At 40.3% G+C, this 288,358-nt stretch overlaps 7 protein-coding genes across 8 annotated transcripts; 4 read left to right on the top strand and 3 right to left on the bottom strand.

Annotated features, from left to right (window-relative positions):
* Positions 1 to 25,597: 25,597 nt before the first annotated feature.
* RCBTB2 (RCC1 and BTB domain containing protein 2) lies at positions 25,598 to 55,576 on the top strand (the record flags this gene model as incomplete). Of its 2 annotated transcripts, XM_082001263.1 has the most annotated exons (13): positions 25,598 to 25,626; positions 31,050 to 31,113; positions 34,006 to 34,164; positions 34,648 to 34,798; positions 36,845 to 37,011; positions 37,699 to 37,857; positions 39,433 to 39,540; positions 42,342 to 42,484; positions 44,227 to 44,417; positions 47,484 to 47,610; positions 50,926 to 51,062; positions 51,671 to 51,801; positions 55,436 to 55,576. In XM_082001263.1, the coding sequence occupies 13 exons, from the start codon at positions 25,598 to 25,600 to the stop codon at positions 55,574 to 55,576; spliced, it is 1,707 nt and encodes a 568-aa protein (XP_081857389.1). The 2 variants fall into 2 exon arrangements, with proteins under 2 accessions (XP_081857389.1, XP_081857390.1); XM_082001264.1 differs by lacking the exon at positions 25,598 to 25,626 and having other exon boundaries at positions 31,066 to 31,236.
* A 5,420-nt stretch (positions 55,577 to 60,996) lies between these two features.
* On the bottom strand, positions 60,997 to 149,210 carry RB1 (RB transcriptional corepressor 1; the record flags this gene model as incomplete). The annotated part of the gene is made up of 28 exons (XM_082001229.1): positions 60,997 to 61,160; positions 62,864 to 62,933; positions 64,117 to 64,166; positions 64,628 to 64,770; positions 65,112 to 65,142; positions 66,092 to 66,258; positions 66,348 to 66,461; positions 67,527 to 67,631; positions 68,213 to 68,358; positions 68,787 to 68,932; positions 69,375 to 69,493; positions 112,601 to 112,803; positions 113,020 to 113,096; positions 113,174 to 113,205; positions 113,294 to 113,350; positions 114,015 to 114,131; positions 114,724 to 114,811; positions 122,072 to 122,149; positions 123,638 to 123,747; positions 126,390 to 126,467; positions 127,649 to 127,797; positions 130,117 to 130,227; positions 131,766 to 131,833; positions 132,483 to 132,521; positions 134,919 to 135,053; positions 137,035 to 137,147; positions 148,765 to 148,882; positions 149,119 to 149,210. The coding sequence occupies 28 exons, from the start codon at positions 149,208 to 149,210 to the stop codon at positions 61,115 to 61,117; spliced, it is 2,802 nt and encodes a 933-aa protein (XP_081857355.1). The 3' UTR covers positions 60,997 to 61,114.
* LPAR6 (lysophosphatidic acid receptor 6) lies at positions 94,676 to 95,698 on the top strand (the record flags this gene model as incomplete). The annotated part of the gene is made up of 1 exon (XM_082001279.1): positions 94,676 to 95,698. One exon carries the CDS (start codon positions 94,676 to 94,678, stop codon positions 95,696 to 95,698), a length of 1,023 nt encoding a protein of 340 aa, XP_081857405.1.
* An 8,930-nt stretch (positions 149,211 to 158,140) lies between the features above and the next one.
* Positions 158,141 to 185,613, bottom strand: ITM2B (integral membrane protein 2B). The gene is made up of 6 exons (XM_082007001.1): positions 185,299 to 185,613; positions 167,991 to 168,119; positions 165,665 to 165,871; positions 163,518 to 163,628; positions 159,641 to 159,791; positions 158,141 to 158,349 (listed from the first exon to the last, which is right to left on the bottom strand). The coding sequence occupies exons 1-6, from the start codon at positions 185,395 to 185,397 to the stop codon at positions 158,261 to 158,263; spliced, it is 786 nt and encodes a 261-aa protein (XP_081863127.1). The 5' UTR covers positions 185,398 to 185,613; the 3' UTR covers positions 158,141 to 158,260.
* A 29,240-nt stretch (positions 185,614 to 214,853) lies between these two features.
* Positions 214,854 to 223,957, top strand: MED4 (mediator complex subunit 4; the record flags this gene model as incomplete). Its single annotated transcript, XM_082014628.1, has 7 exons — positions 214,854 to 214,942; positions 217,298 to 217,364; positions 217,699 to 217,869; positions 218,277 to 218,334; positions 219,320 to 219,406; positions 220,210 to 220,341; positions 223,268 to 223,957. 7 exons carry the CDS (start codon positions 214,854 to 214,856, stop codon positions 223,438 to 223,440), a joined length of 777 nt encoding a protein of 258 aa, XP_081870754.1. The 3' UTR covers positions 223,441 to 223,957.
* Positions 223,958 to 227,752: 3,795 nt separating this feature from the next.
* Positions 227,753 to 229,592, bottom strand: NUDT15 (nudix hydrolase 15; the record flags this gene model as incomplete). Its single annotated transcript, XM_082014616.1, has 3 exons — positions 228,572 to 229,592; positions 228,255 to 228,445; positions 227,753 to 227,898 (listed from the first exon to the last, which is right to left on the bottom strand). The coding sequence occupies exons 1-3, from the start codon at positions 229,006 to 229,008 to the stop codon at positions 227,753 to 227,755; spliced, it is 774 nt and encodes a 257-aa protein (XP_081870742.1). The 5' UTR covers positions 229,009 to 229,592.
* Positions 229,593 to 239,998: 10,406 nt separating this feature from the next.
* SUCLA2 (succinate-CoA ligase ADP-forming subunit beta) lies at positions 239,999 to 261,507 on the top strand (the record flags this gene model as incomplete). Its single annotated transcript, XM_082005684.1, has 11 exons — positions 239,999 to 240,085; positions 242,094 to 242,277; positions 252,472 to 252,571; positions 252,766 to 252,928; positions 255,154 to 255,282; positions 255,732 to 255,870; positions 257,237 to 257,398; positions 257,480 to 257,622; positions 259,883 to 260,003; positions 260,314 to 260,402; positions 261,433 to 261,507. 11 exons carry the CDS (start codon positions 239,999 to 240,001, stop codon positions 261,505 to 261,507), a joined length of 1,392 nt encoding a protein of 463 aa, XP_081861810.1.
* Between the last annotated feature and the right edge of the window lie 26,851 nt (positions 261,508 to 288,358).

Below are 288,358 nucleotides of genomic sequence, written 5' to 3'. Positions count from 1 at the left end.
GAAAAGAATAGTAGGGAAAAAGGTATAGAATCATAGAATCATTAAGGTTGGAAAAGACCTTTAAGATCACCAAGTCCAACCATCAACCCAACACCACCATACCCACTAAACCATGTCCCAAAGCATCATGTCTACGTGTTTTTTGAACACTTCCAGCGATGGTGACTCCACCACCTCCCTGGGCAGCCTGGTCCAATGCTTGACCACTCTCTCAGTAAAGAAATTCTTCCTAATATCCAATCTAAACCTCCCCTGGTGCAACTTGAGGCCATTTCCTCTCGTCCTATCACTAGTTACTTGGGAGAAGAGACCAACACCCGCCTCACCACAACCCCATTTCAGGTAGTTGTAGAGAGTGATGAAGTCTCCCCTCAGCCTCCTCTTCTCCAGACTAAACAACCCCAGTTCCCTCAGCCGCTCCTCGTAAGACTTGTGCTCCAGACCCCTCACCAGCTTTGTTGCCCTTCTTTGGACACGCTCCAGCACCTCAACGTCCTTCTTGTAGTGAGGGGCCCAAAACTGAACACAGGATTCAAGGTGCGGCCTCACCAGTGCCGAGTACAGGGGCACAATCACTTCCCTACTCCTGCTGGCCACACTCTTTCTGATACAGGCCAGGACGCTGTTGGCTTTCTTGGTTCAGCTCATGTTCAGCTGTCTACCAACACCCCTAGGTGTCCTTTTCTACCAGGTCCTTTTCTACTGGGGTAGTTAACCTTAAAAGTTCAAGAGCACTTTATTGACAGATTGTGTTGATGCTATTCAGCAAATAACTCAGTCCACCCCAATACCAGATTATGAATTTTTAAGAAGTAAGTTTCATGGTTGTATATGTGATGAGGATTAACAATTATTCTTTTTAAATATTTTTTGTGTCTTCCAATTGCCTCAAGGGATAACAAAGTAGGAATTTCATATTATCTCATTTTCACAGCCAAGATTGGGTAAAGAATGTTCTATAGTGGAGCATTAATAACTTAGGTTGTTTCTAAGCTCAGGGTTTACCCAGTGGCTAGTATAAAGTCATAAGAGCGTCAGTTGCATCATGATTTCCCTCTTACAAAGTGTGAAATCCCTCTCACAGTGAGATCCCAGTCTGGGTTCAAACCTGAGCCCCAGAGTGGAGGTGCAGGTGTGCCCATTTGAGGAGCTGCAGGTAGCTCACCCCATGCTTTGCCAAGGAGCAGTTCCCATGACCAGACTCACACAAATCATTCCACAGGAAGGACATCAGGGCAGGGGGTCGTGATAAGGCTTTCAGGATTGACGGATTGACCATAAGAGCTTCAGCACCCAGTATTTCAATTTCCAAAGAGGTTTCTACACTGTGTGCAGATGTATGCCTGTGCCTGGTGCTTCTCCAGACAGCAACAGGTTTCTGCGCAGGGCAGAACAAGCCCAGGGCTTCTACATTGTGCAAAAAATGTAGCTGAAACGAATGCATTTGTGCAAAAGGAGTTTTCATTTCAAATCATTGGCATTTTGTGGTGACAGTCGCTTTGCTGAAAAGGTCTTGGCCACCTCTAATCTTTATAGAACACTTCATTGAATGTTTTTTGCTTTTGGTTCATGTTTTATTCTTTCTCATACATATACACTCGTACAACATTAAGCACAAAGAGGCCACAATCCCAGTTGAGGCTTCAACATGTGAATAAATGTACCACTAATTGTGGTGCATATAAAGTGCGTGTCATTATCAGTCACAAAAATAGCAGCCCTACTTCTGAGTTCAAGGAATTCAGACACTGTAGATCACTCTTCCTGGAACTTTATATACTTCTCTTAAAAATGCCCTCAAAAGCTTATTCTGAGGCAGTGAACCAAGGTCAGATGGACTCTGTTCTCAGTCTGTTTGCATATTTGGACAAATTCAGAAAGCTCCTATCCGTTCATTCAAAGAGTGTAAAGCAAAGAAAAATGAACCAGAGGGAAAAAAAAGGCAGTCAGACAAATTGCTTCATGAATGACACAATTAATAGGTAAATCAGACTTCTTGGTTTGGGTCCCCTCCTTTCATCTGCACCCATGCACTCATCCTACAGTAACCCAAATCCACCCCAAGTCCCCTTGGGCTCCGCCAAGGACCACAAAAAAGTGCGTACTGGGGCAGAAGCAATGCATCATGACCTAGGTCTGCTTGCTTGTCCACCAGTGGAGTCTTTGTTCAGCTCTCTCCTCTATCTAGCTGTCAGTCTCCACAAATCTGGTAGGAGTGTAATTATTTTGGAAACCTCTATGGCTGTTTCATTCAGTTGAAACAGGACAGGGAGTTTGCTGAGGGGAAGAGAGGGAGAGAGGTCAGCAGTGAAGTAGTTGTATGGACCTTGAGGTTTTTTTTAGAAAAGCTGGTTTAAAAACCCAGGAAAATGTAGACAGTGAATAACTCTCACAAAATAGAAACAGAGAGAAATAACACTAGGATTATTATTAGCATGACCAGAAAAGAGAGAGCTAGTCAGTGACAAGAATAGATACCAATAATTAGACCTTCAGGTTTAAGGATTCAGAAAGCGATTTGCATTTTAAGTAATCTAGCATATATTGAAAGTAATATTATCCAATGTCTTTTCTTTTTTATATGTAATGTCACCGTTCTAAAGAGAGATCAAGATTTTTTTTAGTTATTTATGTTGTTTAATATTTTAGTTGTAATTTAAATGTCCAGAAAAGTTATTGATTTAAATTTAAACCTAAGTGCTCAAAGAGTGTGTTCAGCTTTTCCTGATGGATACAGAGAACAGACATTTCTATTTCTTTGTACAAATCAGAGTAAAAAAATAATTAAGTGTGAATGAAAGCTATTTGCTCTGATGAAAATCACCTGAAAACATCCAAGTGAATTTTTCCTGATATCATATGTAGTTCACTACGGTATTATGGTATTTCTACATACACCTCCAAATAGACAACATAAGTTATAATTATCAAAAAAACATCCAATAGCTCATACATTTCAGCAGGTTATCATGCTGTTGCTTTGTAAGCTGCCATGAGCCCATGAAGTCTGAGCAGTAGCCAGTGACAGATTTACTCCATCTAACAAGGATTTCTGTGCCAGTCACCATCCTAAATTCCTTCTGTAATAAGCAGAGAGAAAGAGACATTGATGGGATTTAAGTCACCTTGTCCTACAGCAGACATCTAAAGTAAAATATATCACCCCTCAAAGTGATGATTATTCTCCACTGTTCATGGAGGATATGTGGGTGATTGTATAGGTCCACCCTCGTAGATACCTAAAAGTAGGAAAGATGCTCCCACCCGTGATGTCTGCTTGTCTGGGGATTGGATTTGACCTCACTGAGGAACACAGAAATTTCTCTCAGCTCACTCCACTATAAACTCCAGTCTCCACATAAGAGGTTGTGGCTTTTCACAGCATGAAAGAAGGAACATTTCAGATTCATTGAAAAGGGAAGATATCTGTACTTCTGTGAGGCCCCTTGCTTCTGGGGAATCGAGTCAGATTCCTCTTGATATCCCACATTATGAAAAGACTCACTTCTAGCCTGGCATTCTTCACATAGGTTTACTTCTCCTCATATTTATTTGCTTATGCAATCTTTGTCTATGAAATGTTTTCCTGTAGAGCAGATGACAAAGCATGCATGTGCTGGGAAGATTAAGGTACAATTTGAACAGTACTTTTTGGTTCATAATTTAATTCTTCATTATCTTGCTTCATAGAACTCCATCCTATCAAGGTTCTTGTTGCTCAAAAAGAGCAATGAACAAAATAAAGCTTCAAATATAATTTAAAACTTCCTTAATTTAGGCTCTGATAGTGAATTTCAGCTGCATCCATAATTTATTATCTCCAAAGGCAAACCAGTATTAGTTTGGTTTTTTGCTTCACTGTAACTGATTTTTTTCAGTTAACTTATGGTTATGATTAGCCAGTTGGATTCTAAGAACCAAGAGGAAGAACTAAAAAAAGGTAAAGTTTTCTTGTCAGAGGCTGGGGAGAGGATAGAAAAGAACAGGTTAGATAGGATTGTCACCATAGCTCCTCAGAAAGAAATTCCACTAAGAAGGAACAAAAGCCAAAGAGCTTCTGAAGAACAATTCTCTACATAGGAAGCCCTTGTAGGGGACAAAAAACATACAAAGGAAATACTGTCGGTAAACTGGAGCTGGGAGAAATTCCTCTTGAAACTTTGAATAGTTCCATCCTAGCATTTGCAACATGAAGTTCGCACCCAGAACTCCAGATGGCTTCCAGATGAATAAATATCCGTTTTGACCACACCCCATTTAGCCCCATTTTGCTTGTTCTTCTGTTCACTGAACCGTGCTAATCTGTACCCTTATCCCCGCTGCATGTTCTGTCACTTGTCATCCAATATGCTTAGAAGTCACAAGCCTTGCTTCAGTCCCCTGGCAGCAAGTCAACCAGTCAGCTGGCAAAGCTGGATAATTACTGCTTAGCCCTAAAGAGCTTAACACTTGTTTGCATAGACTTGTGTCCTGGCAACACCAAGGCACTGAAGCAGAGGACAAACTTTCTTTTCCCTGAATACTTTCCGTAAAGGAAAGAACACAAGGGACTTTAAGACAGATACAAAATTGTGGTTACCAAGAAGGATTACCAGGGACTGAGATATGCGGACTACCCTCTATGGTCCACTTGCTGTCGTTACACTGCAGAAAAGACTGCTGGGCTTCATTCTTCCTCCTTTTATGTTTTTATAAAAAACTCTACATGGCTCCACGGGCCTAAATGTTTTTCGGGAACTGCCTTTGCAGAGGTGCTTAGAAGACGACCTGAAAAGTAGGCTGTGGTAGAGACAAGAGAAAAAGCCAGCAAAGAGACATCAGGTTACATGTTCTAAGTAAAGCTGAAGTTTTCTTTGTTTATTCAGTGCAATTTGCTTATGACAACTTCTGTTTTTTTGAGTTTCTCCTGATTATTATTGTTGTTTTTCATGGCTGAAGCATCCTGACTGGCTCCATCTGGAAGCAGTAACACTGGGCAGGATGATAAGGAAGGTGCTTAAATAAGACTGAGCCACATTCAGCGCTGTTCCTCTACTGAGCTGGCTGCAGCCTTTCCATGGTGTCAGTGTTCAGTGTGTAGGATGCTACACTGGAGCAACAGCAGCAGCTGCAGAATGGCCACCCTACATGTCACACTCATGCATGAAGTAAGGTGATGACAGAATGGAAGTCTTGATGAACTTCCGCAGTCACTCAGAAAATGTTGGCGATCAGGTTATACAATCCTGTTCATGGTCTGAAAGCCAAAGTATCAAAAGAAGCTTCAGTATACAACCTAAGTACCTTCATTCTTCAGTTATGTTGCTTTTACTCCCATTTGACTCCAGTAGCACTTCGGCAATTGCATTTGCATTGCAACCTGATAAGCACTGGGGTGATTTAAAGCTGTGTTAAACATGATGGATGCAGAGAGACAGAAGTAGCAGGACACTTTAGAGTACAATGTGAGCATCACCAAAATAGTGAGGGGAGCTGCATCCTACCCCATTAGTCACCACTGCTCTGCAGGAGCAGACTTAAACCCAACTTGGGGCTGGATTTACTGCTTGTTCATAATAACCTGTGGAAGTGTTCAGAGGCAGCCTAAATTGTATATCCAGGGAAAATCATACCTACTTTCCCAGGGTATCATCAAGGTGTTTATGAGCCGTATGAACCAGCCCCGCTTGTGCCTGACCTCTCCAAACCATGTTGGAACACAGGCCTGAGAGACAAACCAGTCCATGGTCTTTCCTGGAGGAACGCTGACCCTGCTGTTGGCCAGGGCAGATGGGAAGCACAAGCAGCGTTAAACTGGGATGGGAGAAATGTGGATGTCCAGGGAGATATTTCAGAAATGTTTTAAGCTTCAGGATTGCAACAGAAACTTAAGAGATCTTTAGCCTTTTTTTTAAGACTTTGACAGGCTGTGGTTTGGTGTCCACCCCTGAAACTTGAGACTTAGGTACCATAAATACATTGTGTCTAACCCTCTTAATCCAAACTTATTCTTCAAGTATATTCTACCTATGTCCCCTAAAATGTCAGCAGGGCCACAACAGTGAGGCAATCAGAACTTGGTATCTGGCAACCGATGGTACTGAGCATCTTGTAGACAGGAGTCATGACTTAGAGATACTTTTTACTTAGAATTTTTATGTGACTGTAATGTGCACAATCCTTGTTCCGTGATACTCCCATGCAAGCTTCTATTACAGTGACAATACCAATCGCAGCTTGCAATGTTATTGCATTTCTCCGTTAACTGCATGTTCCTTTTTTCTATTTCAGGTGGGGTTTTTTTTTCTGAAAGGTGTGTGAGGGGCAGTTGTATTTTTATGGATAAGCAGTACACAAATTAGTCTTCCAAAACATAAAAAATCATCTTTTGAAAATGTGCTAAGGGTGGTTCTATCCTCTAATTACTGATGCGCTCCCTTAAATCTGTCTAGAAAGATAGATGGCATCTTAATTATTTTTTTTGTTCACTAAGCAAATCCTGCAATGCTGATATAATCTTGTTTTATTCTCTTGGCTAGTTAAACTATTGCAAGAAGAAACATAAAACTATAGTGCTTCCATTAATGATGCATGGGAAAGAGTAACAAGCACTTAACTTTGAGAACCTCAGAGGACTTATGTACCAAAACTGGGACCTAGGTGCAATTCAGGTTTCTGATTCCACGTTGTTATGAAAACTGACACAAAGCCACTGCCCAGCCTCAGACATGAGTGTCCTGGGGGAATGAGCTCAGCTGGATACACATCCTGTTGGAAAGCCTGGGTTCTCATTTGTTTTTTCACCCTGACTAGCACTCACAGGGAAACAGAGAGACTGGTATGCTGAGCACACTTCCAGATGGTCATTTCAGAGGTTGAGTTTGCTTGGTCCATCTCATCACAAAAGGGAAGCAGCAACAGCCATGAAAGATGGACAAAATCTGGCTCCTTGACATTGTGAAAGAAGTCTCCAACCTGTGCTGCTCTACACTGCTCACAAGCAGACCTCCTCTCAGGTGCAAGCACAAAGCTTAGGTCTGGGATCTGCTTTGGCCCAGGTGTCAATGTACTGGGAGCCACTGGACCCACAAGCATACAGATCTGGAAATTGCATTTGGATACAGGTTGGGAAATACAGTCAAGCCCTTGAGAAACTAGACCTTTGTGCACATTGAGAAGTTACTGAGATACAAAAAGCATTCTTCCCTTTGCCTGGGGACAGAGAAAGCTCCTCAGGGAGGAAACCCTGGTCTCTTGAGAGAGTTTCTCTAGCTGAATATGCAAAGAAGCCCCAGCATTTCCTGGCTTAGTGGCCATTGTCCCAAGTTTTTTTGCATTTCTTTTCCACTTGATCCTGCTGCAGCTCATCCACCCAGACCCTGGGACTTGCCAGGAAGGAGCAAATCAAGATGTGCTCCAGCTGTGTCCTGATGTTCCTGGAGGGAGCTGTTTCTATCTGATGGGGTTAAGTGACTTCAGGGCTAACACAAAGCCATGATGTTGCACCCAGTTGCCTGGCAGCTGGGGTCCTACCATCTGGTTGAACATGCTAGCTTTTATACACTTGGGGTTTTTTTATTTTTTTTAATCTGTCCCCCTCTTAAAGTCATTTAATGAACTGTGGGCTAAAAGGTTGTTCTGTCATTAAAGCCCTCCTTCACATGAACAGAATACCTTTAGTGATGGTACACCTGATCTACAGATAAGGTGTAAGAAGGGTTTGGGCATGGAGCAGTGACACAAGTTTGTCCTTTGAAAATGGAGTCAGTGGAATGTATATGTATGAGGTGAACTTCTGAATCCCATACACATAAGAGATCTTAAGGATTTCTGTAAGATAATTGGATCCATTACCCAAAACTGTACTACTTTGCTAGCCTTCTTTACAAATTAATATGTAGAACCAACATCCACATAACCAAACAGTGTGCCAGATGTCGATAACTCTTTTCTGAAGCTAGAAAACAAAGGAAAGACTGAGCAGTCTGTACTTAAGGCATTGAACTCTTCCTTGGGAGGCCTTTTTACATTCTTGGCTGTATCTGAAACTCTTTGTGATATTGTCCAATGCATTTTGTAGTTTAGTCTCTTTATTAGTTTTGAAAAAGAAGGGAGAGGAAATATTTCACAGTGAAGATGTCTAACATTGTAGGATCTACAAGTTTCACTGTAGAAAATTCACTGATGGAAAATAAATTGCTAAACGTAGGGTGATTAGACTTCTTCCAGAGATCCCAATTCAGACACATTTCTTGAAAAGTCAGGACCAGTTGGGATCCTTCTGCCTTTATTTCAAAAGCATAAAGAGAGAACACCGCTAACCACCAGGAAAGCTGTAATGTACACAAAGTTGTGTGACCTCTGGTACTAAAAGAAGTGGAGTTGACCACCATTTGGAAGTTACTTGTATTCCCTCAACATTAACTTAGGAGAGTTGTGTGCCCCAAACTTGAGGTTTATAACATACGGCATGCTTAGGCATGATGCTCAGACCAAGAGGAAGTAGAAAAGAGGAGTGACATCTGAAATAGTAACTCTGTCTTGGTGCTTAATTACAGGCCTGGGCTAGGCACTCTACTGAAGAATATGATTTACATATCAAAATTGCTTCCTGGACTTCTGCATCTGTTGTTTTCAAGAAGTGGGTTTTGTATTATAGTACAGTTGTTCTGTCATTAAAGTCCTTCACATGAACAGAATACCTTTAGTGATGGTACACCTGATCTACAGATAAGAAGGGTTTGGGCATGGAGTGGTTACACAAGTTTGCCCTTTGAAAATGGAGTCAGTGGAATGTATATCTATGAGGTTAGAGCCCTGCTTTGGGCGTTTAACTATGAGACTGCAGGCAAGATTGGACTGAAGCAATTTCACCCCATCTGGGAGATTTTCAAGGAAGACATACAACACTTGAGAGGAAGGAGGCTGGGGGAAAGAGGAGGAAAGGAGTACTGTAGAACATGTGGTGTATAAAATGTGTAGCAGTAATGAAAGAGAAAAACCATAGCCCTGAAAGACAAACAAGTTAAAAGTGGAATAAAAAAAAAGATAGAATTAACTTTTCATGCAAATCATGAATTTCAGATGAGCTATTGTGTTCTGTTGTTAAACTTCAGAGCACAATTCGTTTCTATGACTCCAATAAATTAATTTTACTTAAATTAAAGGCTTTTGACAATTATGAAAAAATGAGCATTTTGGCAAGGCTTCTTTATTCTTCCAACTTCTCTCCCCAGTGCAAATGCTCCCCTGAATGGCAGAGCTTCCGCCACACTTTTTAGAGTCATCTTAATTTTTCCACTGGAAGAGAAACTGGCAGGGTGATTGATGAACTGTCACACATCATGACTTGCAGTTATAGAAACACATGAAAAAGCTGTGAAGCGCGGTGTGAGCTATTCCCCAGTCTACAAAAAAGAACATTGCAAACTTTGTGGTGATCCAGAGACCCTTGTCATTGGAAAAGATTGAGGGTTTCAGGAATATTTCAAATGAAGCTGAGAACTCAAATTGTCTGTGGCTGGTCTGAGGAACTCCAGTTTATAGTTCCAGCTTTTTCCCCTGAGCGACTTGTTTATTTACCTTTTCCCACATATTATGAGAACTAATGGTTACACACCCCTTTGGGGAAAACATGATATGAGTTTAAAAGCAAATAATAAATACAATTTCTATGTTACATTTCCTACAAAGAGTGCTAAATACTGTATAGAGACTTTGACTCAACAGACATCTGCTGACATTGGACTATTTGAATTAACTAAATATTTTAAAGTCATTGATGGACAGGATGAAAAGATTTTAACGTAAGTACACGTTGGATATATTAAGATCCTGAAGTATAAACAGAAGGTGCACAACAAGGCACATGCTTAAGGTACACAAAATTAGAAAGTCAATAGCACAAGTAAGTTGTCTTTCCCTGTTCATTTGTTCTCAAAATGCCGGTTAATAAGGCTATGAAGAAGCCAAAAAAACCCCACTTTAAGGTTGATGATAATAAAGACAGATACTTTAGGGATGTTGACTTCCTCAAGTAGGCCCAGACTTGTTGCTTATTTGATTCACCTTCATTTCAAATTCTTGCTTTATTTTTTGACATTGTTATTTAATAAATATGGCCATCTATTTCCCTCATGTATGGCGTTCTGTAAGTCATCTTTGGAGCTCATATACCACGGATTTGTGTAGCATTTTAAGTGTATCAACATCTATATATGGTGTACATACTCTATAATGTCTATATAGTATAATACTACAATGTTTCTGATGGCAACATGGTAGTTTACATTTACACAGAATATATGATATGCTTCCTTTTTTAAGCTACTCATTTCTGTATGTATAGTATTTAAAAAACATGCTCAGTGTTAGATTCAGTGTGTTTTGGGCATGCCCAGCTGCCCCCCTAGTCTTGCATCACATTTCCTAGACTAGTCCAAAATCTTCAGTCCCTCTGACCTTAATAGAGAATAGTCCTCATTCCAAGAAAATGTGCAACGTCACAGCAACAATGCTTCCGTTAAAAACAAAACACAAAAAACCCCTAATCCCAGAAAGCATTGAGCATTTCCTCACAGGAAGTAAAAAGTGTATATCAGTGTTATCTCAAAAGCTAGACACATAATTAAACATCCTCTACATAAGGACACAGAATGGAAAAAGGGCCATAAAGGGTCAGGCCAAAGTTTTATCAAAGCGAATGCTTTCTCCCCAGCACTAACAAAATCTGTTCCCTGGCAGAGAGTGTTAGAAAAGAACAGGGTAAGTAAATATGAAATTCCCTTTAAATATTATCCTAGCCTTCGAACATTCATAGCTCAGAGACTTCCTCAGCTGGAAACTCTGTTGAACAATCTCAGTTGATGGCTCTCCCTTGACTTGTTCATGCAAACCTTTAGCACTTGCAGAATCTTGTAACAGGAAGTTCTGCAGGTTGAATTGTAAGAGGAAAACCTCTTTTTATTTGAATTATTAGGACTAATGCTGTGAATTAAAAAAAAAAGTTTTCTGTTCTTCTGACAATTAGTTTTACAAGTTCACATTTTTATATCAATCATAAAAAATACAATACTGCTCTTGGCTTCTGATTAAATGGGATGCTTCTATCATCTATATAATTCTTTTTAACATATTCAAAAAGCAATTACTTGATTTTATTTAGCTTGTCAACAGCCCATACAATGACTTGCAAATTACTGCCAGTGAAAAAAATACATAGTTTTTAAGACATTTGCGTCCAGTAATATAAATCCCAGAAAACCTGAGATATTGATGTTATTATCATAAGATAATCATAAGATTACTGTATATATTCCTTGCCAGAAAGCTGACCAATGCTAAAGCATTTGCTTAAAATTAGCAATTACCTTGTGTTTTAATAACATAGTTATAAAATGAAAGGCAGTTTAGTGAAAATTTTACACCTCATCACATACATGCTAGCATTTTTTCTACATTTTTAGTATAGAACCTTAAAACTGCTTTATTCATTACGGTCAAAGGAAATGTCCCTAAGATGTCTGCTGTATAGAAAGCAGATGATGATAATGGATATGATACACTATTCATACATAGCTTTCACACTGCCTTACTTATTATTTGTTGCTAGCATCCAATAATGGAAAATCAAATCTACTTTATCCTTGACATTACTGGATTCAGTGTAACCAATTTTGTTTTGTTTTAGAATAATAAATCAAGGATGTGAGTTCATCTTCCTGTTCCACAAACACTTCAAATTTTTACACACATCCTCAGCAAGTGACACAGATGATGACATCAATGTTACCTTCTTTCAGACGCCTGAATAGCTTATACAGGTAGCACTGGGTTGCATGACTTGGATCAACTCTTTGCAAGAATACTTTATTCACTCTTTTCCAGCCTAACTAAAAAAAAAAAACAACCCAAAACCAAACTTTCACTCATTCAGATTCTGTTTCCTTGGACATTTTTCTGAGGATACCTTCAGGGTGTGCGTGCAAAAGATACCTACCCACAATACACCACTAATAATATTTTTTTCAAATTCAGCCCGATGCGTGTAGGCCTTTGCCTAAAGCCTTGACCTCCAGATTCTTCTTTCTTCAGGCCTTTCCAACAGAAATAGAACTTAAGCTAAAGCCTTAGTTAGACACCATAAACTCATCATACCTGGACACACAGCCTGAACACTTGACCTCTGAACACCCAGACTGCTCGTTAGCTGATTTCCTGGCAGACTTGGCCTGTGCCAACTAGAACAGTTCAGGGATACTGTTTTCCAAATCAAGCACTGTTTTCAGTGGGGTCTATGGCCAACACTGCTCCAGATCTGCTCCCTATAGACTCCCTCAGTGCTATCTCAGCAGGCTTTCCACTCTCAGATACTACCTGCTTTCAGTAACATGCCTTAATTTTACTTTTCTTGAAAAACTGTGGGGAAGAAAACTATGGAGTTGAAACCTTTAAACAAAAGTTTAAGGGAAAGGGAATATTAAGGGAATATTAAGGGAAATACAGGCCTAAATAATACGGATATCAGCTAGACCATGCCTTTAGGCTTCAGGGCCAGAGGCTGTGTCCTGCACATGTACTATTTAGTAGAGGCATAGTCAAATATGCCTCCAAATCTTTGTGTGAATGAGAACCAGAATCAGCTGTATGTAAGTGATACTGCCTGTCTCTTATCACTGAAGTAAGTAAGTAAGTAGGTAGGTAACTCCCAAAATGGCAAAAGTGGTTCTGTTGGCTGAAAACATGACATTTTGATAGAGTAAAATTCTTCAACATAGTCTCATTTTAATATTAGTTTTCAAGGACAATGCTTTAAAGCTCCTTAAAAAGTGCCAAATTTCTTCTGATACCCTCCCAGGACAATTCAAGTCCAAGTTTGCATTGAACAATTAGATCCTACATGAGGTCCCACCTTCTCATCTAAAGCTATTTACAAGCTTACTGAAATCACTGAGACCACAGCAGACAATGCTCTATTTGGAATATTGAGGAACCTCCACTCTTCTGGGAATTCCCAGTTCCCAGAATACTGCACATGTATTGCTATTTAATTTATTGCTCCAGAAAAAGCTTAAATGAAGGGAAATGGGCAATAAAAAAATCTTGCATCACATTATAACGAAATGTCTGACTTGCTGAAACCTTTGTTTGACAGGAAGAGCACACTTAGACAGATCACATACGTGTGTTAATTATAGCAAGAAAGACAACAAAATGACCATAGTTAAAACAAATCCTACCAACAGGAAATGGTTATCAAGCTGTGATAAAATGTTTATCAGGAAATGTTGTTACGCTATCCAAAACATTTCCTGTCTGTAACATTTTTTGTGGGAAAAAGAATGTCTGTGGTGCCAGAAATAGCATCTTTGCAAGGAACTAAATAACAGTACTTATAGAAAGTGGTAATAGTCAGAGTTCTAGTTTCTGTCCTGTTCTCTTCTTTGTACATAGTATGAAGTAACTTTAAAAGAAAACTGCTTTCAGAAGTTACATGGACATTCATTAAAGTTCAAACTTCAAACATTAAGAAATAATTTAAAGCAAATTTTTCATATGTAGTATCTAAGCAATATAATCATGTACATAGTGAAGCCCTGCTCCTTCTCTCACTAAGACCGATAGTGAAACATTATTTCTGTTAGTCTATCTTGAAAAGATCAAAAAGGATTAATTAGACTGAAAAACAGTACTATTGAAGATGTCGAAAGAGCCATACTCAAGGGGAAGAGGAGCCAGGGATTATCTACTAAAATATTTACTCCAAACAAAAATCAGGAAGAATTGTATTTCCATAACCATGACTTTTCAAAACTAGGAAAAACCTCATTTGTTGTAAACATAATGAGTGGTATCACAAAATCACAACAAAACTGGCATTTTGATATAAACAAAGATTTGCCAGGACCAACTGGTAAGACATTATTGAATATGGAAGCAAAATACATGATTCTTTCTAGACTTGTTGCTCTATCAGCTGTGTGAAGACTAACTTGCAGCCTTTTATCCCATTCTTAAAACATTCCATCCCTAAAAAAGAATAGTGAACTTCAATGGATATTTAAAGGGAATTCAGCCACTAAAACTGCTTGAGTATTTTGAATAATTAGGTTATTGTGAAGTAATGTTTTTATTAATCAACATTTACATGAAAGACGTTTTGCTTTGATTAAAAACTGTTATTTGTTCCTATTTTAACTATAGGTTGTATCACTTTTATTGCAAATATTTTGTGATTTCCTGTACAGTAAACAGAACTAATGATAGAATCCTAAAAGTGGAAAGGACCTCAACAGGTCATCTGATCAACTTCCATGACCTAAATTAGGATGAACAAAAATTACCTTATTTATGATATACAATCTCAAATGATGGAAACTACAACTTCACTAGGCAATCTATTCCCAACTTCCTTATTATTACTGTGGGAGCAGTTTTCCCTGTTGCCAAACTGAATTTCCTTTACTTCAATTTTGATCCTCATCATGCAGGGGAAAAAAAATTCCCCTTCCTCTTTGCAATAGCATTTTACATTCTTCAAAATGTTCTTTTCCCTCGGTCCTTTCTTCTTTAGTCTAAGAAGCCCTATTTCTTCAGTCCTTCCCCAGCTCTCTTTTAATTGTTTATTGAGTTTAATTTTCCTTTAACTACTTAGTTGCTTTACAACTTTCTTGAAACACAACTTTCCACAACTGTTCCACAACTTTCTGGAGCTCCCATAACTGGGAATAATATTTCTTTGAAACTTTCTCAGAAGCAGGAAAAGGGCAATGCTTCTTTTCTATCTTAAGACACTCTTTTTAAACATCCTAGTGTGATGTTTACCTGTTTTGCAATGACATGATGCTAGTGTACTAGCTAAAATTAGACTGCCTTCCAGTGCACTGCCAGTCCTTCCTAGCCTCATATTACCCAAAAATGTAATGAGTATCCTTGAGGTCACTAATGAAAATATTGGAAAGAACTGAACCCATGACAGGCTTTACAGAAGTTTATTAAATACATTCATTTGGATAGACAACCACTGCTAATTACTATGAACGAAGCTGTCACCATATACGGCAATTAATTTTTCCCTTCTGTTGTTTGAGTAAGATCCATAGTTATGAGTGTCTGTAACGAAAGACATTCTGATGTGAAATATTATCAGAAGCTATGGAAACATCTCCTCTCCTTTGCATTTGACTGGTATAGCCATCAAATCATATATATCTGCCAGAAGGTTAGAAGCAAAAATAACTGAAGGCTAGCACTACTAATTTTACACTATTAATATTTTTGCTCGTTTTATTTTAGTTTATGGTAGTAGGCTATTAAGAAAGCATAGATTAACAAGGCAAGTAGCAGGGAGCAAACCAGGGCAGCACTAAGATAATGTAATTAGTTTTAAGGATTGCTTGGACCTTGGTCAACTTGAGAAGGAAAAACAAATTAAAAGGCAAAACAGTCAAGAGTCACGTCCAGCTCTGGAGCCCTCAGCCAAGGAAAGACATGAACCTGTTGGAGCGGGTCCAGAGGAAGGCCACAATAATGATCCAAGGGATAGAACACCTCTGTGTTGGGGGTTTTTCAGTCTGGAGAAGAGAAGGCTCCTGGGAGACCTTCTTGCAGCCTTTCAGTACTTATAAGTACTTATAAGTAAAGGGGACTTATAAGAAAAATGGGGACAGAATTTTATCAGGGCCTGTGTGGTGGTGCACTTCCCGCCCCCCCCCCCGCCTTATGCCTTGCAATAGGACAAGGGCTAATGGTTTTAAACTAAAAGAGGGTACATTTCGACTAGATATAAGGAAGAAATTTTTTACAGTGAGGGTGGTGAAATACTGGAAGAGGTTGCCCTGAGAGGTGGTAGATGCCCCATCCCTGGCAACATTCAAGGCCAGGTTGGACGGGGCTCTGAGCAACCTGATCTAGTTGAAGATGTCCCTGCTCACTGCAGGGGGGTTGGACTAGATGACCTTTAAGGGTCTCTTCCAACCCAAACTATTCTGTGATTCTATAAAGCTACTTAACCACAGTAAACCATTTTGTTACTGCAAAATGACTTGATGTATTGATCTAGAGTGACTATAATGTATTTCATGCCCAGGTCTTCCCTTGAAATGAATCAGGGATGTGGTCAGAACACAAAATCAGACTTCATGAGTTTGAAAATTCATGGATCCACCAGCATAATTGAGGCTTCTTAGCCTTTATCTGCTAAGAAGCTTTTTACTGTCAGGAATGTAACCAATCCTAAAGCACATTAAAATGTTTAATGGCTTTTTTAGACCTTTGTCCAAAAGAAGACAACACTTGTTAAGTGTCTGCTTCTTGGCAACTTCCCCTTTCTCTAACTTGCTCTGTCTGCTTCAGTTCTAACAATTCCGTGTAAACCCAGCCCTAAATCTCTTAAACTTCCTCCCATCTCAAATCTGTTGACAGAACTTATCAGCCTACAGTTGCCTTCCACTTATTTTGCTTCCACAAAGGTGGGCCTCTTGTGCAGACAACGGCCGTTTCCCCTGGTGTTCATAACTGAAATGTCATCCCCCAAAAATCACAACAAAGGTAATGGGAAACCTGCTACAGAGGTCAGAAGCTGGTTTTACTTTGACCTGAAAGGACTCCTAGCTTTCTCACTTCCTTCTTGCTGACAGACTCTCTAAGAAATAACAGAACAAAAGGCTTACTCAGCACCTTTATTTTGCAACTGAGTTTAGCAAAGCAAGTCTTCACCTCCGCCACCTCTGCCTGGTAGTGCAGTAGTTGGGCTCAAGTACAGAAATCATAGCTACTGAATGAGAACTAAAAAAGTACATGTTTTTGTAATGTAAAATGATATGTCAGTCCAAATCTTTCTTGTCATCTAGGAACTACAGAAACCATTCCCAATGGTTCAAATATTTCATGGAGATCTGTTAATTAATGCGAGTTCAGTCTGTAACTATAGTTGATGAAGCTGGATGGATGGCAGAGGCAGCATTCAAGATGGTACATTTTGATGTGCTCCGGCCAAAATTCTGTACCTGATTTTGAGCATCAGATTACCATGAGTTCAAGATGACAGGGGCAGATGATGGCTCTAGATGCTACTGTGGGAGGACAGTATGCATGTGAGAAGACACCTCAAAAAATACAGAGCTACCATTTAGATGTTGCAGATAATAATTCTATTTTGGAAAAAAAAATTACCATCTCCAGTTAATTATTAAAAATTAATAAATTAATAAATTTATTAATTAATAAACCAGTTAATTAAAAACTGGTTCTCTGAAAAAAACTGCTCTGCTCTCTACTTCCTCTCTTTGGCTTACTCTGGTACTTAGTAGTAATCCCTCCATCCTTCTCCTTGTGGTATCATGATTATGCCAAGGTGTAGCAGACGGAGTACTATAAACCAAGTGTTTGGATGGAAAATCTCTCCCTGCGTGGGGAGGACTAAGACCATTTTCTTTGTAGTCCTGGAGAAGAACATGGCCATGCTCTATGCTGCTTCTAGTTTTATAGTCACAGAAAAGCATGATCTCCAAAAGTACCTGGTATCTGTAGCCCCCCACATAGAGGGATTCCTGCTACATTCTCATTTGATATCTAACTATATTTTTACAGTGTACAAAATAACAGTGACAAATTAAAGTAAAACAAACATCAGTTAATCAGAAAAGAAAATTAGGTCAACTTCAGTCAAGTTATCCTGAAGATCAAGGGCAAATGCAGAAATTCAAATTGAAAGTAAATTAAGAAAGATATTTGAAGCTTAAAAGGCAGAAGCCAACACTACATTGCTAGTGGAAAAAGAAGGAAAATACAAGAGTGTTTGTTAGATGAAAGAGGCACATATTCCCTTCCATTGAGTGCTGTTGAGATCTAAATCTGGCATCACATTTAAGAAAGGAGAAAAACAAACTGGAGACAACTCAAATGAAAGGATGAGAATAAGTCAGGTGTAGAACAACTAGCATGTAAGGAAAGGCAGAAATAACTGGATCAGTTATAACTTGAAAGCATAAAAAATGGAGACCACTTTCCACTTTCACTGTCAGAAATTTGTCCTCCATTTCTGATTTGAATTCATGTGGCTTTAATTTATCTCCATTGCTTTTTGTTATGGCTTTTTCCATTGAATTAAAATGCCACTCAGTACCTAATAATTTTCATTCTAAGGATCTTATAAACTGTAATCACCTTTAAACTGTTTTTAATAAACTAAACAAATAATCTCTTTAAGTGTCTCTTATTTTCAAACCATTGATCATCTTCATGCAGCCTATCCCATTTTCAATTTCTCTACCAAAATATATATCACAATGCATTATATGCATTGTCCCACTAGTTGGCTTAAAATACTAATTATTGGAGGCAAATTATCTTTTAACTACTATTGATTCCTCTCTTTACACATTCAGGAATGACATTAGCCTTTTTTACTTCTGCATCCTCTGGCATGGCACGTTCAGTTGTTGTTCACTGACCTTAATCCTTTAGCTACATGTTCTGGAACACAGTTTCTCTGCTTGTAGATCTACATCCATTGCTTCTAGATTTAAGGACTTCACTATATTAAACTGCACTTTGTTTCAGTGGCTCAAATACACCATCTGTTCCACTGATTCTAAGTGTGACCTTCAGCCTAACACAGCACACAGCATTTCCTTGAGTTAGATAGAGCATAACTTTTGGAAAAATATCCAATACTGTTTTAAAATGTGCACTGAAGAATCAATACAACAGCTCACAACCCAAGATGAAACTTGTTTTAGGGGACAATTACTCTTTGCTTTACTGCCAGTCTGAAAATGAATAGCTTCGACTTCCACTGGGTCTTGTAACCACTGTCTACTTGACTGAAATTATCAGGATTATTATTATATTTACACATGCACCTGAGATCCAGCAAGTTTTTTGCTCCTGAGCTGTGTTCAAGAAAACAGAAAATTGGAGAAGGGAACATGGTAACAGACGATAAGTTGCTTTGTGTTATAGAGTGATAATTTTACATAAAGAGAAAACAAAACTATCAGGCATCACATATGGTCCTTATTGAGCCCAACTGGTTGTCTTCTACCTCACACTCTACACAAATCATTATGGATATCTCTTTTGAATGAAGAAACCACTCCTAGCAAAAATACTCTCAATTTTATCTTGGAAGACCCAATGTGACTGAGCCAGCAAAACAGAAAACATACCCTTTGCAGATTACAATGCATTCAGGACTCATGTATAGGAAGTTGAATGCATTCTGAAGTGTAAAAAATAGTTGACAAAATAAAAGGAGATAGTGATTCCACAGAACACTACAGTCAGTGGCATAGAACGCGCATGTATTAGGGGAGCACATTAGGAAAGAGCATTTGTAGTTGGTACAGCAATACAGGCACTTCATCCATTATATATGTGAAGAACAGGACGCATGTGTAGCATATCACATGAGACTGTCATGCAACGCAGCAAGTATGGAAAACATATTATCTCTACTCCTTTGGTAACTATGAGATAAGTTCTTGCGACTTTCAGTACTTATACAAACCTCATTTTTGGACATCCAAAGTCTTGTATCCAAGTACATCAATCTTCAAAATATCAAAACATCCTTATGCGGCTGTCATTCCCACAAGAAAAACTGAGACCTCTCCTAGGTGATAAAAGAGTTTAATTTTCAACAGAAAGTTAGTTCCTTAGCCCCACAGCAAACTTTCTCCTCCTGAATCAGGTTTCCGCAGCAATAACCTAACAATAACATTGGATACCACAGCAAAGGTCTGTGAACACAGAATCGTACAATAGTCTGGGCTGGAAGGGACCTTTAAAAGTCATCTAGTCCACCCCCCCTGCAATGATGAAATGAGCAGGGACAGCTTCAACTAGATCAGGTTGCTCAGAGCCTCGTCCTACCTGACCTTGAATGTTGCCAGGGATGGGGCATGTACCTCTCATGTACCAACACGTACCACAGCAAGACAGCAGGGTATTATCACGCTCAAGGTAAGAGACAAAACCAATCAAAACAGCCAGTTGTTGCTTTTAAGAAAACTTTTCACAGAATCACAGAATCACAGGATGGTAGGGGTTGGAAGGGACCTCTGAAGATCATCTGGTCCAACCCCCCTGCCAAGGCAGACTTGAAAAGTCTATCCTCTTTGGGAGCGCTTAATGTTAAACATAAATCTTAGGAGAAGTAGAAAAATACTTATATCCTCTCACTTCCCTTGGGAAAAAAATTAAATGATTGCACATCGGAAGGGCATAGCAATATTTGACATTCCCTTAGCAGTCATCTTTGACCATGTGCCTCTCACTATGTGTTGTCATCATACGCATTTAGGCCCATGCAACAGCTTGCGGCTGGGTGGAAAGTGGTGTTATCTCCCTCAATGCAGTGCTCGCTCTGAGGATCTATGTCTTCCCAAGGCAGCTATATTATCAAAAGAGATAGGCCTTGGCAGAGAAGATACAGAAGGGGTTCTCTTGGCCTCTCTTCGCCACAGCTCAGCAGGAGAGAAGCGCTCCCTGGTAGGGAGCAAGCCACTCCGCAGTTAGGACCAGCCCCCCAGCGCAGCCTTCTCCACCGCCGCATCTACGCCGAGCTCGGAGGACCGAGGCCGCCGCTCCCCGCGCTCCTGCTGCAGTAGGTGGATCCCTGGGAGGCGCTAACCCCCTTCCCTCCTCCCCTTCTCCCTCCCTCCGCCGTTGGGAAGGCTCCGGAGCGCGGCGGCATCTTCCCTCGTCTCACTGGAGGGAGGAGGAGCCGCCGCCGCCGCCGTCGCCGCTTGCGAGGAAGGTAAGCTACGGAGGAGGGGGAGCGCCGCCGCCCCCCGCCCCTTCCCGCGGGCAGAGCCCTGCGCGCCTCCCGGCCGAGGAGAGCTGAGGCGCCGCGCGTGACACGGCGGCTGCCGGCCGGGCGGCGGGCGAGGCCGTTCGCGCTGGGCTCTGGCGGACGTTCCCGCCCCGCGCCAGCTCGAGCGCTTCCCGCCCCGCGGGCCGCCACCGTTGGCTGTGGCCGTGCGGCGGGGCGGGCCGCCGGCAGGCGTCCGGGGTTTGCCGGGCCCACGGCCTGCGCCAGCCGCGCGGAGACTTCCTGCGTGGGCTCAAGGGGGCTTTCCCTCCCCACGCTGCCATTTAGCCACCCCACTCGTGGATAGAGGTGGGGAGGGATGGTTGGGGAAGGACGCTGTCGTCTGTTCCGCGTGGGCTGGGCCGGGGTGGTGGTGCGTTCCCCTGTGTTAGGTTTCCCAGGCACCTGGTTTGTAAATGGCTGGTAGCAGGGGGCTTGCAACGTTTGTCGGGGGTTAAATTTGTATAGTGTTGGAGAGCTCTGTCCCCAGGCGTGCAGAGGAGGCGTGAAGCTCGAAGTACGTTAGACAAGCTTTGCCTGATGGCCCATTACGGTTTTAATGAAGAGAAAGAATGCTTGGGAAACCAAGGTTTGTTAATGTGTGAGAGATGGGAGGACTGCATTATATTTCCTTGTGGAGTTGAAAGTTCGATATTGCTGGTATAAAGAGAAGGCACAATTAGCAAAGAGATTTTACTCCAGGTTGTGAACTGAGTGAGGTCTACAGACAGTTGTATTTGTGCAGCATCGGAAGCTGTTGGGGCTGAAGTAATGGTGCAGGGTGTGAAAGCAGACATGGGCAAGGAAAACATGGAGAAATAATGATCCTACTGAGTGTGGGGTAGGAGAGCTAATACTGTCCAAGCATGAGAAATAAACGTGACAGAATGACACTGGATGTGATTGATGTGACAGACTGTAAAGTAACAGGAAGAGATTGTGTGGGTAAAAAAAAAAAGAGTCAAGTGTATCATTGCTTTGATAAAAGAAAATTGTAAGAGCTTTTGGTGGTCTCTGCCATAGACCACAGGAGTTGGATTTGGATAAGGATATTGCTTACTGAGACATACTATCAGGAATTATGTCACAGGTGGATTTCTCTCTTACGTACAGATAACAGCATCATTTGGGAAGGACATGTAGCAATGCAGTTGTTCTTACAACTGCTGTGAGTTTACCAAATAAGCACTGAATTGCTTTAGACTTGCTCTCCTTAAGTAGTGTGAAAAATTCTGCGAAGAGCTGGTTTATTAGTTAGCTTGTGATCTTGGATCACATTTTAAATTAGTTAAAATAAATAAAAATAAAATAGAGGACTAAACAGAGGCAAGTTTAAAATTCTCAATTTTAGAAGGGCAAACTTTGAAAAATCAAGGGGATTAATTAGTGATGTTAGTTGTACTGGAGTCCTGAGGGCCTCTGGAAGCAAAGAAGGTATGAAACTGTTTTATGCCAAAGGTAGAATCTATTTGAAATTTATGTCCAAAAAAGGAAAAGAACTTTTACCCATTTCAAAAAGGATTTTAGGAATAAAGACTAGAAGAAGGATGGATAAACAAAGAAAAATAAAGTGCAGCTCTAAAGTGAGAATTGACAAAAGTAATTCTGAATTAGTTATAGGCAGTTGTTTTTTAAAGCTTCTTTAATCATGTATATAAAAACAAAAATAGAAGTACGACCACTAGGTGATAAAGTTGAGGTAAAATAACCCTGGCATCATGATGCATACGATCTCTTGCAGTTTGGAGGAGGCTACTGCACTGGCTAGATTTCGTGTTAGATGCCTAAACTTATGCCACAAAGAATAACATTTTGTCTCAATTATTTTTTAAGAGTTGGCAAACCCCTATGTGTTATGTCTAATACAGAGCTCTGGCCACTTAACATTGGTCAGTTCCAGTATGAAAAGACTGTTAAAGAAATACCCAAATGGACAGTTACACAGTCATTTACTCATAGAGGAAATGGGCTAGCTTTTCTTTCATATAGACATTCTATTTACTATATATCTTTCTTCTATAACATATGGTATCTTTTACGCAGACAGCTATAACTATAAAAGTTTAAACTATGAGAATTCTCAGCTCCAGGTATATAATACCTCGGGGGGGGTGGTGTATTTATTTTTTTTTAGATATGCATTTATGTATGTGTGTTTGATGTATATACATAGGCAAATTCTGACTTTGTGTCAGAGACTGATTGGAGCATCCTCCCACCTGCCCAGGTGTTGCATGCTGTGTTCATGGGAAGCATAGCTACAGCCATATTCATGGTGGAACTGTGCTAGACATTGTCTTGAAAAAACTCTTCTCTTGGTGACCCAGCATGTAGCCCCCTTAGCTGTAGGCAGGAGCCCTTATTATGGACCAAGGCTCCGATGTACAGAAAGACTGTGCTAAACTCAAGTAAGCAAGGAATGTAGAAAAGAAAGCCAGGTGTGGTTTAGTAATGCTTATGTTTAGTTTTTTTATTAAGGCTTAGAATGTTTTACAAGATACATTTTAGAAATTAAAGCTTTTAGTCTAAATGAGGCTAGAATGACCTTCCTTGGATATCTAAGGAAGTGATTAATGGTTAGAACTGTTAGAAGCTATGAATATTTCTTCTTTGACAACTAGAGCAGACTGTGAGGTCACAGATCCAACAGCTAGACCTGATATATGGCTCGATGTTTGGCTGGATCAGGTAACTGCAGACTGCTAATAATTTAGGCTAGGTCAGATCTACTTAGAGGGAGCGTAACAAAATGCATGCATTTGCATGCTGTTTTTCTGTTAACGCAGTATAGTATTTTTGATGACATAATAACAGAATGGTTCTTCCCAGACAAGCTGTTCCTAACAGCTTTGAACTGATGTCCAGTCGGGCTCCCACATGCAGGTGCAATGCCACCTAACATCTGAAGCTTGTACATGGTTTATCCTGAGCAACTTGATGACCTGTTAGTGTTTCTTAAGTTCTCAAAGCTTTAGTATTTTAGTATTCAAGATTCTTTAAGTTTATAAAAATATAATAGCTGTTTCTTTTGTGTATTTATTGCATTATTTTGAATTATTTTGCTCTGTTACATGGTTAATATTTTAATTTTAATAAAGTTCTTTTAAAACCAAATCTTTGAAATGCTTTTGTTTCCTTAAAACTAATTCCTTGAACTGTCATGTTGGAAGGTCAAAATGAAGAATAAGTATAAGTTTCAATTCTACCAAATCAATTACATGGTAAATTAAATTTTATGTAGCATTTAAAATAGACAAGAGCTAACAATTGCATCAGTTGTATTTTGTAATGTTTGTATGTATGGATGGATTACAGGAGCTGAAGTGCCTTTAGAGTTTGGCTAACAATTCAGCAAAGAGCTTTTCAAGTTAATTTTCTGAAAATCTTGGATCAGTCACATTAAAAAATGCAAACTAATGGTTTTTTTCAGCACCTCAGGTTAGATTTAGGCTACATTAGATTACATTAGGTTACACTTAGATACAGGAATGACATCCTGTATCTAAGTGTTCTCCTGTTCCCAAGAGACTGTCTAACAAAATGTTTATTTTAATACACTTCAAGGTCTGGGAGATAATGCTTTTTTTTTTTTTTTCTTTTACTGCAGAAGTAAACCACTAATTATGTGAAAATTACTCCAGCATCCTCCTAGAATTCAGCATTCAAGGTAGCTCTTGCCTTGTTTCCATGATCTGAAACACTTGATTGCCTTCAAAAGGTATTTTTGCACTTGTAGAAAGAAGTGTAAATATTTTTAAGTGAAAATATTTTTTGATTGACACCTTCTTATCAGGCTTTTTTAGCTGCTAACCTTGGCATTTCAGTAAGTCTTTTAGAGGCATAGTTTTAGTATAAACTTCATTACTATTTTCTAGTCTTTGTGTTTCTGGCTCTTTATAGTTTCTCTTTCTTCTTAGTTGTTAGTTGCTTTATTGAATTCTTCATTTTTTTTCAGTCAAGTAGATGAACAAAGCCAAAGCTTTGAAATTATTTTTTCAGGGTGACTGTAGGCTTTGTAGAATGAGAAAAGAATTTGAGATTTTTTTTGTTCTGCTTTAAACATTTTCCCTCTGGTAGGTGATGATGCATTTTTTCAGTCACTTCCACTCTTGTAGCTCGCTGGTAAACAATACACCATTTTACATCAATGTTGATGATAAACAGCAGTTCTAAAGGGAAAAAAAGGTAATTGGAATAGGAATGGGCGAAATAAAGAAGCTTAATATAAGCAGTGTGTCTTACCATCATATAGGACTTTTCAAAGTAAATGATTTTAGTCAAATTTGCCTTGCTAGCCCAAACCCCCAAAGTGGGGTTTTTTTGGAGGTGAGGAGAAGGTGTCCCAGGAATCAACATAGGATTTTTCAAAGCAGTTTTGTCACTTAGGGCAGACATCTCACATCAGACCCTAACACTTATTTTTAAACCATTGGAGAGTTGAAAAATCATGCGCTCTGTTTTCTTTCCTGTCTTTTCACTTCTTTCAAAATGTTTTTCACTTACGTATTTGCTCTTTATCGCAGTGGTATTAAAGGATGGTGCTAAGCATGGGTAACAGAACAGTATTCCCACTATCTTCCTTGCTTTTCATGTGCCCATGTTTTTTGTGTGGTGTTTGCATCTTATCCTTCACAGCTTTTGTTCTTGGCAATCAATTTCTTTTGGGGGGTGATGACGTTACTGAAAAAAAGGCCTTTGTGAACAGATTTGAAGTGTCTGGCTCCAATACAGCATACTGCATGTGAATGAACCTCTAATAACTTCAGTGGGGTCATGCTGGAGGTCCATCCCTGGAGCCTGCAGATGGAACTGGATGTCATGCCAAAAGAGAGGTAGTGTCTGACAAGATGTTTTTGGCTAAAGTTTTGGCTCTGGAGAGTGAGATAATAAAGCTGTCATAGATCATTTCAAACATAAGTTTCTGTAGTAGTTACTTACCTTGCAAGGTCAAGGATGTCGGTCTTTCAGACTATAAATACTCCAGTCTCACGGTGTCTTGGATCTAACCTCTAAACTGCATGTAGATTTGCTCATGTGATTAGTAGGCAGCCAGTGGAGCTTGCATTAGGAGGCGAGAAGTTGCAGTCTGGTGTCAAGAAACAAGAAGGGAACGAGAGAAGACTATGCTTTGGTTGGAGATAGCAGTTTTTCTGCTACAACCACTTACTGTTTCTCAAGGTCTGCAATTTCTTGGTAATGTAAAAGGCTGCATCAATGAAAGAATGAATGACAAGCTGAGTTCTGTCAGTTTATTGTCAGCATTGGATGGAGTAGGGCCATTTCACTGTTTGTACATGAAGAAAGAAGATAATTTTGAAAATAAGCTCATGTCTTCCTAGAAAAGGAATGTGACGTGTTCAATAGGAATAACTGTTGACAGTATTACTGGTCTGTCCTCTCTTGCAAGATCACTTGGACAACTTAGCATCATTTCATGACTGCTCCGGTAGGAAACTGCTGAGAAGTAACAATATCAGGGGTTAGGTTCCTTTCCTAAAGGTGTCAGCGAGTCCCTTTTTTCTGTGACTTTTTCCTCCTAATCTTTCCTAAGCCTGTGGTTAGAATCCTTGGGGAAGAAGCTCCAGATAGACCTTTGATTCATCAGATGAGATTAGTAAATGCGCAAATTAAGTGGGAGGAAATACTAAGTGGAGTTCTGAAAATTTTTGTTTGCTTGCCAAGTTCCTAGAGAGAGCCTCTACAAAAATGAACCTGTTTAAATATTTAGAATTAAATTGCCTTAAACTGCTAATAGAACTTGGCTATTAGAACTAGTATTTGTGTTCCTTAACTCAGTCTTATCTGTACCACAGAAGCATTGTGCCTTACTGTTGCGGCCTGAAAGGAGTCGTTTAGAACGGCCTCCTTCCCTGTGAGAGCAATGACCAAGTTCCTGATCCCCCTGGACTGAATTAAGGTGAAACGACACCAGCCAACCAATTTAGCAGTTTACTAATACAAAATGCAAGGCATGAGGTTGCATAAATGACTCAATGGCAACTACTCTAACTAAATAATTCAACTAAACAAACAAGTCCCCTTCAGCACATCTTTTACACTTCGACAAAGAGAGGAGAGAGAAAGAGAGAGAGAAAGAGAGAGAGAGAGAGAGAGCAAAGAAGATATCACCACCCGTGGATCCAGCGGTGTCCCGTTGGTCCTCTTGATGCTCCTTGGTGGTGGGGGTCCCCCTTTTTGCTTCTGATGGTGTCCTTTTTATACAGTCTGAGTCCCACAATCTCTGTCTGCATGCATATGCAACAGACTGGTTCAATCAGGCAATGGCACCTCTGCAGGCCTTGGTGTCTCCTCCTGGTCGTTGTGCAGGCTGATTCAATTAGGCAATGTCATCTCTTGGTGTCTCCTCCCGGTATTCAATCAGGCAATGGCACCTCTTGGTGTCTCCTCCCGGTCACTGTGCAGGCTGATTCAATCAGGCAATGGCACCTCTTGGTGTCTCCTCCCAGTATTCAATTAGGCAAAGGTACCTTATCTCGGTCTTTTCTGGGGTCCACCCCGTACTGAGGCATGTTCAAGCTTTTGTACCAAGAAAAAGGTGTGAGTTCCTCGGAACCATGAAATGTTTAAGACAGAAACCGCATATTGGTCCGCCACACTTACCCAGAGACCTATCATGGTTGGACCAAAACCACGGTCAGAACTTTCAAATTCCAAGACCTAAACTCAGACTACCAGAGTATGCTGTCCAGATTCTTAAATTGTTCTGAATTCCAGATAAGAGATTTGTACAAGTTTAATGTAAATATTTTTGTATTAAAATGCTGTGCACTTTCTCAAGAAATGGATGTTTACAGCAATGAAATTTTCTCCTTCATTTCTGCACTTTAGAATTTTTTTTTGGAAACACAGCTAGTGAAAAAGTATATAAGGTTTTAATACATGAGAAATCTTTCTTGCTTACTTTTTTAATTTCTAAAGTAAGTATTGCATTTAGAAGAAAAAATGTAGTGGGTAGCTACTGTAAAGTAAGTTTTCTTAGCAATTCTACGCATGTTATAAGATTTAGTAGATGAACAACCCCAATAAGTTGTCTGAAATAGCTAGGGTATGTTTTTCTTCTGTGCCTGAAGTACTCAAATATACAGGTTCTTTTAATTTTTGATGAAAATACTGTTTTTTCTTTGCTTCACTCCATGTATATAATAGTTATTTTTCTGGGGGGAAGAATCCTACAAGTAGGGAAATATGAATCATCACTAGAATTTTAAAGGTATGCAGATAAAAATGACTCTTAGACAGGCTTAATAACATTTTTATTTCATCTTTCTTTATTTTCAACATCCCAGGGTGAATATGAATTTTTAAATCAATTCCAGCTTTTTAGAATTAACACCTTTGCAGATGCAGACATGTGGCAATCAGTATGTACTTTTATTAGAACACATGAATTTGAGTAACAGAATAAACTGGTGTAATTTGAGCCATCCCATGTACTCCTATAGGGTGCTCAGAAATAAGGTGTCTATATTTGCAGAAGAGCTTGAACAATGGAGTTGCAGGGTAATTTTCTCTTAGATATATATAAGGGAAAACATGTCATAACTTTTGACTTGTGAGGACGGGTAAGTGATCTTTGTTCGTGAAAACATCGTGCAAAACTGTCAGCATATTTGGGGGACTGAAAAAGTGGGCTGGAGAACCTTTCGTTAGGTAACTGAGATGATTAGATCCTTATGTATCTTTCTTTATACTAACAAGCAGACTGCTTTTAAAGTCAAACTATGCTTTTGTCTAAACAGAAGCAATTGAGTTGAAATGTTAGAACTTGAAGAATCATGAATATCAGTTACGTATCAAATGGCTTGAGGAAGGAAATAGAGAATTCTGCATTGATTTAAATTAGAAACATCATAGTTAATAGCTAGTCTTTTGAGGACCGTGTCAGCCCTGTGGACTGAGTCTAGGCTAAGGATGCCAAGAAGTGGGTAATATATATATAAGCACAGCTAGGGAGTGCTGGAAATTGATGCTACAAAATATTGGATAGCCTTGATACTCAGTTTCAGAGTAAGACTACTCACGTACTTGAAATTAAATGTTTCAGAATTGCAGTTCAGTAATACAGTCCTGCTCAGGTTGTGGTCATGTCAAAGGCCATAATTAGGCAACTTGTTTCTACTTAAATAGAGATAATGTACACAAAATCAATTAGTTGGATTCTTGTTGTTTGAACAAGTATGTTGAAGAAAATAAGAAAATAACAAATCACTTAACAGCAAGAGCTTAAGAAGTTGCCCTGTATTCATTAAGTCATAAAGCTTGGTAAATGGCCATGTGTGCATATTCAGGGCTCTGTTCTGTTGCATATGCATAACTGCCTAGTGCCATTTACTTCTTAGCTGCTGCTTCAGCATGGCATGGATACCCTAGAGGTGCTGTATTATGTCTGCCAGCACCGTTTGGTGTCGGGGATAGAATCATAGAATCATTTAGGTTGGAAAGGACCTTTAAGATCATTGAGTCCAAACACAAACCTAACACTGACAAGTCCACCACTAAACCATGTCGCCACGCACCCCACCTACACGTCTTTTAAATACCTCCAGGGATGGTGACTCAATCACTTCCCTGGGCAGCCTCTTCCAATGCTTGATAACACTTTTGGTGAAGACATTTTTCCCAATAGCCAATCTAAACCTCCCCTGGCGCAACTTGAGGCCGTTTCCTCTTGTCCTATCACTAGTTACTTAGGAGAAGAGAGTGACACCCACCTCACCACAACCCCCTTTCATGTAGTTGTTGAGAGCGGTAAGGTCTCCCCTCAGCCTCCTTTTCTCCAGACTAAACAACCCCAGTTCCCTCAGCCACTCTTTATAAGACTTGTGGCTCTAGACCCTTCACCAGCTTCGTTGCTCTTCTTTGGACAAGCTTTGGATCTTCACGGTCAGCTCAAATGGCAGTAGGTGCTTATGTGTGGACAACTGCAAATCAGCCCTTTAGTCTTTTGTAGTTGAAAGGGAATATAAGTTAGCTTTGAGTTATTTCAGTATGGTTGTGTGTTTGAGCCTTAAAGTCAAAGCCAACATGGACAAGAGAGGAACTGTACTTTCACACATGAGCTGAATTTATCTTTTAATGTCTTAAACTAAGTGTGTAAAATACACTATGTATATGTACATTTGTGGGTTTTGTTAACGCGTAAGCTTAACACTGTGCATGTTCAGTATAGTTGAGCTGCAGCAATTGTTTGGAGTTCTATTCGTTTTAAGTAAATAAAAATAATTTTCATTTATTTAGTAAATTAAATTATATTTGTTAAATCGTTAACATTTATAATATTTAAATCATATGAATTTCATGTATTCTGTCCTTGGTCTAGGTCTTATGGCATGAAGTGTTACACAAGAGGCATGTTTACTAGTAAGTTAGGTAGTTTTATAAAGCTTCATTTAATACTACTTTTAGTGGGGTATTGCTCTGAAAAGTTAAGTAAAATGATAGCTTCTTGTTTGTTGGATGTTATTCTGCCTGTAGTCAGAATTTTACAGACATGTAATTTTCAGTGAAAAGTAAAGAGATATTTATCATTGGTTGAACCAGTGTACGTCAAAGAAAATAATGTGTACAACTTTCTCACTTGTTGAGTAAAAGAAGCTTGCACAGCTTCAGAGCTGCTTACTCGTTTTTAAAACTCGTTTTAAATCCCTTTCTATTCATGACGCATGTCATAGAAATTATACACATAATTTACAGGTCTGGCAATATTTTCTGAAACAGAGTGAATATTTTAACAATTCTCAATAAACCTGAAAAGCCCCAAATGTTCTTCTAACATTGTTTTTCAAAAGGGAACTGGAATAAGAGCATCTGAAGGCTTAAGCCAGAAATGGAAAGCTCCAACCAGTGTGCTTTTTCTTTGCTGAAAGAAATGTCTTGAAAAATTATGTCAGCAAGATTCTAAATTTATTTTTACTCTAATAAAAAGACACTGGGGTATTGTGTTTAATAAAATTTCTTCCTTTCCAATCACAGTCCGATTAATTTTGCTACGTGTTTTAAAAAAATGTTTTGTCCAGCAATTATTTTTTTAGGTAAGAATATGGAAGAGCAGAGTCTGTCTAACTGGTCACTGTACAGTTGAATATAAAAACAAAATTGTCTGACCTTCGTGTTTCTTGGTTTCTCATCCCGCAGAAGCAAATAGTTCTAGCTTAATATTAAGTGTGTATAGTTCCATTAAGTATTGTTGCAGCAATGTGTTATGATGATTTTAACCACAGTTCTCTCTCTGCAGGGGGACACAAGCACAAATCCACATGGAGGATGAATCTCCTCCTTCTCAAGGAGTCAGTGTCAAGGTCAGAGTGTGAATTTGTTTTGAGAATTCCATACTGCTGTCCTCAAAAGCAAGAAGCTTGGTTCCATTTACCAGTAGCTTAGTACATGCTAGTAGCTTTCAAGATAAACAGAAAACCAAAATTGTAGGTAGGAAAATGATACGCGTGAAAGAAATGTTGGTAGTGAAAGAAATGTTGCTTATGTGATCCAGAAAATATTAGAAGAACAAGATACTCATTTTAATTATGTTGAATTGCTCCTTGGCTTACAAGGCTGGTTTTCTTTAGTATTAAGTTCTTAAGTTACACGTTCCAGCCTAATGTTTCAACAACATAAACTTGCTAGAATTAACTTTTATAGCATAATTTGATGCAAAAACTTCCTCTCATTTTTCTCTTATTTTCTTTGAATGCTCTGCAATGTAAAACTTAATGAAACATCATTCAGATTTTGAGCTTAATGATGATGCCTTTTAAGGTGATCTGTATGACAAATAAAACTGAATAACCAGCTTTCAAACTGATTGCTCAGGTCAAATGAAGTGTAGAAATTTTAGGAATTCTTGAGGCATAACTGATACACCTTTGCGATAAGTAGCTGGACTCAGATTCTGGTCTAACTCTGTGTTTCGTGACTTTGTGCAATATAATGATTAGTTACGGGACATTAAATATTGGCAGGCTGGTAGTTCAAGTTGGTTTTTGTATTTTTGGGACAAAATATAATGGAAAAGTGTGGGAGGGGAGAAAATCTTGAAAGGTGAGAGCGTATCTCCTACTCAGCTGAATGTAATAATTCCAGAGACAGGATTTACATTATGGATACTTTTTAGTCTGATAAAGTTTGTTGATATCTCTTTTGTAAAAAAAAAAAAAAAAAAAAAAAAATATCAGTTTTGTAAGTGTTTCCTTGGGTGCTTTTTATAATAGTGGTGGTTTTTTTTTCCTTCAATGTATTGTTTTAATATTAAGAAATGCTACAGTTTGGGGGTTTTTTAACCTGTTAGTTATGAGGGTAGAACATGAGTGCGCTGTAGAAGGAGGTTACAGAAAAAACCTTTTCTATTTAAAATGAATGAGTTCTGACCCACTGTGCATTTGGAATTTATAGCCCTCATTTTAAAGAAACCAATATGTTATTCCAGTAAGGGAATCTGTAAAATTGAAGGATGCCCTGACTGTCCTTTTGAACCTCAGGCTTCATCAGTCTTGAGCAAGAATGGAATGCTGTTTTGTTGATGCAATTGGAAGACTAGTCTGTGATGCTTTCACTATTTATTATCGTATTTTAAAAGTGCCTAAAATCCTCCATAGAATTCATGCTGACCTCTTGGCATAGAACAAATTGTTCTGCGAACGGCAGATGAATGAAGCCTGATTCCATACAGATTCATGTCCTTCGTCTCTTACAACCTACTATGTGTCATGGAGGACAGCCTTTGCTAGGACTAGCTTGGACCTACTTGCTTGCTGACTTATGACATACATGTCTGATTGTCCAGCCGTGTACTGCCAAATGGATTGTGTCAGCGGAATCTTACTTCCCTTTCACTTGCAAATTTGTCTGAAATTGGTCAGTTACTTGGTGTGAGGAGATGGGGAAAGAACTGATGTGATCAAAACCACAGCTTTTCTTTAGGGAAGATAACCAACCTTCCTTTTCCTTCCTCAGAAGTATATTATAAAGAAATGTGTGATTAACTGCTATTTGTTTAAAGATTTTAATTCAGGATTAATTAAGGGATTATTTCTTTAGTTTCAGACATTATCTATGTTTTTGTGTATATTTTTCCATACTAAGTGATACTAATCAAAAAAGCAATATCCTTATGACTGACATAACGTGCTTCAGACTCCAGACTAGAATTTATTCACATCTTTGTTTCAGTCAGAGATAGAAAAAATTATGTTCTATAACAGATAATTTTGTAACTCTGCTACTTGCTGAAAATAAACTAATGATGCAATCCTCACTGTTAGGTGGTGAACTACATAATGCCTGTGATTGATAGGAAAAAACTATTCTTATATACTTACATTCTTATTCTGATCTGGCAAGTAATGCTACTCTTCTTTCATGTCCAGAGCCTGTTTTAATTTCAGCCAAGAAAAGTTGATGCATGGTCCATGCAAAATGTGATCTTGAATTTTGATACTGCAACATTTTTCTGATTTCTGCTACACTAAAGCAGTAGAAATGTTGCATCAGATTCAGACATTGGCTTGACTAGTTTTAATGTCTGGAAAGATCTATTTTTCTTTAACTATAAACTTGTTATTTGTCCTTGGATAAGCTGGAAAATATTCAGTTATCTTTTTTCTTTTATTATACATCTGCTTACATAAAATGCAGGTATTCTTAGGAAGTTCCCAAAGATTCAACAATTCTTGAAACACAGAAGTAAATTTTAGAGGTAAAGGAGAAAGGAAAAAGCTTCTCAAGTTTTCTCAAGTTTCCATTTTCAATGCATGAAAACAAACGTGTTATATTTTTCAAAGATCAGTATATTCTTGGGCAGATTTTTTTTATCTTCTTTTAACAGTAAATTTAGCACCAGAAGAAAAGACACAAATTATTTTAAAGTTTTGAATGTATACTTTACACTTTGCATTAGAATCCTGTGCATTGAATTCTATAAGCTAGCAGTTATGTTGTATGAATATAGTGAAAATATGACCTCATTATTTAACTTCTTGTCTGGTACTTTTCTCCATGCATATAGATCCTTTCTTTCTGGATCATGATGTATTTTATTTATTTTAATGGCTTCCCTCCAAGTATTGTTCTAGAATTAAAGTACGTGTTTGTAGTTGAAAAAGGAGATGGTGTTTGTCTAAAATTTTCTTTTTTACTGTGCAAAGGTATACATTTCTCTCTGCCTAGGTATTTGATACAATTTTTTATAGTATCAGGTCTTGGAGGCAACATTATTGTCAGCCCTGAAGATGCTGGATGTTGGGAAATGGCCAATTTTTTCTCTCTGTTCCCAAGAAGAGCTCAAGACAATTCGTCAAGCCTGTGTATTTGGCAGTGCTGGTAATGAAGTGTTGTATGCAACCGAAAATGATGAGGTAATTGCCTAAGAGTGTGTATGAACATGACATATTTAGTCATTTATGTGTCAAATTATTCTGAAAGCCAGTACTATGATAGTATACCTAGAAGAAGTTGCATGCAAAAATGCCTGATCATTTTGCTTGCTACTAAAACATTTTCAATTCAAATTAATGGCTTCCTACCATAATCAGAGCATAAAGAGAAGATGGAGTTAGGCATTTCTTGGAGGTGCATAGTGACAAAGTGAGAGGCAATGGGCACAACGTGGAAGATAGAACATTCTCATTCAGTATTAGGAAATAAAATATATGATGAGAGTGGTTAAATCCTGGAGGGGTTGTGAGATCTTTTTCTTGGAGGTGTTCAAGACTCAACTGGACATGGCCTTGAGACAGCTGATGTATTTAGACCTTTGTTGAGCAGGGTGTTGGACTAGCTGACCTTTGGAGGTCCTCCGCTCCAACCTAAATTATGATTCTGTGATTCTCTTATAACAGGTTTTTGTGCTTGGCATGAACTGCAGTGGGTGTTTGGGAACAGGTGACATGCAGAGCACTATTGAACCAAGGAGGTTAGATTCTCTATGTGGCAAAAAGATAGCCTGTCTGAGTTACGGAAGTGGCCCTCACGTTGTTCTTGCTACAGAAGGTAAAGTATGATCTGAATACTGTTTTTTCAGATATGTCCTCTTTAATTAGTCCAGCAGGTGTGAAAGGTCTGTTCCGGAAGCATAAGAGAGGAATTGGGATAGATATCCTGGGCTATCAAGTCCAACATGTTTTCATTGGTGAACATGATGTCAGCTCTGTTCATAGCTAGCTCTTTTCAAAAGATTTTCAAGCTCTGCCTTGATCTTTTTGGAAGTTTTTTTTTTTACTTTGCAGTTAAGTTTGGAACTTCTTACTGCTTTTGAAATGCATTAGTGGCTACATTATGCCCACATGTTCTTGTGCCAACATTGTCCTTTAGCTAAAATGTATCTTTTCTCTCCTGTACCTACTTTTGGATGTCCTTTAAAGACCAGTTTTATTGCCTCTCAGCCTTTTGTTTTCTGTTGTCTCACTGACACTTACTGTCCACGTCATGCTAGTGGCCCTTCTGTTCATGATCAAGTACATTATTCTTGAAGACAAATGGCTAATGTTGTGTTCCCACTGAGGTTCTGTTAGGGCCTGACTCATGATGTTAAAAGATGTTAAAATTTGTCTCTCTTTCTCCATTAATGAGAAGAAATCTTTTTGAGTAGTCTAGATTACACAACTAAAGGTAGATTAGGGGAATTGTGCTGTATATGTGTGACTGTTCTTTATATTCAGTTACATTCCACCATTTTCTCCACTCTTCAGGATAAACCATTCTGGATGCTTTTTATATTTGTGTTGTGGTTTAGCCCCAGCTGGCAACTAAGCCATTCTCCATAACTCCATTCACATGAATAACTTACATTCAGCACAGCCGCTTTTAACCTACGTTTCAGACAGCCCTTACATACTTTACAATTCTTGTGTTAATTACTATAATTTCCATTTTATGTTGAATGTTTCTATGTGGCTGTTTCACCTGTTTACTGACATTTGTATTCTCATATTGGTGAAAGGAAGAGAAGGTTGTTTGCTTTTGACAGGGTGAATTCATTAGATTTAACCTGTTATTGTAGAGAAATACTGATTTAGTGTAACACATTTTGCCTTTGCAGCTCTGAGGGAACCCTTCTTAGGGATAAGGAGTTTGGTGACCTCTTTAGAAATCTGGTGGAGTTGTATGTCAAACCTAGCTCTCCTGCAATAACGGTGTAATTTAGGTTTAGAAAATTATGATGATAGACAACATGAATGTAGGACAGCTATTCTTCAAGGCCTGCACTGCTGTGACTACAGGACACTTGATTTAAAACAGGTGAAATAAAGTGAGTACAAAAAGGTGTTAGTTTCATGGGTAATGGACCAGTATATGTACATTAAAGAGAATCAGAAGTAGCTTGTAATATCTGTACTCTAGTGATTGTAAATGCTTGGGAACTGCAAAAAGTGACCAGGCTCAGGTTTCCCTTCAACAGCAGGTTTCTATTGCCAGTTGGAGACAGAATTTTGCATTAGGTGGAACATCGATCTTAACCCAGTCAGACATTTCTTGCATTCTTAATTTTTCTTTAATGCTTCTCAAAATACAGGCATTAATAGTATCTTTATATAATAAGTAAATACTAGTGTGTTTATTAATAAGTAATAATAAATCTTCCTTGCAAGCATCTTCATGTATATTGTAAAGGAATGAAAGCATGAAAGCTTGTTATTTGAATTTTCCAAAGTGGGAAACAGGACATAGACAAGAAATTCTGGTCGGCTGTCAGTAACAAAGAAGTTGAAATGGGGACTTCTGACTGTCATTTCATCCTTTTCTCTTCTGTATTGCACTATCTCCTTTGTTACAGTGATATGATTTCTTTTTCTAAGATTATGATGATACTATCCTTTTGAATTTGTGGTCAACTCTATGTGAAGGCAGCATTGGTATGTCCATAGCTTAAGAGGCCCAAAGGGGGTATATAGATACATAAACAAACACACACATACACGCACACACACTTAAATATGTCTATTCTTGCTGAATTTGACTTTTACATTTGTAATTTTATGTTGTGTACTCATTGGAAAAATAGAGATTTTAAACCAGATTTTTACATTTTTGTTACAGAAGGAGAGGTGTATACCTGGGGTCATAATGCTTATAGTCAGTTGGGCAATGGTACAACAAATCATGGTTTTGTTCCCTGTCAAGTCTCTACTAACTTGGTGAACAAGAAAGTCATTGAAGTTGCCTGTGGCTCTCATCATTCTATGGTGTTAACATCTGATGGAGAGGTGAGATTAGCTGGAATAAATCTCTTTTCTCTTAATGAAATTCACCTATATGAGAAACAGGAAAACATTCTGCACCTAGAGCATTAGACCTTGCTTCTTGCTATCCTCACAGTGCTGATGCAGCACAAATGTTTGATAAAAATGGAAAATCTGTTAGGGTCTAGCTGCTTTGAAGTGCATGTAGAACATTGATTTTTGTGCCACATCTGCTTGTAATAAGAAATGATAATTTCTTTGTAGAGGACAGCCAGTTCCTTCCTATGCTATACTCTACTGTAAATGTTTAATGTTGTTAAAACTGACATTAATGTAAATCACATTTATGTAGAGAGTTTTACCCAACGAAGTAAAAAGTTACCTGTTGTTTACTTTGAGATGCCATTTGTGTCCAGTTAGCCATTCTATTTCGGGTTCTGGAAAACTAGCAGTGAATTCTTCCAGCATTAATGCAACTGTCATGTTGCCTCTTACTTTTGATTGGAGGAACATAAAAAAATGGAGTATGTGGCATATTTTTGATAGAAACAATTAAATTGTAAACCTATGTATCTGCCTAGATTTTTAAAAGAACACATCCTCTTGAACTCAAAATGTAATTTTTTATGCCTATAACTGTCTTCTTTCTGGAATATGTACTTTGAACTGTATGTTATATCGCCTTCTTTTGTGACAATTCCCTTACAACAGGTATACACATGGGGTTATAATAATTCAGGCCAAGTTGGATCTGGTTCAACAGCTAATCAGCCAATTCCTCGAAGAGTTACCAGCTGTCTACAAAATAAAATAGTAGTTAATATAGCTTGTGGACAGATGTGCTCTATGGCTGTAGTGGAAAACGGAGAGGTAAGAAACCTGAAGTAAATTTTCCAACTGAATTTTATTTTATGTATTATCATGGGATGTCGATAATCTCAAACGTGTCAGTAATGAGCTACTAGTCAGAAAACAAGCATACTTTCCCAGACTCCCTCAAATCTACCTGTTTCTACTGCTTATAAAAACCTTTGTCATAAATTGCCCTGCGCATGATGACATACACGTACATCTTCCTATCCGTGCTGATTATGGTTTCTTCTTTACAAAGCAGGTAGAGTGAAACAGGGAAAATTGTTCACTAATGTTTGGTTTCTGGCTTTTTGGAGTATGAGATTACTCATAAAATTTAGCAGTGATTACTTTGTACCAGCTATTGAAGTTGGCTTTGAATTGAAGGAACTCAAGTATCACATTTCAAATTTACTTGAAAATACGGTTCTGAAGTAACAGTAGCATTGTGAAGGTCAGGAGATTTTTACAAATTTTGTGATTAAATCATATAGAATCTGTATATGTATACTTAGCATTTTGTGCTAGCTTCATGTTCTCTCTGTAAAAATAACTAAGTTTGTATCACAGTTTTACTGATTTTTAGAGCTGGTATTATATTCTAGAAAAAATGAAAATGCTGATGAATGTGTCTTTACTGCTGTCTTTAGCATTCATAGAAAAATAAATCATTGTCTATACTAGACTCTTAAGTATCAAGAATGTGAGAATAATCAGTGAATGCAATTTTAATGTTCAGTGCTTATATATGCACACTTTATCTGAAGAGAAAACAGAGAAAATAAAAATACTTGGTATATATTTGTCCTACAATAGTACCCCTTGAATGCCTCTCATATTTTTTTATCCTCATTGCAAAGATACGAAGAGAGTGTAGTGTTCTTGTTGTTTTAGTTCACATGAGCTGAAGATTTTGGGCAGCCTACATCCTCTCTAGGTCCATTGCTTCAAGCATTTCAGTTTAAACCTAAGTAGCTATTGGCTGTTTGCAGTAGAACATATGTCACTGAAATTACCAGAGCTCAGTGTTTTCCCTTTTTCTTATGTTCAGCGTAAAGCTGTTAACGGCCTACTCAAACCATTGTGCATAGCTTCTAGTTTATACTTGTTTTAGTGTGTTTTCTTTTCTGCTAGAGGATTTTGGAATGAGAAATTAGCGCTTTGAAAAAGGGAAGTGTTCATGCTGAATTTGCTCTGTGCTGGGAAACAACCATACGAATCACTTGTTTTCTACTCTTCATATTAAAATATTGTATTCTTATATAATCTAACTCTTAAAAAGCAAAATTAATATGGAGGTTTAGAATTTTAGATGAGCATGCAGTTAGTATTTATTTTAAACAGAAGCAGCATATAAAATTTCTGGTACAGAAGAACATATATGTGTGTGTATATGTATGTATGTATATATGTACATTTATATAGGTATGTCTATATATGTGTGTGTATCTACATACATATAAAGTACAGATCCTAAGGTGCAGGGACAGGCAATATTGAAGAAAATTTTTATTGTAACTCTGAAGTAGTTATATTGCTTTCAAAAGAAGTGGGTAGTAGCAAACAGTTAAAATCCCTGTCTCTATTTTTAAGGTCTATGTCTGGGGTTACAATGGTAACGGCCAGCTTGGACTGGGCAGCAGCGGCAATCAGCCAACACCGTGCCGAATAGCAGCTTTGCAAGGCATTCGTGTCCAGCGGGTATGTGTGTGATGGTCCATGTCAAACCCTTTATAAAATACGCTAAGGCATGCTCTACATTGATAAGAGATAATCCTTTATCTCTTCGTTTAAAATGTCATTTATCAGAATAAAAACAAGTATCTTAAAATGGACCTCTCTCAGTAGGGGAGAAACTGTGACCCTGTGGAGTTCAGCTGGAATTTTGCCATTGACTTCAGTGAGGTCAGGATTGTACTTAAAGAGGACTAGGGCATTGGAAATATTTGGTCTTTCCTGTGAAATGTAACAAAAAAAAAAATCCTGTTATTTTAGCAAATAAGAAAGTCTTCTTAGGCTACCCCATTCTTCATTAACCTCTGTCTTCCTTTCTGGGAAAATGCTGCAGTTCAGCATTTTGTCTTTCTGGCAGACTGAATCTCACTTTTAGAATTGTAGTCCAGCCACAGTGACTAACTGGTGTTTGGAGTCTGAACAAATTGTCTCCAACTGCTTTTTGTCAACAGTTGGTATGATTCCATGGCTGGTCTTGATTTTGGATGGTTATTACAATTTACCAAATAACTGGGCTGCCATCAGTGTGTGTAACTAACAAACTGGTAACTTCTTTTGACTGATCAGAAATATTTAAAGTAACTGCAGAACTGATACTGAAAGTTCTTAATTGTTTTATCCAAAATAGAGGATACTGTCAGGAAAATTACACATTCTGCTAGAAAACATTGGTTTTGTAACCTAGTGAAAATTTACAAGATCCTATTTACTACATTTACTCTGGGAAGTTACAGGTTTTTGAAATCTTTTAAAATAAACTCATTTAATTACATACTTTTACATTCAGTTCCTAGGATGTAGGCAGTAGCTTTGCTGGTAACAACTGCTGTTGGAGAAGAAAGTAATAAATTGAAAATTATTTTCCCCTGTATGTATGAGTGCTCCAGTAAGTTTGACTTAGATCCTATTTCCATCTACTTTATTTGCTTCATAATTGATTAATAACAAGACCTCTGATCAGTAAATAACTAAAGGATTTATTTATCCTAAATGCTGCCATTCAACGGGATCTGGACAGACTGGAGAGTTGGGCAGAGGGGAACCTCATGAAATTTAACAAGGACAAGTGTAGAGTTCTGCACCTGGGGAGGAACCACCCCATGCACCAGTACAGGTTAGGGGTTGACCTGCTGGAAAGCAGCTCCATGGAGAAGGACCTTGGAGTCCGGTAGAAAAGAAGTTATCCATGGGACAGCATTGTGCCCTGGTGGCCAAGAGGGCCAGTGGTACCCTGGGGTGCATTAAGAAGAGTGTGACCAGCAGGTCGAGAGAGGTTATCCTCCCCTCTACTCCATGCTGGTGAGGCCTCATCTGGCCTCACCTGTGTCCAGTTCTGGGCTCCCTAGTTCCAGAGAGACAGAGAACTTTTGGAGAGAGGCCAATGGAGAGCTATGAGGATGATTAAGGGATTGGACCATCTCTCGTATGAGGAAAGGCTGAAAGACCTGGGGCTGTTTAGTCTGGAGGAGAGAAGACTGAGAGGGGACCTTATCAATGTCTATAAATCTCTGAAGGGTGGCTGTCAGGAGGATGGAGCCAGTCTCTTTTCAGTAGTGCCCAGTGACAGGACATGGGGCAATGGGCATAAAGTGCAGCACAGGAAATTCCACCTCAACATGAGGAAAAACTTCTTTATTGTGAGGGTCATGGAGCACTGGAACCGGCTGCCCAGACACGTTGTGGAGTCTCCTTCTCTGGACACCTTCAAAACCCAACTGGATGCGTTCCTGTGCAACCTGCCCTGGGTGATCCTGCCTTGGCAGGGAGGTTGGACTAGATGATCTTCAGAGGTCCCGTCCAACCCCTACCATTCTGTGATTCTGTGATTTAAAGCACATCACATGCTTGATGCATGTCAGTAGACTGTGTACTTATGGTGTACCTGCTTTGCACATTATATAAAGATACTAGCTAGTTTTGAACAACTCAGATTGCTTATTGATAGCCATCTGGCTATAATAGGTTAAATTAACTCATGCAGAGCAAGACTGTTGCTCGTAATTTTGACACTGTGTATCTGTATGTGGGGCATGTGCTGCATACATAGATTTTAAAGTGGATATTCAAGGAACCTTATGCAGGGTACCTGAGGAGGCAACTCAGGAGGACCGAGTGGGTTTCCACAAGAGCATATGAGCTGACACAGTTGTGTGCTACCATCAGGTTGGAAAGTTTCATCTCTTCTCTCTCTTTCCTGGCTGGCTACTCCTGTTGCTTAGCTTGTGTGGGCACTGGTGGTCCTCAGGCCCAGCTATGTAGAGTTTCCTTCCAGTGGTGTAAGTTATCTCAGCAGAGGATCCGGCAAGCACTAGAACTGGCACAGGGAGGGGACAGTTTTGTGTGGCTGGTAGTTGGTGGGGAGAGGAGCAGACAGGGAGACCTTGCTTGTTTTTACAATGGTCAGCTATTCACGTTGGAGCAGTTGCCCACAGAGCAAGGTCAGTGCAAGACGATCTGCCTTTTTCTGCACTTTTCCTGCACGCTGTTCATATTTGTCATACATCTTTCCTTCTTTCTCAATTTCTAGCTATTCTTTTGCTGTACTCTTGAGATTATCTGGCAGGGTTCCTCACTGATAACATTTTTCCTTCAAAGTCACCTCATCTACTTTGCTTCCCTTTTTAATACACTTAACCTGTATTTGTAATTTTTGTAATTTTTACACTGGTATGGAATCAATAAGATTAATGTGTAGTATAACATGTAACTGTCTGTATTAACTTACTGTTACATAAAAATGAGATTTTTCTTTTTATTATTCCTTATAGGTTGCCTGTGGCTATGCACATACATTAGTGCTAACAGATGAAGGTCACATTTATGCCTGGGGAGCCAATTCATATGGCCAGTTAGGTACTGGGAATAAAAGTAACCAGTCTTACCCTACAACAGTTATTGTGGATAAGGACAGGTAATACTTATAGTTTAGCAGTCAGATATTAGTTGGCATACTCTCTGAAGAGATACAGAAAAATATGGCATTTTTAATCTATTTTTGGGGAAGAAATAGCCTATAATTTTTTGCAGTGTTTCTTCTCCTAAATGTGAGCAGAGTTTTCACTGAAAGTGCTTGAATCTGCCCCATAACCATCCTTGTGAAAGACAAACTAAATGTTCTGAGTAGCCTGAATGTGCTATTTTCTGCTTTGGCTCACACTGTACTTTATAGGCCTTAATTGCAGTTTCTCTTCAGTGGTGTAGTTTCATTGTTTGAAGTCAATGATAAAAGCTTTATTGTCTCTGAATATAAATTGTATTTTAATGTGCTACATTTGACAAGCAGTACACACAGAAAATGTGAAGGGTAGACATCTGCAATTTGTGTTATTTCTGCTATTAAATCCGGCTCATAACCCAGGAGAGAGAGAAAGGGAGGAGTTCTTTCTTGATATTGTTGCCTGAAAATTAAACTTAGATTTTTACAAGTTAAATATTTTCCTATCAGTCCTTGATGAGTAGTGGGGCACTTATTTCTATTGCTAATGTAAAGCCATGTATATATGGCCAGAAATTTGAATCTATTCCTTATTACTGAGGTCTTGATTTTGGCTTCCTATTGTGAAAAATAAGAGAAGTGAGATGTCCCTCTTAAACTTGTATCTGTGTGCATTATTGTAAGGAGCTCCTCTCTGGTGATGAGGCATGGCCTGTTTTTGAACGTTGCTATTTCTTTACATGTCTTTGTGCTTTTGCTTAAAATGTAACTGAAGTTTTCCAGACACTTTGGCTGCAGTTAAAATGTTACTACACTTTTAATACAAATTTTAATGTTGTATGCTGCCTTTCCCTTTTGTTGTCCAAATGTGCGTTTCTGGTGTCAGTGAGAATATTACTGTGTTAAATCCTGCAAGATTTGTACATATAGCTTTAAACAAGTTGTTTCCCAACCATTTTCCCCAGGCAGCTGGACAAACAAGTAAACAAGCAGTAGTTCAGGCTGCAAAACGGTGGATTGTGTAATGTTGTACAAAGTGGGAGTTTTGAAATCCTAAATCAACTTTAGGATTAGTGAGATAGCTAAAGTACACTTAGAAACAGCTTTTAGTGCTGTTTGGTTCTAATTTTTAATTTTCAAAACGGAAGTCCGTTAAACATAAGTGATAATAATTGTATGAGTAATGGCACTTCAGTATTTTAATTAAAAGAAGTATGTTTAAATTGTTGGTTTATAACTGTTACCAATAAGCAAGCAGGAAAAAGGTTTTTTGTTTTAATTTTTACTAAAAAGCTTCCTCATTTCTTTCTTCATCTTCTCCAAGTACCCCTTCTCTACAGCTTAATGCAGCCACTCACCCCACTGCCCAGCACCACCGAGGACATTCAGAGACTTGAAACTCATCATAGCTTTGTTTGAGGGAGCCGAGGGGGTCAGTAGAGCATGTGCTGCCGCAGATATACTGCTGCAACAGTGTCTCCTCACTCCCAAGATGCTTTTTCACTGAGAAACTTTCTGAGTGCACACTATTTTAAGAAACTTTGATAGTCCTTTTAATTTTGCTACGTATGATAGGAAAACATTCTCGCAACTGGAAGTGCATGCATGCTTATACATATTTTTTGCACCAGAGAAAGACAGGAGGTAGTGAGCTTCTTCACTGCATTTTGTTCTCAGAGAGTGACTTGCTTTTTTCCTTTGTTTGCTTGTAAATTCAGAGTTATAGAAATTGCAGCCTGCCACTCTGCTCACACGTCGGCTGCCAAGACCCAGAGCGGCCAAGTGTACATGTGGGGCCAATGCCGCGGGCAGTCAGTGATCCTTCCCCACCTCACTCACTTTGCCTGCACTGACGATGTGTTTGCTTGCTTTGCTACCCCTGCCGTTATGTGGCGTCTTCTATCCGTAGGTGAGCTTAAACATTTTTTTGTTTTGACATCTTCTAAATAGAATCATTAGTACATAAAACAGTTGCATGCATTTGAAGCCTAAACTTAGTTCCTTGCAAAAATTCATACTGGGAAGCATAATTGTAACCATATATTACATATGTGTAAATAGTAATAAGGTATTATAAAAAATTGCTAAGGCCTGATGGCAGTGCTGAATGATTGTCTGTTTTATTGACATTGTTTATTTCTGTGGGGAAATGCCTTGGGTTTGGGGAAGGGAGGTTTTGTGTAACCACTCAATGTTACTGTACAATGGCCATGGATGGAGAAGCTGAGTTTGAATTTGGAGACTTGAGGGAGCCATGCAGAACATTTAGGAACCCTGAAGCTTTCTTTGATGTCCTTAAGTAGACTACTAAGAATGAGGGAGCCAAATTCCCACATGCAGAATTGGCCACAAGCAGTTAGTCTCATCACAAGTGATCACGACCTGGGCTTCTGAAGAGACAAGTTGCTGGATCTCAGATAGTTGATTAACATTAAGGCCTGTCTTGATGACTTTGAAGAGAAAGAGTTAAGCATATAGTATTGTTTAACAAAGAGTTTATTCTTCAGCTACAAATTCAATCCCATATTGGTTGCTAATAAAGTTACTGGCTTTGCTGACCTAATCAAAGATGAGATTCTTGGGGTTGTCTGTAGGTGACTTCTGGGAGCTTAACCTAGAAGGTAGAATGCAGCAACTTGTTAATTCATAATTGGAACTGTATTGAGTCCATCATACTTCCATTCCACTTCTGTACTGCCTTTGTAATTGCTTTTGTGTTGCTATATGCTTTTGTCTGACAATTGTAGAACATTGTTTGATCCCTTGTTGCCTTCTGGATGCCAAGGTAAGGAAGTTGTGTTAATAATACTCATTTCAGCTTTGAGAGACTAGAGGATTAAATGGAGAATCCTGTTCTCAGGAAACTGCTTTGCCAAAATTGATGTTTTAAGGCACAGTCCAAAGACCCCCATTTGCTCTAGGTTGAGGCAGTTGTGCTTTCTAGGGTGCCTTGTTTGAAACTGTAAGATATATGCTTAATTACTATGAAAATTCTTAATATTCTTAATATTTGCTACTACTAATTAGATGAAAATTGTGTTACTGCACTAAAATCCCAGGCAATGGGGTGGTTCATTCCATGTAAATATGTCTTTTGTCATCTGTAAGTTCTACATAAAAATATCTGTAGTATGTTCAGATTTTTCTTCCATAAGAATTGGTTATTTTATGAAGGAGATGGGACATTGTTAGTATGTATAGCTTAATCATAAATTCAGTTGTATGTATGTTGTTATGTATATTAGCAGGGTTCTGGGGCTCTTCAGCTTCCATTTCTTCTTGCCCAGTTACAATATTATTTCATGCTATCAGAATGTCTGCTCCACTTTTTCTCATGCCTTTTCTTCTCAGTTTAGTGCAGAATACTGAGGAATTTTTCAGAGAGTGGAGGAAGGCAAGAAGCAAAAACTGCCTCTTCCCTTATTTTGTTCCTCATGGAGAGGACAACTGCTTGAGTGAGACTGAAACTGTTTGTTACATTTTTTCAGTGCTCCTTTCTGCAAATTAATCTTTTCTTACCTTCTTTTACAAAGGCTGTTTTAGGTCAGAAATGCTGGTTTAGGTTAGCTAAAAGAGTCCTGGGTGGGATTACATATGATCATTCCTGTAATTATCACCTTTATGCTGAAGACTTCCAAGTAACCCGTTTATTACTATGTGTATTGCTCATTAATACTCATTAATACTCTTTAACACAGTGTGGTTAAGACTGCGTTCATAACTATTTCCCAACACATCTTTTATCACCACCTTCATTGTCACCATCAACAATACACCCAGCCTCCTTGCACTGCTTCACACCTTGGGAGTCATTTTTGACTGTAGCAACTCCTTCTACTTTTATTTTTTGTCTTTGAGTTATTGGTCCCTTTGGAAATATTGTTGCTACAGTGTTGCAACATCGTACCAAAGCACAAGGTGAAACCTTACAGGAGGAAAAGGTTATTTTACTTTTAAGCAAAACTAATTTCAGATGCACCTTCAAACTCACATTCTTGTATGTGCCAAGTGGTCTGTCCAGCATCCCGGCACTAAAATGTGTTTTCTGGTGGTCTGAGCAGGGTTCCTTGTGATGACAGAGGATAAAGGATGCTGGCTGTCAGGCCGTCATCATGTTTCCTGGATTCCTTTTAGTTAGGTGACCATGTGCTGGCTTCAAATGTGCCTTTTTGCCCGCTCTGGGAGCTGAGAGTGACTAGTCTCTCCACTGTGTCCCACCTTGGCGAGTCACCAGGACTGACTCACTGTTGTTTTTCTCCTGATCTAAGTGTGGTGAGAATCATCAGGCTGCTGCATCCTACGATCTCAACATCTGCTGAACTAGGTGCCATGGACAGCTGCCATGCTTACAACCCTTTTCCATCTGTTGTATTCCGGTGCTTCCACAACAGGCATTCCCCTGCATTCCCCATTCGTGGCAGTTCTAACATTTCTATTCCAATTCTTAGCCCTGACTGCTAAGCAGTTTTCTTGGCTTTGTGCCTTGTCAGCATGAACTGCCTCTTAATTTCCTTCCTCTGGTTGCCCCTTCACTGCTGTAACAAATAAAACCACCTATTTTGCCTCTAAGAATTTCATAACTGAACCCCACTATATTCAGCATACCTCTGCTGGCTATAGAAGTTGTCTGGACATGCATATTGATGGACATCTGAATTGACAGCATTAAATTTCTGAGACTATGTTAATTTTTTTTTTTTTCTGGCCTTACATAGATGAGTTAGAGGAGTGGAACTTTTTTTTTTTTAATAGGGATATTTGTTTGGAGTAGGAAACTAGTAAGGAATGAAAAAAGCTGCCCTTTATATGCTTCTCCGGGACTTCATACTGAACACATAGTCTGCTGGGTTTTTTTACTAGCCTTAAAGAGTTGTTTTTATTAAGAGTGTTAATTGCTGACAGATACCCAGGATGTTATCATGAGAGATACTTGTATTACTTACTACTTACTGTTAAATTCCCTTTTTTATTCTAGAGCCTGATGACCATCTAACAGTAGCCCAGTCACTTAAGAAGGAATTTGACAACCCTGAAACTGCAGACCTGAAGTTTCTGGTGGATGGAAAATACATTCATGTTCATAAAGTTCTTCTCAAAATTAGGTGAGGCACAAACCGTATAGTTTAATATAAACTAAACTGTATAGGGTAGTCCACTGTGCTGAGTGATTTCTGTGCAGAATTCTTGACTTATTCTTGCAAACTACCTTTTGCCTCAGCCATGGGATTCCCCTGATATTCTTCACTGTTGGTCTCTTTTCCTCATTTCCTCGCTGCTTGGAATTATCAAACACGCTGCTTACTACCAGCCTTTTCATCACTTTCTTCCATCTGACTTGTATCCTCCTCTCTGCCACCTAAACGTCCTTGATCCTGATTTCTAATAACCTTTTGCTGCTGAGGAAAAGGCTCACTTCTTTCTGCTGCCTTCCCAGTAGTTTGAATCAGTTTTGCCCCCTTTATAGGCTTGGCTTCCTCCACTGGGATGATTGCAGGGTTTTGTGTTTATTCTTGCCATTCTTTTTTTCCTTACACAGGACCCTTCAGTTGTTTCAGAAACTTCTGTAGATGCTCTTCGGATTATCTTTTTTTTTTCCGTTTTTTGTCAGATTTCTTATCCTACTTGTTTTAAACCTTCTTATCAGTGAATTTGAATTTTAAGCTGGCTTCTCTTTTTGTTTTTACAGTTTTTTGCAAGTTAACACCACTTTACAGTGAGATTTGACATACATATGCAGATCTACAGAATAATCACATTGTTATTAACACGCAGAGATTAGTTTGTTATTGCTGACGCAGTTTCTACTAGGATGTTCTAGAGGCACTGGTTTAGATCTCTTCTGTCTTGCTAACTGCTTCTGCTTCATCCTTATTATTACAGTAGTTTTTCCTCTTTGATACTTTCTTTCTCAAAAGAAAGAAATGCTTGGCTATCTCATCCTGCTTATCACCACTTTCGTCTTCCTACTTTTGCTCCTGAGTCCCATTATTGCTTTATTGTATATTACTGCATAAAATTAAAGATCCTTGTTAATTCTTGCCTGCTCTTTTTTTCGTCTGTACTGCCCTCCTCTTACTACTCTAATTACCTGTATTACTATTTTCTTCCCTTTACTGTTTTCATTACTTGCACATTACACTCATGCCTATAGTCCACCCCCTTTTTTGGAATGCCATATGTCCTTCATCAGATACCACATCAAATCTTGTGTATCCCCAAAATGTTTCTGAGGTTCTTTTCTTTTTCTTGATAATCAGACTATATGTAACTTCTCCTTACTTCTTTTTTCTTGGTCTACTTTTCTCAACTTATATGGCATTCTGGGAAGGAAATGTGTCTAATTATAAAAAGGGATTTAAATGTATGGCATTATCAAAATAATATGCAGGAATAATAAAGCATCAGGCACAGTCTGTAGAATTAATATTTTCTTTAAGCCTTATAGTCTCATGATGCAACTGGATCAGAGGATAATGTGTTTAACATGGTATTTTGAAGCATTCAGCCTGTTCCAGAGCATTGTTATGAATGCAGTGCTGGTGAAAGTTCCATTTCATTATCCAGTCATTTCTTTACCACTTACTTATGAAGACCTTTTTCCATCTTGTTCTATGCCTACTGTTGAACTAGATCATATTGGTGGTGCTTATTAGCTTGCCATGGTGGTGAAATGGCAGGGCAATGGCAGAAGCTGGCCGAGTAATGTACTGCCTGCAGAAACAGATACATATGGGTATGTATGTCTTACACTAGACATCAGGAAAAATTTCTTTACTGAGAGAGTGGTCAAACACTGGAACAGGCTGCCCAAGGAGGTGGTGAAGTCACCATCACTGGAAGTGTTCAAAAAACTTGTAGACATGGCATTTCGGGACATGGTTTAGTGGGGATGGTGGTGCTGGGTTGATGGTTGGACTTGATGATCTTAAAGGTCTTTTCCAACCTTAATGATTCTGTGATTCTGTGATGTGGGTGGGATTCATCTGCTCTGCATTCAGCCAGCCAAAATCAGGTGTCTGGTCTGTCTCTGCTGATAGAGAGAGGGAGAGAGGCACTCCAAAGGATAAGTCACTCCAAGATACTTTGGAGACTGAAGGATGAGTACCAACTGATTTCTATTTATTTACTTATTTATTTTTAAGGGAGCAATGTACACCACCTTCTCTCTGACTTTTATTTTCGTGTGGTGCCACTGGGGCAACAGACCATTCCCAAGGTCTGTTCTACGGCTGGATGGATAGCATGGTCGCCACCACTTAACATGAGGCTCAGGGAGACAAAGCAATGCGGTTTGGCCTGCCTCTTCCAATGCCAGAACATGGTACAAGACGTGTCAGAAGCTAGATGATGACTTTTTAATTCTTTATTAATTTGACTTGATGTTTATTTATTTTACTAAAAATACAAAATACTAAGGAAAAAATTCTTTAAATAACTGGTAAAATCAAATGTGAAAAAGGTAAATTCAGTGATAAAATAAGTAACTATTTTTCATTTGTATCTAAGTTATGCTGTCTTTAGGATGTAGACTTGTTCCAGTGTCATTAAAAGGAAACCAACCTACCTTTTACATAAAAGTTTTAGTAAAATAAAGCAAATATGTAGTATAAAAGAGTCCAATTAAATTGTGGCTGTTTATAGAAAAAGTTACCTGAGGTGGTGATGTTCATTTCCATCAGCAAAAATTTTGAAAACAATTCATTTTTTAGGCAGCGGTGATTTACAGTGAGTTGTAAGTTACTGTGAACTGTAAGTTGCAGAGTACAGCTATCAAAGGCAGTGCTTTTTCCTTTTTTGTATCATGTCCATCACAAAAGTATTCAGACTTAAAAGGAAAAGGTGATGAAAGATCTGGGTGAGAAGAGTCTTCACTTTAAATAATTTAATTCCTGAGTATATGGGGATGATAATGACTAATGATGCTAATGACTAAATCTAATGCTAAATTCTCTATGGCTCTGACACTGGAATAAATGTTATCTAAAATATTTATTAATAATTTTCCTCCTTACTAGATCGTGTTGGAGAAAGCAGGCTGAAATGTGAGAATTGTCAAACCTAATTGTAAACTTTATCTGTTACAAGCCAGGTAATATAATTAATAGTTAATGTATATCGTGTTTAAGAAAATGACATCAAAAACACATGGACCATTCTTAAAGCTATTGTAAATAGAAATGGAGCCAAATATTAGTAACGGAAATAAAGGAAAAGTCTGAATTATATTTTTAAGGCTTATAAACCTTATAAGGCGTAAAGAAATTAACATGTTCAAACCAAGAAATCATGTAGCTAGAGTTTATGGTTTTGTGTTTAGTTTGTTATGACTGTTGTATTTTTTTTTACCAATTTCTTGCTGCAGCTTAACTTTCAAGCTTAACTCTTTACAGTATGCAATCTTTGTTCATATTTTGTAGGTGTGAACATTTTCGTTCCATACTGAATAATGATGATGAAATTATAGAAATGAGTGAATTTTCTTATCCTGTTTACCGAGCCTTCCTGGAATACCTGTATACAGACAACATTAGGCTCCCTCCTGAAGATGCAATAGGTATTTGCCATAAATGGAAACAACTCTAGGTTGCTGTTTCTGAAAAATTGGATTTGTGTGTCATAACAGGGTGAGAAAAGCAGGGCTTGTTAATTTTACTTTTATCAGCATTTCAATCTTGAGTTTGGCGGGTGTCCGGAAGAAGGGATGCAGTAGCAGGAAACATGCCCAAGGAGAATGAGTGATGGGGATGGAATAAGGTCAAAGATGCAAAACGTTCAAAAAGAACTCATTGTTTCTCATATTAAGAACTGTTTTTTCCTTAAAGAGGCGCTAATGCCACACTAAAACTTTTCTGTTTGAGTAGTTGTGGCAATTTGATCATGAGTGAAAAGGGAGCTGTTCCCCACATGATTGTTATGTCACTGATTGATGCCTTGAATAAGATAGATATGGTACAGTGAGCAAGAAGACAGAACACTTGCATAGTAATAGAAGAGTCCCTTTTTGATATGTCTTTTGAGGACCTTTAAAAATGCACACACTGTCTAGGGGAAAAAAATAGAACAAGTCTTTCATTAATTCAGCCTAAAACAATAGGGCAATTGTTTAATTTGAAATATATAACTTTTACACCAGGATAGTTAAAGCTGTATGAATTTTCACAGGACTGCTAGATTTGGCAACACTATATAGAGAAAACAGATTGAAAAAGCTGTGCCAGCAAACCATCAAACAAGGCATTTGTGAAGAGAATGCCATTGCTCTTCTTTCCGCCGCTGTCAAATATGAAGCTCAGGTAAGGAGAACATCTCTTCAGGCAAATAGTCGTCTTCTGAGAAATGAAAATGTTTAATATAAACATAACTGCATTCAACTGATGAGGCATGATTACTGCAATTTCCCTTTCTGGCTTCCCAGAGGTTTGTTTTCCCCTTTTCAAGCTATAAAAAAAATGTAGCTACTAGTGTTTTCTTTCTGGCCTTTTGGCTTGCACCTGTGAGTCAGGATTCTTAATCTGCTTCCTGCCTTGCCATCTGGCATGGCATGGCATGCAAATTTCTCACTGCCATTTACTTCTCCACCTTTGGATTTTGCTTTGCTCACTTCCTGAGCTCTTCCACCTGAACGTTTTACCTGCCAGTGTCTCGTACAGTCATTCTGGTACAGGTGGTGGGAGAATTTACCTGTAAAGTCCCTCCCTATTTACACTTGTGCTTATATCAAAATTCCACTTTTGCCATGTTGTTTACAATGAATCGTGCTGACATGCAACAAATTACCTATTGTTATTCCTCTCCCCATATCCTGTCATCTGGTCTGCCCTTGACTCTGGAATGTTTCACTAGCACTCAAGCTGTTATCAGCAGTAACTGCAAGCGCTTTTTTTGTAAACAGACAAATACTTTCAAAGATGTTTTCCTTTTCTCGACTTCTTAGTGCTATGCTGGAAATAATGATGTGGTCATTTTTATTATTCAAGAAGTCTGCGTATGTATTTTAGACTTAATAGCCATTGTTATAACTGAGCATCTTAGTTGAGAAGTCTTCATCTTTTTGTTCAAGATTTCTTCTGCTTTACAAGAATGAAATTAATGTAGCCAAACAGAGAAGATTACCTATTAGAAGAGCCAAAATATGCAGCTGGTAACAATGTTTTTTAAAAATAGTTGGTTTTTGCTTTTCCCTGGCTGTAAAACGTAGGATGATGTTTTAAAGCAAGAGAGGCTAGAAGTGTAATATGATGGATTGATAAACAGTCCCATGTATAAGAAGCAAGTAGAAAGAAAGGACTGAAACAAAAACTGGGTTAAAAAAGTTTCAGTAGCCTGTGCTGTATGGAGGCAGAGCACTATATGAGATGCATTTGTGTAGGAGTTGCAAAGAGGAGGCTGGAGGTCGGTGAGTTTTGTAAAACAAAAAAGGAGATAACATCAGATTAGTAGATAATAAGATTATCAGCTGCCAGTTACAAGGCAGTTGTAACCAAGGTATCAGTAAGGGAAGGTGTGAACAGCTGAAGCAAGGAGGAATTGTACTTTCAATGTGTTGTGGCAGAAGCCCGGCATATCAGGGAAGACTGGACAGGAAGGGACGACTAATTGATTTGATTCTCCTAACAGCAGAAATTTTCATTAAAAGTTTTCTCTGGAGTTTCTCCTCTTACAAGCTCTTCAACAGTTTTGAATGTCTCCAAAGCAGAAGTGCCTTTAAGTTGACCTGTGTCAGGTGAAATAGTTAAAGAGTAGTTAAAGATATGTTTAGGTATATTGTGAAGTAGTAAAACTAGCCTGGACAAAGTCCTAGTTTATAATGGCTGAAACACAATAAAAGGGATTGGCTAGGTGACTAAATATATGTTATCCTCCTCTTCCTTTTATGATTCAGTGTTTTATTCTGTATACCTACTATTCTTTCAAAACATGCAATATTTTAACATGACCATCAGATGATGAATTGGTTCACCTGCCCTGGGTGCAGCATGTGCCAAACTCAGGAGTGCATTGTTGCCCTCCTCCCTCCATCTGCAGCTCAGAAAGAGATATAGCAGAACTGCTTCAGAGAATTGCAGCAAAGACTTTGTTATCAAAGACATGGGATAGTCTCTATCTAAGGAATCATGAAGTAAGACAGGATCTTTTACCATAAAAATTAGTTTAGTAGTAAAATTAGTAGTAAAAATTGGTTTGAGAACCATGTGCAATGTATCAGTGCTTTAGTAGAAAACTGTCCAAAGAAGGATTATGAAAGAGACCTGATGTTCTGGAAGTTTGAAAAGATAGAACTAATTCAACTTTTTGTCATTAAATGTGAACACTGCATGTGAAAGATTATAGTGCTGTGTCATTGTCATTAACATCTCAAATTAAGTGAAGATTGACTTGGCTACTGCATGCATTTGTTAGGATTAAAAATGCTTGAAAATATTTTGTCCTATCCTCAAAAAATAGAAAGAGTTGCTGCTACAAAATTATTCTAAAGCATATTTCCAATATACACTGTAGCAAATTTTAGATTAATCATCTTCTATATAACAGAATTAAAAGCCAGTATTTCTTGAAACTGCAAAATTAGTGATCAGAATTCTATGGTATCTATGGACCTCTTCATAGGTCAGTACTAGAAAAGGCAGCTGCTGTTCATTTTATTTAATGTAAAAGTTTGCACATTGACTGTAAAGCAACCCAGGTTCTGGCAGCAGCATTTCAGAGGTCTGATGAAGCTTCAGTTGTCAGTGTCTTTGATCTTCTACCTTTTTTATTTCTTCTATGTTTTTTATTTCTTCTTCTATTCTCATTCCTTTTCTCGCTTTTCCAGCACTTTTTGATAAGAGATACAATTTACTTCTGTGCGTTGTTCCTACCTTACTTCTTTCTAAAGGATATTTTATGCTGCTTGGCCTCTGTTAAAGCTTTAGATAGTTCTTGACAGGGGCAATAGACTGGAAACATTCAATCTAAGGAAAAGGTTTCAAATGGAAATGCACAGGTATTGTGCTAAATTTCTCTCTACTATTAAGCCCTGGCTGCAACGTTTGTGTTGTTAACTTAGAATAAAACTGGGATGGCGTAAGAGACCTCTTTTTGCTGTAACCGTCGAAGAGTTTATAGATCATGGATCATACTGCCAATTTAGACTTGCCTTGCTGCTGGCTCCAGCTCTGGTTGCAGCAAGAAGGTAATTCATTTTCCTTCAACAGCAAGTTATTGCATAGGAACCAGCTAAAGGGTATTGAGCCAGGACACGGAGAGAAGGATTGCCACCGTTGTGAAGAGTTTGAGTGGGTAAAATTTGCTGTGTGAAATCATGGTTGTATGGCCTAACAGCTTGTACCTATCCTGTGCTGAACTTCTGAACATCCTGTTACAGCAAGACCAGGACAAGACAGAACCATTTTTTGCTATCTAGGAATCCCAGTTCCTAGACAGGGACACAAAATTCCTAGATTCACCACAAAAGACACATTTAACCTAACATCCAGTTTGTATTCAGTGAGCATCATCAAGTATTACATCGTATTTTGCTTTCACTTTCAGCAAGACTAGGATATCTGCTATTTTTCACAGGACCACTACTGAATTCAGTGTAAGAAGGAGAAGAAAGGAGTTACTGATGCTCTAGTAGTTGTATGTGGGGAAGGTTGGTGGTTTCACTTATTAATAACTTTACTGATGAGCTCAGTAAATGTGATGGAGTTCTAGAGTCAATTTAGGTGGCTACTCTTGTTTTCTCGGGGGGGGGGTGTTATTAAATAGTTTGTGTGAACGTATTTCATTTTATCATTTGTGATCTAATCAAAGTGATCAGAAAAGTGATGGGTAATGTGAACAATCTGGTATATTCTCTGCTAATTAAATGACAGATTTGAAATAGAAAAATAATAATTTTGCTATCAGTCATTCATTTTACAAATTACCTCAATTTATTCCTAGGACTTGGAAGAATTTTGCTTCAGATTTTGCATAAACCATTTAACTGTTGTTACACAAACTCAAGGCTTTGCAGAAATGGACCATGACCTCCTGAAAAACTTCATTAGCAAAGCAAGCAGAGTGGGAGCATTCAGAAATTGAGGTCTGACTACCACCAAGCTGAAGAGCATGTCCTCTTCCCTCCTGGAAATACTTCTCCTTTGGAGAACTTATCCATGGTCAGAATGTGCAAAGGTTTGGAAAGAAAGACTCAGTGTCCATCAGTTTAGGAAATGTGTAAAAGTCCACTAACATAGAGGTTTTGTGAAGATGGCTCCAGCGTAGATGTATGGCGAGAGTTCATTGCCAACAGTTAGAATTTAACAACAAAAATCTAATGCAGTAACTACCCCTTCCCGCTTAAAGTCAAGCAAACTAAGCTATCAATATCTTGTCTGTCTGAGTTTTTTTCTTTTTTAAAACAACCTGCATTTGGATTTCATGGGACAGTGACCTGTTTGCTGCTAAAACTTTCATGGTATGCTTTTATCACCAAAGTTCATATGCCATAGTGGGCTTCTTTTTGCCTGGTTTATCATCCAGTGAAGTTACAAACTTGTTTTTCTGAACATGTGATAAAGTAATATAAATTCTTGAGGGTGAGAGGCTTTCTGACTGGTCGGAGGGTATGTCTCATTTGGTGTTTATTTGGAATGTAAGTAAGTAAGCCATGAAGAGCTTCAGCTGGGTATCACAATTTTGGGTTCCTGGCACTTATGTCCATTGTTCTAGACAGGAGGGAAAGAATCTTCCTTTCCATTACACCAAGCACTTTCCCTGGCACCCCATTGGGCCAGGAAGCTTCACAGAATTTGTCTGGACCTGAATTATTGTGCTGTGTGTTTGGTACTGAGAAAACTATCTGGTTGCTTGTTACCGAGAAAAAGAAACCCAAACAAAATCTCAAGGAAAGGGAAGTTCCACTTGAGGTTTCTTTATTCCCGTCTTACTATCTATCCCCAGCTGGATCATCTTAAGAAAAATTGAGAAAAAGATAGTTTTGAAGTCATAAAATGGGTCTCTCAACTAAATTGTAAGAGTGAAACTCATTTTCCACATGGCAGTAAGGACACCTTGTCCAAATACATTGTTTCAGGTTCTCCTTTGGTCAGTGCTGTGAGGTGACCATACCATTTAACTTACATGCGTGTTCTAAGTGAGAGGAGCTGTCCTCTGGACATGCCTCTCTGTAATCACTGACCATTGAGGGAACCAGGATGCTGAATTTCTCCCTGACTACAGTGAGTTAAGATGAAACCCCACCCAGTGTTGCACGGAGGGAGGTTTGCCCCATTACAGAAGATGCTGAGCTCATGAAGCATTTACTTGAATTTTCTAATAGACAACTGTGAATTAACTCTGAGAGATTATTTCTCTTAAAATTTTGGCTGAGTGAAGTGGCTTTAAGTGCCTTTTGTAATATTTTGCAAATGGAGAAGGCAAGAAGCTGAATGACCAGGCTCAGTACACTACTATAATTAATCATGCAACCTTCCTTCAGATCCTTGCTGTGCCACGGAATCCTTCAATGACTTTTTCTAATCCTCAAATGTGGTTTCTAAGAACCTAATTCCCTTAAATGATCGCAGCCTCATTTCCTCATTTCTAAAATAGATATAACTGTTCTTTATTATTTTGGAGGATCATTTCTGAAACCATCCTGTTCCTTGAGGAGGAGGAAGAAAAGGAGAAGCACAGCCTCAGGGAAGAAGATGAGAAGTAGTGCCTTTCTCCACATCAGTTGCTGCGGATGTGAGTGGAAGGGTGAGGCATGCAGATGGCAGAATTTACTTAGGAGGAAGGTCATAAGCAAATTATTTTGGAAAATGCTGTGGTAAAAAATTACTTCTGAGACATTTGCCTCATACTCTCACTAGAAATATATTGGATCATCTACTGCTAACAAGCATGTTCTGCCACCCCCTCAGTGATTAGTACGACTTCCTCCAGCAGCGTAAGTCCATACTTCAGCAGCTGTATCAGTATTTTGTATTCAAACAGAACTGGTCAAAAACTTTCCAGTACGTAATGCAGTTTCATCAAAACCACAGCTTCCCTGGGGGAAGTTTTGATAAGTTTGTGTTGAAAAGCGCTTGACTTATGTAGGCACACAGTTAGAGGTTAATGCCGGCAGTAAAACAGTATCACGGTAGGGCACAACTTTACTGCAAACATGATGTGATGTATCCCAGCACTAATGATTCCAATGCATAGACACAAGGCAATTCTACGTAAGCCAAGGCTGGGTAATTCCAGATGCTTTGGTTAAGCCAGGGATGGCTGGACTGAAGTCTGCCCCTTTCAGTCCTGGGCTGAGAACTGCCAGATTCACCTGCCGGCATTTTCTTAGCCGTAGCAGCACACAGGCAGAGGGTATACTGCCACAGCCCAACCTTTGGGTAGCAGCTTATACTGGATCCTGTCCCACATACGCAGCACTGCACCAGCACGCAGCCAGCCTCGCTAGGAAATGGAGCCAGCTTGGTGCCTCTTGGAACGGCCTTCCCAAGAAGTGTGCTATAAAAGGTATCTCCCTCTGTTTCTGTTGTTTTACTTAAAGAACCAAACCAAAACTGAAAGGTGAAATGATTGGTTTTTAACTCAACACCTGATCAAAAACCTCTGCTCAATGAAGAGCCTGGTTCCCCGGAGACACCACTCCATGGAGCGATAGCGCTGGAGCATGTTACCACTCTCCTAAGATGGCTCAAGTCCATAACGCAGTAGTTCAACAACCACTGGAGTCAAAACGGCATGCTTTCTTCACAAGGCATTTTTGGTTTAATATAACCAATAGTGCCATTTTTTTTCCAGTTTATTTCCTTCCTGCTCATAATTTCCAACCTACTGTATACATTGAAGCCTAGCTGCAATTGCAGAGTAATTGACAAAGCCTGTAATTTTGAGAAAAAGCATCTCTGGCCTGAATGAGGGTGATTCTAAAGATCCAAGGTGTCAGTGTTGGCTTTTATTCATGCATTACGTATAATCTGACCTGGATGTGATCGTGTTACATTCATAGAGACATTCATTTATTTATTTTTTTTAGATATCATTTGCATGCACTTTCCTTGGCACCGAAAGGTCAATGTTTAAAAAAAAACATACTGGCTTAGGTGGTTAAATGTTGATGCATGTATATAAACATGTGCTTGAAACCCAGTCATGGGACATTTTAGAAGAAATTAGGGATGCATTTTACTGTTGTAAGATTGTCTGCAACAAACTTATGTTTGTGGATCTTGCAGGTTAAATACTTTATTAAAGTCTGTAAGCATTGTTCTGTTTTAGGACACCACAGACAAAAAGATATTTGCTAAGAAGTGAAAATAAGGTCAAGCATAAACTGTATCTGGGGTTTAAATAAAGAGGGATGTTCCACACTGCAGAAAGGGAACCAGGTGGATTACTTTCTGAATCAAATGGAATTTGAAAGAAAAAGAATTGACAGGGACAGGGTCATTTAAAGGTTCTCTTAAGTTCTGAAGTTTGCATTGTCATCTAGTACCCCCCTCTAGAGTTTTATTACAATGCCTGATAACTATGTAAACTGCTGTTTTTATATGATCTGAACGATTTCCTTGTAAAGCAAAGCATTTAATTACTCCAGAGATGCGACTCATTGGCTACCACCTAATGATGTAGAATGTTTACAACCTGAACATAAAATCATTATTTGATTTCTTGTTTCTTTATAAACTTGCCTGGTTTTAATAGACCGTTAATAAAAATGCCATAATATTTTAAAAGTATGTGTGGGATTTTTTCCTTTCTTTTCAGTAAAGTGAAGAAAGTCTGACATTTGTAAACTGAGTTGACTATGTAGTTAGTAGTGTGGGGAAAAAAAGAAATAAAACAGAAATAGTATTTCAGAGAGATACTTTAAAGAACATTTGTGTTCTTCAGGAAATAACCACCACCAGATAAAATATTTGTAAGCAGGGTAAGTCTGCAAAAAAAGAGGTGGAGAATTTGCATAAGTGTATTTCCACTTTTCAAAGAACTTATTGCCCTAGTGACTTAATGATTAATAAAACTGTCCTCAAAACGCCCAAGAATTGTGTCTGAAGCAAATGTACATTATGACCAGCTTTGTTACCTTTTAAAATATTTTAACTTGTACTTAGTACCAGTATCACACAGCCATAATCTTCTCCAGCTGTTTCACATTTGACACAGGTATCTTTCTGTAGCCACTCCTGTACGCGAAAACATGCAGATTACACATTCCAGTACCCGTGAGGAACTTGCAGTTTACTACAGCCTCTGGACTAGCACTGCACGAGCACGAAATTCTTCACTTGCAGGTCAAATGCAGGGAGGAAGAAGGAAGTTCCTGTGACATGTACGGAAAAACGGCATTTGGAAACTGGGGACAGCAGCAAGAGATTAAGGTATAAAACTGCAAATAAAGAGGCTGGGATACACGTACCGCTTCAGCAGATACATGTTTTCTCCACAAATGTACGTTTCTCCACTCTGACTAGAAGAGTTGGATCAGTGGTGCAATCCTTACCATTAGGCACCTAAAATGCCGGGCCCGTTTCCTGTCCAGCTCTTCTCCTCTGAATCCTAACTTTCCGTTTTCCTGGAATACAGTTTCCATATTGAACACAAGAAGGTCTTGCTATAGAAAAGTACTCTCAAACATAGTAAGATTTCCAGATCTGACAAAAAGCCGCTAGTTTCAATACACATTTATTGAAATGCCTGTTTCAATACACACACATTGCATATGTATCTGCTTCCAAATGGGACTCTGAAAACGTATTTTTAGAGGGGGCAGGGACTAGCGAGTCAGCCAGTGCACTTTGTGCTCTAAGCACTGTCATGAACACCGATGCTATAAATAGCATCACACGTTCAGCAGAATTATGAGTCACAGGCACCTACGGACTCCAATAAAGCAATGACAGGGAGCCTGCGGGGCTGACGTGCCTACAGCCAGATACTCGGCCCAGAAAGCCGTGGCGGCTTACACCAGGCTTTTGACTCCTGGGCTGTTTTCAGCAGCTCTGAAAGCAAAAGAATCGATGATGTAAAGCAGGGTGCTGGAATGATGGGAACGCTTCTAAATGCGGACACCAATGTCTCTGAAGGACCGCCTCGAGCGCCTCTGCACGGGCCGCCACGGTGAGCCAGAGCACAGCAGGGGCCTGTGTCTGCCAGGAGCGTTACCAGTGGTGGCCCTGGCCCAAAAGGTCTGGCGAGAACAACATTTCCAGAATGTCCTATGGAAACTTCTGAAGGCAACTCTAAGCCCGACAGTACAACTATTTGGACCTCTGCATCGGTAGGAAATCCCTGGAGATGGAGTGACCTCTGCTTGTACCAGCTGCAGAATCATGGCGGAAGCGTGATACAGCAGGACAATGACCATGTGAAGTCAGCTGCTCATCCAATAAAAGAAAATTACCAACTACAATTCTTTTAAAAGCTATTTTATTTATCTTTAAAGGAGAGAAACTGATTAGTTGTATAAAATATTATCATACATTTGATGTAAAGCCTTCAGTCTGTTTGAACAAAAAAATACATTGTCACAGTACAGAAATGATAAATCTGCTTCGGTGCTGGACTCTGTAATGTCACCCCTCTAGCCAAAGGATCATGGAAGAACTTCACTGGCTGTAACAGAGCTTACGGGCAGTGCACCCCAATGTTAACATATATTCTGTCTGTAAAACTGCAAAAAGTGAGAAAATAAGCATTAAGGTACTCTTAAAAACTTCTGTGCATTTTTCAGGAAGAAAGCTGAAGCCATATTGAGAGTAAAAAAACCAAACAACTCCATTTTATTTTAAAATTCATTGACAAAATCAGTGTGCTGCTCGTAGAATTTTTAGTAGCTCTAGGATTAGCTTCTGTTCAACACAAGAACTGACCTTTAAAACGTACTGGTGTCCGTATTGTAGGTTCAGCTAAACAACTTCTAAATGAGCTACCTAGAGAAGATGTTTTAAAACATTTGTGTAATGAACAGCATGCTTTTCTACTATCACTGCTTTAATTTAAGCAGCTGTGACAGCTAAATTTTGTAAAAATGGGTAATTTTAAAGCAGGACTTAATTTATTTCCTTATTTTTTAATTCGCTGGAAGTAAAACATGTGCTTTCCTTAACTGGCTGTTTTGCAAACCATTTCTCATTGCAAGAAAAATTCCAGTATCTGAATCAGTAACTAACAAACACGTAAGCTGAAAAAAGTTTTGGGGTTTGGGTTTGTGGGGGTTTTTTGCTAGTTGTAACAGTTCACAAGTTGCCTATTAAACTCTGCCTTTTTGGTAAAATAAGGCAGACTGATTTTCCCAATGGGGGCTCATCAAGTTCAGCTTTCAAGCAGACGCTGCAGTAAGGCCATTGGGAGATGCCCCATGCTTTTAGGCACCAGGCTGCTCTTACCTGGAACCCAAGTGGAGACACTTGGCTTTCAGCTATAGGAAAGAGGTTTGGTGCCTGTTTCTCAGGCTATTTGGCTTGGCTGCAGTTAGGTGAAAATGTTAAGAAATCCAGAAAATTCTACATCGTTAGAATTTTGAAATCTTATGTGTACCAGGTGAGTTTAGGCTTGGGGTTCTTTGTTCTTTTTTTAATAATTGAGATTTTGCAAGATAAAAAAGTGCACATCAAATAGTCTGCATATGGGAAGAAGCTTCAGCTCCTGGGAAAATTTTCTGTGCCATTCAAGGAGGAATCTCAGTGGGATTCATACTCCATGAAATTCAAACTGATGGACAGTGTAACCGCCCTCTGAAATTAGACTGGGGCAAGAGCTGGGGAAGGAAAACTACAAAACGCTAAGTATCGGTTTCAGTAGTACAGCTACATAATGAGCTCACTTGGAATTCGGGTTGTCCTTCTAATGTTGAGGCCCTGACTCTGCGAGGTCTATGACTGCTGTGCAGTTTGAGTTACTGAGAATTTGATGCACTAATTATACACAGAGACAGAAATTTGCAGTATCTGGCCCCTCATTTTCAGAATTTGCAAGTAATGGAAATCTAAAAACGAAATCTAAGAAAGAAAATTAGTGCATTTCAAATCATTCTAGCTAACATTTTGTCTTTAGACAGAAAAATTCAATCCAAGTAGACTGAATTGGCTTAAATCAGTAATGTTGCATTAGGAAACTAAGACACCTTCCAAGTCTGTTTTTAAAATCCTCAAAAAATATATATAAATTAAATTCAGTGGCTTACATTGTATATATGCTACATCATAAGGCAAAGTATCATGAGTAACACTTAAAAATTTTAAAAGTCCAAATGCTTTCAACTAGCAGTTCGGAATAAAAAGCAACTAAAAAAGCAACTCAATTAATGAAGGCTGTAAAACAAAAACAAGCTAAGAGGGCCTGCAGTGCAGCCCCTGGTCCTGAGAAGAATCTCACTTTTCTTCACTGGCTGAGGTATCATTGCCATCATTCAGTTTCTGCTTTTGCATTCTTGTTCGAGTAGATGCTAAAAAAAAAAAAAAAAAAAAAAAAGAAATTAAATACTTTCTTCAGAATTACTTCAGACGTCATTATTTCTTGTAAAAATTGGTAATGACACAAGGAATTGTATTATACTATTCTAAATAAAACAAATCCCACATTTTAAAAGTAAACACATAGTTCTGAGTTGCTTCAGCAATTCCTGCTCAATCTCACACATCATTCATTCCACCCATTCATGATACTCTCATTGCTTCTGTGCTTCTGTACCCTCGCTTTGCCTGGTTTTATCCTCAAGGCAGGCAGATGGGACTGCATCATGGAGCGATCTCATTTTGCTGCCAGGCAGACGCTCGGAGCTGAGCAGTGCTCACATCCCAGAGCCAGCCTGCAGAGGAAACGCCTTTTCCCCCCACAGTGACACTCAACTGGACATGAGACAGAACATCCCTTCTTAACCTCTGCCACAAGTAAACACTGGAACACTTCCCCTACCCTAAAATAAACAAGAGGTGCCTACAGGCATGCTCATACCTATCCCGACAAACAACTACTTGCTAGGTAAGAATTTTTAATGGGTAAATCTGCTCAGCTACTGAACTCAGATTCCACCAGAGAGTGAGAATGCCTGGTCAGACCAGGCGTGTCCCATCTCAGGAGTGGAAAATACAACCTGGATGTGGGGATGGGGCCATTTTGCTTTTCATGAGCTAGATTTGAGTTTCATTTGAAAAACAGAAAAGCAATCCCATAAAATCTGAAAGAAATGCTGATCCACAGTAGAAGAAAAAGCAGTCTCCGGCATTTTGGTATAAAAGACAGCAAAGCAACATAGAAAATTACATACAATTTTCCTGTGTATATAATTTTCCCTTACTAGACTGTAATTGCCTAAAAAGGTGTTCTGGTCAACTAAATGCTGCTGCAATTACTACTGATTTCTACCTGCAAGCTCTCAGCTAAGGGTCTGTCATTACAAGAAATGGGAAAGCTGTGGCAAACGTTCAATTCCATTTCAAGAATTCCTCTGTTTAGGAAGTGAGGATTTCCATTTTATAATTTGCAGTTGCAAGATTAAATGGAGCAAGTACAAAAAAGCAAGTTACCAAAATGACATCAATGTTGAGCAGTGTTTTTATCTGAGTTGGCACAAACTGTTTTATCCAAGGCACTCACCACTGTGCAGTTAACGAAAGAATAATACTCACTCATTTCTGCAAGCTTTTGTTGGAACTTGGACTCCTGGGGTAGGTGTTTGCTGCAGACAGAAAGCATAAGATTAAGTTAAAAAAAAACAAAAACTTTTTATCCTCATAACCTAACTTTAAATCAAGATTAGTTCATTTCAGTGCTATTGCCTTCCCTTACATGAAGAAGAATGCAAACTCTTCTCTCCTCCACACTGAACTCAAGAGTTGCTTGAATTCCCGTATGTCTAAAAAATTTGGGGTTTGTTTTTTAAAATACTGACTAAAGGCTACAGCATGGTTTAGCACTCGGCAATAACACTGCGATACTGGATGTATAGGCACCATATAAATCCTTGCTTCTGACATCAAAGCATCCAATTGAGAAGTATTATGATGCTCTCTCTCATTTAATGTATTTACTAAAGTTCACAAATTACAGAAGTTAGGATGTCAGGAAGAAGTTCGGATGGAAGGCCCTGAGAACCAATGTTTCAGCAAGTTTACTGAAAGGCTGAGAACAATCACTTACCTTCCATCTGCTTCGTCTTGCCCTTCTATATCAAAGCGCAGCCTCTTCAGTGGCTTAGGAGCAGCACTTCCTTCTGCGCTGCGTTTTAACTGGCAGTCGCTGTTGCACACCATCTGGTTTATTTTTTGAAACTTTTCAGAAGTCTGAAATTACAAGAAAATGAGGAAAGAATTGCCAATAAACCCTGAAACTACTCAAACTTTCCACTAAAAAAAAATTTAGGAGTTCTAAAACTCTGCAGTTTAAGAACTCTACCTTCTTTCAAAGCAACTAAAATAAAATGAAAAACATTTTAAAAGTGAAGTCTGGGTATCTGAAAGGAGTTAACAGAACACCCCTGTAATCTTTGTGCTTACAGATTCCATAAAACAATACGTTAAATTAGAGACACTCACTAGCCAGTTCGACAGATGTTGGCAGGCTATCCCATTCCTCCAAAAGTTACATGCATTGAAGATCAGACATTAAAAATGTTAAAACTCACCCCAAATGATTCACCAATTGATACCAAAATTCTGCCAAATGAAGAAGAGAAGTGTTTAAGATTAAGCCGCATTTAACAATGATAGAAGCATCCACTAATTTGCACAGCTTAGCATAAGACATGAACAAAGCCTCTTCCTCTCTTCTCTGTATTAACAGTGCAAACCCATACTATGCTTCACTGCGTTGAGACTGTTCACGTTTCTCTTCGGGCCAGTGAATGCTGAATCACCAGATCAACCATCCCATACCAATAGAAAACAAAATGTGGCTTGAAAGAATCAAAGGCCCCCACAGTCCGTCCCTCATCAGCAGGAAGACACTTCAGTGCTGGGTACTAATAATCATAATAATCATCCTTTCATCATTACCTTTAGGTATTTGCACTCAAAACCATGCAGGACTTCAACCTAAAATATACAATAATATTTCAATTTTTGTAGACTGCAGGCCAGGTGCAATGGGACTCACTTGATCCTAGTTTGAAAAGCCCACTGGAGACTCGCACATTTGCTGTCATCTCTGTCTGCTGAGAACTAGTGACCAACAATTTGAAATGTTCTGCTCAGTCAACTAAATACTCTGAACCATTTTGTTCTGAAAAAGTATTTTCTCTTTACACAAGTGTACAAAGCTCATCTATATTTTTCAGGAGTGTGATCCAGAATCAAAGCCAACAATATTTAAGCAATTAGGTCAGCAAATCCCTCTTGGATGTGACTATTCAAAAAAAAAAAAAAAAAAAAAAAGAAAAAACAAAGAAAAAACCAAACTCTTTGAGCATACTGACTAAACTGAAACAGAAAAGCGCTCTGCTCAAAGATGAATACAGTTTCCAAATACAGGACACAAACTTTTAACCAGAAAAGATGTGATAACCACAGATTATTGACAAACTAGACTGCGGTTTTCTAGTTTGTTTCCACTAAAATCCCCAAAACACCTTTCATTTAGTCAAAGAAGCACTTGTCAACAACCTACCTAGACCGTGGAGTCATCTTTGTGGGCGACTGAAACCCATCAGAGAATTTGTATGGGCTCTTCAAGGGTGAGATGTATATGTTATTGCCAGCAGGGACACGCCGAGGAGAGTTGGAAAACTGGTAAGGGCTGCGAGGAATGTGTGGGATAGGTGACAGAGTGGGAGGCTATAAAAATAATAAAATAATCATATAGTTTTTTTCTATATATTCTTATTCTATTAAATAATGAATACTGAATACAACTGACAGCTTACCCTGTTGGAGGCATACTGCAAAATGTTCGTTTTCAGCTTCTGCATAAACACTAAGTTGTAAAAGACTATAATGGAGTCATACTGTTCTTCCCTGATAAGAACACGTTTGAAAGTCTACATAGGGTGAGAAAATCATACACAGATTTAAAAAAGGCAAGAAAAATTTACATTTAACAAACTCATAAAACCATTCATAAAGTCTATGTTAGATAAGAGCTAAGATGGCATGTGTGTTGTATGCAAGCCATTGTAACTACTATTTAGAACCATTCTAAACTGTTGGGGTTTTTCTAAACATGTATGAACATCAGTAGAAGTATCTACTTAATTAAGTGGCACAGCCCCTTAAGGGTGAACGCAGTTGTTCACTACTTTAACAACATTGTCCAAATTTAAGCTCCATTTACACAACTGTCAAAAAAAAAGGCTTCGCTACTGTGCACACCTAGCAAGGCTAAAAAAATCATTACTGACCTGATGTGGATAAAATAGTTCTTTAGGCTTGGAGACAAAAGTTTGGAGTTTAGCCAAGACACACAAATACACTGTGAGAAATTCTGCTACTAAAAGGATGCCTATAGTTCAATTAATTCTTTGGTGAGATTTTTTTTCTATTCATTTAATTACTGATTAATTATTTTGTGCAAAAATTTACATACAGTAAAAAAAAATTTACATACAAAGAAAGGAACATCTTAATGTTAGAATTAAGCCTGCAACTTTAATACATACACACCTGTTTGATATATAACCATACATCTCTATTTGATATCTAACCATATTTCTACTGAAAGTTTCTATAGAATGTTATCTGCTTCTCTTCCCTTAATGCTCCATGAAGTCAAGTAGCTCTTAAAGGAACATGGGTTGCTTTTGAAAATCCTATTAGCTCTAGACCTGAATCTTTCATCTAGTCTCCAAATAAAATCATAAACCATTATTTAGCATCTTTAAGTAAAAAGGTGGAATGAAGTTTGCTTTCTGAGGAGAATTACCGAACTATTTCTGTAAGATGTTTAAAGAGACATTTAGTTTTCTCGTCAACAAAATGGAGGTGCAGTGAAGCAGTTTTCTTTTGTATGTTCAAGTGTACTTTGGGTTTTTTGTTTGTTTTAGACAGAGAGAAATAATTATTTTATAACATTTTTATGGAGGAATAACATTAAAGAATTTCCATACCTCTTGATTCGTGTTGGGAAGCTCCTTGTATGCCGAAACTATTATTTTAAATCTAAGATCTACATTCTTTACTTTGCATATGCCATACATGGAACACATCATGATCTATTAAAGAAACAAGACAAGAGAACTGGAAATGCAGAAAATTCAGCATCTTCATTTCAAGTTAAGAAATCAAATGATGAGCTTTTTATTACTGATTGTGCTCTGTAAACCAGCATGTAACTCAACTTCATATGAACTTACAGAAAGTAAGCCAACTACTGTTCCCTCCATTTCTGTATGACAATCAACTAATTGGAGCTGAGAATATCTTCTCTAACTTGTTTTGCACACTGCAATTTTAGGGTAGAGTAACAAAACCTGGATCAGCCACACATTTTGTCTTAAAAAAAAAGAAAAAAAGAGGCAGTATTTTCTTATACAAATTAACAGAAAATTTGGCTCTCCATTATTTTGAAAATAGCTGTAAACAGCATTTTGAAGGTCCTACAGTAAGTAACTGCCAGTACTTAAAAAACCTGAGATGATCAAAAAGAGACTGCACTCTAAACTAGTTTCTCCTTTGAGTGATCAATAGAGAAATAAAAACTCAGACTATAATTTCTAATGGTTAAAGAATACATAAGGGACATTTTGTTCAGGAAAGTCTTTCTAAACTCTTTAAAAAAAATTTTTAATGTTACCTGGTCCAAGTGCCTGTCTCTCATAAGCTCATATTCATTTTGCAGTGTGTGCTGGAAGAGGGTCCAGATCAAGGGTTCCAGGTCAGGATGTTCAGAGAGAAGCCGAAAGAACAGGGTATGTAGTCGAAGATAGGCCAGTAGATACACTTGAGAAAGAGAGAAGAAAAATAAACTGAAATGGTAACAATAGGGGTATGCAAAATAAAAGGAGCACGATGGAGGATGGACGCATTCAGGGGAAGCACCATATATGCTTGCCCAGTTCTTAAGCTTCCCGCGACATCTATTTATGGTCACTGCCGGAAAAAGGATACTATGATAGAAGGAACTCTCCATCTGAGCCCGTATGGCCATTCTTAGAATCAGTAGATAAGTTTTCAGTTTGAACTTGCAGTGTGTGGAGTGCATGCATTAACCTGCTGGCATCATTTTACTGTTTCTTCCAAGGGCAGCTGAGGGTTTGCACGGTACAGATTCTATTATCGTCTTTTAAGAAATGTTGAACTCCAAAACCCCAAAAGAATAAATAATAAGAGATAACTTTGCAATTTCAGCATGTACAGAAGCAACAAACCTTTTTTGTAGAACAGAGAGAGAGAGGTAGATTTCTGTGGTTTCTGTGCTTGAGGGGTCACAGTTGGCTGAGCATCTGGAGTGGAAGTAGCACTTGGAGGAGGTCCAGATGCTTTCTTCTTAGGAGATCTCACAGGAGAAAGATAGCTGGAGATTAAACATATATTAAGCACTTCAAATCACAGGATAAAGGAACAATTTTATATGAATAACACTTGCAGGAACTCTCCTCTCTTCCCTCATTAGACGTATTTAATTGCTAGTGTAACCTTTTATTCCCACATCAGGAATTAAAAATTCAAGTTATTGATTAAATACCTGATAAAGGGACTTACTTATTCCTAGACAAGTAAGAAAACAGTTTGCAATTACAAGTTTGATAGGGCTTGGGAAAAAACATTTCAGAATTTGATTTGGCTAAATTTACATGTATAATAAGCAGCAGCAAATACAAGTTTTAACTGTTGTTAAATAAATAAGCGAAGTACCAAGCCTAACAAGTAGGAAAACAGAAGACAAGTGGATTTATATACTAAGGGCGATATTAACTTCACATTTTACTAGACCTCAAAGCACGCATGTCACTTACAGGTCTGCTGCAGTGTGATTGTGTTGGAGAGGCAGATTGAGAGTGGAAGTGGGCTCAGGCTGATCAGTTTGGCCTTCTCGTTCTTTTGACTGCCTGATAAGATCGAACAGTGGTGACCCCTAGAAAAATCACAGTAACAGTACATCATACTGAGAACAGACAACCACAGTGGATGGCTTTTGTTCCTTATTCTCTAAAATCAACCCCCAAAATATGAACCTAAACAGAATATTAATGCTTTGAAATACCTCAGAACACTCATATTTTGCCAGATAAATTTTAACTATTTAACTAACAAATTTTAACTATTCAGTACACCAAACATTTTTTCTGTTTCAACAGCAGTCCGTTAGATTTAGGCTAACTGCAGAGTGGAGATATAGTTATATTCTAGAGGTGCTTATTACCTCCTATTAAATAGCAATTCCTGAAAAGAGCAGCAAACAATACAAGAAAATATCATCAAAGATCATATTTAAAAAAAAAAAAACCACAAAACCCCCAAACATCAGTGACAAAGTTTTTTTTTACCTAGTGTCAATCCATTTCTGCTACAACATCTACCCAGTATTTTACACATGACAATATACAAAACATGGTCATAACCCATCTAGCTGCACTGGGGACTGTTCAGATCTCTGCAGTATCATGAACCAGACCTACCTCTGGCAAGAGTTATAGTCACTCTGGATGCATTTGGTCTCTGCCCTCATGCCCCGAAACAAAAACCATTTTGATTTTAGGTCAATTATCAGTACTTTAGGCAAAGGAGCTCGAATACATCGGAACCTACTAAGGGTTTGAGGTAGGAGGCGATGCAGAGAGGATATAAGTGGAATGGAGAAGGTTCTGGCTGAAGCAACATTAGTTGATGTGATAAACAGCAGTCTTGCAGAAATAAAATCTCAGGCTTTTGCAGCTCGTGTGTCATGTACAGAGTAGAATTATGCTGAGACAGCAAGACTGCATGGGAAAACATTTTGGCACTGTATTTATAACTAATGTTGAAAACACAGGTTTGCTGGCTTCTGGTTTTTTATTTTCTTTAAACAGGAGACTTGAGCACAATGTTGCCTTCCAACAGTGCAGCATCAAAACTCCAGAAGCAACAAAAAAACCAGCTGATTAGCAAATATCTGCCTTCTCAGGGGGAAAGCAGTGTCCATATGACTGGAAATGAAGTGGGCAAAACAGACATTCAGCATTTTCCTCCAAATGATCCCCCAAAAGATAGCAGTAAAATCAATCAGCTCAACACTTTGCACATAATGCATCGTCCGATTGTCCAAGGTCTATTTGATCCTACAAATGCATGTTACTAATATTAAAATATGATGGCACAAATGACAAATCTGTAGCTACACTAACAAATAGGAGCAGAGCACACATGTAAAGCAAGCTGCAACACCTGGCTAAGGCAGTAAGGCTAGTATTAAAACTAGCATTAAGACTTTCCTCATTTAGCCTTACTTCTAAAAAGGGAACTCTTTTTCTCTGAAATGCATCAAGTAAAAGCTCACAGCAATATAATGACAGTGACTTGAGATTTACAATTTTTCACACGGTGTAATTTTTAAATTATGATTTTGGCAATACTGGAGCTTCTCCATCCGTAACATCAGTTACTGACTCATAACCACATAGTTATTTCTCTTTCATTTCTCAACCAGATCAGCTCTTGGGCTGGTTTGTATCATTTTTCCCTGGATTTAGGAGTACATGCAGTTCTCATTTGCTTCTTTCAGTGCTGCCCTTGCTGGAAATGCAGAGACATGACCTTCTACATCTCTCATTCTTCCAGCCACTTGGACTCTTCTTTTTTTATTAAACCCATCGGTGTTTCACTATGGTCTGAAGAATCCAAGTTTCTTTGCCAGAGCAATCACTAATTCATAGCTGACACACCTCCTGATTCCTTGACTAAGAGTGAATCCTGCTTCATTCATTTCACATTTTAGCTACTAACGACTGAGAAAGTATTGGTTTCAATGAAGCATCAGTAGGAAGAAAAGGGATTGATAAAGAGGAATGAGAAGTCAAGAAACACAAGCAAGAGCTACTGTTTTTGAAGTTAGCACTTGAGACCAGCAGTTCCATGTCCTCTCTCAACCCTGCTCCAATTTTTGCCACACAGAGTGTGATTTCATTAGATAAGGTGAGAGGACACAGCAGCCTGCTACCTATGAAAGGGACCTGCCTACTTTTGCATCATTTCCACTCCTCCTCTTCTACTTGCCAGCTCTGACAATCAGTCAACCTCTGCATCAGTCAATTCAATGCACTAAACCAGCAGAAAGTTAACAGAAAAAGCAAAAACAGATTTAAGCTGGCTCTAAAGAGAATCACAAGCAGAGCCAGAACAGGCATTAAGAAAGGACAGGGCAGCAACGCCACGAAGGTTGGGAGCAAAGCAGGAAAGAGCAGAAAACGGGGAGTACGAGATGTCCCGCTTTTACTGACAACAACCTGCTCAATCAGCTGATTGGCATGTGAAACTTTACCCTACAAGAATTTATGAAACCTACTGCTGCTTTCCATCAGTTAGATCAACTACAGTTAGGCAAGCAGATATTCTTCGTGTAGAAACATCTACTTATAGAGACCAAGTAGAAAGACGAGTGAGTCCAATATGTCCTTTTTGGCTCCTGCAAATACTAATTGACACTGTGGTTAAAATTGTGTCAAGATAAATGGTGTGTTGTCACCCAGCTGGCCCGCAGCAGCGCAGATCAGCCAGCAACAGCAATGGTGGGAGGTGAGAAAGCATTGACTCAACACGTGCCCTTGGGCAAACCACGGCCGGGTCGCCTACCCTGACTGCAGAAACTTTGTTAGCGCTGCAGTTGCAGGAGCAGGGAAAAAGGTTATTTAGTTTTCAGACCTGGTGAAATTTAAGGTGGCCATTCTGCAGATCGATATTTTCCACCTTACAGCTAAAAGGACTTTAGGTGAAGCCCTCTGTGCTCTTTCCCTGGGGACCCCTACCACTCTTGCTGGTAGCTTTCCAAATGCACAGCTGCGTAGCTGGAGAAGAGAAGTTGGTGCCTCACAAAAAAACCGAGTATGCCATAATACAAAAAATACACAGACACAAGTTTTCTCAAATGCATCTACTCCTCCATCCTGCAAAACTGAGGGGTTTAATTACAACCTTGCCTCCTCTCTTTATATTTAAACATGAAAAAGGCTGCTATTCAGTGAACCTGAAGCACATTCTGCAGCTTGCAGGGAGTTTTCAAGCTTTATCAGGACAAACTCTGTTCGGCTTTAGTCCCACTACTTGGTATTCAACAACCTACCTCTCGCTCAAATGAGCGAAATGTAATGTCATTAACCAGGCAATTACCAGTCCTCTAAGTCATAGTCACAAAAGAACTTTAACCCCTCGGTCCAGCTTTATCGAACAGGAATGTTTTATCAGTAACTTGTTTCTAAAGCGACATTATTCACACTATCTTTTACAAATTTTATACTGCTTTTTAAAGCTTTTAAGTAGCACTTGAGGGCAACAGGTCACCTCCAATGCATTCCTTTCACATGAAAGGAGTTTTGCAGAGTTTTTACTTTAATGCTCAGTAAGTGATTAATGTTATTAGATGCAACCACAGAATAAATTTTACTAATTCAGTGAAATGCCACTTTTCATCTGAGACTTCCCTGTGATGGCTAGTGAAGCCCCATTTTATTAGTGTAAAAAAGGAGAAAGCAATTACAGCTAGAATTTCTTAGGGTCAAACAGTCAACAGCATCAGAACGAAGAACAATGCTGAAATTGGGACTCAGTCTGCTCTCACGCTACCCAGGGCTAACTGTAACTCCGCGACAGTAAACTCCATGCATTAAGCGTGGCTTTGTTAAGTGAGCCTCTGCAGGATGATACCCTGCAGCAGTACCTGCATCACAAACGTCTGCAGTGATTTTTCCCCATCTGAAAGCTCCTTTTAAGGACAAAACTGGCAGAATTTCTCATTGACTAATTTGGCTATGGTGAAACTACAGGACACACAGGTGCTTCCCAGCTTCCTGATCTTTACATCAGCTCTGTCCCAACAACACGTTTAAATGGACTTTGGTTTCCATAAACAAATTAAACAAAAGACCTAAATCCTTAAATATGGAGAACAGCTACCCTGGGGTTTGGATGTACTCCACTGGCTACAGAGGAAGTCCCTGAGCAGCTTTACTCTCAGCAGTGCCAGTTAGCAGCTCACAGTATTTTAAAAATTGCTTTTGTCTTTATTTTCTATTGCTTTATACTTCCATTCTTTACAATAATTTTCTAAACAATTTTCAGGTGGGGGTTTCCCCAATAAATTTTAACGCAATGTTTATCACTCAACTAGTGTGTATCTCAATGCCTAGCTACCTTAAGGGGGTGTTTGGGTTGTTTGGTTTTTTTTTTTATCATATATATATTATCAACACCACCACAAATTATTGAATCAGTCAATACAATATATAACATTAAGAAATGTTTTTCTTCATAATATGCTAAAAGGTGGCTGTGATTTTGCAAGGCAAAACAAAGCCAATTTAGACTCGACAGCTTTGGAATGGAAGTGCAAGGACTGGATCGGAGTGATTTCCACTCCTCTTTCCTATGACAGAATTGCACACCCAGAAAGTTGACTTTTGCTTGCAACTGTATTTTCAGAAGCTTCACATGACAATTAGTGTTCAGAATTCTGAAATAATTTAAGCCTGCCAAAACAAAATACACTTCACAGTCTAAATTTAAATAGTATTTACCATAAAAAAAACAGTAAGATTAAGGACCATGTTTTAATGTCAAACATAAGAGTTGTGTTATATAAATTATGGTCCTATTAGGGCTTGTATTTACAGAATTTTAAAAGAAAAACATTAACAACTGCAGTGTTAACAGTTTAATTTGTATAAGAATACTGTCAGAATTGCTTTTAAGTCCTTAGAGCAAATGCATATTTAATGCAAGACCTATTCCTACCTTACTGATCTCCAGCATTTAAAATCAAGTAATCCTGTCATCAAGTTTTGTGAGGCTCTCCTTTTATCTAAATGTGTAGTATGCAGAGAGAAAAAAGCAGAAAAGAAATGGTGACTGATAATTAGTTCTAGTCACTTTAAAGCGATATTTTGATGGGCTTTTCCTTCTCACACAAGAGGCTTAGAAAGTCATAAACTACGGGAGAAGTGACAAGCACACACTGATGCACATACAAATCATGAAAATGGTGATTATTTGAACTCATTGACGAAAAGTACACGGGCAGCTGATCTGAAAGCAAGTGTCCTAACCTCACGCATGTTAGGAATTTTCAAGTTCACTTTTCTCATGTTGCAGTTTCTTATAAAATTTAAAAAATAAAAAAAAAGTTATCACACCAGAAGAAGAGTAACTGAATCACACAGAATCACAGAATCACTAGGTTGGAAAGGACCTTCAAGATCATCAAGTCCAACCGTTAACCCAACGCCACCATGTTCCCTAAACCATGTCCCGAAGTGCCACATCCACACGTTTTTTGAACACTTCCAGAGATGGTGACTCCATCACCTCCCTGCTTCTGGTTTGGCATGTAGGACCCATTATGGAAATGTGGAACCGATTTAGGCAGTCTCTTAGCTACTTATTAATATGAAATCAAGCATCTCTAATGGGAAAAACTGAGATTTCCTACCAAAAGCTGTTCAAAGGCCTAGTGAAAAAGGAGCTCAAATCTCTCCAGTCAGAGAAGGAAAGCCAGGTCACCACAGCCTGGATATGCATCTTAAACTGTGTTGCTTTAAATGATGCTGCAAATCCATTCTCTTTACAGTTTTGCGATCATCTAGTGTTTCTCAAAAGCCTCTGGAGAGACCTGGCAAATCTGGGTAGAATTCAGACATTATTTTAGAATAATCAATCCCACAATTTTCAACCTCTCCACTCCCAAAATTGCTCTTCACCAAATGGTTTTATATCAACCAATTTTCTATGTTTTACAGGGTCTCTCAGCAAAGGTCCAAGGGGCTACTTCACTACCAGATATAAAAGCATCATCAAGATATCCTTCCTAGCACTGGAGAAGGGTGCATGTGAAAACAGCCATCAAACTTCTGAGAGGCCCACCACAGACGTGTCTTCCCCAGAAATTACGGGAAGGCGTGGGGAGAGATGAAAAAAACTCAAGAAGCATATCACAGCAAGACAAACAGTTGACAGGCACGATGAGATATTTGGAGTGACAGCTGCTTTTAAAAAGAGCTAAATTAAAAAGCGAAAGAAATTTAAAGACAACCCCGGGATTCCAGCAATCTCCATTTTTTCCTCTGGTTTTTAAATTTTAACCATAAAGATGATAGACCTTCTGTGTTAATACAGTGACAAGTACTATTGGTATGTTGAAAAATATTACACAGACTGATGATAACGATCTGCAAATAGGCAAAGTACCGACACAGCTACTGCTTTGTAGCTCTGCAAACCAATCACCAGTTGAATATTGAAGAGAAAAATGAACCATGGTTACCAGGACTGCTCCTATTTGCCAAGTCTGTGAGACTAACTTTTTAAAAATTGCTTTGAAAGGAGTTTTGAAAGACAGTCTACAAGCAGATTTGTTTAAACTACTCAGGATAACCCTGGGAAGACTGCTACTACGCAGCTTGCGGTGAGCTCTTGCACCACTTCCTTCAGGAGTTTTTCTGCACAGAACTTACGGCGCTTCTTATAAAGAAAGGCTCACCAAGTAAGGAGTTAATATTCCGCACATTAAAGCTATAACTACACAAATACCCTAAGTCAGTACAAGCCTGTATTCCACCAAAAGACACAGTCCCAAAATTTTCCATCTACCTGCTCCCTCCTCCCCACCATCCCCAATCCCTCTTATGTCAGCAGAGTTTAAGATCTGGTCCAAGGAACTGAGGTTTTGTTGTTGTTTTTATTTAGTTGGAGGTTTTTGGTTGTTTTATGTAAACACATCTGGCAGGGGAGGCTTTGGTTTTACATTCAGAGCAGCTTCCCTATCCAGTTCACCTTAAGGCAATGCAAGTGTTCGCGTTTTGTCAGATGAAGGGACAGAAAGGAGCAGCTGGAGGATAACACGAAACCCCATCTTTCAGTGGCAGTGCCAGGGCAGGGAAAGGGAAGCCGTGCCTCACAAATTGCCAGGTTTCTCCTCTAAAGCGGTCAACACATCTTTGAATGGGGTGATCCTGCAGAAGATCTCCAGGTCTCCAGATCAGAGGCTCTGACACGCTCCTTCAGGTAAGGCTTTTTAAAGAAAGTGCTGCCATAGGGCAGACGGAAATGCAGTTACTGGCTAAAAGGCAGATATTGAAAGTATGACTGAATGGTTGCTTTTCACAGTGGAGAGAAGTTATCAGTGAAGTCTCATGCTGGGACTGCGGCTGTTTAACATTCACAAATGACAGGGAAATGTGGCAGGGGCAGGGAAGAGAAAGCTACTAGAAGCACAAAATTATTTAGTTTTAGGAAAAATAAACTGCTGCAAAAAGATCTCATGACTTTCAATGACTGGATGATAAAATAGCTATAATAGTCAATAACCATAAAAGCAAAAATAATGAACAGGGGAAAATGACCTTAACTTTACATTTTAAAAAAGGGCTCTAACATGACCATTATTTTAAAAAATAGATATATTTGCAGTTAGTGTGAATAATTCTGAAAACACCAACTCAAGGCTCAGAAGTGAAAGCTTAAAGAATTATTAGAAAATATTAGAGCAAAATTATCATTATGCCAATATAGTAGCTCATGAATTATCAGAGTCACCAAAACAAATTATCAGGCAATAAGACTGAAAGCCAAAACCAACTAGTTTTTCATACAGCCTGAGTGTTCAGCTGTGGAAGTAACTGCTACAGAATACAATAATCCTTACTATGTATTTTTTGCTGAACATTATCCAAGAAAATAGCATTTCAGGCTCATCCTCCACATGCTTTTTTCCCCAAAGCAATCACTATGAGCCTCCTCCAGATGAATCTGTGGTCTGCACTAGCAGTGGGGCTACAGAAACAATCTATACCTGAAGTAATTAGCGTGTTTATTGCCTAGCTCCCCAGTGTAACCAGGCTTCAGTATGACTAATTCTTGGACAAATCTTACTTCTCAAGTTTTTTAGGGGAAAGCCAAAAGTGTCAAATACAAACTGAACTGACACCAGTTTTCCCTCCTCTTCGCATAAGAAATCGCATACGATACACAAACTAAAACCCACCCAATGTGAACTATTTGACTGTTGGAAACTATAATATATCAGTCAGCAACAAAATGTCCTGCCGAACATCTTGAGGTTGAGAATTACATCAACAACCATAAACTGTGTAATCACTACAGAGTATGAAGACTTTTTCAGTAAAGGAAGTAAAGAAGAGATGCTTTAAAGGACCATTACATTTAACAGACATCACACAGTATTAACAACATCACTTCTATAGTTATTTCCATACATGAAAAATTATTACACTCAGGAGCAAAATACCACTCAAGCACTTTCTTCAGAAGAATCTTTGGGTCACAAAATGCCTATATCAGTAAAGACAATTTATTTATGTAATAACTATGTTAATAATCAAACAGATTGTCACAGTACCACACCATGCTTTCTAGCAGTTTCATTTCTAATAGACTTACACAGTCCTGGTTCCCAGAACAACAATTAAGAGCAGTTCTGGGAATTATTTTTCCAAGTACAAGTGGAGACACGACTATGAAGCACCTCTGAGACTTTCAGTTAAAGCCATTAATTCAGTTTTAATTCCTGTGTTCTTTCTAGTTTCTCGTTAGCTGGACAAATTTAGGTACCACATACCACCACCAATTCTCTTAATCCAACTAAGTGTGCTGGGAAACTTTGTAGATACCAGCTTTTAAAAAAGCAGGACAGTATCTTTTACCAATATAACCAAGCAGTCGACAATTGAACAAAAAAGGATACAACAGATAATCTGCAGAGGATGCGGTGAGCTGCACGTACAGAAAGACCAATTTGCTAGAAAAAGCGGTATTACTTAGGGGATGGTATAGGTCCCGAAACCATTAAAAGCAGACTGCTCTATGATATCTAAAAGCAAAAAGGACTAGAAATAGCTTGCAATGTGCTTCATATAATCTAAAAGAGAAGAAATAAATGTGAGTTCAAAAAACAATATGCCACATTTCATAACAAAATATGGTAACATGATCATGAAAACTGTTTTATGCCATGGATTTATGAACCGCTTTTAGAAAATATTTCAAATCTGAAGAAAATTACATGTGACAAAGAGATGAAAGAAAAAACTAATGTTGTAACAAAACTATCAGTGTGACAACATTCTGGGCACAAACCCATCCTTTAAGATGGGTTTAAACGCATCCTTTAAGAAGTATGGGCTCTTAATTTGAGCCAATACTTCTGTCACTACCATTACAGAATATCTCAAGCTCAGTTACCTCCTTCTATACCTAGTATTTCCTCTAGGCAGACAAAACCTAGCAGTCATCGTGTTGTTCTTAGCTTTCAAAGCAGAAGCATATGCAGAGCTTCTGAGCACTCAGCTGACAGAATTTAACAAGATGTCTCCAATTAAACATTTCTGCCTTACAAGCAGTTATTTAACAATCAGACAAAATACAGTATAATAGAGGTAAGGAGTAGTACACTGGAAATCAGATTAACATAAGAGAAGATGTAAAAAGTCTTGGGCTATTGGTTAGCCTTCATTAAAAATACATTCCTCCCCATCTGAAAAAAAGTAATTGAATTTTGACAGTATAATACAGAGCAGTGTTTTGGTTTTTTTTTTAATTAAATAAATCACTCAAAACACCCCAAATTAGAGGATAATTCCTGGCCACTACTTCATATAAAATGAGCCACTTAAATTCACCTTGGCAGTTTGGAGGATAGTAGAAAGAAAGGATGGAAATAAAGCCACGCTGTCATTCTGAATATCTGACTAACAAAGAACAGTGTTGTGGCTTAACCCCAGCCAGAAACTGAGACCCACACAGCCGCTCGCTCACTCCCCCCTGGTGGGATGGGGGAGAGAATCGGAAAAGTAAAAGTGAGAAAACTCATGAGTTGATATAAAGACACTGTAATAGGTAAAGCAAAAGCCACGCATGTAAGCAAAGTGAAACAAGGAATTCACCACCTCCCACTAGCAGGCAGGTGTTCAGCCATCTCCAGGAAAGCAGGGCTCCATCACGCCTAACAGTCACTTGGGAAGACAAACACCATCACTCTGAACATCCCCTCCTTCCTTCTTCTTCCCCCAGCTCTATATGCTGGGCACAACATCATATGGTATGGAATATCCCTTTGGTCAGCTGGGGTCAGCTGTCCTGGCTGTGTCTCCTCCCAGCTTCGTGGGCACCCCCAGCCTACTCGCTGGTGGGTGGTGTGAGGAGCAGCAAAGGCCTTGACTTTGTGTAAGCACTGCTCAGCAAGAACGAAAACATCTCTATATTATCAACACTGTTTTCAGCACAACTCCAAAACATGCCCCATACAGCTGCTATGAAGAGAATTAACTCTATCCCAGCCAAAACCAGCACAAACAGGTATGTTAGAGAGCTGCAGTACAGTCAGGTGACAGTACCATAAAGTTTTTGTTGCCAACTCAATGTTCTCATTTTTAGCTTCCTTCAAGCTTGTTAAAAATTAGACTGAGCTATTTTTTTTTTTCTTAGTGGTCTTAATTACATAAACTACCACAGTAGAGCATAAAGATAAGTCACTTTAGAGAAAATGTGTTTTCGGACAAAAATGCCTGAGTGCTGAAGTAGAAAAAGCAAGTTCAACCCTGCTGATGCCCAGGGAAATGACCTAAATTTGCATTTAAAACTCAGCATACTTCTATTCGGATGATTTCACAGGGATCTAGGAAAGCAGCGTTAACGATCTTCAAGTTCTAAAATCAGCAGTTATAAAAAGACAACGATCATGGTGGGTTTTTTTTCTGAAGTACCTCATACCAGATACCCCAACTTCACATTCAAATAGCACCAGTGCAAAAGCTTCCCTCCCTATGGGAAAGCCTTATGCTACACACACATGCAGTGAACGACAGGACCCATACACAGCATCCAATCTTCCCACCTGCAGCCCCTTTGCTCACCCATTTGGGAACCTCAAGGCAGAACTGGGTTTGGAGGCTCCTTGCAAGATCCATGAGGGAACCAGCTGCCTCAGAAAAAGGGCCTTACAAAAGCCGTGCTGGCTGAGAAGCACGCACCCAACTGGGACTTAAAAGCAAAGTTGCCCAGCTGAGACACAGGCATGTGGGTCTTGGGTCTTCACAAAGATAATGAGGAAACCAACCTCCTTTTAAAATGATAAAATGAAAAAAGTAACATAACCTAAAAGAATGTCAAAATTTTGAGAATGCTTTTGATGCCTTTTTTTTTTTTTGATGTTCAGGTACTCCTGAGTGTAGGGAGTAGATGTGTTTATGAAAATCAAAAAATTTGCATGGCCTCTGCTCTCCTTCCTCTCTGCAACATTCGCTCCTTGACCACTTATCTTTCAGTTGTATTTCTATTGGCATATAATTAAAAACTGTAACACGTACAAAAAAGGATGTACGTGACTCTCCCTGAAGTAATAAATCACTGACATTATTACGCAATACATGAAGAGCACCTATCAAGAAAGCAGTAAAACTGACTTAGCTGACAAGGTACATTAAATTACCAAATGTTCAAAACCTATGTTCCCCTTGATTTCATTAAATTACAAATGTCCTGCTGTTTCCACAAGAAAAATGTGAAATCCTTCAGTAACAAAGTGCTTTTCTATTCAAGATCTCTGAATTTTTATTGTGAGAAACTCTTGGTCATTTGTGAACAGAGCAAAAACAAAGTGTCAACGTTTCTGATGAAATTACTATGTTTAACATCTTATTTTGAGAAAGTCAAAGTCTTTTGCCCCTACTTTTACTTCTCGAAATTTAAGGAAAATGAAATTAGCTTCTAAAGATTTTTTTTTTTTTTTTAATTCAGTTGGCCTTTTTGGAAGAAATTTCACTAAAACATACTCCCACAGAAACCTTACATTTTGCCAATACGTTTTCCAACAAAAAGCATTTCAAACTCTGCTAGTCCTACAATCAAGTTGTGGTATCTCTTTGAGCAATTTCAAAATAGAAGCTCGCTGATCAGTGTTTTAAAAGGTATCATACTAATTTAAAAACTTGATCATGCCATTAGCTACCATTGTGCATGACTTAATTGAAATATTTGAACACTGTTTTACTGAAGTCGCATACAACCATGCCAGACTTGGTACTGTTTACTTTCTATGGCTTGAGCAAATTCGGGCAGGTTGGGATGACTTGGAAGCTTTCCTCTCCCTCCAAGGAACTGTAAACCGTCAGGTCCACAGAAGGCCCCCAAAATGTTTCCCTTTAGCTGTCAAACTCCAGAATGTGTAAAGGTCACACATTATGTGAGAATGATGCAATCTGAAGACCGTTGAATTTTACAGCTTCTCCTATTATTTGCACTAGAAAAACAAACCTGCACTGCAGCGTAGCCATTTCTCCTAAACCTACTTTTCACATACTTTCTACTTTGATCATTTCCTGTCATCAGCACACAGTGCAATGCTGAAGCTTAGCATGCTCAAACTGTATAGATGTGGAGTAAAACCTACCTCTTGTAGGCATGAAGACTTCAGCTGCACCTACAGCCTTAAGCACAGCTAGCACAGCTACGGCCAAAGCAACTGAAAGTACATTTTGATTGACAGGTCTGTGCAGGAAGAACAGTGCAGATGCATAGCATGGTCAGACAGATTAAATAAGCAGTTTCCAATCCCACAGATCTCCAAACACCTTTCTTCCTTCCACCAGAAACTGAAAATCATTTTTAAGAAAGGCTGGGGGACAGAAACAAAGGGTTCACTTTACACCCCCCCCCCCCCAATCTATTTTATCAACTCTACTTAGAGGTGAGCTTTGAAAGGATTATCTTAAAAGTAGTAAAATCCTTATGGAATTAAAAAGTCATAGCTACCATAGATTTCTGTTGTATTTTAATAAGGAAAACCTGGCGGCCTTATAAAATTTAGAGAATAAAAAGAGGACCTAAAAACACAAGTTGACCTTGAAATTTCAATGCATTGCTTCTGGTAAGGAAACAGACCATTTTCACACTGACCTAGGTACGTACATTTAAATTGTTCTGTGCATTTATACGTTCCAGTGTTTTACTATCTCAGAGGAGGACAGACAAAGAACACATGCAAATAGCTGTCAAATTTAAAGGAGTTACTTTGGTTTGGATATAATAATACACTGCTGTCTTCACTTTCACTGTAAAGACAATGCCCATTTCTGCTGTTGGTTAGCATGGTATCCATTACAGGCAGCTCCACTGACTTCACTACAAATATACCAATATAAAACTTGCACAGAAACCACAGCAAATATGTAAAGTATTACTGTCCAACATGCACCCACAAGCACAGCGAAACAGCAGACAGAAGCCTTACATATCACAGAATCATTAAGGTTGGAAAAGACCTTTAAGATCATCTAGGTCGACCATCAACCCACCACCACCATGCCCACTAAACCATATCCCGAAGTGCCATATCCACACGTTTTTTGAACACTTCCAGAGATGGTGATTCCACCACCTCCTTGGGCAGCCTGTTCCAATGCTTGACCACTCTCTCAGTGAAGAAATTCTTCCTAACATCCAATCTAAACCTCCCCTGGTGCAACTTGAGGCCATTTTCCTCTAGTCCTATCGCTGGTTACTTGGGAGAAGAGACCAACACCCTCGTCGCCACAACCCCCTTTCAGGCAATTGTAGAGAGCGATAAGGTCTCCCCTCAGCCTCCTCTTCTCCAGACTGAACAACCCCAGTTCCTTCAGTCGCTCCTCTTAAAACTTGTGCTCCAGACCCCTCACCAGCTTCGTTGCCCTTCTCTGGACACGCTCCAGCACCTCAACGTCCTTCTTGTAGTGAGGGGCCCAAAACTGAACACAGTATTCGACGTGCGGCCTCACCAGTGCCGTGTACAGGGCACATATAAATGTCCCTGTTTAAGAAAAGCTCATACAAGGCACCTCAACTCAGATGCAACAACCCATCAGTAGGAGTTCTTCTACGCAGACTTCTCTATTTCTTTTTTTTTTAACTTAAGTATCTAACAAGTTCCTCATTTGTCATTCAGTGGGCATTTTCTATAGCTACTCTGAAGCACATACATCAATGACTAAGCCACAGCAAAACCAAGACAGGTTTTACCATTCACTTCCACTGAAACAAGAGGTTGCAAATTAAGGCATTTCTGAAGTTAGACCCACAAACGACAATCTAAAGAACCTGAATTTATCTGTCTGATACCTGACTCTCTATTATTTCTGTTTTAACTGCAGGAAACATGAGGTACCTGTAGCATATTTATCTGCTATTTTCTAACTCTCTAAATTGGTTGACATGAGTCTTTAGACTGTAACATGACAAGGAAAACAGAAACCAATACCAATCCTGAAGACAGTTGGCCCAAAGCATCCACCATCCTGAAGTCAGTAAGAAAACTTAGAGCACCTTTGGTGGAATCCAGATCAGATATTTGCCTTACAAAGCGGTCATACTTTATCACCCCTGTTCATCTCAAATAGGAAAGCATGACTATGCATAGTACGTCTATATTACTGCTCATTTTTATCCTCCTTTGTGGAAAAATTAATTAGGCATACATAGCTCTTTTTTATTATGTTATAAATATCACTTTCTCAAACGATTTAAAGAAGATAAATTATAGGGTAGTAGACCAGAAACATAGATCTCACTCTTGAGCCTAGCAGAGGCTTTTAACCTCACACAGCCAACACTAAGTTAATGTCTGGTCAAGAGTCAAAACAATAAAGATTTGAAAGCCTCAAAGTTGAACACTCTGCCACTCTTTAGAGCACAATTTCACAATTGGCTTAAATCAGTTTAAGTGCGCTGCTGCTTCTCCAGGTTACACATCTACACCTTCTGTTTTGTTCCTTGTTTTAGCATTAGCGCAGCAATGACTGTGCAAATTATGTATTTGTTAGGATTAGTTTTAAACCAAATAGTTCTCCTCATTCAGCTGAATGCATACATACACACAGCACAAGGGAAGCAGCAGACAAAGAGGTCTGAAGGGAAGGAAGTACGATTACTTTGAGCAACAGCCTGCATTTAAACTGTTTAAGTCCATAATAATATCAGAACCCAATTAATTCAAGAAGTACAGAGAAAGTTATGGTAATATTTGTAAGCAGAAGCAGGACCTTTGGAGTCTTTCCTAAATAACGGGTACCTAATCCGCTCACTCTTGTCCCCTGCCTCCATCTCAACCAAGATTTTCTTTTTTATTTTCAAAGATGATGTAACTGATAATTACTGAAACTTTGAGCTAAGGACTTTCAATACTACTGCTTCTACCTCAGATGTGAGGGATTTGCGTAGCGGTAAGTTAACTTTTTCCACCTATACCTGTGAGCCACAAAACTGCCACAGACAGCAGCTGAGAAAATTTGACAAAACCCAGAAACTTAAGTAAGGGATGTGCAGGGTAGCATGCTGCAACCACTACCCGGATCTCACTAACACCGCTGGAAGGAAGTACCTGGAGGAAGCATGGACAGCTCACTCGGAACTGCAGAGGAAAGCTTCTGTTCTCAATGTAGTGCCACCTTCCGAGGCTAATCACCTTGTTTCAGAGGACTCACTCTCTTACAGCAAAGGATGAGAAATCCCTAATAACAAGAGCACTTGCTTAGAGTATGAGATGTGGGTTCCAGCCTCCCATCTCCTGCCAGGGTCAAACTGACATCTCCTAGACAACGTCTTGCCCCTTCCGGGAAGACGATTAACACAGACTCAAGTGAAAATTGTTCATTTGTGAAAATGTTCTTTCAACCAACCTTCAGACCTCTGTAGACGTTTACCTGATGGAAAAATGGCTTTTCCTTTTCTAATGTGCACTATGTCTTCTGCATTTGAGAGCCTCACTCCATTTCTTCCAAGATTTGAGCAGAAAATTTTAAAATATCACATGAGAAGCACGTCCCTTGTCCCTTCTCCAAAGTTTTGACGTTTCCCTTCTTACCTTCTAGGTATTAGCAAATTGCCACACTGAAAATACGATTGCTAAATGTGGTCAACAATGTGATAAAAAAGTTCATAAAGTCCTGAATTAGTTTCACAAAACTTCAAGATATGGCCTGGAAAGAAAGAATAGTCGTCGAGGGGGAAGTCAGCTGAAGTACTTGTAATAGCTGTTTACCAGTACTAACAATATGCTAAATAATCATTTAAGTGATCTTACGATGCAGAATTTAAAGCGATTATTTGCTGACTTACACATTTAGAAAGTAATAGTTCTTCATATTAATCAAGTCCAAGTTCTGCTTTTTAGCAGCAGTTCTCCCCTGACAAGCATTTTCATGTCAGTATTTATCTATACTAATTAGCTTACCAGCTTGAACAACTCTTATGAAACCTTTTTCTCCCCCAACTTCTTACATTCCAGTTTTGTGAAGGAAACCAAACTAATACCATAGGGCTTTTTTTTAACTGTATGAATTCACATAAATCTTACTGAATTACTACAGTAAATTCTTTCAATAGCTTCATAACGTTATCCTAGATAAAAAAGAGAACAGGAATGTGACTGCGGGCTTTGTGCTGTCTCTCACAAGTAAAGTTAAAGTCCTCTCATACAAAGTCAGAGGCCTCCATTCAGCCAAAACTGCAAGAGGCTGCAAGCAGTTGATGCAGTGATTGCAAGTAATTTGGCATGAAAGTGAAATACATCCTTAAGAACTACACGGATAAACACCAGTAAGCCTGACATGGAACCAGCCTACCTCAATCCTGGCCAGACAATACATGTTGGGCAAAAACTTAAACTAAAGATCTGAAAAATAAAAAGTAATTGTCTTAGAACTAAACAAATTACAAATGTTTTTCTACAAGTTCTGTGTCCCTGACCCATTTCATCCTGTAAGTTTGGAATACGTTCCAAAACAACTCATGAAGCTTCTTCCATTTCCTTCCTATCATTCCTAGTATTTGCTTACTATAGCAGTTGATTTTTTTTTTTCATAAACCAGTGATGTTTTACATTTGCAAAGTATTTTGAATATGAATTTTTAGTCATGGAACATTTGGCAAATTTCTGTCAACTTCAATTAAGCTTTAAATTTCTAATCCTGTGATTATGAAAGTACAAACTTGAGTAGAGCCAAAATTTGCCAGTGTTAGGAAAAGCCATTTAACTTATTTCCTGCATATAAGGTGGAAAGAAATTTCAAATACTAACATTATTTCAATCACGTTTGCAGAGTGATTGAATAAATGTATATTTTTTTAAAGGTAACAAAAATGCAAATGAGAGTGCAGTACCTCAGGTATTTTGTTTTAAGGCATCCCTCTTCCTGCCTGCCTTTTTAGAAATTGATTAGAAATTCATCCATTTCCTATTCATTCAAAATGATGTTGCCAAGATTGTTTACTAATCCTTTTTCCATTTTCTTTCCCTCTGAACAATGTCAATGTCCATTTTTCAAGCTTTTCATCTTTACTGTCGTTTAACTCTGCTTTTTAGCCCATCCCTTTTAAGCTACTCCATCTATAGATTAAAGTTTGAAATAAAATTGTGTTACCTAACCCTCCCACGAGCCTACTGTAAGATCAGCTACGTTTAATTTCTGCATCATAATTGTCTGATGTCTAACACACACTTCTAATGCATGATGCCATGCTGCCTCTTCTCCAGGGGATACACTGCAGTATACATACAGAAGTTTTCCTGAATTAATCTATAAAGTATAACTGCAAACATCACCTCAGGAAGTATCTAAATACATGTTATGAACTGCCAACTCTCCATGTCACTGTGCCTAACAGACATAATGTCTATAGTGTGTCTATAGACACTATGTCTATAGTGTCTATAACTTCTACTACACATACTGTAGGGCCTCTGAGAAATACTGTACTACACAGCAGCAGAAACATTTTCGATCATCTTTCAAGAATTTCCCATGTTGCCAAGTGGGCTCATTAAACTACTGCAAAGATGCCATGAAAATGATGATTTTGTTCTTTGTGCAAACTAATTTCTCCCCTAAAGAAAGGCCGTATAAAAGGGCAGAGGCTAGAAGCAGCAATGCCTAACACACATATACGCACACTGCTCATAACTACAGAAAATGAAGAATTCAAAGTTGAGGCTGCAGGGAGGGGTAAGTAGGTGTGGCATTTCTTATCTGCTATTGCTGCATATACTGGAGGGAGGTGGGGGCCACCATTTCAAATGTATCAGATACCAAATGGACATGTTGATAATATCTTATACAACTATTGCTTGTGCCTCTGGATATCTTTATAATCGCGTTCTCAGAAAAATTTACTTTGCACATCAAGACATTTGACAATGTAAGCAAAAACTGCTGCTGGGGCTTCCCATGAATTATACAAAAAATGCAACTCAAGAACCTGCATGCAAGTATTTATCAGTTATCTGTTAGTGGCCTAAAATACTGCTGTAACTGCTCATGTGTATTTACAATGCAAACAACCAATCTGCATATTCCATGATACCATTTACATAATTCCAGGTAAGCCTAACCTGTTCATTAGCATTAACTGGACCCTTTGAGATAGCAAAGCTTCTTTTACCGATAGAAATGTGCAGTGTTCATCGGTGTCATCACAAAAATTACTTTCAAACTTGCAGTATTGCGCTTTAAAAGAATTAATCTGGTATTTTCAATCTCTGTCTCAACTACTGTGGTCAGCAAACCAAAGAATGCCAAGAACAAGCTCTAAAACATAAGCAGAGGGCACATAATATTTTTCCAAAATCAAATATTCTAAAAATATCTTCAGAACTTGTATGACAAACTCCAGGACACAGTTCTGCACTTTTCTCCATCACTGTGCATGGGAAGCTTTTCCCAAAACCCTGTTCCAGAAAGCTTTTAGGAAAAATCGAAATGGAACAAGAAAGTCAAATTAGTAGTATTTTTAAAGATTCTCCCATTTTCTCATTCTCTTAAGAAGCTCCCCCACAAATTGGAGTATTTAGAAAGCCTCAAGTAGACCTGTAAGTATTCTGAAGGATTATATTGCGCTAAGGGATACTGCGGTGACAGAACATAGTCCCAACAAGCAGAACTTTAAGAATCCGAAATTCCACTTCAAAGGAGAAGGTTCCAGCTAAGAAAGCAACAGAATATACTTATTTGCCTCTTAGTTGCTGAAAAAATATTAATCAACGCATATTTGTTTTCCTTTCTGCCTGTATCAGCTTTTACATAGTATTGCTTAAGTAAAAAAATGTTCTCTGTAGTCCACTTCTCTTTATAATACTAGGTATATAAAGGACAGTATAGGAAACAGCAAGGAAAGGTCTTCGTGAAACTAATTGAAGTGGTTCAAGGAAACCGCTTACTCACATACAGACATACAAAAAATACTGTGAATAAGTGTTTCAGAACTAGAATTTGACTAAAAGTGGCATTTCTTGAAGTATGATTGTCATATTCATTGCACATATTTTTAAGAACAAAGAACCAAAGCAATCCATTGTGCTCAAGTTATTTAGAGAGATTGCAACAACAAAATACCTTTGCTATACATATATTTGGGTTTAAAAAGCTCTCCTCTCCATGAATCCAAGAGTAGAGGAAAAAAAAAAGGACCTTAGCAGCCTGAATTTATACAAAAGGAGAGAAATTGTTTCCTCTTTCTGCAAACAGGAGAGGAGCAGTTGTGTTTCCTATAAAGGAAATTGAAACAATTCTAAAGAGAAAAGAGAGGCATTTCAAATGCACAGGACTGAAGAACTGTCATTTTATTCTGCGCTTCCTTCCCCCTTTTTAAGTAATTACACGCACATTATTTTAAACTTAGAGAACCTAATAGACTCACAGCCCAAATACCAAATACCTTAGCTTCTCTTGCCCTTTTTTTTTTTTTTTTTTTTTTAGTACTTGAAAGATTTTTGGCAGCTATGTATTAGAACATAGCTAATAATAAAAAAAAATAATCGGGAAAACTGGTTCTAGAAGGTCAGTCAAACTTTCAGCAGAAAATATTTTGTTTAATGTCTACTTGTAATTTGTACGTGTAGTTTCATTTGCATTAAGCTAACAAGTTTCCTGATATGGAGGAGTCTTTAACTGGCAATGCAATAGTCACGCAGGATTAGCCTGGCTAGTTAAAAATAGTCTGTTCACCATAAGTCTTATAATGCCCATTTAAAGACTTGCGTACTATGCTGGAAAATTTTTAAGGGGAGAAAAGGGAATTTTCAGTGTGCTGATGACTTCACACCGTCTCTGTAGGTAGACACCATCACTGCATTTTAAGAAGGCACTAAGCCACTCTACCAGAAGCAGTCTTACAGCGACTTACGGGTGTCTGAGCAGGCAGCTCCTGAAAGGTAGCTGGGAAGGTCGAAGTTCCCAGCCCTGCTTTCTCTGTACCTATTTCTCCATACAGGCTTACAGAGTTGAATCAAGTGAAGTCTTTCAATAGATCCTTTCGCTTGGCAGGCATCTAATCTAAAAATACAACATTTTAATCTTCCTACATTTTTATCGCATTCAGTAGCCACTGCAATTATCTCAGTATCATATTTAATAAAAGGTTCTCTATCCATGGACTTCAAACAATATTTAACAATTAAGATGGCTTTGTATCCCAGGAAGGAAGTGAACGAGCTGCTACACAGAGGGAAGCTAAAGCACAAAATCACAGAAAACTTTGCCAGGATTGGAACAGAAAATCTATGGCGCAGCCAGAAACAGACTTCCTGGCTCCCAGCCCTACGTCTCAACCGTAATAAATTCCTTCCTGTTCATACACACACTCAAAGAGAAACTTCAGTAAATAAACTAAAAATGCTAAACCCATGAAAATTATTGCATAAATAATAATACTTAGGGCAAAGAAAATACTGTCCTGCCAGGGTTTGTCTTCACTGCAACAGATAGCATGAGTTCTTTGCATAAGCTTGCTTAACCGAAGTGAGAACAAACGCCTCTACCATGATATAGTCATGCCTCTAAAAGCAGTACCACTAGTTATAGAGTAATGGAGTTACATACAGTGTTTTGTGCATCTGACAACCTTCAGGTAACAGTGCATACTCTGGATTTGGAAGCACTGTAAGAATTTATTACAACATTATTAATGTTGAAGTTGGTTTTTTTCTCTAAAGTAAGAAGGAGCTTTTAGTAGCAGCATCAGCACCAGACTAAATGCAGTACACAAGACAAGTTCAAAATTCATTTCACCTTTGACTACAACTTCTGTTTGATTCCAGCACTGAAGACTAGGGTAACACCAGAGGAACACACAGCACTGGCCAAAACAACTCCAAAGGCTTGGGAAGCCTTCCAATACTTGTTTTATTTCAGTGCAATATTTCTTTACCACTCAACTTGGACTTCTGAATTTAAGGGATCTTACCCCTGTGTCCTAAATGAGAGCAAGTATCCAATTCTGTGGCGTCTAGGGGTAGGAGGAAGCAGCAGCTGTTGGTGGTAGAGTGTCCTACAACCGCTCTACTAGCACACTGCTAGGGTTATAAGGACTTTTCCTTCTGACCCCCTGTTCAATGCTGGAATAGGTTTGCCACACAAATGCAAGATTGCTCAAGGGTGTAAAGAATCCTAGGTATCTAAACTCAGGTATCTAAACTTGTATAAGCAGAGTTAAGTGGTAACCGACTGAAGGAGCGTACGAAATCCGCTCACTGCTGAAGTGAGAGGTGATTTCAAGCATCTCATCAGCTCTTAGCTTTAAGGAGCTCACTCTGCCTTCGATGCCTTTTCTCATGAAAAAGGAAACCTGTTGATGGAAATGCAGTCTTTGCTCATCGAGCTCTAGCAACAAATGACAGGTCCTAACTCATTCCTGTCTCTAACGCAGAAAGGCAGGCAGACTTGCATATGCGTGTCCCTTCAGTGGCAGCTTTGCTTCCTTTGGTGAAAAAAACCCTCAGCGTACAAGGCCCTCCCTGCAGCTGCTTCCTCCTGCCTACCCCACCTCCCCATCCCAAAGGAAAGTTTGCCCGCAGTAAAGGAACATAAGCAAGGTCATTACCAAGTCAACTCTTCCTCCATCATAACTGATAAACTTTTTTTTTTTTGAAGCATTGGGGTTTACTGAAGGCTGTTCCAAATCTGACGGCACAGAGTCCAACGTCTTGAAACGTGATCCACTGTGCGATGAAGTTTTCTCCCACTCGTGCTGGAGCCTGGCCAGAAGGGAGGCTGCTCTCGCCTCCCGCAGCTCGCAGTGCGATAACGCAGGTTCTTCAGCTCAAAGAAGCTAACACACATTAAAACAGTGCTTGATAACAATCAGCCACATCTAATTTAAGAAAAAGGGTATGCAATCTACCTTTGCCGTTCACACTTTTACACTGAGTCAGACTGCCTGCTCAGTCATATACCTACTCACTGAAACAGGACATGAAGAAAAATCCTGTCAGCTTGGGCTTTTCAAATTTTCTTCTGCAGGTGGAGAAACCCTGCAGCTGAATGCTATTTCTGGAAGGAAACAAGTATCACTTAGTTCTTCAGTCAGTGTAAAGTGCACCAAAAAGGTGCAGGGGCAAGTGAAAGTCCCAAAGACAACAGAAGCATAAACCCAAGCCCCTAAAATACACCTCTAAGTAGTGCCCACATTTGCAACTGGAGCAATAACACAGGCCACAGCAAGGCATGGGTTCTGATGGACGAACTGAAGGCTGAGGATGCACCTTCATGGTTGCTCTGAAATTCATTTACTACGGGAAAATGGGACAGTGTCCCTGGTCAGACATCCCCACCCCTTCTCTGTGCATCCACACCTTCACCCAGACAGAAAAATCAAGTACTGATGAATAGGAGAGACCTACTTATTTCCATTCATTTCTCTCTCTAAACATGAAATATTGCTTGAGCTTTCAACATAAAACATCACATTTCTGTACTTCAGGGATTTTCATTCCAGTAACTGAGCCTGTCCCACACAGTCTTCCTGTGCGAACAAAGCCAGAGCAGGAAAACTGAGCTCAGAGCTCCCAAGGTCTGATGAAGAACTCTCAGACTCTAGCAGGAAAACTCTCCTATCACCATGCAAGGCTGCTGGGAATAGAGACAAAACTTAACTGCATGTGACGACAGCTTTTGTGAGGAAAGCCACGTAAGGCAACCTTATGCTAAGGTAGGAGTTAAGTTGGATACACAAGAGACTTTACCAAGCTCACATTTTCATTTCTTGCTGACTTAGAAGTGGGAAATGCACCACGCTTTACGGTTAAGTATGAATCTCAAAAATAGTCAAAAAGGTTTCTTGTGGTTATGGCCTATTGAAATGAAACTGCTTGATTTCACCTCAAAATCAAGGTGAAAGAGTTTCACAGAAGAAACTTATCAAGAGAACTTGAAATAAAATAAGACAGACCCATTTTTGCATGTTTCTGAATTTTGTCTGATATACCTTACCTTAAGAAACTATGCCAAAACCCTGTGAAGTACTATTTATTCTCCTTTACAGCAGACTAGAAAGGTTTTGCCCAGAGCCTTGCTTAGGTACAACTGATTAAAATCTAGTTCAAAAGAACCATGCCACCCAGCCAGATATGAAGAGATTTGTTATTCTAAGACTTAGAAATAGACTGGTTTTGATGCCAGAAGTGAGTCTACCCAAGCTGTTGTTAAATAAATGAGTCTGTCTAAACTGAGATTTATCTAATATCTACCCCTAAAGGCAATATGAGCTGCTTTTTTTATATTTACTTAACAATTTAATTAGTTACAACATGTTTTCGTTTCATTAATCAGTGACTAATCGTAGCATTTTGTGCATGTGCAATACCTGGCCCCCTTTAAATTATCAGAAACAATTGCATAGTGCAGTATTTATTTTGATATATTAATTCTGTGCTTACACATTGAAGAAAATGCTTTCTGTGCCATGAAATTTAAAAAAAAATCAGAGCAATTTTTTTGGTAAAAAGAACCATTTTTCTGATTAGAAATAGAGCTTGGGATAGGCTTTGTAATATGGAACAAGTTAACAATTTCTCCTCCTGCTGCAACACATCTCAGTCCCGGGAATATCCAAGAGCAGCCCACAAATTCATAATCTTTGCCTCTTGCTTTCGATAATTATTTGGTGAAATTATTTAATTACCTACCAATGTTACTTTGTCCCTTCTAAGGTTTGTACTGGTGTATTGAGGGAATCAAGACAGAACTACTCAGCTGATTTCTGGTGATTACCGTGTTATCTATCGCAAGCGAAGATATCTATCAAAAAGCGTAACGTTAGTTCCTTTCTACATAAAAATATAAAACCCTACAAAGAAAAACAGGAATTTTAAGGCGCACGAGTTATTCAGATGCTGAAAAGTCTCCTCATAACTGAAGAAAAAGATTTTGCGCTGAAGCTTTCGGACTCCCAACAACACTGACAAAGCACCTTTCAGGGAGTACGGAAAGAGTTAACCGGAGGCTGCAGCTGCAGCACTCGGCTGGTGACCATTTGCTCGTCTGCAAGGTACAGTCCCAGCACACACATTATCAGATTAGGGGAAGGCAAACAAACTGAATTGAAACCATTCTTCAGCGAGTCCAACCTCTTCTTCCTGTGATGTCACGCTACAAACTGCCTAAGCTCTTTTCTCTCCTCTCCAGAAGGAGCCGGGCTGGCGAGAGGCTGCCGGGGCGCAGGACGCGAGGGCCGTGCTCTGCAGGAACAAACACGCTCTGGAATTTCATTTCTGCCCTCGCAAGCAGCTCACTTCCCGCGAGCAAGCGCTCGGAGGAGCCGAAAAGCTCGTTTTACAGAAAGAAGGCTGAGGGAGAAATGCAAGTGCCGACACTTTGCGGCGTCCAGGAAATGGTTTTCTAAGGCATGCGTTCCCAGCAAATTTGGATGGGCAAGACTTTGCCATCATGATCTGCAGCCAAGAGTAAGGCAGAAAGTTCTACACCGGCTTCATCGAATTGAGGGGAGAAATGCAACTAAGCAAGCATTGGGATGACCTCATCTGCCACAAATGATCCGTTTTTTGACTTTTGAAGACTGGCTATGTGATTACAAATAGCGCTTGGAAGAGAAGAGTGACCTCCTGGTGATTACTGCTGGAGATGTACTCCCCTACTACAGAGCTTGTGTTTCTTCGCTGAAGCTTTACAGTGCCACAAACTTACCAAAGCACCCACTTCAAATACCTCGGCAAGTCTTCGTGGAATTTAAAAAAAGTTGCAATAAAAAAATACCAGAGAAAGCTCCAAATCAGAGGAATTTTAAATATACCATTATAATGGTACGCTCTAATTGCTCCACTGAGGACTCCTTTAAATATACTTTATACGGTTGTATCTTTAGTATGGTGTTTGTTCTTGGCCTCATAGCAAACTGTGTTGCTATCTACATTTTTACTTGTACATTGAAAGTGCGAAACGAGACTACAACTTACATGCTTAATTTAGCAATCTCGGATCTGCTTTTTGTGTTTACATTACCCTTCCGGATTTATTACTTTGTAGCAAGAAACTGGCCGTTTGGAGACATTCTTTGCAAGATTTCTGTCACCCTCTTTTATACAAATATGTATGGGAGCATTTTATTTCTGACTTGCATAAGCGTAGATCGCTTTTTAGCTATAGTGCATCCCTTTCGCTCCAAGACTCTCCGAACCAAAAGGAACGCAAAAATTGTCTGCGCTGCAGTATGGATAACTGTGTTAGCAGGCAGCACACCAGCAAGCTTTTTCCAGTCTACAAACCGCCGTAATAATACTGAACAAAGAACATGTTTTGAAAACTTTTCAGAGGACACATGGAAAACCTACCTATCCCGGATTGTTATCTTCATTGAAATAGTTGGGTTTTTTATTCCACTCATCTTGAATGTGACCTGCTCTACCATGGTCTTACGGACTTTGAATAAACCACTTACGTTAAGTCAGAATAAATTAAGCAAGAAAAAGGTACTCAAAATGATTTTTGTCCATTTGGTGATATTCTGCTTCTGCTTTGTGCCTTATAATGTTACTTTAATACTTTACTCTCTTATGAGAACACAGACCTGGATTAATTGTTCAGTGGTAACCGCAGTCAGGACTATGTACCCTGTCACTCTGTGCATTGCTGTTTCGAACTGCTGTTTTGACCCTATAGTCTATTACTTTACATCGGATACAATTCAAAATTCGATAAAAAAGAAGCGGTCCACTAGACCACAGGACATCAGATTCTCCGAGAGGCCAGTTTCAGAAAACTTCATTCAACACAGCCTTCAGACCATAAAAATGAAAATATTTGACAGTGACTCTACAATATAAACTGTATTAAAAGAATACTGGGACTAAACTGGAATTAGAAGCCTGCACATTTCTTCAGCTGTGGAAATATATTCTGATATGTAAAATGTTACACTTCCTTCACATAAGAAAAGTTTATGATAAGACTGTAAAAGTGTTAAGCATAATAGTACACAGAAAAAGTATTTTAAGAATTTGTGTCGAATGTCTGTTCTTGACAAGTTGTATGTTAGAAACAAACTTTTGGTTTCTGATTAGGTTAACCAAGGTCCAAACACTGTCTGTCAAGTCAAAAACAAATGAAAATGTAGCAGTTTTTTTTCCTGAAGTTAAAACAGTTGCTCATTTTTTTATAATGATATAGGTTTCCAGGTTACTGAGAACAGGGGTGAAACTACCTGGTTTACATCTCAGGATCCAGTCGCTGAGGAAAGCAGCACTATATTGAACATATTGCTTCAGCTACTGTCCCTGCTCCGGAGTTTTCACTTCTCTCTCTCTCTCTCACTCCTCCCTTCTGTCCTTCTCCCTGCACCTTCCTTCTTAGGGACCATTACATTCATAGCAGGCTTTGATCAATGGGCTACAAGAACTTCGTTTCTCCCAGGCTTATCTGATAAAATATATGCTCTCTCCACAAGCCTGGCCCCCATAAAGCAATTAAATCTTCTGGTAGTTTAGGGCATCTGGAAACAACTCAGACAAACTGGTTTTTCTTCTCACCTCTGTCTCAGATGTCTGTGTAATTATAACAAAATAACCTCTGATGACTGAAGTTAGTGCTTTAGGTACAGTACCACTTTATTAAACTGTTTTGTGAGAAGTTCTTCAACTCAACACATCTTTTGAGCACAATCGCATCCTCCAAATAAGGTAATTCAATCTCAAAGGAGTAGTTTCTTAGAAAAACATGACCTTTACTAACTAGAAATGAGCATGTGCATCAACCCAAATACTTCTTCTAGGAAACTATTTGGTGTCCCATAAAGAAATTCAAGGCACAGTAATTTTTAGAGTGAAACTTCCTTTCAATCTTTGTGTCTTAGAAATGTTTTTAACAGGTGCATTTAAAATTTCAAATGCTATTTTCTTGCAAACTTTATAAAGTATAAAAACAAATTACTTGGGGCTACATGCTGGAAAAAATAATCGAGACACTTTGGAAAGTCAAAGCCACGTAAAAGGAGAAATCTACATATATTACTGTTACAAACACGAATATATAGACAAAAGTGCTTTAAAACATCCTGCTGTGTATATTTTCCAGATATTAGAATGTTGTATACATTTTCCTCAAAATTAATTTAACATCATTGTAAAATTTAATAAATATTTAAAAGGTAAAAGTAAGTAGTAAATGTTGATTTTTCCTCACCAAAAAACAATGGAGTCAAGAATAAGAACTGAGCTAAAATGAATTTGCACTTTAGATTTAGAGCGGTCAGTTGCAACACAGATATAGCACTGAGGCATTTTTACTTCAGGGCAGTATACAGAAGCGTGAATCAATGTTGGAGAAAATGCATATTGAGCTGCCAGAGTATATGATATGTTATCTGACTGAGCTTACTTCCCTTTGTGAAGCTTTTGCTTAACTGCTATAAATCAATTGGACATTGACTACTACTACTGGAAAACTGAGTCATTCAAAGATTGCTAGAAACTAATGCCAATTGAATTTTGAATTTAACAGCGTTTTAAATCTTTATCCACACCACTTATGAAAGGAAATCGTATGAGCTTAAGCTACAAAGATAGCATAGATATAAATGTCTCCATAATATCTGAAAATAGGCAGTTACCTTAGTTGGGAATCCTAAACTCTTTTGATTCATATCTGACTTCACAAAAATGCACGAAACCCCCAGCATGACTAGAAATTCTGTACGTTTTCCATATGCCACTGACAAATCCAAAGTTCAAAAGTCAGATATGCACCTCTAATGTCTCAATGCATCTCTCTCTAAAAAACCTGTTTAATATTAGACTCCCTTCAAAGACTTTAAGACTAAAGCCCTTAATGTCACTGCTGGGTTATGTTTCTAGGCTGCTACTCTCCCTCAGCTTGGCAAAGCTGTTACTTGGTTGAGTGACAACTTGTTTAGCAACACCTCTGCATTACAGCAGTGAGCAGTCCAGAGCCTCACCCTGGTGAAGAAAAGCTGCTCCTTCTGAGATTACAGAACTGCGGGGTGTGGGGGGAAATAAATAAATAAATAAATAAATAAATTCACTGACTTAAAAGCAGAACAAGCAGTTAAAGTTGTGTGTATGGGTAGTCCCTTTTAAACCAGACTTTCCTTGGTGCAATAGCTCAAAGAGCCTGAGGAAGCATGAAGAGTAGCTCTTGCTGCCTTGCAGTCACTCTCCAGGGCGGTAGCGTCTGCTTTTTGCGACAGCGTAGTGCGAGACAGCACAACAGCTTTCCGACCAGTTGACAGCTTGATATCACAAAACTGAGGAAGCTTTATATTTTTTGTTATTTAACATACTTCACTCTTGCCGGGGGGGCGGGTAGGAAAAACAACCCAAACCACACCACAAACCAAAAAGAGAACAGTCAAAAAAGCAACATCCGTAATGTAGAGAATCTGACCATTACTCGAGAAATTCCTGATCTGACTGATTCAGAAGCGGGGGAGTGAACCTGTACCTCCCACAACAAGCCGATATAAAGCCAAGCTACCAGCTCTTCAGCACTGGATGAGCTTTTCTCCACCTCTTCCAGTTCTGCAACAAAATTATCCTGGAGGGCTGTGGATGGAGCAGTGTCTTCACTGGTACATTACTGAGTTGCCGCACTCCTTCCCTCTGCTCCTGCCTTTGATAACAACTCTTCTCTCTGGTAAGAGCTTATGCCAAAATTTAAATCTAGATGAGGAGTTATGCTCCTAAGCTATGCCTAGGCATCTCAGCTAAAAAAAGGCTTATATTGTTGGAGCTCCTGAGCATCTGAATGTGTTGCACCTAGTATTTCTTAAAAGTACATTATTTTTACTCATATGCCTGTGCAGGGGGGTTAGGAGTTCAGTTTTAGGATCAAAACTTACAAATTTGTTCTTTGTATTCTGGTTTCTTCATCTACAGGTGCAGATACTGCACCCTTACCATAAAAATAAAAGCAGTGAAAATGTAGTTGGTTCCAAGCATTTTTTTGATTTGAACCAAGGTAGGCAGAAATTGATAACTAGATAATTAACTAGCAGTTTCAAAAAACAAGGAAAAAAAAACCAACCAAACTTTCTATCAACACCTCTGATTTACCTCAACATACCATTACTTTAAAAGCAAAGTATTCCCCATTTTATACTTTTTATATTCAGCTTGAAATTTTGATTTCTGGCTTTCTCAGGAACAGAATACAAGTCAAAATTTGTCTCACTCAGTATACATGTCTTTGACATTTAAAGAAATACCAAGTCAAATACGTCTTTTTATTTTTCATCTAAAAGTGCTTTAAAAAACCCCATAAATGATACTTCAGGCAGGTAAGAAATCCTTAACTGGAATCAACCTCCGAACCTGTATTTCTTAAGAAAGTAACTTCAGTCATAGAAATGCAAAGACTGAAAAAGAGCTCGTGAGATCAGGTAGGAGATATGAATGGTTGTACTGGATCAGACTCCAAACATTCAGCTAGTCTACCATCGTGCCTCCAACAGCGGCCAAGGCTGGATGCCTGGGGAAGAAGGTAACAGCAGGGGAGGCATACAGGCTTTCTCTCCTCCAAGTGCTGTCTCACTTCACCAGTTGTACCTCTGGACTTTTGGAGTCAGATGTGTTTGTTCAGCAACACTAAAAATTTTTCTCCTGTGAGCTTGTCCTGTCTCCCCTTGAACTCGTGTAAACTTTTTAACATCCACAGCATTCTGCAGTAAAAAGCTCACGTTGTGTGCATGTGTGTGGTGGGAGATAAAACTAAAAAAACCCAAACCTCCTTTTGTTGCAAATCCACTAGTTTCATTACTGCCTCCTCATTTCTTTTGGAAGACAACACTTGATTGCCATTCAAGCCTTTCCATATCACTCCTGATTATAGTCTTCCATCATGTCTTGCAAACAAGAAAGTGATTTTCATTTGTAATTTCAACTAGCATCATTGCCAAAGATGAGATTTTCAGAATTACATAAAGAACTCAGCTAAAATTACAGTGAACCCAGAAAGGTTCACTTCGAGACTGATAATTTTGAAAATCCCACTATAGTATCCTCTAGCATTATTTATTCTTCAAAGTTATTTTCTAGGAGTTTTATAAATGAAGAGCAATTTGTTCATACTTTTCCAGCAATATTTTAAGGTTCTTGCACCTGAGCAGACCTGTAAATCCTGACAAGTTCCCTTTTTTGCTAGACTATTATCATTTATACCTCAGGGTTACTGGCATTTAAGCGTCACTGACAAAATGAAAGAGGATACATTTCAAAAGCTAAGACAAAATGTAAATCAGAACAATTCTAAATCTAGAAGTTGTAAATGCATGGACTGCATTTGTTATCCAATTATCAGTGTGCTGAAAAAAGTGTATAAATATAACTGACAATCACTGAATTATCATGTTTTCAGAATGTACTCAATAGAGCTCATTTAAGATGAATGCAAATTCAGAAAGACACGCTTGCACAGTCTAATACTTCTGTGCAAGAAGCTGGATGGAGAAGTTTGTTCTAATCCTCTAATGCTGCTTTGACACTGAAGCAAGCTGTGGTCTTTCACATTTATCACCACCCTCCAATCCAGTTCCTGTTATACAACTGCTTATAAAGCAAGCCCAGTTTTTCCCGTAAGAAAACTGAACTTATCACAAAATTAAAATAAACAAAAAGAACCCTCCACACATCATCTGGTCTTCTAGAAAACTTACCATTTTGTTGGAAAACTAAAAACTCCAGAACTGAGAATTTAGATTTTAATTTTTATTTTTCTATTTAATAAGCAGTCTGTCTACTCTAGCTATAACAAAACTAAAAGCTGTTCTGCACTAAGAAGCGATAAGTTTTCTACAGTTTAAGCATGAGAATCAAACCACAAGCAACAACAAAGGAAGGCCCCTAACAAGAAGTTCCTATCTTTTTATGGAGAGATAAAAGAATACTTTTCCACACACAGAGCTTCAAGATTTGCCCTAACTCCAAGTTTTTTAAACAGTGAGTGGCTGCCTTAAAGAAAAAAATTCTTAGATAACAGTGCTAGTAACAGGAGGCACCCGAAATTAATGCCATTATCTTGGTAATAATATTAAGTCTCTCTCACATGAAAACAACTGTGGCTTCTGCTTTTCAGACTAATTCTGCAAAAATTGCTGCTTTATGAAAGGAAGTCAATTGTACACATTCGCTGCAAATCTTCATCCTTCTGTAAAATTATGCAACCTTAGATTCACTGATTTTTGAAAGTTTGTCCTGGTAAGCACTTTCTAAAAGCAACTATTAATGTAATAAAAACTGAAAACACTCCTGGTCACTAAGGAGTGATACCAGATTATAAAAAATTTACCAGTCATCACAGCATCAAGACCTACACGACTGAAGTTGGAAGCATCTAGAATAAAACTTTGATGCTTTTATGAAGTAATGAAAAAAGCACCCACAGCATTGCAGATATTTCTTAATGGAAAAACTTGTTAAGTATATAGCAAAGCATGGCAAAAAACAGAGAATGCAGATGGTGAAGCAAGTACCAAAATATCTGCCTTTTCAGCCCAAGCGAAAATAACTTTAATGAAACCAAATTGAAAACTCTTTGTTTACTTGTTTGCTTAAGTTATTTAACACTTTTTGTGTGTGAAAGAAACTTCACCATTTATACTGCATGCACACATTGTGTTTCACATGCTCCTGTGGGTGGGCAAGTGAAAAAAAATTAAAAAAAAAAATCAGCAGCTATTTCTGCCCAGATAAGATCTGTGAGCTCCTCTGAGCTGCTGGAAGGTGCAAGAGGCACCGACAGAACATGCCAAGCACAGGCTCTGTTCTGGGCATGCTTTCTCAAACAGGAAGGGCAGAGTGATGACAGTTCAGGTACTTACCCAGGCCAAGTTCAGACTAGGTACAGTCTAACTGGGTAAGCCTGAAGTCTCTGCTCAGGGGTTCAGGAGAACACCACGTGCACTGGTCCAGATGTTAGTGGCACAGCGCTCAGCCCACCATGGGAGCTTACCAGCCTGCGCCTAACCCATTCTGACAGGCAAACCCAACCCAAATGAAAAGCTTAAACAAAACCTAGAGAGATTACCTTTGCAGAGGATGGTGAACACTATGCCTACTCAACAGTTGTAAACAGGGGGATCCCCATCCCTGACAAGGATTTTTTTATTACTGGAAAGTTACTGTAAGACATACACTCAGTGATATAAACATATAACTGAAATACCATACATTTATACAGTACAAAAGCAGGCACAAAAGCACTTATTTGACCTACAAAAAAAAAAACATCCACCCTGAAACAAAAACCCACTTCCAATGACATGTAATCTGGCAATTTGAGTTTGACAAAATCTGGACAGACTAGAGAGTTGGGCAGAGGGGAACCTCATGAAATTTAACAAGGACAAGTATAGAGTTCTGGACAAGTGTAGAGTTCTGCACCTGGGGAGGAAAAACTCCATGCACCAGTACAGGTTAGGGAAAGCAGCTCCATGGAGAAGGACCTTGGAGTCCTGGTAGACAAGAAGTTATCCATGGGACAGCATTGTGCCCTGGTGGCCAAGAGGGCCAGTGGCATCCTGGGGTGCATTAAGAAGAGTGTGACCAGCAGGTCGAGAGAGGTTATCCTCCCCCTCTACTCCATGCTGGTGAGGCCTCATCTGGCCTCACCTGTGTCCAGTTCTGGGCTCCCTAGTTCCAGAGAGACAGAGAACTTTTGGAGAGAGGCCAATGGAGAGCTACAAGGATGATTAAGGGACTGGACCATCTCTCGTATGAGGAAAGGCTGAAAGACCTGGGGTTGTTTAGTCTGGAGGAGAGAAGACTGAGAGGGGACCTTATCAATGTCTATAAATCTCTGAAGGGTAGCTGTCCAGAGGATGGAGCCAGTCTCTTTTCAGTAGTGCCCAGTGACAGGACGAGGGGCAATGGACACAAACTGCAGCACAGGAAGTTCCACCTCAACATGAGGAAAAACTTCTTTACTGTGAGGGTCATGGAGCACTCGAAACCGGCTGCCCAGAGAGGTTGTGGAGTCTCCTTCTCTGGACACCTTCAAAACCCGACTGGACATGTTCCTGTGCAACCTGCCCTGGGTGATCCTGCCTTAGCAGGGGGGTTGGACCAGATGATCTTCAGAGGTCCCGTCCAACCCCTACCATTCTGTGATTCTGTGAAAATACTGTTACCCCTTAACAGCTTGAAAATTGAGCGTATAGCTGGAAAAAAACAACCCATAGCACATTAGAATGTTTGTTTGGCACCTACTTGCTTCCTAAAAGAAGTTAATTCGATCTTCCATAGAAAAGTTAACTACAGAATGTCTCAAATAACACAGCAATAAGGGTAGAAAGAGCAGTAAAAGCTTATGACAGTTATTCAGGACTGTGGCTCAGATAAAATAAACAAGACAAAAACCAAAACAGAACTTCATTCCACCTGTTTCACCAGTTTTGTTTCACTACAAAGATTTACAAAAGTGCAAAGTTAGAAAGCATAATCCCATCAATGGAAGAAGCAGCAGGGATACGGCTGCAGAATTTAACCCAAGCATTATTTACTTTTGTATTTAAGGAAACAGCTACATTGAATTTGCCCCAATTCAGCAAGATTTTACAAAATTAAAGAATGCAAGCATATCTCCCTGAATTCTAATGTATTTTTTCCTCACGGGCAACCATTAGAAATTTCTACAAGTATTTGCAATGTAGATATTACAATGCTGCAGGATGAAAAGGTGAAGTTCAAACTATCTAGGAAGAGAGTAGGACTAAAATGAAAGTCCTGCAGCTGTAGTAGGACCATCAAAACACCAGACAACATTAAAAAAAACCTTGAAAAGCAAGGATTCCCAGTGAACGATTTCATTATTTTTTCTTAAAATGTTACTAATACCCTGGGCAACTTGAAGGAAAAAAAAAAAGACTAAATAAAAGTACATCATGTTAACCAAGTCTTATTTCTGTGGCTAACTCTGTATTTGGGACCAGTGTAGGCACAGACAAGTTATCTTTATACTGCACCAATAAAGTTGCAAGCTCCACTGAGCACAGGCTATAAAACCCAGCTCCTTGTTACAGCTGTAAATCTATAGCCAGAGACATCACTACACATCCTCTGCTTCTGTAGCCACACTGGTAACAGCACATGACCTATGCACAAACAGAAACCACAACAGTGACTATAGGTGAGATATATAGAACAAATAGCCACCTAAAGCAAAACCAGGCATAATTAAAGAACTACTTCTTGTTAACATTAATAACTGGGAAAATGCAGTTATGAAGGCTAATATTAAGCATATGGTTCGCTTCTACCTACCTTAACACACAAACATGATACATCTAGTTCAGGTTTGTCATTGAGACGGGTGCTCTCTACAGTCAGTGGAGAGAAGTACCTTCAGAAAGTGAATAATCCCATTGTAAAATACCCTTTTAAGATGAATAGAATGATTTTCCTTCTGGAAGTCCAGCTCTGTCTCAAGTATAGAGGGAGCCTAAACACCTAAGTTGTAGAATTCTAACAACGGAGGACTCATCCCCCTAGTAAGGGAAACTCTGTACTTTAAAGCAGTGGATGAAGTAAAGAAAAACTTAAATCCAAGAACAGCATCCAAATTTCACAGAATGAAAACTTCACGTAGCTGCTGTGTCTTATGTAATCCCTTTGCTCATGTTTGTACTTGAATCAAAATAGCATCTTAAGGGTTGGGCTGACTCAGTATACCTGTGACAGATAAATCCATTAATACTGTGCTAACATAACCAGTATCTTACAACCCTAGTGAGTGTTTTGTACACTTAGCGAGTGCCTAACAAGAAGTGAACACATTGCCGACACAGACAAAAGCAGGAAACGCAGGATGTCAGCTTTAAGTGTTTTGGTTTCTCTCCCAGTAGCCTAGAGGATTTGCTCAGATGGTAACACCCAAGCATGAATAACAGCTTGAGTCATCACGATAAGCAGGAGTGGCAGGGAAGATTTTCAAAGTGATGGTGCAGACACTGAAGACTACCATTCGGTATTCTTCCTGGTTTTTCAGTTTGCCTTCAGCTGTTAAGGCAGATAAAAGTTTCAAGCCTCAAAAAGCACAGCATGATTTCTACAAAAGGAAAATCTTCAGGAGTACTAGAGAGGCATGGAAGAAACATTCTTACATTTTTACTCATGCATTTATTAAAAAGTGTGTGTAAATATACATATGCTCAAACTAAAAAAAGCACATAAAAATGTATGTATTTCCATGATACTATATGGTATATCCACAAATAACTGAAAAGCAACCATCTTACAGACTTCTAAGAATGTGCTTTGTATCATAAAGGCAAAATCATAGAAGCCTTTCCAGCCACAGCTGTGTCAACTGAAGTGTCAGAGCTAACGCATGACCTTAAATAAAATAATTAAGCACATGCAGCAGAACCAGTATGATCCTTTAGCACTATCACGCCAAGCAGCAGTGGTAGCAGTGACCTCCCTCATCACACACGCTTCTGCAAGACACTCATGTTGCAAGCAGAAATATATTTAGTATGTACAGACAGAAAACCTCAAATCAATTCTCAGTTCCTTCTTTAAGGTTAAAGCTGCACCCTCCTAATGTAAGTTTTTTGAGAGGAGCATGGTGAGCATGTGAAATGGCATAGTTTGGTGACCCTTAGCACACTTTTTCCCCTGTAAGAAAAACTCTAGAAAATTCCACATTAGAAATCATTGTCTGTAGCAACATCCACACTGAGACAGGATAATAGGTGTCTAAAATCCAGAAGATCACAGGAGATGGGTGATGCCTGCAAGAGCAATCTGATACCTGCAATTCCTGAGGTGCCTGTCTTTACACCAGTGAAGTTCCCTAAGTGGTTCACATCCCGCCAGTGAGCGTGCAACAGTGAAATGTTGTCATTCTGGATAAGCCAAGCATTTTTTTGTGCCTAAGGCTGTCCCTCATTCACAAATTAGATATTCCTATAGCTAAGGAAAGTCAAAATTTAGTAGGCATGAAAAGAATATGTCTGACATACACTAGCTTTTCTAAGAGAAACCAGCTGCTGTGCAGAAACACTTATACCTCCTGGGCCTGGAGGAGAAACAGTAAGGGAACGCGTGACTCATTTGCCAGCGCTGAAGCCACTCATGTGGTTGAACCCACGACTACGTCTGGGTTGGTAGTTGGTAACACAACGAGCCACAGCCTGTCCTAAGGCCTTGAGGGCAAGTGGCAAAGCACAGCTTGCGCCCACACAGCTAAACGTTCTCCACTTCTAATCCATACCAGCAGTTGAAATAGTCCCTGAGCTGCATCATGCCCCAAATCTTGCATAGGCATTGTTCAGGAGGGCTGACAAATGCCAAAACGTGCCAGGGAACACATTACCAACAAACCACCACTGATGATGGTGGGGTAATACTCAAGCCCAAACTATTGCCCCTTTGAGGCTAGATGCAGCCCCAGTACCCAGTCCTTGCCACCTGGCATTACTTGGTTGCCTATCAACAAGGTTTTAGAGTAATTCTTCTAATACAGAAGTAAACAATTTATCTAGTAACCTACTGTATAAAATGTTGATGGTATGACCATTCTTACTTCTTACAGTTTTAAAAGGAATGACTTAAGACGTCAAGATCAAAGAACTTCAAACTACATGTAGACACCTACCTCCAGAAGAGGTGTACAACTTCAAACATAAACCTAACAGAAAACACTACTGAGAATGATACATACCACAAGAAAATATACTAACTCCATTCCCAGATGCTCAATTCCTCCTTACAAGGAGCACTGAAACCTAATTCTAAATTGTACACTGCATCCAAGGAAACAGGCACTAAGCACTCCAAGTATGGTGAACTCCACAATAACCGTGTCCTTGTACAATCAAAGACTAGGAGGCTGCATAGTTAAGCTTGTACTATATCAAATACTAAGAAGTATCATTGCTTACCTGTAACTTCTTACAGCTTTACCCCGACCTGGATTTGTCTAACACTTTTAAAGTAAATCTTAAACATACCTATTTAATATATTTCTCCTTATTGCATGATCAAAGTAGGTCTGCTGTTACTCCCTCTTGGTGAGTTTGTCATATTAATGCAATAAAATATATTCTTTGGGAATACATGGTTTTCCTCAGAAATGCATTTCTGCCACAATGATCTGCGTAATTTAAAACCAACAGAAGTCTTTGGTGTGGGATGAGTTACTTGAGTATAAACATTAACTACATAGTTAGTTGACAAATACTTATTGCAAACATTGAGTTGTGTTAAATCCACCATATATTATAAACAGTACTGTAGATTTCACTGCAAATGTTTAGTTGACAATAGAAACCACAGAGAAGCAGCAGCTGATAAAGGAGAAGCATTATGGAGCACAGCTTAGGCAATGCTACATGGAAAAGGTTGCAGACACAGCAAAGTACACTTGTCTACTTTTGATGATATTTAAATCATTAAGAGAAGTAACCTTGTAGAGCCATCTTTATCTTGCATCAGTCATAACTCCAAACCACATTAAAACTCTAAATTGCAACATATATCAATACTGGTGTTCCATCTTCCTTTGAAAAATACAAATACCAATTAGGATAGCAAGTGTTAAAGAGCGATACAGCCAAAGAAGGCTACAGTGTCAACAGCTGTAGTGCAATGCACTGCTTCCATTCAAAATCTGTTTGTGTCTCACACATAAACAAAACACCAAAAAAAAGTTGAAGCTAGCAGACCAAATCAGACTTCGAACGCACCTTCCCATTCTGTTCTTGGGCTGCTGTGGGGTTGTAGAAAGTGACGCAGCTGCCTCTCATCCCTGTTAACAGCAAAAGCTAAGCTACCAGGTAACCTTTTAAAACTGCAGTCCTACGAGGAATACCCCTTGGACTCCCAGTACTCATGTGGATGAATTAACAAGTTAACAACAGAACATTTTACCCTCTGTAGAGTTAACAAAGAAAGTGTGGCCATGCTTCTTTCTCTAACCCACCTTACAGGGCTGGCATGAATTGCCTTATCTTTGGACAAGGTTGCGGTTGGTCTACAACACCAGTACAGAAGAACAAGACCCTTTCACTACCCCAGTACTGGACAGCTGAAGCTTGATGGAGCAGAGGGCTTCACACATCACATCTCTGGCACACCAAAGCCTGGCTTGCAGAAAAAGTATTTTGTAGTGTGGCCCAAACTATTTTAAAGTACGCCAAATGTGATGATTTAGAACATGTGCAGGCTCCACACTTCACCTACTGTACATGTGAAAAAGCATTTGCAGGAAGCGTGTTCTCTAAGCAGCAGTATGAAAGAAATCTAATACTTAGCTTGTTCCTCCTCCTTCACAGCTTGTGAGCAGAGTGCAAGCTGAAAGGCAGGGAAATACAACTGGATTGCTTTGCAGATATAGGTAACAAAGACAGATAAGCCATAGGTGTTTACTTTCTTGAATGACACAGCCAAAAAAAAGGCAAGCCTAAGTCACGCTTTTCCCAGAAATAAATGCATTTCAGATATTACAGATATTTCACTCCTAAAACAGCCTGTGAAAATTGATAGACTTGTATTTGGTTTGCTTGCAGCGATTACCTGCTCTTCCTTATTTCTTCCCAATGCATTGCAGCAAGCAGCGACACTTTAATCGAATATGTGACATGCCAGCTGACAGGGCTTTCTCTAAGGGAAGTTCAAAGATTCTGGAATTTCTTCACACAACCTTCATCTGAGATATTCAAAAGAATTACTTTTTTGGCTGGCCACGAAAGAGATAAATGACAAAATTATGAAAGAGGCTGAGCATGAACTCCCAAGGCTGGCAGGTAACAAGCTATCCCTTTCCTAGGAAACAGATTTTAACTATGCCAGGGCTTAAATCATTTTTATATAATATGATCAAAATTAAGCAAAGGCTATAGGCACCTTTGAGTCTAAAGTAATTTCAGTTCCCTTTAAATACAGTTATGAAATTAAAATAGTGCCCAAGATACTGTAGTGAGATGAAGCACAAATGCTCTACAGTAAAGAAAGACTATTGTATGGTATATTTCTATTTTGCCCATAAAAATTATGCAGCATTATTAACATATTCTAAAATTATCTCCACATAATCTGCATCTGGAAGCATCATAACCTCACTGGTAAATAATACGTGAGTGGATAAATGGGACTTCTCCCTTCAGGGTTCTATAAAGATTCAAGGAAAAGGAAGTACTTTCCACATGATTTCGTCACTATGGACACTTGCCCCTTTTCAAAATTAAGAATTATTGAGAAGAACTGCCAACTTCTTTCCACCCTTTATTTTGTCCAGCTATGCTTTTTTGTTAAAAGAAAGGATGACCTAGAAAAGTTTCATCTCCTTCCTAAGGTACTGATGACTAAATCAGGTAGCTATGCAAAAGCAATAAACATATTCACAATGACTAGCAAAGGAGTGATATATTATCTTCAGATACCAGTAAGAAACAGAATCCTTCACATTCATTCGATACAGCTTCCCAAGTCAGATAAAGGTCAGACGCACTTAAGATTCTTTTTCTTCAGAGAAATTATGCAAGGTGTTTTTCCTCACAAAAGCTCTGTGACAAGTAAAACTACAATAAATTCAAGCTATTCTGTATTCAGTTGCTCAGTCGCTTTAAATCTCATATTGAAGTCCGCTTCCTAACACAGTCAGGAGAATGAGGAAAGCCTGGATAAATACAGACCTGACTTTCCAAAAAGCAGGCAAGCCTTGTAATGAAAGGCACTACCTGTGGGGGAAGGTATGAACTAAACAAAAATACATGGCAAATAATTGGGGGAATCAGAGTTGCATTATGCAAATATTTGTAAATAAATCTTTTTCAAATGTTTCTATCCTTATTTACTGAGCTAGATTTTTTTTTTGCATAAGCTTTACTCATTCCATGATTTTCTTCATTTTAACAGTTAAAAAAAAACAACAACATTCTTTAACCATATTAAGAAACCTGAACCTTGTGGACATCCCACCTTTTTTGGATTATCAAGTAATTTGTTTAAAATTAATCCAAAGCAATCACTTATAGTGAGATATTCTTTATGACTAAGGAGAAGTCATCTGACTTCTCTCTCCTCCTTTATCAAGTGTTTGGAGGTAAGAGATATTTATTGGCATGAACTACACTTCTCTAATTGCCCACCCCTTCTTCAGGGGTTTACTAATTAAGCAGACACTTTTTAAACCTTGTACACCATTACACGGAGACCATATCCAGGTAACGAACTGCAGAAGATAATGGTAAACCAATCCTTCGTTTAGTAGCTGAACCTTCATGGGACACCTGACCTCAACAGCTTTGCAGGTCAGCCATGGAAGCATTTTCTCCTGTTGGTAACAAATTACACTTTTAAGACTAAACCAGCCAGTATTTAGATGTGAGGCACGGGTGGATTTTCTGCACTAGAGGAAGGACTCACACCTTTACATTCCTATGTGCAGCCTTACAATGTGTGAGCCTCAGGTCCTTCACTGCAGTGACCCAGAGACTCAGCAAGACATTTCAGCGTAGATAACGTTTCATTACTTCTCACCTCCTGAGCCGCCACTATGCTTAGAACTCGCAGGCTTTCCCCTTATGGGCAGCTGGAGGCGGCAACGGAGGCCAGTGCAGCATCTGCAGTAGCTGCACACTGGCTCCAACTGCCCGTAGCTGGCTGCCACAGCTTCCCTCAGCTTTTGAGGGGACCCTGCCGTGCCCTCAAGTCACAAACCTCTGTCAACAGGAGACCACAGACCGCCCTGTGCTTGGGGAGAGCCAGGTGAGACGTGACACACAGGTCAATGAAGCAGAAGGGCCCTCCGATACATGTACTGCACATTTCTTTCTATGCCCTCCACTGTGCTCTGCTCCACAGATCTTACTGGCACTAGATGATCGTTGTAGGTCCCTTCCAACTGAGCTATCCTATTCAATTAACACACAAATCAGCTATATAAACCACCCCAAAACAGTACCAAACATACACCTCTGGCAACTCAAGAAGATAGATTCAATACATTAAAATACATTCAAAAAACAGCACTCAGAAAACTTGAAATAATCCTGTGCAGCTTGTTGACGTTATAATTTGTCTCACGGAAGTCTGCAGCTATACCTGTAATTTTTGAAAACACAATGCTTTGCATTTTCCAGCTTGAAAGCCCAAGTCCAAATCAGATTATCTGCACGCAGCGCTTGAGTTACTGGGTAGAAACCAGTAGATATGGCTTATTGCTAAGCAGTAAAGTGACTTCAAATTGGTTTGCAGAAGGTATCAGGAGACACTTACTGGTTGTAGAGAGTCAAACTGGGGTATCTGTACCTCTGCCTTTTGTCCTCTGAATGTTACAATTCTCAAATAAGGACTTTTTATATGCCTGCCAGCTTCTTAAAATACTGCCTGCCTCTTGAAATACTGCCTCATTTTCCCTGTTTCTATAGGCTCTGGTAAAAGGCGCTCAGCCTCAAGTGCTTTCAGGCAGTCTTATTCAAAGAATGGCAAAACAACAAAGAAATTCATACAGCAATGGAGAGGCCGTGCACATTTCCCAAGACATCAAACAAACATGCAAAAGCATTACAGGGGGGGAAAATTTACACTCTGGTACAGCAGCTATAGCACTGCACCAGAAATCCTGGGGCACATACAGTGTTGTGCTGATGAGCATGGAGCTGGACACACGAGTCTTGGCTCCCCCAACAGAAAGACCACCTTCATCATAACAGGGCATATTCAGGGAGCCTGATGTGTGCCCACTGACTGTGTTGGCAGAGGAAATCGAGTGGCAAGGGCTGGTTGGCACAAGAGTGTCCACCAGATTCAGTCTGAAGCATGGAAGTTGCTTCCATACACGCCTGAGGCCAGCAAGCTTAGCTCCTGAGCTAGAAACCCAAACATGGACAGGGTTCTCACTGCTCTCAATCACAACAGCGTTCCCCAAATCCAGGAGTATAACCCCACAGCCTCGTAAAGTATCACTCGTACTAAAAAATTGTTGACTTTTCACTCTGAAGTCATACACAAACCAAACGCAGATTACCCTGAAAAAAAAACTTGCTTCATGATTACACTATCCCATTAGCTATGGCATACTGTGTTGTTTTAAACTTCCCAGAACTGTAGGATATGGGACAGGTTCTTAAGCAGTTGCTTTATGTCTCTCTCTGGTCAAAACTAGCAGTCTTTATAGTCTTCTGTTTTGTGGCATTAATATCATATTTTTGGTTTATAAGTAACATACAATATAAAGAAACAATGTTTGATTTACTGATATCCAGCCTAAAAAAAAACCCCAACCTCCCAGCATTTTATTTTAATGGCATCCAAAAATACTAAAGTGACTGAAGCGCAAAGGACAATGCGAATCAATATTTTAAGTACTATTAACAAACGTATCAGATGCATAGAACTAATGCCTTAATTGCCAAGTCAGAATAACAACTGGATAAAAATTAACTTACAAATAAAAGCATAGAATTTATTGCCTTGTTTTTGGCACCAAAATACCTTTTAAGGGTATTACCCTCAAGATTAATGCTTAGTAAGATGGTGTTGGCTTACAATCACATAAATCAGCAGAGCTATGTCAACTTCGTCCTCTGATATACTCCCTTTTTTCAAAACCTGAAGACATGCCAAAACTAATCTTGTTTTGCTCTTGTAATTTACTTCACTAGAAATAAATCTCAGCAAGACCACAACTTATTTTATAGAGTTGGGTGTAATTTCCTTTTTCTAGATACGCATGTTATGCAAGGACAAATACTACTTTAAAGCATTACTTACAGATTGCCAAGCAAGAGACTCCATAATTCGATGTTCACAGCGTTCTAGATGCTTTATCATTTCCCTTGTTAGGCTCGGCTCTGCTTTAATAAAGCTTTCAATCACCTTGTAGAAGTCAAAAGCTTTTAAATTAAATACATTTAGAATCCATGGGAAAGACAAGTCTGTTTCAGCACTGGTACCATCACTTTGTGAAGCATTTCCTGCAGGAAACAGACTAAAATTATCAAGAGTACTACATTCTTTCACTTCTGATGTTTTTTCCTTTTTCTATTTATTGAATCATTGCTAGTTCAGAAATTTCAGTGAGCACTACTTTTTTTTTTTTTTTTTTTTGCTATTTACTGTATTTTATGTATTAGAACAAATGGCAATAATTATCAATAACAATGCTATTTAGGACTTTAGATTCAACTTACTGCCATACGTAGCCATGACAACCTCAACAGCACACGCCAGAAGAGATGTGTGGAAGACATTATCATTCAGAAGTTTGCTAAGGAGAAAGAAAGTTATTAATACTTGTCCTAACACTAAAATAGCAGACTTTGATAACCAATTAGGGGCACATACCTAAAATTCTGCACTGAGAGGCGCTCTTCCTCCTGAAATATATAAATCACACCAAACTTGTGAATATTCTTAGTACTTGTAAATGCAATGCCAGTACTAAACTACCAGTACTAAACTTACCGACTTTAGCATAGACTCCATTACTCTGTAATATAGACGTACTCCAAGCTTGTACCTCTATTAAAAAAGAAGACATTCCAGAGTATTACAAGAAGTTTTAACAGACTACAACAGGCAGACTCTCATATTTTAACAATTCAGAACATTTCCATTTTTGGAAGAGCCACTATAAAGAAGTCATTGACCGCAGTTCTGTTTGCCAATAGCACTGGAGAGGCCTCAAAGGCTACCAAGGTTTGTGGCTACCCCAACTACATGAAGACTTAATCAAGTGTTTACATTAATTCACAGACTAACAGGATAAAAAGCAAGGCTGACAGATAGGAGACTGTCAAGAACAAACTTGGTTAGATTTATTTTCCAGAATCTTTGTTGAAAGCACAGCTGGCCTACTGATTTTATAAGGAAGTGAGTCACCTTTTGCAGTTTTGGGCTAAGTTACTTTACTGAATGCAAATATACATTTCACTAAATGTATTTTCCCCAGCAATTTTCCCATTCTTCATTAAAGTATTCCCAACATATTTCCACCCAGTTCCTATTGCTCCTTATAAATTATTTTTAATTTGTTGAATACTATCTTCACAGCACTTTAGGAAAAAATACCTGTCCATTCCTCAAGTTAAAAAAAAATAGTTACTTTTTACCATTATTGATCTGCACTGAAGGAGGACAGTCAGTAAGTCAGGTCTCACATTAGCTAATACCAACAAAATGTTACCTGTGAACCGATTTCAGCACATCCTGGTCCAACTGCTTCAGCAAATTTCTTTTTGAAGATGTGGTCAAGACTTTCCACTCTTTTCAGGATACTATCCTTAGGGTTCACTGTGCAATTCTAATAAGTACAGGAAGCAGGACAGGGGAAGGAAAGGCAAAGAAAGGACATCTTACTTCATTACTTTATAACATCTCTCAATCAGCTCATCAGCATAAATAATAGCAGAGTATTTAAAAAAGGATAGAATTATTGCACACGTTCCACAATTTCCTCTAATTACAACTTCATGTCTCACATGCAACTAACCTAACTAATATGCAAGTAGTACCATCGATGTTAATGTCTTTAATAAGCTTAAGTGGTTGAAAGTGGACATAAGATCCTCTGAGTACATCCTCCTTTCTCTTCTTTGTCTCCTTTTTATACCCCCTTCTTTTTCCATCTGATACATACATAAATAAATCTTAATATTTAGTGCAGTAGCAAAAAGATTTAAGAACTTATAAGGTTCCAGTACACATCAGTTAGATTGAAGTGCTTTCTAAAATGAGTAATTACATTTAAACCATCCCAATTAAAATGTACTTCTTCAAAAAACAATTGTTAATAAAGGAGTTTCCCAAAACACATGCATCAGATCTATAGGCATATATTATACTTGAGTGATAATTCCAAGAATCTTTCACAAATCTTCCTTCTAGTCACTTACATTGAAATACATGATGAGAGTATCTGATGGTTTATCAGTTGCTGAGTTTAAAATCATAATCAATTGCTGAATGTTATTCATTGCAGTTCTGGAAAAATACAATGAAATGCATAATAAACATTAAGGTTGGCTTGACAGTTCCCAGAAACCGAACAACAATTCTACAAACAAACAAACAAAAAAATGATTCTAGTTCTCACTCCAGTTATCAAACTGCTTGGAAAAACTGCTGTACTGTGCTAACCATTGTGAATTATAATAATCTAATTTACCAAATCATCTAATTATTAGAATGATTACAATCCATAAGTAAAGAACCAAAAGAACATAAATCACATAATAAACATTAACAAGCAATAAAATGGTAAAATTGCAATCCTTGTAAGTGAAAATACTCAGTCAAATCAACCAACTCCCTAACAAAAAAACTCCTTGGCTTTTGTACAAAAATAATACAAAAGACTGGTGAATGGAGATAGCTTTTATGTTTCAAGTCACCTGTTCACAAGTGTAATAAGTAAAATGTATTAAAATATGGTTGTCACAAGATAATACAGCCTTTTTAACATACATGCTTTGAAAAACCCACATTTTTCAGAGGCAGAGCTGTCAACATTCCTTTTGGCCACAGCATGAGAACCGAGAGTCTTCTCCCTTCCTGGATCTGAACCCAAAAGTCACGTTAAAACTTAAATTCTTACTTTAACTCCAATTTCTTCTATTTGCAATAGAAAGCCTACAATTTCTGTAATCCTTACTCTACCTGCTGTATCTGTAGCTAGGTTAGAAGGATCTTAACTATGAAATCTTCTTAACTTTTAAAGTATTATGGATGGGAAAAAGGATGTGGACATTAAAAAAATTTTTCAGTGTTCCCAAGAAATACAAACAATATCTTCTTAAAAAGTAGAGTAAAAATTCTTTATTGTCTAGATGAAAAGTAGATAAAAATACGAATAACATTTTATTAACTTGGATATACTGAAGTATAGAAGTTGCCTCTATATATGATCTTACTGGCATTATTTTACAGGTACACAGTAAAAAAAACAAACAACAAAAAACCACTGACATCAAAACTATTTGTATCTCTACTTAATGCCTAGAATTTTCTTGCTAAAAACAGATTCAATATCACAAGTAATATCCATTGATCCCTATCCAATATCTTAACATAGAAAATTACTAAAGTTAACCCAAGTAACAGCAGTACGTCAGAAAAATTGTAATAATTTAAAGAATTAAGAATACTTTGAAGAAAAGTAGATAGGATCCTGGGTTTTTTTGTAGAACTTTATTCCACAAAGTTAAATGCCTTGTTAAGCTGAGTGTATATCTTTCTGAAGAAAGCATTTTTCAGTTTCTCTTCTAGAACTGAAATCCTAATGACAAATATTTTTCATGACTTTCAGAAAGATCATTATTTTAAGATAACAGAACCTGGCCTCATCTCAAATAGCATGTATTATCCAGGATGTGACTGAAATATCTATAGGTGGGAAAATAAGAACAATAATGACCTTGTCATACAGGACAAGAAGAATTGTGCATGAGCTAGCATTTAAACAGCCCCCACTTCCAACTTTTGGGGATATCATGTATTGTTCTGCCTTTACTATTTGCACATACATACATAAAGAATAATATATCCAGTATGTCCACATGTACTAATGTGGCCTAGTTTTTTTTTAAACATATTTCAAGTTTTATATTAAACAATAGCATTAATTTTCTATTATTTCAGAAAGTTTAGTGTATTAATTTCTCTCCTAACATCTACGAAACAGTTTGATTTTTCCAGTGGTATTGTTACTTTCTTAATTTTTTATTGTGGTAGTTATTTTTAGGTGGGGTTTGTTTGTTTAAAATTTCTGTGCCTATTTAACCTAAATTTGGCTCATATCACTCAGAAAATTAATGGAGAAAGAAGAAAAATATGTTCGAGCATTACAACTGTAGTAGCGCAAAGATGCATTTTTCTTTAATCTACTGTCCTAATTTCAGATGGGATAGAGTTAATCTGGGGTTAAACCATGACATCTACTTTTTAGGAGGTTTTGGTAAAATCACTTCTGCCAAAACTCTACTAGTGATAAGGAAAAGCATAAGGACAGTGGAAGAAAAGTAAAATGAAAACACACGACCCATTTTCATTATGCTCGGCACTAGTACTTACACCCATTTTATCTACTGCTTTCTATATGAACAACCAGATACAAATCCACTGATGAAAATTATTAGATTCTCACCAATTTCAGGGGGCTTCAAAGCAGATCCTAAGTGTCTATGTCCAGAAAGAAGACACTATAAGAAGATTCAAAGTAATAAGTATGATGCTTTCAACATAACCTGTAAGGGCTTCTACTTAATTCAGGGAGAGTTAATGATACACTTTCCACGTTTATGCCGGTGAATAAAGGTTTACTGCCATCTAGTGACAGTACTATGGCTTTAGGAAAAACAGTTACTACAGCCCAAATCGCCACTGGTGAATGAGCCTTCACTTGAACTGTCTTAAATGGCATCAGTTTTGGAAAATTCAGAGAAAAGCACAAATGTGGATGGAGAGAATCTAAATATCTCACTAGACCTCCTCTCAAGACCGAAGTTGGTTCAGAACATTTCAAAATTTTAGCAATGTAGAAAGCTGGTACTCCTGGACTTTCTTAGTAAGACTTCCATGTCAAGAACTTTAATGAAGCATCTTTCACAGTGTTACAGAATCACAGAATCACTAGGTTGGAAAGGACCTTCAAGATCATCATGTCCAACCATTAATCCAGCGCCACCATGTCCCCTAAACCATGTCCTGAAGCGCCACATCCACACGTTTTTTGAACACTTCCAGAGATGGCGACTCCACCACCTCCCTGGGCAGCCTGTTCCAATGCCTGACCACCCTCTCAGTGAAGAAATTTTTCCTAATATACAATCTAAACCTCCCCTGGCGCAACTTGAGGCCATTTCCTCTTGTCCTATCGCTGGTTACTTGGGAGAAGAGGCCAACACCCTCGTCGCCACAACCCCTTTTCAGGTAGTTGTAGAGAGTGATAAGGTCTTCTCTCAGCCTCCTCTTCTCCAGACTGAACAACCCCAGTTCCCTCAGCCGCTCCTCATAAGACTTGTGCTCCAGACCCCTCACCAGCTTCGTTGCCCTTCTTTGGACATGCTCCAGCACCTCAGCATCCTTCTTGGAGTGAGGCGCCCAAAACTGAACACAGGATTCAAGGTGTGGCCTCACCAGTGCCGAGTACAGGGGCACAATCACTTCCCTACGCCTGCTGGCCACACTATTTCCGATACAGGCCAGGATGCTGTGGGCCTTCTTGGCCACCTGGGCACACTGCCGGCTCATGTTCAGCCGACTGTCAACCAGCACCCCCAGGTCCCTTTCTGCCGGGCTGCTCTCTAGCCACTCCTCCCCAAGCCTGTAGCGTTACATGGGGTTGTTGTGGTCGAAGTGCAGGTCCCTGCACTTGGCCTTATTAAACCTCATACAGTTGGCCTCTGCCCATTGATCCAGCCTGTCCAGATCCCTCTGCAGAGCTTTCCTACCCTCCAGCAGATCAACAGTCCCACCCAACTTGGTGTCATCTGCAAACTTACTGAGGGAGCACTCAATTCCCTCATCCAGATCATCAATAAAGATATTGAACAAGACTGGCCCCAGAACCGAGCCCTGGGGAACACCGCTTGTGACCGGCCGCCAGACGGATTTAACATCGTTCATCACAACTCTCTGGGCTCGGCCATCCAGCCAGTTCCTCACCTGTCTAAGCCACAAGCCGCCAGTTTCTCCAGGAGAATGCTGTGGGAGACGCTGTCAAAGGCTTTACTGAAGTCCAGGTAGACAACATCCACAGCCTTTCCCTCATCTACTAGGCGGGTCACCTGGTCATAGAAGGAGATCAGGTTGGTCAAGCAGGACCTGCCTTTCATGAACCCATGCTGGCTGGGCCTGAGCCGTTGGTTGTCCTGCATATGCCCTGTGAGCACTCTCAGGACCAACCGCTCCATAATCTTCCCTGGTACAGAGGTCAGGCTGACAGGCCTGTAGTTCCCAGGATCCTCCTTCCGGCCTTTCTTGTAGATGGGCGTCACATTGGCAAGCCTCCAGTCTTCTGGGACCTCCCCTGTTAACCAGGACTGCTGAAAAATCATGGAGAGTGGCTTGGTAAGCTCCTCCACCAGCTCTCTCAGTACTCTTGGGTGGATCCTATCAGGCCCCATAGACTTGTGGGTGTCCAGGTGGTTTAGCATGTCCTTGACTGCTTCCTCCTGGATTATGAGGAGTACATTGTGCTCTCCATCCCCATCTTCCAGCTCAGGGGGCTGAATACCCTGTGGATACCTGGACTGGCTATTAAAGACTGAGGAAAAGAAGGCATTAAGTACCTCAGCCTTGTCCTCGTCCTTGGAGACAATGTTCCCCGCCATATCCAGTAGGGGATGGAGATTCTCCTTGCCTCTCTTTTTGTTGTTAATATATTTGTAAAAACATTTTTTATTATCCTTTACGACTGTAGCCAGACTGAGCTCTAGCTGGGCTTTTGCCTTTCTAATTTTGTCCCTGCTTGACCTAACGAGATCCTTGTAATCTTCGTGAGTTGCCTGCCCCTTTTTCCAGAGATGATAAACTCTCCTCTTTTCCCTGAGTCCCAGCAAAATCTCCCTGTTCAGCCAGGCCGGTCGCCTTCACCACCAGCTCGTCTTACGGCACATGGGGACCGCCTGCTCCTGCGCCTTTGAGATTTCCTTCTTGAAGACTGTCCAGCCTTCCTGGACCCCTTTGTCCTTCAGGACTGTCTCCCAAGGGACTCTCTCAACCAGTGACCTGACCAGGCCAAAGTCTGCCCTCCGCAAGTCCATGATAGCAGTTTTGCTGACCCCTCTCCTTACTTCCCTCACAACTGAGAATTCTATCATGTCGTGGTCGCTAAGCCCAAGACGGCCTCCGACCACCACATCTCTCACCAGTCCTTCTCTGTAAACAGCAGGTCCAGTAAGGCACCTCCCCTGGTGGGCTCACTCACGAGCTGTGTCAGGAAGTTATCCTCCACACACTCCAGGAACCTCCCAGATTATTTCCTCTCTGCCATGTTATGCTTCCAGCAGATGTCCGGTAGGTTGAAGTCCCCCACAAGAACAAGGGCCAGCGAATGCGAGACCTCCGCCAGTCGCTTATAGAATGTCTCATCCGTTTCTTCATCCTGGTTGGGTGGTCTGTAACAGACTCCCAGCAGGATATCTGCCTCATTGGCCTTCCGCCTCATCCTTACCCACAAGCACTCTACTTGGTCTTCACAATCTTTGATTTCTATGCAATCAAAACACTCTCTAACATACAGAGCCACCCCACCACCTCTCCTTCCCTGCCTATCCCTTCGGAAGAGCTTATAGCCATCCATTGCAGCACTCCAGTCATGAGAAGCATCCCACCATGTTTCTGTGATGGCAACTACGTCATAGCTGTCCCACTGCACAGTGGCTTCCAGCTCCTTCTGTTTGGTGCCCATGCTGCGTGCATTGGTGTAGATGCACCTGAGCTGGGCTATAGATTTCAACTCTGGCACGTTGAACCTACCCCTAGGCTCAACTCTAGCGAGCCTGGTTTTATCCCTTCCCCCCCTCCAAATCTAGTTTAAAGCCCTCTCGATGAGTCCTGCCAGCTCATGAGCAAGAATCCTTTTGCCCCTGGGAGACAGTTGCACTCCACCTGCTGCGAGCAGGCCCGGTGCCGTGTAAACCGCCCCGTGGTCAAAAAACCCAAAATTCTGACGACGGCACCAGCCCCTGAGCCACGTGTTGATCAAATGCGCTTTCCTGTTCCTTTCAGCGTTCTTCCCTGTCACTGAAGGGATCGATGAAAACACTACCTGTGCTCCCGTTAGAGGGCTTTAATTCTGGTATAATTGAAAAGTGTCAATAGCTACCTATATTTGTCAAAAATGGAATTTGTTGTCAATGACCTCCTTGTTAAATACATTGTACGTTATAGATGGTCTAGTTTCTGATATCGCACATTCAGTCTGGGAACTGACAGGCAAACTGATGCCTTTATGGCTAGAAAAGCATCACTGGCAGTTAAAGATTTGACTCTTAAGACTAAAAGGGACCACTAAGGCAACCAAGTAAAGCCTTTCACAGTCACAGGCAATTAAAAGTTCTTTCATATACTGATCATTCCCTCTTGCAGCTGCATGTTTCCTTTTATTATTTTTATGAAGAAGCTTTTCAGAACCTTGCTGCTCTGTTGGCTAGAAAACAATTAGTTTCTACAGATGGCATTTAGTAGATTTATAGTGGATGCACAAGCCCAGACTCTAATTCATTCTTCCACAGGCATATAAACACTGTAGAAGTATTTTTAAAAAAAACAAAAATAATTATACTCCTTTGAAAAAACTGAAGTAGTAATTAAGGGTACACTATTTTAACTTCTCTCATCGCTACAGCATGCTAAAAATGAAAGGCATTTATACAGCAAGCATGGAACAAGAACTTCACTGTCCGATTCTATTAAACGTGACACCTTAAGAATGACTGTGCAGACACTTCTCTGTCTGTCCACACAGCACATGGCATTGCAGTGACACAGCTGGTTGGTTCCTGAGTGTCCAGGAATTTCTAAGCACCACCAGACAAAACCATACCAATTTTGTCAAAAACCTATGTGGCACAAGGGAGAAATGGTACATGCAAATCTCCTTTCCTTTGGTTGACTGAATTCAAGCTTGCAGTTTTTCTGCATTTGATTGTAAATCAAACATTCTCCAGTTCATACCACATTTCTACCCTATCTGTCCATTTTCCCAATAGACCAAAATACGCTGGCACTCTGAAATGCTCATCTTCCCAACACAGAAAAAAAAAAAATGTTGGTACTCTGAAATGTTTATCTTCCCATACAGAAAAAACAACACTAAGAAGAAAAAGATCATGGGAGAAGAAATGTGTGTGCATATGCAATTTGGTATCAGGAAGGGAAGCCAGAAGATACAGAGTTAGAGTAAAATGTGAAAGGAAAACAAAGTATATCAGACAAAGGTACTACCATGGATGTATAAAGTTGCATTCTCACAAGCACAAATACAGTAATTTATTTTACAGCCATCTTGCACTTCTTAGACAAGTCAGTAAAAAGCTTTCTGTTTTCCAACAACTTCACCATGAACTGAGGGCACTGAGCACCCCTCAGTACATGCTCAGTGCTCATTAGTGAGTCTGTTTTACGAAAAAAACCAAACCAAAACCCAGTTGCTTTAAAATTAAAACAACTACTCTTTAGATTAATATTTCTAGTTACATTATTAAATAAAAGAACACAGCTTAAAAGAAAAACTCATACCGAACAGGAGTCTGTGGAAGTATAGGATTAAGTTCCTCATCTGGATTGTTTTTTACTGGTGTCCTCTCCAACTGTGAGCTACAGAAATGGAAAACAAATTTATGAAGAACTAACGTACTTCAAAAAAGAGTGTTTTCTATAAAGACTTATGAATCTTAGGAGAAGACTGTGGAACAGGTTTTTAGAAGATCTAGATGTCCAACCACCCCAGTTGTTAGAACAACATAATTTAAATTCCCAAGTAGCTCTGCTTCAAGCAGGATGTTGGACTAGATGACCTCCAAAGTTCCCTTCTAACTTTTTTTTTTCCCCTAGAATTCTATTTACAAACAGTTTAATTTATATGTACAGCTGGTATTGGTTCCATTTTAATCCAATTTTAAATGATTATTTTTCTAGCATAGATACAGTCACGGACTCACATTGTGAGCTCACATGAAGTTATGGAAATGTTGAATTGTCAGGAACCACTGGAATTTAAGCGTATGACTGGAAAAAAAATCAAATAGAATCACAGAATAGTTTGGGTTGTAAAAGACCTTTAGAGGTCATCTAGTCCAACCCCCCTGCAATGTGCAGGGACATCTTCAACTAGATCAGGTTTCTCAGAGCCCCCTCCAGCCTGACCTGGAATGTTGCCAGGGATGGGTTGCCATCTCTGGGCAACCTTGTCCCAGTGTTTCACCACCCTCGTTGTGAAAAATTTCTTCCTTATATCTAGTCTAAATCTACCGTCTTTTAGTTTAAAATCATTATGCCTTGTCCTATCACTACAGGCTCCACTAAAAAGTCTGTCCCCATCTTTCTTATAAGCCCCCTTGAAGTACTGAAAAGCTGCAATAAGGTCTCCCCGGAGCCTTCTCTTCTCCAGACTGAACAACCCAAACTCTCTCAGCCTGTCCTCATAGGAGAGGTGTTTCATCCCTCAGATCATTTTTGTGGGCCCCCTCTGGACCCGCTCCAACAGGTCCATGACATCTGTATTACTGAACAGCACCAGGGACTGTGCCTGGGCACTGGTACGCAACTGTTCATTCTCCTAAACCATCTGTGGCACGTTTCTGTCCCATGGAAACTACCATTCCTCAAACAATTTGTGGGTACACGTCAGAACTGAGAATGGGCTGAGGACCACTCCCAGCAGGCAGCTTCCAAATGCCACCATCTGGTTCTAGGAAGGAGGATCTGGACAGTGAGGACCCAAGCCATTCCACGCCAGCTGACCCCAGAGCTGTGACACTGCCTCAGGCATATCTAATCAACTAGCATGTCATGGCTTTGTCTTCCTCCTGATTCTTTGGCATCCCCTGGACAACAAGGGCTTGCACAGAGCTAGATTAGAGTACAGTTTCCAAATCATTTTAGGTAGAGTCACAGCCATATGTTTTCTAATTATTTAAGCAATAATGTAAAGCAAGGCTGGTGATGCCAGAAACACCTTAGCTGAACTACAAATCTAAAAGGTCAGCAGGATACAGAGATCTCCATTTATAACATGAGGGGGCAGAAAACAACACAAGTTCACATTTTCTATTATAAAATGAAAGTAATAAATGGAAATATTACCATGCTATTACATCAGGCTGTAGAGTTTCATCATGATCCAGAAATAATCTTGCATCTATATCTTTGTTTTTGAGATAGAGCTCATCATACTGTTTTGAGAGAACCTCAACCTCAAAAAACATTGGGGAAAAAAAAAACCACCTTTATTTTATAGGAACAAATTTGAAAATTGACTGAATAATGTAAGCCAGCCAGTCCTACCTCATGAATACAATACTGAAATGCTAAGAGAATGACCCTCATGCTCACAAAGTCACTTCTTGCACAACAGCTGAAACATACCCAGAGGAAAATTATCATTCCCACATGCAAACAAAGATAATCTCTTATAAGAGAAAACAATCCATGATCATGAGACTTTTCTGAAGAAATGTAGGTCTTGACACTGTAAAAGAGCTAAAAATAGCTAGAGTTGGAGACATAGACCTGCAAATCAAACTAACATTTCCATGCTTTTAGATCTTTCCTTCCAGAAAAACAGAGGTGTCACCAGGAGCAGGAAATGTAAAATGATTGTCCTTAGAACAGCTGTCAGACAACTGGCTTGGTCCCCGTCTCTACTGGTTTGGAGATGAAGGCCAAGACCCAAACTGAAACCTTCTTGTTCTGAGTATTAGAAGAGTTTCCCCATTTCATATTAATGTTTGTACTGGTGTAGTTCTTAAGAGACATGCCTATTTCTACAAAACCATAGATCATTATTTCATATCCACATTGTTATTTTTTAAATGACTGTTAAAAGCTTCTTTGCTGATTAGAACCCATATTGATGTGACTTCATTTTGCATGGAAAAGTTTGTTGGTCTGGGGTTTGGGTTTTGGTTTTTTTGGGTTTGGTGTTTTTTTTTTTTTTTTTGAGTGACTAAAATTAACTGGAAGTCTGGATTTTTTTTTATCAGGGCCAGATACCACTTCAAATCTGCTGCTGTGCTCCTGCAGAAGTAGTCAGTCAATTATCTGTTCCCTGAGTTCTTAAACATACTAAATGATGCTGTGCCCTGGCAAATTCCTGCTAGGAAAAAAACCACAATACAGAGCATATGAACCCAAATTAGTCCCCTTCCAGCCCCAAGAAAAAGCAAGCTGCAAATACCTCCTGCACAGCTTTGCTTCTCATCCTCTCCTTTTACCTTTGCCAAATGAATTTCCTCCAAACTGATCTCATGGTTAAAACTTTGAGATTAGGACTATTAAATCAAAGATTATCTTTCAGTTCCTATTATCATTTTTTTTTTTTAAGTTCATTATCTTTTCATTTTTCTTTATCTTCCTAATGGCTTATGTGTTCTTTTTGCTAAAATATTTCAGTATTTCATAACTTCTAGAAAATTCAGATTCTCACTGCAAAAAACAGTAGCTCTTACACAAAATGGCTGTACTGGGCTAACTGGGAAGAAACCTTCAGCCAAAAATAAAGTTCTCAATCAATCTAGTCATCAATTCATAAAGCTTGACCATCAAACACACAGTGAAGACAAACTAAATACCAAAATTAAGCCTCAAAAGCTTTTCTTGTTTTGGAAACAACATTAAAATTCATCAAAAGCTCAGTGTTTTTTTATGAAAATGAAAGTCAATTTAAATGGCCCATATTACTAGCTATTGTACTGATATCAGTTATACTGTACTGATATCAGATCTCAGCTATGACTGATGGTTAGTTGGATTACATATATGAACTGACTACCACTGCAATATAGCTGTAACTTCTGCTTTGTTTTAGAACATCCCCTTGGGCACTCAAGTTTCAGGAGCAACTGTCATGTGACTGGATTTTTCTTCAAATGCAGCATTTTATAGAATTTTCACCAGCAAAGTCTTGGACTCGTAATTTTGATACTATGCTTAAATTGAGCAGCCTTGGATGAGAACGCTCACTGATTTGAGAATAAGCTGTGTAATGACCTTTGCCTGAAGTTCATATAGCGCTTCCCAACTATATATACCCATAAATTAAAAGGTCTAAACACAGTGCTGATACCCTGAAATTAATTTTGGAAGAGATGAAGACCTTTAGCGGGTCTTTTATTTTGTCCCCCACTCAACACACTATGAAACTGAACAGAACACATCCTGCACACCTTCAGTCTGATACGCTTCAGATCTGCTTATTTTCATGTTACCACATCTATTGGTGACACACAGCTAAACCTGCTCTTTTAAGAATGATGGATGTAAATACATTGCAAGGAGTTACCTACTAAGGCACACTCTTGCATGCAACTGCATAGATGTAGTCTGCTGCATCCACCCTACAACTCAGTAAGATGAAAGTAATTCTGCATGGACGCAGGAGTCCAAACTCTGCCAGTTGTGAAACTGAGCCTAATCTTTCGGATCTCTCTCCAACATGACTACAGTAACATGTCTCAATTATGTTTAAATTAAGGTGTGTAATTTAAGACTGTATGCATCTATAGACTGACTTCAGAGACCTGACATTGTAATAGTTGTAATTTAGATTAATGATCTCATGAAGATCATGGACATGCAACTCTTACATCATGTTTTGCTTTGAGCAAAAGCACCAGTTCAGCCTCAGGAAATTCATTTATTAAATTTAAATGTAAAAGCTAAATATACTCCATGAATACGGGAATCCCTGCTAAGCCACATTCCTTAAAAACAATACATTTTGCTAGATGATTTTAGAAGAACCTACTAGAAATTTATCAATATGTAAAGGGAATCTTAAGCAATTTGGCATGAAGTAAAGCACTGTTGTTGAACTGTCTGAAATTCCTCTAATTACCTCTGGCAGTCCATTTGAAGCTACAATACCAATAGAATTCAAAAAAGGAATAAAGCTTGTGAAATACACATTTTTGACCTAAAAAAAAGAAAAAAACATAACATTAGCAACGTACAAAGGCAGACATACATACACTAGTTTCACATCTTTAAATCAAGAAACTGAGACACTTTTGTAATGCACTGTGTTTTGTTTTCAATTTAAAAAAATGAAATTGCTTCCATATCCAAAACATAGTAATACGTAAGCATGCAGTGCACAACCCAATGCTGGAACATTAAATGACTAAACTGGGAAAGAACTGCATTCTTCAGACTCTTATTTCTGCTTCCATCATCTGCTTGGATCTTCAAGAATCAGTCCTTTTTACACAGGAATAGATTTATCAGCAAAGGAAAAGGGGAATAAGGTCTTTAGGATCCCATACAGAAGCAATGTCTTCTTGTGTACATTTTCTCATCATGGGATGCAGCTGTGAAACCCCATCAGAGCAGCCCTGCATCCACAGGCTACATGCTGTGATTAGCCTATAACCTTGTACTTCATTCTTCACAGTTCAGTTTCCCTGGCAAAGTTATCACTCATACCAAAAGGCTTGTTTTGGGGTGGTTTTTCTGTTGTTTTGTTTGGTTGTTTTTTTAAAACTACCTACTAGAGAAACTATAGAATGGTAGAATACCGTTCAACGGAGGGCTACGAGGATGGTTAAGGGACTGGAACATCTCTCATATGAGGAAAGGCTGAGAGACCTGGGACTGTTTAGTCTGGAGAAGAGAAGGCTGAAAGGGGACCTTATCAATGTGTATCTCTGAAGGGTGGCTGTCAGGATGGAGCCAGTCTCTTTTCAGTAGTGCCCACTGACAGGACGAGGGGCAATGGGCATAAACTGCAGCACAGGAAGTTCCACCTCAACATGAGGAAAAACTTCTTTACTGTGAGGGTCATGGAGCACTGAAACCGGCTGCCCAGAGAGGTTGTGGAGTCTCCTTCCCTGGAGGCCTTCAAAACCCGACTGGACGCATTCCTGTGCAATCTGCCCTGGGTGATCCTGCCTTGGCAGGGGGGTTGGACCAGATGATCTTCAGAGGTCCCTTCCAACCCCTACCATTCTGTGATTCTGTGATTCCCTTCACTACTGAACTTGAGAGAATAGTTAAGCAAGCACAAGTATTGAGATATAAAAAGACCACTTAAATAAATGTATATTGCAGATGGGGTTTAACAGCAAGATCTAACAGACTTTAAAACACAGGCATTACCTCATCTAAATTACAATCATGCTCTTTACAAAGGATTTCAATAACTTTTGTATCGGTATCAATTTGCTTTGAAGTACGTGTACTCCTGTTCTGACCTCTTCTTGGAGTTCGAGCTGAACCATTAACAGTCACTGCAGTCACAGCAGACTCTGGAAAGATAGTGAGAACCATCACAAGGTTAGAGTTGTCTTAAGGAAGAAGAGATTTAAATTTCTAAACCTAAGAGATTTAAATTTTTATATGATTTTTCAGGTCCTCTTCTTAAATATTTCCCTTTTCATCTGTTCAGCTGGCTAAGGAACCTTCATTACAGAAAACCTATACAAAAAGAAAACTGATTTTTAAATTCCTGTATGAGTATTTGGACACTTTGTTTTTAAAAAGCTATTCAACACAGAATGTAATAGCACTTTTTGTAAGTAGCTTTGAATAAGCATCTGTTTTGTAAAGCTAGGAAAGCCTTTTCACAGATGAGTAACTATTTTTTCTACTTTTACAGAAGCGTAGAACAATGAGCTGAAAGAGAACTTCACGCTACGTGCCTGAAGATTAATAAAGTCAATGCAGGACTTAAGTGCTGGTGGAAACCTGAAATATGGTTCTGCAGGGAATTCCTCCTTTCCCCGAATATCCCCAGGCGAACAAGTAGAAACAAACAAGTTCACCTTGAAGAAGATATTAAAAAAAAAACTTAATTCAGTGAGGTAAAAATATTTTATTTTGTTAAGCTCAAAGTAGATGGCTTCAACATAGTCAGCTTGAAATATGTGAGTTATATTAATAACATATGTTAATATCACTAAATATTGTTGGTTTAAAACTGACACTAATCAGTATGCTGCTCTCATCTGTAACTTCATTTGTATTTGATAACTCTTCTCAGGAAAATCTGACAAACTACACTGCTCTGGTTGTTGCATCTTAATCCCTTCAGCCTTAGTCAGATCATAAAGCTTGACATCATTTAGCACAACGTGAAGCCTCTTGGTCATGAGGAGCTGAACAATACCTTGTGTTATTTGCTAAAAGAATGAAGCACTGTTTGACAGTTTACACAGCACCTGCACATATCACACAGCTTCAAGTTAGAAATCTAATGCTTTACACTTATGATAGTGATACCCATATTTGCAATTTAGTCTGAAGTGGCAGTGTTCCTTTTCAAGATACAAAGCACAGAACCAAACTGTTTCTAATAATGAGGTCCTAGTCTTCATAGTTTCACTAAAAAAAAGTAAACCTGTGTGAACACAGAGTTCAAAAACAGGTAGTTTCAATTCAGTGTTCTTTGAAAAAGATCTGCTTTATAACATACGAAATAAGCAGCAGTGTATATCTGTCCTACTGTGAAGAACAAATTTAAATTCAATATAGTACTGGAGGAGGGCAGGGATTTGCTTACCACAAGCCCATCCTTTCCCATCCTTAATTTTTATTGACATTAGAATAAAAGCAAGGTTATTTGTTCTTACCTGCAACAAATAATTACTACATCAGATTAATATCTTCCAAAACATAGAATTTAAAGAATATAGCAGTGAATACATCATCTCTTCTATGATATTATAACCCAAGCGGATATTCAGTTGTGAAACAAAGAAATAAAGCAAATAGATTTAGGCTATAAAGCAGACGATAAACTAATTAGTATCAAAAAATTGTTTTCTACATACTGTGGCTCCAAATACTTCAGTATATCAATTCCATTAATTTGCAGAAGAAAATATTCAACAAAAATAGAATGGAATTCTATCATTGAAAGTTACAATAAATGCTTACTGTCCTTCCCTTTTAGTGAGGTTTTCCAGGTCTTAGGTATAAAAACTTCTATGTACTTTAAAAGTTATTGCTGAAAAGAAGTTTCCATAGTGAAGATCCATTATATTTTTACTCAAAATAAAGAAGATACATTTGCTAATAGCAAAGGGGATGTAATAAAAGCAAAGCTACCTACATTTTACCTCTACCTATTTTTGAGCAACCACTGCAATTTAGGTTTTCTATCCACCGTGTATTTCTTTTAAATGTCTGTATAGTCCACAATCTTGTACATTTCTGTTGTCATCATACTGTTGTATGTCAATGAAATAAAAGTCATAGTACCATATTTTCCTTTTGTAACTCAAAGCAAACCTAAATGATAGTTCTCAGTCCACCTACCCAGAACGTGAATTCTTTTATCAAAGTAAAACTGATGTTTTAACAAGCCCCTGAACAACTTGTATGGGCAGAGAACATAGCAAATGGACGGTAGGAATAGAAAAAAAAAGAATTATATTAAATACACTGTCACATTAAGATAATTTAATTCAAGTTCACTATCATCTAAATTGAACTAAAACATAAAAAAATCCATTTTAATAAGCTTAAGGAGTTTTATTATGTTAATTATGAATGTTAGCATGACTCTAATAGAAATTTAACCAATTTACTTTCTACTTTAGTGAACAAAAATCCAAAATCCTTACTGTATGGTTCCTTGAGCATAGCAGGAGGTGACAGTTTGATAAAATAATCTAAGACACACAGCAACAACTGGAAAGAAATCACCAGGTCATCTTCCACTTGCAACATTTTACCTGCAAATGTTTAAAAAGGTAAAGAAAACCTTTGTGAAATGTTTGACTTAATTTTGAAAAAATAAAGATTTGGAAGTTCATTTAATAAAATGCTACAATTAGAATTCAGAAAGCATCATACAGGATGCCAGTGTTCTTTAAAGGCATCTTCTTTAAAGATTTTAAAACTCATGGTTCTTAAGAGGTTTGTTGCTTTAGAGATAGCATACATATAAACAAATTTACTGTGCACAGAATTCCTACCTCTCAGTGCTCCTTCACGATTTCTGTTGCATTTTACTATAGTGGAGTAGCTGTATAGACTATTTTACCTACATGTACCTCTTAATTCTGTGCAATTCTTCCTCACTTTCTTCTGGTCTTACGCAAGCTTTGTGAAAGCTGCTAAGTATTCAGAAAGCAGGAGTTGCTAGTAGATAGTGAAGAGAAATTCAGAACATGCTATCACACTGTATGCTCAGCCTCTCAAATTTATACAAAATGACTTAAAATTCACACAAATATTAGCACTAAGAGCACTTTTTAAACTACATTATTCCAGCTGTTCACAAATTATGATTCATATGCCAGAGAAGACCTACAGGGCTATTCCAAGATGGCAAGCATCGCCACAAAAAATTTGGAAAGCTGATAGTGATTCAGAACACCTACAGACCCCTACTTGTGCTCTATTTACATGTACAATTTTTGTATCATTTTCTATCAGAAGTAGGAAGCATCACCCACGGTCTCCTGTGACTTCAACTGTTTGCTAGTAAATTTTAGCTTTCCTTATTCTCAGTGAAAAGGCAGGCCAAAAAAACTCTGTGGGTTTTGCTTTATGCTTATGCTTGGAGAATTCTACTGAAAAGGCTCCATGAAGCTCAGCTGATCCAAGACCTATTTTGATGAGAGGGATGTGTACACACCACTGATAACACAGACCTGGAGTAAGGAGTAATCTTAATTACTCTAAGATACATTCATTCCTTTTTGTAGTAGTAGTACAAGGACTATAAGTAGACAGGACTCCTATGGACTACTATAATTGTTTCATCACTTAGCTTTAACTGGAACTTCTACCTTTTCAAGGAAGAATCATAGCATTCAAAGGACATAATTTCAGGGACTTATTATCTTATAATAATCTTGTTATCAAATTTATATTATTTTTATATATTTTATATATATTTATAACATATATAAGCCTATTTTTAAAAATCTGCCCATCTTTTCAGGTAATCATCCATCATTAAAATATTGGCAGACTATAAAGCACCTCAGAATAGACTCAAATACAGAATACCAACCTTGAAAGTGAAAAAAAATCTTTAAAATATATACATTTATACACAGGAAGTAATACCAGTGAAAATAATAGCCAAATTGCATACAAAAAAATATTACTGAGTAGTTACAAAAGCCATTCAATCAAAGCATTCTGGGCCTGTACTATGCATATTTGTAATAAGGATGCTAGTCTCATGCTATGTAAAACAAATCCATAAACACACTTCAACAGTATTCATTAAAATAACTGTCTTCTAATCAAAACTCACCTTTTGCCAGCAAAAAAGTAATCCAGTAATTTTTTAGGACTAATACAGAACTGAGTTCAGCAGAAATCCTGTAGAGACACAAGAATAAAGGCTTTGCATTAAGAGCTCTGTAATGATTTCAACTATAAGTTCTGAAAAATGCTTCAGTCCATGGAACAATTTAAGACAACATGCAATATTTCCCGTAGAGTTAAGTTTATTAATAATCTCATTCCACTCCCTGCATAATTATGACTACACATTTGACAGAATTAAGTCTCTCTAAAGCCATTCAAGAATCAGGAAATACCTGTATCGTCCTTCGAAAAGAAAGTGAATGTAGATAATTCACTTAACTGTTACAAGCTGTTTTCTTTCTTGTGCCTTTGACTAATTCCCTATTCTCCAGTCACAGCATGTGCTCAAGCTCATTTGGGAGTTGCTAAGGCATCTTTTCATCCACTCATTTGTTGCTATTATTAGGAAGCTCACTCTCCAAATGTTCGTTTCCACCATGCCAAGACACCCGCCATTGGGTGGCGAACCTTCATGGAGGAAGTGATTAAATATATATCACTTCTGCAGCTCTCATCATCCCACTGAAATTCAAAGTCCCCACTACATCTAAATTAAACATGATACACTAACACTTAGGTGAATCTTCATGGGTTAAAAGGTAAAATGATGACACATTTACATCTTATTTTGACAAATGCAATTTAGGAAAGTCAAACTTACTCACTACTAGGTTGTTCCAGATAAATAAGGCCACAAGTCCTAGAAAATAAAAATAAATTCTTTAAAAATAAACACTTTTCTGAAAGCAAACTCTGCAGTATCTTTGACTCCAATGTAGTAAAAAATACACCAGTTCACAAAACATTATTCTAACTTTAAAAAAATGCTGACTCTTGGAGAACAGATTAACAATAGACCAACTACAGCCCTGCCAGAGCTGAAATAATGCTGTTGCTTGTGTGCTTATGTCAAAGCTTAAACAGCAAAACAATTTTAATTTGGCATAATAAAATCTGTTATTGTTTTCTTCCCAGAAGGACCAGATTTGTATGTACACTGTTACTCAGTGGCTTGTAAAACAGAGCAATGTATGTGCTACAGCTGTGCAGAACACTCTCTAAAAGGGCTTTTTAAAACCTTTACTATTTCTGTGATGTCACTGCAAGCCTTGTGCCGTAATGTTGCTTCCTAATTATTCTAGGTACGTGTCATTTCAAGAAATAAATTCCATTTATTCAAAAACAAAACAGGAAAAAAAAATCTTTCAAATCCTGTTTGAAAATAAATTGTTACTGCAACACAAGTTTCAAAAAAGTAAGCAAGTGAGGAAGAGTTAGAGAAAGGACAAAAACCAAAACATGCCTGTGTAAATCTTCAATGACACTTCTATAGCCCAGAAAAGACTTGCAATTAGTAAAAACAAATTATTTACAACTTTCATAGAACTTCACAGCTTTAAGGCAACTATTAACTTTACAGAAATATTGTGACATACACATTACCTAGGATAACAGTAAGTGTGATTGGTTGGACTTCGAAAACACGAATAGAACTCTTATCACATTTATGCCTTGATTCTATACACTACCAAGGGGTGACCTGCTACCCCTTTCAAGGATCATTTAAGGGATATTTGAGACCCTTTTGTGGTTTGGGAGGCAAAACGTTACAGTGACTCAAATTCCTGTAGGTGAAAAATTCCACAGCATTCTGAAGCAACAGTATCAAGTAATACAAGCATCATGGAACAATGCTTCAATGTTTAATAACATGAAACAGTTTTCTACTGGTATATGCTATAGAGAATTTCACAGAACAATTAAAAATTGCCTCAGAGGGTATCAGATCTTGCCAGTACACATCGGTGTTAGCACATACTAGCCTGTAAAAGGATCTAAAGCCTTTATCATCCTTGTCTTCATGTTAAAGCATAGAGTGCAGCAACTTACCACCTTGGAGTAACAGCAACTCAAAAAAGCATCCATTTGAGAATCTCCTGATTTTCAAGTTACACATACACAAGTTACACAACCCAAGTTCCCTGAGGGAACTGGGGTTGTTTAGTCTGGAGAAGAGGAGGCTGAGGGGAGACTTTATCGCTCTCTACAACTACCTGAAAGGCGGTTGTGGCGACGAGGGTGTTGGCCTCTTCTCCCAAGTAACTAGCGATAGGACAAGAGGAAATGGCCTCAAGTTGCGCCAGGGGAGGTTTAGATTGGATATTAGGAAAAATTTCTTCACTGAGAGAGTGGTCAGGCATTGGAACAGGCTGCCCAGGGAGGTGGTGGAGTCGCCATCTCTGGAAGTGTTCAAAAAACGTGTGGATGTGGCGCTTCAGGACATGGTTTAGGGGACATGGTGGCGCTGGATTAATGGTTGGACTTGATGATCTTGAAGGTCCTTTCCAACCTAGTGATTCTGCGATTCTGTGATTTTCTGGAGGAAAAACTCTAGCTCTCCAGCTGGCTCTCCCCATGTCTTGGCTTGACTTCCAGCAACGCCACTGGCTGCTTCAACTTGCAGATAAATTGCAGGTTGCTGCTCTTCTGATATAAAGCTCTTTGCACTCTGCCATAAGCACATTCAGTATGTTCTGTACAAAGAGAATGTCCCTCAATTTTCATTGTATGGTCAGCTAAATCACTTGGGAAGGTTTACCTTGATTACAAGTGAGAACTGCTAATAGAGCGGGCTCTGCAACACCCATAGACACTGGAACACACAGCCTTCAGTTCCAGATCTGGAAACAAGAAACTATTTGTGTTTTTTTTCTTTCCAGAGCTCCTTAGAAAGAAACTCTTGGATCAGGATTTAGGGAGGAGTGGGCAGGTAGAAATGGAAAGTCCATTAAATAAAAAAATATTAGATAGGAAAATGATCCTCTTTATATCTTTAAAAAGCTTAACAAAGGGACTAGCAACCACTTGTCAGTACTGTTTGTACTGCAACAAGGGGATTGTTTAACAAAGCATTGTAATAGTTATGGAGTAAGATGTAAGATATGTTTATTCAATGCATGTAAACAGTTCCATTTCACTGTTCTGTAAATATTAGCACACAGAGTTTAAATGGGCTCTTCCAATATACAGTTTGAAAAATCTTAAATGTTGACATCCATAATAAATTCGTAATTTCAAAATGAAAAATGTGTAATACCTTTCAAACTTGTGGTATAGTGCAAGTAATACATCATATTTCTTTTTCAGCCTTGATACAGTGCTATCAACTTTAGTGCTTACAGTATCCATGTTAACATCCACCTCTTTCAGAAACTGAAAAAATGTGCATACACTGAAAAAAAAGACAAGGATGACAGATTATCATAACTCTGAGAAATAGCTCTTAAAAAAAGATAACCCCACCAAAACCCATTGCCTTACTTTACTAGACTGCAGCATATTCTTACTACAACTAGCAGTGACTGAGAACCTTGCCTTGGGAAACACTACTTGTTTACCTCGAGCCCCACCTTTACATTTTCCAGATGTAGGAATACTGTTCAACTAGGTAGCAGAGGCATCTTGCAATAGGGGCTCTACTACAGAAAAAGAATTTTCTTGGCTAGCACAGATATTATCTTCAGAAGTCAGAATTTGCTAACTAGACATGTATTTCTTCCTTGCTCTGACAGTAAAACCAAAAATATCCAATGCAGACATCTTGACCCTTCCGTTCTACCTAAAAGTTCTACTTTAGAAATGTTCTTACTACTCTAAGAACATGAACCTTGGCTCCATCCATGCTAAAGAGAGACTTAGGAATGAAAACTGAGATGAATGCATTGAATTATACAGAATTTCAAGTCTTGCAACAGGTATTGGGGGCAAGAACATCCCCACCTTTTGGAGGACCAAAGTTTTCCCTACTCATCCATGTAACATTATGGCCATCAAGAATGCATCTTGTTGTTATGGTCATAACCAAAATGAGCAGATTGCTACAAATTAATGAGTAGGACGCTATCAAATATATTCAACTATTTCAACTATATCAAATATATTTTGATCCTTCATCAAAATATAGAATTCTGAGACATTTTTTGATCTTTCTCAAATTAAAAACCAGAATATAAAATCAGTCAGAAGTTCATTTAGGAATTCTTTTACCATGGAATGGAAAGTCTTTCCAATACATCTGTGTGTGGCTCTAGAGAATAAGATGACTGATAGAAATCTCTGCCAGTTTGACCTTGTAGCTGACAAAAATCCCAGGGCTAACAAGCAACTGAGTATTGCTAAAATCAAAATCAGCAGAGTAATAGCTTACTTTTTGAAACCCTAAGGGAAAAAGTCTCTTTCACTTTGCAGCATAAGTTGGTCTGTACTCAGGAGGAACATGCTGAACGTCGCTGCACAAATTCAATTAGACTTCATCCACACAGTTCCAAGTCAGTCAAGACTGAAGGAATTAAGCTGAAATGCAACACCTGACTACTGCTGCTCTAGATGATGCAAGGTAGAAGAGGCATGGAGAAGTCCAATCATTACAGATGACTTCCAGGAAAAGGATATTCTGGCCCAAGTCTGGGGCTACCACCACAGCGTGCCCACCATTCTGCCTTAGCCTCCTGCCCTAGAGCATCCAAAGGCTCTGCTCCTGCACATGCTGTTGACACATGGCACAGTTATTAGGCAGATGGCACTGTAATTCTTTCCTTAGATCAATCTAATGCAAAGCATGCCTATTGCTGTTGCCACGTAAATTGACCTTAAGAGCAGACATTGTCCTATAATGTTAATTTCTATATTATGGACTTAGTGAATATACAATATAACAGTAACAAAACACTAACAAAAAGCATGTACAAAAGTACAAAATTTAGACTGGCATTAAAATGTTTGAAAAGAGCAGCATGCTGACAAACTATTTGAAGAGTAACATTTTTTTCCACTTCTTGATTTAGCCTAAGCCTAATATTGGAAAAGAGGTTTTACAGAAGATCTTGATACAGGGAAAGAAAGGAAAATATTTTAAGTGTAATTTACACCAAGTTAAGTTGATGAAGACTTTAGGTTGAGCAAGAATCAGCTGCATGATACAATCAAAGCCAATCACAGTTGAATCAAACAAGTATCATCACTCCCTCAACTAAAATATGACAGTAAGATTCCTAGTTTACCAAAATATTCAGAATTCCCATAAGTAACCTTCACTTTAAAAACAAATAGCCTGATATGCACAAAGATTCACAATGCTTTAAAAACATTCTCTTCATAAAAATGTTGACTAGTTAACTGTTGAAATCTAAATTCACACACTTAAACTCACTTACCTTAAGCTTATACTTTTCAGAAGCTCTGTGAAAGTGAATGTCATTTCATCCAGATCAATTGCTACAATAAAGATACAGACTCCCCATGTTTCCTTTTTCTTTTTGTTATAAGCCTTTTGGAAGAAGAGAAAACAGTTTTTACTTTTATTATACAATAAAAGTGGGTAATATCTGGAAAGTATTCATTTGTCCAAACTAGATTGGAAATGGTAAAACAAAACACCCTCAAGCAAATATTTGACTATGATAGCCAATTATTTGATAACTGAAAACCATTACAAGCTTTACGTTACAGATGAAAGACCAAGCACTTCAACTGTTAATCCTAGAGTGCAAGATCAATTTTACCCATACAATTCAGCAAAGCTTCAAAATAGAAGCTTTGTTTCCATGGAACATTTATGCAAAGCAGAAGCCATAATTATTTTATTTTTTTAAAGTTACTATATTTGACCATAACAAGACACTGAAGGTTAAGGAATCAGGAGAGAAGCCATAAGAAAGAAATAGAGAATCATTACAAGGACAGGCAATAAATACTCATGAACTTTATTCTCCAGCTAGGTCTCAACCACTTATCACAGCTGAACCACAAACCCAGCTCTTTGTTTAGCAAAGCGTGATAGTAACAAGCACCTTCAGGCATTTTCCTATCATACATCTACACTTGAGGTCTGTCTGCTGCTGCTTAGAAGTAAGCTACAAGCTGTAACTGATCATCCTTCACCAAAGAAAAGCCATCCCGCAATGACAGATGTGCCATCCACATGGCGTTTACTCTTGATGGTTCACAAGCTAGTCACTTGGAGCTGGCCAGGCATCAGTCATGATTCCAGTACCCTTCCACCAAAACAGCATCGCAACAGAAAACCTCTAAGCAGGTATACCACAGCTTTTGGAAACAAAGCTATTTTGAAGACAGAACTAGGTGTGAGTGCAAGACTCTTAAAACAGCAAACTTGTAAAATATTCTTTGGACATTTGGCATCCTTGTAAGTCAGTCTCCAACACCACCCAGGCCCACAGCCGCTTAGCGAAGGAACAACATTTGAGCACATCTCTCAGCAGCTCTAGGTCACATGTGACATCTGTTAGAGGATGGATGTGAAACAGAACCCTGGGAGCGAGTGAGCTGAAATACCAACTCCTGCTCTTTTACGCTGCTTAGTTTTAGCCCACTTCCTGGCCTACTTTTTTATCCTTTCCCCCATCACTCCACCTAGCTGTCTCCCAGACAACACCAACGTGAGCCACAGGGGCCAGTTCACTCTAGAAAATACTCACAAAAGGCAACAGGAGTAAGACTGCACCAGACATGGCTCCCTCCATCTTAACTGGTCTTCCAAAACTATGCAAAAAGCTCTGCATCCTCAGCATCCACTTGTGTCCTCGCTTACTCAGCCGTGTAACCATGACAAATAGCTTGCCATGCCCATAAACAATACAACAACAATTTCACTAACATTGCCAACAATTTTTTTTTCTTTTTTTTTTTTCTGCAGTTGCTCTGCTTCTTTCTTGGGACCAGTGTTTATACATCCGTGAAGCGTGGCTGGGGCCTCCTCCAAAGAATGAAAAGTTTCATTGATTTGTGCAATTGATGAGAGTTATGGTACTTGAATGATAAAGTAATCAGACACCTTGAACAACGTGGTAACTGTCCATTATTTAAGTTACTGCTTTCTTCCTGCATTCCTATTTGAGCATTTCTATGAATTTTGACACCTTGTACAACAGAAAATTATTCTGAAAGAAGCTATTAACAGACTGATTTATTAACTAAGGAATGGCTATTAATATAAAATAGTCAGTCTCTTTGTTTATTGGAAACCCTCACTTTTTAGATATTTTATGTACCATTGTACACCACCAGCAACCTGAAGATGAGGCAAAAAAATGCTCTCAGGGAAGTTTTGCATAGAGGAAACGCTTTGCTATGAGATGTACTCCCACCACCTCAGCCAGTCTCAACAATGCTTTGCTGACAACAAGCTACCAGGCATATGCGAACAAAAAAAGTCCTGTAGGATGAGGCTGTCTATCTTCCTGATAGACATATCCTCCTAATATATCTGTGATGCATTGTAAAACCTTTGAAGATTAAGGCTAGCTAGTGACCTACCAAGAAGAAGGATGACTACTCACTTATTGAGGACACCATTGCCAACAGAGTCAGTGGACCTTGTTTAATAAGTAAGTGCCCTTCACTTCATGCTCCTGCAAACTCTGACCATGACGTTGTTCTGTAAATACATCATCTCATAGGGCAGGAGGACTGAGTGCTAGGAAGTGGTGAAATTGTTCCTGGTTTGCTGCCTATCCAAACAAGCCTAGCTTCTCCTAGGCAGCTTAGCTCTACCATGGGAGGATGAATGTTTGAAGGCTATAGCAATGGTATACTTGGTAAGAGCGAGGTCTGGTTTTGCAAGAATAATCTTCAAACTCCTTATCCAATACAGTTTGGGGTAATAACTCATTTATTTCTACCATTAAACAGATTCTGATCACAGAATCATTAAGGTTGGAAAAGACCTTTAAGATCATCAAGGCCAACCATCAATCCAACACCACCATGCCCACTAAACCATGTCCCAAAGCGTCACATCTACACGTTTTTTGAACACCTCCAGGGATGGTGACTCCACCACCTCCCTGGGCAGCCTGTTCCAATGCTTGATCACTCTCTCAGTGAAGAAATTCTTCCTAATATCCAATCTAAACCTCCCCTGGTGCAACTTGAGGCCATTTCCTCTCACCCTATCATTAGTTACTTGAGAGAACAGACCAACACACATATCGCCACAACCCCCTTTCAGGCAGTTGTAGAGAGCAAGAAGGTCTCCCCTTAGTCTCCTCCAGACTAAACAGTCCCAGTTCCCTCAGCCACTCCTCATAAGACTTCTGCTCCAGATCCCTCACCAGCTTCATTGCCCTTCTCTGGACATGCTCGAGCCACAGTATTCGAGGTGTGGCCTCATCAGTGCCGAGTACAGGGGCACAATCACTTTCCTACTCCTGCTGGCCACACTCTTTCTGATACAGGCCAGGATGCTGTTGGCCTTCTTGGCCACCTGGGCACACTGCCGGCTCATGTTCAGCCGGCTGTCAACCAGCACCTCCAGGTCCCTTTCCACCGGGCAGCTCTCCAACCACTCCTCCCCAAGTCTGTAGCGTTGCATGGGGTTGTTGTGACCCAAGTGCAGGACTCGGCACTTGGCCTTATTAAACCTCATCCAGTTGACCTCTGCCCATCGATCCAGCCTGTCCAGATCCCTCTGCAGAGCCCTCCTGCCCTCGAACAGATCAACACTCCCACCCAACTTGGTGTCATCTGCAAACTTACTGAGGGAGCACTTGATCCCCTCATCCTGATCATCAAAAAAGATATTAAACAAGACCAGTCCCAAAACTGAGCCCTGGGAAACACCACTTGTGACTGGCCGCCAACTGGATTTAACTCTGTTCACCACAACTCTCTGGGCTCGGCCATCCAGCCAGTTCTTTACCCAGCAAAGAGTACACCTGTCTAAGCCAGGAGAATGCTGTGGGAGACAGTGTCGAAGGCTTTACTAAAGTCCAGGTAGACAACATCTACAGCAGTCCACTAGATTCAAATCATTACAGTGAGTCAAACTCTAAAACCAGGACTATCCCCTTAACCAGTACTGGTGTTACAGGATGCTTTGGGCACCTTCTCCTCAACCAGACAGATGTTGGATGACTGCTGGGCTAACAAAAATCATTAAACAGAACCCAGGATAAACTAGTAGATTATGATTGTTTTCTAGTAGCAAAGAAAAAGTGAGCAGCTCCTGAGCATGCCCACCTCTTAACATCAGCTGTGTGAGGGAGGAGAGGAAAACACCCAAGAACAGCGGACTGGGCCTATCCCACCAGCTAGTGCTGGTAAAAAACACCCAAAGACGCAAGTAAACTGCAGTTTCCTCAGAAAATAAGACTATCTGCCCATACGCATACATGAAGATTTTAGTGATTTTAATACATAACATATAAACATCATGGGGAAAGAGAAAAGGAGAAGACATAAAGGAGAGGTCTTCCCAGCAAGTCAGACTCTTGAGTACCCTCCTTCTCATACCCCTTCCCTCCCAAAGTTCACAGACATTTTTCAAGTCCTTTCCTATACAAACAATTTAAAGCTGACCACAGAACAAAAATGCAGCAGCACCACTCTGTTCAACTATTTTGCCAGTGTCATAACTCCAGGGGAGCCAATTCTATGACACAGATTAACAGTTTGTTTAGAGCCAAAGACAGATAATTCATCCCAGATGGACTTGAGGGCACGGGAATGGATGCAAAACAAATTCAAAGCCAGAAATTCATTTCAGAGGGTTTTTTTCTTGACCACTATCTGACTCAAGATCTTTCTTTGATACAGCACCACTACAGAACATGGGCAGGACAACCTGGGAACTACCGACCTGTCAGCCTCACCTCTATACCTGGGAAGATCATAAAGCAGATCCTCCTAGAAGCTATGCTAAGGCACATGGAGGGCAGGGAGGTCATTCAGGACAGCCAGCATGGCTTCACCAAGGGCAAGTCCTGCCCGACCAAGCGAGTGGCCTTCTAGGATGGAGAGGTCCACATGGATGGAGGTCCACATCAGTGGACAAGGGAAGAGCTACCGATGTCATGTATCTGGACTTCTGTAATGCCTTTGACACGGTCCCCCACAATATCCTTCTCTCTACATTGGAAGGATATAGATTTGATGGGTGGATTGTTCAGTGGAGGAGGAATTGGTTGGATGGTCACATCCACAGCTCAAAGTCCAGATGGAGATCGGTGATGAGTGGTGTCCCTCAGGGGTCCATATTGGGACCAGTACTCTTTTAATATCTTCATTAGTGACCTAGACAGTGGGATCAAGTGCACCTTCAACAAGTTTGCAGATGACACCAGGCTGAGTGGTGCTGCTGACATGAGGGACAGGATGCCATCCAGAGGGACCTGGACAAGCTTGACAAGTGGGCCCGTGTGAATTTCATGAGGTTCAACACGACCAAGTACAGGGTCCTGCACCTGGGTCGGGGCAACCCCCAGTATCAATACAGGCTGGGGGATGAAAGGATCAAGAGCAGCACTGCCAAGAAGGATGTGGGGGAGGTGGTGGAGGAAAAGCTGGACATGAGCAGGCAATGTGTGCTCGCAGCCCAGAAGGACAACCTGGGCTGCATCCAAAGAAGTGTGGACAGCAGGTTGAGGGAGGCGATTCTGTCCCTCTACTCCACTCTGGGGAGACCTCACCTGGAGTCCTGTATCCAGCTCTGGAGCTCTCAGCACAAGACAGACATGGACCTGTTGGAGCGGATCTAGAGTATGGCCACAAAAACGATCCAAGGGATGGAACACCTCTCCTATGAGGACAGGCTGAGAGAGTTAGGGTTGTTCAGCCTGGAAAAGAAAAGGCTCCAGGGAGACCTTATTGCAGCTTTTTAGTACTTAGAGGGGGCTTAGAAGAAAAAAGGGGACAGATATCACAGGGCCTGTAGCAATACGAAAAGGGGTAATGGTTTTAAATTAAAAGAGGGTAGATTTAGACTAGATATAAGGAGGAAATTTTTTATAATAAGTGTGGTGAACCAGTGGCACAGATTGCCCAGAGAGGTGGTAGATGCTCCACCCCTGGAAACATTCAAGGTCAGATTGGATGAGGGTCTGAGCAACCTGATCTAGTTGAAGATGTCCTTGCTCATTGCAGGAGGGGTTGGACTAGATGATCTTTGAAGGTCCTTTCCAATCTAAACTATGACAACAGGTTAACTTTTTGGTCACTTCCAATAAGATGACTTCCAGTGACCTCATTTCAACTCATCATAAATCAAAGCCTACCAATCACTAATTCAAAGATTATTTAGCACCTAATAGTCTACAAAGATTTTTTTTTTTTTTTAAAGGATTCTGGGGAACCAATGCTATAACTTTGGGTAATGTAGGTCAGTTCTGTTGAATCAATATAGTTTTCTGTAGGAAAAGATAAAATTCTTACCAACTCTTTCAAAATATTTATTTCTCATTCTGGACTTACTATTACTATTGTTTATTTTTAGCAGATCATCAGTTTGCCTAAATGTAGTGAAAACAACCTAGAGGATTGTTTTTTATTTAAATACTCATCAAACTGAACTACTGTGAAATGGGAGCCTTGCCTCTCTCCTTTCCAGATGTTGTTGCAAGGTGTTAAAGGCACTAACAGAAATAACTTCTGTTCTCTACCTCAAGAGGTTCCCTAATGCTAAGCCAGTCACAAGGAGGAGATTGTCACAGGATGTCTCAGTTCTAGTTTGCAGTTAGAGATGTTTATTATTCTGCCAACACTGATAACAGTTTTGATGACAGCCTACAAAAGTGATCCAGGAATAGAAACTTCAAATGATGTTGTGTAAAAGAAGGTCAGGAGAAACGTCCATGAGAAATATGCAAACGCAGATGGGTACTTGAATCAAATGGGATCTAGGATGTCACAATGTAAATATGAAAACCTAATTTTTGAAGGGAAAGATGTGGAACTTGTTGGGTTACTATATATTGATTAGGATGTGGTGGCTGAGGTTAGAGAACTGTACAATGTACAAGAAACATTCTAGGATTATAGGGGAAGAAGATGTCAGGGAAAAAGAATCAAGAAGCATTCACAATAGAAAACTTATCAGAATTAAGACTTGTAGGAAAAATTTCCTAGAGAAAAATTTCTGAAAGTAAATACTTCGTAGACAGTACCCACTGTCTACATATAAGAAGCTCTGTTGTGTAAAGACAGTTAGATTCTCCATTTTTCAGCAATAACCATTTTAAATTTTCTGTTGAACATTGGCTGGAATGAAAGTTTACTACTAGTTCTCAACAGATTAAATCAAATTCAAATATAATACTAGCTAAAAGTAACAGAAGTCAATGGAAAGTATTGAACTGATGAAAATAGTTCTTCTGATATGAAAATTTCACATTACACTTTTCTTGCTTGTAGTGAGATATGCAAGGGGACATCAGTCTTTCCTCAGGATGGGCAGAAGACGAGGAAAAAAAGAAACTGTATGCCAGTTAGCTATGCTTTTAAAGTGCTAGGGCACAACACATACATGCAATATACCTACTGCTAAAATACTATCACCAGCAAGAGGCCATGGAGATGATTTATGTTTGCTTCGGGATTTTCAATAGCTGTTTGGGTTTTGTTTAATAGCAGAGGATCCTAAAATATCTGTAGTTTTGGCTCATACATCCAAAGCTTCAGTGGATTCAGGTTCAGTTTAGCTGCAGTTCTATAAATAAGAGACAAAGCTCTAGACAGAAAAAACTTTATTAGCTCGTATGTTTCATGCTTTTGCGAAAAGCAAGAAGCTTCTGCGTGTCTTTTTAAGGTGGTTTATCAACTACAATGTTTTCTTTCTCATAAGAAACTACAACCAAAAGGAACTAACTTAAATTAAATATGAAATTTTATGGATTGGAAATATTTGACCTGCTGATCATTAACTTTTTGGTCTACATAGGACAATCTTGCTACATTTAAGAACTCATTTCATTCCTCCATTTAAGCTATGGTTCGTCTTTCATGCTTTCTTCACTTAGAACATAGTTCAACTCTTGTGCAAATCAAGTGCTCTACAGATCTGCATACCAGTGTAAGTCATCAGTTGCAGAGAATTTCAGAACATAAGATGAGCAATTAGAAACAAGGAAAGATGACAAACACCTTCAGATGTTGAGACTTTGAGGGGAAAAAAATACAAGGCAGCAATAATACATTCTCGCTTCCATAGGGTACAGAATAATCACCACTGGCTTGAACTATAACACAGAAATTTATTAGTGTAGTACTTGGGGGAAAAAATCACAGGCAAAGAAAGTTAAACTAGGAAGGACTAACTATGCAGACTGCAGATCTTTCACCATCACAATTTTTTAATAGTGGGTTAGACAGACACTTGATAAAAATGACTCAGGAATTCATGAGTCGTAACTGCTGAGCAGCGGCAGGAGAACAGTGGGCCACATTTCCCAAACAGTGCTATGAACAGCAAACAAAAAAACGAAGCTCCTACCCATGCACCACATACTACAGCAAGTTGGGCTGATGAGGTTTAAGCACATCAGACCCCATGACTCAAGGTCCTTGGCAGACTTCAATTTCTACCAATTTCCTAAACAACTTCAATTTTCTTTGCAGAAGTTTGGTTCCAATTTAGTCACCATGTCATCTGTTCCTTATAGTGGTTCTTTCCAATATATTAAGCAACAATTCACCAAAGTTTCTTTTTCCTGCTTACGTTACCCAATATTCTACTTCAGATTTTCATTTTGTTGTTCTTTACCAAAACAAACAGTAGCAGAACATAAACACCCTGAACGTTTTCCTAGCAGTACTAGTATGGCTTCCAGGAGCTCTCCTAGTCTTTCTTACACCAACAATCACATGCTGCTCACCAAAGCACATTAGTAATTCCACTAAGTTTATTTACTCCATCTAGAGTTTTCCTAGAATCTGTGTATTCATCTACTATGAATCAATTACTATTGATTCATAATACAGATTTCAGAACAGTTACAAAAAAAAAAGAGTACAAGAGAAGCAAGCATCAGAGCCAATTTTCTAAGTCAACAACTCTCAGTGCATAAGAGTTTTGAAATGAAGACAGTAAAAACTACAATTCTAAAACAAATATTTTGTTTAGCTAGGTAGCTTGATTTGGTAAACAAGAGGAGTGATAGAGAGAATAAAAATCTCTGTATGACACTAATGCAAAAGCTCTTATTTATATATACACTTCCATGTTTACAATAAACTTGTGCAGGAGTTCACCAGATTAAAAAGAACTTTAAAATAAAACATCTTCCTGGTCATGCATCAGATACCTTCCTTCACACCATATACCAACGGTGATGATTCAGTATGACATTTCTGGAACCAGTGTTTGGGGTTTTGTCTCAGAGATCTCAAGTTACGATTTTATTGTAGAAGAGTGTAATTAAACTCTGGCTGTCAGAGGAAAACTTTACCACCATATTTAACAGACAGCTCTAGTGCTTTGAACAATATCTCTCTGCAAGTGTTCTCTGAACAGTCCACCCATCAAATTGCTGCAGAAACAGATTAAGTTGAAAGCACTGTAAGAAAAGCTACAGTGCAGAGCTATGCAAGGTAAGAAAGGTAATATTTCAGAGAGAAATAGGATCATAAGTAGCTCAAAGACTCAATGATCCATGTGGAAAGATGTGACACCCTAAAGGAAAAAAGCAGCGAGTCCGCCAGTTTTGGTGGTGCCAGCGGCTTCAGCGAGTGCTGGCGCACAGGATTCATTCCAGGGAGCAGCGGATACCAACCTTTCTCCTCCTGACTGATGCCTGCCTGGCCAGCAAAGACTATTTAGGTGTCTCACTGGAGTGCAGGAACATCTTAGGCCAACAGGTCACTACATCCTAGCAATCTTTTGTGTGCATGTGCAAAAAATAATTGCTTTATACTTCTAAGCTGCATACACGTTGTTTGCAGAGTCTCTTTCCACATGATTACATGCAACCTAAATGACCCAAAAAGGACAGTACTTATAGATGTTTTCACTTTAAGTCACTAAATATTCGTTGAGCAAGGATAGAGCAGGTGCCCACATCTGCATCTTGAATCTCTGCCAGTTACCACAGTACCTTATGTGTGGGCCACACTGCTTCCTAGTTAGCATTGCAAGTCCCTTCCACATCCTCTCAGGCTTGACAGGCGCAATTCTGAGATCAACCACAAAGCACAAGGCCAGTGTGCCAGTGAAAGTAAGGTTTCAGGTCTTTACGCTCTGTAAAAGGCTTGGGAATGGGATCATTACATGCTACTTCTATTGCTGTCAGTGGTCTGATGATTTAAGCTTCTTCAAGTCAAACCAACTAGAGGGTTAAACAGAAGTGTTCTGGTAGGTATTTGTCTCAGCTGGTGTCCTGCTATCTCCCTTTTTGCTTGAGAACAGAAAGCTTCTACATAAGCAGCTGCTTCTGGCCCAGTTCAGAAATGCACAGGTTAGCACTGAACCATGTTGGTTAAAACATACATAGCTGGTGCTTGCAGGACAAACCCTGGGACAGCCCCTCCAACTCATTACCTTTACCAGAGGGGAGAAAGGAATGGGTATTTAAATAGAGCCTCCTCCTGAGTCCCTGCAACCTGAACCAGAGTCACCCTGAGAAGACCTAGCTCCCCATGATAACAGCTTGACTTGGAAAGAGAAGCAGCAATTAGCCAAGCTGTTAATTTTCTTGGCTTCACATTCAAATGAAGCCTGCACTGGTCTCAGCTAGAAGTAGCAGCTCCAGTGCCTGCGAGGTCCCTGTGGAGGTACACACTTGCCAGCTTCCTCATTTCAACACCTTGCTGATAGATCAGAAAGTTTGAGGAAAAGGCCTGCATTACATTGTGGTTCAATCCAAGTCTTTTTCCTGTATGTTGAAAGGATGTCAGGATAGGGCCTCAGTTGCACTTCAGTTGCAAGACAATAAATGTTAGCTACGTCATAATGAAGATCTAGTCATTGCCCTGTTCTGAAAAGGCACAGGAAGTCATCTTCAAGTGCTGAAAGGAAGGGCTGCAAACACCCTGTGTCTTATCTAGCCACTGCTATGTAATGATCAGTGAAAAGAAAATTTCACCTGTAAGTGAAATTTGCAGAATCATACTGAAATCTGCCTCAGTTTCTTCACTCATTAGAACTGACTACTATTGCAGTTCATACAGAGGAGTGACTATGCTTTTAAGTAAATGTTGCCTGGGAACATCACAGCCAGAAATTGTATCTGTTACTGAAACAGCTGTACACAGTCTCTGCCCCACACTGTTACTGTACTGTGCTGTGAAACTCAAATGCTTCAAGAGCTGGTACACCCATACTGCAGTTTAAAAAACCACAATATGGTATTAGTAGTGACAGGAGAGCTGTGGCAGGTCAGCTCCAGCTGCAGAAGAGTAAGCAAAAGTCAAAACAAATACACAGATGCTAGTCCACACAGTGTGAATAAAATACCCCAGCTATGTATTTTTAATCTAATTCAGGTCTGTATAACAAAGCTTCAGTCATTTAATTGTATTGTAGCTGTTCTCTAAGTCAGCTTGTTGAGACAGCAGTAATACACTGAGAAAGAAAAAAAAAGTCAGGAAAGGGCATAGCATTTTAATCTGTTTATACATGCCCAATGACTAACTTTGAACGGAAATACCTCAACGATAACTACATACGGATTAACACTATGGAGTGGGAAAAAATTTTAATATATAAACATCTCTTTCTCTGCAATAACCTCCTCCAGACCCTTTCTGCAGCCTCATAAAGGGTGCCGTGGGAAGAAATACATAGAAACACATGATGAGATGACCCGTATAAAGCTGACTCGGACAAATTTGAAATAACTTGCAGTTTGAAGAATTAGCTGATCATATGGTGTTGTTTTCTACTGTCCTTTATTAGTAACTTAAAAGAATTCTTGAGTCCATACCTTTATTGGAAAACATTAACAAAAAACGGAGATATCTAGAAACCAGTTTGCATAAACTGGCACATGGCAACCTCCAACTTCAGTCTAACTGCACTTGGAAAAAACCAAAGTCGTACCGCACAAGCCTTGGTTGCAAGACACTCGGCCAGCAAAATTACGGTTTAACATTTCAGCTCGGGCAGAGGGCGGACACCACAATAGAGGGGTGAGTTACAGGCAGCAGGTACTCACCAGAGCTCCATCCACAGCCGATAAGCTCTCGTACGTCTTCCACGCTTTCTCCCTCACGCTCTCCGACGCTTTCAGAGCGTCACACAGCGCAACGAAGTCAGCTTCGCCGATTTCCAGCCTAGGAAAAGAAAAAGACATCATTCGCGGGCTCCGTGCAACACACTGGCGATATACCGGACCACCAGCTGCTGAAGGGCGCCCCGGGATGACACAGAAGAGACCGGGAAGAGGCACAAGCCGAGCCCCCGGGCCCGCCACCTCCAGCCACCGGGCAGCCCGACAGCTCCCCTAGCCCGTCCCGCCGCGGCGGCTCCCGGTCGGCGCAGGACAGGCCCGGGCCCGGGCCGCGCTTACCGGTGGGCGGCGGGCGGCGCGGAGCCGCTGTCGGGGCTGGCGCGCTGGCTCCTGGCGGCGGCGCCTGCCCTGCGGGGGAGCTTGGGCGGCATGGCGGCCCGCGCGCGGGCGGCCGTTGGGCTCCGCCGTTCGAGCGCCCGCCGCGGGCGGCAGTAACGACGGGCGGCCGGTCTGCCGCGCCGCGGCCCTCCCCCCCGCCCAAACCGCGGGAAAACTCCGTCACCGCCAGCCGCTCTGCCGTCACTTCCGGGCCGGCTGCCGCACCCCCACCCCACCCGCCGGCGAGGAGCGGCGACCGCACCCCCGAAACACAGACCGGCTCGGCGCCTCTCGGAACCCGGAAGAAGAAGCTGCCCGCGCCAGCCGCTCAGCCAATGAACGCGGTTCTTTCTCCGCAATGGCCAATAGGAGTCGGCTCCGCTTCGTGCCGCCCGGCGACTGGAGCGAGGGCGCGCCCCGCGGCGCGAGGGCGGTGGTCGCGGGCAGGGCGGGGCTCAGCTCCCTGGGGTAGCGGCGGGAGGGCGGCAGGGCCTCGCCGCTGGCAGATACCAGGGCAGTCGCCCCATTCACCGTAGCGTCTCCCGCTCTCCCAGACTCGGTTTTACAGCTGAAGTGAATCAAAGCTGAGGACGCAGCAAGGGAAGGAGCGATGGCATCCGACTGTCTCAGCCGTAGATAGCAGGTGACGGAGGGAGAAAGGACGTCTTGGCGAGGTGGTAAACACCGCTTCCTCACAAAATGAGCACCTGCAGCCTGGGCGTTAGAGAGCCTCCAGGGCCCTTCAGTCACGCCAGAGACGACAGCCGGGGTGCTTCTCATGTTTCAGGTACTCAACGAGCTGGGGGCAGTCAATACATCATCTCTATGACGTGGGAAAAACCGTAGACCTACATACACAAATTAATAATTTTACAGATGTAGAGCAAGACAGAAATTACCACTCCTTTATGACCATCTGTCAATCTAACATTCATACATTCCTAGCTAAAATACTGCTTTTAACACTGTGCATTACAATTATGTTTAATGTAAGAAATTCTCCAGTCTTTGGGCGTCTTCTGGATTTTAAGCCGATGAGTTTCAAATCCCCAGTGCCCTGATTCACAGATCTTAAAAATATCGCCTCTCCACATTTAGAAGGCAGATCACTGCTGCAAATGAGCACATTTATTTTCAGATTTTTATGATGACAACTTCTTAGAAAAACCAAGCATTTGTATGTAAAGACTCTTAGTACATGCACATATTTATCATTTGTCTATAAAGCAACTAGTTTTAGTGAGATTTCTGTCAAAGCTCTGGATTTAAAAAAAAAACATGAGTACAGCTATTGTATACAATAAAAATTCACTAGTATTTTTAAGATTCATACACTTCATTAATTTGTTCAGGCTTTTCCTTTATATTCATTAACTTATTTAAAAACAGGTGAACAGGCAATTTTTTCTGGTTCACAATTAGAATTCAGTCAATTAAAGTGAATACAGAATAAGATTTTGTAGGCAAATCAAAATATGCAAGCTCCAAATGAAATGTTTGCGCTGTAGACTGTAGTGGGATTTAGACATTCCTTATCATGATTCTAGTAAAACTTTGACAGTAACTTTATCCTGCTTCTAAACACGTTTATATACTTCTTTTAATTAGATGATACCAGATGCCGTGGACGGTTCGGAGTCTAGGACTGTGTGTCGTCTACAGTTGAACCACAGACAACTAGGCAGATCTACCAGCTTGGAAGAGTAAGCTAAAACCTTAAACCACAGATGAGTCCATTGCCCTCTCCCCACAACTGGCTTTAAGAGCACAGAAGAATTTAAAATGAGAGCAAAGCATCTCAGAAAACTTGGTCATAGCCAATGGAGACCCTCCCAGCTGGCAGCAAGAAGGAAACACGCCCTTCTGGGTAGCTTTCCTCACAGCTGCTTTAACATGCTGTTAGAGCCAGGCCCTAGATCATCCAAATGACAGGCAAAGAATTGGTGTTGCTCTCATAACCCCCTGTGCATTAGTGCTTGTGGAACGTTATACCCTTTTAAAAAGCTGACAACCAGCCTTAGTGTAAATACTAATTTTCTAAAATTGTTAGTGTGCCGAGCACCTTCTCAGATCAAATTTTATGCACTTCTTTATCAAGCAAGGCACTCAGGGCTCCCCTCCATAAGCAGGTTTAACCAAAATGTAATCTTGGAATGCTTCAGGTTACACCTGGAGGGAGAAGAAGGGAGGCAGCAAATGAATCAAGCTAAAATAACCTTTAATCCTCCATCCTGGAGCCCCATATGTAATAACTACATCTAAACTGCAGTAAGAAGACTTAACGTGTATGTATGTACTGTCGAAGAAAGGCACATGCATGTGTAAAAGCAAATGTAAATTGCTGCACTCTTTATCCCCCCTTGTTTGAGGTAGATACTCATTTGAATGTTTTAATCATGTATTTTAAAATGTTTTCTTTCAAATGGAGCTTTTGGGCTTTTGGAATAAAATGACAAGGAAAGAAGAAAAGCAGCTCTTACTGGGGAAAAAAAAAGAAACAAAGGAAACACTGCAAGGTCAAATAAAGTATTAATGATAATTTCTCATCTGACGTGACTATTCTAACCATCTTGCGACAACAGCTTTTGAAGTGTAGGTCATAGACAGATGGCAGTCTGTGAAACATTGCCCACTCAGGCAGTCCTGACTCATTGTTTCCGGCTGCTATACAATGTTAAGTAATTTTATTATCTTAATTTTCACTTAAAACTGTTGCTATAGTTTTATCATACTTGCCAGTGGGAACAGAAGTCATTCTTTCATCAAAAATTAAACCAAGCCTTTCTATTTTGACTCTTACTGCTCAGGTATGATAGAAGCTTGCTACTTTTTTAGTTTTCATAAAAATGAAACAAAGCTGGTGAGGGGTCTGGAACACAAGTCTTATGAGGAGCAGCTGAGGGAACTGGGGTTGTTTAGTCTGGAGAAGAGGAGGCTGAGAGGAGACCTTATCGCTCTCTACAACTACCTGAAAGGGGCTTGTGGCAACGAGGGTGTTGGTCTCTTCTCCCAACTAACTAGTGATAGGATGAGAGGAAATGGCCTCAAGTTACGCCAGGGGAGGTTTAGACTGGATATTAGGAAAAAATTCTTCACCGAGAGGGTGGTCAAGCATTGGAACAGGCTGCCCAAGGAGGTGGTGGAGTCACCATCTCTGCAAGTGTTCAAAAAACGTGTGGATGTGGTGCTTCAGGACATGGTTTAGGGTACATGGTGGCGCTGGATTAACGGTTGGACTTGATGATCTTGAAGGTCCTTTCCAACCTTAGTGATTCTGTGTGGTTCTGTGATTCTGTGAAATATTTGTGATGGGGAAACTTGACTTAAGTGCACCTCATGGTCTACCAGGTCTAGCTGCTTATTTCTATATTATCACAGACCTCTACCACTTAAGTTACAATTATAATAAAGTCAGTTCTTCTGGAGATGCAAGACAGAAATGTGTGCACTAAGCCCACTAAATTGGGAGCTTCTGGATATTAGGCCAACTACTAAATACTGGCAGAATTTTTGCTTGAATAAAGCCCATTGGCTGTAAAAGTCACAGATTATAAAAACATCTACCTGAATCACACCCCATTTCCCTGCCTGTAACCGGCAGAATTAACCAGGGAGAGGGCAAAACCTCTCCCAGACAGCCTTTTCTGTTCATGGACATCCCTTGCACCATGCAGCAGCCGCCAGCCCCCCCCATCAGTGTCCCTTGGAGCCCAGCTCTCCCTCTTCAAAGCCCCAGCACAACTGCTAGCAGGAGTTAGGAGGCGAGAGTCCTGCCTTGGCTCCCTGAGGCCAACTCTTCTCCAGCTGCTGCCCTACAGGCCACAGGCCTTGAGAAGGACTTTTCTGGAGCAACACACAGACTTAAGTGACGGTCCTGCTTCAGGGGTGCCTCAAGGACACTAAGGCCGTGGTTTGAACCAGGCCTTTTCCACTCCCCAGCATGACCTCTCCTGGTGACGCTGCCTTGCAATTGCACTGGCGTCAGCTCTGCCTTTGGAGCTGGAAACGGTTTCCGGGTGTGATGGGGTGAAACTGGCTGGTTGTACCCCTTGTTGGTGAGCCTGGCTCCTAATATCATTATATTCTACATAAAGACTCAGTTCAAAATATGAAGGATAGAAACCATTTCTAAAAGTTAGTACTTCTACAGTGATGTAAAATCCATAGGGACCATGACAAGCCTCAACTCATCTCTCCCTAAACAGAGAAGTATGTTATATGTTGCCTATTGTAACAGTTCAAAGCCTCCCTCTATATATACACATCATTAATAAAAATGGTATTTTCACTCCACATTTATACACATCTGTGACTTGCATTTCTCAGAGCATTATGCAGTGCACTGCTGGAGTCTCAGATACTGCAGTGATGAGTTTAAGGCAGGAATCTCTATGAATAAAGTGTTTGACCAAGTTGTTAGTGGGATCTGAAAGGACACCATGACTATTGTTGCTGGATGGAGAAATGTCTGCACGTATGAGACACTTAAATGCAAAACCTCAAGCCAGGCTGCATGGATACTTCTAGTTCTCTCCCTTTGAGATCAGTTTAGAGAGGTTTTGTATTGGTCAAAGTATTTGACTTGAGTCTGACTTTTCTTCTCTTTTTACTCAGATAATTGGATTTACCTGTTTATAGAAAATCATAACTGTAACTGTGTCATGACCTTATACATTGCTAGTTCTTTGTAAGTAAGAACGACTGTCGGAGTCATGTCTATTTTACTGATTTGTGCTAGCATTGAGGACCAGGCTACTGAAAAATAAAATCTATGACTGATGCTATTTATCAAATGAAGCCTTAGTGCAAGTGCAGTAACATCAGAAAAACTAATTCCTCCCACTACAGCTTTCCTTGCTTGTGGAAGGTTTCCAGATGTTGGTATGAAACATGCCTTTGTATGCACAGCTGCATCACACTCTGTGCTTTGTCACACAGGTACCATCCTATGTGTCCCCAGCAGGTGAAGCGCTTCTAACCCCAAACACATTCTTGCAGGTGTGGCGGGGCATCCTGCGCCCCCTCTGCAGGGCAGTTCATTTCGGTTGGCACTGCCAACTGGTAGTGAAATAAAGGTCAACAAACAAACAAACTACAACCTTCTGGCTTGCAATTATACAGACAGATTAATGACCCCGTTGTGATCCCTCCCTTCCCGTCCAGCTCAGTCCCAGGTTCTGCTTCCTCTCGCCTGCGTGAGAAAGCGTGCTCTGGCATAGGCAACACCCTGTCCTGCTGCTGGCTGTCTCTCCAGCAAGGATGTTTCCCATGCCTCCTCTTCCAAGATTTCCTAAGCCCACAAGAAGCAGAATACTTTCTACTGGAAGTAGTTCTCAGGAATCAAATTAACTTTAACCAACAACCTGAAAACCAGTTGAAAATTAGCAACCATAGCCTATAGTGAACAGAGATAGGCATTTCTCTGAATTATATCTGTGATCTTGTTTTTTTCCTTTTTGTTAAGAGTGCGCTTAAGATGATGACATTCTTTACCAAGGCATGGCAGTGAAATACCCTAAATAGGTGAAAACATTTGTGTATAGTATTTCAGCAAAACTCCTAGTGTGACAACGGCGCTATAGGTTCTTCTATGTTGCTTCCCCCACAGTAGTAAAACACTCTCCTACAACTGGAACAAACAATGCCAGTGAGACTACAGCTCTGCTAATATTTCTAAACCACAGGCTTCTGCTAACACAGGTGTGTTGGACTTCCATCCTCCCACCCAACTCATGCCAGCAAAAGTATGTACCCACCTTTCCAGCAGACAAGGCTACTCTCAGTTGATGGCTGATAAACCTCTGTTGGCTTCCATGGTACTGATTCAGCTGGAAACAATCTTCTTCAAACAAATGAAACCAGCCCCTACTTTTCACCTCTGCAAGTGCAACATCTCTGTGCCCGTTGCTTCAGGTAACCCCGCAGCTTCTCCTTGCATGAGATAACCAAACTCTTGCATTTTCGGTCTTGCAGGCCTTCAGCAAAAGCTTGCCCTGTGGCTCTTTACTAAAGCTGCAAGACTTCAACTAGAGAAGGAAGGAAGACTTGGAGCTTTTATCACGCTGTACAAGCCCAGATCATACACATCAACCGGTGACAATAGCCTTACACGTGCAAAGACCTGCTGAACATCAGAGGATGTTTGGGACCCATGAGTGAGCAACGCAGCCCTCTCTACCAAATAAACACAGTGGCATAGGACAGTGGCACTTCTTTGATTTTTCTGCTTCAGTGACAAAGCATATCACAGCATTAGGATTCATTTTCTCTCTTAAAAAGAGTTGTAAAAATATTTGCAAAGATAATTGTCCAGTGAGGTCATTTTTACACTATTTTTCTGGAATTCACTGGGCTAGAAATGTGGTTTTCTTCACTATAGCAATGGCCATGTTTGTTTATTATACTCTTTTTTATTTAAAAAACAAAAAAGGAAAAAAGCCCAAGCAGCTCCTAGAGCTAGTTTTATGGTTTGTGTTCCATGCTTTATTGACTCTGTCTAAGAGGGCAGAAGTTCCAGCAGGAACTTTTCCTGCACTCGGGGGTTTTAGGTCTTCTTCCCATACAAGCTGCCTGGCATTTAATAAGACATGAGCACATAGTGGGAGCCTTCCCTCAGTGCAGGCGAGTTTCTCCCTCCTTCCCCACGCTTATTTTCACACTACTGATAGAAATAAATTTCCTTCCACCATCCAACAGGCTCAAAAGTTATTAGGGACACAGGCATGCAGCATCATCATATAAACCCCCTGTCTAGAAGAACAAATTTATTTCTCCCCACCTCCACCACCCCTTCAGCAGCCTCATTTGCTGGTGTCTCTGTTAAAGGACACACCAGAGATCACAGAATTTCAAAATACTGAATTGTATTTTGAAAACAAGTTGAAGACAATGTGAGGCTTACTTAAAAATTAACATTTCATGTTTAACTTTTGGAAATTAGGGATGGTACACTCATGAAAAGGTAGGAAATACGCTTAAAAACTTCAGCATGAATCTTGCGTCATACAGGGCTCCAAAGACCGCACTAGTAACCCTGTCCTGACATATATTTGACTTTTATTGCAAGCACACAATTGCAACATCCTGACAGTCTGTAGCTAAAGTTTTCCCAGTGGGTTTTCCAGCTTGCTTACCTCTACACCAGTGTGTCGCTATGTAAATATAATTTATACATGAGCATCTAACCTCTAGCTACGTGAGGCTTTATTGGATGTTCATGACTGCCATGCACCATCAAGAATGGATTTAAAAAGTCCAGCTTTTGGAAAGTAACAATTATACTTTTCTTTTTCTATATAATGCACCTACGCTGAGACTAAACTGTAAATTAAGCCAAATGCAGATGGAGAAGAAAAAAAAAGTATTGTGTATTTAAGAAACTTCCTTTAAAACAAATTATTTTATCTCGATCCAAACATTCACAATAGCAGGAAGCTGGATGATAGCATGTTCACAACTGTAGAATAGCTCCAAAACCAGTAAGGCATCCTCCCACTATAATAAGAAAAGATCCTTTAAAGGATGAAAAATAAGATTAGTCTAAAGCCTCTTGACTCAAAGTTAACCTAAGACAAAAGATTTGGACGCCTATGGTGCATATTATTTAAAAGTCAGTTTAAAGAGCTGGGTTTTTTGCAAATAAATATGGAAATATTCTATTAAACATTCCCACTTTCCTGATAAATCAATGCTCAAAATTTTGTCAGAAAGACGAGTCAGTTCCCATGTCATGGCAGCTTAGAAGTCGATTTTGGGGAGAATTTTCCAGCCTTCTTTTTGAGTGTTACTCCCGCTTTGTCTCTCCCGTAATTTTTCTTGCAGCCAGCTTCAAAACAGCAGGTACAATGATACATCTTATCCTGCGCTCTCCTCTACAAAAGTTGCCATTACAAAGATCCCAATCATATAAAAAAATTGAATCTGCCTTCAAGAATAGCAGTTTTAAACTGTAAATGGCACAATACAGAACGGTATTAGCGATATTTGAGCTAGCTCCGGATTAACTGGCAAAGCTCAGTGGCACAGGCTGACAAGAATGCCATGAAGGTGAACGAAGGGAAATGCAAAGTCCTGCATGTAGTGAACACTCCCGTCTCTCAGCTGGGTCAGCCTGACTGACGGCACACTCTAGATTACGTACATCATTTGACAAATACTTGGGACAGGGATTTCAGACAGTAGCAACGTGTTAAGTCAGCTTTGGATCTCCACTCTGATTGCAGGCATTGTGGAAATACCAACCCAGAATTTAAGCAAACAGCAAAAGATTGCCTTTAAATGAAAAATGAACAGAAAAACATGCTTCTCTGTTTATATTTCATTTCTCAGCTATCACCTATGCTGTTTTATCTTCTCGCTTTTAAAAATAGTACTCCAAGCAAAAAGCATTAATTTTAAATTTCAATTTAACTGTAGTCCCCTCCTCTAAAAAAAAAAAAAAAAACCCAGTAATAGCAAAAGAAAACACAAGACTTTTAGACAAACAGGTTTATAAGGTTTATTTTCCATTGCACATACATGGATTATATACAAGTTAGTAACATAAGTTACTTCTTAATTTTCTAAAAGATTGTTACAGCAAACACTTGCCATTTTAAAACATCAAGTCAGAAATCAATCTAAGAAGGTAAATATAACAATATTTTAAAACCAAAACAAATTGCACTTTGTTAGGGAGAGTCAAATACAGGTTTGTCTATATGCTGTAACAAACGATATAGCAGGTAATATTACAGTTAGAAGTAGCTCTTGCAGTCCATTTGTACATTAATAATTCATCTCAATTTTACTTAATTAAAAACTGGATATTTCAAAGACTTTCTCTTCCTCCTAGTATTCATCACATGAAATGCACTAGCAACTAAGTCTTTATACAATTGCTATTCAAATATAAGAACACAACCACACCTGAAAATAAGGAAAAAAACTAAAACGTATTGATTTTACATGTATCATGAGATGAAAAGTATGGAAAGTGTTCAGCAGTAAAGCCCTGTCCACTACTTACATAAAAGAAGATTTTAAAAAAACAATCACTGCACACAGTACAAAGGGTGGGGTCATACTGTAATTTCTAAGTCTCCTGTAACAGTAATATTCTTCATTACTGTTCACAGATGAGAGTTTCCATAGCAAACCTGTTCTCAAAGTGTCGAATCTTTCTGCAATTGACAGCTTCACGCTTCTGAATTCCTGTTTGGATTAATAAAGAACAACGGAGGGTAAACAGAAGAGGAGATGAGGTGCATCAGAGACATAACAGTTTTACATGTGCTATAAGAAGATGTCACCAGAAATCAGAACTCCCCCTTTTTGATCCCCCTCTCAGAGGAAACACACACAGGCACATACTCGTACTTAAAACATCAACAGGCAATGATCCTGAAGGTGTGGTGAACCAAACTGCCGTACTGGTTTAGTTAAAACCAACCTGCCAAACCCCCCCACTGGCTAGTTTTAACCCAGATCAGTTCCCAATCTCACTTTCTGTGCATCTGTAAAAACGCTTGTAGGGACATGAGAAAACGAACAGCAAAGGAATAAACTGCTACAGGCAAAAAAGAGTGGACTAGTAGTATTTAAACAACATCACCCTGGAATCGGGAAAAGACAGAAAGTAAACAAATTTTAGCCGAACTAATGCTCACTGCCAACCTATGCTCATCATTTATTACCACAGGATCAGCATACTGAATTTTGAATTGGATTTTGCTATTAAAACCTTTTCATTTTTAAACTTCGTTCTAAATTACTTTTATAAAATGTATTTTTTTTCCTCGTTTTCCCAACCAGTCAGGTCCAACAATATGACTAAAGCCATTAAAATGCTTCAGTGTGCACTTGCACATCCCATATAGTTAAAAACAAAAAAACAAAAAAAAAAAGAAGCAAGTCTGAGTAAAATCCAAGTGCAAATTTTAAGCCAATATTTAATAGCTTGTCAAGACTCTTCCAAGTGATGTTTTTCAAATATTTTCCATGAAGGAATACCAAGCACTACAACTCTCCTGTGAAGACAACTCTTACTCACATTTCACCAATGCAAATAGAAAGACATGGACTAATTTATAGATGGCTTTAATGACAAGAAAAACCTGCAATGCTGTACTTGGACTACAAAGCTATGGCTTCTCATGTATTAAAGGGTTTTTTTGTTTTGTTTTGACAGGGTGGGTCAAGAAACAAGATTAAAGAAAAGCATCAGTGAAAGCCTGAACCCCAGAAAAGATACCCATGCATACACACACACTTTAGCAGCTCCTAGCTCACTGGGGCCTTGAGCACTTTTGCACAATAAAATGACTTATGTCCATACCTACACAGAAAATATCAGATGTACTTAAGCCCACAGAGCCAGTTACTGCAATAAGCAACCCTTGCTTTAATAAGACTCATTCCTTTCAACACAACCAAGCCTATTTATTGAACTCAAGCAGCATTGAACTTTCTGCCAACACAAAAAGATCGCAGGAGGAACATTTACCTTTCATGGCTTCTTTGCGCTGTAGTTTATAGGTTTCCTTGCCACGGCAGAGGCGGTAAATAAAGAATCCCAGCTGATCCACATTTTCAATGCGATCAGTAACAATCATCTGTTCATGAATCAAATAGGACTGAGGCAAGTATGTTCCAGCCTGGTTGAACAAAAATATAACAGCTCTGTCAAAAGCCATCTCTTCGTGGTCTAAGTACACAAGAAACGCTTTGCAGTGTGTTTCTTTAACATGGCTGTGACATATCTTCTTTGAATTCTTTCAAAACATTTATGACCCACAGAATTTTATTCTAAATGTGCAAACACGACTGCACTGCACTGCAGAAATACATAATTATTATATTCAAAAAGGTCACAAAAATTCCACTGATGCATACATCCACCGCCCTCCTGCTGCAGTAACGTCAGTCTTCAGCAGAGAAGAAATGTTTCCTCCCAGAAACACCCACTGTCATGGATCAGTCCTGCACTTATCATCCAAAGTTTTCACTTAATTAACAACAGCCCAACAGATCGCAGTGGGAACTACTCCCAAACAGGAGTTGGAAGAAGCATGCTCTACATGGAGATCCTCTGGTTTGGGAAGCCTTGAACATATTCACAGCGTGGGTCACAACTCTCAAGCCAAATGCAAGACGAAACCATCTATCCCCATAAGTTATCATGGTGACTCCCACAATTGTTTATATGGCAAGGTATTAGAAAGCCATGGTGGTCTATCAGGGGTTTTAAGGCTATACACTGAAAAAGGGAAGAGCCATGACAACACGCAAAGGCTTCCCAAGCCTTTTCTGGTCCCTTCAGTGTTATTTTGCCACAGCTGAAACAATGGAGGAACCCTGCTCTGCACACACCTCGCTCTACACAGCTGAAGATGCACATACTTAGCTATCAGCCAATTTCCTACTACTGCCACTGGTAAATGATCATCAACTTTTTTGAAATATTACTTCATTTAAGAAATCCTGTTAGTATGATTCTATTTTATGGCAGCAGAGAAGGTGTTGCTTGCTTTATAAAAATAAAATTATCACTTAATTAAGGAAACAAATTCAGCTTCTGTGGTGAAAGATCACTATTTTTCATTGACAATAAACAACTTGAAATTTCCATTGCAAAACAAGACTGTTTTTCCAGTCCAAGCATCATGTTGAGAAGAAGCTGATTAAATGCTATTCTTTTCAGCAAAGAAAGAAAGGACTGTACAAAATTCTCTTTAAATTATAAAAATTTTCCTCAGCTTGTCCTATGAGGAAAACAGCAGCATTTTTTTTTCTTTAAATAAGAGCTTGGAAGACTTCACACTCCCAAATTATCCCACTCATTATTTGGTAATTAAATCACTGTAAATTACTGTATCTTAACCCCAGCATCTCAAATGGATGAGAGAGCCCCAAGGGAGCCCCAGAGCAAAGCAGCAGTGCAGGGCACTGGCAGGGTGGGCAGCAGCGCTGAGGACTTGGGGCATCCTGCGAGGACACTCCTGGGCTCATGCCCTCCAAACAGCAGGCCCTCCTGGGACGCCCTGGACCCAGCTGAGGGGTGCAAGAGGAGTGGGAGCTCAGTGCAGGAATCTCCTCTGCCCACCTGCTGCAGGAGCGACTACCCAGCAGAGGGATCCAGTACAGACGCAAATATCGTCATCTTTGAGACGTCCTGTGCATCGCATATGGTTAAAATTGGCCAGTTGGCTCAACAACAGGAATGAGGTGGATGAACAGATATACCTGGGCTTCAGCCTTGTTTCCCAGGATAAGGAGGCCTTTCACTGTCCACATACTCAAGCAAACTGTATCAGTATATAGAAATGTCTATCTTTAGGCCAAAATTATGGCTTTTTTTAAAAAACAGAACAGCCCAGAGCACCTCCATTTTCATAAAATGCCCTCTGCATGTATTTGGAGCTCATTTTAATGAAATGAGCACTTTAGTTTCATATAATGAAACTAATTAATGGTTGGACTTGATGATCTTAAAGGTCCTTTCCAACCTAGTGATTCTGTGATATATCTTTTTCCTTGTGCAACCAGTGGGACTGCAAGACAGTAAACAGAGATTTACTCACTTTCTGCATCTGCAGAATAGTTTCCCAAATTTCAGTTACAAAATATTCAGCCTGATTTTCTGAGACATCAAATGCCCACAGCTTTTTGTTAATACAATGAGAATTAAACGGATGTCTTGTAAAATTAGGGCACTCACTGTTGGGGACAATGATCAAAACAGTTTGCTTTTGCACAGATTTTCAATTAAATGCGTGATGCCTGGTTATCCTCTTACTTGTAAACAAGTTTATTTGATTTAGTACTAATGACAAACTAGGAAATTAACAAATTTTAGTAGTGGAATTTGTGTTAACTGAAAATCGAAACAAAACAGCATACACAAAGTAAAAAAATATGGGGTCACCGAGTTTACAGACACCACCTCATCCTTATGTACAGGAAATAAAAGTGCCAGTCTCAAAATAGGCAGCAAAAAAGCAGCAGAGGACTTACTTGTGAAGTCATTCTTCACATGAAATTTATTTATATACACGAACCACTCAGAAGTGGCTAAAATGCTTCCTGGAGTCCTAATTTCAAAGCCTTGTTTGAAAGATGTAAACCCAAAGATGATACTAACAATTCTAAAATTACAAAAGCCCGGTAAAATAAAATTTAAAACACTCTTCCCAAATCTTAGACACAAGTTAGTTTATCAGCTAGCTCTCTTCCCCACCCAGGGGGGGTGTAAGGAAACCAGAAGGCTGAAAAACAAGATAAATACTATTTAAATCTGCATTAAAAGCATACATATGTAAGAGTCAAAAAAAAAAAAAAAAAGATAATGATTCACGTTAAATTAGTAAGAGACCCCATTAGATTATCTGCTTTGGCCTCCTCAATTTCACAGGCCATTACGTTTCACCCAGTTACTACTGCTAACAGAACAACATGTCCCCATGGTGGTGACAAGCCGGCCAGCACCAGCACCACAAGCCTGGCAGTAGTATTCAATTATCAAACTCTGCTGGGAAGAGATTAAGAGCTCCCACAACGTTATATGGAAAATTCATGTTCAGTTGTTTAGCAATTGTGGTACCTCAGTTCTTTCCACAGTCCTTGTTTTTAGGAAAATTAATCTTGTTCTGAAGGTCTGGTACTTGCAGACCCAGGAATCTGGCTATACTAAAAACCCTCTTGCTTAAATGGGCTTTGCTAATCATACAGTCCAAATCCTGATCACTCCTACAAAACCTCCCTGGAAGCAGAAAGATCCATCCTAAAGCTGCTGGAAGCCTTATGAACTCACATGCAGCACTAGTCCGTCACACGTAGTGGCACATCTAATTTCCCTGAGCATGCACAGCAGATCCAAAACACCTCACGTACATCACCCCCAAGCCACTGGACCAGTTCGAAGTAGGGCCAACCCTAGGGACCTGTGCTTTAAATAATGCCCATGTTAAAAAGATTTCACAGTATATCTACTTCAGGCCTCTCAGCTAACCAGTCTTAGTCCTGCGCATATGTGCTTTATGACAATTTTAGTCACAATGGATTATAAATGAAAAACCACATAGAATAATATCAAAGAGTCTAGGTACACCACATTTACACAATTTTGTCGGCCAAATTTGTAGTATCAAAGAATAAAATCAGGTTTGTTTGCCTTCCTCTGAATTAGTAATTCCTTCATGACTGTAGTTAACTAACTAAGAAGGTTATCGACTTTCTTCTCTCTTTGCAAAGATCTCTAGTGATCAGTTAACTTTCTAAACACGTGCGTCTTGTATAAAGGTCAAGAATTCTGGCCCAAAAAAAAAAAAACAATGCTCTTTTTTCCCTGTCTTAAGAACAAATTACTTATGATTTAACCATACCTTGATGTTGATGAGCAGCTCCAGGAAATTTTTTGGCGGCATAACAACTGAAGTGTTCAGAGGAATCACATAGCATTTATCCAGGCTAAGGTCAAGATAGGCAGTGAGTCTCTGTTGAGGAAGTATTTATTTTAATCAAAATAACAAGAACATCAGAAAATTCACACACAGGCTTTGCTAAACTGCTATTGCTTCATGTTGTTCTTCAAATTACTGTTTTCTTCACTATAAAGTCTGTCCAACAAAACCCAATTTGAGAGTAGGTAAGTGCAGAAAGAAAAGGCGGTCTTGATGAGAGTTTAAATCTATGACAGGGATTTGTGCAAGGCAGCAGGCAATAAGCAGCTCAAATGCACTACAGTAATGAAATTACAAATGTGTATCTGAGCTGTTAGGGAATGAAGTACAGTATTCATTTATTCCTAGTGCCTGCATTTTGAAACAACAGGGCAAAAACCTTGCTCTAATCTCCATGCTTTTATATTTTGTTATAGTGTAAAGGGGAAAAGCTGCTGGTAAGAACAAAATATAGAAGGAAAAATTACTGTTACAGATAATGCAACAAAAATCCTTTTATTTTCAAAAATACTACTGACTTGAAGGGTTAATGATTATTCATAGCTGAATTATTATCTTTATAGTACTTGAGCTGCACTATTTGCCATTATTTGATAAAAACAGAGATATAAAAGCCCAGGGAATTATCTTGATGAATCCTATGGCTCTGTTCACTGAGCTGGGTTTTATTGCATCTGTTCTTGCTAAAGACAACATTATCTCAAGCTGCTGAAAGCTGTAAGGCTGTGCATGTATATAAAATACTGAGCACCAAGAGCCCAACAGTCAAAAGAGTACCAGGACAGCAATCATCAGTGCAACTAATCTCATTACATGGGAGTAAGTGCTGTGCCTATGGCAAATGATCCTTGCACTGACCTTTAGAGCAAAGCCTTAAGCCCATTAAATCAAAAAGTAAATTTCTAATACTATATTGTTCCTATTCACTTCTTACATGCTGCTTTTTTTTCCTGGTTTTCCCTCTTTAGAGGCTTTACTTTAACTCTTAACAGAAGCTCCCTAAATATATTCAGGAATATTTTTTAAATTACATAGCTCAAGCAAGCAATGTTTTCCTCCAAATCTGGTTATGAATATTTGATAGATAGCACTCATTTTGCCTAGAAAACTTGAAACTCTGAAGCTTGCATAAAAAATAGGACACTTTCCTATTCTTCTTTTTCAGCCTTACTTAAAAAGGCTGTTCAGTGAAGTCTTCAAATGTTCACAGAAATTTAGCTTCCTGAAAACAAGCTGTAGAACATTTCATCACCAGCAGGCAGCTTCCATCAGGCTGACAGAGAAAAGAAGGGCTTCTAATTGTTTTACAGCTCTCTTGTTAATACCAAGAGCTGCAGGCTCATCAGCTGCCTTACCAAAGATTTATTACCACGATTCCTATCAATCAAAGTTGTTTCTACAAAAAAAAAAAAAAGAAACAGCTAAAAGTGCCTTGATACCTGGTTCAGTGCCTTTACGAATCACAGTAGCCTGTGGTGCACAAGGAAAATTTAGCTTCTGCTAGGCTTCCTACAGCATCTGGAAAATGAGCTCTCCTCCACGGTCAGTCAGCTGGTCGCTTCCTTCCTTTCTGCTGCCGCTTTGGGGGTTTAGAGCTATGCTACGAGAGCAATCTTGGGGGGGGCCTGAACATACCTAGTGACGTCAGATGCAATCAGCCCCTGCAAGTTAAGGTCAAAGCTATGACAGCCCTTCCTAAACTTCCCTCGGCACCACAGCAGTTGGTCAAATTCTGGCTTGGTGGACTTAGCACAGCAAGAACTATGTTCTCTTTACTTCCTCATACAAAGGAAAGGAAATAGCTCCAAGATTTTTTCCCTTTCTAAAAACAGAACTGTATTTGCAAATGGTGGTTTACAAACTATCTCATGATGACTGTGTAATGCTGCACTTTGTATGCCCGGTTAATAATTGCTTGCAGCCTGCTGCTGATCCAAACATTTCTGCTGCCTCCTCCACCCTCTGCTTTCCCCCACCACAGCAATTAGGGAGTACTTTTATCAGGATGACTGAAGGGGAACGTTTTTTGAGTTTTAAATGCTTTCAGTTTCTTCAGAAATATTTCTTACCCGGTGGAAGTCATGGACGATATCAGCAGGATCACTATCAGCAAATTCAGGGACAGGCACACTGATAAATTCAACATCTTCCTCCTCCAGGATCTGAATATTTTGCTCAATTGTGTGGTAGCGAGCACTCTGAGCCTCTGCCCCAGGCTCAGGTAGACTTAAGCCATCTTCAATGTACTTTATTCCGCAGAAATACACACCACCCTGCTAAAAATAGTAAACAACCCAGCAACAAAAACATCAGTAGCTTTGTTAGAAGTTTAAAACTAATATTCTCAAAGCACTGTGGAGAAGAAAAACTTGTCAGACTAGATGAAATGTTTTCCCTTTAATTTGATTCATACACCGAAGCAGGAGCGAGTTGCTATCTACAACAGGACCATGGGTAAAACCTTGATTGTACTGAACCCAGAGGGAGTCCTTCCCTGGAGTTCAAGAAAAACAGGATCCCAAAAGTAAGTTCTTAAAATCTAGTCTCCTATTTTCCATCCATTAGCTGTGGCACATTGCATCTTAGTTTTAGAAAGACAATGAAGTTCCTACATCTATATGTATGCATATTATTGTTATTATTACTAAATTATGATTTAACTGCAGTCAATAATTACAATTTAAGACATTGAAATTGGTCATGCAAATCACCTTTAAAAGGGAAGTCTAATTCTGAATTTGGTCCTGCTTGCAGCAGGGGCTTGGACTAGACTACCTCAAGAGTTTCCTTCCAACCTTAATTATTCTGTGAAGTTGCTTAGTTTTGCAATACTTCAGAAGTTTTGAAAGTCAGTTTCTAAAATAAATTATTTTTTGTTTTGAACAGTTTTGAAAGAAAAAAAGGTAATAAAAAGAATTTAAAACAACCGATTTGTGTCATTCTCTCACAGTACACATGGCAGGTTACCCAAGTGAAGTGCAAAATAAAGTGCTGAGTCAGAGGAAGTAATTTACCAAATTTACAGGCCAGATAGTTTTAGAAACATACAACTAATGCATATTCACATGCCATCAATTTAAATTTTTACATTGAAAACATGCCTTCAGCGCAATGTTAGCTCAATTCCTGAATGTTTCCTTCAATGCAGATCTGACTCACAAACAAGTACCACAGGTTTGAATTAAACAGCACTTTCCATTTCAGGTAGCTGGCATGTGAAAGGTGGAGCACTGCGGTGCTAAGCGCAGATGAAACATGCATTACTAACACAGCAAGCCTTCAGCTACTCTGAACTTGTTAATCCACCAAGATATGCTATGCTGTTTAAGCACCATTTGCAACACTACTGTTCCCCTGTAAATTAGGTTAATGTGACAGCCAAAGTGACTATAAACTGCAAGTTCAGCTAGAATTTCTCATGTTTAATTACTTTGCCTTCTATGTTAGCAGCTACTAAAATGGGGAAAAAAAAATCCTGGTAGCAGGGACAAGAACACAGAATTTCTACCTTGTATTTAATGTGCACTAAACACTGGGCTATAGGGATTCATGTTTTGCTTATACTCTCCCTTTCTGATCCTGTGACTCTTGCAACCCCAGCAAGTTTCTGAAGGAGGGAGAGTGTGCTTGTACCACCTGGACAACAGCCCAGCACATCCAGCGCTCCGCAGTGACAACTGCCCCCAAGAAAGACAATATTTAACTCAGATCTCCCATGTTTCAGGTAAATGCTCCACTTCCCCACCACCACTGCTTTCACGAGGCTCCTCTTGCAGCAGTGCCATTTGTTAAAGACTGAAAATACAGTTTATCAGAGGTCTAATCTCGTCAGCATGGATTAGACTTGACAGAGCATGTTTAACCACGTTGACTGTGCTTCTCCCAAGTCCCCTTCAGGGCCTGTATTTCTTATCCCTGTGGAGGCTAGGAATGAGGACAGACACTGCACTGCTTTGACAAGCAGTCCCTTTCCTGTGTGTTAGCAGTACCGCATGCATACAGGAAATCTGGGGTCAAACACGGAGACTTTTGAGGGGTTAATCCACCTCCAGTATTAGGCACTGCGAAACAGGAGACAGAGCAGGTGAAAATCTGGGACACCGCTGGGGTTTCTAAACCCAAGTCCTATTTAGATAGAATCTTTTCTCTGCAAAGTAAGGTTTTCAAAAGCGTTGCTGTCTTTTATTTGCCAGCTTCGTCCCTACCCTCCTCTGCCAACAGGTAACTTCAGAGCAGGCGAAACACTGTGCCTTTAGAAAAGCTGAAGTTTTAGAAAGATAAAGATAGGAGTAGCAAGGCTATTGGGTTTAGTCTGTTGGTCTTCTTCCCTCTCCTAAATGTAAGGCGTAACAGAGTAAAACACAACCCTCCCATAACAAAATGTATTTGACTTACCTGGAATGCGAAATATTTGTACAGATAGGCACCACCCAGGATCACACCAGCCAGCATAAAGGCCAGTCCGAAGCACATGCACCAGCACCAGGCCCTTCTCTGCCCAACAGGCACAGCATCCTCAGGGTCCTGAAATGCATCAGAGAAAGACCTTCAATGCACCATTCCCAAGACACAGATGATAGCAGACAGTTCAGGCCCAGCAAGTACAAAGATTGCATCCATGAGAAAAGACTATACGTACTTTATCACCATTGTTTGGAAACATATTTTATTTGGTAAAGTTTAAAACAGACCTATTTACGTCGAGGTTTAGGAAAACTTAACACTCACTTTTAATGCTATCATCACTGACTAAATCATTAGGCTTAAGACTTAAGGAAGACAAAAATCTAATCTCCGAAGGTACCTAATAACACAGTGAGCCACTTCTCAGATTGCAGACAGAAAAATACCCCTTCTCTAGCAACCTCCATGCAACTACAGCAGAGCGAGGAAGTCAATTCAGAAAGGTCAGATTATTTTTTATCTTGGTATATGCAATTTAAGTGAACCTGAAGAACCAACAAAAGATCAAAGGTAATAAGAACAGCAAAATATATCCTTTCCTATGTTGTTCCATCAGGAAGAAAGAGACTTTACCACCTCTTTGCTGGCAGAATAATAAGAGTGGGAATGAAAAAAAGATGCTTTGTAAGCTGTAGTTAAAGAAGTTTTCTGCTCTAAGACAGCACTGGCCGTGCCTCACTCTATTTGCTGTAAATGTTATGCTAAAAGAATGATAGGATGTTTCCCCTTTGGGGCACTAGTTTGCATAACCATACAGTCCCCACAGGCACCGTATGCAATAAACTGCTGCTTGCAAAATCTTTCCTCTATCAGCCACATCACAACGCTTTTTCCTCCCCCAAGTGTTTGCATAACTCATGTCCAAAAAAAAAAGAAAACAAAACAAAACAATCCAACAACCCCCCCCATGTTTGAGTCACCCACTTCCAAGCCATGATAATCCTGGGAAAATATCAGAATTCAAATAAATACAAAGCAATTCACTACCGCTGTGCAACCAAAAAAAACCAATAGGGTAGCATGATGACCAAGGCAAAATCATTACGACCAAATAAACAAAAAAAACCCCAAACAAGAAAATGGAGGAAGAGCATGAGAAGGAAGTACTTGAATCGTCATCGACAGCTATGGTTGTCAGTTGATGTTCTGCCTCATGGGTTTTTTGCAGTATCTGCTAATTACAATGTTTTTCCACGTGAACAAAGTCGTGGGTGTAGTCTCCATGCTGCCTTGGTCCAGTGGGGAAGGAACGCCCCTCATCTGGCTGAAGCCATCTAAGCAAGTCTGACACTAAATGGAAAGAGGACCCTCCCTGTAAACAGTGGGGAAAAGAGGCGCTTCCTGAGAATGACTCATCTCAACCATCCCTGAGAGGGAGAAGTAGTCTTTTGGAGGGACTTCTTTGCACTGATTATAAAGGGAGATTCCTTGGTTAACAAACTAGGTACCTAATTCACATGCAGCTAAAATTAGGTGACATGAAACCCACCTTTACAGTACACTGCAATTATCTTCCACACAGAAGTGGCAATACAGCTTCTTTGCCAGGCAACAACTGCCAAAATCTGATTCAGAAATATTTAGAGTTGAACTCCGAAGATATTTCACAGATTTTGTTTTGCATTACCTTGCAAACTACTGCAGTAAATCAGGTTGTGAAATCTCCATCTTTGGAGGTTTTCAAGACTCAACTAGACAAAGCCATGGCTGATCCTGCTTTGGCAACCATCCTGTTTCTAAAGGGAGGCTGGACTAGATCACTTCCAGAGGCCCCTTCCAAACCAACACTTCTGGGATACATTACAAGGCAAAGTGAAAGTGGCTAGAAAACAGTTGCCGTGGACTGAAAAAGCAGAATTAAAAAGACAAGTAACAACTTTTAAAAGTTTTTACATTACTAATTATTTAAAAAATTCAGTGTAAAGAATTACAGGTTTACTAGCTGTGTGGTTTTCAACCTGGCTGTTTGCAAAGACTGAGAATAGAACATAATACCCGTGGTAATCTAATTAACTTTCAGGTCAGGTTAAGATGCACTGTGGATTCTTCTATAAATCATCTCAATTATAAATCTAAACCAGGTAAAACAAGGATTTTTATTTTTATGTTGCCCTGTATCATTAGGTAACTATTTCCCTAGATATTTCAATGCATAAAGGACACCCAATTGAAACTTTTTAAAATAGCTATCATTTAAACTGTTACAAGTTAATGTCAGAAAAATCGATAGCAAACTGGCTCTGGGATACAATGCCAAAATATTCCCTAGTGAATAATATAAAGAGTATCTTTATTCCTTCCCAGTGCTGCTTTTATTTTGTCCCTGTTTTTTAAACTCCAAGCAGAAGTATCCATTAGTGGAATAACTGCCTCTGCCATTTTTACATCAGAAAGACTTACAAAATATGCATCTGGGAAATGGTGCAGAAGGCATACACAGCATGAACCTGGAAATTAATTTTGCATAAGCCACAAAAATAATCAGAAGAAGGAAAGTAACTTTTACAATTTTACAATGCCAGGAGGAACCTGAAGGACAAGTTTATCAGTATTCCACCTTAAGTAATTTTGCTTTGATATACAAGATGACAGATGTAAACAATACATTTAAACAACTCTTTAGATCCTCTACCAGCATTTTATCACTATTATTTTGAAGGCATTCCTAATGGTGGCACAGTAACATATTTTGTATTTGTAGCTGCCCATTGCATTGATTTGTCCATAGCCTACTGAAAACAGCACACCAAATTTAGAGCAAGAGTTCAAACCCACTTTAGCCTCTTGCTTAGGACAGTGCATCGAGGTGTTGCATCTCAGTACAGAGGAACCACAAGCACTAGGTAACACTGAAAACATTTTATGCTGTTGAAGGAGAACATAGAACTAATTTCCTCTTCCGAATCTGAAAAATAAGTACACCGTCAAGCAGTTTAAAACCACCTTAAATTAATATATTACAAATAACCCACTGAAGCTAAATTATACTTATATTAGTAGCTGTACCATGGCTAAGCTTTTGTATTGTTGCCATGACAGCTTAGTTCGGGCTGAATTGACCCAAAAGAGTAATTCATCCCTTGCTATATAAATCTGACCCTCCGCGCCGCAAGAGGAGAAAGTGCGACAGATGCTCACCCTCCTTCCAGGTGACTCATGTTCTGAAAGAAAAGAACATGAAGTGAAAGTGGATCCCCGCTAAGAGGAACAGTGCTGAATTAGTGCCTCTCCCCACATAGTTACAACCACGCTTTGTTCCCAGATAGCAGCGCCAGCTTCTGAAGCCAGAGCACAAACATGAGATTGCAGCTTCACTGACTAATTTTTCTCTAGGTCAGCTTTCCACTGCCAGAGGTATCTGACAAAAGAAAGCAGCATGTACTTGAGGTGAAGACTGACCTCTCAAAATATGCCTCTCTACTTTTGTGAGCAGCAATAATTAATCATTGCTGTTCCGGTCCTTTTCTATCCCCTCTTCTGCTTCATCCCTGCCCCGTGTAGTTCCAACTTCCTGGTGAATCCTCAACATTAAGATGATACCACAGAACTAATATTCTCTGATGCAAAATGCCTTAGGAGGAACTGGATGCAAGCCCAATACTGGCTTGTTTGCCGTGATGAGACGATTGTTCTAATTGGAAAACATTTGATTAGCCCATTTCCCATGGACAAGACGTGAAACAGAAGCATCTCTCTGCCACTTGTACACTAAATCTTACAGTGTTAAAATTAATGGCTCAGAACTTCCCAACCTGAAAATAGCTTCAAGCTCTGCAGGAACAATTTTCCTGTAGATAGAAAGTGAGAAGCATCAAATTCTCTCTTATTTGAGATTTAAAGACGCTGGCAAGATTCTCTCAAACCGGTCATCTTCTCACAGAGAAATTGCAAAATGACTGCAGTTTTGAGTAAAGATCCCTTCATCAGTGACCACAGCAGCTAATGTGAAACTGCACTCTGTCTTCTTACTGGAACCATGGAAACACTCTGGAGATGGACAAATGATACCACAAACTATTTACCAAAGCACCTCTCAATTACAGAAATCTTTACAAAAACATATTTACAACAATTAGCATTAACTGTTCTGGAGTGGGTTAAAAAAAAAACCAAACAAAAACCAAGGTTAAGAATCCCTAAACCTGCAAACGTTAGCAGTTATTAATGGCTACTGGCCACATATTCTCTCACTCTTTTCAGTTCAATTTTAACGCTACTTTTTTTTACTTTAAATAAACGCCAAATTTCAGAAAGACCAAATTCATATTTGGGGTAACAGCACAAAATTCTTCTAAGCAACTCCAATACTGAGCCACAAATGTGTATAATTAGACTTGGTAATTACTTAGATTTTCCCCTTGTGGCTTTTTGTACATAGTGGAATATAATTGCTTTAACATTACAAAAGTGAGGCAGTCTAAAAACTTACAAGGCATATGCCTAGTTCATATTAAAATGGGTGAGAAGATTATCAGACCTTGTTCCTATGCAGAAATTAAGGACACATCAATTATATGATTAAAAAAAAATCGTATGAATCAATTAGGTAAGAATCCACCTAAATCAGATATGATGGATATGCTGTGGGGAGTCCAGAATATTGTATGACCGTTGTGCACCTATGCTGAAGACAATGGCCCAAATTTAAAAATAGATACAATAGCAATAAAAATAACTTTGGAAAGGGGAAATGTCTTTGAGAACCAACACGCAGTCTTTGATCCACAGAGAAACCAGATGCAGAGTATTACTGAGTATTCCAAATATAACTAAAAATGTCTGCAGTATAATACACAAACTGTCCATAATTTTGCATCTAACATCATTCAAATATATATACACACACACACACACACACACACACACACACACAAAAGCTTAGAATTAGTGTGGGTAGAACTGGATGGACGCTGTTCAGAACAGTTTTCTTCCGAGATCCTTTGCATGCCAGTTAGCTCACTCAGATGGAGAGAATGCAGTGGGGCAGACTGAGCTTCCTGGAGCCAAATATTGACCAACTGCAGCTTTAACTAGTGGAATGGGGAGAAGGTAAGTTAATGATGACTCCCTGAAAGTGTTTCTTAATTAGGGAGGCTAAAAAATCTTGAAATAAAATACTGACCAAGGGCTGTATAAACTGTATTCTGTTGGTCAGGCTTGCCTGCCTTGACTTGTAAATCTGACATCTGTAGAAAAACCTCCCAAAAGACAGTCAATTTAAAATGAACTTAATTTAGAAAGAGGTCTGCATTCCTCCCATGGTTTTCCTGCCTGAAGACTGCTCCAAGCTGGGTATTCTATTTATTACTTGTTGCAGATGGGAAATAAAGGCAGGCTTTTGCAAGACTCCTCACTTGGCAGATGCTGCAAATCTGGAAGGCCATCATACCGATCTGCCTCTCAAGCAGCAATTTTATGCTTCCTAATAAAATTAAATTTAAATTTTAAGTACAATGAACTTTTAACTTGCTAGCTGGAAAAACAGACTTTATATACAATAGATGCTTCAGAGACCTCTCGCTTATCACAAGGAGTGACGTAGTCTTTCTACCCAGATGATGAAGCCTGAAAACAAGCTATGGTTGTTTATGTGCAGTTGATATCTGAACACTGCAACCCTTCCGTGGCAGCACTGCCAGCTCCTCTTCTGTCAAGACGGACAGGGACTTGTCCATCTGGCCAAAGGCTCTCTGCCTGAAGAACAGCATGAGTACCAGACCTTAGTTCTGCTTGTTGCTCGCTGCAGCAAGCAGAATAGCTTGGATAACCAAGGAGATTAATTAATTAGAATTAACTGTTAGGCAGTTGGTACTGTTAACCTCTTCCTGCATTTCTAATATCTGTGTATGTTCTGTAACGTAATATTGTAAATACAAAATCTGTTGTACAACACTAGGAAATCCAGTAGGAAGAAACTACATTCCAAAAGCCTTCCAAAGTCCACTGTCATTTTGATATTAGCTGAATGCTACCTTTCACCAAATAATTGGGGTGTTTATTAAAAAATGAGGTGTCTGTCAAATGACTCATTTCATGGTTCAAACGTCATAACCATCATGGAATAAAAACATTAATATAAGCAGCCAGCTCAAGATCATCTTAAAAAGGGAATCAGTGCTGGTGAGTAGGAAGGTAGCTGCATGTGTTGGGAAAGATGGAGGCGAAGGGAGAACAAAAACAAATCAGAAAACAGGCAAAAAAAGTGGACCAGGAAATAAAACTAGAGATAAACATGGTGGAACATGAAGATTTCAATTTCTCTGCAGGAAGTCAAGGAAAATTACAACTGTAAAGTGAATGTAAAGGATGTGAATCAGCAATTCACCCACAGCTACGTGATAGAGGGACAATAAAAGAAGCATGTCTTGGAAGAGTAATCCTGCAACTCTTAACTGATGTGAGTAATCCCAATTTACCTAAACACTGCCTTCAACTTCTGAGATAAGAGATTACAGAACTTGACAGCAGCCAACAATTAAAGAGGATGGGTAAAGAAGAAGCCTATAACTATTTAGTCTGCTGTTTTGATTAAATTTGGGAGCAGTATTGTAAAGAGTGTTTATTTTTATTGTTAGCCTTGATCTTACATGGACTAGAAAGTGGAAAAAAGAAAAGAAAAAAACAAAAAACAAACATTTATTTAGATGGCCTGGAAGTTCCTTGTAGACCAGGCAAGGACCTTCTTCAGGTGATTCACATGCACAGCTTTTGTCCTCATCCCAGGCTGTCTACAGCAATTGTACAACTAACCACACACTACATTCACTCTATTTTCTTCAATCTGTGTTCCCTAAATTGTTGCTCTTTTCTCTGCCCAACTCCCTTCTCTCACCTCCAAACCCAGTGGTTTCAAGTCTGCCTATAATTTCCTTCTTATCCTGTGTCTATGCCCCACGCATCTTTCCCCATCCCAAAGCAGAGTTCTCTCTTCTCTGCCACCCACAGAGTAGTGGGCACACCTTATTTCTGTTTTCTCCCTTCGTTACTGCTACAAGATAAACCATTCACCACATCATCGGGGTGCTACACGCTTGGGAAGAGGAGCTGGGCTATGGGCACAGAAGTGCTCTATATCTTTAGCCTGCCCCACCAACCAACAGCCCTGTGCCTCTTGTCCTGCATTGTCACTGTAAACACTCAGGGCTAAGGACTACCCTGCTTGCTTTTTCTGTACAGCAATTAGCACGACAGGATCTTAATATCATCTCATATTCCTTCTCAACATCAGGAAATACTTTTTTACTGTGAGAGTGACTGAGCACTGGCACAAGTTGCCAAGGGAGGTTGTGGAGATATTCAAAAGCTGTCTGGACATGGTCCTGAGCAACTGGCTCTAGGTGGCCCCACTTGAGCAGGGGGGTTGGACCAGATGATCTCCAAAAGTCCCTTCCAACCTCAACTGTTCTGTGATTCTGAGACACACATCAGCTATTTTTAAGTAACACTAACACTATGCAGGAAGAGGATCAATGAATCACTTTAAAAGAAATCAATCCAAGAGTGCTGGGTCTGTGCTGGACAAGTAATAAAGCTCCACATAACCTTTACTTCCTTTGCTTTGGGTCTTTATGATTCTTCTGCCTTCTCCCTTGCTCTCAACATAAAACTTCAACAAAACCTACAACACTTGGAAAATGTGTTGTCTTTAAATGTCTGGATGCTGACTTCAAAAGTTCTTGTGCTGCTGACAGCCACAGAGATCCAGGATTGCCACCATACTGTACTGAAAACAAAAAGTTTTCATAAGCATGGCTAGTGAAGTGGTTGGAGACAGGTTTTTTTCATATGATATGCAAGTGTTAATGAATTTACCTATACATTTTCATAAATCAGTGACAGAAATTTGTTCTGCATTCTCTCAAGTATTTTAAGTGTTCTGATGCAACAATTCACAAGCCATAAACCAAAACACGCAGATGCAAGCTTGCACAGATATCTAGCAAGAGGTCCCATGGGGATGTTTACTTTTTAAAACAAGAAACCCCAAACCTAAGAGGTTATATGGGACATTTTTCAGAATACATTTTGCTTTCAGAAAACAAAATCACAGAATCATTAAGGTTGGAAAAGACCTTTAAGATCATAGAGTCAACCATCAACCCAACACCACCATGCCCACTAAACCATGTCCTGAAATCACTACACATTACAGCATGACAAACATGACATTTCATTAAACTGTCCAATTCCAAAAAATGCTTAATTTTTACACATTGCCAAAATAAACCCTTTTCCCCACCTCCATTCTTTGACTTATAACTGACTTGCATTCCACCATACTTACAAAAACTATACGGAATAAATCTGTAACTTTAAATGCAGTATTCCTCTCAACCTTATCCTGAATTAAATCAATGTTTGAAAACAGGAACTTAGAAGGTTCCTATTCCACTTAAAATGGATCAATACTAAATTATCTTTTTGACCTTGATTGTTCCAGTTTCCATCTCTTCCTTATCCTGCTCACTTTTTATGTCAGAAATTTCTCTGCTTTTTTCCTGTGACTGCCTGAATCTCAGACATCAGTATGATGGAATGCTGTGTGGATTTAACCTAGATTTCTCTCAAGACTATTTTCCCAAGCGGTGTCGGCTCTTTCACCCAAGAGATCTCATTAGCATGCACATATGCACCACTGAGCCTCAGAATTTAATAACTCTATTCCCAGTTCAGCCACAGATGGTATGTCATCTCAAGCACGTTACAAATGCTGTGTCTCAGTTTCTCTCAAAAGTAGAATCTAGCATCACAAAAACCACTCGGGAGTTCTCTAGGCCAGCCTCTTGCTCAAAAGGAGGGCGGACTCTGAAGGCTGTCCAGATTGCTCAGGGCTCTTGTTCAGTCAAGTTTTGAAAACCTCCAAGGACTGACACTTCAAAGCTTCTCTGGGTAACCTGCTCAGCAGTCAATTCTCAGATTGAAAAATATTCTGCTTATACCCATACCCAGTCAGAAGCTCTGGTTTTTCAATTTATGGCCACTGTCTTCTCAGTCACCTCCCCAGGTGTCAGGAGGCTGCTGTGAAGGGCCCTCACAGCCGTCTCATCTCCAGGCTGAACAAGCCCCACTTCCCTGGCCACTCCTCACAGGGCTTGTGCTCCAGCCTCCAACCATAGTGATGGCCCCTGCTGGACTTGCACCCGTTTGCCAATGTCTTTTTTTGGATCAGAAAGCTCTCAGCCTTCAGCGATGCCAGTGACTTGTGCCCAGCTGACTTTCCACCAGGAGCCCTGGGTTTTTCTCAAGTAGAGCCAGGTTGGTTCCCAACCTGTCCTGATGGAGGGGATGAGTCTGCTCCAGGTACAGGACTTTCCATTTGTTATTTCTGAAAGTCATGAGGTTTTGTTCAGCCCATTACTGTAGTCTGTTGGGGTTCCTCTGAATGGCAATCCTGTCCTCAAACAAACATACCTTGCTAATACATATATTGGTGAATTAAGATGTGTAGTACCTGTACAGCAAGCATAGTTCTCTGAGTGGAAACCGTTTTATGTGCAAATACACAATAGCATTTAATTGTAGCCCTTGTGAGTATCAGCACAGAAGAGCTGACCTTGAAAGACTTAGATTTAATTACGCCCTCTTTCTAGAAGAAACTGTTGTACCAATCTAAAAGGGCTTCACTGCAATTAGACTATTCAAAGCCTGAAGTGGAGCCCACGCTCCAGTGCCCAGCACCTGGCTGCATCACACCTCGCAGAAACACAGACGCTGGCCAGTGTTCAAACACCTCACCAGAAGAACTTCCCAAAACTGCAAATCTTGGGCAAGACAACTCAACCACACTGTGTGGCAGCCTCAAAAAGTCATGTTCCCACCCTGCAAAGGGTACTGCATTTTCAAACGTGCAAATGCAAGGGTTTTCTATGTAGACTGTATCTCCTAAAGTAAACAGTAAGTAGACCTTCGTGATTCAGCAACCATGCAAGATCCACCCCAGAGATCACTGCCCCCTCCCAGTTACAATCTCCCCAGCATATTCTTTTTCCAGTCATTCCACCATCTCATTCTGCCCTCAGAACAGCAGAAAGCTGCCATCAAAAGCAGGAGTTTGATGAACCCTAGAAGGAAGACAACCACAAATTATCCAAGAATTTGCACTCAAGGAACTCTACTCTTAAAATTCCTGTGGGTTTTATTTTTATATGTCTGTGTGTGTATATATATAAAAATATATATTATATAATTAATAATATATAAAATTCCTAAAAATATTTGTATACATGCACACACTAACACTCTATGGAAAGGGCAAACAAGTGACCAACTTGTTTTTTCCATGACCTCTATAATAACTGTTGAGCAAATATTACTTTGCCTTTTTTTTCATGGCAAATTTTGTATGGCTGTTGCACAAAGGACCCTTGCTTGTAGATGACGTATGTATCACTCAGACAGGAGCTGGAGTCTCGCTATGTGTCCACTGTGGTCTAAACCCTAGGCCACGTGATGTCTGCTGCAAAACCATTTCCGACTTCATTGCAGAGCTCAATCTGACTAATTATCTCATTCCTTCGGTTTACCACATCTGTAAAATTAGGACAGATATCTGAGTTTTATAAATTAGTATGCTTTTCATCTGTAGATTCAAAGTAATTTCCACCGAGGATAAAAAGCAGTACATAAATAGCAAGAAAATGAATTTTGTATTATTCATATGGATCAGGAGACTAAAACCAGATAATGCTAACCTTTGTCAATCATAGCATAGGGGGAGGGGAATGGGAAAAAAAAAAGGCAATCTATGCAATAGCTAACAGAACACACCATTACTTATCCCACTTATCCTGGCTGCAGTTCTTATGTTTGAAATATGTCATAATGTTTTTGGAAGCGCAGAATGAGGAACATTTAAAATGACGAGGACTTAAAAATGCAATATTTGCTTTTGAAGGTATTTTCTAAGAGTCACAGAGGGAATTATTTTCTTTATATGTAAGCTATTTGGTGCCTGTAGCTAGTGGCTACTGGATAGAAAATACGTGTAATGCTGACACATATTCCAAAATCACAAATGCAGAAGCATTAACTGAAAACATTATTGGAGGTATGTATCCTTACCATTCTTAAAACTCCCACTCAAATAACCATTAGCATCAAAAAATATTAAATTGCTGATAAGAAAAAAATGGAAAATACCACACAAATAACACAGAAAAATTATTTGAGTCTATAGAAACATAACTGATAGATTACATTTGCCACTGTAAACATTTCATTAAAATACTTAACAGGAAAAAAAACATACAAGCACATTATATTTTGAAATTAAACTTTTCTTGAAATAGACATTCAGATGTTGGATTAAATATTCATTATAATGGAAGGAGTCTAAACAATTTCCCTTGAAAATACTGTTGATTCCAAGCACATTCTCTTTCAAATGTTTGTTTTTACAGGAAAATTAATCATCTCATCTTGATCCACATCTTCACAAATGAACTAATTTTACTTTAGCTTCCCCCAGTGAACAGAACTTTTGGTTCCAAGAGCCTCTAAGTCGTATTTTTCATACCACTATGCAATGTTAATATCCAAACTAGTTTCTTGAAGCTTATCAGAAAGGTGAAGAGTATTGCATCACAGAAAGACAGAAGTGAACATAAGAGAAGTATTTATGGCATTAACTATTAACAATACATTAACAGCACAGAATAGTTTTTCCAGATATTGCACTATATAAAGCTTCATCTAATTATGGATGTTGCCACATGACAATGTTAAGCAAAAAAAAAAAAAAAGTTCTCTAAATACATTTTTAGGGCAAGAGGCCTCAGCCAAATATAAGTTTGTTAATCTGAAAAGAGAAACTATTTAGAACTGCGTAAAGTAGTTGCATTGTCTCTATGCTCATCCCTGCACTAAACTGATGTAAACTGTAATGATATGTATGGACATCAGCTCTTGCTCAGCCAGCCAAAAACGTAAATGATACAAACAACTGACGAGGCAGTTATCACAAATGTCTGGTAGAATGTATCCTGTTTGAAATACTAAATACAATTCTGCTGGGAAATGGCTGTATTTCCAAACCAAAGCTTTGTATTTGTTATTGAGGTCGGGAAGTGATGAGAAACAGAAAAGGAAGTGAGAAATGGACCACGGACAGAATTCCTCTGTCCCACAGGTTCACTGCCATTGCTGGGGGGATGGGGATGACACAATCTCTTCCCAATCGCTTTTTGAACTTTCTAACTTCTAATTCCAAATTCCTAAACTTACTTCAAAACAGCAAGAGATTTTTAAGATCTTGGGTTTTTTAGTTTTATTCTCTCAACTGCTGGCAACCTCCATGGAATAGCTTTGGGAGCCAAACGTCTTAAGACCACAGTGATCTTATTTTTAGGAAGCTGCACTACTTAACCGTTAGCACAGATTCACCATGTAAAAGGATGCAGTGGATGACATCAGCCACAAGACTTCTTTTCTTAGGAAGTGTTCCTCATGAACAACTCCTGCCACAAATTTTGTTTACATAAACTCAATTTCCATGAATTTCTGCTTGCAGGTACCCATAAAGCCAAATAAGTAACAGAATCCTGGATACCTTTTGTGCCTGAAACTGGAGGGTTTTCACCTGAGGTTTGATGGCTTTTTATTAAAATCCTAGCAAAGTCAGGGAGGAGAGGAGGGAGAAAGTTCAGTTTGTTAGGATTTTTTTTACTTCTGGTCCTCTTTTAAATAATCATGCCTTAATCCAGAACACTCTGACAGACAGCAGAAGCTGGTTGGTTTAATGACCTAGTTGCATCATGGAAAGTATAGGAAAATTGGTAACTGGGGAAAAGGCTATAGAAAATTTGCTGGAGGAAGGCTATGAAGGGAATAAGGAAGCTCCTCCAAGAAAAAAGAAACCAAACCAAACAACCCAAAACCATCCATCTACATATCCCATAAAGTAGGAAAGCCTGCTTTTCTTACAGCAAAACAACAAGCAAATTACTATTTATTAGTGTGTACAGTAACATATATAGTATATATGTTATATAGTATTTTGATACATATACACAGAGTACAGCAACTGTGAAGCTAACACCTTTTTTTCAGAAACATCTAACACCAATTACACAAAATCTAAGGGTTTTTCTACATGGAAAAATAGTGCTCAACGGTATTTCCCAGGTGGATCCTCTTACTCTGTGTTAAAATTGCCTATGTTAGTATGCTTCAGAAAAGATTAAGCTAAATGGAAAAAAAATATTAATTTTGAAGTGCAGAGTAATAATGTTCTCATAAGGAATAAATGCAGAAATCTGCTGCTTTTAAAATTAACATTTACACTTTCACATTGAACTCTCTGCAGATACAGCTATCCAAAGGTCAGCTGTGATACATATGTGTGAATCCACAGCTTCTGTGCACAAAGCTGTATTTGGTAAAGATGTGCCAAGCTGAGTGCCCCAAGGAAAAAAAAAAAGTAGAAAAATAAAGAGGTTGCCACCTACCCCAGTGGTAGGAAGGTAAGGGCCAAAGAGCTTTGGGGAGGACTTAATCTGCTGAATGGACCCTGCAAAATGTCTGAAGACTTTAACTATGCTCAGAACCATCTCTGGCTCTCGAAAGATCTACTGTAGGGAGAAATGTTAAAATACCACACATTGTTTGTTTGTTGGGAAACTGTGTCATAAAATAGCCTATTGTACTGACAACGAGCAAAGTGGAAAATTAAATGTGGCCTGAGAACCTTCACTAAGAATATTCTGTATTTTGACCAAGAATTATGGCATAGAAGTATCAGCCCAACAGCAGTAGCAGAGTTGTAACAGTTGTCAGTACACTAAGTATGGAGCCACTTTCACAACATGCAGTAATACTCACAGGTGATTTATGCAGAGACAGGATTAGCGCTCTTGATTTTTAAACTCTTTTTTAAGTAGCATACACCAATGCATAAAACCGTTTGCCTTCCGCAAAAGCTTTTTTTAAGATGATGTTCCTGTGATACAGCCCCTACTTGTCTCACATCTTCCTCTCCTCCCTTCCCCAATTTCCTATTAGTGTCTGCATCGGAGGTTACTGGATAAATTTTGGTGTGATCAGAGCATTTTTATGCCACGTCATCAGCGTATTTTGGCCACAAACACTCTTTAATAAGCCCTAGGAAGATTATCTACTTGAGAGTAATCCTGCGATGACAGACAGAGTGGCACTCTTCATGACGGCGTGCCAGGAAAAGTGGCAGAGACCATCACAGAACTAGCCCAAAAGCTCATACCGTGGAATCTTTATTTTCTGGACATTTCTTTCCCTTGCTCAAATCTTTGGAAGTTCTTGATAATAAAATTCTGAATGTGCAATTCTGCTGATCCTCTTCCATTCTTCAGCTTTTCCCTTCAGTTGAGAACGCTTCCCAGGACTTTCTTCATAAAAGAAAGCTTCATAAAATGTTGCAATATTTTCCATGTTCACACTTGTGATCCAGAGCTATTTACAGAAACAACGCCTGTAAAGATACTGGAGAGAGGAAAACAAATGTCCTATATATTCTGTTTTGGAGATGGGACCTTTTTTCAATGTACCAGAATTCACTCTTCTATATACATTCTCATATTGCCTTCAAAACTCATCTGAAGCTACGGGTTTTCCAGCAATGAAGTGATACAAATAATACATTTGTCAGATGTGGTTTATTCTTCCCCTTCCCTCCAAAAAACTGCATAGGCAGTTGAAGTTCCTTGTGGAAAGGAGAAGATTCGTTTTTAATGCATTTGTATCAGAGAAGGCAAAGTTCAAAAGAGCGTATCTTGCACTTACCTTAAAGGTATCAAGTTTTACAATGGCCCTCAGTTCCTTTTTTCGTCCGAGGCCTGAGAATAAACTCCCAGACTGGAAGATCCAAATACCCCTACAGCTACATAATATAATTTGTTTCAATATTGTTAATCCTGCATGGATTGCATAGCTTTTTCTACTAAAACTACAGACAACACTACTGTACTCAGATCTGCTTTCATTGAGCTTGCATGTTTTACAGCATTAAAAAAAAAGCTTATTCAAGAGAATTTTGCACGCTGGTAGGTGTAGGTCTGCAGTTCTGCTAAGAAAAGATGGAAATGTGTCAAGGAGAATGTCAAAGGCTCGATGTCCCTTATGAGCACTCATTTGCTTTTGGAATTTTCATCTGTACAGAGCACCCACTCCTAGCATGCTATTTTAGGACTGTTTTAAGCCTTGTTCAGGCATCTTCATCCCCTGATAACAGTGCAAGAATTTATAAGTAGTTACCGTGAGACCAGAGCATGTTTTGACCTGGTTAATAACTGTTTGCAAGTCTCATTTCTAGGCAAGGAAAGCAGTACTAAGACCTGAGCAAAGTCAAGGCAGATCCTGTATCTCATCCTCAGCTGCAAGAATTTACAGCTCTGCATTAAGGAAATCATAGTCAAATAACAGGCTTCCGTCAATATCTGGACAAGGTCAGGAGGATTTGGTCCCCAGTGTACCATTAGCCAGATGTATTTTGTTTGTTTAGCAGTAGGAACGATGAGCCCAAATTGGTAGGCTATCTGGAAACAAAACATCATCCAGGGCAGATCTGGGTTCCAAGGTAGTATGAAAAACACGTTTTCTGGAACTTATAGTTTTTGTCTTGTTTACATGCTCGGTGTCAAACCGATCACCAAACCTGGGGTCAGGAAGGAACTCCACAGCTCAAGCTGGGCTCGGGGAATCCATTACTTCCTAGAGAATGGCACTCCCACTAGGAACAACTAGGCACACAGATCACCTAACACATTTCCCGTAATTGCAGGCAATTTGAGTAATGATACTGTCTCATTTGTTGTGGCACATTGTTCTAAGGACTTAAATACTTTGGCCGGCGTTTTGTAAGTGCAGTAAATTCCGTAGAAATGTGACATTTAACCACTTGCTGTACCAAGAAGATATCACTAGAAACACCTTGCGGTGCCCCTTGGCTTTGAAATGACAGCGGATTCTGCAGGTGAAGAACCTGATCCCACCAAAATCACAGCAAAACCTACACAGGGCCCAACTTCATGCTAAAAATTCAACAGATTTGTCTTCTCAGGCAGAAGTTCAACCACAAAGATTTAGGAAATTAATAAACACTATCTCTTTTGCAGATCCAATCTGGGAATTCAGAGGCCTGATGCACAAAAGATTGTGAAAGCAACTGAAAAGAGCAAGGCATGCTGTTTATGTGCAGCTGGCCATTTTTCAAGTTTTCATTCTCTTTCCAAAGAGCTTAGAGCAAATTACACTACTCCTAATTAAAACCCGGTTTTGATTACGGAGGCATAGAAATTGCAACCCAAAACCTTTATGCAGTTTTGCACTTCAAAAACTTTAACAGCCGTTGCTGTTTTGTTCTTTGTTGCTGTTTGGAGAGGCGGAGGGAAGGCGACAGCGACCGGAGTTTGGGTGCTGTTCTGGGGCGGGGGGGGAGGGAGCTCTTTGTTCCTTTTATTTAAACCAGCCCAACTTTCAAGGCGAAGTTCGCTGTAACACACAATCACCAGGCTCTGTACACACTCCGCGGCACGAGCACGGCCAAACCTCCCATTTCACCCTCACCGAGCGCTCCCTGCCCCTGAAGCGTTTTCGGTTTGCGAGCTCGCCTAGCAGCTTGCCGGATTTATCCGTGCGGCCGGAGGGGAATTAAACTCCGTGTGAAGACCAGAGGCGATCCGCCTTCTCCACGCAAACCCACCTCCCGCGACCGACCCGAACGCACCGACGGGATGCCCCGTCCTCCCTACCGCGGGCAGCGGGCCGGGGACGGGCTGCGGGACCGGGCGGGCAGTCGCCCGCGGCACCGCCCCCGCCTCACCGCGCCGGGACGGCGAGGGCAGCCCCCTGCCGGGGCCAGCCCCCCAGCTCGCCGCCACTCGCGGGTACGGACGGGACGCCGCAAAAACGACGAAAGCGCCTTAAAAGCCGAGTTGGACACGTTCCAAGCGCTGACGGGCTAAAAAAAAAAAAAAAAAAAAAAAAACACCACAAAAATCCCCAAAGTAGGGAGAAGCGGAGCTTTAAAAGCTCATTCTCCTGTCAGCCATTTTAGAAGCGTGAGCTGAGAGGGGCGGCGGGGCACACCGCTGCGCAGCTTTCCCTGCTGGCCCGCCCGCCGTTTATCGCCGAGGGGTCAGGGTTGAGAAGAGCAAATAAAGAATAAAATCGTCCCCGGCGCGTTTCCCTCCCCGCGGCAGCACTTCGCCGCCGAGCGGAGCGGCGCGGCCGGGCCGGCCCCGGCGGCTCGGTCCCCTGCCGCCCTCACCTTGGTGTCCGGCGGCAGGATCAGCACCTGGCTGTTCTCCTCCTCCTTCTTCGCCGCCTCCTTCTGCGCCAACGCGGAGTTGAACGACACCTTCACCATGGTCGCTCCTCAATGCCCCGCACACAGGAGAAGGAGGACGAGAACGAGCCCGAACCGGCGGAGCTTCGAGGGCTGCCTCCTACCTTGTCGCCCCCCCCGCTGCCGTCTCGCCGCGACTGCCGCCCCCGTCCCCTTGTCAGGCAGCGGAGGAGGAGGAGGAGGAGGACGAGAGGCGGGCCGCGGCCTGTGGCGGGGCGGGGAGAGGAGGAGGCGGTGCTTGACAGGGCAGGCGGGTAGGGGAGAGGTGGGGCAGTGGCGCCCGCCTGGCTCGGTGCGGCGTGGTAAGGGGACCGTGCGGCTGCGCCGGTGCTTCCCGCCGCAGCTTGGCTCTCGGCGGCCGAGGGCTGCGTGGCCCGGCGGGGCCCACCTCTCTGCCGGTGCCTGGCCGTGCCCCCGGGCGGCATCGCCTGCAGCGGCCTGGTGCCCCCGCCCTGGCCTCGACGGGGAGCCCCGCGGGGGTCCGTCCCCCACGGCCCCGGGCCTGGCGCCTCTGCCAGGCCCCGGGAGCAGGCCGACGCCTCGCCCCAGGCTCGGCGGCGGCCTGGCGGGCCCTGCGGCTGGGTTGCAGCCTCGCACGGGGCTGCCACCTTCCCCGGGGCGTGGCACAAGCGGTTTTGGTTCAGCCGGTGCAGTGTCTGCATTTCTCGGGTTGCCATTTAAAGATGATTTTTATTAAAAGAAAACTTACAGGTGTTACGGTCAGAAGAAAATCCCAGAAATGCTTATACAGTTAGCATGAAGGTGAAGCCCACCATTAGTTAAACCCCTCGGGAAGGATGGGAGGAGTACCGGGAAAGTGGAGGTGTTACCTTCCCCCTTTGACACACGTGGGTGTAAGAAGTCAAGAGAACCCAACGCACCATCCCGAGCAGAGTGCTCTTCAGTAAAACCACGCGTTGCACGCAGTCGCGTTACAGATATGGTTGCAGTCGGCTCCAAGAAGGATTTCATTTTGGTGACTCACCTGGGTAGAGTTGATTTCCTGGCAAGAGCTTGGCAGAGTGATGTTTCTGTCACTCTTAGTAAGATACCTGGCAAGCAAAATGCAGCCCTTGAGCCCAGCGGGTGCTCTGCTGCTGACTTTGGCAAAATCTGGTCTTTTTACGTAGGGCATTAGATGGCACCGTGACTGGATTGTCCTTATGCTATGTGCCTGGTCATCTTTAAAATTGTTGACCTAAAATGGCTGACAGAAAAGCTAACTTAACCTGGTTCATGCTATCATCCTAAAATATTTTCACCTGAAGATCTATGGATAATTTAAGGATATATCTTTACTGATAAAGATATAAAATCCACAAAGCAACCTATGATATTTTTACATGATCTCAAGATAAAAAAACTGATGGTACAGTTTGCACCCAAGACTGCAAATTGCCCCAGGTATTTCAAGAATTCTAACTACCTTAAAATTCAACAGAGGTTAACTGAATCATTTGCAGATATTTCAGTGAAGTCACTTTCAGAAAAAGCCATGGGTGCCAAGGAGACAGAATAGAGAGATTTCTCTAGACACTTTCTGACCGTATTTGGTATGATCCTGGAGGTTTTGCTTTAGTAGGAACTTTCATAAAAAGTATTTGAACATTCTACATGAAATCCATAAAGTACTCTAATAAGGCTATCATAAACTACAGTTTCACAGGCTACTACTATGGATTCTTAATTTTTTTTTATAAGTAGAACTTTATTGTCACACTCCCAGATTGAGAAAAGCACCAGGTGACACCTCTGCTCCCATTTAAATGGGAATCTGTGCAGGCACATTGTGTATTCAGGTAAATATTTAGCATGCAATGGCAGCAGTTCAGAGTTTTGCTTTGCTTTGTTTTCCTTAATGACATCTTCAGATACTCCTCACAGAAAGATGGGTGTATGCAAAAGACAGTCAAGGCTAAGGCATGACATTTTATTATCTGTGTTAAAGTATATCTCTTTCCCTAGGCAGCATACATTCATATCTTTCCAGATCAAATGTACTCTGTCTGCTTCTTGAATCATGTTTACAAATTATGGCAGCATATGGTGTTGCCACTTCTGACCTTTTGATTAGTGAGAATGTAGGATATTTGGGGTTCTTTCTATTGGAGAACAGAGTAAGAATAAAGCACTAGGAGAACCTCTTGGCTTACCTCCAGACTGGGCTTTGCTTCTACGTGCTTGCTTTCAGGCTGTGGTTTAGCAGGTAGCTGAGCCGATCGGATGGCTCTGTTCCTCCAAAAGAAAATCTTACCTCATCTTCTTCCTCCTCTTGCCCTTCATTTTCCCCCGCATCTCACTCTTTGTATTCCACTCCTTCCACCAGAAATCCCACCCAGTGCCTGTGCTATATGTAAGACCCGTTCATATCTAAGTTTTTCTGGGTTAATTTTCTGCTGGGTTGGTGAGTTATGTCAGTTCAGAGAGATATATGGACCAGCACCAGCGTAAACCATGGGCCTGCGAGGCCAAGAAGTGGGGAGGAAGGGGGAAAATGGGGAGTAAGACCTCCCCATTTCTGCATAGATACAAGTATCAAATCAGCCCACCACATCTCTCAAAACCACAGTGTCAGTTTTTCTCAGGCAAGTAGGTGCATCTCAGTTCATATCCGGACGACTTTCTCATTCTCTCTCATGTTTCTACCCCTTCTCTCTCACGTACAAGGTTTCATTCCCTTCAGTCCCCTGCCTCATTGTTTATCGGACCTCGGGAACCCCCCTAGGAACAGATTACCTACGCTGTTTAGGTCTGCATTGTTTGTGTCCTTGGGCAGAGGTTTTCTCTTGTTTCAGCTGACACTAAAAGGGGGGCATCACACTGATTCCTTGTTTACTCTCAGTGGAAAATGGCTACTGCATCCATCAGGACTGGAGGTCACTTTCTCTTTCTGATGTCTCTCTTAAAATGCCACCATGCTCCAAGCCTGCTCCAAGCCCTACCTCTGCTTGCCCATCTACAATTCAAAAATCAGACTATGTGCTATCTTACATCAAAAGTTTCTAATGCCTGTACTGGACAATCTGTGGATTTAAACACACAAACCTGTGGGGGGTTTAAATAATGATAGTCTTCCAACAAAGGACACTATTTTGAGGTGAGGAGAATGTAGTTGTTTTTCAAGTTTCTTTTATAAAGCTTTTAAATGCAACTGAAAGTTTAAATGCAACTGTGGAAAGTTCCATATGGTGTCATGGTGTTTTTTAATTCTTTCTTCTACTCCTTGTTTCTTGTTAACTGCATGACATTTTGATATGGCGTGTCTTAGTTTTCCTTCGACCACTCTTCCCAGTTTTATGCCTATATAGATCTAGCTATCCATCTCTGTCTAACTATGTATATAATTTCTTGGGGTGGGAGGAGGGAGGAGACAAGCAAAAGTTATTTCCATAACAAACATTTCTTCAGCTTGCTTTCTTAGCCAGAAGTTGAGATCCATTTAGCTTCAAGGCTTTTCACGGCTCTTCCTCTCTGTCCTGTTCTGCCTTTCACGCTCCCTTCTTCTCCACTCAGCCCCCTCAGCTTCACCTGAAAGAAGTCTTATCTGCCAGATTCTTACCCAAATGGCCTGCAAAAAACTTGCTGTCACACTGTTCCTTTTGTGCAATCCCTGAATTCATTCACAAGGACTTGTACTAAGAGTAGACCTAATCTTAGGTATGTTAGTACACAGGTAAGACTAGTACTTTTACTTGTACAATTCCAGTGACAAAACCCTGTACTGGGAATGCCATTTTATCAGCAAAAGGAATTTTTTTTTGCCATTGCTTGATGTGTTGATCTGGGAATTTTTTTCCAAATTGTTTGTTTTAGTTAGATGGGGGAATATGGCCATGGCAGCATTTTTTTAGCTTTGTACTGAGTCAAATCTGCTACCACCTCCAAATCTACCTTTCCTGTAACAACTCAAAACAAAAAGATCAATGTAAGTTCCTGATGGTTAAAGCAGAAGGGAAAAGATGGCACTTACTATTGTAAATAGGACAAGACAGGAAAGAAGACAGATCAAAAAGGCATATGAGTCTGTTTATCAGCCTCTATATTCTTAACATCCCAGACCCTGCTGAAGTTGGCAAACCAAATGGTACATAAATCTTTGCCATTCTTTATCTTGCAGATGGTTGGGATTGCAAACTGTTTGTTCTCACATATTTGGGGACCCAACCATTACAGCAGAATCCCCAATTTTTATTAGTCTCTAGGCAGTATTGTAATCTAAATCTTAAAAATAACATAATTTTCACAATCTGTCTAAAATGTAGCCACTACAACAAAGCATGAAATAAGCTTGACAAATCTGTTTCAACTTGGCTTGTGCCTCCCAGCACCTCAGTCATCCCTGCTGTGAATAAAACCCATTAAAGCGCGTAAGTGGCACCACAGCAACGAATTATGCCATGATCCAGCAAGATGTTTAGCATGGCTGCCTTCTGCACCCACGTGGAACCCTGGGGTTCACCAAGACACAGCAGCTTGCCTGACTGGGTCTGTAGTTTGTCTGGTGGGAAATCACCATATGCAATATGCAGAAACATACCTGTGGAGCATGTGCAGTACCCAGTTGCAAGCTCTTAATTTCAAAGAATTGTTTGCAACATGAGCCAGATCCTCCCTCATTTCAAGGCAGTGGAATGTCTCTCATGATCTTCTCTTAAATCTGATCCTTTGCTCAGGTTCAATACAAATGTTTTTACTTCAGTTCTACATGGGTGTCATCTATTAAGTGTCAGACTGCAGGAAGGCAGCCTTTATATTAATTTATCAACATTTTATTTGCTCATTAAGCATCAATGATTTGGCCAGTACTGAAGAAGACTCAAATTAAAGACTATTGCTGCCCCAGGGATTTTATAATCTAAATCAGATACAGAAAGAAAAAATTCTCAGGGAAGCTAAGGACACAGAATAACTTTGAAGGCTCACTCTCTTTTCCCTTCAGCTCCTTTCCTGCTCTCATTTCCGTTCACAGAAATAAAAAATGTGTGCAAGCCCCTGTCCTCTAGTATCCTAGCAGCTGCTACCTTCTCCTTACCAGCCCAACAAATGCCATTTTCTCCCTTTTTATATATAAAATACATGCTGCAAATATCTTTTGTCTTTTAGGCTTTACTGAGCTGATATTATCACTCCTTTTTGCTTTGTCCATTAACATCTGAGACTGACAGAACTGTTGGGTGCTGGTGGTTAATTTACCCCAAGACACCTGCTCTAGGAGGTTAAAGACGAATTCAGCTTGCTCCATTACAATATATCCTAGCATAGAGTGTCATAGTCTCAAATTTCTATTTAGGCCTCAGGATTTTTTTGTACCTGTCCTTTTGTCTCCTTTTCTGCTGCATCAAATGCAAACTTCCTCACTTGGCCTTCTAGGCCCTCCCTGGCTGGCATGTGGCCTTGTCCATATTGGTCATTAGATCTCATGGCAGGTTATCATAGAATCATCATAGAATCTTTGGGTTGGAAGGGACCTTTAAAGGTCATCTAGTCCAACCCCCCTGCGATGAGCAGGGACATCTTCAACTGGATCAGGTTGCTCAGAGCCCTGGTCAACCTGACCTGGAATGTTTCCAGGGATGGGGCATCTACCACCTCTCTGAGCAACCCGGGCCACTGGTTCACCACCCTCATTGTCAAAAATTTCTTCCTTATATCTAGTCTAAACCTACCCTTTTTTAGTTTAAAACTAAACCCCTTTGTCCTATTGCAACAGGCCCTGCTAAAAAGTCTGTCCCCATTTTTCTTATAAGATGTACTGGAAGTACATGTACTTGAAATACTGGAAGGCTGCAATAAGGTCTCCCCAGAGCCTTCTCTTCTCCAGGCTGAACAACCCCAACTCTCTCAGCCTGTCCTCACAGGAGACGTGTTCAAACCCTCTGAACATTTTTGTGGTCCTCCTCTGGACCCGCTCCAACAGGTCCATGTCTTTCCTGTGCTGAGGGCTCCAGGGCTGGATGCAGGACTCCAGGTCTTACAAATCGTTACTGGTACAAACTTTCTTTTCTTTGGCACTGGGTCACTCACATGTGAAAGGAGCTGTCCTGTCTATAAAAAAACAGAATATTGCTAAAGTTATGTGTGTTCATAGACCAACAGATGAATCACATCTGTGGAAGGTGGGTCACCAGAGATTTGTAAAGTTGCCCTTATCTCATCCTTCCCAGCCAGATCACTAGGATCTCACATATTTGCACTTCGTGCTATAGCATTGCTCTTCCTTGGGGCAAACAATGTCTATGCAGAGGAGAACATGAAGCCATGCCTGTAGCACTGAGTCTGCTGGATGGACCCACACTCTGAGACCCTACTACTACTGTTCCTCTGCAGTCCTGGGACTCAGGATACAGCCTCCTGTGCACTGACTAGATAAGATGAGAGCTCTGCTGAGGTGAAGTGATAGGCTGCACACCTCACTAGTCCAAATCATCTTGCCATTGCTCTGCACCCTTGTTTTCACCCCTTCCCCCCCATTTGCTGTATATTGCTATGTTCTCATGGCTCTTCTGGACCTGCGATTGTCTTTTCATAGACCCTGAGTAAGTGTGAGCATGCACACAGTGCTTTCTGACTCGAGCTTGCTAGCCCAGCGCCCCTAGGCACTCTTGTGGTACAAACCATTCAGATAGCATCCTTGCTGCTCCTTTGGGGATTTGAAGCAAGCAGGGAGGTGGAATGTCAAGCATGTGAGATTGGAACAAAATTCTCATTTACCAAATTTGTCAAAATTTCTATTAGTCAAGGTCTTCTGTTGTTTGCTGGTTTTTTTTCTTCCCTAAAGCTTTTGTTGGCTTTGTTCATTTTCAAATCTCTTCTATGCTTACCAGTATTTGGCAAAAAAGTAAGGAACTGACCTTTCCAGCCTGGTGCTGTAAGATTAATTCTACCTAGCAACTGTTGGTTTTTAGGATAAACTTCTGCAAAGCTGCATGAGTTACACAATAGGAAGCATGAAAGGCTCTATCCTGTTTAAACAGGTTTCAATGTGGTTGGCTCACAACTGCTACTCAGAGAACAGCAAACTTGATGTCTTGTGTTGAAGGGTTAATTTCTCTGCCAGCTGCTTTGCCACACCTAAGACAAACCTTCCCAAACAGCTGGAGTCAGAGGCTGCACGCAGATGTGCCTGCTTAAAGCATCACCTGGTATCTTCAAGGAGAAGTTTCACATTACACCAGATTTTGGACAACTGCTTGTGTCTGCTACAGTGGCACCTCCATTGCTTCCTATGAGTCAGGCCTTGGTGTGGTCATAGATAAACTGGATCCAAGAGTAAAATGCTTTTTTTTTTCTTATTACTGCACTTGCTTGGTGGATGAGCGTGCACTGGATCAGCTCTGGGCCGCTCACCGTTCAGCTGCACAATCCCTGGAGTTGCCTCCAGGGAAGTGGTCAGTGCTCGCTGTTGGGGAAGGAAGGGGAATGAGCAGTGGAAGGGCTCCTTGTAGGCAGCAGCCCACAGTCACTTTGCTTTAGATATAATAAAAACCTCACTCTAAATGTCAGAACAACTGACATTGTCAGCCTGGTAATGAAGATGTTGGCAGAGAGGGAGGTGTAAAATGGCCCAGATGCTGAGATCCCTGTGTTCATCAGTTCTTTCTCTCCATTCTTTTCCTGACAGGCAGGGCATCCTGGAAAGACAGAGGGAGCAACAACATAAATTAAGAGGGGCTGCAGGAGAATACTGGCAACACAGGATGGGATCCACCCGTTGTCCCATGGCAGTAGTCAGAGATATCCCTACTTTTGCATTTGAGATAAGGTATGTTTTAAGATGCTTGGACATTTAGTTACCTTTCTGCTCAATTTACAGACTTGTAAAATAGTCAATGTATTTTTAATGTATTTTTAAAAACATCTGTAAGTTCAATAAGATCACCTGGCTTCATAAGAACAAGGAAAGATTTCCACAGGAATTCTCTGGCATGAGGTAGGTTTCTTTTGTGATATTCTAGTATAATTCTACTAAAGCAGAGCAATAAGCATGTGTCCCCAGCCTAGGACTTGTTCTCATCATACAGCCGGGACTTTCCAGTATCGCTCAATTTCAAGAAAATAAAAGAAAGGAGAAGAAAAGAAGAGGAGAGGAGAGGAAAGAAAAGTTAAAACCATGGATTATAATGACAGCAGAATTTGGAGTGGGCTGTAGCAATACTGCTTGTTAAGTATTGTCCTTGGGCCAGCGAGTTAGGTGTCTGGCAATAATTTAAACCTGTTTTAAAACTTCCTTCAGGAAAATTTACTAAACGATCACCTTCTCAAATCCTGAACAGATCTGTGGGAAGATGTTTACTCCCGAGAAAGCCTCAACTTTTGCCTGATTATAGAGACAAAAGAATCAGTTACATGCAATCTCTCCCCAACATTTTTCTCTTCAGGATTATTATTGTTTAAAGCTGTAGAGCTAACAAATCATGTTTCCTTTATATTTTTGAGGCTGGTTAGTGAGGTATTGATATGATTATGAGGATGAAACACTGAAGAAGCTTAAAGAAATGTAAGAAATATTTCCTACTTCCTCAGAAAATCCCTGTGGTCTGTTGTTATGAAGTTCTCTGTATCCAACATACAGCATTGACTGCACCAGTGCTGGGTAAAACAAGCTATGGCAAGGTGACTACCTACTTGTTCAGGATGGCTCAGAGTCTGCACTAGGGAGATAAATTATGCAGGAAAATAAAGGTGATGGTAATGTGTAAGGAAATGCCAAGACTCAGAGGGAAAACAGTAGTCTAAATCTAAGAAAAATTCTTAACTATGTCCTCTGGAGAGGGTTAGGAAAAAAAACCAGCACACCTGTCTTCCTGCCTATGACATCATTCTGTAGTTACTGAAGTCAAGAGCAATATTCCCATTGACTGTAGATGTGCAATAATGAGTCTTGACTGCCTTACAGATAAATCATCCATCTTCACTCTGCTAAAAAAGAAGCTTACAATCCCCTTTCAAGATTAATAAAATTTATGTACCAAGAAACACCTGGCCATTTCTGGAAGAACCAGAGAAGAATATAAAGGTTTTTGCACAAATTTGACAAGAAGACATCATCAGTCAAAGGCATGGGTCAATGTTTTTACATGCGTACCTTGCCAGCAAACCAGTTAGTTTTTCTTCAGTCTTCAGTAATTCATAGCACAAGAATTAGATTCCTAAATAATACTTCCCCTTCTGAGTGGAAACCATTTTAAAAATAGGTTACAAATAGAGAACTTTATGAACAATAAATTCCTTATATAGATTGTAAATGGAAACAATAAATTCCTTATATAGATTGTAAATGGAAACATAGTATTTAACCGGTCATCTGTGATCAAATCTGAGGCTACTTGTATGTTGGTGAGTATGTCTACCGGCATGCAGCTTGCCACAGGAGCAAGATCCTAATATGGATCATTTCCATTGCCGTTTCTCCAGTAAGACTGCCATTTGCTTTCAATAAAGAATCGTCTGAGTAAGGACAATAGAAGCAGGTCCCGTATTTGAAAAACAAGAACAAACACAAATAAATATGAACCAGGAATGACGGAGAAGGAGCCAAAAATAAATAAACCGGACGAAAAAGAGCAAGAGAAATAGACAGTTTAATGAGACTGTGAGTATGGAGATTAAGACAATTTTCATGCTAGTTTTAAACACAAATTAAGAAGAAAGTGGTAAGTATTTTAGAACAAAAAAAGGGTAGACATGTTTTGGAATATCAGGCTTTTCTCAGTATGCAGGGGGGGTATCACCTTGTTTTGGTTTAGGAGTCCTAAAGAAATGTTCTTCAGTGTGAAAACATCTTTGAATAAATCACATTATCATATTTGCTAGACTCTGTGCTTTCTCCTCTGTTTTGTACAGGTTACAGGTGGAGTTTGTGAGCCCTACACTCAGCCTCACGATACTTCTGTCTTCTCTAAAGCAGTAACTTCTGAACACAGTTTCCATTTATTTCTTGAGTTTCATGGAGTATCCTTGGCATGAGTGGGCAGAACTCTTTTGGGTTTGGTAAATATTGAATAATGAAGAAGGAAGAAAAAAATGAAGAGGGTAATGAGCCTTTTCCCTGTGTTTATTGGAACTACAGGCTCAGGCACTTTTCTAACTGTATAGTGAACCAAAAAGCTGTTAACACCTTCCAAGATAACAGTGCCCATCCATCCTCTCTGTTTGTCCTTTCAATACAGCTGGGACACACCCGCACTCTGAATTCCTCTCCCAGACAGAAAAAAAACCCATAACAATAGTGGGGGAATGGGTATGAACGCAGGCCTGGAGGCAGGGAGGGAAAGAGGTGGGTGGAGCCTGAATTTAAAAGAAAAAAAGAGCATAAAGTCCTTAGCATAAAGCAATCAGGGTCAACTGAGCCATCAGTAGGAAAAATGAGAGGAAGACAAAATCCTTGCACTGGGCGAGGAGGGTAGATGTCCAGGGAAAACGGTATGGACTGAGAGTGTTTGGTGTGGTAAGAGAATTGCGAACCTAGCGGAAAAATTGGGGTACAGTGGTGTGTGTCTCTGTGGAGGACAGGAGGTGGGATTACGGTACTTTTTCAGTAGGGAGCAGGTAAAGAGGGACACTGAGCCACCAGCAAGGTAGTAAAATAATGACTGACTGATGTCTCAGGTATGAAACACGGGCCTGAGGGAACCCTGAAACTGAAATGGGAGGTGTCACATAGGGAGGTTTTCTGTATACAGTATGAAAGCCGGCTTTAAAAATAACAAATCTCACAGATTCACAGAGTGAGGCAAGACAAACAGGGATTCCAGTCGAGCTGGGTGTTTCCAGGATCCGGCCCCTCTGAGGTCCCTTTGCTGTGTGGTAAGTTCCCCCACATTGCCTTAAGGTGACTGGAGAGAGGAACCAGCTGTCCTCAAAGGGCTCTTCAGTCACTGGGGTGGGAACAGAGTTCAGGCAGACCCTCGTGGAGGTCAGTTAACCCTAACCACTTCCACAGCCACCACAAACGTGAACTTCCCTCCTGGCTGTCCATCTCCTCCAGGGAACGATGTGTCACTTGGGAAAAGGGTGGGCAAGGATGCGCTGTGCTGGGGCAGTGCGTCCTGATGGCCTAAACAGCAATATCTTATGAGGGATGGCAAGTTCTGTGTGGTCTATGTCCGGCACTTTGGCAGTGCACTCACGCAACAACAGAATGAACAGATGCTGAAAAGACAGTTTACAGCGAGCAATTTCTCAGTACTCTACCAAACTAGTAACCCTCCACGTAGGGCCTGTCCATCCATAGTCCAGCATGCCCCATTTTATCTCTCTGACAGTGTAGAGGCATTAGTATCTTTTCAAATTTCTTTTGCATTATTGTCACACAACAGTTTGTATATTTTTCTAATCTAATACATTCAGTTTGGGTCCAGTAACTTGCACTGTTGCTAAAACACATCCTGAACTTTAGACAGCTTTCTCTCCACCACAGCACAACCACCAACTACTCAGCAGCAAAGCATCTTTTTTTAACGCTGTGGTTATAAACACTGACTTCATCTAACAGGTTCCTATCGGCTTCAGGAAGCACCAGCCCAGGAGCAAGGTTATGCTCTCAGTACCATCTCAAGATGCCTGTTTTGTGCTTGGAGAGAGACATAGGAAGGGCAGATCTCTCTTTTACTTTTACTTTTACTACCTGTATGTGCTACAGACAGAGGCTGCCCGTTTTGGGTGTGAAGCAGTAGAAATCTTTCGGGGTGATAGGTTTGAGAGGCCTGTTACTCTGTGGCTACAGCACTTTCGTAGGCCTAGGGCACAAAAGTCCTGTGTAGGAGCCCTTGAGAAGGAGACACACTACAGTCCCCAAAATTAATGAGAAGTCAAGGAAATAGTTTTCATTCCCCATCCCTGCAGATTTTGCTGCTCTGAGTATAATTTAATACTCGTTTAGGCAGGGGGAGTAGGATTACACAAAATATGATTAAACCCTAGAAATGGAGAAGAGCAATTAGGATCAATCAGATTGCATGCATTTTTAGAAACCTGAAGCAATGGACACAGGACACCATAGTGCCACAGGACACACATAGGACCACAGAAGGTCCCTACCTCTCAGGACTGAGCAGTTAAGCTTAAAACTGGAGACAGCAGACCAGAACAGACAAACCAGACGAGACAACAGCTCAGGCATCATGGTAGACCTGCACGACAGTCTAAGCACTGTTGTCAGCTCTTCTCGAAAAGGATAGTTTTGAGGAATGTAATGAAGTACTTGAGGGACAGTGTAAGATTACAAGCTTACTGAAGTTTCTGGAGAAAGTCTTCCTGGGACAAAGATGTGGAGGGCAGAAAGCATGGAGATCTCTGTCTAACTGAGCCATGCCATTAGCAGATTCAGCACATACATTTGTTACGCCTGTGTAGCCTCTTTGAAGGACACCTGAACTAGCTTTTTGTTGGCCTAATCAGTTCAACTGATAAAAAAAATGGTTGGATGGAGGTAAGACAGAGGAAAGAGGAAGAAGAAATCCATACCTGCTGTGTAACAAGAGCCGTGCCATGGGCTGGTTGGAAATATGGCAGTATATTGCAAGTACATGCTACTCCCCATTTTGAAGCAATCCCATTTTTTTTCCTCTCTATCTGAAATCAAGGCTGGATGCTGAAAGGGAAATGGACCATTTCACCATTTTTTTTCCTCTCTATCTGAAATCAAGGCTGGATGCTGAAAGGGAAATGGACCATTTCAGAAATACAGTGTTTTGCCTGTCTTGTGACCAGGCACGTATGTAGCTATGAATCTAAGTAGTGTCAGTCAACAAAGTAGGATGTGTCGGTACATTCCCCCTGGAATGGCTCTTATTCAAACCTGTTCAAGTTCTACCCATTTTTGTCCCTTAGCACTTCTCCCCTCAGAGCTGGAAGCCAGCCTTGGTCTGTAGGAGCCCCTTTTAGTCTCCAGCTGTTGATTATGCTCGGATGGACTCTGCCTTCACAGTTTTCTTGGGATGCTGCGATTGGCAACCACATGTTTATTGCCTACTTATTATGAAAATGGCAAAGAAAACTTGTTATGGTGGTTAGATGCTTGTGAGCCAGAGGTGATGTGTGAAGTACAAAATATGTCTGTGAAAATATGTGTGTGAAATACCAAAATATGTCTACATAGCCCACAGAGAGTATGCAAACTTTTTGACTGTCTCAGATGGATCACCTTGAAGCAATTTCCTGATGTAAATTAGCTCCCCTTGAAACATCCCAGAAAAAATGCCAGTCTGCTGCAGGGAAACTGAAATGCTTCTCATAGATGAAGAGTAATAACGGAAATATAAACTGAAAAAAAACTGTGATGTGTAGATAAGTATCAAGGGACAGGAGAAATGTGGCTGTAGAGAGAGATTGTAGATGAATTGATCATAGGAAGAAAATTTGTTGCTTTCTCAGATTTACTATCACAAGTTGCTTTCTTAAACAGCACAGAGTATTACTTTGCAACTGTAATAGGAATATGTAATATCATAGTATCCAGGGTGGTTCTGTAGTAGCAGACAAGCAGAAATGAAGAAAAGAATGATCCTGGATTAAGATCAAAATCTTGAGGCAAAAAATTGTTCCCATATTTGCCAGGAAGTTCCTTCATCTGGACTCCAGTGTTAATGGGAGTTTTTCATCCTATATATGTTATTGTTGGTAACAGGCAATGTGTGGGGTACTATGGGTTTCACGGCATGTCCCTCCTCTGTTCTTCCCCTTCTCTGTCCTCACCCTGGTTGTGATCCTGTGCCTATCCATTTGGAGACCAGCTGGAGCACACTGTAGATCCTTCTTTTCCCATACACCTGAATTGCCTTGCGGTGGAAACAGGCTGCAGGAAGGGGTAAAAAACTGTACATCAGAACCTTATCCCCACATGCAGTTACAATGTGGCCAGGGTACATTTTGGGAACTGAAAAGTCACTGGTCCCACAATTTCAGACACACCCAGAGGGTTTGAAAGCTGTTACCTGATAACAGCTTTCAAAAATTCAGGATTAAACTCTATTTCTTACTGCCATTCTCTGTAAAACAGGAATAATACTTTACAGCAAAGTAAGGAATGCTGACAACATCAGCTCTTTTCATGATCAGACAAGTGCACCGAGAGAATAATTATTTGTCTGCAAGCACTTGATTCACAGGTGGCTTCAAAATCATCAACGAAAGGTTGTGTTAATATAGATATTCTGCACAGCTAAATGTGAAATGGCTGCTGTTACAATTAAAAGGGCAAAGGAAGCCTATAGAAAATTGATAGGTAAATATCTGGCTGAATTTTCTGTTAATTAAAGCATGTAATTTATTAAAACAACAAAACACAGTGAACTGATTCAAGACCATCTGTCCATGTTAATCATAAGTATATATTCATAGTATTGCATCATTTGAGTAATAACCATAGTTGAACAAACATTTTGAAAGAAAGATAAATCCATCAAACGTAAGTTCTTTGTGTGAGCAAAATGAGGACCCTGGTCCTCAGTCAGGACTGGGCCTCTAGATGCTTTGACAGTATAAAAAAATAGCAATAAGGAAATGAAAAGTAGTTGAGGACTAAACCGCAGGTTTTAACATGTATAAAACTGTTGACTAATACACATCAATGACTAACAAAAAACATATATTGTCTTCTCAGTTACTCAAGTTTTGCCCTGTTTAAACAGTATGTTATTATTTTTACTCTTCCTCCACAGACTTTTATCAGAAGCAGAATAAACAATGTTCAAAATATGCACTGGAATGTTTTCCTTTAAGAAAAAGAAAAAAAAAAAAAGAAATTAAAAAAAAAAGAAAATAAAAAAATAAGAAAAAGCATTTTTCTCTTGTGACAGTGTTTGAATTTTAATGTAAAATGCATTCTGACCTAATCTTCTCTTACGTAGGCTTATTCTTGCATTGAGAGATGACAGGCTTTTAAATCTGCCAAAGATGAGTTCAAGCTTTTCCTTCCAGCTCTGCATTGCTTCTGCAATACTTGCTGACATCATTGCTACTTAGGGGAGCATAAAGAGTCTACCTTAGTTTAAGGGTGAGCTGGGAAATGGGAAATGCTGACAGCTGAGCCTGAAAGGTGAAGGAGGAACTGATGTTAAAACCATCTTTAAAAGAACAAAATGGATAAGCAAGAGTAGCAAATAATTAGTCAGACTTTAAAGGACATTCTTTCTGTACTCACAAATTCACATTAGCTGTATCCACATTAGCAATCGCAAGACACTAATGCTATGCCTGTGCTAGTAAATTAAATGTGCTGATGATCCCACCGTGGCCCGCGGTGACTATCCATTTTGTTAAGCTCTCTTATCTCCCAAAACAGGATGGCTGCTTCCAAACTGCTTATTGCGAATGGTCCCTGACTGATTCCCATACAGCACCAAGGAACTGTGTAGGGAAGGGTTGCATTCCCTAGGTCAAGTGTCAGAAGATCCTACTGACAGGATCCCATGTCAGGGATCCTTCTCCAGTGTAATAGCCTGGATGCTCCACTTCCAGTTCCAAGGAATGTTCACTCCTTACTTCACCAGTATAGTGCATTTGCCTACTAACATGAACAAATGTGCTGAAGTCAACAGAATAACTCATAATAATGACGGTATGGTGCTAGTATGTTGTACTATACATATAAAACTACAATATTATTAGGAATTATTACAACATCAGTCTCTGCTTACTCATATGTATTTGTTCTGTGAAGTCACAGACCTCCAAACACTTGGGAAGATATGGTGGCTATTTATGTGTGTAGAGTTACTTGCATACTTCAGGGTTTGACATACTGTGGCCAAGACAAAGGGAGACAGTAAAAGCCACCAAGAATGCACATAAAAACATGTAGTTTATTTCTTCTGGCAACTGAAATTTATATTATATTTCTGTTAGTACTTCACTATGTCCTGCTTCAGAAAATTGGTATTATGAATCATTCAGTTTTGGGAGGTTAAGGCCCTCACCACAAGATAGATGTGTGGATTGTTGAAAGTAGGTAGAAGCCCATGAAGGTTCTCAAGGCAGCACAGTTTTATTGTGTTTTTCTCCAATAAAGCCTTTCGATTCACCTATAGGGATAGTATGTATTATAGTTTCAATGATGGACATACCAAACGTGCAGTGACCTGCTTAAGACCTAACCGATGTGGGGTTAAGGAAAAGATGTATGAGTCTATGGGAAGTAAAATGTTCCTTGTTCAAATTCAAAGGATAAGTTTAATGAACATGGTCTTAAAATTAAGCCCTCTATCCATAGTTATCAACCCTCACTTCCTGGTCACATAGGATCTGGTTCTATATTACAGGCCTGCAGAAAAGGAAGCAAAGCAAAAGAGTGGGCAAGAGTGAGAGACAAAATTAATATTTATTTTTTACTCTCCTAAGTAATCAAATATCTCCATATGCCACACAGCAAATGAAACCTGGTTTCCAACTCATTTTCATCTCACGATGGGATCCTCTGGTGGTGCTACCTCTGATTGATTAAACTTTTCATGAGGTTGGGACACATAATACCAGTCTCCTGTGTAGATTCTTTCATGCCTAACATGGCTTGGGTTGAGGGTATGCATTTTCTTCCGTAAGACTGTAGGCTTTCCCTGTGCTATATGCAACTGTCTGGGATCCAGTATGTTTGCAACCAGCTTAAGTGAAGTTGGCCTGAAAATGGCCAGGAGTTATTTGCAAAGGGAGGACAGACAGACACACAAGAGCACACATATGCTCAGAGCCTGTGACTGCATCACTGTAATTTCCATAGAAGCTAAAAATAAATAAACACAAAAGTCTGATTTCGCTGCACAATGTCTTCCTTAATTGTAAAAGTTCAGATGGTCTAGAAACCGCGTTAACCACATTTTAATGCTAAGCATATCCTGAAGACTCATGCTGCAGGCCTAAGGCAAGTGTGTTCTCAGAAAGCAGGCTCCACACCAGGCACTGAATGCAGCCACAACAAATGACCTTCCTTTGCACAACTAGATCCTGAAATGGGGTGCAAAGACCATGTGCACTGTGGCATAAGTGTGGAAAAGCAGAAAATGCAACCACCATCGCGAATGAAAATATGGAAACTCTGCTGCACCACCACTGACTCAGATCTCCTTCTTTAACCCCTGCCAAGAAACTCAGGACACCTCCTCTTCAGAAATCCCTAGCCACATTACTGAAATGCGTGCAGTTCCCAAATTTTGTCAGAAAGTACACACATCCTCCTTTCAGGTTTTGGCAGCATAAAAACACAGAAGTTGAATGATTCTGTGAGGAATAATCTGGAGTCCGGGCTTCCTATGGCTCTGTTGCATACTCAGCAATAGCTCAGCAACAGATGCTGTTGGTAGGAATGCAGACTATATATCACACAGAGGAATTTTCACTGAAGCAGATCAGCTTCAGTGTGAAGGATGTTGTTCATGCGTGGGAAAGGAAGAAAGGTTCCCATATCTCCACTACAGCTTCTGCCAAATCACAGTGGGTCTCAACTGTTCTGAGTGGATCCCCTTGCCTGGGTGTCTCAGGGTTCAGGGACAGAGTTGTTTGTTTTTCTGTCCGAGGAATGTGGATGACTTTGTAGATTGTAATCACTCAAACTGGATCCTGTTGCTCCTCAGAGGTGAAAGAGCTCTCCTTTCTTCTTGACTATTGGCCAAATGAAATCACTTTTGTTTGGGGAACAGGGAAGGGCCAGAGCTGTGACCTATGAAACAGATCTGTGAATCTCATGGCTTATAAATGCCGGCAGAGAGAGGCTGGGCCCATGATGGCAGCTGCCTGTAAAAACTATGACCTGACAGCAAACAAAATGTCAACTCCTCTTAACAAAGGAATCGCTAGACTGCTGCTCAAAGAGAGGAAGTTCTCAAGTAGGTATTTTGTCATTTAAGTGACATTCTCCCCTACTGAATGCAGGCTTCATCACAGCATTTCCTACTATTGTTGCCTAGCATCTGGATTACTGCAGCTCCTCTCCGGGGGGCTGGCGTTACAGATTCTCCAAAAGCTTCAAGCACGTAATTAGATTGCTCCCTTAGCAAGTGGAATTTCCCGGAGGGGAAGCACATTGCACCGCTGTTCCACAACTTGCCCAAGCTGCCAGCAAGAGCCAAGAACAAAGCTGGTTCTTGAATCTACAAGGTTCTGCAAATTAATTTGGCCCATAATGTGTAGCAGTAAAAGTTTGGCAGGTCTCTGACGCAGGAGTTGCATGCATTTAATAAGGTGCTTTGGATAGCAAAGTCCAAGAAGAGCTGGGCTGTGATCTGGCAGCAAACTGAGCCAACCTACCAGCTCGGTGTTGCCAACCGGCTGTGATCCTGCTCCTGCCTCCCCCTGCACCCTCCTGCTCCCAGCTGGGTCTCTTGCCCCTTCCCTGGAATCGCTCTGTGTGGTGCTCATGCGACCAAGCCAGGTGACCAAGAATGCTGACTCAGCTCCTAAGCCCGGTAGACCACTCATGTTTTTGTTGGCTTTGTTTCCTGATGCAGTTAGCAAGACAAACTGACCCACTTGCAAAGAAAGTGCAAGATGAATGCTGGAGTTGGTGCAAGGCAAGCATTAATGGCATGTGGCTGTGGGGGAGGAAATGCAGGGGAAAACAAGATGAGCAGCCCCCTTCCAGCAGCAGCAAGCTGTTAACTTGCTTTCAGCATCACATGAAACCCCACCCTTGGGCCTTGCTCACTGCCAAACCTTGGGGGTTTTTTTAATCACAAAACCCTATAGTGGGTGATATCTAATCTATTTTGGGACTTGGTGTGCAGTTCAAACAGATTTATTTTACATGAGGTATGGATGATGGCAACCCACTGGGCAGATAACAGCCCAAACCGTACCTTGGAATATGATTCCAACACAGCATAAGCTGCTCTAAATTTGGGCTACTGCTGCTTGATTCCCCCCCCTCCTCACTCACACATTTCTTCCTTTCCTGCACGTTTTGGCCTCTTGTCTTGCATGGCATTGGTGCCAGTGGAACCAGAAGATGAACTAAGCTCAGGGAGCTAGAATCTAACCTGTCAGAAAGTGTTATGTTTCCTCAGGAACCTGTCTGAATTGGACCACAGCACAAGTCCATCTCATGCAAAGGAAGGGGTACAAACATTTAGCTGATGGCATAAACAGAGAGAAAGATACTTGCCTTTATAACAACCTTTTAGTTTTTCAATGTGCATGGTAGGCAAGTTTTCAAGGTTAGGCAATAGGAACAAAAGGGGAAGATTCACAAGGGACTCAGGCTGAGTATTGTATCTCTAGGCAGGCACTCAAGGACTGTAATACATGAGCTTGATTTAGGCATCTCTCTCTCCTTCCAGGAACAGGGGGAGTTGGGCAGCGGTGCGTCCTTTTCCTAGCAACAAAACCTCTGAATAAGGGAGAGCAGCATCTGTTGAAACCAGCCAGTGGGAAACGTGAAGGCAAAGAGGAGAGCTGAGATTCTTCCTCTTCCCAGGTTTAGACTTCTGCGTGTATGAGACTTGGAACATATTTTGAGCCCTCCCTCCTTTCATTTGCTTCTAGATTTAGGTAACTAGCTCTTGCCCTGGGGAACAAATGTGTGTCTTGCTGAAACATGGCCTCCAAAGAGAAATACTTAATGGTTTGAATATCCAGACAAGGAAAAAAGAGATCGGGGTTCTATCTGGGTCCTCCTCAGAGGGTTGGCGTTCAAACCTGCAGCTCCCTTCTTCTCAAAGGAGAGCTCCTTAAGCCGGAGCTAGCAGGGTAAGCTGCACAAGCCTTCCCTCCCACAGTAGAGACCACTGGACAAAAAAGCACTGAAGAATCACAAAGCCAGGAAAAGCACAAGCAATAATAGGAAGCCCAACAGTGTACCTTAATTATAGAGGTGCTCCCCTGAGAGATGGAGGTCTTGGACGCCAGTCCTTAATTCCAGCATACATTACATTTTTTTACCCAGTGACTCCTTAAAGCAAAACACATAAGCAAATCCAGAGGCAGGGCTATAAGGAAGGTATTAATTCTTCTTACTCACTAATTCCTTTGATTTTTCAAAACACAAGACATTTGTACAGTTGCTAATAACACGCTGTAAATGCCCAACAGCTCCAAGCAGGAGACAGAATGAACACTTTGTTATTCTAGGAAAATAGATGTGTATTTTTACTGTAGTCATAACAAAGGAGGCTTCAAGCATTCCTCTCCATGCCAATTGGGTTGTTTTTCTCATCACAGATATTCATCTCCCTGCAGTCTGTAATGTCTTTCTGTGTTCATATGTGATGCATTCTGACAGGTTTTTTTACAGATAAAATTTGGTATTTCAAGAAATCCATTCACAGTCTGGCTTTGAATATAGCACGTGAAGTTACTTTAGCTTCTGCATCACTTTCCATTTTATTTTCAGCAAACTTTGGTTAGCATATTCCTGCAAATGTGTGAAACTTCAAATAGGAAAAGACTTGTTTCAATTCTTCCTCTGTTAATAGAAGTTTGTCACTTCACCAAAAGATAGAGGCAATGGGGTTTGACTGAGGGTTGGATTCCCTTCCCACATACTGTTACTTCTGGAAAATTAGTGCATGTCAGGTGTTTGGAAGTGGACACGCGATGCTGTTATTCCACCAGGAGGTAGGATTGCCAGAGGTCAGTCTGAAACTAGGGACATTGCATGGCTTCTCCAGCTAACCTGCCTCTGATGTTCAGATGTTGAAACAAACCACAGCATTTGGTTTTGATAAAAACAAGCCTGGAGGTAATCAGGCACATGGGATTAACAGCAAGTACTTCTATGAGGACTGCAACAAACAGACTCTAAAATCATGTGAAAAAGCAAAACTAAAGTCCCTCTGTGAAAGTTTTAAGGCTTAAAGATTTTTTAAGATTTAAGGGCAGAATTTATCAAAGTCTGAAACCTTTTTCTAACTGCTTATGTCAGAACAAAATTTTTGTACTATTTCCTTGCATAAATAATCTTAAAAACCTGTATTCAGTCCTTCTCTTGTTTACAAAACTTTGTAGCATTAGGCTACTATTTATAAAAACACTATTCCCTCCTTTAATTTCTGCATTTCTTGTTTTCTTGGCACCTGTGTTCAGGCCAGGAAGAGGAGCTGGGTGGGAAGGAGGGTTACATACTTAGGATTTTATCTCTGCAGAGTCTGGGGTGTCTTCTCTTGTGAAGCTGCACCTTGGTACCTGGATTGTGTGCTTTGGTGAGAGGGAGATAACTATTTTTCTAGGAAGATGACAGAACCAAAGGCAAGTGTGAAGTCACAAGACAGGAGTTTTATGCAGGTCCTTAATGAGCAAGGGACACCTTTGCAAGGCATCTGATAGACTGAGAGAGGTAGAAATCCCATGGGGATATGATAGCCTCTTCACAGAGTCAAAAGCAAGCTTGTTTATTAAATACCTATGTTTCATGAAAAATATATTTTAAAAACTGTATTCCAAGACAAATGGTGTGAGTTAACAGAAAGAGAAGGCCTTAAGTTCCTAAAACAATACAGGGCATGTGGCTACATGCAGAACGCAGGTCTGGAATACTTGACAGTATGTTCCTTGCTTGGGGGTCTGGAAGAATGTATCATGGTTGTCTTTTTCCCATGAAACAAAGGTGTGAAGAAGTGGGTGAGGCAAAAGGATAGGTTGATGCACACCCAAGGCTCACCCTGACATACCAGAGACACGTGTCTGGACTTGGGACTACTGTGGAGGCACTCCTGGGTTCTGGAGTTTAGACATACCCCGTGAAATTCTTTGATTTTGCTCACAGATGCATGTAACAGAATGGCATAGTCAGTGCTGTACAGTATAGTGCCATTTCCAGCACTAACATCTAATCTATACTGGTCCTGTAGGGAGTTTGAACTGTTGGGTCAATGTGGAAGGATACTCTGCTGTGAACAGTGGTCACATCAGAAGCAACCCAGTTAGTCCATACAACTGCCTATAAGCAGTTCTATAAGCATCCTGTAAGTTCTATAAGCATCCTGCCTGCATCCACGCTGGATGCAATTCCATGCTTGTGGAAATGCTCCAGGAACAGTAGAGCTATACTGTGTTTTACAGGACAAAATGTCATGGCTCAGAAGGAAGGGTATATAGAAGCACTTGGCAGAGTTATCAGCATCTAGAATAAATGTACTTGTGCAGCCTTAGCACAGATCTGTCCCCGAGTACTCTGTCCTGCACGACAGGAATCTGCCAGGTACTGTATATTCAGGCCACAGTCTACCGAACAGCTTAAATATGTGCTTAATTGCAAGCAACAAGTCCAAAGCTTAAAGCTAAACACAGAGAGAGGCTATTGAACTGAGGGCAAAAAAGCTCAGCACTTCACAAGGTCAACCCTTGGCAAAAGTGAACCTTAATTTCTTGAAGTACCATATTTGTTCATGCATCTTTGAGGTTTGAATTTGGAAATAAGGGTGCCTGTTATTTCAAGGTGTATGACTCAGGCCCTGAGTAAGCAGAACAAAATCAGAGACAAGGGAGAATTAGAAGCACAAGGGATACTGTGGGGGAAGAAGCAGACAACTGAGTAAGAGGGTTCCCTGGGGTGAAGTCTTTGCCACACTACCTGCAAATGCCTATAACTCACTGCTACGGCATCCTTTTCATTGCCAACTTTATTACGAGATAATTTAAGCATGATTTATGAAGCACCTGGGGACAAGAACTACATGTTCACCTCCCTCCTATTGCAATGACTGTATCTCCTACAGGGGTGGGGGCAGGGCAGATGAAGGATTATGAAGGGAATTTGGTGAGGTTAAGAGAAATAACAACATGTAAATTATTCTCCTGTCATGACACTTTTCAGTGTAAAAACGTGACAGATTGTGCTGGTTGCTTTTCATGTTCTGTATTCCACAGTGCATTTTGCATATATGCTTTATGTGCCCAAGTTCATGCCTACAAAGCAGCTCTTAACAAAGCATTTTCCGATACTAGTGTTGCCATGTATATAACATATGAAATTCTGACAAGCAGCTTGGATCTGAGCAAGATTCTATGTCCTTACAAAGCACAAGAGACAATTCCTGGCACAAGAAGCTTAGATTAAACAGGCAAAAGACTCAGGATAGTTTCAAAATGCCCTGGATATCAGGAATACAATTATTTTACTTATGTACAAACTCTTTGCAGATTATTTTCATTGACGGCCACCGATCTAGCACAAGGTGGCATGATAAGACTGCATGGCTTTTAATGACCTCCTGTCAATATTCTGTTGCAGTCTGAGCTAAAAAGGTGACATGACAGGAGTAAACATGAACTGTAGTTAAGATTTGTCTACTGGAGGGTTGTTTGGTGTGAATTTGAGGTGCAGTCTCTGATTCTGCATTGGCAACGCTGCTTAATGGCTTCACCCATCTTGGAAACAGATGAGGTGACTCTCTAAGGCCTCTCTTGGCCACCTAAAAGCATCCACGTAAGTCACTAATGAAGAATGACTGTTCAGTGTGCTTTCAGTATCTATGTTTGTGGATGATCAAAACTATGGAAATAACCCCTCACCTAGCCCTACTACTAACCCTTGAACAGCTCATCTACAGACACAGTTAACCTGCCAGCACTTAAATGCAGAGTGGGGTTTCTTTCTGCATGGTATGCTAATGTTCAGATAAATAGCACAGTCCTGAAGTAGAGATCCATGCATGTAACTATACGGCTTGCTTCACACGGGTCAGACTACTACTGATCGCAGTAGTCTTTCCCAGGCTTAATAGCTATGAACTCTCCCCTCATTTCACATGGAACCAGCATTGTTAGTAGTTTGTCAGATTTCAGAATCTCCCATGAGACCCTGCTTGGCTGCTGAGTACAAGTCGTTCTGTAATTGCTTTTGGAATAGTTTATTTTACTGTTTTCTCAGCTGCCAATAAAAGCTTGCCTCGCTTGTCCCAAGACTCATCTTTCACAAGGAGTTTTTACCTCTACCCATCTCCAACTGCTAGGAGAGAAACCACTTTTTTTTTTTCATTTTTGCTCTTGTAGGCTTCTAAATAAATCTTCCTTTTTATCTTCACCCTAGAACTCAGTCCTCATGGCTAATTTAAGCCAGATACCTCTATTTCTGGCTGGTGTCCTGCTCTTTCTGAATCTCATGGGCAGAAGCTGATGTCAGTTTCAGGTATTTGAAAACGTGTCTGGAAGTTGCATTACTGTGAAGCAGGTGAGAATCTGCATAGCATCTTGGAGATCAGAAGATGAACTCACGCAGTTAAAAGACAGGTGACCTAGTCTAAACGGGAAGAGATGACAGCTTTATCTTTAGCAGGCAATGGGGCACAATAAAAGAGTGAGGGAGGTGTGGGAAGAGATTCATCCTAAGTAAATTACAACTCCTATCAGCCTAGCTGGAATTCAGCATGTGGGAGAGCAGGGACTGCTGCTGTCATTCACTGCCCTTGGATTTTTTTGTGAGGGGAAGTAAACAACTCTAAATTTCAGCTTGGCTTCTAAAGAAGCTTGTGTGGGTGTCCCAGTAGTGTTTGCTAAACAGGTTACAGCAGGAGCTGCAAGGAAAATAAGACTTTTTTTTCCTAAATAAACAAGTTTAACTTAATGAGGACTCAAAATTAATATGTGCTGGGGGGGTTACCCCAGGAGTCTCATTATCCCTAATTGTATGTTTTATTTCATGAAGTAGTCAGCATGAACTTTTAGCTTGGTGAGGGAAAAGTTCTCATATTTAATTGCCCCCAAATTTTCCTTCATTCCTGGGAACACTTGGCAGGACTGTGAATATCTCTAGTGGCCAAGCTGTCAAACAAGCTTTCCCTTTTCAGAGGACTTTTTTTTTCTTTTTGTCCCCTCCCTATCCAGGGCCAGTTTTGATTCTCTCTCCCACTGATCACCTCCTACTTCCTAGGCAGCATCGGTCCCAACACGCCCTCCAGCAGACTGAAAGCTGAGACTGCTTTCTGCCTGGGTGACTTCCTGTCTTGAGGGCTCTGTGCCCAAATTTACACCAGCAGAAATCAGTGTAATTCAGGTTTAATATAGCTCAAAGCAGAGCTAATTTTGTGCTGGAACAGTCTGGAATGGCATACCGAACTCTGGTTTTGGCCATATGTACTAGTGTTTCACACTCCTTCCACAAAAGAATCTGCTTCAGCTCATAGTATTTTCTATTTTTACCTCACCTTTAACCTATTCTAGAATTACACCAGCTAAGCAAAACCACCTTTTTTTTTCTTTCTCATCTCATGGGTCTAAAATCGCTATCCAACATAAGTGAGTAGGGAAATAAAGATTTATTTTTAAACAGCAATATGAAATGGATGATTTATCAGAGGCATTTAAAAATATTAATGGTGTAAAGACAGCTTGGCAAATAAGGGATGATTATTCTCATCTCCACAGGCCGAAGTACAGCTGTGGCACCCTTCCAAGCAGTGCTCAAGATGTTTGATTTCTATTTTAGTTGATATTTGACAGAAAGGATTTTATTTTTACATTATCTAGGGGAAGTGGAAATAAGTATTTGTTCTGTCCTTTTTTCTACTTGCTCTCCTTGCTTATCCTCCTGCCTTTTTATTTGTACTGTTTGCAATGTTTTATTACACATGGTCAGACACTTGAGAGCCTTCAGGAGTTACGTATCTTACGTAGTCAATATTTTCCATTATTATTTTAAGGTGTGATATACCAAACACTTACCAACTGAACACTTGATGTTTAAGGTCTGGAAAGTATAAGAAAGAAGACACCTGAAAAGCACTGTAGCCTGGAAAAGATACAGACTGAAACTGAAACACATACCTGCTTTGCACTTCTTAGATGAGATCCTCTAGAGCTCAACTTCCAAGTTCCAAAGTGATCCTCTAGTTCATGAAAAGTAAGGTAGGAACACCAGGAGTTAAGAAATCACAATAATATGTTGGAAGAAAAGGCTTTGCACCAGAGGAATCCTAGGCCTGAATTTCACTTACCTAGGAGTAAGAGTAGCATCCCTCATTCCCTCCCCTGGCCACATATTCCCTTGTGTCTAATGACCTAGCAATGGCTAGCCCTGATGTCAACTGCTTTAACAAGCTCATCTGACAGAAAACAAATCCACCAGGAAAACAATGGTTTTCCATTGAACTCATTTACTCACTTGATTCATTCTGCAGTCTCACAGTCACTGGACCTCACATAAGGGAAGAGTGTGATGGAATACTTGGCTGGAGAGAGATACGGAAAAGACTGCACTTTTCAGCAGTACCCCACAGTCATACTAAATTAGTTGTAACATAAAACCACACTCTGAAGGCATGGTTCCATACGATGAGGTTAGGTTTCCCATACTAACCCAGAAGCAAATAAATAACCCCTCCCAAATTAAATATTCCCCAGTCTTGTTATTGAGTTGAAGTGGCTCACAGAAGCATGTGGCAAACTCCAAGGAGGATCTAAGGGAGGGTGAAAATCTGTGGTTGGCAGTTGAGGAGTGAGCAGCATCTCAGCTTCTCAGTGTCAGTGAACTATTAGATCAGCTCAGTTGCTCATGGATCTGTCTACAGTAATCAGCTTGCTCTGCAGATCACCATTTAAAGGCCCATTCTGGAAGAGACAAGACTCAACTGAACAGGATAAGCTAAGTTGTGCTAACAGGTTCTTAATAATACATAATCAGTGTGACATTGAAAAGATAATCTGAAGTGAAAGAGCTCTGAAATGTCTAATAGTGTCACTGTGGACATAAAGATACGTTCATGGCCACACAACCTAAAATGTTCTCAGGCCACTGAAAAAAATCGGGAACAATGCTCAGTTACTTAGGAAGGGCATAAGCTTTAAAGAAATAGATCTGGCTCAAAACCAACACAACTATGAAAAAAGTTTACGCAGGGGAAAGAAGGCCAAAAGCACTGAAGAACTGAGGATACAGAGGAACCAACACCGTGGAAACAGAGGCTCTGTTGTTTTGAACGGGCAAGTGTTTCAGAAGTCTATTCAGGAAATTATCCACTCAGACTTAAAACAGTGGGCCCACAGGGCAAGTTTGGGGCGTGAGCCCATTTCACCCAGCCTCTCCCTTTGCCTTGAAGGAGACGACCCCTTCGACATAGTCTGAATGACTTTCTGTGTCTTGGTACAGGCAGGCATTCCCTGATGCCTCTGGTCTCAGCCTGTCCTCCCACATAGAGGTAGGAGCACAAGTAAGTCTCTGCCGATGGACCTGCACTTCCCAGCCACTGTTTCATCCCCAGGGCAAGGAGTGGGTTAGGACTGGGCAGTAGAAAGCCGCTGGATGTCCATGTTGCCTGGAAGAAGGGCAGCAGCTTGAGAAGTGGGGAGAGAAGGGCGGCTGCTCCAGTGAAAGCCTAGTGGTATTGGCCTGGTTGGGTGGGAGAAGTACTGCTGTCAGAAGGAAGAGGGGGAACAGGCTCCTGGACACAAGGAGAGGGAAAGATCAGCCTACAGGAACCTCCTGTAACTGAGATTCCCTCCCTGGCCTTCCAGTTTGGGTGTCCTATTAACGCCACAAGCTTTTAGCTCTAGTGAAACTAGTATTAACGGCCCTGAAATGTATCAGAAGTACTTCAGGTCTAAATAATTCAGATGTCAAAATGAATATGAGGAAGAAAATGATTTAGCAGAAGGATTGCTTTGTTTTCAAAGTTGCTATTTCTTTCTGTTTATGCACCCAGACACTAACAAATCAGTGAACTGGATGCACAACTACACAGCATCACTGATTACATCTTTCCCTCAACAAAATGAGGGAAATATTGGGGAAAAAAAAACCAAGCAGAAGTTATTTAAATAAAGGGCAGAAGTATTTGATGAGATTTTATCTGCTATGTAGTTTAAAGAGAATTCCCAAACTATCTACAACCAGAACTTTGGGGGTTGTTGTATATTGTAAATGAATTTTAAATAACTCCTGTTGGCAGTTATCTTCTTCTCAGTGTTGCCAAATCTCATTGCTTTATCACAAATCTCAGAATGCTGAATTGCTTATTTAAACCACAATTCAAAGAATCATTGACTAAACATTCTTGCATAAGTGTAAATTTCTCAGGGACATACTTACTGTGGAAGGTAAAAAGATAATCAGAGTAAACACCAGAACAGACAGGGATGTTATCATTCATCTAATGCTTTCTCTAATCAGGAAAGAAGAGAATCGCTGTTTGCTGGCAGGTTTTGCAGCTGCCTGCTGACAGCAGAAGGACATGGGGTCTGGGGACTCCCTGGTCTTCAGGGGAAGTGCTTGCCCCAGTTATAAACCCTGGCCCCAGATTAGCTTTCGCTCTGTGCTCCCTCATCTGCCCTCCACCCTGGCTTCTCCCTCAGTCTCTTCAAATTACTGAGTTTCATGAATATAAAAAATTACACTGGCTTCACTATGACCCCACCCAGAGCTAGAGGCCTGTTTACAGCACCCGCCCATATACAGCAACATTTAAAAAAAACTCCAAATAATATTTAAAAATTACAGAATCTCAGAATCATTAAGGTGGAAAAGACCTTTAAGATCATCAAGTTCAACCATCAACTCAACACCACTATGACCACTAAACCATGTCATGAAGCGCCACGTCTACACGTTTTTTGAACACTTCCAGTGATGGTGACTCCGCCACCTCCCTGGGCAGCCTGTTCCAATGCCTGACCACCCTCTCAGTAAATAAATTTTTCCTAATATCGAGTCTAATTATAGCTCAACTGCTGGCAGGATCAGGGCAGGATTTGCATATGTTACCTGCCCCGGTCAATCATCGTGTGCAGACCTCTGTAATGGATGCAAAGCTGCCTTTAGCCTTCACGGATAGGTAGGTCTGCCCAGGCAGCATTGGCAGGTAAGGCAGGTCACTGCTAGGTCCTGTCACTTACGGGACAGACAGCCCAGGTAAAAGGAGCCCTTGGCTCTGTCTGATTTAAAGCTCCGGGTTTTGTTAGATTTTCAGTATCAGACTCTTAACTTTCTTCAGCCATTAGTAAAGCACCATTTCATCCTCCATCTGATAAAAAGCACCTAAGGGATTACTGGACAGCAGGACCTTCAAAAATTGAGTTAAAAAACTGAAGACGTAGTTCACTCACAAGCCTTTTCTTTGCAGTTTATTTTCTGTATCTTTAGCGTACATATGAATCTCATTTAAGGGCTCTTCTGTGGAAATCCGGGGACTGGAAATGCATTCCAAAGAGCAACGAGTGCAGATCCTTGTGTAACAACCCAGCTCCAGGAGAGAGCGTTTAACAAACACGCATCTGGCCTCGCCGAGGCAGATGTGACCTCCTTTCCCCTCACAGCCACGACTCTCCGCGACGAGCACCGCTTATCTCCCCCGGCCGCCCAGCCCTTCCTTTCCCAGCCCTGCCCGGCCCCTCCGCGCCTCACGGGGGCCGTTTGCTCCTCAGTCCCTTCCCGCCCCGGCGCGCGCCGCACGAGGGGCGGGGCAGGAAGCGCCCTCCCCGCTGCCGGGCTGCCCTGCGCATGCGCCCGCCGCGGGGCGGCTGCAGCTCCCACCTCCGCCGCCGGGGGCACTGCCGGCTGCCCGCGCGGGCCTGGCGCCGCCGCCGGGAGGAGGTTCTCGCTCGGGTCCGCGCCCGGGATCGTGATGGCGGCCGCGACCGGGGGCGGTGGGGAGCGGAGCAGCACCCGGGACCGGCTCCTGGCGGCGCTGGAGGATCTTGAGCTCTTGGCCAGGTACTGCGCTCTGCTCACCGGCCCTCCGTGCTCGGCTGGGACGGCCCCAGGCGACGGCCGAGGTGCCGGGAGTGGGGTGAGGGTGCTCGGCGCTATACGTGCGCGGAGCCTCCGACGGCGGCGGCGGCGGCGAGAGGAGCGGGTGCCCCTGGGGTTGGGCTGGGAGGGGGGAATTGGCCCGGCCCGACCGCTCGCTGGGCTGCGGGGTGGGAGGAGGGCCCGGCCCGGCCGCGGTACAGGCGCTTTCCTGCTCTCCTGCCGTCCCCAGGCTGGCTCCTGCGGGAGGGGGCTGGTGCTGCGCCCGGGGGCTTGGCCCGGCCCTGCGCCCAGCTCCACGGCTCTCGCCCCAGTAGGAAAGCATCGGCCGTGTTTTGTTTCCTATTTTCAGAGCAGAAGGAGAGCTTCCTTATTCTTCCACTTGCCTTTCTTTCTTGGTTGACACCTGCATTTCCTGTGAAATGCACACACCCACCAATTTTAGGCTTTTTTTTATTCACTAAAAATTACGTTTAAGTCAGACATTTGTAGATGGTGTTGCATGACTTAAGCCATTCTGGTCATTGCCTGTATTAGTGTTAAACTCACTCAAAGTAGGCTGTAGAGCTTGTCTTTGGAGTGATACAAATGCTCGGATACTTAGTCCCATGCTCTTGAGGACCAGTAACCCTTGTCCAGGTTGTCCACCATGTTGTGGAGGCACAGCTGGCAGTGCAGTTAAACCGGTTCCTAATTATTTTCCGCCTCTCGAGGAGAACAGGAGCTTAGGAAAACTTTTTCAGAGGAAATAACCCGTAGTTTCTCTGTGGCTGGCTCTCTCGGTATGCTTACCACTGGTAGGACAATGAAAATATATTGTTCAATTGCTCTTGTTGTTTCTGGCTAGGTTTTATTTTCAGTTTTACATTTGACTATGACATAGGGGTTGCTGGAGAACATGTGTTTTTGAAGAGGAAAAAAAGAGACTTGCTTTTCATCTAAACTTTTTTTTTTTAAACCTTGAGACTAATATTCTACCATAATGAATCCAGAGCAACCTTCAGCAGTGTTCAGTGAATCTTCTGTTGATCGGCAAATTGTTACTGCACTGCAGAGCTAGGCCTTTCACAGTCATGGTACTGGTTTGATGGTAGGGGAAGAAGATTAACCAATGTGTCTAATCTGTAGCCCTTGCATAATTTTGAATCTGCATCTGTGCGTTATTGGGCTAACACAGGACAGAATTACAGCCCTCCATGACATCAGCCTTGATGGTGGTAGTTGACCTAGTTAAAACATACATTATTTGCTACTGCTCAGTGTTGGTCAGGTATAATAAATCTTTAGTGACAATGACAAGTTTCTCTATTCTCTAACTCTTTTTGATTATTTTAGCATTCAGGAGTGACCAAGAGACATAGACCAAGATGGTAGTTAGAGCTTTACTGCTGAGGGGCTTCTGCAGACATTTTGAGAAGTACCTGTTTTCATTTTAAGGTTCTGGCGCCGCTGCTGTATTAGTCGTACTTCCCACTTAGCAGCTTGCATTGGACCAAGCAAAGTATTGCTCCAGGGACAGTGTCTTCAGATAGACAGTTACTCGTGTAGCGTTAAACTGCCATCCATAGACTTAAAAGCCAAATAAGTATGCTGAGTTTACTGCCTTTTTGCATCATGGTCGTCTTGTTTAGTTTAGAGTCCCCTCTGAAGTTCTTGATGGCTTTTCAGAATGGTGGTGAAGTAAATTGGGTACGAGGAAGCATGATCAAGAGCTATGTTTGAGAAGCACTTCTGTCCTAGACCTAGAATATTATTAGCTTTTTGGTATTTGTGTTTGATATGCAACTGATATACCATTGTGGAAATACCTGTTGTGATAGAAGTAGTTCACAACAAACTCTTTAGCTGTTTGAAAGTGTAGACTTAATTGCTTTAAATCTAAGTGTGAAACTTGTTCTGTTGGGTAAGAAATGGAGGAAAAGTACAGAAATAAAATAGTGAAGACAACTTTCATGCCCTCTCGCAACAAACAAAGGCAGTAGAAGTAGGTTATGAATGCATTTCATTGTGCTGTTTCTTCTCTCAGCTTCTGCCTTATGTAGTTTGGCAGGAACTTAGCACATTCCATGAGTACAAATACACATGAGCACTTCATGAGCTCAAAGAACAAAGGAGAAAACATGCTCCAATCGTGAGAGTATTCACAGAATTACTCTTAGTTGAGAAATCCCTGCCAACACTGTACTATAAAACTGGAAAATACTCACATCCATGAATACTTTTGTAATGGTATCAGTACTCTAACAAGTTTGGGATGACTTGATGTGATTTACAAATAATGCCCTAAAAAATTGCACAAACACAGAATTTTTCTTTCAGGGAACTAATAGAAATTTTGGCAATTTCAAGAAACCAGAAGCTTCCACAACAGGGAGAGGAGAGCCAGGTAAGCTGACTTTCTGAAGTATTTCTTTGAGCAAGTACTTCTAAATTTTTCCTTTTTCCTTTTTTCTCTCTCTTTGTCCTTGCCTGTACTCAAGCTAATGATGATGATGGGGTTTTGGCCCCACTACAAAGGCATTCTAGGTCCTCATGTTGTTTTTGTTCATTTGTTGCATGCTTCATAGGCTGTTTCTGCAAACAGAGGAAGAAATTTTGTTTCATTTTTCATGCAAACAGAAATACTCCTATGGATGTAAGTTGCTCTTCTTTGCAGCAGGATTGAGGGTGCATTGTTACTCTAGCTAAGTTAAAAGTTCTACAAAACTCTTGTTCAATAGATCCTGGAACTGCTGATTCAGAGAGATGGAGAGTTTCAAGAGCTAATGAAGTTGGCAGTCGATCAGGGGAAAATCCATCATGAAATGCAGCTTTTAGAAAAGGTAGTAGAAAAGAGGGATAATGATATTCAGCAGCTGCAGAAACAACTTAAAGAAGCAGAACACATACTGGTAAGTTTGTAATGATGTGTTTGCTTTTGAGCTTCTACTTGTGGAAAAGGTTGTTCTGGAGAAAGTGGTGTTGTGTTAGTTTGAGAAGATTTAAATATTTAAAACTTCATAAAAGCTTAGTGGTTTCGTGGTGTGTTTTTTTTCTGTTTTTTTTCTTTCCAGTATTTCAAATACTGTTTAGTTATGGTATTCAGTTTTGTTTTATAATGCTAATTTTCTTCTAAACCTATTTTGCTTCTGTATATTTTGAAAATGTTCAGTGATTATTTTCTCAGTTAAAACGCAATCAAATGCAAGGGTTTATTCACAGAGCTGACTTTATGTAGAGGTTTACAAATTAAAGATGCATTGAAGGTTTGGTTTAGTTTGGTGGTTTTTTTTGTTTTTTTTTTTTTTTTTACAACTAGGCAACAGCTGTTTATCAAGCAAAGGAAAAGCTGAAATCAATTGAAAAGGCAAGAAGAGGCAAGTATCGCTGATTGTACATACTACATAAATGCAGTTGTAAAGAAAGTTGCTAGTGAGCTCAAGTTAGGGTTGGGTGGGTTTTTCTGTAATTCTGCCATCACAGATTTTGGATGCTTTATGTGTAAATGAATTTCCATTTCATTATGAACCTATAGCCATTTCCTCAGAATAAGGGTGGGAATGAATTATTTTTTGTGGCAAACATATTTTAATATTAAAACTTAAATTGAAGTGTTTCAACACTCTTCTTGGACCGATGATACTACATCTGATTACCTGAGTGTCTCACCAAAGGCAAATTGCCTCAGTAGGTCTACTGAGGAAAGGGAGAGAATGTTTCTATTCATGTGTATTGTGAAATGACTTGCATTTGAAAGAATGACTAGTTGGTGATATGGGTTTGTAATTTGAAGCAATTCCTGCTATTCTGTGGCACTTACCAAGCTAAGCTGACCTTTTTTTTTTTTTGTGGGAGGCATTTTCTAGGTGTTTTATTACAGTATCTTTTATCATTTCATTACACCTCTTCCATATTAAAAAAATCAAGGAATTTCATAAAGTTTCTATTACTTGTAATGCGGGCACATATTTAGAAGGGCTGCTACATGTGTGTCTATAATTTCTAAACAAACAAAAAAATTTCTTAACTGTGGAAAATTCCATAATAAAGCAGGTGCTGAAGTTTTCTTACAAATTGTGCTTGTCAGCTACACTGCTTAAGAGATTGGCTTATGTTTTTCACAAGGTTGAAGAACTGTTGACATTGAAGATGTACTGAATTTGGGGCTATAAAATCACTTTGCTGCAAAGCTTTTCCTTGCATAGTCTAAGAATGCTCTAAGCAGTCATTGCAGTTGAAGCATGCTCTTAATGTTTGACAAAATGACATTCCCAGTCTTTTCAATATTAGTGTCCAATGTCCTGAAATAATTGAATGATATTACATTTTCAAGAGATTGCAACTTTTCATCCCTTCTTCCAGGTGCCATTTCCTCTGAAGAAATAATTAAATATGCCCATAGGATCAGTGCTAGCAATGCTGTTTGTGCTCCTCTGACATGGGTACCAGGTAACTATCATGTTTATGACAATAGATTTTTTTATAATAAAGCATATTCAGTGTCTGGTCTTCTAATGCTTTTATATCGTGAAAAACACTGGGGCTTACTAGAGTAACATTGTTTTCAGCTGTTATATCTAATATTTTCAACAAAAATGGATAGCCAAAGTCCTGTAGGCTTTACATATGTCATCAAAAAGCTATGAAACTGTGTTCTTCCATTAACTGACTGAACTCTTCTGCTCTTCTTTCTTTGCTTTTTTCTCCTGAATGCTCGTCCCAATTATAAGTTAGAACCAAGTATGTTAAAGGCATAGAACCAAGGTTCTGTGGTTGGTTAGAACCTTGCATGTGCTTGGTTGTGTTCCCTCCTGCCCCTATAATATTCTTTAAAGGGAATGTTAGTAACCAGTGGAGTCAGAAGCAGGGCTTTCATTATGTCAGATTTCAATTTTGGGAACTATCCTCCTTGTCCAAAATGAGAATGTGGGGTGTTTTTTTTTCAGTTCCTGTTCTTGCTCTTTTGCTGTAAAGTAGCAGGGAGAGCAAAGGTATCTTTTAAACATGCTTTTTTTTTTTTTAAAATGTGGCTTTTCTGCCAAGTTTGAATGAACAAAGAAAGCCTAAGTGAGAGACAAACTTGGATTTTAACAAAACAGCTGTGGTGCTCATTGCTGATTGAAATAATCACAGTATGTTTTTTCTTTTTTTTTTTTTTTGTTGTCAGGAAACTAGGCACTGAAGAAAAAGTTTATGTCTGCAAGACAATTGTGAAATATTTAAATTTTTTCTTTTTTTTTTTTTTTTTTAAGGGGACCCACGTAGGCCATATCCTACAGATCTGGAAATGAGGAGTGGTCTCTTGGGTCAGATGAACAACCCATCCACCAATGGAGTTAATGGACACTTACCAGGGGACGCACTTGCAGCGGGCAGACTGCCAGGTAGGAGAAATTCAGTTTTGTTTTGCTTTTCTTTATTCCTTGTACAGTCATAGCAATTACACTCTTCCCTTAGCAAAGGCAAATCAGAGTTAAAATCATAAAATTACGGGCAACATAGTTCCCTAGCAGTGAAGATCTAGTAAATAAAGTTAACAATTAGAAATTGTATAATTTTATGTCATGCTACATCATACTGCAGACACTACAACTAAGTCAGTGTAAACAAAATTCACTTAGTTACCCTTTGATTCACTTATTTTAAATTGCAGTAAGTAAAGTGATACCAAATCATATTAAAAAGAAGCATTTTCAAAGCAAACTTTTCTTAGCAGTGGTGACAGAAAGTATGGAATTGTGAAAGCTATATTCAGAAAAAGAGAGGTTTATTGTCATCCCCTATCTTCCTTTAAATCTACGCTCTGTACATAGCAAGACTGTTCCTTAGAAGTTGTGGATTGAAAACACATTGCAAAGGACAGCTGATAAGGTAGTACCTTGAGTGTCGGAATTGAGCTTTAATCCCTTAACTACTTAGTGAAATAGGCACTTCCACTAACTTTAGTGGGATTCATTCATTCACGCTAAAATAGAGTTTAGCTGCAAAAATGCAGTAACTGAATCAAGAATTTAGGGGTTCTGTACCTGTGTAGCATTAATCTACCATGGTTAGACTACATTGTGGAAAAATTCTTAGTTTGGATTCATGGAAGATCTGTAACGGTTCTTACCTGTCTTTTAAGCCACTTGCAGGTGTTGCAGAAAGCTTGTTTTCAAAAATTATACTGAATATATTAAAAAACCCCTGTATCACGACTCCATTGGAGAAATAGCAAACTTGGATTTTGTGTTTCCAATCATCTGTCTAATCCTATTGTCACCTCTTAGGAAGTGACTTAAAGTTCTGCATCATGTTGCTTTCTAAACCTCTGGCCTTGGATAAAATGGGTCATTGAGCTGAATAGGAGTGGCACCCTGACATCTGTCCATAGCAACCCACCAGGGCAATACTGAGGATGGGCCCGTGTATCTTTTCTGTTCTTTTGAAATATGGTCAGAGGAGGTGTTAAGGTTGTGTTTTCCTCATGGAATTTGAGCATTTTGTTTTGAGCATTTAAGCGTAAGTTTTGGTAGAGCCCATTCTTGCTGGCTCCTCTGCCTTAGGGGATGCAGATTTTCTCCGTTTACTTTTGATGCTGTCTCTGTAGGAACTGAAAGCTTGCTCTTGAGGACTTTTCCTTGAGAAGCTGAAAAATGTGGGATTTAAATTTCTCAAGTAAAGTTGTTAATTGAATCTGGGTCTTCTATGTCAGGGGAAATCCTCTAATTACTAGACTGTCAGGTAAAAAGGAAAACATCAAAACTTAGTTTAAAAGAAAGTAGAGGCTGCCCTGGTATTTTGCGTAGGGATCCTGAATCTGTTAGTGTGTGGAGGCATGTCCTGAGAATGCTAATTATGGGATCTGGTCCTTTTAGAGACTTCTGCAGAGAGATGTCTGGTTACTGAGTCCTTACTGAGTCTGCAGGCCAGCCTCTGGGCTGCTTGGTAGCCTCAAAACTCTGAGGCTGCTTAGCACACACATTCAATGCTATTAAACCAGGTTGAAGCATGGCCACAGAATGTAAAACACTGGCTTATGTTCTCAGCTGGTTCAAATAAAGTTGGTTAACTGCACCACAGCTGGGATGACACCACCTGGTACTGTTGTTGGTGATCCTAAAGCAGGCACAGAACTGGCATAAAGGCTGTGTTCTCGCATCTGCTGGTGGGTCAGATTTGTACAGCTAAGTAATGCATCTGGTATGACTGTGGCTGCTCCATATGTGGAGTCTCAGGTGTCTGCAGATTGAAGACCAGAAGCTACTCTGTGTGTGTGTGTGGAGTCTGTGTGCCCCAGAGTTAGACAGCACCTGAGTTGAGAGGAAGTCTACCATATATGACCCCCCACTTAGACAGTGCCCTCTCTTTCTGTACTTAAAGCCCCACATGGGTGGGCTTTTGTTTGCTTCTGACTCCACCTAATTATTTTTAATACTAGCTGTAAGAGGGAGATAGCTGGTTTCTTCTATGGGATAGACTTAGCTACAGTGTCCGGTAATAAGGGGAGAAGAACAGCACAGCAGTAGGAGCATCAATTAAAAGGAAGGGAGCAGAAATGGCACATAGATGTGTACTGCAGCTTAGAAATGGGAGACATTTTTGGGGGCAAGGAAGGGAGAGACTAGGAAGTGTTGTGGAGGGAGGGTGGCTTGGCAGAGAGTATAGGATGGGATGGCTTTGGAAGTAGGAGGAGAAAAGAAGAAACGGTGAGAGCTGGGAGAAATCAAGAGGCAACTGAGTCTGGCCTGGCTGGGGCACAGTGGGGCATTGCCACCTCTCAAGTATCTCGTCACCGTGGTCCTGGTTTTCTAGTAGGACACTTCTCCCTTGCACTTGGTGCACCATATTTGCTCTTGGAAAAATGATAAGCAAGGTGTTTCAGCCAAATTTGCATAAACTCCTTTACTCTGAATTTATATGGTATACCTTAAGTATTTTTTTTTGATGTAATGTTTTCATCTATTTTTGCATACTGACAGAGGGTGACCATTTTCATTACTGACAGTGGTTGTGAATGTTAAGTCAGTTTAAACTCTGCTTTGAAGATGAAAAGCTCTGTATGAACATAGACTGTTTTGAAGTGGAGTGATGAGAGATCAAGAGACACCTACATAATGGGCGCCTCTGGCAGAGTAGGATTTTACAGTGATAGAATGGCTCCATCATGAGATGTTTTCCAGTTGTTACTGGAGTGTTTTTTCATCTGTCCAAAATTCAGGGAGGATTTTAAGATTTGTTTGACTTTTAAATTGGAGTTCTGGTTAAACTGTCTTACTGTATTTGTTGATATACAAAGCTGATAGTTTGATTATGCCCCTTTTTTTCCAGATGTGCTTGCTCCTCAGTATCCTTGGCAGTCAAGTGATATGTCGATGAACATGCTACCTCCTAATCATAGTAATGACTTCATGTTGGAGCCTCCAGGACACAATAAAGAGAATGAAGATGATGTAGAAGTTATGTCAACAGACTCCTCAAGCAGCAGCAGTGACTCAGACTAGGTACAAGAGGGACAGTATCCCTAGTAGACCTTTCCTGTGGTGAAGGTAGGTTGGATGCTGTTCGTCACAAATTGCAATACCCTTTTGTTATGCTGGTGGCCCTGTGTAGGGAGAAGATAACAGCTGACTTAGAAATAGGGTGACTAATTTAAAACCATGGACTTTAGATCTAATTTTTTTTTTTTTTTCACATATGATATTCAAGTAAAATGACTGGGAGCTTTCTGCTGGAAGAGAGATGCCAAATTTCCAGTGATTATGTAAATGTGTGAATGTGTACGTTTGCAAGAGATGTGTGTGTATATATATATGTATTTACTATACATTAGATGACAAAAATTCCTGGGAAAAAAGGTGTAAGGGGAATCCCCTTGTATGTTTCTTAGTAGCTTTACTCTTTTGATGATAGCCTTTTCTAATGGCACAGAAATGAGGCATGAGATTTGTAATTTTAATATCTTTTTTTGTTACTGACTGAATCTACATTCTTGATAATCTTGTGTGTGCCGAGAACAAAAATATGGCAATAAGGGGCAAAAAAAAAAAAGTTTGTAATTATTGTAATATATAATGAATGATTTGTCATAAATAAACTCAGCTTTGTAACTTTACGTTTCATTTTGCAAACTTACATCTTAGATGAGTTATTGTATAATGTCAATATTCAGCACATTTTATCCCAGTATGTGGTTGAATTCTGACTGAGTTTCAGAAGTTTGTACTCCATTTTTCCATTTGCAAAATGCCAAGTCAGTATTAGAAGCAGCTGAGCAGTCAGGAACTGACCCTATCAGGTACACATAGAACTGGGCAGACCCTGAGGCAGTTGATGCAGAGTGCCCATTCGCAAGACTTCACCAATGCTTTGGTTAAGCATCCTGGGACCCTGGAGTTGGCACACTTTGGGGCATGCTGCAGGGTCAGCTCCTTTCAGTTCAAAGTGCTCACAGGTTCTTTACTCGTCACCTATAATTTTTTCAGTTCTTTGAACCTGCTAATTTGTTTACTTCAGCAGTTGCATTTCCTGCCTCAGCTACAATGTTCTTTCATCTTTCCAAAGGCACTTCCCTTGGCTTTCCTTTCCTTGTTCTGTTTTGCTTAAGGAGTCATTTTATGACCAGTACTTTTCTCTTTAGCTTTCTGATTTGATCAGGGGGTTATTTATGTGAACTGTTGCTCATGGCAGTTACAGGTTTCTGCCCTGCAACGAGGCTTCCTGAAGCACAGATGACAATTCTCTCTACTTTCACATTTTGTAGATTCCTCGCAGGAAGTAGCTGATAGATCAGGTCCTTCCTCATTCACGCAGACAATCTCTCAAATATTGCTGTAAGTAACGCTGCCACATACGACCAACATATGTACAAGATCCATACAGATGTAGAAACGAAAAGGGACCTCTTCGGTTAGGTTCAATCACGTAATACAGAGCAGTGTTTTTTGTTTTAAAAGAGAAATAGGGCCCCTCTCAATCATCCTAGTTAACCTTGCCTGCCGCTGTTCTAATTCACATTGGCTTTTTTCCCTTAAACATGTGTGATCAGAATCATACACAATATTGCAAAAATGCAGTTTCTTAATGCTTTGTACCATAGGATTAGTATTTTCTTCCCTAAATGCCCCTCCCTTAACATATCTTATGGCCCAGCCACAGCTCACGAAAGTCTCTTTCGTCTTCTCATTTATAAGGATATTCTTTTCTTGGAATGAAGTAAGAATAGATATAATTAATACTTATGGAAAGCATAATGTGCAGTTTACCCAAAACTTTTATACGGCTGTATCATATGATTCGCTAACTGAAATATTGTGGAGGTGGGTGATTGCTTCCAGATATAAATAAGAGTGAACAGAAGCAATGACCACTTCTTTTTCTGGGTTGTTTGCTTGTCTATTAAAGGATTATATGGGACCAATGTGTTACATCTAAGAAATAGGTAAGATGACAGGCTCTGTCCACTGTTCACTTAGTCTAAAATCAGACTCTTAGTGTAAGATACATCTTAGTTTCTTTACATCAATGCTCCAAACTATACACTGTTCAGGAGTATTTTTCTAAATGCTGGATAACTATAGTGCTATTTTAGGTGAATTCTGTATATTGCAAGCAATTTAACAAACCACAAAGTTTTAACTGTGTGCTCTCTTACTCAGTGGCTTAGATGCGTACATAATAGATTTTCCTATTTAGCAAAAGCACCAAAAATCAAAGTAAACATAACATCTACTTGAAAGGACTGAGTCTTTGAAGCTAAAAACTACTGTGAATCAAATTTTTTGGGGGGTGGGGGAGGAAGTACAAATGCAAGATACATATGAAAAAAGTTATTTAAGTTCAGGATTGCTGACAGCTGATTGCTGTAGTCATTTAATCATTCCACTTAGAGAGGATACAGAAACCCTGACATATGGAGATACTGTTTGTGTTCTTATTTCAGTAACTACTTTTATATTTACAACAGGTAGAATGAATATAACCGTTAATGGTAATGAAATATTTATTGCATGACAAACCATTTTACAGTGACCTCTGTTTTCTGGTCAGGAGCTAGATGCCTTATAAAATTTAAAATTGCACTAAATTTTAATTATTATTCCCCCCTTTATTCTTTGGGACAGATGGGCAGGACATCTGTCAAATCTTCCTACAGCCTCTTTGTTGACAGCTGAATGGAATAATTTTCACTGTACATAAAGTTGCTTTCAGGAAGAAAATCTCCACTTTTGAATAGAAAAATAAGTTTTCTACAAAGATACAGTAGAGGAATTTTCAGTTATATTTCCCATTTCAAAACTGCTTTGTAGCAGTATCTTCTGCCTTTGCTTCAGAGAAAGAATATCTGTCCTAAGGGACAGTTAATACTTCAAATTTTAAGGAGGACTTGTGTTTGTCAGTAGCATCCTTATACCTTGTATCACTTTGCTTTTCAGCAAAAAGAGCCATCTGCATTAAAGAAAATTTATGTGCAAAGGAAGGAAGAGCTTTAAATCCTTCAAGCTCAGTTCTTTTAAGAACAATTCAATTCATAATTTTAGACAATTTTAATCTTTCAATGCTGTGCTTATGTTTTATTTAAAAGAAATTAAAGGTACCTCAGGACACTTTGTACAACAGGTATATCTAAAGGAAACCGATAAAATCTGTGTTGTAAAAGAACCCTGAAGAGAAAAAAATGAGCCAGTTAGTGATTTTTCTTTTTAAATCATAATCCATCCTTATTCTACGATTAATTGCTGATGTCCTAATGACTATAGCTGTAAAAGAATCAAATTTGGTTACAGATTCTAGAAAAATCACAAATTTCAACTCATTGGTTTTGTATATCTTTGTGTTATGTAATTTTATTCACTACCAATCCAATCATTTAGTCACATCAAACTGAAAATTAACCATTCTATCAAATCCCAGTAGCCATACAGAATTGCACCCATTTGTGCTGTTTAATACTGACAACCCTCTTTAGCCAAAAAGTACGACTGTCTGCCGCAGAGCTACACCTATAAATGAGATTAGTTTGTACAATGTTATTTGTGTTGGCCTAGGAGAACACTGTAGGCACCTCTCCATTAAATTATTAAGGGTCTAGTAACATGATCAGAAATTAAGATCGACTGCAGAGATATGAAACGCATCTGCAGATGAATTCTGATGTAACTGAGGCTGCAAACAGAACTCTCATGGAAGTGGGTGGCAAGAAGAGTCAAGCTTTCAGAGTTTGAGTCAAATGGAAGAGAACTTTCATTCCCTACACAAGCCACTGCTTTCACGTTTATAATACTTTGATTTTCAATTATACACTACTGTCGGTGGGGGAACGAAGCATTGTCTGTAAAATGTGACACTTGTTTATGACAGTATCTTTAACTGAAGCTATGAGACAAGGCTAAGTTTAAAAATTGGTCCAAGATTTATAGAAGCAGCATGATATACAAAGGAGTTTTACATAGAAAGCAGGACAGTGGTTTAAACAAATCAGTTTGTCGGGCCTGATGCTACAACCGTTTCCAAGTGAGTAAGTTTCTGTGGCAAGTTCTGACTTCCAAAAGGCTATTCATCTATATAAAGATTAACCAGATAAAACACGAATTTCCTATAAAAGAAAACATTAAGTGTTAACCACTAGAGCTAGAAATAGGAATGAGAGACAACTGTCGTGTCAAATACGGTAAAAGCACATTTGGCACCTTTTTGGCTTTGGGAAGGGTAATGTTTTCACATGGGCAGAGCGAGCATGATACATCCTTTTCTCTTTTACACCAAAAAAAAAAGCAGGTCTGTCCTTCAGTTTGTTACATAACATATGATTAGTTTTTATGCTAATTGGTGACTTCCCGTGTACCCCTTTAGATGATCGAGCTCTTCTGTGAAGGGATTGTAACCTTGCTCTCTCAAACAGCGTAAGGCCCAGAACAGTTGATCTGCTGGAGGAAGTTCATCCCATTTAACCCATTCCCAGCCTGTAAGGGGGGAAATAAACAGAGTGTAAAATGGATGGTGTAACGATTCCGCCTCTTCAAGCCTGGGTGGATGGTTCTTGTACAGAAACTGCCAACGACACACCCGAGTTCTCTGTGGCATACGCAGTTATTTTAAATTTATTACTCTCCTCCCTGTCAGTCTTGACCCTACTGGAAATTAGTGTTTTTCTCGGATCTGCAGAATAAACGTACCTGTAGCTACTCCCTGAACTCATTACGTCCCAAGCGTGTGGTAATAAAGGGAAATAGCAAATAAATTAAGCCTAGAAGGTGCTCAAAGCGCATTTTGACATGACCGACTAAGGCCCCGCCCCTGCCGCACGCGCCCCCCTCACCCTCGTTCTTCTCTGGCTCGCGGTTGCGCGGCTCCGCCCCCGGCTCCGCCTCGCCCTTCATGAGGACGGTGACGTAGTGGTGGCGCGTGGCGGCGCAGACCGAGTTGACGGTGGAGGCGAAGCGCACGTTACACAGCCGCAGCGCTGCTTCTTCCAGCGTCTCCCGCGCGGCGCACTCCGCCAGGCTCTCCCTGCGGGCGGGAAAAGGCAACGGCTGCCTCAGGAGACGGGAGGGCCGGAGTGGGCAGCCGGCTCTCCGCCGTCGGCGTGCGCGGCCCCGGGGGCCGCGGGGAGGACGGGTGGATCAGGGCTCCTACCCGAACTCCAGGTGGCCTCCGGGGAGCTGGTAGGTGCCTGTCCCCACCGGGCCTTTCCTCTTGCCCAGGAGGACGCAGTTGGGGTGGTCGGGGCTGGTGACCACCACCCCCACGCCGATCCCGGGCCGCGGGGGCTGCGCCGTGTCGCCCATGGCAGCCGTGGGCGCTCGAGGAGCCTCCGCCCCCTTCAGGCCCGGAGCACGGCAGGGGGCGGGGGGGGAGCTCCTCCAATCAGGCCGCCGCCGGGTGGTGGTGGGAGTCGCGCAAGAGGCGCCTGCGCGCTGCGGTGGTGCAGCGGGGCGTGGCTTGTGGCTAAGTGGGGTGCAGGGGGCTCCGCTGAGGCCGTTCGGCCTTCGCGGAGTGCGGCGGAGCGGGAAGCATTGCCTCACCTCCACCGGGTAAATAATCACAGCGTTGAGGGCGGCTGCGGCCGGCATGTGACGACTCCGCTCGGCGTGGCTGTCTGCAGTACGAGTGCAACAGCTGTCGGTTGCGAGGGAAAGCGATGAGCTTCCCAGGCAGGCTCGCAGGAGGGAGAGATGCTGCCTGCGTGGCGAAATGGCTTTGCATTTTGTAGTTATGTTTGGGTGTTTTTCGGTTTTTTTTGTTTTGTTTTTTTTCTCTGAATACAAAGGGATTAATGAGGTCACTGAGACTTGGAAATAAGTATGTACCAATGAGGGGAACCTAAAACCACACAAACTAGTGACAGCTCGGTTTTTTGGAGATCAGGGTGCCAGTTGGTCTCTGAGTGCAGATTTGTTCAGAACTTAGAAAGCTGCACTTCTTAGATTAGCCTGCAGTTCCTGCTGGGTGAAGAGTCTGGCTCTGAAGCATCACTAAGAAATCACAGAATCATTAAGGTTGGAAAGGACTTTCAAGATCAGCGAGTCCAACCGTTAACCCAACACCACCATGTCCCCTAAACCATGTCGTGAAGCGCCACATCCACATGTTTTTTGAACACTTGCAGAGATGGTGACTCCACCACCTCTCTGGGCAGCCTGTTCCAATTGCTTGACCACTCTCTCAGTGAAGAAATTTTTCCTAATATCCAATCTAAACCTCCCCTGTTGCAACTTGAGGTCATTTCCTCTTGTCTTATCGCAATCATAAAAAAATAAACTACAACCTCAGCTAAGCAGAGATCCAGAGGCAGAATAACAGTTCCTGACTGATAAAGAAGAAATACAAATTTCTGCTAGCAAATGTTTACATTCATTTTCACATTTTTTAAAAATTATAGTACAGTAATTATGTAGAATATAGGATAAAAACCTTAATGTTCCATATAAACAATGGGTATTTGTCAGATTTTCCCCATCCATCTATCAGCCTGTTGATCACATCAGGGCTATGAAGTATTATTCCTTTGCGGGACTTTCAAAAACCTTTTTGGTAAAGTTTTGAAATATTTGCCTGCAGATGTTTTTATTTACTTATGAAGGTCATAGGGCCAAATTGGCTGAAGATTTATCACTACATTTTGTGGGATTGGTTTTCTGGAGTTTAACAGCCTGAACTGGCTCGGTACGGCATCACATGAGTCCCAGTGTTGGCATGAAGGAAATGTCAGGAGTGTATGGCCAGGCATGATAGAAGCCAGGCTGCCCTTTGACAGTAGTTGGCTGTTTTATTCACCTGTAATGTCAGTCCACACCCTAAATTACTGACATCAGTAAATAAAAAGAATAATAGCCTTGGGCAAATTGCCAAGCTAACTGACTTTTTGTAAACCAAGCTCATTCGTTTATATCCATCTTCCCGTGTAGCCAGAGTACCTTAATCTCCAGATTAAACATAGGTCAGTTGTGTCACTTCTGTATTTGCAAATTAAGATGACAAGGTTCTTACAAAAATCTTATCAAAGACTTTTCCTCACCCACTAAGCTCATACTGGTCTAGTATATTAAAACAGCACAAAGCTGTTTACCTGAACAATGAAAACATTCTACTTTCTGTGCACACCATTTTCCTGTACCTTATACCAAACAGCATTTACAAACAAGTTTGAGGGAGGCCCTCTGTGATTCTACTCCTACCTTTTTAAATTAAAAAAAAAAAATAAATCATGCAGTCATTATGCTTGTTAGAACGATAGCAGGATACAATTTCTTACAAATATTTTATTATATAAAGATAATTATGTAGACTATAAAAACTTCCATATTTCTTATAACCAACTAATATTTGCTAGTAGGCTAAGATTTTCCCTTTGGCTTTACTAGCCTATTGATCACAACAAGGACATGATGAGTTGTTCCTTTACAGGACTTTAAAATAGCTTTTTTTGATAATGTTTTGAAATCTACTTTTATACAGATGTTTGTATTTAATTGTTTCCATTTCTTCATCTTATGTTTGTGGTTGTTAACATAAAAAATACTGTGTGAAAATAAAAACCATTTTGCTGACTGAATCTGGTCTAATCGGTTTCTCTTCAGGATTTATTTTGGATGTGAGCATGCGCTCAGAGGTTTTGCAGCAATAGTGAAGTAAATATAGGCCAGTATTTCTGAGTGTGATGGTGAACAGACTCAGGAATTATCCACTGAAGAAAAGAGATAAGAACAAGCCGAGAATGAGAGAGTAAAAATGCATCTTCTACTATAGTATGTTGAAAAGCTGGCAAGGTTATGATTTATGTGCTCTTGTGAACTTGCTTGTATTTCATCTGACAAAGTACTTCTGTGCGATAAACAGCTAAAATAGTGTATTTAAATCAGCTTGTGTCCAGGCTGCTCTTGAAAGAGAGGCACCTACTTTTCAGGCCCAAGCGTGTGTTCCTCATGCCCGCGCTGTTATTGAAGTGGCTGTGAAATGAATGGTATGAGTCAACTGATCTGTCTCAAAAAAAAAAAATCTTTTTTTGTGAATTAGTTTTCTGGCGTGCTGTGGGCAGCACAGGGAGGGGATGGGACAGAGTTAGATTAGATTAAACATAGCATGAAGCCAAACCTAACTAAGCAAACTGGGAAAAAGATGATTTTTTCAGTGGGAAAATTTTTTCAGGGTTCCCTGATATGATTTACAGTTCAGGTATGAAAGTGACTGAATTGGCACAGGGGAGACAGTGAATATGAGCAGCTGGGAACGAGAATGATGGGACTAACCATGTTAGTGACAGCACAGATTTATGTCAGATTAAGATGACTATGCAGCCATTCCTTAAGAACACACATAGAGAAACCAAGTCAGAAAAGCACACACTGTAAAAAAGTTGCTTGAAATCCAGCTATGCAACCAGAAAACATCTGTCTTTCTGAGAACCTCATGCACATGGTTCCCTGGCTATGGAATTTACTACGTACTCACATTCGCTTAGCAGAAGTATGAACTGGAAGATGTAAGGATTACGTTTAAATATTTTACATTGCAAAGCTGGCATTCAGAAGCTGGGTGGAATGTGACAGCAGTGCGTGGCATTGAAGTTCTGCCAGCAGGCTGACTGAAACGTGAGCTTGAAAGATGTATGTATTTTCCCCCACTTGCATTCAAGCAGCTGGTTGTCATCCTGAACGGTAATACTGAAAATTAAGAATTTAACATTGTTAACTGTTTCTTCACTTGTATTTTAGCAGAAATATTTCTGCGACACCTCATGCTTCCTCTAAATTGCCAAGTCTCTTAGCATAAATCATCCCTTGCTGTAATGTTAGAACTTGATAGAAATTAGTACCAGAATTAGGATATTTATGATATATTGTTTTTAGGTTGAAACATAAATAAGTTCTGATCACATGTACACAATAAAATCCTGTAAATTTTTTTAAAAGGAAATCAAGGATGTTCTGTTGCGGTTTTAGTTGGATGGAATGTGCATCTCTGCCCTTATATATTACTGTGCAGAGAGCTCAGCCTCGCCTAATAAAGCAGTACCAAAACTCCTTTGATTTGGGAGCTGCAGTGACTCTCCTGACTTGTCTCCACTAGAGCGGAGTGTTAGGGTGAAAGTGGCAGAGCACTGGAGCAGGTTGCTCGGAGGGGCTGTGGAACCTCCATCCCTGGAGAGGCTGAACACCTGACTGGACACAGCCCTGAGTGACCTGCTGGAGGCTGGCCCTGCTTTGAGCAAGGGGTGGCATGAGGGGAAGAGGAGGGGTTGGAGCAGAGGGCCTTCAAAGACCCCTTCCAACCTAAGCTGTTCTATGATTCTATTCTGGCAGCAGGTAAGATTTCTGCTTACAAACCCATGTATTCAGTATTTGCAAAAATACAAAAATTTCTTAAAAGGTCTGCACCTTTTGATTTAAATAATAATCTGACTTCTTAATGTCATGGAAGCCAGTAGCTCGTAACTCCAATATGAGCAGCTACACTAATGTGAAGACCATTCATCTGCTTGTAAGATCAGAGAGGCCTGGATCTCTTAAGTCCTTTGAGATGTCCTGGGACATAGAGTGCTACAGAAATGTGAACACGTCTGGATGATTTTTATTTCTTGTAGAGATACCAGATGTAGTTGAAGTTGCTTAGTAGTTTCTAATTCCTTGGGTTTAGTTTTTGCAAGTTTACTAAACTAAACCATGAATATTAATTCCATAAATTTCTAGCATCTCGTCTTTGCGCATCAACTTTTGTGGGTAATTTCAGCAAAGCCAATTCAGTTATTTCTAGGAGATACACTGGGGAAATATAATTTGGGTTTGTGAACAGAAAAGCCTTTCAGAAGGAAAAAGAAGCTTAATGGTCAAAGGATGAAAATCTATTCAGGTTAATGTCAGTAAATCCCTGTGCCATTTGTGCGCAGAGCTTTTCAAAGGCTTGCAGTTACTACCCGAGTATTTCACCTCCCATGACATATTCCAGTCCCTTCAGCTTAAATTTACCCACTTACTTTTCCTTGAGATGCTGTCAGTTAGAACTGGGAGGTAGTTTTGCCTCCCAGATGAGAAATAGGGGCTATCTGCCCTTGTCATGTTCCGTATCAGCAAATGACTTAAGTCACCAAAAGTGAGTGTTCAGTCAAAAACTGCTCACATAGTCAATGAAGCCAAAACATGATCTAATGAGCTGTCATACGCCGCCTCTGAGATGTGGTGATGGCAAGAAAGTATTTAGCCTACATGTTTTTGGGTGAAAATCCTGGCTTTTTTTTTCCACAGTAGGATGCTGCATGCTCACCTCTAAGACAGGAGCTCTTGTCCGTTTTCTCTGCTGTGCTGTTTTATTGACACTCAGCTTTAGTCATGTGCCAGAGTCTTTTCCAGGAGGATGGCCAGCTGCTTTATGCAGTTGTGGTTCTGCGTTGACCAGGTAAATATAGCTAAAGCACAACTCTAGCGATGCCACTTTTAACATTAGAAAAGGTAGTAATTGGGAGAGGTTGATAATCTACAGCTTCCTCCTTCAAAGGGGATAATAGAATTCTGTGACTGATATTTTTCCTTTTTTCCTTCTCAAGCTTGCTGTCTTAAAAATGTATGAAATTGCCCTGAAGATACACATTATACTAGTAAGGGTACACAGCTTTACACTTGCAAGTGCCAATGCAAATTTTACCTACACATTTAATTTGCTGGGGTTTTTTTTATATGGCTGTCCAAATGTAAAGAGTAGCTGCTTTATGCAAAACAAGGAGAGAAACCAAATGCAATTTTTTTCCATTTAGATTCAATCACTATATTGTCCTGATTCAACAGGAATAAATGCTGCCGTGCTTGTAAGCAGAGTCTTACATGAAGTTAGTAGCTCTATCTTCTACTAGGATATTGTGTAATAAGTCCTTTGGAGATTTTAGATAAAACAGGATTCTCCAGTAGAGTCAGCTTCTACAACAGTAAAACAAACTTTGCTCTTTGCTCTCACATAGCTTAAGAGAACTTGGATCCTTGCAAGGTATGTCTGAATATTTTATATATTCCTCTTATTACTTGCTTAAAACATCATAGAGTAGCTGACAGGAGATATTTCCTATTCAGTAGCTTGTCATGCAGTTTGTTAAGCCAAAATGCACTACCCTGTGTAAAAATGTATTATCTTTTGATCCCTAAATCCACTTTTTCCCCCTTCTACACATGTGGCAAACAACTCCTGTGATCTTTAGATTTTTGCCAATATATCTATTCTGCTTTGGTTTGCCTTCTTATAATTTGAGATTTTTTCACTTAATTTCCTTGATATGAGTTATTTGCAATTGTAAATATGCTTTTGTACTGATAATTCATATTAATTGCTTGTCAACTAATTTTTCTTTCCCCTGCAGCTTATAATGGATTTGAAATTTTGTTTGTTTCCAACTAGAATTCCCTGAAGCCCACAAAATACATTTTAACGGTAACAAAGAAAGATGAAAGAAGGTAGGTGAGAAAACAGTTTTTGCTCCAACTTTTTAAAAAAGGAAACCCAAAACACTAACAAGTAATACCTTTCTTTTTTAGTACTTGTTCAGGTCCTCTGGGATAATGTCTCACAAGTAGACAGTTTACTGTAGCATGAGCAATAAGCTGTTGAACGTTGACCCTGAGCTATGTACCTCTGATCTGATTTCCAAAGCTTAGATAGGATTCAGACCTAAAGATTTAGTCAGTGCATTATGATGATAAAGACCAGCTCCATGGTTCAGTGCTGCCATGCTTATCCAAATTTCACTGCAGGAGAAGAAATGAACTTGATCTGCCTGCCTGAACTTATTGGGAAGTGGAGGAAAAGACAGACATTTTGATGTGGCTGGGTCACTGGTTAGGTCCCGTGTGGCCTGACTTCCTTTCCAGTCTTTACTTCTAAACTTGGTCTCTTCCTTTTCCATTGCTGTCAAATAATATACTGCTAGAAAAGTTCTTTGTTAGGAAATCTGTGGATAAAAAGTAGGCAAGGGTTCACAGTATCCTCAGTGTGTCACTGGCTTCTCTGCCAGAGTAATTAGTGATTTGATGGAGTGACCAGTAATGAAGCTATGGAGAAGACTGAGTAAAGAAAAGAAATTAAAGACTGCTCACCTCCAGCTGTAATACTGGAATTTCCATAAATGATTCCTCTACTTGAAAAAGGATCCCCTAATAACAGAAGGGAAATTTTGCAGAAGTTAGCCTACTTTACTTTGCCTGTGCACTGACCTTTATTATAAATTTATGATCTGCATCATTCTCCACAATCCTGGCTTCACAATAAACTCCAAACAATGTTTCTTCATTACCTTTTCGTATCAGAATTTATGACATCTATAGGATTTTCTACATTATGTAGTTCCTTATCACAGAACAGAAAATCCTTACTTTAATATCGTACTTTGGAAAGGGCCTAACTAAGCAAAAAAAAAAGGTTGATTCCTGTAACCTTCACTGACTATGATGAACTCCTGTACTTTTTTAATACCAGAATGTTCTTTTTTATATCAGTGATGGGATTATCATTCATACCTGGTTCCATTAAAAGTACTCTTTGTCATCAAGACATGCTGTCAGCCCAAAAGTGGTCACTGTCTTCACAACGATTCATAGAGAATAATGGTGTGCATATGCAAGAGCAACAGGACAAATTAGAGCTGTGCTGTGATGAAAGAGTTTTACTCTCTTCATTGCTTGTTAATTATTTCTTTGCTTTGCTGTGTACAGACAAGATTGAGTCATCAGAATGACTATAGAGGGTGAGACAATTCTGTTTTATTTGTAGCTCTGCCATTAACATTTTAAGTGACCTTGGGCAATTCATGTGCTGGCAAAGGTGGATTGTGCTCCAGCTTCCATGAAACTCCTGGGTGTATTCAATCCCAGGGCAGCCTGAGACAGAAGAATATAAAAGTGTCCGTTAGCTTAGGACAAAAGTCCATCTAGGACAGCATCTAGTGGTCGAGACTGGATGTCTGGAATATAATAGGCAAGAAATCTTGACAGGGCTTTTGACTACTCTTCTACAGCCATCTCAGGCTCAGTGACATCTCAAGGCAGAGGTGGCTTTTGTGTATTTACTAACTCTCTTCTCGTTTCTCTTTAAACTTACGAAGACACCTCCTGAGCCCATGTAAAGTTCCATCATTTGCAGCGAAGTGATCCACAGCCTAACTACACACTACATGAAGAATCACTTGAGCAAGTAAAATGGTCTTGCTTGCATTGAACCTTTCACCAACCAGCCTTCCCTGGTGTTCCCCAGTTCTTATGTTGGGAGAGATGGTGAGCTAGTGATTAATGTTCATACCTTCCCCTGTAGGAAACTGCACCCATCCAGACCTGAGATAGTGTAGAAATGCCTACTGCAAGTACAGGTGAAGATGTCAGAATCCTTGCAAGACAGACGCTGGAGCACCTTCAGGGAACGACCCTAGATTGCCTTTTCTGTATGACGGTCATTGGAAGAACAGATGGAATAACCTGCTTATGTTGCAATTAGGTGCAGTGAATAGTTTCGTGTTATTAGATGCTCATGAGGGTCCCCTTGGCAACCCACAGTTTGTCCAGAAGCAACTCTGATGGTACTCCTGCAGACAAACAATGCAGAGAGAATTCACTGGCTGCAAGATGTGCCACAATAAAGCAATGTAGACACCACTGAAGGACTCTTCTCACTTTGATTCAAGTCAGTTTTTTTCCCTGACCTTGGCTGGTCTGGCAGCTAAACCGGTTTACTTACCTACCATACTGAAAAAGTGGGCTCCTCCCTCCTGTCTTTAACAAAAAGTGTTCTGGAAAGCTCCATGAGGTTTTCTCCATGGGTACTGGGATGCTTTTTAAGCCACTGCTAAATGTCGTCTTTTGTTCTTGCGAGTTTTCTGCCCTCTAAAGTCATGGGCAGAGTCTGCCTTAGCAGAGGCTTTGGCCTTCTCACTCAGGTGTCCGTCTTGGCAAGACCCTCTATCCTAATGGTTTTCAACTTACATGGTGACCAGTGAAGCTTATGAGGTCTGGGAAACAAATCAAATTGTACTATTGTCACTAGGTAGATGTGGTAAATACATAATAAGTAAATATATCTCTATTTTGTAATGCCTGTGCCTTCTGGGATGCTTTATTTGGCCTCAAACAGCTGTCTGTCTGTTAAAATATCTTTGCTACTTCTACCTCATTTGCAATGTACCTTTTTTTCCTCCTTTACAGCTTTAAATACAGCTTCAGAGATGTCCTGTGTTAAAAAGCTTATTCTGACTTTAGCAATCAATCTCACCATTTTAAACTTCGAATAGGAAGGGACCTATATCTAGAATTTCCTGGAGATTTAGCAAAACATCTGGGTATTTACCAGAATCCTACAGTGCGTTCTGCTTTCCTTGCACAATCTCTGCCTGTGTGGGTCTGGTATTGAACCAGGCTGAGCTTATGCAAACTTGAGTTACTTTAACTGGCCTCACTAGGAATTTGCCTGTGTAGCCAAGTTCATTACCTTTTCCTGTTTCTCTAAGAAAGCAAAGAAAAGGTGAACGTGTCATTTCCAAGAACTGATGTTTTTAAGGTTTGGTTTGCCTTAACTCCCAACCACCTTGTATTGACAGTCTGAGCCGGGCGGTGGCACTGCTGATCAAACGGAAGGCAGGCAGACATTCATGCGTGTGTACAATGAATCCCAGTTAGACCAGTTCTCACAGCTGGGAAGGAAATCAGACAAGGCAACGTCCAAATAATTATAACTCTCCATACAGCTGTGTATCAGACTATAGACAATGGCAGCACCTGCCACAATCTTTCTAGAAGTCCTTCAATATTGCAGGACCATGTAACATTTCTTCTTTTGGCGTGTAAGATGAAAACCTTCTTAATCTTAAATCTGGAAGGAGAAGTCACTCGTAGTGAGAGGAAGGAGATACAGTAGTAGTTGTACTCTGAATGTCTGGCAGGTCTTTGCAAAGGCAAGAAGGAATTATAAATCCAGAGAGGTCTGCCCAACTTTCTTGCAGTAACAAGCAACTAAGTGAGGATATAAACCCAGTTTCCTGACCTGCAGCCAGTACTGGTCACTGAACAGTAGCTTTAGGCTTTTAAGCTCAAGGTTTTAAGTTTCACCAAGCTTGATTACAGCATCTTTGTAAACTTTGTTGCATACCCTTTCTTCCCCTTTTCCAGGAAGGAGGTAATTTTGGAGAATCTCCTAGAGTTATGAGACTTCCTGAAGTTTGTATGTGGACATGAGGTACCAGTACTGTCCTGTGATGGAGCCACTGTGTGTACAGAGAATGTGGAGAATGAGCACAAGTGTTTGCTTTTGGTTTGGTTGGTTTTTTTTTTTTTTTCTCCCCTTGGTAGAAGGAAGTCTTTTATCAGCTGTGGTGGAAAATTTTGGATGGTCCATGAAAATTTTGCAGCTGCTTACAGGTTCAGTGACATGTACTCCTACCTTGAATGTCTGAATGTAAGAGATGCAAATGTAAGCACTGAGCTTGCTGCAAGGCTAACAGGTGACAACACCACTATACACAGACAGCAGAAGCAAAATAACTGAACTGCGGTTACTCTGTCTTTTGCAGTACTCGCCCAAGGAGAAGCTATCATAATGCACGTTTAGTTTCAGAAGAAAAAAATGCAACTTGTCCGGTCATTGGGTAACCCCAGTTACAAAACTCACGAGAATCACAGCTCTGGCATAGCTTTCCTTCAGATCAGATCTAGATTTGACATCCATGATGTATGGAATTAAATGCATTTTTCCTTATTATTGGTAGAGGACATTCCTTCTCCTGGTTTCCCAGGCCACTACTCTTTTCCTAGTAACTGTTTTCTTTCAAAGGAAAAACCTTCGCCTCCTTGTGAGTCACGAGGTCTGTTCACTGGTTTCTGCAGAGACATCCGTCCCCGGCTTAGGTTCGTTAGTGATGTGACTCAAGGCCGCTACGGTAAAATCGCAAAGGCGGAGGCACAGCTTCGAGCTGTGTGAGGCAGAAACGGGTTTGTGTCATGATGGAGGAGCCTGGTACCGGGGGGAATGAAGGTGAGCTGCGAAGTATGTACCTAGGAATATCGAGTCTTCACTTCAGTAATGGATGTGTTTGAGTTATTGCATGAAGACACCCTGAAATACAGAGAAAAAAAATATCCTCAGTGTGAAATAATGACAGATTTTCCATTTTGAAGCAGAACCAGGGCAGGGATGGCAGAAGGGAGCTGGTGCTCTCTCCTCCCGTCTGACACACATGGCGCTAGCCGGGATCGAGGTGGACGGGACGGTTGTGGGGGGATTACAACCCTTTTTAGGATCCCTATGGGAAAATAACCTTTTTTTTAAACCAGAATCGTTGAAAAACGAGAGGCTGGGAAGGCGGTTACCTCCCCCCCGCCGCCCCAGTCCGCCCCGGCAGGGGGCAGCACGGCCCATCCGGGTACGGGCGGGGCCCTCGGAGACCATAGAGTGGCCCCTCCCCCCGTACCGTAGGCGGTTGTCACTGAGGGAGAGGAGTGGCGTGAGCGTTTCCTGCTCCACCCTATTCCCGCTGCCGTCCCGGCCCCGTTTCGGTGGTGGCGCATGCGCGCTGAGAGGGGCACCTGAGGGCGAAGGGGCTCAGCCATGGCGGCCTCCATGATCTGCAGCCGGGTGTCGGCCGGGCTGAGGGGCAACGGCCTCCGCGCCACGCTGGGCACCGCCACGGCGAAGGTAGCCGCCGCTCGGGAGCGGGGGCGGGACGGAGCGGGCAGGGCCGGACGGGGCCGGGTCGGCTGGGGCTGGGGTCGGGGTCGCTCCTTACGAAGCGACGGCGGGAGGAGCAGCCGTCTCATCCCGCTCCCGCCGCCGTTCTGTCCGGCCCTGCCCAGCCGTGCCCTGCCCTGCCCTGTCGCGGTGGCGGGGCTGGCAGCCGTGTGCCCGCCTTCGGCGTGCGTCCCCCTACAGCTGCTGTTCTTGCTTGCGGCAGGTCTTCCCGGCGTGGTTCCCTTTTCCTTCCTTTCTAAACCTCCCTCCCCTAACTTGCTTGGAAATCCTAGTGTTTCCATTTCCGCCGTCACCTCACTCATGCGAAGGGTCAGGCAGTGCCAGTAAACTCTTCTTCCAGCTCGCATCTCCTCAGTCTCTGCTCTTGTTCCCCGTGAATGTCTTTTCGGGGTATGGCCTTGTTTTTGGCTGCAGAACCCCTCGAAAGCGGTGCAAACAAAAGAGCTAGGGAGTCTGAAGTGTGTTAACTGTCCGGACGACTTTCTTCTCCTTCCACGTATAGAGGAAGGTCGCTTTGAGTTCCCCTCTCGTGTTTCGCGGAGCCTCCCAGGGGCCGGCTGGTCAGTCAGCGCTCGAAGCAGCAGCTACAGCGGTCAGCACCTCTCGCTTGGGTTTCATGCCAAGGAAAGGGCCTGCTGTTTGCAGAAAGAATCCTTTGGAGGTTAAATAGGCTCTGTCCATTCGCTAGCTTGAAGTGCTGTAGGAAAGCTTGTTTGTGTGCTTACTTTATTTTGGATGAAACGAAACCTTAAATATTCCTGTCTGTTAGAGACTGCCTAACACAGACTGATTTTTGTGGTATTTGTGCTGATGGTACATACTAAAAAAAAAAAAAAAAAAAAAGGCAAAATTTTCCTTGCATGTGTTTGTTTTGTAGTCTTTTTGAATCCTTCAGTGCTAACCTGTACATGGATTACCTGAATTCAGTAGGTTTGCTTTTTCATACGTGTATAGAGTTAAGGTCTTGTTCCTATATAGTGAAATATGAAAAATGCTGCAAACATCTTTGACTTTTGTGGTTGATAATTTTCTTGTTATGGAATACAGTTACTTTACAAGGTACCCTTAGGAAATCTGTGTCTTAAAAGTCCATGGGGTAGCTGTTCTTCTTTAAAAGGCACTGCTCATGTAGGACCATTTCTGATATTTTATAATCAAAATGGTTTTCTCCCTTTTTTTTGGTTTATACCAAATATCTATCATAAATTCTTGGGGTTCTGTACATCAGTTCTGCAGATGAAATTAAGACTCTCTCCACACTGGAATTTCCAGGACTGAATATTAGGCATGGTTTATTTTATTTAGCAATTGAAATGTTGAAGTTATCTCACACTTTTGGCAACCCTCTGATTCAGTGTAGATGTTTGAAGTGAGTCATAGCTGTTTTTTTCTGTTCCCTGATAGTGGTATGAAGGCTGAATAGTCTGTTTTGTAGCAAATTAGATTCACTGTGTACAACCACTGAAGGTGGTGTAACTTAGTTTCTTCTGCCTTTCCTCCTCCCCAAAGCTTAGTTCTTAGTTTGGCAGAAGGAGGCAATCTACCAAAACTTTTGAATTAACCTATTCTGCATGCTTTTCTCTGTTCTTTTATGCCTCCAAGCTTCCTCAAGGTTCTTCTCCCTACAGATATATTCCATAAAGTACTTAAATGCTAACTAAATACTCAAGAGTGTTTCAACCCTGCCAGTCCTTGTCACAGCTACCAACTTCTCTCAGCTCTTTCCCACTGCCCCAAGAAAACATCCCCAAACCAGACCTGACATGAATAACTACTGTGGAAGGGTAATGTACAAGTGTAGGATTTGGTGTTCAGGTATTTGCATTGGTACACTAAACTATACTTGTTTAATATGTAGACTTTTTTTAACCTGAACAAAGAGGGCAGTTTTCAAAATACAGTCATGTTCTTTTTTTGTTTGTTTTCTTTTTTTTTTTTTTCTCTTTTCCTTCAGGTACTTGGTGGAAATCCAGGAATACTCAATAATCATGGGTTTCAGGTGCAACAACAGCAACAGAGGAAGCTGTCACTACATGAATATATGAGCATGGGACTGTTGCAGGAAGCTGGCATTTCTGTTCCACACGGACTAGTTGCCAGGACACCAGACGAAGCTTACAAAATAGCAAAAGAAATAGGTATAATATTAAAGAGAACATATACAATATAGGCATGGGATTGATACAAGGTGTAACTACATTTTCTGTCTTTCCTGGTAAGACATTTCTTGGAGTTCTGAATACACCATCTCTTAAAGAGAGCCTTTCCTGTGAAGCAACTTTCTTGCAGATTTGAATATTTACTTCGGAGCTGATACTTTCGTAATACGAAGTTTTCTAATGTTTAAGATTGCTCAGTGCAGAAGCGTACAGTGAAATCAGTTAAGTGACCTAGTTGTAAAGGCACTTGTTGTGTATCGAGACGGGATTATGAAGCTGAACTGTGTCCCTGAAATGCTAGTGGGGAAGGCCTTGACCCTCCTTCCAGTGAAGGCTGTGAATGTATATTTCAGACATCATCTTTTACATATCCCAAATGAATCATAGAATTGTAGAATGGTTTGGGTTGGAAGGGACATTGAAGATCTAGTTCCAACCCCCCTGCCATGGGCAGGGACACTTTCCACTAGACCAGGTTGCTCAAAGCCCTGTCCAACCTCACCTTGAACACTTCCAGGGATGGGGCATCCACAGCTTCTCTGGGCAACCTGGTCCAGTGCCTCACCACCCTCATAGTGAAGAATTTCTTATATCTAATCTAAATCTACCTTCTTCCGGTTTAAAGCCATTACCCCTGCTTCCTTTCACTACGTGCCCTTGTAAAAAGTCCCCCTCCAGCTTTCATGTAGGCTGCCTTCAGGTACTGAAAGGCTGCAATAAGGTCTCCCCGGAGCTTTCTCTTCTCCAGACTGAACAACCCCAACTCTCTCAGCCTTTCTTCATAGGAGAGATGTGCCATCCCTCTGATCATGTTCATGGCCGTACTCTGGTCCTACTCCAGCAGGTCCATATCTTTCCTGTGCTGAGGGCTCCAGAGGTGGACACAGGACTCCAGGTGGGGGAGAGTAGAGTAGAGGGGCAGAATCACCTCTCTTGACCTGCTGGCCAGGCTTCTTTGGATGCAGCCTGGGATACGGTTGGCTTTCTTGGCTCCAAGGGCACATTGCTGGGTTGCATTGAGCTTCTCATCAACCAACACCCCCCAAGTCCTTCTCCTCAGGGCTGGTCTCAATCCATTTTCCGCCTAGCGTGTATTTGTGCTTGGGATTGCCTTCACCCATGTGTAGGACCTTGCACTTGACCTTGCTGCAGATACTTTTCCTGTATGTAACCTGTGAGTCTTGTTTAAAAGGAATGGGGCAGGTCTGAACTGTATTACCCTAGACTAATACAACTACCTGAACTTCTTTGTGGTGAGTAATAGACTCTGCTTTGTGCAAATCCTGGATTTCTTTTCACCCTCAAGCAAGGGTAGAGGAAATCTTGTGTGAAGAGATTCAGTGGTGGTGACAGCAGGTAAGGCTTCTGTAGTCCAAGGTTTCCTGTAGAGCAGAAGATGCAAAGGATACTTACCTTTAGGCTGCAAAAGAAGGGTGAAATCCTCTTCCTTTGTGAACATGATATTCTGGTAGAATGCAGCTTCTTCATGCAGGAGGGCAGGGCTTTGATGACTAAATTCCTGGCTTGCTGAAGAAAAAAGCATCCAGTCCCCTTTGCCTAGTGCTTAATTTAGAGTGGACCTGTAGTTTTGGACTGCTTATTGATTTGCCTCTTCACTTACTGGGTGTCTTAGTACAATTTTTTGGTTTCATTTGGATGTAATATAGAAGTCAACTGCTGTCATTTGTGGCATTAATAGTTTTTTTTTTTTTAGTTTAGAGCTTTTTTCTCCTGGGGAAAAAATGTAGTAGGCTAGTCACACGGTTTTAATGGAGGTCATTGCTTGTTGTATTCCACTCCTGTATGCAATTGCCTAAATCTCTTTTCACCTCCAAGCAGATACATTTGGAGTGATTCCTGAGGTTATAATTTTTTTTAGACTCATTTCAGTTTCATGTGTAGATTTAATGCATGAAATGAGATCTGAAAAAGAAGGGTTTTTTTCTAAAGCAAGTTATGCTGCTTTGTAATGTAGAAAGGAATTGCAAAGCTGCTTTCTCTCCAGATCAGATGTCCTAGATATTCAGATATTTTCTGCCTGCCACCTTTGTCTTGTTCCCATTAGAGATTAAATGATACATAATTATAACTTCATTAGTATGAAGGAGAGGTGTTAAAATACTTCTGTTCTGAAAATGGCTTAAAATTCAGTCCATTACCTTCAGTTAGGGATGAGCTTGTAGCATGATCTAAACTTCATAAATCGGGCATGCCCCTTTGCTTACATTAATATCTGCACAGACCTCCTGCTAGTGGCAAATAAGACAACCTTTGCCAGTGGCTTTTTGATAGACAATAGGGGAACTTGCAGGTCAGGTTTCCTTTGTTTTGTCCTTGTTCAGAGAGGAGACTATAGCAAAGTAGGCATGTCTGACTGCTGGTTTATAGCTCTGTCTCATCCATGTGGCTTCATAGGTATGCCTTTTGTCTGGAGTATGTGATCCTGTGCAATTTCTTGGGGATCAGAAGAATGAAGTTGTGAAATGTGTGAGTTGGGATCCTTTAGTAAGCTAGAATTAAAGAATTCAGGGCTTCTGGTTGTCACCCTTATGCTTTGTTTTAAGTTGGTGTTTATTTGACACTATGGCTGTGTCTGATACTAGAGATGAGGAAGGGAACACTTCCCAAAAGGAGAACACACTGAAGGAGCTTGAGTTTTTGAGGCATTGTTCAAACATTGTCCAGAACTCATTCTGAATGGTGACAGATTATCTTTTGTTCTAGTGTTTTGGATTTCTTTGTTATTGTAGCCATTTCCCCACTAGTTTTCATTTAGTATGTACTTAAAAAAAACATAAACAAACCAAACAGAATCCCTAGCAGAATGAAAAAAAATTCGCTTTTTTTTGTCCACCTGCTCATTGTTTATTTTTGTGGTGTAAGAGTTGTTGCCGGTAGAGACGAGATTATCTTTTACTTCTTTTTTTATGTGTTAAGCTGGTTTTTCAAATGTTTGTCTAAACTGTTACAAAGATAGTTGGTAACACTGCTTGCTCTGTCTCCCTAGTGCTGATCCGCATGATCCTGATAACCTTTAGTCAGAAACCCGCTCTCTACAAACTTGAGTTTGGCATTGGATTTCTTTCCTTTTGCAGGTACCTCATTCCAGTTAGAAATGGATAACTTTTTATCCTAGTGTATAACAAATACAACGTTCTCATTAACAGAGATTATCATAGTTTAGCAGTGACTGTGGCTAAATCAGTGTCCCCTTGTTGTATGAACGAAGCCAAAGCTTGATGATACTGAGGAGGATTATTATTACTGCAAGGTAACTAGTGTGTGGTAGAATCAAGCGCAGGCATATGAATGTTGCAGTTTGTCTTAGGAGCCTAGTTAGAAGAGTGCACTAAATATTCTTTAAATAACAAAAATAATGACATGTGTTAGAATTTCTTTCTAAGTTATGCTTATCTTGAGGTCTGAAGTTAGATTAAATAATCTGGAAGCCAGAAAGGTTGCTTCCTCTCCACCCCCCAGTCTTTTTTGTGTTAAATATTTCTTCTGCTAAAGACCAAAGTGTCCTAAAGGGGGCGAATTGTTTACTTACACGTGAAGTAATTTTGAAATGTATGTGAAGTAAAATACAGTATTTGAACTTGCATTGTTTTCTTCCCTATAACATTTTTTTAATATGTTTGAAGGAAACTGAGATGAAATTAGATGCTGTGAGCAACTTTTGAGCTATGATGACTGATCACTTTTATGATTTGAGTCTTAAGGAAAACAAACCTTGAATTTTTTTTGCAGTTTTTAAAAAAAATATTTCTGATGCAGGTATGAGATTTCTTGAAGTGCTGTTGTAGCTGGGTTCTGCAAATGATTATTGTTTTGCTTCTATTTTTTTAAAATGTCTTCTGTTGTGTCATGGGAAGGTTGGCCATTGTAATTATTACAACACTGCTTTGCATGTAGCTTTCTTTTCATATTTGTCTGGCTGTTGAGAGTCATCATGGAAGTTTTGTTACTTACCATTACTTACTTAACACTTACTGTTACTTACCACAAGAAGCTTTTCCCTATAAAGAGCCCTCCATCTCATTTCAAGTTAATTGTTACCACATACTGGTTCATGAAACCATTATTGTTTTAAAGTAGTTACTACTGAGTAATTCAGTCCCTGGGAGCAGGTTTGGACCTCCTGTAAATGTCACTGCTCACTTAATTTTCCTCCAGTAGTTCACCATTCAAGACCTCCAGATCTCATTTGTGCCACTGAACGAATGCATTCTACTCAGAATTGAGAAGACTTGTGTGTGATGAAGTCTTTCAAGACTTTATTGATTAAAAAAAAAATAATGTTATTTGTGGGCTTTACAATATGTTGCTCTTCATATGTTACATGAGTGTCTCAGTTAAATTTTGAGAAAATGAGATTAGTAAATTCTTCTCTGGAGTGTTGGTAAGAGGCTGCAGTATGTCTTGATGATCACCTCTAAGTTTATGGTTTACTCTCAGCCCGTGCATGAATTCCAGCTAGCGCTGGGACCAGTGCTGATTTAGAAGCTGGTACACATTTGTTATCAAGAACATGACTAACGAACCTAAAGACTATTTCTTGAAGAACAGATGCTTCATCAGTGTAATTGCATTCTGCTGAGCTATCTGCTTTCCTTGAAATTTATAGTGTAGACAGCACCAATGAAAGTGTATGTATTGCTGTAACTGAAGCTTTGATGCTTCCTGACACCTTCCTCTGTTAGCAGTTGTGTGGAGGGGAGTGACGTATTCTATGCCTGTAGAAAAGCCTGCTTTTCTGTTATGTAAACTGTATATTTCTATTCATGACTATTTAAGAGGTAAGACTTCTGAAGTGATTGAGGCCTTAAAGCAGCTTTTTGTCTTCCACTAGTTTTGTAGGATTCCTGCTTACCTGGTCAAAAACTCTAGATAACCTGCAGTAGTAGTCTAGAAACCAAACATTTATTTGAATTCTGGCAAACACTGCTTTTTTGGCATCTGAAGCTTACGTTTTTCTTCAGCCTTTGTTTTCTTCTATAGCACTTCATTCCTTTGAAGTTCTAATGTCGAAGCGTGCTGTTAATAATAATTCACTAGTTCAAATAACTTGTCTAACCAGCAGATTCAAATTTTGACTGCTGCATTTTAATTGCTTAACTTAAGCTATTGCCAGAAATAAACCTGTCTTATGAGTTGATGAAAAACTCGATGGAGTCGATTAATGTCAGGAATTATATGTGTAGAAAATAGTATTTTGTGATAGTGAAACGTCTTGTTCACTCTCCTGACTGGTACGGTCCTTTCAGTGAAAGTACGAAGATTGTTTCAGTAGTCATGCTTTTGATTTGCATGCAGTGATTTTTCTACCACTGAAAAGTTTCAAATGTTGAAAAAATTTAATTTTTAAGTTAAATTCTAAATAACTATACTTATTAACAGAACACAGACACTATACTCTGAAGAGATTCTCTGCCCATGTTGGCAGAGGCAGGGTCAGCATACTCTTTATGTTGAAACTAATGTTGATAACATTGTTAGTTACAAGCCCATCTTTTCCCTCCCTAATTCAAGTAAATACAACTATATTGTTTAAACTTAGAGTTTTCGTTATATCTCTACAACAAGAAAAAAAGTGCTTTGTGTTATAAATGGAGAGAGATTCTTCCTGGAACTAAAAACTTTTAAATACAGAGTAACTGAGGCAAAAATTATGGGTCTCTGTCTTCCTCCTAAGTTAAGTTTGCAGTTGAATGGTAGTTGAGAACTTGATTGGCCTTGTGGTATTAACCTATTACTGCCTTTTAGTAAAAAGTAAAACTGTCTGTTTTGTCAGAACATATCAGGCTTGCATAGTTATCATGAAGGTGTTTATAATATATGGAAAGCAGTACTGCTGCTGCAGTCAATATTGGGCAGAGAAGTGGTAATTAAAGCAATTTGACAAAAGTCAGAATGGAAACTTGTAAAGCAGAACACTTTAATAAAGGTTGTCTGCCTTAATCATCAGACTTTCAACTTGCACGGAAAACTTCAGAGATACAACAGAACGACAAGCCTTCTTGCCTCTTAATAAGCTTACCGTAGCATTTATATCTATTAACATAGATCAATGCATGAAAGCGAGGAGAAAGAGACCTTTCTCCCAGTTTGAAAGCTTAGGTTATGGAATCAGAAATTACTCCTTCTGATAATATTGCTAGAAATTAAGATTGGGCTGTTTCCTGGCTATTTTACTCTTTCACTGTCTAGTTAATAAACTACTGTTGAAGGTGAAACCTGTAGTGTTAACTGTATAGGTTTTTTGTTGTCCTGAACAGATAGATGATAACTCAGTGTTCTGCTGATTTCAGGCACCTCTTCTCATTGGTATCTACTCATAATTTTCTAAACATTTCCAGATTCTTTTCAGGCTGTTTTGCTTACATATGCTTTTGGTGCTAACTACCATTAATATGGAAAAGCAGCTTTTAACAAATGCTCCTTCTGAATTTTGTGCATTGGTCTGTAGCTCGTTTACCTGAGACATTAGCTGTACTAAAGGTTTGTTATTTTGTTCTAGTGCCCTGTGTTGAGGCTTTACAGTTTGTTTTTGCTGCTGAAAGCAGATGACCTGCTTTCTGTCCTACTCACTCCAGTGTCCCTGTGCATGTGCTTGTCACACGGTGCACAGGCTTGCAAAAGTACTAGCTGCTGGATTAGCTTTTGCCTTCAGCGGAGTAACTTTTCTGATATGCTTCAAGGCATGATTGCACAAATGCTTATTACAAGAAAGGAGACCGGAGTGAAAAGCTGAGGACAGAAGGCAGGATAGGACTGCTGCTGTGGTGTAGTGTCGGCTGGCATAAACTGGCCTACCTTTGTATGTCGATAGCTGCTCTAGGGCAGAAGCTGATATTTTTCATTGAAACGGAAACCTAGCAATATTTCAAAGCAGTGTAGGAAAATGGAAGGGCACAACTGTTGATACTGCGTAGAAAACTATGTTAGCTGCTGGTTGCCAAGTTTTTTCTTGGGTTACTGTGTATCAGCACTTCACTTGCTGCGTCAGATTGTGTGACAGTGCTGCAGCTGTAACACTGCAGATGAGGTGTGAGACCAGACATTTCTGTCCCCTAGTTTTAGGCTCACTTTAAATAGGAGCTGTAGGAAAAAAATGTTTATTGAACAGTAAACTTTCTGCATGGGTTAAGCTAAGGTTTTCTCAGGACATGTTATCTTAAATTTTGTTTCGGGTACATCTGTGCAGCTTAATTGCTTGTAAACATAGCTGGTCAAATAACCCTTGAAGTGTTACGTGTTTATGCAATCAAGCAGCAAGTTTGCTTGCAGTGCTGTAGGAAAACAAATTACAAATCATTAATATCCGGTTCATTTAATGCCACAATTGTTGCGTTGTGTTGCATAAGGGATAGTCCAATGTCAACTTTTATGGCCAAAACTGATTGCGAGAAGTTTAAAGTAGTTTCTCACACAGTTTTTTCCGGATGTCTTTATGTGTTGCCAAAGTGTAATCATGCATAATAATTAAATTCTTAAGAAATACCCTATGGGATCGGGTGGTGCATCTAGCCCAATACTCTGCCTGTCATGGTGGCAAAAGAATGTGCTATTTAGGGAGATTGTTAGCCTGGCTGTTTTCTGCAGTCCATGTCCCTCATTTCCCCCTAAGCATTCATAATTGTTGTCTTAGGAATATCAGAAGGAATATCTCTGCCCATTTCCTTTTGAATCTCCTATTCTTCCTTCATGTCTCCTGGCAGGCTTTGCTATCTTCTGTGTAAAGAAGTGTTGTGGTTTTTTTCTTGCACCTTTTTAAAACTGACTTCCCTTGGTAGGTGGCTTTTGGTTTTGACTGGTGTAGAGCAGGCAACGGAATGTATGATGTACGTGTAGTTGTGCGTTCTTGCTCTGTTCCTCACCTGGTATGGCTAAAAACTCTAATAATTTTCTTGCTTTGTTCTCCTTTGATAGATCTAAAGAAGTGCCAGGCACTTTTAGTCTTGTCTTCTAAGCAAAGATCTTAATTTCAGCGATCATCCTAGTAACCAGTCTTTCCAATTGAAAATTACTTTTATGATCATGCCCAGAGCTAAAGGTAATGTTCCAGCTGAGATCTTACCAGGGCTTTAGTTGGTATCTGGTTCTGACTTGTTCAGATTCTGGTCTTTATTGCTAGGAGGAGTAATCACTACAAAGAAGGTGCCTGTGGGTGAACTTCATGGCTTTCCTGAAAACTTCTCTGCATAAGCAGCTTTTACCTTCTGGACTTAGTGCAGGAGATGAAAAGTAGGGTGGGAAAATAGGACCCTGTCTTCTGAACATCCTAGTGGACTGTAAGTTAAATCTCTTAGACTTGATTATTAAGTATATCAGTTCTGAATCTTTGTCAGATATAAAATTTCTGTAGAAAGCTCAAAATAGTAAAATAATGCTGTGAATATTTTAAATCTTTAATATTTGAGTCATTTCAGATCCTGGTGAAGGAGCCCAGGTGGATCTTCTGTGAGCAAGGGAACAAGTGTGTGGGTTTTTTGTTTATTTTGATTTTTAAAAAAAATCTCTTCACAGAAAAGAAAGTATTTTCCTCTCTCTTTTTTTATACTAACATTAAGAAGTCCAACTCCTCCAAATTTTGTGTTTGTATGTATGTAAAAGGTAAATTGTTTTCAAATGGATGGAACTTTTATTTTTAAATGTGGCTTCATTTATCAGTGAAGCTACTATTTATAATCTTATTAATACATGAGGCTTAGTGTTTCCTAAAGCAAGCTGTGTACTTAAAGTAATTGCATAAAGTTAAGTCTTGTTTTATGTGGCTTCTGTAAAGCATGTTAACTTGATTGCCAGTACTTAGTAGCTATAAAAAATAGTTATCTTCAGGAACTGAATTAAGTATTAGATAATAGACAACAAAAAGCAACATATGCTTGCATGTTTATAACCTTCATGCTTCTTGTGCCAAAAAACTTTGTATCAGTTGTGAATTCAGAGATCTGTTGTTAGGTAGGCAGTTAAGAAGTATAATCTACAAGTAGCTAGTTGGGAGTAGTAACTTTAGCATTCCCTTTGCTTACAGCCACCCTAGCTTGTGATATTATGCAAGTTTAATTTTATCTGGCCAGGCAGGATGCAGGTCAAAATAGGAATCAACACAACTTTTCTGTCTGCCATAATCTTTTCCAGTATGCATAGTGGCCAGTTTTGCTCGAGTACTGTAATTTTTCTTAGGCTTTTCCATGGTTGCCTTTTCACATCCAAGAGAATCAGAAAGACCAGACTGGCTCAGGTAATGGTGGCATGAGAAAAGGTGGGATGTGCTGCACAAATGTGAATAGAGCAGCTCTTAAGATCGTGCAGTCTAGCTGTTCTCTGCAGTGTATTCAGTGTAATTCAACTTGAATAACTCAGGGCTTTGTTTTTCTTCTTTTATCACCTTAGATGACTTGATGAACTTTTTTTCTTGCTTCTTCTCTTTCTATGACACTTCAGAATATCCCAGTTGATTTTGATTATATTCTTATACTTTACTTTTTAAATCCAAATGCACAGTCTCCCCTACCTAGAAGAATATTTTATAAAGGATTTTTAAACAGTTAAAGCTAACTAAATGGCTTATTCTGGCTACCCTGGGAAAAATTGTGGATTTGCTTAGGCCTCTGACTTCTGCAAAGCACTCAAGCTTATGCATCAGTGCTCTGCTGAATGGAAGCCATAGTGGACCTGCAAGTTGACGTGGGTAAGTGCCATAGTTACATATCATTGCTGAGAAGGTAGTGGTTACAGATAAAGGGTATTTGTACTTGATTGAGGAAAATCTTGGATTATAGTGTGTCAGATATTCAGTTTTATCTTGCTAATAGTCTGTGAGATGCTAACCGTTTCTTACTGGGTGCTTAATCATTTGTGATTCAAACACTTTTAAAAGATACATTAGAACACTCAAAGTATCAACACTTTTGGATACTAACTCACCAAGGTTTGTTCACAGAACAGCATAAAGCTGCAATTTGTGGATGGTTTGAGACTTTTGGAATAACCTATGTGAGTTACAGTACAGTCTTTGATTGACATATTTGTGGTTTGAATCGGGAGGGGTGAGGATGGAGGCAGGGGTGGGGGGGGAATAAAATGAAAACAGCCTTTATTATTCTACCTGGAGAAATTTGTTTTAGTAGTCATAGATGACAAATTTTGGGTTTTCTTTCATTCTAGGTTCAAAGGATCTTGTGGTAAAAGCACAGGTTTTAGCTGGTGGTAGAGGAAAAGGAACATTTGAAGGTGGCCTCAAAGGAGGAGTGAAAATAGTTTTTTCGTAAGTTGTTTCTAAATTATCTGACCAAGTGGGGAGAAATTCAAAATTTCAGATTATGAATTGAACCTATTGCTTAGTTTAAAATAAGTGTTTTATTATTAACCTCAAAATAACAAAAATTAGATAATTTTTTTAATGCTACTTCTGTTTTTCCAGCAGTTTCTTTGTCACATTCTGAGCTTCTTTTATTCTAGTCCAGAAGAAGCAAAAGATATTTCCTCCAAAATGATTGGAAAGAAGTTGTTTACCAAGCAGACAGGAGAAAAGGGCAGGATATGCAATCAAGTATTTATCTGTGAGCGCAGATATCCCAGGAGGGAGTACTATTTTGCAATAACAATGGAAAGATCTTTTCAAGTGAGTAATATTAGAAATAGTAGTAAACTAGTTCACTTGTTATAGCTGGGGGGGGGTGTGGGGAAAAGGAAAAACCAAAACCTGTTTACTGTACTGTTCACTTGCTTTTGAAAATCAGAAATGTACATGAGCTAAATTTTGTTTCTTAGTATCTCTAACTATATGATTGTTTTAGTGTTTAAATGCTTTAAAAAGTTAATGCTACAGTTTAAGAAATAATAAATGAGTATCGGTAGCCCGAACTGAAGTTCAGAGTCATATGGCTGAAGGGGAGATGGGTGGAATGGGTCTATCCAGATGGTTAAGAGTTTGCAGAGGCACTGCTCTTGGTAATTAGAGGAGCATCTCTGGCATGAGTATGAAATAATTTTCAGTGGAAGAATGAGGAAAACTGGTCTTACTCTTTTATTTTTTTGTTGCAAAATTAGGACTTAAATATTGTATTTGTTCCTTCCTCTTCCTCTGTAGTGTTCTTTCTGATAGGAAAGTATCAGTTGTGTTAGGTTTTCGTAGTATTACGAAACATTCTATGCACCTACATTCTGTTGCACTCTAATAGAGCTGGGAAGATCCAAATGTTACAGTATGCACCCTAGATTTACCACAAGGTGGCATTAAAATACTGTAAATGATTGGATTTTATAATTCAAAATTGTGTAAGCAATAAACAAGTGTCCTTATGGAAATAAAATTTACTGTAACTGATTTAAGGAAATTAGATAAAGAAGGGAAACGTTTTCCTGACTTTTCTTGCTCTCATATATAAAAATAAATCTTATTAGTGTATATTGAACATAACTGTGTGGATTATTGTCTTCTGATAGGGATGTGCTTTGTTTTTACTGCTAACTTTACAAGTCTTGTTTTTAGATGTGCTTGTAATTGCTGTAACTTGTCTAGGATGCTTTTGATGGGGAAATGCCTTTCAAAAGGAGGAAGTGTGAAGGTTGAATAGCACACTGTGTGTATTCCCAATGTTGTTGCAAACCTCTTCCTTTAAGGAGGGAAAAAAGTCTGTAAAGTAGTCAATTGAAAGTGGAACTTGATGTCTCAGGTGTTATTCACCACCAGGGGCAAGACTTCTTATGTTTTAAGCAAAACTGTTCACTTTGGTCAGTTCTGTGGAATGATGAGTTATTGTTATAATGTGTTTGTAGCTGCCTGACTGTTCAGGATATGAATATCCAGAAATGTTCATTGTGTTGAACCTTGCTATTAGATGTAGCATAACTCACCATCTATGTTTCCATTTGGAAGGATGATAATGGGAGGGGAGTCGTGTGGTTATTAAGCATGTTCTCTCAACCAGTATCACGCTTTCTGTAATTAATTGTCAACAGTTATCAGGCTGTTTAATGTTTAAGACCCGTGCTGATTTGAAATGCTGCCTTAGTACACCAGCTATCATAATCCATGCATGGATGATGATAAGAGAAGGTAGTTTGAGATCATACAAGTGAGTATGTCTTTACTGTAAACTGTAGAAGTGTTCCGTGGGGAGAGATTTTTAGGTGCCATGGTAGTGAGTCCTTGATGTTTTTGTTGAGATTTAGATAGCTTTTTAAAAAAAAAAAATCTTTGCTGCAATGTTATCAATTCTGGTTTCTTAATTTCTTTTATTATTGAATAATTGAGTGCTGTTTTGTCAGAACTCTATGACTTACTTTCAGTGGTGGCTATAGTTATTGAGCTTTGTGATCCTACTGGATGGGAAGAGTTTGCAATAATTTGTCCCTAGGTTCTGCAGACCTAGATTTGTCCTTGGAGCATGGCAGAATGTATAAATGAGGGCCTAGCATTTGGTGTGTGTTTGTGAGAGGTGAATGGGGAAGGGAGAGATGAGAAGGCTGTTGTTCTTCTTGCAACCTAGAAAGTAAAATGTATATGATTACTAAGTTGGATCTTTCTATGAAAATTTAAAACTAGTATGTCTGTGTTAATTGCTGCGTTGCTACAGTGTATACAAAGGAAAGTTTTCCTTGTTAAGAAAAATTGGACCCAACATACACCTTAAAATTTGGAAAGTATTATTAAAAGGTTTTATATAGATGTATTGAATAGATAGTAACATTCTTCTCAGAGCATACAAGTAAAATGCCCAAATGAAAAAAATTTCAACTAACAACATGGTTTTATTGCTGTGAGGTGTCTTATGGGAAGAACTAAGTTTCAATTACATGGTATAAAGTTACTTATACTTTTTTTTTTTTTCCTTTTTGTTCTAGGGTCCCGTGCTGATAGGCAGTTCTCACGGTGGTGTTAATATTGAAGATGTTGCTGCAGAGAATCCTGATGCGATAATTAAGGAACCCATTGATATAGTAGAAGGCATAAAAAAGGAGCAAGCTGTTAGGGTAATTGTTAATGTGGAAAAGTACACATTAGCAAGGATGGGAGGGTTGCTTCTAAAATTTGTAAAGTGTGTGTGCATTCAACCTGCTGAGTTGTCTTAAACCCTTTTGACATTTTGAAACAGATTTGAACTAGATATTTAAGTATTTTCAGGTCATAGTTAATGTAGATCCAAGTCTTCATGGCAGTGTTTTATCTAGCTTTTATACAGCTTTGTAAAGGCATATGGTGATGACTTTTTACTAGCTCTTTTTTAGGGTAAGTGTAGTGTTTTGTATTGAAAACGATGTTTTAAAACCCAAGAGTCCTTTTTTTCCAGGAAGGCAAGGAGAGGTTCTACATCTACAAATTCAATTGACACTGAAATAATAGCTAAGCTGGGATGTTCCTAATTTGTAACTAAAACAAACCCCGAACATCAGGAAACTGATAACCAATCTTTTACTTTCAGCTTGCCCAAAAAATGGGATTTCCTCCTAATCTGGTGGATGAAGCAGCTGAAAATATGATCAAATTATATAATCTCTTTCTGAAATATGATGCTACCATGATAGAAATAAATCCTATGGTGGAAGATGCATCAGGAGTTGGTAATGTTTCTTCTTCATATTCTTTATATAATGGCTTGACATTTTGTAAATCTTAGCTGCTTTACACTGCTAAAAAAATTCACCTGTTCTCAGCAAGAGGACTTGGCATTAACATGGTATATTGTAAAATGTATTTAATAAAGCGTATACATTTGAGAATCTAAGCATAGTAGATAGCTACTCTTAATTGCTAAGCAGGATCTTAAGTTTAAATAGCTTCCTTTTTTGAATTCTTTATTTGTTTAATAAGAACATATCTTCCACTCTTGAGTGTTTGGCTACCCAGTATAAAGCACTCCTGGAAACTGTGTCTCTTCAAAATTAATGAATTAAAACTTGAGCTATATTGTGTATTCAAAGTTGGTACTGAAAAGGTAACCAGAATAGTAGCACCTTCTAGAAATCTTCTGCATTTACTACTCAGGCATCAATGACTGACTGAGTTTGATGTTTGATGTATTGAAAGACTATAGGTGTTCAAAGGATATCTTGATGTTTATCAGGTTCTTAGCATATCCAGTTGCAGAATAGTTAGTTTATATTCAATCACAGCCAATTCCCCTCTCACCAAAAAATAAATCTGAAGAATATTTATACTTGTACTCAGGTACAACAGTTTTAAATTTAAACATGAATGTAGCTCCTTCATTGAAGGTTATAATTACTCTGCTGTTATTGTTGGTTTTGTTTTTTAAATGATACTGCTTAAATGCACAGCATGGAGGAGTCTTTCCCATCTGTTTTTTGTGCCTTGTCATTTTTATATCGTCTGTAGTGAGGGGGGGAAATGAAGTCTTACATTTGTCCAGACAGAAACTTAGTTCTGGTGTAAAAAATACTCTAGTTTTTCCATTTCACCTGCTATACCTAAGTGAAACTTACTTCTGTGTGTATTCTTCTGACACCTTTTCTTCCAACTCAGATATTTTTTGTTGTTTTTCTGTGTGCTTATATGCATGCACACACATAATATATTTAACCTAAAAGCAGAAAACTAAGATGTATTAAAAAAACCACCAAAGCAGACACCTTCTGTAGGGATTAATTTTATGCTAATTAATGAAGCATAATTTGCCCAGATTTATCAAACAGCTTGTTGTAAGCGTCTTTATTTTTAGAGTGTCTCAAGAAATACAATTATTTTCCCTTTTTGTGCAGTTAAAGGGACTTAACTGGTTGTGTGGGTAAACCGCAGAGAATTGTGTATTTACATGCAGGGATAAGTGTGTCTTTTCAGTAAAACTCGAAGTTTGGACTGCATAAGCTAGCTGCCAAGTTTGTCTTAACATACTTTAACATATTCATGTAACAGTTGAGCTATTATTCTAATATTAAATTTTTTTTTTTTTTTTTTTTTTACTTTCAGTGATGTGTATGGATGCAAAGATAAACTTTGACAGTAATTCAGCCTATCGTCAGAAGAAGATCTTTGATATGCAGGATTGGACACAGGAAGATCAAAGAGACAGGGATGCTGCAAAAGCAGATCTCAACTATATAGGATTGGATGGAAACATAGGCTGCTTAGGTATATTCTATTTAATGAATTTTAAATGACCTAATGCATTTATAAACTGAATTCCTAAATGCTATCTTTATTCTCATATAGTCAATGGTGCTGGTTTAGCTATGGCCACAATGGATATAATTAAACTTCACGGCGGAACTCCAGCAAACTTCCTTGATGTTGGTGGTGGTGCTACAGTGCAGCAAGTGACAGAAGCCTTTAAGCTTATTACCTCTGATAAAAAGGTGAGAGAAGAGTGGCATATTAAGGTCCTACATGATGGTAAAACAGGCTATGATTTGAAAAACAATACTTAGTGCACGTTCTCCAGAAAACATGTTTTTATAAGCATAGAATTAAAAAGGGAAGAAAATGGAGATGTTGGCTTAATCTTGGTGCAAATGAAGAAGGCCTGAAAACCTGTTGATTTTTTTCCCCCCTTTTTTAAAAATAGGTTCTTTGGCTGTGTACTGAGTAGGCAGTTTTGTGTCCTCCGGTTGAAGTTACAGCTGTATTTGAATCTTTCCAGAACTATTTGAGTCAGAAGCTCCCCCAGCCTGCTGTTTAAACAGAAACCAGTATTCAGATGTGTTTCCATTTCTTTGTTGTTTTTTTTTTTTTTTTTAAATTGCTTTTGGGCCTGTTTTGCAGCTGGGTCTGTTTTGTGCATATAGTTGTAGAGATGAATATTCACTGTGCTGTGCACAACAAGTTTCTAAGGTACTAGTTATATGTAATGTAAGATAAAATAACTTGGTAATGGGCTTGGAAGGACTAATGTTTTATCCTATCAAAAGCTTATCAGAAGTGTTTGAATATTGTTAAAATAATAAATCGATTGAAACTAGAGGAAAGAGCTTTACCATCCCAGAAATACAATGCGAGGGCTGCATTGATGGTCTGCACAGAAGTGATTATCCCAGTGGGAACTCAATGACAGTTTGGGTCTTTTTAAAAAGAAAGAAAAAAAATAAAAGAGAGGTAACCAAAAAAAGGAAAAAGGTGAGAGTGACTTGCAGGAGCTGGTAATGGTATGCTACTTTTGCACCAGAATTTCATGTACGTCTTGCTCATCTTTGGAAAGGACCAGAAACAAATAGCGAGTGTGTTACAGAGTATCTTGGTCTCTTCCCCATTGAAAAGATTTTTGTTAACAAATGCAGAGTCTGCCACACTCTCTGAGCATGTTCTTTCTCCACGTGCTTTCAGCAAACTGAGGAAAAATGGGAGACACAGGCACAGAGCACCTGAATTACAGAAAGAAGAGGTGAAGAAACAAGGAAGAATCTGAGGGTTGTTAATTTGGGACAAGTTCTTGCAATGCCAGTTCTGTGCTGATGCATGGACAGAGAGTGTCCAAGCAGACTCTTAATATATCTTTGCCTTTCTGCCTTCCTTCAGTTGCTTGCTATTTTTCTCAAGAAATGATGACTGTAGCTGGGATTCCTGGTGCTGAAAGTCAAACGGCAGGACAGCCCACTGGTGTGGTGGACTGCATTCTGGCTTGCACTCTGGGTTCAGTTCAGGGGTTGTTTGGAACAGCTTTCTAGGATGTCAATCTAAGTTGCTTCTACCCATTAGTAGCAGGAGCAAGAACAATGTCACACAGATGAGGTAGTCTAATTGCAAGATAATGAGAACCAATCTGCTGTTTATTAACCAGCTGCACATTAATGTTTTGTCTTGTTAAGTTTATTCTGTCCTTCAAGGCTGTCTACCCATTTTTGCTCCTACTGTATTCAATCTTTCATCATTGACCATGATCTTTCTACTCCTCCTTTCCACCACTTGAGTATGAGAAGACTTTCCCTTAACCTCGGGCTTAGTCCTCCTGAATAAAACATATTTCAGATAGCTTACCTCTAAGCATGCTAGCTTTTAAGTAAGCTGTATAAACAGTGTCTTCTGTATGAGTTTTGTAAATTTTCTGTGTTCTTTAGCATGGCTTCTTCAGTATGTGGAGGTACTAGTGTGGGAGGTACCTCTGCTGGGGTGAGTAATGTTAGAACTGGAAAGATAAACAGTTGACAAGTTAAGTTGTTCAGTGACTTTACAGAAATTTCGTCTGTTCGATTCACTTGAAGAAAATCAAACAGCTCTCTACTAATCATGCTCAGAATATTCTGAAGTAATGTACACTGTTGGCTTCATACAGAAAATGGCTGTATGTCTTTTCAGGTAGCTTTGCAGAATACACACTGTGAGTAAGAGCAATGGCTATTGCCTGCAACTCATGCTGGATTGAAGCACGATGTAGAATTTTCCTGGGACAGGGACTTTTGCAGTAGGGTTTTCCTGAAATAACTGTTCTGCTCTACGTGACTTCACAGAACTGTACTTTTGTTGCTGATGTTCTCTAGAACAAAAATGTTCCCTGTCGTTTGCAGAGTCTCTTATTACAGTTGTGGAGCTTGAATTTTCCTTAGGCTGGAAGGCTGAGCGGGGTACTTTTATCTGATCTGCCTCTGGCCATTTTTAACATGAATGTTGTCATTGATTCTGTAGGTACTGGCTATTCTGGTAAATATTTTTGGTGGCATTATGCGATGTGATGTGATAGCACAAGGCATCGTGATGGCAGTAAAGGATTTGGACCTAAAAATACCTATTGTGGTACGGTTACAAGGTGAGTGTGCTTCAGTACATGTTAAATATATTTCTGTCCATATTGACAAATGTTCTTGAGCTTACATACTGTGTAGCAAGTTGCCTGTAAGCTGAAGACCATGGAAAAATAAGGCAAACCTTGAATTTAGATGGTGAGGATTGGCAAGTTAATAAAAAGAGATTTCCTGTTTTTGTAACTACTGAAGTTGTTGTCTTCTAGGTTTATTCACTTATCTTACTTTTGGAACAGGCTTCCCAGAAAATGTGAGAGTACTCTGGTAGTAGTTGTCTTCTGATTGATGACAGTGGTGTTTTACATGTTTCTTAAGGTACACGAGTTGATGATGCCAAAGCTTTAATAACAGCTAGTGGCCTCAAAATCCTTGCGTGTGATGACTTGGATGAAGCTGCAAAAATGGTAAGATGGCTGGTTATGAATATTCTTTTCAGAACATAGCATCTGTTGCAGAATATTGAAAAGTTGAAACTCCATTCAGTCAACTAAAAGTAGCTTAGGATAAATCACAGTGCCAGTTATTATCAGGGCCTGAAGCAAATATTTTAGAACTTAGTATTTTTTAAGGAGAACTACGTAGTCAGAAGCTATTATACCCCAGAAAATTCTGTGTTTGGGACACCCATTCCCTGCCACCTCACCCCCCTGAAGCAGGTTAGCTAACTAGTATTCTAGGTGCTTCTGAAGTTAGGTAATGTGAACAAGAAAAACATACTACAAACATGCAGCAACAGTGAATAGGAAAATTTTTCATCTGCAAAAAATTAGAGGGCATCTGCTGGATTTAGTATCATGGGGAAACTTACAGTTCTGAACCTTCTTTTTTTCCCTAAAGAACCACTTAGCTATAATATTTGATTCTAAGCAGGAAATAATTCATAGAGGTTTTGAGTTATTATGCAAGAGTTGAGTTGAGGCTCCATAAGGTATCAAAATAAGATCCAGAAATGTTTGCAACAAAAACTCAGAGGAGAAATAACTTCTAGATATTTGGAATGGTCAGAGATCTTGTAAAACCTTGTGTTGCTGATATTTAGTCCTTCTTAGTTGTTGTTCTTGAGCCTTCAGCTTCAGAATGTCACTTGCAATATACTTCTGTGTTGTCCAAAGTAAAGCTTCTGGTTGAAAAACAATAGAATCTCTTGTAAGAGTGGGTACCCAAACACCTCCCAAAAAACCAAGGTGGCACACAAAGTTTAAAACTTGTAGCATTTTATCAAGATAATTGGTTTTAAATGAGAACCAGACATTGTAAAGACTTGACTGATCTTTCATTCAAAAGTGTTTAAGGAGCACTGGACTAAGTAATAATCCCACCCCCTGTTCCCCTTTAAGATCTTGCTGATGATTCTCTGGCATTACTGTGTTTAAAAAGACTGGTCACTCAGGTTAGGATTGTTTTGAAATTAAGTCTTTATTTTCTGTTTTTCAGGTGGTGAAACTCTCTGAAATAGTAAGCTTAGCAAAACAAGCTCAGGTGGATGTTAAATTTCAGTTGCCAATTTGATCTGAGAAATGTCATGCCAGTGTCTAACATGTTCTCTGAAATACTGTGTTCTGTGGGATATTTTTCATTTTCTTGTGTGGAGGTTTTGGTTGTTTGACAGGCGCACAAACTGAAGTACCTGATCTTTAATGTTAACATTCAGAATGGTCAGAGATCTTGTAAAAGCGTGTGTTGCTGATATTTAGTCCTTCTTAGTTGTTGTTCTCGAGCCTCCAGATTCTGCTGCAGAATGTCACTTGCAATATACTTCTGCGTTGTCCAAAGTAAAGCTTCTGGTTGAAAAATAATTATTCTGAATAAATTCTGAAGTTACTTTACTTGTAAATTTGTATTAGCCTTGGTTAAAAGTAAATATGACTAGATTATCTATCTGTCCATGTGGAGAAATGTATTGAAACGGTATTTTATATTGGAGACAGTTGTACTTAGCAGTATAATGGACATAAGCAAACCAATCATTATTTATGAACAGGTGCATTTGAACTTGATCAGAAACATTTTTAGAAGTGCTTCACTGAAATGGCTGGTAACTCTTCTGGACAACGTGTTTAATCACTACAAAATATGCTGTAGCACTTAGATTTTCACTATTTCTGGTCCTTACAAAAAAAGCATTGTGTAGTTTTATATAGAACGAGCATTTACCAAACTTCAAGGAGACAGAATACATAGAAAATTAAAATGTCTATTGTACATTGCTAATAAAATTGTACATTAATAAAATGTCTCCCAAAATTACTTCTATCTCTTTCTTTATATGTCACCATTTTGATAAACTGCATATACTCGTGGATTAAACCATAATTTAGGAGTAAACTTACAATAGCACATATGTTAATTTTTTTCCTCCTTGAAGTGCATTGCATGATTAAAAACCTGTGAACTCAGTGTTGAAAAGCTTAAACAGATATGATGCATGTAACATCTTACTCAAGTGGCCATAACTGATCTCTGCGCAAACAAATATGTAGGAAAATGTTGCTTTTTGGGGAAATGTTGCTTCTACTAACAAATCCAGTATTAACCATTAGTTTTTGTTACCTTACAATGCTGCTGGTTTTGGCATTACAAAGAATTTGGTTGACGATCCATTTACCACTTAGTTTCCAAATGATGTTTGATTACTGTTACTCATTTTTTGTTTGTATTTCATAGTGGATTTTTTTTTTGTTAAAATGCTATTTTCTTGGCTAATGATAGCATAGTTTTATTAGGAAATAATGAAGACTTGTCTGTGGTGGGATTTCAAAATGGGAAATCATATAATCATGAATTAAGGACTTAAAAGGATTCTATTAAAAGGGAAACTTACAGTCAATCATACACAGTTTTGAGGTAGGTGGGGTGATAAATGAAGAAACTTTAAACTAGCGTGGTATATTTCAGTAGTTTTTTGGCAGTACTAAAGATAATCAACATAAATGAAACTCACTCTGAATTTAAACTGGATTATTTTTCAATCCTAGTTGGTCTTTTACAACTGACTACTGTGTGCTGTTGATCCAGCATGCTAAATTGGGCTTGTGAGTATGCTTGGAATTGCTTTTATTCAATGGCCTTGAATGGATTTGCAAAGATAACTAGTTGGAATAGATTTGTTAAGCATTGAATAATTTAGAGAATGTTATTCATTTCTAGCATGTCGGTTTCCTTCTAGCGTTATTTTTTTACTTTTAAAATCTGTATGGAATGATAATGTTCCCGGTTCATAAGGAGGTAATTTGTTTTTTAAGCATACCTAAACTTACCAGCCGAAGTCTTTCTAAATCAGAGGGAGGAACAATAAGACAAAAGTGACTTGATGAAGCAAAAAATTACAAATGGAAATGGTCTTTTAGTACAGATACTGGACTAGAATGGAGGCAAGACTAGGGTCCTGCTGTTAGTCCTGAATTTCCTTATACCCTATTTGAACTGTTCAGTGTAGTTGAGTTGGGGAGAAGGAACCAAGGCAAAGTCATTTCCATGTTGAGAGTAAAAATGTAAAATACTGACATTCTTAGTAACAAGTATTCACAAGTAATAGACTTGACAGAAAGGAGTGTTTTGTCATTAGGGTAATTCTAAAGCCCGTAGTATTCCTTTAACAAAGGATGAAGAATAGGTATGGGATAGGAAGGTGGCTGCATACAGTTTCCTGACCAGAGCGTTCAGAATGTGCCAAATCACTCATTAACACTAAAATAACAATCTGTAGAATGGAAGATAGTTGCTTCAAGTTACTTCAACAATGCTTATGGCTTTGTAATCCAAATACTTCATAATTGGAAAAAAAAATTGTATTTCCTTTTGGAAACAACAGTGTGTAAGGGCTTGAATATGGTGTCGCATATAGGGTGGGAAGCATGGGTGGAGTGTGAACAGCAATACGAAGGACTGTGACTAGGATGGGGTATATAGGTGGTGTATATGGGTAGCAGGCATGCCCCTTTCCAAAGATAAGCATCTGGAAACATTTCTTGTTATTTGATGAAGAAACGGAATTAGTGATTGATTTGTTTTAAGTATCTTGAAACTAAGTAGGCATATGGAGGTTGCTTGAATTAACAAGATACTAGCCTTTTATTTATGTGTATGTTTTAAATGTTCTTTAGACTGTTGTGCCTAAATCAAAGTATGTTGCAACCAAGGAATGTTGATCCATTGGGTGTGGATGTAGGAACAAAGCTGATGTAGGAACTCTCTGAATCTACTGAAAGCCTTAAAAAACAACCACCTTACCCATACTCTACTGCAGTATTAATAGTCAAAGATGTGTAAGAATGGAAACTTACTAAAATTAGTCTGTACAGCCAAAAGCAAAATTTCTAACAAAGTAAACAAAACATAAAAAATGCATAAGCAACTTTTTGGATAAGAGCTTCAAAGGAGCAGGAATTTTAATGGCACTAAAGGATTTGTATTAGATGACTTGCTGCCTTTTGTTATCAATGCAGAGTTTTGTAACTGTTTTGAGATGTCATAAAAGCAAATACCTTTTTGTCAGAATAGTGTAACCACTACCAACGTTGAAGTTCAGAAATTAGCTGTTCTCGTGGTCCACAGCTACCTCAAGCATTAGACTTGTGGCACGTTGTGGCCAACGTGCTTGAAGACGGCTCTGGTAGACATTAGGGCTGAATCATGTTCCATAAGTATTCAAAAAGATTGTCTCATATTTTTTATTTTTTTAATGTGTTATCTACTGAACCAGTTTCTATTTAATATATTAACCCACTTTCTATTGTGATACTTCAGTGAAATAATTGACCTTCATGGAAAAACAGACAATAGAATCCTAAGTAGTATTAATATAGATATTGCTGGTGGACATACTCAGATTTGGTTAAAACAATTCTTGGGCTACAATTCCGATGTTAAACACTTTGAAAGAAAAGTAAAAAATTAAGCTCTGAAGGAGCTGGGAATAAAGCTGTATTTCAAATTACCAATAGGTCTAATGGATGTAACGTGGGGAAGGCCTGTATAGGTACCCTGTGAAGAGCTCCCTGCGGAAAGCAGAAAAACTCCATTTTCATGAAAGTGAAACTGCTAAACTTCAAGAAACTATGTAGCTTCTCACCTTGTGCAGATGACAGAGTTGCCCTGTATTTAATGGAGGCTTAACCGCAAGCTAAAAGTATTATTTTAAAAGAAATATTTAAGTTGAAGTATCAAGACGATAGGAACAACAGAGAAAGTTGATATAGGATGTGCATGAAGCAGTAGCTCACCTTTGAGCTGTGCAGGGACTGTAGGCAGAAGGTAGTGAATTGCCACTATTTTGTAGTGCGGAACCAGTGCCTCCACGTACCAAGGCTTGCTTCTAAATCATGATGTCATGATTAACCTCCTCGCCTGACAAGAGACTATCACCACAGGTGGTGTCTTTTAATATCTGCTCTATCCCAGTCATGGGAAGCTGCAGCGTAAGAGAACTTTTGTACTGGCCAGTGTTTTGTGAAAGATGTGTCATTAAGGTTTTCATCTTGAGGGGAGGTAAGGAAGAGAAAAAAGTGCAGCTTGACCTCCCTTAGTGAACAGAGGCTGGGGCCAAGGGAAAGGAGAAGACCTCAACTATCTGTTCTTCCCAGCAAGTTACCTGGCAGTGAGTTGAAGTACCAAGCACCTGAGGAAGAAAGAGAAGCATTTGTTACTAGATTTAATTTGAAGCCTTACCTGTTCCAGGCAGTCTGGATAGACGTTGGCAGCCTTGGTGTGTACTTGCTGCAAAACTTTCAATATGAACTGTAAACACCACTGAAATTGAGTTACAGCTGTTCTATGTGACAGGGACTGACTGCACAGGTCAGGTAAAATAGTAGGGGATGCATGGGAGAGGTATTAGATCTGGATAAGCAGTAATGATGCCTTGCAAATATACTCAGCTGGGATTTGGGGTTTGGAGTATTGTTAGTCAGAGGTAGACACAACTGAGGCAAAACTACTCAAAACTGGCAGTGTCTGTGCCCTGGAGTTGCTGTTCTGCAGCTGAGCTTTAGCACATCAGGTGTGTTTATTTTCACTTGAGGTGAATAGCTGAAACACCCTGCAAACTAAAGAAATTTTTTTAGTCATTGAAATAATTTTGTAAGATGGTATGTCATAATTAAGCGACACTTAAAATGTAATGAAAGATTTTCTTCAAGTGTGTGTTAAAATTCAAGAAACCTAATGAAAGGCCTATACACACAGGTGCTCAACTGCTTGTTTTATGTTGGTGGTTTTTTTTCGTCTCTCATTTACAACCAGTGACAACCTCCTCCCGTAAGCAGGGAATGATGAGGCAGGCAGATGGTTTTTCCCATGGAGAACAGGGAACAGAGGAGTCAAGTCACTCAGGAGTGGTAGATGATATGAAGCGAGTAAACACTTTTGCTCACAAAAATAAAATCTAAAAGAGAGACCTTTATTTCGTAACAAAGCGCTGTTTTTTTTTCTTTACCTGACTCCAAATTTTGTATGTTAAAACACAAGAAACTCTACAGCTGTCTACAGAGACAGGGGGAATGGTGTGTGAGCAATAGATACACAGTGATGAGGTTAGTTTATTCCTAACACAAAGTTGTGGTCTTTTGTGACTGCAGGGCAGATAATTTCTGGAATGCTGTCTTTGGTTTCACAAGAAACCAAATTGGTTTGGAGAGAATTGGCTCCTTGGCTCTAGGAAAGCAGAAATTCAAAGTACAGGAAGAGAGCCTGAGGTGCTGTGTATTAAACTCTCAATTTCTGGTAATTCAGTTTTCTTAAGGGAAATTCCAAAAGTTTCTCTTCCCTCTCTCACTTTCTTCTGAACTTGTATCATGATCTTGTTTGGTCTCCATCTCCACCAAAGCTCAAAAACACTGTGAGGGGCCTTTATCTGTGTTCCCCTTCCCTACAGTTTCTGTTTCCTGCTGTAGCTTCTGCTGCTGCTTGAACCTTCACCAGTCAGTCCTTTCCTTTGCGATGACGGCCGATTTCTGCAAATGTTGAGGGGCAACATGTGGAGGGAAATGAGAAGGGATCTGAATGGGTACAGCCTGAATAAAAGACTTTGCTGCAAATAACATGAAACTACTGTTTGTATTGTTTTTATACTTCACCCAGATTCTGAGAGAGAGGGTGCGCATGCCAGTAGTTTTATATGTGTGTATGTGTGTCTGTGCATGTGTATGTATAAACATACTGAGAGTGAGGTTAATACACATGAATTTGGGAACAGTGTTTATCGGTTTACTGTGGTACAGAGTACACTGTGTTAATGGTAAGTGTTCTTATTATTTGTGGCCCATTTAAACAGAGAAGATGTATTGGCTGGGGGAAAGAGCCAGTGTTGCTGCTTGTTTTGAGCATTGCCTAAGAGAGAGGGGCGATGTACCGTTGTTGCACTATGCATCTCCCTAGTACCACTACCTTTGTTACCCCTTTTAAGCGCTGCTTGCAGAAGGCCTGTGTCAGCAGAGCTGTTGGTAGCTTTGGGAGTGAGCCATGCACTTGGCACTTGCCAGATTCAGATTCAGGCTGTAGAGGGAATGGAGTTGTGTTCACCGAAAAATATTACCATACCTGAGGAACAACACCAGGACTTGGGGCTCCTCAGCCCTATGAGCTAGCAGTAAGAAAGCTCTTTCCTCTTCTTTTTCCACACATTCGACCTTTCCTGCACTAGACAACATCAAAACTTTTTGCCAAAAAGAGCCATACCAGGTATTGGATGTGTCCTGATCTTGTGGCTTGGCCAGGTCTACTCACTGTGGCTGAGCAGGTGGACAACATTCATGGGCCTTGTAAAGTTGGCTGATGATGGAAGGCCCAAAGCTGCTTCCTGGCCAGCAATCTTCAGCAGCAGTTCTCAGTCTTTACTAGCTGCTTTTCCCTTTTCTCTGAACTAATCATCTCATTTGTTCAGGGGAGTGGCAGGTATGCTTCTAATGTTTTTCCTTATGTTCACTTTTAATTTACCATGATTCCACAGGTAAGCAAGTTGCAGCGTTCCTATTTTGACAGGCTGGATCCATGGGCTGACATCAACTGTATGAGGTTTAATAAGGCCAAGTGCTGGGTCCTGCACTTCAGCCACAACAACCCCATGCAACGCTACAGGCTTGGGGAGGAGTGGCTAGAGAGCAGCCTGGCGGAAAGGGACCTGGGGGTGCTGGTTGACAGCCGGCTGAACATGAGCCGGCAGTGTGCCCAGGTGGCCAAGAAGGCCAACAGCATCCTGGCCTGTATCAGGAATAGTGTGGCCAGCAGGAGTAGGGAAGTGATCGTGCCCCTGTACTCGGCACTGGTGAGGCCGCACCTCGAATCCTGTGTTCAGTTTTGGGCCCCTCACTACAAGAAGGATGTTGAGGTGCTGGAGCGTGTCCAAAGAAGGGCAATGAAGCTGGTGAGGGGGCTGGAGCACAAGTCTTATGAGGAGTGGCTGAGGGGACTGGGGTTGTTTAGCCTGGAGAAGAGGAGGCTGAGGGGAGACCTTATCGCTCTCTACAACTACCTGAAAAGGGGTTGTGGCGATGTGGGTGTTGGTCTCTTCTCCCAGCCAGCTAGTGATAGGATGAGAGGGAATGGCCTCAAGTTGTGCCAGGGAACGTTCAGATTGGATATTAGGAAAAATTTCTTCACCAAGAGGGTGGTCAAGCATTGGAACAGGCTGCCCAGGGAGGTGGTTGAGTCACCATCTCTGCAAGTGTTCAAAAAACGTGTGGATGTGGTGCTTCGGGACATGGTTTAGGGTACATGATGGCGTGGGATTAATGGTTGGACTTGATGGTCTTGAAGGTCCTTTCCAACCTTAGTGGTTCTGTGGTTCTGTGATATGATCCCAAACAGCTTGCAGTGTTGTCCTCGCACTAGAAGGGACAAAAAAAAAAAAAAGAAGAAAAGAAGCTAAACTTGCAGCTGTGGGATACTGGATGGTGCCTTCATTGCTGTCACAAGACAAGTGCACCCTTCACCCTCCTGGTCTCCTTGGCATGTCCTTAACCTGTCATTGCCATGGCAGGTCTATTACAGTTCGGAGCAGCCCCGTGACCCATGTCGGCAGTGATCAGCACCGATTACCTCTGACACCTGCCATTTCCTTTCCTCAGAGAGCAATTGTGGCCATGACCTCTTATCAGACAGGGTCCTTGAAACACCAAATTGCTTAGAGCAAATCCATTTCAAAGAAAATGAATTTAAAGCAGCTTCTGTCCTTGGTGTTCTTGGAAGGAAACTAATGCCTGTACAGCTCAGCTCTCTGTCAGACACTCTCCCTGACAACTTGATACTACCCTTCCATCAAAAAGGAAAACAAGAAAAACTTTTCTATTCTCCACCCTGACCGCCCCCAAACCAAACCAAACCAAACAACCCAGACTTTTTAACCACATATTACTGTTTTCTGGTGTTCCTTGCATCTAGAGCAGCTTAGCTGCATGTTCTGTGTGTTTAAAGCTGACTACTCCCCTTTACTTGTCCTTTTCCTTTGACTGCTCTGCTGCTTCTTGGCAGCTTGCCTATATGCATCCACTGTGTCGCTTTGCTGATTGATTGTTTTTCTCTCACAGCTGTCTGTCAAGGAATGCTTTCATACACCAAGTCTAGTACAAGTAATGCCATAACTCCACTTTCCTAACCGATGCATCATTTGCAGTTAGAGAATCCTTGTATACATATCCTTAGGTAGTACCTAATTTATTGTTGTATTATGCAAAGGGTTTTTTAATATAAAAGTTCTGTCATCAAGATGTACTGGGCTGGGGTGGAGCAGCCCATATAGTGCTGTGCTTTGGAGTTGTGATTAAAAGAGCGTTGATAACACGCTGATGTTTTGGCAATTGCTGGGCAGTGCTTGCACAATGGCGAGACTCTCTCCATTTCTCACTGCATCACCCAGTGAGTAGGCTGGGGATGAGCAAGAGGTTGGGGGGAGACACAGCTGGGATAGCTGACCCCAACTGACCGAAGGGATATCCCATGCCATATGATGTCATGCTTAGCAATAACACTGGGGATTTTGTCTTTAAAGTTGGCTGTTGCTCCAAGACTGGGCATTGGTCTGTTTGTGGGAGGTGGTGAGTGACTGCTTTTGCATCACTTACTAAACTGTTTCTATGTTGACCCATGAGTCTTCTCGCTTTTGGTCTTCCTGTTTGTTCCCTCATCCTGCGGGGGAAGGGGACAGTGAGCGAGTGGCTGTGTGGATGCTTGTGTAGTTGTGGAAAGGTCCTCCTTGAACTATGTTGCTCTACCCATCAGAAGGATTGTTTCTTCAAAGCTCACTTGGAAGAGGTATATTGTGAAGAGCCATTTAAGTCTAAGTTAAAAGATGCTTTCTCCTAGTTCTGCACAGCCATGCCTTAAGGTTTCTGTTTTTTTTAAGAAGAGTTTGGCTATTGCAGTGGTTGCTGGAGTGATCCTCAGGCTAAGAGAGAGATGCCTGTTTCCCACCTAGCTTTTTGTAAATGGCTAAGCTGCTAGACATGAGTGCTGCCTATTTGAAGTCATAGGCTGAATGTTTCAAGAGGAAACAGTCACCTAACTCACCTGACTGAGGACTTGGCACAGACAGGGCTATTGAGATCGGAATTGCTTGTTTTTATAGCAACCGACCCATGCTTGAACATGACCTGCCCATCTCAGTGTGTGCCTGAGTTTTGCAAACCTAGCTGGTGTGCTGTCAGGGAGTTCTTCTCTCTCCTTTTTCAATGCTTGACCTCACCATCACATACTAATTTCTTTGATATCTTTGTGATGAAGTTGCTTGGGTGTCCTAGTTGCAGTCAGAGCTCTCTGTTACTTAACTGCAACACACAGGTGAGAATACACGGTTCCTGCCCAGTTCTTTCGAGTTTAACTGGAATAAAGGGGAAGGAAAAGATACATATTCTACAGAGTGATGGGGACAATAGTAGGAACAAGGCACCTTCTTCCAAGCCCTTTCCTTTTAGCTATTTCTGCTCTCCATCCTTCATTGCAAATGACTTCTCTTTCCTATTTAACATTCATCTTCACAAGCCAAGGCATCTCCCAGCCACCTTCCATTTGTTTACCAACCTCCCCCTTGTCTTATCTTAAAAGTAAAGCTAAAACAGGTCCAGAGGAGGGCCGCAAAAATGATCCAAGGGATGGAACACCTCTCCTATGAAGAAAGGCTGAGAGAGTTGGGATTGTTCAGCCTGGAGAAGAGAAGGCTCCGGGGAGACCTTATTGCAGCCTTTCAGTGCTTAAAGGGGGCTTATAAGAAAAATGGGGACAAACGTTTTAGCAGGGCTGCTTGTGGTAGGACAAGGGCTAATGGTTTTAACTACAAGAGAGTAGATTCAGACTAGATATAAGGAAGAAATTTTTGACAATGAGGGTGGTGAAACACTGGCACAGGTTGCCCAGAGAGATGGTAGATACCCCATCCCTGGAAACATTCAAGGTCAGGTTGGACGGGGCTCTGAGCAACCTGATCTAGTTGAAGGTGTCCCTGCTCATTGCAGGGGGATTGGACTGGATGACCTTTGGTGGTCCCTTCCAACCCAAACTATTCTATGATTCTACGAAAGCACTGGGACAACTTAGCTCAGACACTGTGGGGCGTTCCCTGCAGAGACCTTTAGGAACAGGGTAGAGAAGCAACGGGTTAGACCTCACTGAATTCCCTTCAGCCATGTTTTGATGTTTTTAACTGTAGTGAGGAACTGTTTCCTTGCTGGTGGTGACGAGGTGATCCCCCACCATTCCTTAGCTCCCGTCTTTATAGGATGTGGGGAATGTTCTTAGCTGTGGGGGTGGATTTGTCCCCATCTTACAGATGAAGCCTGTAGCACAGATGCATCTTTACGCTCCTGGGGCTGAGAGGCTCCTGAGAAGCCTCTTTATGGAGCTGCATTTATTGTATACTGGACTAGCTTTGTTTTCCAGGACTTGTGTCACTGAAGACAGCTTGGCCTCCATGGTTATGCCTATGCTCATAATTAAAAGTCAGGGATAGGTTTACACTGAGCCTTCTTTGGGCTGTCTTCCTCCAGGTGAGATATTTCTTGGAAAAAGCTGGTTAGAACAGTCCAAAACAGAAAGTGATCTAAAAAGTAATCAGGGTGGTCAATGAGGGGTCCTCAGCTTGATTTGGTTTAGCAGAGCACAGATACATTAGATCTCACTTCTTCCCTAAAGCACATCCCTCCTTGTTTGAAAATGCTTCCTTGTTCCTAGCTGTCAGGAAAGCCCATTGCCCGCCTCAAGTTGTCAGCCTCTTTGACAGCAGAAATTAAATTCCTTCAAGTCCCCTGTGTCTGCTGCTCTCAGAAGCCCAGTCTGCATTCCCTAATTACAGAGGATTTAAAGGCAGAGAGAATGACTGTGATGTAAAGAGAAAATAATGCAGAAAAAAATGGAGGAGAGAGGGCTGAGCTACAGCTGGATGACCCTTGGGTTTAGCTGCATCGTGTTTGGGTTGCGTTATCCAAATGTTTTACGGAAGTCTTTCCTGCTTCCCTAGGAAGCTCTGCTGTCCTTCACTGTGGGAAGCTGTGACCTTGTCAGAGGGCAGCTGGCTCTGCTGCCGGCTCTCTCTGGCCTCGTACCCCTCCGGAGAGCTCGGCTGCTGGGCTCAGGTTTCCCTCGTTCAAGTAGTGCGCCTGGCAGCACAGCGTGGGCTTGTGGCATGCCAGCAAGAGCAGGGGCAGGGACAATATGACATCATTTTCTGTCAGCTAACAGTCCAAAAGCTGAGAGGTTTTGCCTCCCCTTTTATACAGTCTATATTGCATTGCCCTGTATTACACATTTGCTGTCTCGATTCGCACGCTTCAGGCAGGCTAATGTGGCTTCCAACACGTCTACCCATTTACATTGCTCCGAAAAGTGCAAGTTGGAAGTATCCTGGTTTTATTAATCCCTGCCTGTAATTACACAGCTTGATCAGTATTATCACTGTTACCACAGCTTCTCATACCAGATGTGCAGTTTTCTGCATTTAAGAATTCTCACCAGTTGACATGCACGCTGAAGGAGTTAAATCAACCCAAACCTGCTGGAGCTCTGTGACTGTTTCATGTTCAGAAGTACCTTGTAATTACCTCACCCATTAGATTAATACACAGACACAGATTTATTTGAGGCTCTTAGCTATTTTCAGAGTTCATTTTCCTCTGCCTTCACCTCCTTTTCATGTCCTGTTTTAATTTAGACAAGTCCATATTTGGCCATTCTGAGGAATTTTACCCGTTTGAAGAGGGGCAGGGAATGCAGGACTTGGTGGTGGCTGGTTAGTAGGGAGTTGTCCAAGTCTGGAGCTTTCTAGTGGCTTCAGGTGATACCTTCTGCCACAAGCATGAGCAAACACCAAGTGTATGGCAACGGTTCCTTGGAACAAGTAGCACTGCCTTGCTTTTCATCCGGATGCGGCCTGGAAAGTTAATGAAGTATTTGGCAGATGATAGAAACCACACTGTGGAGAACAGTTTTGACAGTCCCAGCCCGCATCTTGTAGGAGGTCTGTGGCATTGAACCGTTTCTGTTTGCAGCACCAGCCTGCTGGGAAGGCGGCCATCCTGCGGGTGCTGCATGCCGGGGTCCCGCACCTCCCACAGGCCAGGGTGAAGTGGCCGAGCAGCTCTGTGGCTGCGTGCTGCTCTCCCGGACACCTTCAAGAATTAGAAGTTCATCCTGGAGGAATGGAGTGGGCTGTGAAGAGAGGGTCTCTGGCCCCAAGACTAGAGTTGAGATGATGCCAAGTGTTTCAATACACAGCGCTGCCCAGATGAGTTTTTAATCTGTTAGCAAATACAAGTGTTAGGCTGATTAAGGCCAGAAGCAGTGAAGTTTTGACACTTGCCTTCTTCTTTGCATCTGTCTTGTTCAAATATCTGAAGCCCTGACTGAATTAAAGACTGAGCTTCTGGTCACGTTCCAGAGTCAGATTTTCATCAGCAACTGCCTTTTCTTGGTATTACACATTTGTCTCATGCATGGAGATATTCACATGCACATGCTGAACAAATGGACTATCTTTGTGAGTGATAATGAAAATAAACCAAATGCCCCAAATCCACGCAGCTGCTAGAGAAAAAGCAGAGACGTATCTTGTCCCCTTGTCTGCGGTATTTGAACAGCACTCAAGCGCAGCACACAGCTATGCCTGCTCCAGGAAAACTCCCCTACAGCACACCTAAACCTCGGTGGCCACGTACACACCAGTCAATGAAATGTGCGTAGGAGGCTGACCGGCATGGGATTGCCTGTGCCCATGCTGTTATACCCTCTTACCCTCCAAAATGGAAGGGACATGGTTGACAAATCGTGCTTGACCAAACATTGCCTTCTGCAATGAAACGAGGGAACGACTAGCTCCGAGAGCAAGGGGAGAACAGTGATTATCTTGACTTTAGCAAGGCTTTGGAGCTGTCTCCCATAACATCCTCTTAGAGAAAGGGATGAAGTGCAGGCTAGGTAAGTGGGTAGTCAGGTGGATTCAAAACTGGCTGTACCAGCAGGCACAAGGGATTGTGATCAGCAGCACAAAGTCCAGCTGGAGGCCAGTCACTAGTGGTGTATCCAAGGGGTCCATACTGAGGCCAGTATTGTTTAACATCTTTGTTAATGACCTGGATGGCAGAGTGCACCCTTAACAAGTTTGCTGATGACACAGAACTGGGAGGAGCAGCTGATAAACGAAGTGGTTGTGCTGCCATCCAGAGGGATCTCTACAGGCTGGAGGAATGGACTGACAGGAACCTCATGAAGTTCAGCTATGCGAAATGCCAAGTCAGTCCTGCACCTGGGGAGGAACAGCTCCATTCACCAATACACACTGGGAGAAGACTGGCTGGAAAGCAGCTCTGCAGAAAAGTCTCTGGGACTCCTGTTGGACAACAAATTGGCCATGACCTAGCAGTGTGCCCTTGCAGCAAAGACCAACATCCTCCTGGGCTGCATTAGGCAGAGGTTCACCAGCAGGTCAAGGGAGCTGATCCTTCCCCTCTATTCAGCATTGGTGAGGCATCTGGAGTGCTGGTCCAGTGCTGGATTCCCCAGTAACAAGAGAGATGTGGGCTTATGGTAGTGAGTCCAGTGCAGGGTCATGAAGATAATGAAGGGACTGGAGCATCTCTCATTTAAGGAGAGGCTTAAAGAGCTGGGACTGTTCATCCTATAAAAGAAAAGGCTCAGGTGATCTTATCCACGTGGATGAATGCCTGTGGAAGGAGTAAAGAAAATGGAGCCAGGCTTTTCTCATTGGTGCCTAGGGCAATGGGCACAGACTGAAACACAACAAATTCTGTTTAAACATAAGACTTTTTTACTGTGAGGGTGGTCAAATACTGGCACAGGTTGCCCAGAGAGGTTGTGGAGTCTCCAGCCTTGGAGATATTCAAAACCTGCCAGGACATGGCCCTGAGCAACCTCTAGGATTGTTGGGTGAAAGGAGTCTTTGTGAAAAAGAGTTATTGTCATCCTGGTAAATTCAGCTTGAAATGAACAATAGTTTTCCAATGAGACAAATGGCTTTTTTTTTAGCAGTATTTATTATCTGTCATATCTATTTTACCAATATTTCCTACTGGACCAATATAGAATAGCTTGAAGTGTGGGATTCTCACACCACTGATGTCTGTAATGTCACTTTTCACAGAATGAAAGCTTCCAAAATGAGACACAGAAAAACTACTTGCAATGAAACAATTATTTTAAAGATATTCTTAGGGTTTCTTTGCCTACTTAGAGACCTACTCTCCTTCTCCAAACTTCCAGATTTTTGGATGAGCATTTTCTCCATTTTTATTGCACTTAAACAAAAGGGAGGGCAACGCTGCAGCTTGGATGGTAATTGCTCTCCTGGACTATGTTTTTGATTCATGTTCTAGCTGCTGGGTCATAAGGAGCAGTTTGAATTGCAGAAAGGACAGAGGGATTCCCAAGGGAGGTGTTAGCTCTACTTTTCCATCAGCTGAGGGACTGAATGGGGCACTTGAGGGAGCTATTCACCTTCCCAGGTAAGAGGTGAGAAGGAATATCCACCAGCCTCTAGAAAAAGGAACTAAATGAAAAGAATAAATTTTAAAAGAAGTGACAATCATGTGTTTCAAGGAAAACCAGTGCTAGTATAACTCTGCAAATAGAATCCTTTGAAGTACATAAAGCAAAGCTGTGCTCTAGGTAGATCTTCTCTTGCTTATTTATGTTGGAGTTAATACTGGAGTGTTAAAATACATTCGTTATTGATTTTGAAAGTTTGCTTTCAAGATGTGAGAACTTTTTGCACAGAACTGTAGTGCATATAGCTGCCTATACCTGCAAGTAGATGCCATACCGGGAGGAGGAAGGGATAAAAAGCAAATTTCAGAGGCCAGTGTCTGGTTCTCCTGATAGTCAGAGGGGAAAACTGAGCTTGATCAAGGGGAGCAGCAGCCTCACTCCAGGTTTTCCAAAGGTGCCTGAGATCTTCCAAGTCAGGCCCCTGTCCTAAGTCTGTGCTTAAGAGGAGCCTGTCTCTATTGGTGATATGAGAGACTGCGAGCATTAGGCTTAATGCCTCTCTCTGGTTTCAGAAGCTACCAGTGCCTGGCGGCTTATTTGGGTAGCTAAATATCTTTAACAGGCAGGGCCTTTGCTCTTTCTTGGTTTCGCTGTGAAGGCCACCCCAGTTACTGAAGAAATGTGTGGTACTTACTGGGAGTGGGGAACACCAAATACCAGGAGCAAAGATAAGCCCTTGCAGATCATCTAGCCAGGTGGAGATGTAACATGGTGCCTTTGGATGCTTGGGAAAGACCTCAGGGGCTTTGCATGAACATGTTCAAAATACCTGTCCCTCTGCTGCTGGAAACTGAATGAAATCACCTGAAAGGCAAGCCAGGTTCTAGTTAAAGCAAATAAAAGTAGCTAGTTAATGGACCTAAACTAGAGAAGTCTGTCATACAGGTTTATAAAGTATGTTAGGAAAACAAAAGAAAACTACATTTTGCTGATTTATTCTAAGATCGTGTGTCCTTCTTACTGTGCACTTGGTCATGCTTGCTTGCCCAGCTCACACTTTGCATTCTGAGACTGATTAAATATGCTAGTATTTAAACTCTTCTTTGGGGTCTTCATGGGATCCTTTCTGCATTTAAATTTTCCCCGGGTCCCTCTTTCACCCTCACTTCTGATGGATCTTTAACCAATGGTGAAGGTCATACCTCCTCCATATGGGAAGCACTCATGCTCCTGTGGTTCTCTTCAGTTCTTGATGAGATCATGAAAACTTTGAGGAAATGGGAAAGTTTGCTAGAAAGCAGGTCTGGAATACAGCAGACTGTGCTTCTCCTTCACGCAACAGAAAATCCAAGAAAAATTTGAAGGATCACAGAAATGTATTTTGTGTACCCAGATTTACTGAACCATACAAGATCTAGCTGCTGGAGTAACTAGAGTATGCAGAGTAACTCTGCATGTACCTTGGTCTCTCCTCTCCTGAGTGCCTTTGTCCATGACTGACAACCCTTGGACCACCTTGGACCTCCTTGGCTTTAAGACAGTCAGGCTCTTACCCCTTGTGTAAGGGCAGACAGGTTCTAGCCTGCTATACTTGGAGCCTGGACAAATAAATATATAGATAAAAGGAGATTTCCTGAATGTCTCCTCCTTGGATGTGTCTCACTGTCTGGAGAGCGAATGAAAAATCCTCCCTACAGCAAATCTTTAGTGGCTGGATGTAAGTACATGAAGACAGCAGTGCCAGCTGCAGGATGATGATTGCAGCCCTGTGGGCAAATTATCCAGGAGATAAAATCTGTCAGATCATGGCATTGCTGACAGCTCAGAGGGCACATCAGCAGGACACTGACATCCAAACAACATTTTATTAATGATGGTCCTTGCTGCTAGAGCATACTTTCTTTTGGAGATACTCCTCATACAAAATGCCCTTCATACTGCCTGCTGACACCTGCCGGATTTAAGGACTTTGCGATGAGTCAGCCATCGAACTAGACTCAGAAATGTAAATTTCCATTGGAACAATAATCATTATGTGACTCCAAGGACGTAGATCTCAGTCAGCAACCCTCCTTAACAGTAGGCTCATGGGGTACTCCATATCCTTCCAATCTACCACAGCTGACCCCAGCTGGTGGCAGAAATAAATTCTGTGGGTTTTTTTCCCCTCAGCATTAGCCTTGCGGTTGTTTAATTACTGATGATTTTGGAAGACCCAGGTACCAAAGTTTGCACTCCACTCTTCTGCACAGTCGCCCATGCCTTACATCCCCAACAACTCCAGCTGTGTCCTCTTCACCCACACCAATACCCGATAATTTCTCTAAACCTTCTGTAATGCCCTTTGGCATTTCTAGCCTGAAATTCTGCAGCAGAAGGAAAATTAAAATTTAGGGCAGCATTAAGTTAATTAAACTTACCATCAAATTAATAACACAAGGAATACTGTGGAGACTACATTATTCATGTTCATGTTTTATTCAGTAAAAACTCCATTTTTAATGCGCTTAGTGTTACTGGAGGATTTTTACCTTGCTCTGCTACAGTTTCATGGCACACAGAGTTTCTGGGGTCCTGTATAAAAAGTCAATGTAATTTTCACTCAAGTGGTAAAAGATTCACAATAAATAGAAGAGATGAGTAATCTCTAGTTTCTAGGAAAGAAAAGAATAGTGAAACATAGGGGATCAAATTCCTATATGGTTAAATGCATTAGTTTTAATTCATCACCTTTCCTGTTATTTCATTTCCTAGAACTCCTACTATTCTCCCCACAACCAGTTTTGCCCATTGAGAGATTGCCAGTTCACCTCTTAAAAGTTTTTTGAAGGGTGCTGAAAGTGCTGAAGCATCTCTGCACCATCGTGGCACATCCCAGTGTTATCTGCACAGCACACTCCAGGAGGTCTTTATTTATGAATAAGGCAATGCAATACTGCGTGGTACAAGGCTAGGACTGCAAGGCTTTGTGCTCCTTCACGTTCATTTTTTCTTATGGTGCAGCCAAGCAATAGCTAAAATAACATGGTTCAAAGAGCTACAGCTCTTCCATTCCAAGGGGATGGTGTATTACAGTCCAAAAGAACTAGTGCAAAATGAAATTATGGGCATAATAACCCAATGCATGCTTTGGAAAGAGGCAGTGGGAATGTAACTTCCCTTGGAGAAAGGAAGGAAATTAATGAAAACTGAAACCATGGCACAGAGGCAACATTATTAAGAAGGAAGACATATGGTAGGAATCATTAGGATATGTGCAGCTATTGCTGCAACACAGCACAAGGGAGAAAGGGAGATCAAATGAGCATACTAGGTGCTTCCTTGCTTAATTCTTATGTTTATTAAAGGTTATTGTTGATAGAGGAATGGGTAGACCTTCAAGGAAAATCTGCAGCTGGATGACAATGTCGAGTTTCACCTTATTGTTCAAACTTAGTGTCTTGACTGCTGCAATGGGCAGAGATGCAATCAAACTAGCAAAGCTGCCTTCTTTCTCAATCCCTCTGCTCAGAGGAAGAAGGGACCAGGTAGCTCAGTCTCTGTGGATAAGCACCCACCCAAGACTCCTCAGGACTGCTTGGTTATTTCTTGTATGTGAACCTTCATCCATTCCTCTGAGTTTTTCCAGATACCATGTAAGTTTGACAGCAGGAGAAAAAAAAATCATTCATTGTTGGGATCACTCTGCACGGCTCGACCTTAAGGAAAAGGAGCTGCAGCATTGAGAAGCTGGTAAACAGCTAGATATCTGCACGGCTCGGCCTTGAGAAGAGGGAGCTGTGGCACTGGGAAGCTGGTAAACAGCTGGACATCTGCAGGGCTCGGCCTTGAGGAGAAGGAGCTGTGGTAAACAGCTAAGAAGCAGCACTGTATAAGAAAAACAGGATGGAACCCGGACCACGTAGCAGTAACGGCAAGTAGGAGGAGTATGATAATGTAATCTTTAGAGCTAAGCCAATGATTGTAAGACAAGTATGCATAAGGTAGAACTTAGTGTATAAATATGTGTAAGGTTTTGCAATAAAGTTGAAGCTTGCTTTATCACTCATATTGAGTCGACTGCATGCCTTCCCTCGCTCGTCGCAAGTGGCGCCCGAACAGGGACCCCCATCCTTGTTTTTCACCGGACAGCGAGATCGGAGAAGCACTGGTAGCAGCGACCAGGGAGCAGAAGATCGACGGACGCTGCCGCGGCGCGCCTGATCTGTGCTTGAACCCAGGATAATTAAGAAGGGGTTCGCCGTCCGAAAGAAGGCTACCCAAGGGAAAAGGCTGCAAAAATAATTGACCGGATAATTAAGAAGGTCAACGTAGCGCGCAATGGAAATAGAGGTAGCATTCGAAATCTTAAAATGCTTTTTAGAAAAGCGGGGAGTAAGCCAATTAAAAGATCTGGCTGGGTTAATTGCGTTAGGGAAAGCGAAAGGGTTTTTTAAAGACCCTGAAAGTATGTTTGAAGTAGACGAGTGGCGTTCTTATGGAGATTGTTTGTGGGATCTAGTAATCGATGATGAAAAATCAGCAAAAAGTAATGAAATCTTGGAGAGATGTTATTCATTGCATGAAAAGATATAAAACTGAAAAGTGAATAGCACAGGCAACAAAGACAGTATAAAATCTACGACGCTCTAGAGGTTGATCCTAGAGACATTAAAAGAACTAAAGGCAGAACGCATCGCATGAAGAAGGGGCGATGGTCAGACTCCTGCTGCATATGCTCTCTAAGAGAGGACTGAAATATGATGAATATACACTTAGAAGGCTTCTAATTTGGTGCCAAAAAGGGTACCCCCCCGATGCGTCTGTGGCATTTAAGGCAGAGACGTGGGAGGAGATAGGAAAAATGTTATAGGAACATATTGGAAATGGAGATAAAACCACCGCAGAGTTAGTGACGACATGGAAGTTGATGTTAAACACATTAAAAGCCTTAAAGGCAGAGAGAAAAGCTGCAGCTGATGTGGAGGAGGCTGTTAAACCACCTTCAACCAATCCCTTTTTAACTGAGTCAGAGGGTCCAGGACCTTCAGCGACTCTGACTGCACCTCCTGAGGTGCCAGATGCACCGAGTATACTGGCTGCATAGATAAGTCAGAGAAACAGATTTACGATGATGTATGTGAGGGCAAGACGGGACAACGTTGCCCAGAACAATGTACTCAGTGTTCCCCTGTGTGCCCATGTGAAAGATCAATGGGGCGAGTCTCGAAAGGAGATGGGCAAGCAGCGGAGCTAGCAACAACATGGCAATTGCTATTGGAGACTGTTTTGAAGAGCCAGGGGCTAGCAGCAGACTCTGCAACAGCTTTTGAGTTACCTACCTGGGAGAAAGCAGGGAAATTGGTGTTTGAGGCAGCCTCTAAAGAGGATCATACGGCTGCGAAAGTGTTAACAACCTGGCGATTAGTCAGAGACTCCATAAAGACGATAAAATCAGAGCGGACGGCGGCAGCAGCTGCCGCTGCCACAGCCTTGGGAGAGAAGGGAGGCCGAGCTGGGGATGGTGAGAACGAGCAACCCCCGCCAGCCTCCCCCCCCCCCACTAACGCAACCAACGGAGGTGGCGAGTCCTCCTTGGCCCCCGCCTCCTGACCCGTGCCGCAACAGGAGGGGGCTGCCTGGGATGATCCTTCCCCCAAGTCAAGATACGACCCTGCCCAACCTTGGCGAGGCATGAGACAAGAGACTTTGGCAGAGAGGGAGGGGACGGAGTGAAGTGGGTACCGGCCAGGTCGGTACGGCCGGCAGTAAGACCTGAAGATCTTGTCACACGTCCCACGGACGCAGTCAACTCCGACGTACCACCAGCTGATGCTTTCACTCTTTTGTATGCAGAAGTTGTTGTAATTATTGTCACAAATGTATCTTTTCTTTTGCAGGGAATCGAAGAGTATATTTCAATTGCTTTTTTACCATTCCCTTAGCAGCTGAGGATGCGGAGAAGTTTGCCTTTACGGTACCATCGGTAAATAAAGGAGAGCTAGCAAAAAGTATCATTGGGTAGTGTTACCACAAGGAATGCAAAATTCACCTACAATGTGTCAGACATTTGTGGCATGGGCTCTAGAACCGGTGTGGAAAAAGTATCCAGATTTAATAATGTATCATTATATAGTTGATATATTAATAGCAGGGACACAATTGAATGCAGACCACATTTTACAGCACTTAGAGCACTATTTAGGAAAACGGGGTTTAAAAATAGCACCAAAAAAAAAAAAAAAGGCAAAAGAAGGGACCATGGCAATATTTGAGCTGGATTATTACCAGGGCAGCGGTCCACTCACAAAAAATAAAGATTAAGGCGAAAATAGAAAATCTTTCTGATGTCCAAAAATTAATGAGGGATATACAGTGGGTTCACAATATTTGCAGAATTACTAATGATGATCTAAGGCCATTGATGCCGCTCCTGGAGTCTTCGGTGGAGGCTCCAGAGCGACGTCAACTGAATGAGGATCAACACCAAGCTTTGCAGAAAATTACTGAGAAGATAGCCAGGTCACAGGATGTAAACCCCACGTTAGCCATTTTTCAGAATGCTACCAATTGGTGTAATTATACAACGAGCAACATCTCACGCTCTACTATTGTCCCAATGAGACTCCCTAAAGGAATATTCTTGATTTGTGGTGATCGTGCATGGCAAGGTGTTCCCTCCCGTTTGAGAGGTGGTCCTTACACATTGGGGCACCTAACATTGTTAACTCCCAACACTTCTATGATATTGAACCTTACCCGACAGCATAGAATAAGATGACAGATTTGAAAATATCAGGAAGAGTGCAATGACCAACTGGATTTTTGGACTGCGGACAAAACCATACTAACCTCTTTCCTTGCCCCTGGGGTCGCTGCTGCCCAAGGCTTAACCACTTTAAATAAATTGGGATGTTGGCTAGCGAAACAAACCAATGCTACTTCTGCAACACTCAGTGCTTTGTTAATGGAAACTGACTCAATAAGGCATGCGACATTGCAAAATAGGGCAGCTATCGACTTCCTACTTTTGGCCCAAGGGCACGGGTGTGAGGAGTTTGATGGCATGTGTTGTATGAATTTAACAGATACATCACAGTCGGTAACTCAACAATTACAAAAACTGAAGGACTTAACGGACAGGTTACAGACAAGTTCACTAAACCTCGAATCATAGCTGTCAAGTTTGGGCCTAAGTGGATGGTTACAAGACTTAATAAAAGGGGCAGTTGTTATAGTACTTGTTATCTTAATACTAATGCTTATTGTACCATGTTTATTGCATTGTCTACAAGGAATGGTTCAAAAGGTAGTAAAGAATGCTTGGCTAGCTAATAACTCAAACAAGTATCTTACACACCCAATGAATGAGCTTTGTTAGATAATCACGCTCAAAACAAAAAGGGGGAGAGGCTACCACATTACCCTAAGAACGTTTGAATAAAGCCTTGTATGTGTTAAATTATTTGCGGAAGGAGAAAGGACCTTTTCAACTGCTAACCAGGGGACGAGGTTGACGGTGGTGGCTGTTTAAAACCATGGGTAAAACCATGGGTAACCCACTTTGCAGGTGCCTCGAAGTGGGTGAGGCCATGGGTGGGGCAGTCGCCATCGTCATCGTTGGACACATCATGACACTATCAGGTGTCATCGCAATCTGGATGCCACCTCAGTCAAAAGAAAATGTAGGGGTAAATCACACTGAAATTTGTGGTATCATGAGATGAACGTGGAAAGCTTTTGAGGCAAAGCGTTCTATAACTACAAATGCTTTGGTAAGATATAATATTGGTCTTCATAGCCTTATACAAGTACCTTTTTTCTATCACTAGGAGTAGTTTATATCACTAGAAGTAGTACAGCTAGAATTGTTTTGCTTTGTAATATTCTGCTATTGACTTAAGCATAAGTTGTTATGTGACTGCTGAGTTATGAAAAAATGCCATGTGAACAAAGCCTACGAACCAATAGACGGGATGGCTGTGGCGCATGCAGCACGTCTGGCCAGCGGGCGCATACGCCATAGGCTCCCTGTATTAAAAGGTGACAACTGAGGTGAGTTCTGACACTCGCTGGCCACGTGTGTCGAAACTCGTTCCTCTACAAATGTGTAATACCGGGATTTCCTGAAGGGCAGTGGGCTGGTGTACAGCAAGGCCACCGTTGCCTCCGTGGGGACGCCCACGTAAAGCTGGCACCTACCAACTGCTGGGCTGAGTTCGCGGCACAGGACGATAGAAGAATGTACAGAGGGTCCATCTTCCTCACAGTCCTTGGGTTGCAAATGATCCATCAGGTTTTGTTTATACAAAAACAAAAAGGGGGAGATGTTGGGATCACTCTGCACGGCTCGACCTTAAGGAAAAGGAGCTGCAGCATTGAGAAGCTGGTAAACAGCTAGATATCTGCACGGCTCGGCCTTGAGAAGAGGGAGCTGTGGCACTGGGAAGCTGGTAAACAGCTGGACATCTGCAGGGCTCGGCCTTGAGGAGAAGGAGCTGTGGTAAACAGCTAAGAAGCAGCACTGTATAAGAAAAACAGGATGGAACCCGGACCACGTAGCAGTAACCGCAAGTAGGAGGAGTATGATAATGTAATCTTTAGAGCTAAGCCAATGATTGTAAGACAAGTATGCATAAGGTAGAACTTAGTGTATAAATATGTGTAAGGTTTTGCAATAAAGTTGAAGCTTGCTTTATCACTCATATTGAGTCGACTGCATGCCTTCCCTCGCTCGTTGCAATTTCATTTTGCATGAAATAAATAATATTCCAATGCCTTACTCTTGAAAGAGAAGTGTTTTGAAACAGCCACGCATCCAGCATGCTGACTCTCTGGGTCTGTGCTGCTGTTGAAGAGGTGGCTGTGTGGAAAGATCCCCAGCATCTGTGGTGGGTGAAGCTGGAAAAGGAGGAGAAATGTTGCAGTTGCTGGGGTTGGCTTTCCCCCACCCACAGCTGACTGTGCATTTGGGAAGCTGCGGCTGGTATCCGTGCAGCCGAGGATCTGTGATGGCACCCAAAGAGCTTTGGGTGCAGTGGAAACCCTTCCCTACACCCTGTTCAAGTTGCAAGGTGAAGAGGGGCTTTTGCAGTACTGTTGTTCTGCCTTTAATCTACTCTCTCTACTGGGGCTAGATCTCCCAGATTATGGGCCATTTTTGTCTGTGGAGAAGTGCGTAAGTGCTGTGGACAGTCCAGCAGGGTTGCATGGTTTTAGTGGTGTGACTGCATTGGATGTTGGTTTTGCCAGAGCTGGAGAAAAGCTTTTTGCTGCAAAACATGTCCATGTGAGTACTTATGCATGGAGGCTTCTGCATGCAGGACAACAAGACATCATGTTCACTTCTACTGTTAATATTTTTCTCTCTTTCTTCCCTCCTCTACTTCCTTCTGCCACCTGCCCTATTCGTGTTCAGCAAAGTCTTTGCATTTACGATATTATTTTCCTGACAGCTGGAAATAATGTCTAAAATCTGCATTTAAAAATAAACAATGCAGCAAGAACCCACTCATCTAGGAAAGCTAAGGGCTTTCTCCTAGACCAGTTTCTTTATTTCCTTTAAAGCAGAGTTTTTTCTAGTTCTCAGCCACTTTATGTTTTTTTATCTTATATACTGGCATCCCTGTTGCATGAAGGTTGGTAGACCTTGCCAACACTCTTCAAGCCAGAAGCCTGGGGAGCATCTTTAAAATCAAAACTAGCAAAGTTCCTGTGGCTGTTTGACGAGAAGTGTGAAAAGCAGACTTCCATAGTGTGATACTCAAGTGCTGCAGTGCCCAGAACAGAGCTGCTACCTCCAGGAGGGGAATTCCCAAGGCTGAGTGACACCTCACCAGTGAAGGAGGCTGGGTGCCTCAAAGTGGGATTAGCATCCTTCATCAGTCTGAGTGCGGAAATGAGAAAGAACTGAAGGTATTCCTGAAATAACTCACTACCTGCTACCGTCGTATTTATACCTGCTTTTTGATATGCATAAGTTGGGGCTTTCGCTTCTCTTTAGAAGAGAGTGTGTGAGAAAACATTGAGTACTTTTTAGTAACTTATTTGGGTTCTTGCTCAGGAAGTGAGAGACATGGTTTCTAAGTCCTCTTTAACCTGAAAAGGCTTGAACCTATGTTGCCCCTTTCTCATTTTTGCGAAAACTTGCACACAACAATAATAAAAAAAATAATCCACTTGAGGCTAGCCATTTACCTCATGGAAAAGGCTGGCTCCAAAGGCTGCGTTATGATAATGTTGCAACTGTGAAGAGACTTCAGGAGATGGAGAACTGTGATAGCAGGAGACAGAAGGTGCCTTCAGGAGATCTCGTCTGTCCTGTGTTCTCAACCAAGTCCAGGCCTTTCCCAACATCTACATCTATCAGGATGTTTAGCCCAAAAACTGAGGGCACTTGGTCCTGAGGGGTTGGGACAGGATGACTAAGCCACAGAATATGGTACAGGGTACAGTGCTGGAATGAGAGTTTGGCTCAGGAGCTGCTGGGCGTCTGAGCAGAAGCTGTTGCCTTTCATGACTGCAAGCTGGACCCTTGCACAGAAGGAAGATACTGCTGACAACTGCTTGGAGGCATTGACCCTGACACAGGTACCTGCTGGGGTCAGGAAGGAGCGAGAGCTGGGAGGTTCTCCTGCATTTGCAACTCCTGTGACCTTTGCTGGTTGCTCAGGTTTGCAAGGCTCCCATGTACAGGGCAACTTGGTCGTCCCCAAGCAACGAGCCCCTTCTGAGCAGAGAGCACCAGCCACATCCTGTGGCAAGAATATTTGCCTAAAACTGGCAACCTAGCCACGGGTGATACAAGGAAGTGTCAGCAGAGCATATGGCCATACACTAGCCTGCTTTGAGCACGACTTAGACAGAAAATTTGCCACTGAAGGGTGAGATGAATGTAGCTAATGACACGATGATGTAGTGCCCAGGGCTTCCTAGCATCTTGTCCTTGAAAGCATTTGCATGACCGCGCCTTCAGAACAGAGACATTGCCCAGTGACAACTCAAAAGGAGTATAAAACCAGGTTTAGATTACAGCATGCTGTGTGGGCTCACTGACCCACTCAGAGTGATATTTTTCATTTACTGGCCATGTAGCATGGCTTGATTTACACCATGCAGCTTCAGATACCAACCCTGCCCATGAATGCGATCAATGTCGAGTGATCAGAAAAAGTCACATCGCATGGCTTTTTCTTTGGACAAAAGGCCCAGTGTGCAGGTGGCTCATCCAAGGAGCAAGCACTCCCAGCTTCTCCGTGCTCATTCCTCAGCACGGCTTCGTTGGGGGTGAGGGAGATCTGCACCTTCTTCATCCAGCCTGGAGATGAGGCTCTTGCAACAGCAACTGCTTTGCCTTTTGCACTGTTGTCTCAGTAACATCCTCGGGAGAAAATTCCAAATGGAGACAGCTCGTGGTCATGAATTATACAATTCCCTGCTTTCACATTAGGACTCTACAGCAGGCATGGAAATCCAAGTCTGACAGTTCAAAGCAACTGTCCTGTGTCTCTTTTGTTGCAAACACAGGAAGAGGGGTGATGTTACATACTCCAGTGGGCTGTTGGACTGAATAAATAGATGCTTTTAGATGCCAAATTCATACAATGGCATTTGAGGATGCTATTTAGTAATTAATTCTGTGAATAATAAGGCATTGCTGAAAGCATTGACAAGTCTACATAGTAACTCTGGATGAGGGGTTTGAGAGGGACTTGCAGCAATAATCATAAATGTCAGCACTGTTTTGGGGAGGCAGGCAGTGAAGGAGTGCCAACTGATAAGCTCTGGTTTTGTTTCGGTAATGTTTACCTTGTTTGTTTGTGTTGCCAGGCTGGAATTCAAGAATCAACCAGCAGGCTATAGTGGATGTATTTTCATCACGGCACAAGGAGCCTCAGGTGTCTTTCACTCATGCATTATTTACACAAATAGATGAACAAGTAAGTGATCTATATAGCATGCAAATCCCAGGATATCTGCACAACTTAAAACTACACTGAGGTTCAGGGAAAGCCTCCACTGGCCACTAGGCAAGGCTAAAATTTTGGGTTATTGGAGAAGTGTAACCACTTGCCATGTTCATTTTAACTTAAGCGCTAGGAGACTGCTGGACATGGACATGCCTAATGTCTGTGTGCTGAGAGGCCTTTAAAGTATCTTCAGGGTGGACATTAAGAACCTTTCCATCTCTAAACAGTCCAGGGGACATGGTCCCACTATAAGGACTGAGCAATCACCACTGAAAGAGAGAGGATGCTTATATTTTTGTGCTGAAAAAAAGAAATACAGGTGTTATGCCAAAACCATCTCTTTGTATAAAGTGGTCTTGAGGCTAATGCTATATGAGGAATCCAGGTAGACTTATTCCCAATTATTCACATATATATATATTTTCACATTTTCCAAATACTATGAGAGATGTTTCCTAATTTATGTTTTTAAAACGTTTATTCTACGAGGG

The sequence above is a fragment of the Phaethon aethereus genome, assembly GCF_964289735.1.
Source record: "Phaethon aethereus genome assembly, chromosome: 1".
Lineage (NCBI taxonomy): Eukaryota > Metazoa > Chordata > Aves > Phaethontiformes > Phaethontidae > Phaethon > Phaethon aethereus.
This window is presented reverse-complemented; position numbering and strand designations above follow the sequence as displayed.

What these genes read in the sequence shown, in the direction of transcription:
- ITM2B (XM_082007001.1), bottom strand. Translation starts at nt 185,397, where the DNA reads ATGGTGAAGGTGTCGTTCAACTCCGCGTTGGCGCAGAAGGAGGCGGCG. An exon ending in ACAAATATTTCGCATTCCAG is followed by an intron (nt 165,872 to 167,990) that starts GTAAGTCAAATA and finishes TACTATTTTTAG; the next exon opens with CAGGGTGGTGTGTATTTCTG. An exon ending in GCGCAAAGAAGCCATGAAAG is followed by an intron (nt 158,350 to 159,640) that starts GTAAATGTTCCT and finishes TAATCCAAACAG; the next exon opens with GAATTCAGAAGCGTGAAGCT.